At 45.1% G+C, this 249,287-nt stretch overlaps 5 protein-coding genes and 4 pseudogenes across 7 annotated transcripts; 3 read left to right on the top strand and 6 right to left on the bottom strand.

Moving 5' to 3' along the window:
- Positions 1–3,021: 3,021 nt before the first annotated feature.
- On the bottom strand, positions 3,022–10,231 carry LOC146353719 (uncharacterized; annotated as a pseudogene).
- A 3,374-nt stretch (positions 10,232–13,605) lies between these two features.
- LOC146353718 (aquaporin-5-like) lies at positions 13,606–25,436 on the bottom strand (annotated as a pseudogene).
- A 39,470-nt stretch (positions 25,437–64,906) lies between these two features.
- LOC146353717 (aquaporin-5-like) lies at positions 64,907–78,488 on the top strand (annotated as a pseudogene).
- LOC146353716 (aquaporin-6-like) lies at positions 76,424–96,020 on the bottom strand. Its single transcript, XM_084837143.1, has 4 exons — positions 95,590–96,020; positions 84,289–84,447; positions 82,292–82,372; positions 76,424–79,558 (listed from the first exon to the last, which is right to left on the bottom strand). The coding sequence occupies exons 1-4, from the start codon at positions 95,944–95,946 to the stop codon at positions 79,364–79,366; spliced, it is 792 nt and encodes a 263-aa protein (XP_084693269.1). The 5' UTR covers positions 95,947–96,020; the 3' UTR covers positions 76,424–79,363.
- Positions 96,021–106,499: 10,479 nt separating this feature from the next.
- LOC146353714 (histone H2A type 2-C-like) lies at positions 106,500–115,107 on the top strand. The gene is made up of 2 exons (XM_084837141.1): positions 106,500–107,230; positions 111,979–115,107. Exons 1-2 carry the CDS (start codon positions 107,169–107,171, stop codon positions 112,394–112,396), a joined length of 480 nt encoding a protein of 159 aa, XP_084693267.1. The 5' UTR covers positions 106,500–107,168; the 3' UTR covers positions 112,397–115,107.
- LOC146353715 (histone H3-like) lies at positions 113,678–114,086 on the top strand (annotated as a pseudogene).
- On the bottom strand, positions 114,219–115,118 carry LOC146353713 (histone H4). The gene has a single exon (XM_084837142.1). It carries the CDS (start codon positions 115,098–115,100, stop codon positions 114,789–114,791), a length of 312 nt encoding a protein of 103 aa, XP_084693268.1. The 5' UTR covers positions 115,101–115,118; the 3' UTR covers positions 114,219–114,788.
- A 2,793-nt stretch (positions 115,119–117,911) lies between these two features.
- TMDD1 (transmembrane and death domain 1) lies at positions 117,912–121,794 on the bottom strand. Its single transcript, XM_084837140.1, has one exon. The coding sequence runs from the start codon at positions 119,763–119,765 to the stop codon at positions 118,803–118,805; it is 963 nt and encodes a 320-aa protein (XP_084693266.1). The 5' UTR covers positions 119,766–121,794; the 3' UTR covers positions 117,912–118,802.
- A 9,788-nt stretch (positions 121,795–131,582) lies between these two features.
- FIGNL2 (fidgetin like 2) lies at positions 131,583–248,263 on the bottom strand. Of its 3 annotated transcripts, XM_084837137.1 has the most exons (4): positions 248,223–248,263; positions 245,900–245,972; positions 220,311–220,466; positions 131,583–149,456 (listed from the first exon to the last, which is right to left on the bottom strand). In XM_084837137.1, the coding sequence occupies exon 4, from the start codon at positions 149,443–149,445 to the stop codon at positions 147,292–147,294; it is 2,154 nt and encodes a 717-aa protein (XP_084693263.1). In that variant the 5' UTR covers positions 149,446–149,456; positions 220,311–220,466; positions 245,900–245,972; positions 248,223–248,263; the 3' UTR covers positions 131,583–147,291. The 3 variants fall into 3 exon arrangements, with proteins under 3 accessions (XP_084693263.1, XP_084693264.1, XP_084693265.1); XM_084837138.1 differs by lacking the exons at positions 220,311–220,466; positions 245,900–245,972; positions 248,223–248,263 and adding an exon at positions 202,902–203,237; XM_084837139.1 differs by lacking the exons at positions 220,311–220,466; positions 245,900–245,972; positions 248,223–248,263 and adding an exon at positions 185,222–194,342.
- Positions 248,264–249,287: the final 1,024 nt, after the last annotated feature.

Here is a 249,287-nt window from a genome sequence, read left to right as displayed (position 1 = left end):
CAAGATGATAGAAATAAATGGAGAGTTTTCACAATGGAGAGAAACTATAGTATTGTGGCAGGTACAAAGAGTGTAACTAAAATGACCTGCAGGTTGGCAGGAGGCTCTTTCCTATGAACAAACATCTAATTAAGCTGGAATGTTTTGAGTACAAATAGGGTGGAGAGGAGAAGCAAACATCTCTCAAAAAAGAGCCTCTGGGACCGTCAATTGACTTGATTAGCAGTAAGTGTAGGTCAAAACATAGTTGAAGTACTTCATATAATATGTAAGTATCTTAGATAATTAATCGCCACAAAATGTTGATTCATATGAAATTGATGGTACTGCTTTCTAGCACCACCTTGTGCACAGCGAGAGCAAATGCTTTGTAGCACCCCGTATACTAAGAGAAGAATTTTTATATAGGACTAAAACAGAGGTGAAGAAAACAAGCATGTTTTTGCCCAATCAAACTAACTCAGAAGGTTCTGTTCTTATAACTGTTCCTTCTGCTGACTTTAATTGCACTACTTTACAGAGAGGAATTTGTACTAAAACCTAGTTTGACCTACTTATCAGGGTTGGGTGAGCAGTAACAAGTCTGCACGATTTGCTGTCATAAAATACCATACTGCAAAGGAATCTTCATCTAAAAGGATGCCAAGCCTGTTAGAATACAGTTTTCAAGCGGTATCAGGTAATACCTAACACCGCATTCATAGCTGGTGGAGCAACCCTAATTACAAAGACTATAGGTTTATCAAAGCTGTGAAGGATTTACAAGCTTGGCTTTACATAAAAATACAAAAGAGAATGCTGACTTTTATATGAAGTTGGAGACAGAATGGTTCTGTTGGAGCTGGTGTGTTATCTGCTGCTAACCCTGCTTCAGCAGGTTACATTCATGCTTCTGTCTACAAAAGGTGAACTTACTGGCTATGATCTTCTCCTTTCTCAGTGCACTGGATTACTGGGATTAACACCTCAGGCAGCTAGGCAAGGGGCACCCACTTACCAGGAAGAGAGCAAAGCCTTCCAGCTACTTTATGTAAGTGAAGCTAAAAGACCAGCACAGCCTTCTAATCTCAGATTAGTGTTTTATACCAGACGTATTTCTGTTTGAGGGTAGTGAGGGAAAAACTGCTGATACAGTGATGACTGAGTGGCCATTCCACATACTGACATGTTTGCTGAGGAGTGGTGCGTATGAAATGGCTTTCCCAAGGAGTAAGTTGCAGAGTGGCCATTGTCCCATGGCAAGCCATTTGTGCACACCAGGTAGTATCCAATGGGGCCACTCCACCAGATCCACTGCACTCATGGGACCCACCCCTGGCGCACAGGGTCTTGGCGCTTCTAAAAATAACCCCAGAAACACTAGTTTCTGGTTATTTTTAGACGTGACAAAGCCCTCTTGCGCAAGCGGGGGGTCCCACAAGTGCACAGGCACAATAGAATGCTACCCATACTTATCGCACAGCTTGTAGGTTGTTGGGTTGTTTAGGGTGGCTTGTGATGTCCAAACCCGGCAGAGTGACTTTTGCGTGTTTTGTTGGAAAGGGCTACAGAACTGCCTGGGAAGAGCGGTGAAAAACCCGATTGCTCCTTGCGATCTCACTAACAATATCCCCTCTCTAGTATGTCTTGAAATGACACTAGTCCATTTACTGCTCCACTTCTTCGCCTCCCTACACAGCAACACTTTTTTTCATCATCTTTGGGGAGATGGAAAAAACATGTGCAAAAATTTAACTTTTGTTAAAAGGGGGGGGGAGATTTGCATAAATCCACTAAAATATAGTAATTTGTGCAAATCTCCCAAAGGTTAAATAAATTTATTAAATTTGCACAAATTTCCCCAAAGGTAACCCCCCCCACACACATTAAATATGTGCGAATCTCCCTGAAGGTGAAAAACAAATTTTACAACTCCTCCCCAATCTACTCTGCTAATGAGCACATTTATGCTCATTAGTGGAGTAGGCTGCTGAGGTTGTGCTGCAAAGGCCCATGGGATACATGCCAGGAATGGGTGGGAGGACTGAGCGGAAAACAAGCTGCCAGAGTGCCTAATTGTCTGTCAGGCATAAAATGGGTTAGCGAGCAAACAACCAACCCACCGTAGCTTATTTTCAGGGTGCTTATTGTAACATACAAGCTGGCCCACTGTTCAAAAACAATATACATCCCATCCCGTTAAGGCCACAAACATTATGCCCAATTTTCACTTAGGGCCTCCTTTCTTGTCTAGCTACCTTTAGTGATTTGACTAGTACCTCCAAGGTAGTTTCCCTATTGGTTGGATTACTAGTACCACTAAATCTGTTCCATGTCTGAATGGCTAAAATTTCTAAAGCAAAGTTCCGCTTACCAAAGTGTCCTTTTGGAGGGGGAAAAACAGTTTTTCTTAATTGGGTGTTGGACATCCTTGGGGAAAAGGCTGCCCATTTTGATAAAGAGATGCAAGTATGCCATCTTTTAAACCAGTAGTTTTCTAAAAGCCTTTAAGGCTGGCTCAGCAAGTTATCAGTGTAGAGCCAGAGTAGTGAAGTTAGAATTCTGTTTACCTTTTGAGTTCTTTCCCCCCAATTCTCTGTTTTGTTGTTGTCTGTGTCTCACAATCAATCACCCTTTTTTGGTCCTACTTAGCAATCCCTCAAAGGTGGGACTCCTACCTGGGCAAAACAGTCATTTAGGGAGTCTAACTCCCTCTGCAGATAAACCAAAGAGAAGGATCCTTAGGAACTGCAGGACTTTCTAAGTGCTCCAGCCTTCTCAGTTGGGCAGATTTAAGACAGTACCCTGATCACAAAGACTCCTGTGGCCTAAGCATGTGTCATTTATCCTCACGATGGCCTTTAATGAGGCATTTGACCATCTGCATGGAGTAGGGTGTGGTATCTGATCACAGATCCCTTATACTAGGGTATGATGATCTAGATTATCTACATAAAATCACTATTAAAAAAAAAAAAAAAACACTTTAAGCAAAAGCCCCAAGATCAGCTGGAAAAATCCATTCCATTTGTTACGCAGCAAATTAGCTTATCTGTGAGTCAAATCAGTAAGATCTTGGCTCCCTTGGTGAATGAGATGCCAAATACAATGTAGCGAAGAACTCCCATTACTCACTGCATTGTCAGGGTTGCTTCTGAAGTACCACTTCTGTTGGTCAGCTACAGCCTCTGTAATGCCACTGCCCAGGTGCTCCATCCAAAGTAGTCCCAGAATCCAAGGGGCTCCTCATGTTTCTCCAGATTCAGCAGCAGAGTGGGGAGCAGTGTTATGAATACTCACATGCCTGCAAAAACAACAGGATAAAGGCTGCAATCCTACTAGGCACACTTCCTTGGGACTTCGTAGTAAATGTGCCCAATTGCTCTGTAAGTCTAGTTGAACAGCTATATCTGAAAATCTTTTCCGCCTCCTATCATGTATAATCACCTCACACCTTAACGGCCAAAGGCCAACTGCTCTGTTGAGGTACGTTTTGTGTAAAGTTCTGTCACCTTCAATTGTGCGCTGTGTAAAGCTAAATTCTGTGAACTGAATATATGCTGCTGCTTATTTTGCAGAGCAGTTTTCTGTTTCTGCTAGCCATGGGGAAGAGAAAGAGATATATAGGGCACTAAGGCTCCATCCATTGATCGCTGCAAGTCCTACTTCGCTCCTTTGGTTTCTAAGATTTTCTCAATCCTGCTCACACATTTATTTCCTTAGCCATTTATAGCCATGGGTGTTTGGTTTCTGAAAGGAAGCTGAAACTATCTAGATTTCTGCGTCTGAGATTACAGTTTATTTATTTATTATTAAATTTATTAATCGCCCATCTGGCTGGTCACCCAGCCACTCTGGGCGATGTACAACATACAATAAAACAGTTTAAAACAATAAAATTCTACCATAAAAACATTTTCTAAAATACCCTAACCCACCCCAAATGCCTGCCTGAACAACCACGTTTTTAATGCACGACGGATACTCATTAAAGAGGGGGCATGACGGAGTTCCCTAGGGAGGGAGTTCCACAGAGTGGGGGCCACCACAGAAAAGGCCCTCTCCCTCGTCCCCACCAGTCTAGCTGTCCTGGCTGATGGGACAGAGAGAAGGCCATTCGAGGCTGATCTTGTTAAGCGGCCTGTCTGGTGCTGCTGGAGGCGCTCCTTAAGATAGGCTGGGCCGGAACCATATAGGGTTTTAAAGGTCAAAACCAACACCTTGAATTTGGCCCGGAAAACAACTGGTAACCAGTGCAACTCCTTCAGCACTGGAGTGATGTGATCTCGCCGGCGGCTGCCTTTAATCAGGCGAGCCGCCGCGTTCTGTACCAGCTGCAGCTTCCGAACCGTCTTCAAGGGTAAACCCACGTAGAGCGCATTACAGTAGTCTAAATGAGAGGAGACCAGGGCATGTACTACCAATGGGAGCAGATGGTCGGGAAGGAAGGGGCGCAGCCGCTGTATCAGATGGAGTTGATACAGCGCTGTCCGGCTCACAGCTGACACCTGAGCCTCCATGGACAGCTGGGAGTCCAAAATGACCCCCAGGCTGTGGACCTGGTCTTTCAAGGGTAGCCGTACCCCATTCAACACCAGGTCAACACCCCCTAGCCTCCTCTTGTCTCCCACCAAAAGTACCTCGGTCTTGTCAGTGTTCAGCTTCAGCTTATTCCTCCCCATCCAGCCACTCACCGTCTCCAGACATTTGGACAGGGATTCTACGGCCAACTTTGGTGAAGATTTGAATGAGAGGTAGAGCTGCGAGTCATCCGCATATTGATGACACTGCACCCCAAACCTCCTGATGATAGCCCCCAGCAGCTTCACATAGATGTTAAATAGCATTGGGGAGAGGATGGAACCCTGTGGCACCCCACAAGTAAGTGGCCACGGGTCCGAAACCTCCTCTCCCAGTGCTACCCTCTGGTACCTGCCGGAGAGGAAGGACCGGAACCACCGCAATACGGTGTCTCCAATGCCCAACCCCTCCAGGCGGTCCAGGTCAACGGTATCAAAAGCCGCTGAGAGGTCGAGGAGAACAAGGAAGGAGTATTCACCCCTATCCAGAGCCCTCCTCATATCATCTACCAAGGCGACCAAGGCCGTTTCTGTCCCATGCCCAAGTCTGAAGCCCGACTGAAATAGGTCTAGATAATCAGTTTCTTCCAAGTGTGCCTTCAACTGCACCGCTACCACCCGCTCAATCACCTTGCCCCAAAATGGCAGATTTGAGACTGGGCGAAAGTTGTTCAGAACTTGAGGATCCAAGGAGGGCTTTTTTAAGAGTGGTCTTATCACTGCCTCCTTGAGGGCTGATGGCATCACTCCCTCCTCAAGGGAGGCGTTCACCACTGCCCTGATCCCCTCACCCAGTCTCTGCAGCCCATAATGAGCCAAGATGGGCAAGGATCAAGTAAGCAGGTGGTTGGCCTTACAGATGAAAGCACCTTGTCCACTTCATCAGGAGGAAGAAGCTGGAACCAATCCCACAAAACTGGTTTTCCACAGGCTGCCTCTTGCTCACTAACTGTATCCACAGCGTGCAGAGTAACACACCTAATTTGATCAATTTTATCTGCAAAGTGCCTTGCCAAGGCCTCACAGGAGGCCTTAGAATGCTCCAGTGATTCCGGAGCCACAGGACCGACCAGGCTCCGGACCACTTGGAACAGCCTCCTGGGACAGCACTCTGCAGACGCGATGGAGGCAGCATAATATTCCTTTTTTGCTGCCTTCACCGCCACGTGATAGGCTGAAGATACAGCTCTAGCCCGTGTCTGATTGTCTTTGGAGCGAGACGTCCGCCACCGGCGCTCTAGCTGTCTCACCTCCTGTTTCAGAGCTCGTAACCGCGGATTGAACCATGGTGCAGTCCGAGCCCTGTTCAGGGGGAGAGGGCGTTTCGGAGCCACCTGATCTAATGCCCCAGTGATTGCGGCATTCCACCCACCCACCAGGGTCTCGACCGAGTGGCCGTTGGCATGCCCCAGAGAATCCCCAAGCGCGTTCAGGAATCCATTTGGATCCATAAGACGCCTGGGGCGGACCATTTTAATGGGTCCTCCACCCCTGCGGAGCGGTTGTGGAACCGAGAAGTCCAACATCACCAGATAGTTTAAACTTTTGTAGAAATAATTATAATTATAATTATATATATATATATATATATATATATATATATGGTGCCCCTCTACTATTTGGACCTGGAGTGGCTTACAACATAGGGATAAAAACAATACAATATAATCATAAAATGCAAATAAAAAAGATTGTTAAAACATATAGACCAATCAGCACCAAGAAAAACCAACAGCAGTGAGGCTAAGAGATGTTACACTCCAAAAACTAGTAGCAGTAGAACTTAAAAGATGTTATACGTTAAAAAGCCAGTGAAACAATAGTGTCTTCCATTTCTGAAGGGGGGAAAAACACAAGAAAAGGAGCCTGACACAGTGTTCAAGAGTTGCAGCCACCACAGAAAAGGCCCTGTCTTGCTCTCACTTGGAGGACATCTCGAGATGGAACAGAGAGCAAAGTCTCTGGAGTAGATTTTAATTCCCAGGCAGGTCTGTATGATTCAAGTGGCTCCTACGATTACCTGGTCCTAAACAGTTTGATTTCAGTTTGAGATGGCATGCATACAGCCCTGTGTATGCCACATTATTATGCTGCCTCCATCGCATCTGCAGAGTGCTGTCCCAGGAGGCTGTTCCAAGTGGTCCGGAGCCTGGTCGGTCATGTGGCTCCGGAACCACTGGAGCATTCTAAGGCCTCCTGTGAGGCTTTGGCAAGGCACTTTGCAGATAAAATTGATCAGATTAGGTGTGTTACTCTGCACACTGTGGATACAGTTAGTGAGCAAGAGGCCTGTGGCAAACCGGTTTTGTTTGATCGGTTCCAGGTTCTTCCTCCTGATGAAGTAGACAAGGTGCTTTCATCTGTAAGGCCGACCACCTGCTTACTTGATCCTTGACCATCTTGGCTCATTATGAGCTGCAGAGAGAGACTGGGTGAGGGGATCAAGGCGGTGGTGAATGCCTCCCTTGAGGAGGGAGTGATGCTATCAGCCCTCAAGGAGGCAGTGATAAGACCGCTCTTAAAGAAGCCCTCCTTGGATCCTCAAGTTCTGAACAACTTTCGCCCAGTCTCAAATCTGCCATTTTTGGGCGAGGTGATTGAGCGGGTGGTGGCGGTGCAGTTGAAGGCACACTTGGAAGAAACTGATTATCTAGACCCATTTCAATTGGGCTTCAGGCCTGGGCATGGGACAGAAACGGCCTTGGTCGCCTTGGTGGATGATATGAGGAGGGCTGTGGATAGGGGTGAATGCTCCTTCCTTGTTCTCCTCGACCTCTCAGCGGCTTTTGATACCGTTGATCACGGTATCCTCCTGGACCACCTGGAGGGGTTGGGCATTGGAGACACTGTATTGCGGTGGTTCCGGTCCTTCCTCTCCGGCAGGTACCAGAGGGTAGCACTGGGAGAGGAGGTTTCGGACCCGTGGCCACTTACTTGTGGGGTGCCACAGGGTTCCATCCTCTCCCCGTTGCTATTTAACATCTATGTGAAGCCGCTGGGGGCTATCAGGAGGTTTGGGGTGCAGTGTCATCAATATGCGGATGACACGCAGCTCTACCTCTCATTCAAATCTTCACCAAGGTTGGCCGTAGAATCCCTGTCCAAATGTCTGGAGATGGTGAGTGGCTGGATGGGGAGGAATAAGCTGAAGCTGAACACTGACAAGACCGAGGTACTTTTGGTGGGAGACAAGAGGAGGCTGGGGGATTTTGACCTGGTGTTGAATGGGGTACGGCTACCCTTGAAAGACCAGGTCCGCAGCCTGGGGGTCATTTTGGACTCCCAGCTGTCCATGGAGGCTCAGGTGTCAGCTGTGAGCCGGACAGCGCTGTATCAACTCCATCTGATACAGCGGCTGCGCCCCTTCCTTCCCGACCATCTGCTCCCATTGGTAGTACATGCCCTGGTCTCCTCTCGTTTAGACTACTGTAATGCGCTCTACGTGGGGTTACCCTTGAAGACGGTTCGGAAGCTGCAGCTGGTACAGAACGCGGCGGCTCGCCTGATTAAAGGCAGCCGCCGGCGAGATCACATCACTCCAGTGCTGAAGGAGTTGCACTGGTTACCAGTTGTTTTCCGGGCCAAATTCAAGGTGTTGGTTTTGACCTTTAAAACCCTATATGGTTCCGGCCCAGCCTATCTTAAGGAGCGCCTCCAGCAACACCAGACAGGCCGCTTAACAAGATCAGCCTCGGATGGCCTTCTCTCTGTCCCATCGGCCAGGACAGCTAGACTGGTGGGGATGAGGGAGAGGGCCTTTTCTGTGGTGGCCCCCACTCTGTGGAACTTCCTCCCTAGGGAACTCCGTCATGCCCCCTCTTTAATGAGCTTCCGTCGTGCATTAAAAACGTGGTTGTTCAGGCAGGCATTTGGGGTGGGTTAGGGTATTTTAAAAAAATTTTTATGGTAGAATTTTATTGTTTTAAATTGTTTTATGGTATGTTGTACATCGCCCAGAGTGGCTGGGTGACCAGCCAGATGGGCGATTAATAAATTTAGTAATAATAAATAAATAAATATTCCTGATGTGTAAGATAACCTGTTCAACGCTTCAGTTCAATCCCACTGTAGTGAGAAGATCTTGGTTTCTAAACTGTCCTACACTCTCAGCTTGCAATGTCCAGTAAAAAAAGAAAATGCCTGGGTTCTCTCTTACATCATTGAATCGTTTGTCATACCCCTTCTTCAAGACCCGTAAGATGAGGAAGAGCCCCAATCTGAGAACAAGAGAGACATTTGAACATATTGACAATGATGTGTATTGTTCTATATAAGCATCCAGATCTTTCCTAAGCTTCATACAGCATTTAGCAGTGACTATAACTTTAAAAGCTATCTTTAGCTAGTTGCCACCTTTTCTGGGGTGGTCCCACTCTTGTGGTTTTCACAATAGCCTGACGTCTTAAACTGGGGGCCTGATCCAGCCTGGACCAGACTAAACAGAAGCACTGATCTTCACTGTGCAGCTGTGAAAACCAACTCTAACTTCATAATAGTTGCCAACTGTTCTACTAAATTAGCATACGTAAGCTATTAAACACTGCATATGACTCTGTACAAGTTCACACCTGACTCCTCGCCATTCTTCCAAAATCAAATGCAATACACCTGACAAACACAAATATAGCAGGAAAAGCTTTTTCTGAAATGGAGATAAGGCCATGGGAAAAGCTGTGTGCATTTAAAAATCAAATCCTGTACTAAAGAAAAGGCTGCAACTTATGTAAGTTAAGCAAATGTATCTTACTGTGCATAATTGACTCTGCATTTTTGCCTCTATGAAAAATGTATCGCTTCTGCTAGTGACTGGGAAGGATAAAGAGCTATGCAGTGCACTGCCCCTGGAAGTCTTATTAAACATCCCATCTGGTTTTCAATAGACATTGTTCACACACTATCAAACACACCATTGCAACCATACTTACTAGAAACCTCTTTGTAAAAAAAAAAGTAATAAAAACATGAAAGCTAAGATTTCCAGGAAGCTCAGTATCACGCTATGTGTTCTTTTCTGTGCTTGTGCGTGGCATAAACATAGCCTGCCACCATGTGGGACCATAGTTGATGCTGCAAAAATAATTCTGGAGAGGTAGAAGTAACTGAAGTGTGAAAACCCATTCGAAGCACTAGGCTTTCTCCAGCTTGTAATTAATTGTAATTAATCATGCTGCTCCATCTTACTGCTCCTTGTACTGCTCTGTCCTATTATAGCAATTGAAATTGTTTTAAATAATGTATTTTAAATGTGATTTTAATATTTATGCAAACTACTGAGGGATTTTATTATATTAAGCAGTATAGAAGCATCACTGATAAATAAATAGTACGAAGACTGATTTCAAAGGTGGTGCTTTGACTTTACACTAAACTCCATCAACGATGTTAGCCAGCTCCCAGAACAGCAGTCCTTGGTCATCCCAAATACCGCCGGTCTTCTCCTGGCTGCTGATATTTATAGGTTCCAGCACACTCATACCTCCTTCTGAAACAAATGCACAGCTCATCTGAAAGTCACCTGAGGGCCCAGTCACCAGCCCTGTCTGGACCTGCTGCCGAGGATGCTATGTGTTACCCCACCTGAGGCTCAGGTGTGCCAGCAAAATGAATGTCTCCCTTCCTACCGACAGACAGACAGACAGAAAGCTGCATCAGAAGTTAAAATGGCACAGTCACCACAGTGGTCCTTGAACAGGGTAGGGTATGCCTCCCTGGTGGGCTATGAACCTATCAGGAGGAAGCAGAAATATAATCCTTGTGTGGAGGAAGCTATCCTCTCCATACAAGTGGCCATGACTCAATACCAATGTTTCATATTCTGCTACATCTGATTCTCAGCTTGCAGGGCAACATATCTTGCTTGATCTCTGGACTTGTGTTATATTCATCCCATGTTTTGCAAATACTGCAGTCCACTCTTCTTCTGAAGCTGTATAATCTGAATACCAGCTGACCTATTAACGTTATTATTTCAATGTTTATACCCCACTCCGCCCATCTAGAAGACTCCCAAAGTGGCGTACAACAGCAATAATAAAAACATTTACAACAGTTTAAATAATTAGTACTTTGGTACAGAGGATCTGAATATGATTACTAAGAACAGGGCTATGGAGGCCCTCTGCAACCTTACAGTTCTGTGACCTGGCCTAAGCCGAGATGGGCCTCGGATATAGCTGAACATGCTGCATTTCTGAGCTATAAGGTTTATGGTCTATTGGCCAGTGTACATACTCCGTGCGGCAGTTTGTGAGCTGTTTGTATGCAGTGGCTCACCACGGAAATGGTGTGATTTTTTCATGCCATCACAAATAGTCAGAAGACAGGCTGTGTGTGGGTCTGAAGTAGTGTTGAGTGATAGCCTGATCTGTGTGGTGAGTCACTGTACCCCAGCAGTGGGGCGAAGGTAGATCGGGATCCAACGATAAGATCTCTGGGTAATTTGCAGTAGATTACCAAGGACTTCTTACTATGCTGTCTAGTCAAAGCTATGGTTTTCCCAGTAGTAACGTATGGCTGTGAGAGTTGGACTATAAGGAAGGCTGAGCGCCGAAGAATTGATGCTTTCGAACTGTGGTGCTGGAGAAGACTCTTACGAGTCCCCTGGACCGCAAGGAGGTCAAATCAGTCAATCCTAAAGGAAATCAACCCTGAGTGCTCATTGGAAGGACAGATACTGAAGCTGAAGCTCAAATATTTTGGCCACCTAATGCGAAGAGAAAACTCTGGAAAAGACCCTGATGCTGGGAAAGACTGAAGGCAAAAGGAGAAGGGGACGGCAGAGGGTGAGATGGCTAGATAGCATCACCGATGCAATGAATATGAATTTGAGCACACTCCGGGAGAGAGCGGAGGACAGGAAGGCCTGGAGTGCTATGGTCCATGGGGTCACGAAGAGTCAGACATGACTTAACGACTGAACAACAACAACCAAGGACTTCTGACCGTCAATCCTTTAACCATAGCAATGATCCCCCCCTCCCTCCCAGCTGCTGAAATGAAGAAAGCTTAGAGAAAAATCAGGCATAAATTTTCCTATGAACAGATTGTGAGCCATGCACAAAAGAGGGACATATACACCCATAGAATTAAGGAACAGGACAGCTCTGAGCAGTGGAGGCTGGTGGTGCTGATGTCAGTGGGGTGGTGAATCCCCTCCGGGTTTCAGTCAGAACTCTAAAGGAGCTATCCAAGGTGCTTTCCACCTTGGATAGCTCCTTCAGAGTTCTGACCAAAACCCGGTGCAGATTCACTGCCCACTGACATCAGCACCACCAGCCTCCACTGCTCAGAGCTGTCCTGTTCCTTAATTCTAAGGGTGTATCTGTCTCTCTTTGTGCATGGCTCCAGCTGGGGGATCTCCATGTACTAGGAATAAACAAAGTATATCCCTCAAGCTTCAAGTCTGCTCACTCTTGCAGTACACAAACAGCTCGCCCTGATGTGACATAGGGAATGGAAATAGTTCCAGCCCTAACCAAGAGGGCAAGAAGGAAAGCCCCTAAATAGCTTAATGGCTCACACCTTTTAAGTCAAGATTTAACTGGTAGGTGACCTGTGTGGGGTTCATAGTTTGTGCAGAAACCATCCATCTTGTGTGGTATTCACAGTTTGTGCAGAAATGGTCCATCTTGGATTTTCATGGCTACTTTCCCTTATCCAGATGGGTTGGACTGCAACTCTAGCCCCACCATCCCCAGCCAACATGAGTGGGAATGATGAGAGTTGTTTGTTGTTGTTTATTCGGTCAGTCGCTTCCGACTCTTCGTGACTTCATAGACCAGCCCACACCAGAGCTTCCTGTCGGCCGTCGCCACCCCCACCTCCCCCAAGGTCAAGTCCGTCACCTCCAGAATATCATCCATCCACCTTGCCCTTGGTCGGCCCCTCTTCCTTTTGCCTTCCACTTTCCCTAGCATCAGCATCTTCTCCAGGGTATCGTGTCTTCTCATGATGTGGCCAAAGTACTTCAGTTTTGCCTTTAATATCCTTCCCTCAAGTGAGCAGTCTGGCTTTATTTCCTGGAGTATGGACTGGTTTGATCTTGCAGTCCAAGGCACTCTCAGAATTTTCCTCTAGCACCACAGTTCAAAAGCATCTATCTTCCTTCGCTCAGCCTTCCTTATGGTCCAGCTCTTGCAGCCATAGGTTACTACAGGGAATTCCATTGCTTTAACTATGCGGACCTTTGTTGTCAGTGTGATGTCTTTGCTCTTCACTATTTTATCAAGATTTGTCATTGCTGTCCTCCCAAGAAGTAAACGTCTTCTGATTTCCTGGCTGCAGTCAGCATCTGCAGTAAACTTGGCGCCTAGAAAGACAAAGTCTGTCACTGCCTCCACGTTTTCTCCCTCTATTTGCCAGTTATCAATCAAGCTGGTTGCCATAATCTTGGTTTTTTTGAGGTTTAACTGCAACCCAGCTTTTGCACTTTCTTCTTTCACCTTCGTCATGAGGTTCCTCAGCTCCTCCTCACTTTCAGCCATCAAAGTGGTATCATCTGCATATCGGAGATTAATGTTTCTTCCAGCGATTTTAACTCCAGCCTTGGCTTCATCAAGCCCAGCACGTCGCATGATGTGTTCTGCGTACAGGTTGAATAGGTAGGGTGAGAGTATACAACCCTGCCGTACTCCTTTCCCAATTGAGGAAGGCTGACTACAGGATGCTGTCACTATATACACCCTCTAAAAGCAGGAAGACAGCAGACAAGAGGGATTAATTTCCTTTTTGGCTGATGAGATGATAGCATCCTTGCAGATGGGGTGGGCCCATTTATTTATCTGTCTAAGGGTGCAATGCTATGCATGTTTAGACAGAAAAAAGTCCTACAAATCCCAGCATCATGAATTGTAGGACTTTTTTTCTGTCCAAACATGCATAGGATTGTGCCCTAAATGGTCTCTTAATGTAGAAGCACTCAGGGGTGTGTGTGTGTGATTTCAGCTCTAGTTCCCAGGGCTGCTTATAAAACGAGTGCAATTTTCCCCAGACTTAACAAGACTTCCACCTGTTCTTTATACTTCTCTAAATAAACAAGCACCAAGGTTTATCTAACCAGCAGGTCAGTGGAAGGAATGCTCAAAATCCTTTGATGCTTCTTAGGGTGGACTGGGGGGCAAATTGGAGTGCTGACTTCCATACTGCCTTCCTGCTCTGAAGCTTTGTTTTTCAACAAAAGAAGAGGGACGCGAGAAAAACGGTGTCGATATAGCCGTGCCTTCGTTTCGTTGCACCACACCGGCTTCTGATTCAGAAAAAAAGCTTGGAAACGTGAGGTTTTAATTCGTTAATCATTTCCCAAAGAGACTCGATGTCTGACGCGCATTCATATGGACTAGGAAATCCGACTTTCGTGCATAATAATATCGATCTAACGTCCCGCAGATTTGGGACGTGGGCAACGAAGTGGAAGCTGCAACAGGTCTAGCACCGAGATGGGGGGTGGGGGGGATGTATCCAATGTTAGTCCTGCCTAGAGTAAACCCATTGAAATGAGTGGGGCTTAAGTCACACTAACTGGATACAACGCGGGGCTTCCGCTCAGCCTACTCTCCGCTGCGGGAACAACCTCGGAAACACCCGCGCCGAAGCTCCAAACTGGGTCCCCCAGCTGGCTTGGCTAGAGGCACGACCCCGATCCCCTCGCCGCCGTTCTGCCCCGACCCAGCGCCTTGGACTTCCCCCTCACCCGCCGAATCGTAGAACTTCTCCGTGCGCAAGGCGGCCGCGGCCAGCCACAGACCCCACTGGAGCGCCAAGTCCAAGGACGCCAGCAGGACACGGGGCGTCAGCGGCGCCTCCATTGCGAACCCCGTCCGGGAGTGGAACGCGGCCCTTTCCGAATTCTCCGAACGCAGCGCCGCCAATCGCGAGGGGCGGCCTCCCTTAGTCACCAATCAGGGACCAGGCGCCGCCCATATGGGGTGGAGCGCATGGCTTGGGCGAAGTTGCCCTCCCCCGTCTTTGTATAACGCGCGAGAGCAGGGAAGGACGGGTGGAGGGTTATTTGCTATTTGTTTGGCAGTTCCTCTGCAGTGCATCATCATGATTTAGCGGTCTGTTTGTTCCAAGACACTAACAGCATTTAGTTTTCAGTAAAGTAGCTATTCTGATCTATCCGATTATGGACATGGAGCCAAGGTTGATAGTTCTTCCAGATTCATGAAGACAAAGCACCTGCATATGCGATTGTCAGAGCGGGTAGCCCAGTTAGTCTGTGTTGCAGCTATGACAACCGAGAGGGTAGCCCTGTAGGCTGCCCTTAATTCCTTAGACCAGGGCTCATGCTGGCTACGGCTGATGGCCCTTGCAGTCCAACATCTGGCAGGCCACATGTTCCCCACCCCTGCCGTAGACAAAGGGGATAAAAATACAATATAAAATGATGTAACAGTCTATCCACGTTGTATGGTTTTTTATCTTGTATGCCACCTTTACAGGGTTCCACCCTTAAAGGTGGCCTAAAAATAATTTTAAATAAACCAGGAATAAATGCAACACATGCACCCCTTTAAAAAAAGATTAAAATACCCTTCTAGAAATGAGAACTTGGGATCTGGGAGGGAGAAGCAGCTTTGTCTGGGTGATACAGTACATGTTAAATGAATGATGAGCTGGATGTCTCGAAGCAATCACCCTGCCATCCAATTTGGCTGTATAGTCTGGGCCTTCAGCACTCCTTCAGATTTGAGCAAATGTGGCTGCCCTTCATCTGAGGCAATGGTCATAGTCAAAGCAGTCTTAGATTTCACCGGTCTTGAAATACTGATCCATCTTTAGCACTTTGCATCTGGGTGGGGGGGGGGGGTTGGCATGAGAATAAAGGTACCAAGATTCAAGCCAGGCTAAGTCCAGGTGTATGTGGCTAGCTGCGGTTATTAGGTGATGCATCAAAGATGCTCTGCACATGGTCAGAGGCTCATTCCTTTATTGCACCACTTTCTCCAGGACTGAGCCCTGGCATTAAAAACAGATTCTGGGATAAAGACCTTGCCTCAAATTAAGTCCTGGTATCCATCAAGTCTAGTTGCTTTGCTATCAGCAGCATAGCTTTCTTCTTATAATTGCCTCAAGCAATCTCTTTTTAATCTCTGCAGCTCATCCATCAGTGGAATGAGATCTGGAGAGAAAGCTAGGATATGCACCATCAAATTCAAGCCATTTGTAATAAACCCTCTGCTTGCACTCTTGTCTGGTGTATATAAATCCGTTTTTTTTGTTGTGTGTGTTGATTTTTTTTTTAAAGCCTGCAAACACACACACATTGCTCTTGCAAATATCATGCCTTCAATAAAATCTTGCCTGGTAGAGCTGTGAACAGAAGGGATTTTTTGCCATCTGTTGCTCTCCAGACATAAAGATTGACAAGGTTATTATTGCTGAGACAGAAATGTTCGCTCTTTGTCCTTATCTTTTCTGTATCTTCTTGCCAAGAGGTTTTTTTTTTTCTACAAGGGATCTGTTATTACTGAAATACATCTTGTTTAATGCTCCTTGCTTCAAATCAGCACCAATTGTGAGAAATTAAAAGGTCAGGGAAAGTGGAAAGCAAGATGAAAAGAGGTATTTGTGGCAATGGAGACGTGTTGAAGAGGCAAGAGACTCGACTGTTTGGGCACGGTGTTTATTAAGAGCCCTATACCTCCAGTGCCCCCAGGATGCAAAGGGGAACAGATTTCTCCCGCTTAGGAAAAGCAGTCCAGAAAGGCTCCAGCAATTTAGGCTGCTCTGGGCTTTTTATTTTAAAGCTACCCTCAAGATAAACAACAATAACAAAACAAAACAGAAATTACCCACGAGAAACAGAGAAGATGGGGACAGAAAGTCAAACCAAGGCTGGCTGACAACAATTCGTGTTTGTCTGGAGATCTTTCCCTATGCAAGTAATATTAGCACCGTTACTGTCTCAGAACATGATACCCAGCCAGTAAAACAACAAGAGGCAAATGAAAGAATCATAAGATGGTAGTGCAAAGGTAGGCAACATGGTGCCCACAGGCACCAGTGAACCTCCAGCCACGTTTTTTGGCACCCACCAAGGTGTCCAACCCTCCCGCTCCCCTTTTTAATGAACACATTTTCTAACCAGCAGCTGGGCTTGCTGTGAAATAAGTTTCTGTTGGTGCTGACAACTGTGGGTTCAACGGAATTGTTTAGTGTGTTGGGGCTCAGCCTCCACCTCTGCCTTGTGCTCAGTCTTTTGGGCAAGTTACTTGTCATTTGCCACACCTCCCATGGCAGCCATTTTGTGGTGGTGCCCAGGACAGTTTCTCAGATTGCCAATGTGCCCATGGCCTAGAGAGATTGCCTACCCTTGCCATAGTGAAACCATGCCCATGTTGTTGCTTATGAGCAACCAGGAAGTTGAATCGGAGGGCCCCACTGATTGGCTCGGTGGTTACTCTCCTATTTGTAAGACATACAGTCCATATAGAAGAGTGATGGAGAAGCATAATCAGAGCAGGAAGGAGGGTGAACTAGTTTGTAGTGATGCTCTCTAGTGGCTATTGAAAGTATTGGCTTGTGGAGTCCTAACCAACTTAGGTACTCTGCAATCTTTAAGGGGGTGGGGTGAGGGAAGAAGCAAGAAGGGAGCAAGAGCAAGTGCACATCCATGTGTTCCAGGAAAGGTTGGCAAGCTGGTGCCCTCCAGATGTTTTGGACTACAACTCCCATAATCCCTGACCATTGTCCATGCTGGTTGGGAGTTGTAGCCCAAAGCATCTGGAGGGTACCAGGTTGCTGTCCCCTGCACTAGAGACTTAAGATGGTTTAATGTTCATTTCTTCTTCCCATGGAACCTTAGGAACTGTAGTTCTGTGAAGGGGACTTCTGATCTCCAAAAGAGAGAAGTCCCCACATCGGCCTCCTGCAATCTGGTTCCCTCCAGATGTGTGGGGCTACAACCCCAGCATTCCTGTCCATTGGCCATGTTGGCTGGGGCTGATGGGAACTCAAGTCCAAAACATCTGGAGAGCACCAGGTTGGAGTAGACCACTTGGAAGCAAACTATAATTCCCTTTGATGAAAGCTGTGGCAAATCAGGTCGCATAAAACCACCATAAGGGTTTTATAATCGTCTAGGGCAAACCACCCTGCTACAGTCTGCCATGAAAATGCCAGCGAAAGCAGCGTCCCTCTAGGAGTCAGCAATGACTCGGTGCTTGCACAGAAGGAATATCCTGAGATTATGGTTTTGGTATGCTTGAGGCTGCTGGCTCTTGTAGGTAGAAGTGGCATTTAAAACGTTCTAAGACAACTTCAGGTAAAAGAGGTAAGCGCTAGGCAAAGTCAAGCCAAGGAAAGTACTTTCCCTTCTCCCACCTCTAACTTATATGTAGATCAGGGTTGCAGAACCTCAAGCCCAGGGCCAAAGCTGGCCCGCCTGAGGTCCCAATACAACCCTCTGGGGTTCCCCAGATGGCCCGCCCCCTTTCCCCAACCCCGCCCCTTCTCCAACCACCAATCGTTTTGTGGTTTCCCAGCTCTTGTGCAGTTTCCCCCCCATTCTAAAAAGTTAAAATGTCTCTCCTAAGGCTTAGTGATGAGCAGTAAAAGCTTGGAGCTAAAAAATGCTGGTATTTTTTGGTATCTACCCCACCCACTGCTGGAATGTTGCCCCCGAGAGCATCTGCAAAAAGGAATTTGGCCCTTGGGCTGAAAGAGGGTCAACACCCCTGCCATAGAGGTTTCCAAAGGCAAGTGATTCATTCACAGTCCATTGAACTGGATCCTCAGCATGAGGTCACTTGGTCCATCCTTTCCATAAATAGGAAGACTGAATCTGTCCCTTTTAGAGCAACTGCACTCAAGCTTGGTCATCATTGACTTTGGGTAAGGTTTGGACAGAGTATGTCTTCAGAGAGAGGCGCCTCTGGCATTCACGCTCAGGATCACAGTGTCCTTGGAGGATCGCAAGTCGTTTTGCTATGCTCCTGGGTTGTGGACACAGGAGACAGTTGTATAGCAGAGTAGCTACAATGGCACCAGCCAGTGGCCCAATCCAGAAAATCTAGAGAGACAGAAAGAAAGGATGCTTTGGTGAAAGCTAGAATGCACCACTGTCTTTCCAAGGCTAGGCTTTTGCCAGCAATGCCTGCCTTTCTTCCTCACTGCCAGTCTGCCAGCCACTTCTGTAAGGCCAACTGCACATGTTTCTTCTGTCCTCCCCCGCAATCTCTTTCAGATCAGAAGCAAATTCTTCCCTTACCCAGTGGCTAGCAAAGTTCCCATGATCAGGGCTGGTCCAAAGGATCTAGCTGGGTTCATGGAGCAGCCGGTGTAGTAGATCTAGGGAAATGCAAAGAGGCAAAGGAGATAACAAAGGGAAATCAAGCTGTTCTCTCAGCATACAGTTCATTCTGTTTTGCTTTGTAATTTTCTGCACCAGCTGAGCAGGGAGTATGGTACAGCTAAGAGTCCCATTTGTTCGTGACAGCATGAAATATCTGCCAGGATCTAGAATAATACAGCCCACTGCACCCCCCGAAGCAGGGTCAGTGGTAGCTACAGCATCCTTCTGCTAATATAGCCTGTGCTCAGTGTACCACTACATATGACATTTTTTCTGGGGTTTGGCATAGCAAGTTTTCACCCAGTTTTCGTGACAAATGCTAACTTGATATAGCCACATCTCCTCTCCACCCAACACTCCTTTCTCTGCCTATGGTTCCCCCCTTTGAGGATAAGCAATGGGAAATTCTTCTTGCAAGAGCACCCTGGTAATATCCACACATCTCCTGTACAGACAGTATCTCTTGTGAGCCTTTCATTATATTGTGTGGAATTTTCAAGGGAGCAGGTCCCTTAGGACAGGAGTAGGGAATCTTTTTTTTCTGCTGAGGGCTGCATGCTGGCAGCCAACAGCTGAAGCCAGGGATGGGCAGGGCCAAGCCAGAAGTGGGCAGGTCATCCTCTTTCTCCAGTTGAGGTTGGTGGCTCCTATTTCAGTGGGGCAGTGAATCCACTCTGGGTTTCAGTCAGTCTAAAGGAGCTAACCAAGAACTGAACCCTATCTCCAAAATGGGTTCAGAACCAACCTCCATTCTCTCTCTCTGTTTCTGTCAAGCCACTTCCTCTCTCTCCCTCTCTCTCTTTTTCCCTCTCGCTTCCTCTTTCCGCAGCATGCTGCCAGGAAAGAGGCAGATCACTCTAGCCAGAGATCTGATCTGATGCAGAGGGCTTGCAGAGGGCTCTTTCATGGGGCCTTAGGCTGAGAGCTGAAACAGGCCAAGGCCTAAGGGCTGCAGGTCGCACACCCTTGCCTTAAGAGGAAGGAGCATGGGAAATTAGGGGAGGGGTTGCAACCAGAAGGATGCTGTAAAACTGTAATTTGTCATTGTGATGCTGAAGACCCCAGATCCTGTCTTGCAGACTGCAAACAAGATTTTGTTGTTGTTGTTGCTTTCCTGAGTTTCTGTTTGGAACAGTTTATATACAAAGAGAAAAATGAAGCAGTAAAGCTTTTTTTCATATTTGAATGCTCATACACTGTATTGCCAGAATACCACAATCCTGCTTTAGGTTTGTGTCAGGATCGTCCTTAAATTTTTATTGGTGCATGAAAGGTCATGGCGCTTGATTTTCCTGTCAAGAATTACGAGAAAGTCTTAAGATGAGGGCCAAACTAGATGACACCATCAGCAATTGCTAACTGAGTCTCACTTAAGACAACCCTATTTTTCGCATCCTAATGTGAATTCTGCAAAGGCATCTCAGATTGTCTATTTCCTCATGGCTAGAAACCTGAGAGATTATTTGGCTTCATCTCTTCCTGCAGCAACCTGTTTATTCTGCAGTATCACCTGTCTAAAAGCATATGGGAAAGTGCCGTGGGACAAGCAGTGCTGGCTCCACGTTTTTGCAGCCCTTGGGCAGGACACCCTCAGTAGGCCTCCTCTCTCAGTGAGTCTGCCTTCTCATTGCCACACCAGCTGCTCTTGCGCCTCCTCCTCATGGCTACCCCTTGCTTGCTTGACAGGCTGAGAGCCAATGAGAAAGAAGGCCGCGGCATCTGCTCCTCCTCCTCCTCCTCACCATGACCAGGGTGAGAGTTGTCCAGGCCAGAGCGAGAGGCAGATGAACAAGCAGGCTGCCATGGTGAAGAGGAGGAACAACTCCAGAAGGCTCTTGTCAGTGGGCCTCTGCTGGTTTGTGCGCCCTGAGTAGGTGCAGACCATGTCTATCCTTGACACCAGTTCTAGGGTCAAGCAGGGACAATACAGAGTGTGGGTGGAAGAGACAAAGGATACTACACAAACATAATGGTGGATTTCTCATCAGCTAGGACTACTTATGGATGATGATGATGTCTTTAAAAGGGAGTTGGGCAAAGAAACAACTTGGGAACTCTTGATTGATTCTGCTTTGGTCACTTTAACGACAGGGCATTATAACATCTGAAGCTGTCTTATACCAACTCCAAACACTGGCCCATCAAGCCCATACTGTCTACTCTGGCTGTAGCAAACCGAGGCTTTGAGCAGATGTCTTTCCCAGCCCTGTTCAGTTGAGATATATTAACTGCAGGTTGAACCTGTGGCCTACTAAATGCAAAACATGCCCTCTGCTACTGAGCTGTGGCCCCTCCCGTGGCGGGAGTAGGGACTGCCACAGAATTTCACTAAAAGCAACATTTTAAAATGGACGCGGAGGCTGCTGCTCATCTGACAAATGTTCAAGGAAGCAGAAATTGTTTTGATGAGACTAGGGACATTTCTCGAGGGCCACTGTGCATCCCTCTCTGCCTGGGGCCCACCAAAAACAAGAATGCAGGTTCAAGCTTTCTGGTGCTTGAGAGACTTCATGGCTCACGAAGAAAATGTCCACACACAGTGGCCAAGGTTGATAAGACCTTGGACTGGAATCACCACAAATCTTTGTCTAAAATGTGGGGTAAATTGGGATATTTCTCCTTGAGACAGATATCTGAGGAATTTTGCAGGAAGTGAATTTCCCGTGGTGGGGGTGAGGAAGTGTTCCACACTTCTCTCTTTTAAACCCACCCCTAAGAGATGTCCTACAGTGACTGACAAGCCAATGGAAAGTGCCAGGAAGCCCACGTTGTCAGTCCTGCGGCTGTCAGTTGACGCGAAAATGCACAGCACCAGCTGGAGCGTGAGGAATAGCTCGATGGTCAAAGTCTGTCCTGATGATGTGTCATTTTGGAGCTGGAAAACAAGAGCATATTGGTGAGATATGTCCCCTCACAACCTTCAGCACTGGGAGCTGATCTTCCATCTGACTTTCTCCAAAGGTTTTTGTGTGGGTCATACAAACTGTGTAGGTCGGGGTGGTGAACCTCTTTCAGTTTGAGGGCTGAATTTCATTTCAGAGAAGCTCTCAGGGGCCACATTCCAGTGGTGGGTTGTGCCAAAGACAAAGTGGGGGGGGGGCGACCAAAATACTAAAAATACCAGCATATTTTAGCTTAAAGCTCTTACTCTCAGTAACTAAGCCTTAGGAGAGACATTTCAGCCTTTTAGAATGGGGAAATCTGCACAAAAGCCAGAAAGCCACCAAACAAGTGGTGGTTGGGGGGAAAGGGGGTGGGGCTAGGGGAATAAGGTTTGGAGTGCCGGATTGGGACCCCAGGTGGGCCTGATTTGGCCCCTGAGCCTGAGGTTCTGCACTCTTGAATTAAATCAACAAAACATTGCAGCCCTAATCTCTGCATGCATGAATCTGCAGATAGCAGGTTGTGCAGCCCTGGCGTCAATTGTGTGAGGAGCTGACCTGCTGCAGTGCGTGTTGTGCGCGTAGTGACCAAAGTTAAAAAAAAAAAAAAAAAGATGTCAAGTTTTGCATTGGAAATGCTGCAGGTTTTGTGCGAAATTATGTTTCATCCCTAGAAAAATAGGGACATGCTTCAGGAATGTAGTTCAGAAGGAAGGAAAAGGGAGGAAAGTGGGGCAGCGGGGGTGGGAGGAAGGAAGAGAAGCTCTGTTACAAATAGATGGTGTCTATCCTATCGCTTGACACATGCACATTCCAGGGCAAGTGGTGAGGGTCAGATCTCTCCTACTTCCTTCCGTTCTCGTCTCCCTTTGGCAACGCTCGAATCATGTATTGTCAACAAAACAGATCTTAGCTGAATTGAATTGAAGTGGGTGGAGGGGTGGGGGGCAGCAGGGGGAAATAGCTTACCAGTGTAGGGAATGCGAAGGGTAGGCCTAGCCTTGCGTAACCAGACAACAGGACATGTCTGCTCAGCAAAAGCTGGCATTAGTGAGAGCTAGGACAAAAATACACCAAAGGGCTGGGGGGGGGGGCAGTCAGAGATCATTGCCAGTAGGTCCCATCACGCCTGACCACGTTGGCTGGGGCTGTTGGGAATTGGAGTCCAGCAACATCTGGAGGGCCAAAGGTTCCCCACTTCTGTTTTAGGCACTGAGCCGCAACCCTTTAGATGTGGCGATTTCTAAATCTGAACATCTGGACATGCGCCCTATGCTTCTCCCCCGCCCCCCTGCCCCCCTCTCTCTCTCCATCCTCCATGGATATGGCTGCCTAGCAGTATCCAGAGAGCCCTGCTGTACACACACACCCTGGCTGTGACCCATCCATCTACAGCATGTCCTCCAGAACCTGTAGAAGGACATAGGTGCACTTCTTTTTATATTATGTTTGCAGAAGCACTGGAAAGGGCAAGTTGGGTGGGCGGTGAACGCAACACCACCACCGTTCCGTGGATTTCCCAAGTTTCGATGGATGCCATTCAAATTCAGCCCCACACCTAAACGAGACCCAAGGGTGCAAGCAATTCCAAGGAAAATGGAAACTATTGGGCCAGCCAAATAGGTCCAGAGGACTTTTGGACTCCAGGATTCCATGCTATTATTCGTCATATAAAGCACATGTTTAACTTGCACAGTGCCTTACAATCTTTCTTTGTGGCCAGCCTCACAAAAACTCCTTTTGAGGCAGGCCTCTATTTCCCACATTTTAGAAATTACAGATGAGGGAGGGAGCCCAGGGCCACCTAACGAGTTCCTGGAAGACGTGGCAGTTAAGCCAGGACTGCCAAGTGCATGGCCGTTTCTACACGAGGCATTAATCATGCGCTCGTGATGGTTCACTCACGGAAGCTCGCAGGTCCTTTTCATGATGTTGTTAACCTCCAATGCCTCTCCCATTGTTTTCAAGCGGGAATCCACCCTTTTATAAATCACTGAAAAAGCAGGTAATAATATAAATCGTGCACTATAGCAGCGCCATCTACTGGCGGTATAAATGAAACATGGAATGTGTCAACAAAGGAAACAGGCAAAAACAAAGCAGAGGGGAGGAGCATGTGTACTGTGCCCATTGCAATCCCACAAAGACTCCGGAAGACAAAGCCCCGGTAAGGCTGAGGGACTTTTGTTTAATGAAGAGAAGCCCCAGGTCATGTACCTTTTATCCAGTAGCTTTCTTTTGGCAAAGTGGGTATATACATGCCATCTGTAATAATAATCCTGCCTTTTAAAAAACAACAACCCCATACTGCCCTTCTGTATAGCTTTCCTGGAAGGTTTACAAAAACCACATAGAATACAAACAAAACAAACATATTTAAAAAATTCAATGATACATTAAAGGTGAAATCTGAGACATATTTCGGCAGAAAAAACTCCTACAACTCCCAGCATGCCCCAGTCATCCATGTTGGCATAGGATTTCATATTTCGCTCTAAACTTTCATTGCACCCTAACATACATTAAAAGCCAGGATGTGGGGAGAATCTTTGATGCTGGAAAGATAGCAATGTTAGTGCCAGGCAAGCCTCTCTGGAGAGGGAAATCCACAAACAGTACACCACCACGGAGAAGGCGCTCTCTCACTGGTAATTATTTATAGAGCACATTTCAAGCTTTCAAGGACATCATCTCAATCATCTTCCCAACAGCCCTGTAAGATAGGCCAGTATGATGATGATCCACATATTACAGATGGAAGACTGAGACTAAGGGGATTTCTACATGAGACTTTTATCACACACCTTTACTGAGGCTTCTGCTTCTGGGTTCTTTCGGGGATTAAGATTGGCTCCTTTACATGTGTTTTTTTCCAGGGTTTTTCTTTCTCTGCCTTTCTATATGTTTCGTTATACAGCCACTAGACTGTGCTGCGGTATAGTGGAATTGCACAATTACACAAGACTATCATTCTGCCACGTCTAAATAATATCACACTTTCCTGGTTAGGAAACAAACCCGCGATAATCGTTGCAAAGCACAGGAGAGGCTCTTGAGGATGACGATGTCATGTAAAGGAACTGCAAACTACCGGGAGTAGTTTGCACAGTCACATGTGCACAATAAAAGCCTCATGTAGAAAGGGTCTAAGAGAATAATGGCTTGCCTAAGGCCACCTACTAAGTTCATGGCAGAGACCAGATTTGAACCAGGCTCTTCTTGGCTCCCGGTTCACCCACTGTTAGCTGCTGCTAGTTTGCAAGAATGTGGCTGCCAGCCGCCATGGCTTTCATCCTCCCACCTGCCCAGCAATTTCCACTCACCGACCCCTGTGTCAGCACTCACCCTGTTGACTCCCAGGCTCCCATGGACCTTGCTGGGAGAGAACTCGTAGAGCAGACCCGCCCCAAGCACTGCTCCAGTCAGCTGGGCAAGGACGTAGAAGATGGCTCTCCAGAGGGAGATGTGGGAGCTCAGCACGAAGGCCACGGTCACTGCAGGGTTGAGGTGGGCACCGCTGACGTGGCCCAAGGCCTGCGCCAGGGTGCTGATGGCCAGGCCGAAGGCCAGTGCGACCTGGAGGACAGAGGGCAACGCGGAGGGCCAGGGCAGAGCGGAGCCTAGGCCCACAAAGACAGCGGTGCCAATGAATTCAGCCAGGAAGGCCTTGGTCAAGGCCTTTGAACACAGCTCCTGCTTCATGGTGGGAGGTGACACACCGAGGCGACTGGCTGCAGGGAGGGACGCTTGGCTCTGCAGTTCCTCAGAGCCCGGCAGGCAGGCAGGCAGGCAAGCAGCAGGGACTCCTGGGCGAGCCTTTATATGTGTCCTTTCCCCAGGCAGGATGAACCCTGCCCAGCCTCCGCAGCTCTAGGCGGAAGACGTCTGAGAAGAACCTGCACCCCCAGCCTGTGTGACTGAGTCAGACGGAGGCCTGCCTGAGCCTGTGGTGTCTCCACCTGCTCGTGTGCCCCCACCCGTGGGGCATTTATAAAAGACCGGCTGTCAGCTTCTGAACTGATGCTCCCTGTGGAAGGAGCCACCCAGAGACAGAGGCTATTTAGAGGGGAGCGAATGCCACCACACCCAGGTCCCATTTTTTTAATGTTTTTTTCTTAATCGCAATGATATGTCATCTGCTCTCCCAGGAATTCAGGGCAGCACATATATAATTATCCTATTCTATTTCACAACAACCTTGTGAAGTAGGTTAGGGTAAATTGAAAGATAGCAATTTGCTTCTCGTTATCAGTGAGTAACAGGGTAGAGCAGGGATCTGAGCCTCAGGCCATAGTCCTATGCAACACTTAAATCGGGGTGGGGGGGAAGACAGATGGACTTGAGGTCCTCCAGATGTTTTGGCCTACAACTCCCATCACTGTCACCAAAAGCTCTGCTGGCTAGTGCTGATGGGAGTTGGAGGCCAAAACATTTGGAGGACCACAAGTTGCCCATCCCAGATTTAAATGGAAGTAAGCCAATGGGACTTCTGAGTATACATGCAAAGGATTGCTCTGCAAGTCTCCCCATTCCAGTCCAACATACCCACAACATCACACACACATTCGCTTCTGTTTGCTTTTATCTTGAATACTAAGGGGCAAACTAGAGATGATAAATGCCTTTTGCATTTAACATGCCTTTTTTAAAAAATGGCAAATATGGTCTTGTGGGGTTGGGAATGTTAATTATCAGGATTGCTGCAGCAGGGGAAATTTAACCCTTTCCTCGCCTGCTGTAGTCCTGATGAAAACCTCTTCTCCAAAGCTGTTATTTGTATTGGAAGGAAATCCCCTACCAAGTCTCACAGACAGTATTTAAATCTGTGTCTGGCAGCTATCATTTCTTATTTTTATTTTTACGCTACAGTAGGTGTAGAGGGCCTGATTTGGATCAGGACCCTAGGTCCCCCTGCGTCTACTACAGAGTAAAAATTAGGGGGAGGGAAAAGTAATGTCTGTTTTGCCCCTCAGCCATGCAACCAACATGGCTCATGGTCCAGGGACAAATAAAATAAAATGCCCCCAAAGAAAGAGACAGACTCATGGAAGATAGGTCTGTCAACTGCTGTTGATCTGATAGCTCCATGGGACCTTTGTGTTTGGAAGGAACAGTGTTACCACAGAGCGGTTAAGCAGAAAAGAACAAAACTTACCATACAAAAAACTAAACTTTGTTTTATATGAACCCTAGTAAACAATGACCCCGGGCGGGGTGTGTATGTGTGAACGGGCGGGCAGGGGACTGACAAATGTGTTGTTCTTTCTTTTAGTCCATGACCCAGGACAAACATTCTGTCCATATGTGATTAATAATGCCGAATGTAATTTTAGCAAGGTCTATGCTCCAAGAGATGGGAAATAGGCAGTAGACCTGCAGCAATCATGTAGTTTGGGTGTAATCTCAAGTTATATAAATCTTACTCAGAGCTGACCCTGCCATGCTGCAAGGTGAAAAGACCTGCTTAAGGCAGCACTAGTTGGAGGACTGTGGTAGTGATGGTGGTGAGGGGAAGAATACAAGGCCCAGGGTGCTTTGTGTGATCACCCACATCCCTGTGAGTTGCCACAGCATTGCTTCTGGCTCAAGACTTTGTTTGGGTGTCACATACTGTCAAGTGTACTGCTGCCAACCCAATAACAGCTAAAATATGTATACATGAATAAGAAACTGGGGGTGCACACCCCAAACAAAGCTTTAGGCCACCCCAGTTCGCATACCCAAACCTCAGTGGCATTTGCGAAATGCCACAGCCTTGCATCTGGTCCTACGCTTTGTTGGGGCACAAGACACAGTCAAGCATGGCACCCCATGCCAATAGTACCCAATGCATGTAGAAAAGAATACAGAACTGGAGGTGTGCAAGAAGCTTTGGGCCAGCCCAAGCCCTGCACCCAGGCCTCGACAGCCTGTCCTCCACAAGCTGGCACGCGCTTGGTTGGGCTGCAAGACCTTTCAGGCATGGTGCCCTGATGCAAAGAATGCTCAACATACACAGAAATGAATACACAGAAGTGGAGGTGTGCACCCCACAATACATTTCGGGACATCCCAAACTACCACACACCCCAGCCTCCAGGGGCATATCCTCTATGGGTGGCACACTATCAGGTCTGGCCCAATTCTTTGTTTGGGCAATGGCACAGGACACTGTCAAGTACATAGGCCCACGCCTCCTGGGCGTGATGTGACCTTGTTCTTTGCTGGTAAAGGCAAAACAGCAGCTGGGGTCCTGGGGATGCACGGGACATATTTCCAGAAGTCACAGCCACATTTCTGACAAGGGCAGAAGCCCTGAGACATATCCTTGACAATATCATGGTGCTACTTGAAAGGTTTGTAGTACTTCTGTGTGGTAGAACTAGTAGACTGTGCAGAGTTAATGAGGTAAAGCGGCATCTGTTTTCAAGGAAGTCATGATCTCTAGATAATATTCCACCAACACAGATGGCTCTGAAGCAACATACAGCATAATGTGCAATCTACCAGGGAGGACATCATGGGGAAAGATATGTCAAAGAGATCCAAAGGAGCCAAGTCCTGCAGACTGGCCACCAAAATGGAGAACTTTTGGCCAAGCTGAAAAGGGCTTTGAGCTGATGTACCATAACTGTAAGAAGGCATTCAGAGGCCTAAGCAAGTGCTAAACTACCACCTTAACTGCACTGCTCTTTGCCACCGTGAAGGAAACCGCTTTCACGAATAATTTAACTTGAATAATAGAAGTGGCATTATATATTTCACTGAGTGAACTTATACCATAAACAGAACAAATATCTAGTTTTCTAGTTGACGTTTATCCATAAAATAGGTACATAACCATGACTATTATCATATTTATGTCCCACACAATATCAATTTGCACACATAACCAAGAAGTCTGCAGGTTTCTCTGGAGGTTATTAATGCTTGGTGTTAATATTAGGTCTGTGATGGATATAAAATGATTTTTTCAGAGACGGTATCTTGCATTATTGAACAACAATTTCTAGTGAATTTCTAGCACATATAATTATTTAAAGAGATGTTATAAGATGTCATGATACATTGTGTATCACTTTTTTATGTATGTACATTCAATTTGAATTTGTCATCTAATTCTGTTGAGACCTTGCAATCATCACTGGACACATTCTCTTCAAGCAGAGATTGTTTATAAGCAAAAAGTAGAAACGTTTTAAAAGTTTATTTCAAAACAGGAGCGGATGTGATGAGGAAATGTTTTGTCATTTTCACTGCATGTCCATGGCCAAGTTTGACACTTTTAACCCAAAGTGCATGATTTGGTCAGAAATCCTGGCTTAACTGCTTTGCTACTTTCAGTGATGAGATAGATCAGGAGTAAACAACAAGAGATGCCTGTCACATACATTCATGCTCTACTTGTGAATTTCCAGAGGCAACTGGCTGAAGGCTGCTGGGAGCAGAATGCTGGACCAGAGGGACGTTCCAGCATGACAATTCTTATGCTGTTAAAGTGAGAAAAAGCTTGTATCAACTTTGTCATACAGCTGCTGGGAGAGGAGTCCATGACCCATCTCCCATCTTTCCTTTTGGAACATGAAGGTGTTGTTGTCTGCAGGGCTGGTTCACACATGTTCATTCATCACTTGATCACTTCAGCATCAAGTGTTTACTTAGGGTACAATCCTATGACCTGCACCCTTGCTGCTCGGAAACTTCCAGACTTGGAGGCTTCTGAGATTCCTATGCCCTGAGATTCCTATGCTGGGCTGAAACCAGCGAAGCAGGAGGAACAGCAGAGGTGATCTTTGCCTCCTCATTCTCTGATCTTCATTTTCACGAGACAGGCTTTTCAGCCCTTCTAGCAATGGCGCTTTGGAGCAGGAGGGAATGAGGCTGGAGGAGGCTCAGGATAACTCATATCCTGGCCTCTCCAGTCTCCTCCTCTCCCCACCACTGGAACACCCCCTTTTCCCCCTCTCCAAGGTTGAGTTTCTGACCTCAGAGAGGCAGCTGGTGTGGTTCTTTCTATGCTGGTTGTGAGGAGGCAGGGGGTGGATCTCTGACTCCTCCTTCTGAGGTCAGAACTCTGTCTCTGACCTCGGAAGGATTTTACAAGCAATCCTATGGTCCCTGGGACGTTCTCCCCTGGACCATAGGATTGCTGTCTCCCATGTGTGAATAAACCATCCAACACCAGGTACAGGATGTTTGTAATTGTTTGGCATCATATCAAACACTATGCTTTTTAGTGGAATCCATTCACACACTTAGAGGCGATGCCTGACACGCTTACTAACTAAATGATGAGAAATCAAGTGGTTTAGACTGAAAGGCGGACTGAAAGTTTAGACTGAAAGTATAATAAATAAGTAAGTGTATGTGCTAGGGCAGTCACCTGCTTAAAGAAATATTAGTTGATTAGTTGTATGAACTAGAGATCAAATCACCAACATTCAATTTGGATCATGGAGAAAGCAAGAGATTTCCTGAAAAACATCTATTTCTGCTTCATTGACTACGCTAAAGCCTTTGATTGTGTGATCACAACAAACTGTGGCAAATTCTTAAAGAGATGGGAGTACCAGACCACCTTACCTGTCTCCTGAGAAACCTGTACGAGGGTCAAGAAGCAACAGTAAGAACCGGACATGGAACAACCGATTGGTTCAAAATTGGGAAAGGAGTACGACAAGGCTGCATATTGTCGCCCTGCTTATTTAACTTATATGCAGAGTACATCATGAGAAACGCTGGGTTGGATGAATCACAGGTCGGAATTAAGATTGCCGGGAGAATTATCAACAGCCTCAGATACGCAGATGATACCACCCTAATGGCAGAAAGCGAAGAGGATCTAAAGAGCCTCTTGCTGAGAGTGAAAGTGGAGAGTGCAAAAGCTGGTTTGAAACTCAACATTAAAAAAACAAAGATCATGGCATCTGGCCCCATCACTTCCTGGCATATAGAAGGGGAAGAACTGGAAGCAGTGACAGATTTTATTTTCTTGTGCTCCAAGATCACCGCAGACGGTGACTGTAGCCATGAAATTAAAAGACGCTTGCTCCTTGGGAGGAAAGCTATGGCAAACCTAGACAGCATAGTCAGAAGCAGAGACATCACCTTGCCGACAAAGGTTCGTATAATCAAAGCTATGGTTTTCCCAGTAGCAACGTATGGCTGTGAGTGAGAGCTGGACTATAAGGAAGGCTGAGTGCTGAAGAACTGATGCCTTCGAACTGTGGTGCTGGAGAAGACTCTTACGAGTCCCCTGGACTGCAAGGAGGTCAAATCAGTCAATCCTAAAGGAAATCAACCCTGAGTGTTCATTGGAAGGACAAATACTGAAGCTGAAGCTCCAATATTTTGGCCACCTAATGCGAAGAGAAAAGTCACTGGAAAAGACCCTGATGCTGGGAAGGATTGAAGGCAAAAGGAGAAGGGGATGGCAGAAGATGAAATGGCTAGATAGCATCACCGATGCAATGAATATGAATTTGAGCACACCCCGGGAGAGAGCGGAGGACAGGAAGGCCTGGCGTGCTATGGTCCACGGGGTCACAAAGAGTCGGACACGACTTAACAACTGAACAACAACAACAACAACGTGTTTTAGTCAATGAATTTGTTCATTGATTGTGGGTGTCTCTGCATTAACGGAAAACCCCACAGCCCTACTACAGCATTTTGCTTCCGTTTCTGTGGTGCAATTAGAATTGGCTCCTTTAGATGATGAACCTGACGTGGAATTGAAAACACCCTTTCTCAGCAGCCTTACTGGGGCTTTCTATACTTTTCAATGAGACAGCACCATCTAATGGCAGAATTATAGTGGTACGCTGGCACTGCACACTGCGGAAATGGCAGGTTTTTCAAATATTCCAGCTTATCTCCAATCTTTTTAAAGGTGGGATAAGCAGGAAAAACCACGGGAGATGTCCTAGAGGTTGACGATATCATGTAAAGGACCTACAAATTTCCATGAGTGGCCATAACAAGCGCACGATAAATGCCTCGTGTAGAAATGGCCTAAATCTGCATCAATTAACTTATGTCTCAGCCAGTGGTTCAGTTATGTAATTTTAGACTCCGGACTTAATGGTCTTACAGGGGTGGTCATGTTTAGATGTTAATGTGTATTATTTCACATCCTTTGAAAAATGTGGTAAACTGCTCTAGCCCCTACTGTGTTTGGGGGTCCTCCTCCTGCACATTCTGCTGAGTGGGACCCTAGACATCCCTGACGGCACCACTGATTGCAACAGGCATTCCCCACCCTACTCCTCTCTCTCACTCTCACACAGGCCCGGTTTGCACCTAACGAGAAGTCATCTTGAGTGAATTTCCCAGTGGGGCTTCTCGTTGCAGTGCTGGGCAACATTCTGAATATTTGAGGCGCAGCGGGGGCATGCCATAGCTTCTTGTTACATGCAAGCCCTGCTAGCGTGCATTGTTGGGGTGGTTGGCAAGCCACCCACAACCCTAAAACAGCTGATGGGTTCTGGGTGGCTTGTTAACCACCCCAACAACTCACACTTGCTGGGTTTGCATGTAATGAGAAGCTGCCGCAGCAGCTTGGATTGGCAACCTGGTGCCTGTGGGTGCTGCAACCCATGATGGCTAATCAACCATGGTGGGCTGTGGGATCAAGCGAACCAGGTCACACAGACTGGGTTCACGCAAGATGTGGCTGGTTAATAAGCCACGGTGGCTTGCTAGCCACCCACACTCATGCTGGTCATGTGCCAGCTGACTTCCCTACTTACCCTTGCTGGGTGCAGGTTGTCATCCAAACCACCCAGAAACCACACTCTGTTGAAGGGTTGCTAACCACCCTGGCCACCCACCCTCGCTGGGTTCGCACCTCGTGACAACCCACAACTGGCGAGGGTAGTTAGGTAAATCAATCAGCATGTGACTGGCTTGCATGGAGGTGGTTAACAAGCCACCATGGCTTTTTAACCACCCACATGTCTTGCAAACCAACCCACCCACTCACACACTTGGAGGCGTTCCTTGGGAAATATTGTTGCAGGGGAGAGACGGGTGTTGACCATCAAGAGTGAAGGGGAACCTTCCCACGGGCTCTGCCCCCCTCCACCTGCTTGGGAAACCTTACAAAGAGCTTGGGTATGTGTGTTGCTCTTCCTCTCTTTTGGCATTTTAGGAGGGAGAGGTTTTTGCTTTGAGGCATGGGGAAGGATGTGCTGGGATTTAGGCTTTTAGCTTAACATATTGAGATATTGCTGTTTTAAATTCACTATAAGTTGTATTGTATTGCTTGGATTTTGTTGCCATGAGCCACCTTGGGGGCCTTTCTGGCTGAAAGGTGGTATAGAAATAAACTGTAGCAAAACATCACAAACACACTTGAGGGAATTTCTTCTGAAATAATGCCTGCTGCAATATGTCCATACATAATCTAAAAAGGCACACACATATATTTTCTTCAGAGAGCTTCGGCTATTGACTGGTATAGAAGATCGATAGATAGATAGATAGATAGATAGATAGATAGAGAGTATTATGTGTGTTCCAAGACAGTAGCAGATATGCACAATTTTTGTTAAGCTCTTGTATTACGATAATTACTATTTTAAAAAATCTGCTGCCTGATTAAATGGGGACACTCTTTTTTGTCAATCCAAATTTTAAAAATTGATTAATCTAATTAAATTGACAAAACATTGCAGTCCTAGTATATGCATGCACAAATCCGCCCATAGCAGGTTGCTGTTAGGTGCATCCATAATAATAATTGCCATCCCTTTATTTGTATCCAGAGCCTAGCACAGTGATGGGCAACCTTTTGAGCTTGGTGTGTCAAAATTCGCCAGAAAACCGAGCATAACTCGGGTGGTGTGTCACTTCGAGAAAAAAACCATAATTTCGCGATATTTATAGTTTAAATAACAAAAATGTATAATTGTAATATATAACTGTATTTAATAAACCAAAAATGAATTATTTAACTTACCTACTTAGTGACTTCTTTGTTCATCTGTCAGTCGGTTTCTTTTGTTGGTCTTGATATTATTTAACTTGTGTGGGGTGCCGTGAACTAAGATAAGTGAGGGGGAGGGGGAATTCTTTAACTAACCTGCCTATTAGTGACTTTTTTGTTGCTGAATTTCATTGGCTAAACCTTCAATTGAAGGTTGGTATTTTGTACACTTCAAGCCCAAGCAAGCGCTACAAACTTCATCTGTCAATCTGTTTCTTTTGTTGGTTTTGATATTATTTAACGCTGAGAATAAGGTCTCACAAAAGTACGTAGAGGGAAAAATTGTGAGTAAAGCCATTGCTATATATTTCAGGGTGCTAAAAGTGTCTGGTAATCGGTTCCAGGCACTCCAAATTTCCTGTTCGTAGTGGCACTCCTCTTGATTCTCCAAGCGGCACCTTTCCAGATTCTCAAGCTTTGACCACAAGTCGACAAACACCTGAGCCCAGATGCCGTCTTGAAATTCTGCAAGTTGCATCTCCAAATCATCAATTTGCATCCATTGGAAACCATTTAATTCCAAACTACTGTAGACTACTACATCAGGATACTTAATTATTTTTATGGTCTGTTCTAGGCTTCTAAATTTATTAAATCTATCACTGAACTGGTCAAGTAATGAGTCTAAAACATGCTGGTACTTTATATGCAAGGGTTCCATTTCATTTTGTACAGCTGCACTGGCCTTCTCAAAATACTTTGTTACTCGAGGAAAATACTTATAAGTTTTAGTTTCTACATCTCGCTTGAAAATTTTAAGTTTACTTTCAAAAGCTTTTATGTATCCAAACATAACGTCAATACTTTTGCCAAAACCTTGTAACTTTAAGTTCAGTTCATTAATATGAACAGAGAGATCTGTAAAAAATATCAGGGTGTTGACCCACTTATCATCATTGAGCTGAGAAAAGTTTCCCAGATCCTTATCCTCAAGAAATACCTTAATTTCTTCAAAGCACTCCACAAAGCGCTCAAGAACTTTGCCTCGGCTCAGCCATCTTACATTATTGTACATCAGCAGTCCACTGTAGGTGGAATCAACCTCCAGTAAAAGTGCAGAAAATTCTCGCTTGTGAAGGGGGCGAGCAGCTATTAAATTAACTATTTTTGTAACAACTGACATTAAGTCGTTTAAGTCGGTGAATCCTGCCTTGGCACATAAAACCTCCTGATGGATAATACAATGAAAAGGCACAATCGGATGTCCAATAGCTTCCGTAAACAATTTGACAAATCCGACTTCTTTCCCCACCATGCAAATGGTGCCCCAATGCAGATGTTTGGTGCCCCATCTGTCGTCACTGACACAACTTTAGAGATATCAGTGCTTATGTCACGGAATGTTTGTATAACAACCTTACATATTTCGCTTCCTGATGTACTTGTTGGCACTGATACTAACTTTATCAACTCTTCTCTCATTGTGAGACCATCAGAATATCGACCAATAATGGCCAACTGAGCATGTGATGTGACATCAGTAGTTTCATCAAGAGAGATCGAAAAATATTTACAATTATTTATGTCTCTCTTTAATTGATGTTGTACGTTTGTGTTCAGTCTCATTATTCGGTCTTTTATGATATTTCTACTGAGTGGTAACTCAGATATTCTCTTAATAATTGCATCTTTATTCTGCATATCGTGAAATAGAACTGGTGCACATCTTAGGAGAGTGTCTTTAATAAATTCTCCCTCACTGAGTGCTTTTCCATGCTGAGCTATGGAGTGAGCAATGCTCAAACTTGCAGATGTTAAATTTGTAGAGCCTTTTATAAATTTAAGGATGGAATTAGATTGGCTCTTATAAAGGTGTAGCTGCCTGGAAATGTATTCCTTCCTTTCATCCTCACTTTTTTTCAAGAGCTGGGAATGATTAGTTTCAAAATGTCTATTTATATTCCACGTTCTGCTTACTACTGTTTCAGTACATAGAACGCAAAATGATCTGCCATTTTTTTCTATAATGCCATACATCTCGGTCCATGTCTCTTGAAAGGGTTGGCTACTGCTACTACCACTTCCTTTACTTAACCTTGGTTTTTTATTTTTTGGGTTCTCCATCAGGGGGGCAGTGACAGAAGATAGAATTATAGATAGCCTGTTAGCCCTGCAGGCAATTAGGGGTTAACTAGCCTAACTAACCACAAGATGGCACATGTAATTGTCTTTTAGGAAAGGGCAGGGTTAATAAGCAGAAATAGGGGTTAATAAGGATGCACAACAGTAATAGTGGTGAAATGGAGTCTGCACTATGCTGCAAAATGGCGTTCCTTATATAAATTAAGATAGCTGCCGCTATTTCTAATGGCGGGAAACGGCACCCATAGCACAGGCCCTCGCCTCTCCCAGCCTCCCCCTCACTTATCTCAGTAATGATGGTCAATTAGAAATCCACGACACCCCAGAACAGTAGATTGGATGATGGTTGCTGTGGTTATGTGGTTGCTGGTAATGGCGATCACAGGGCCCCCAGAGATGCATCCCCCACGGCATTCCGCTGCTCCCTGCTCCACCGGCCGGAAGTGAGGTCAAAGATCCCCTAACGGCCTAACCGGAAGTCCCAGAACTAGACGCTCTGTGCCAGAGTTCTGTTGGTTTGGCCTACAGACCTCCGGCACAGAGTGTCTACACTACACTACAGCAAATGTTTCATCCTCGGCTACTGCACCTGGCTGTGCAGTAGCCGAGGATGAAACGTCCTTCTCGGCATGCGGCCCCATACTTCTCTGCATGCGGCCCCATACTTCTCTGTATGCGACCGCATGCGGCCGCGTGTCATCGAAAATGGCTACGCGTGTCAGTGCTGACACGCGTGTCATAGGTTCGCCATCACAGGCCTAGCAGCTGGAGCCTTTCATACAGTATCGGTACATCCATTCTGCATAATACGGGGATGAACTGATCAAATCCTCCGGCAAAGGAAAATTATAGCATTCCCCTTCTGAGGCTGGTGTGTTGCTCTGGAACCTTTTATGCTACCACTTGAGGGCAGTGAGCAGTATCCAACAGTGTCATTCCAGTAGTGCAAATGACATTGCACTAGTGCAAACTAGGTTCCAAACTATGTGCGAGTGGGGAATCCAATTAAAGTTACATTTGCACAAGAGGGGTTGTGCAAGCAGTTGTGCACTACACTTGCACAATCCATTGTGCAACCTTTTGTGCAACTTGTTTTGCTTCTGGTTGTGCAAGCGTAATGCACAGCTGCTTGTGTAACAGAAAGATTCACTGGAGCTCTGCTAGTGCTATTGAGTTTGTGGAGTGTTACAACTGGATACTATTCATTAGCACTAAAGTAGGAGCATGGGAAAGGAAGCCCCTGGAAAAGCAGCTATATATGGCACATAGTGCAGTGCAGCCTGGTGTTGGCCCCATGTCTCCAGTTTTACAAGCCCTCTAATCTTCAGACAGACAAGCAGGGAAACAGGGAATGCGGTGCTGGGATGGACAGCAGGGGTCACAGATTCACTGGATCCAGGAGGAGGTGCATTTAATCCTTGAGCTGGTGCAGATGTACCCTGGGAAGAAGATTGAACCAGACTTCCTCAGCATCAGAGCTCAGATCCAGAATTCTTCCTGAGGCATAACCTCTAGCAACCCTCTTTTGGCCTTTGTTCCCCAGAGCCCATCCCAGGGAGGAATTAAACACGGCTCCCATGGGGTTCTGCTGCAGTGTGCCCTGTTCCCCGAATTAAATCCTGCATACTGGGTGTGCCTAGGGGGTGTGTCTGTGACCTGGCTGTAACCTGGTCAAGGGGTGGGGCCATCCTCCCCCCATTCCTCCCCCCCTCCTGGCAGTAGCGGCTTTGGACACAGGCTTCTCTTCCCACTTAGCACTATTACGCAGTAGCGCTATTCGGCTGCTCACCTTTCTTGTTTATTTTTACCTTGCACTACAACATTGCTACTTCACAGTCTTGTAATCCCACAATTGTGCAATGTCGCATTAGCCTGCTATAGTAACTCAGTACTGCTGGTTCACAGTCCTGTAATTGCACAATTGTGCAATGTCGCATTAGTGCACTATGGTAAGTAGTGCAGGGAGCAGGGCTTCAGTTTTGCTCCTTCACAGTCCTGGTGGATGCAGGGAGAGGTGTGGGGTAAATTACGGGACGTAATTCATCTCTTCACTTCCCTGAACAGGGGAGCATTGAAAGGGGTGGGGAGCAAGCCTCTCTCATTGGCTGAGCATGACATTCAGTTCTACTCGCTGGACTCCTCCCACCCAACCCTGAAATATGGTGGCTTCAAGTGCTTCTTTGACCCGTGAAAGCAAGTTTTTAGGTAGTGTATACTCCACTTTAGGTAGGATATACTCCACAAGCTGCTTGAGCTTTCTGAAAAGCCCCCTGGAGGCCTCAGCCAGGACTTCCTCCCTTGGGCCTTTCCAGTGCTGCTGCCTGCTGAGGGCCTGAAAGCCGAGCGAAGGGTTTGTTGTTGTTCGTAGTCCAACACATCTGGAGGCCACTGGTTGGAGAAGGCTGATCTAGTACCTCAGCAGCCCTGAGAGAGAGAGGAATGGAGGGCGGGAGAATAAATTGACCCCAGGAATTCCTGCCCCTTCATGGATCACTGCCTTGTTGTGGCGAAGGGGCTTGCGTAACTCAGTGAAGCCATAAGCTATGCCGTGCAGGGCCACCCAAGACGGACAGGTCATGGCAGAGAGTTCTGACAAAATGTGGTCCACTGGAGAAGGAAATGGCAACCCACTCCAGTATTCTTGCCAAGAAAACCCCATGGAACGTATCACAAGGCTAAAAGATATGACGCCGGAAGATGAGCCCCTCAGGTCGGAAGGTGTCCAATATGCTACTGGGGAAGAGCAGAGGGTATTTCCAAGTAGCGCCAGAAAGAGTGAAGTGGCTGGGCCAAAGCCGAAAGGACACTCAGCTGTGGATGTGTCTGGTGGTGAAAAGAAAATCCGATGCTGTAAAGAACAATATTGCTTAGGAACCTGGAATGTCAGATCAATGAATCAAGGTAAGCTGGAGGTGGTCAAACATGAGATGGCAAGATTGAACATCGACATCTTGGGAATCAGTGAACTAAAATGGACAGGCATGGGCGAATTTAATTCAGGTGACCATCATATCTACTATTGTGGGCAAGAATCCCTTAGAAGAAATGGAGTAGCACTCATAGTCAACAAAAGGGTGGGAAAAGCAGTATTGGGGTACAATCTTAAAAATGATAGAATGATCTCAGTACGAATCCAAGGCAAACCATTCAACATCACAGTAATTCAAGTCTATGCCCCAACCACTGAGGCCGAAGAAGCTGAGGTTGATCGGTTCTATGAAGACCTACAACACCTTCTAAAACTAACACCAAAAAAAGATGTCCTCTGCATCATAGGGGATTGGAATGCTAAAGTAGGAAGTCAAGAAATCACCGGGATAACAGGCAGGCATGGCCTTGGTGTACAAAATGAAGCAGGACAAAAGCTAATAGAGTTTTGCCAAGAGAACATGCTGATCATAGCAAACACTCTTTTCCAACAGCACAAGAGGCGACTCTACACATGGACGTCACCAGATGGTCAATATCGAAATCAGATTGATTATGTCCTTTGCAGCCAAAGATGGAGAAGCTCCATACAGTCAGTAAAAACAAGACCTAGAGCTGACTGTGGCTCAGATCATGAGCTGCTTCTTGCAAAATTTCGGCTTAAATTGAAGAATGTCGGGAAAACCACTAAACCGTTCAGGTATGACCTAAATCATATCCCTGATGAATATACAGTGGAGGTGAGGAATAGATTTCAGGGATTAGACCTGATAGACAGAGTGCCTGAGGAACTATGGACGGAGGTCCGTAACATTGTTCAGGAGGCAGCAATGAAATCCATCCCAAAGAAAAAGAAATGCAAGAAAGCCAAGTGGCTGTCTGATGAGGCTTTACAAGTAGCTGAGGAAAGAAGGGAAGCGAAAAGCAAGGGAGAAAGGGGAAGATATACCCAACTGAATGCAGAGTTCCAGAGAATAGCAAGGAGAGACAAGAAGGCCTTCTTAAATGAACAATGCAAAGAAATCGAGGAAAACAACAGAATGGGAAAGACTAGAGATCTCTTCAAGAAAATTGGAGATCTCAAGGGAACGTTTTGTGCAAAGACGGGCATGATAAAGGACAAAGAAGGCAGGGACCTAACAGAAGCAGATGAGATTAAGAAAAGGTGGCAAGAATACACAGAAGAACTATACAGGAAAGATCTGAATGTCTCTGATAGCCATGAGAGTGCGGTCACTGAACTTGAGCCGGACATCCTCGAGAGTGAAGTCAAGTGGGCCTTAGGAAGCATTAGTAACAACAAAGCTAGCGGAGATGACAGTATTCCAGCCGAGCTATTTAAAATCCTAAAAGATGATGCTGTTAAAGTGCTGCATTCAATATGCCAACAAATCTGGAACACTCAACAGTGGCCACAAGACTGGAAAAGGTCAGTTTACATTCCAATTCCAAAGAAGGGCAACGCCAAAGAGTGTTCAAACTACCGCACAATTGCGCTCATTTCACATGCCAGCAAGGTGATGCTCAAAATCCTACAAGCTAGGCTTCAGCAGTATGCGAACCGAGAACTACCGGAAGTACAAGCTGGGTTTAGAAGAGGCAGAGGAACTAGAGATCAAATCGCCAACATTCGCTGCATCATGGAGAAAGCAAGAGAATTCCAGAAAAACGTCTATTTCTGCTTCATTGACTACGCTAAAGCCTTTGATTGTGTGGATCACAACAAACTGTGGCAAATTCTGAAAGAGATGGGAGTACCAGACCACCTTACCTGTCTCCTGAGAAACCTGTACGAGGGTCAAGAAGCAACAGTCAGAACCAGACATGGAACAACCGATTGGTTCAAAATTGGGAAAGGAGTACGACAAGGCTGCATATTGTCACCCTGCTTATTTAACTTATATGCAGAGTACATCATGAGAAATGCCGGGTTGGATGAATCAGAGGTCGGAATTAAGATTGCTGGGAGAATTATCAACAACCTCCGATATGCAGACGATACCACCCTAATGGCAGAAAGCGAAGAGGATCTCAAGAGCCTCTTGTTGAGGGTGAAAGAGGAGAGTGCAAAAGCTGGTTTGAAACTCAACATTAAAAAAACAAAGATCATGGCATCTGGCCCCATCACTTCCTGGCATATAGAAGGGGAAGAAATCGAAGCAGTGACAGATTTTACTTTCTTGGGCTCCAAGATCACCGCAGACGGTGACTGTAGCCATGAAATTAAAAGACGCTTGCTCCTTGGGAGGAAAGCTATGGCCAACCTAGACAGCATAGTAAGAAGCAGAGACATCACCTTGCCGACAAAGGTCCATCTAGTCAAAGCTATGGTTTTCCCAGTAGTAATGTATGGCTGTGAGAGCTGGACTATAAGGCTGAGCGCCGAAGAATTGATGCTTTCGAACTGTGGTGCTGGAGAAGACTCTTACGAGTTCCCTGGACTGCAAGGAGGTCAAATCAGTCCATCCTAAAGGAAATCAACCCTGAGTGCTCATTGGAAGGACAGATAATGAAGCTGAAGCTCCAATATTTTGGCCACCTAATGCGAAGAGAAAACTCCCTGGAAAAGACCCTGATGCTGGGAAAGACTGAAGGCAAAAGGAGAAGGGGACGGCAGAGGATGAGATGGCTAGATAGCATCACGGATGCAATGAATATGAACTTGAGCACGCTCCGGGAGAGAGCGCAGGACAGGAAGGCCTGGCGTGCTATGGTCCATGGGGTCACGAAGAGTCGGACACGACTGAACGACTGAACAACAAGGAATTCCTGAGTCACACTTTTTCTTTTACACTGGTCATTTCTATTGCTCTGCTTCCCTACACGGTTAAAAGGGAGAGAGGGTAAGGGAGAGAGAGGCGGCCCAACCACTTTATCCCTAGTGTTTTCATAATGCCAGATTAGATGTTCATAAAGTGCTTTGGAGATGACCTGCACGGGGGTATTATCATAAACACAGATCCCCTGTTGCGAGAATGAGCTGGAATGCGAAGTGTGGCTCACCCCCCCCCCCCATAGCATCGTGCCACGTCAATTCTCAGAGGAGGCCGGCCTCAGGATATCACATCCTATACAGGGGATACTTCTGCCCTCCTTATCTCCCAGCGAGCCAGAATGTTATTGCCACTTTCTTTGTCACGAATCCCCTCAATTAACACCAACGGCCTTGTAATGTGCAGTTTAGGCCAGTTTAGCTTTAGTGCTGAACAATGATTTCCTTAGTAATTATGTCTTTGAAAGAATCACAATAATTAAAAAATATGAATGTGATGAGAGTAGCAAGCTGTGATGAGAGGGAAGGGTGGGGTAGGGGAGGGGAGAGTGGCTGGAGAACGTTGTGAAATGAGAATTTATCTCACTGCTGCTGTTCAGACTGGGAAAGGTATGGGTTATGGGAGTAGTTATTACAGTGTTGACAACTTCTGCATATATAGCTATTTCGCACAGGGTGACACAAGCCCTGGACAGACCCCCCACCCCCTACACACATATACAGATTCAGGTACCATATAAGGGGGGAGTGGGATTGTGCCCATCAGTCACACCCCCAGTGCAAATGCACCTCCTGGCCCCCAGCACCCACATGTTAGGCAGTAGTGTGAAAGGAGGCCTACATGTCCATATCTCAACACTTCTAGGGCTCTTCCATGTGACAGGGTACACTACAGCTGTATGCGCATATGCCTCCTTTCACACTAGTGTTAGGGGTCCCCAGCTTGGTGCCCTCCAGACTATACCTCCCATCAACCACAGCCAGCATGTTGTTCCTGGCTGAAGAGGAGCCAATTCTCCAAAAGCCCTCCAATCCAGTTTCCCCTGGTTTTGGCCCCAAATCATTGGAAAATAGTCACAGTCACAATTCTACTTGAGTGGCCAAACTTTTTCCTTCTCCGGAAAAACAGGAGAAAAAAACTGCCAAGTTTAGTGCATAAAATGGATTGGGGATGTGGGGAAAGATGGTTGTGCGATTGTATAAATTTTGTCTGCACAGAGAATGTCATTCTGTTTGGGGTGCTCTCTTTTCCTTAAATCCCAGTATCAATTATGCAAGAAGGTTGCACCACTAAGGGCTTCTCCACACGGGGCTTTTATCCTGGGATCAAGATTGGTTACTCATGGAAGTTTGCAGGTCCTTTACATGACGTTGTCAAGCTCCAGGATGTCTCCTGTGCTTTCTGACCTTTATCCCGTTTTTTTAAAAGATAGTGTAGTAAAAATGTAACCTAAAAGCCATTGTATGTGTCTTAAGCAGCACATAGTACTGTAAGAGCTGCGCATGCCTGGAATGAGCAGACAGTAACCCTAAGATAAGGTTGCCAAGCAAACTGCTAGCAACCAATCAAAGTGACACGCTGGCTAAGGAATGCAAGCTGAGGTGATAAAACTGTAGCGCGGGGGTCGCCCAGGGTCGACTCTGCTTTTGAGCGTGAGCTCCTTTGTCGAACTGTTTGCAAACAATAAAATCGAGTTGGACCCAGCCTGAAGTTGACTCTCCTCTTTGGGGCAAATTGGACTAGCCTCCAGGGGGCGAAACTAGCATTTTGTGCAACAATAGTGGATAATGAGCTATTTAAATATCACTGGTTGATTTTCTCCATGAAAAAACAAAGTGGCATGATAACACAGCACCATCTACTGGCTATACAATGAAACATATAGAGCTTTCAGATAAAGGAACTCCCCATGAAAAAAAGTGCAGAAGTGCGTGACAAGGGGCAATCTTAATCCCGCAAAGAATACGAAAGCAGAAGCCCAGGTCAAGTTGTGGGATAAAAAGCCTGGTGTGGAGAAGACTTAACACTGATGAAAGTAAGGTTAAAAAGAAGAAGAGAGGACAGGATAAAGCACACCCACAGCACAGTCCTATACATGTCTGCTCAGAAGTAAGTCCCATCGGGTTCAATGGGGCTTATTTCCAATTAAGTGGGTATAGGATTCCTAAACCAACTTACCTGGGAGTAGATGTGTATAGGATTGTAGCATTAGTTTAGTTATTCTTGTAAGAGCTACTATCTCCAAGCATGGCTAATGGTCCAACATTTTTTGTTAAGGGGACTTGATCATAACTATCTTAGCATTTCTGTATATTATGAGCAAGTCTTATATAAAGCAGTCCTTTGAATGTAAAAGCAGCTCTTTGGGGTGGTGGGTGGAGGAGGAAATGGTTGAGAAAAATTATGATAAAATGTCTCTCATTTTTTGCAGCAAAAAGTGATCCTGCTCTCTTATCAGACAATTGCCATCAAGGCATTATGCTGTCGAGGCATTATAAAGACGGAGTTGCAGTGAAGGCCTTTTAAAAAAAAAAGCTAGTTTTTGTTTAAAAACCCAAGGGAGCCCTGCAGTTTGTAAAGACTGCACAGTAGAAAAGAAAACTAAACTCACACAGACTCGTTAGGTCTCTTCTGGCGCACATGATCAATGCCAGGATGGAATTGAAATGCCAATACCATTTATAAGAAGAAAAGGTTTTCGATAATTCTGCCTTCTCATTGTAATTCTGTGGCTCATGTGCAGCGCCAGCCATGATAGCTTAACAAACAGGACTGATCTCGTGTGATAATCTAAGAGGACCCAAATGTCAATGGGTTGAACAATTTGTATACATCATGTGGGGCTGCACTGGTTATTTGCATATGCTAATTTATTTACACAGGCACAAAGTTAAAAATCACCCTCGGCGTTGTATTGATGAAGAGAATGGTACGAACCAATCAGGTGAGAAATGTTGCAAAGGCCAAAGGGGTATCTCGTTTTCGAATAAACTCTTTAGTGATTTTTCCTGGTATCGTCTTTCCCCACCTTGCCTCTCGCTCACACCTGCCCATGGAGAGGCTTCAAATTGTTAACTATTGACAAGTCTTTTGTCTCTTAATTAAAGGAAATGTCAGTTATAGATGACTGTTGCAGTGGAGTAGCTAAGGATGTGAGCTGCAAAGTCTTTGGTTTAAATGGTACCACAGCCACAAAATCACTCGTTGGGCCTAGGCAAGCTACTTTAGCCTTCCCCAATCCAGTGTCCTGCAACTCCCATCATGCTCAACCATACTGGCTGGGGATGATGGGAGTTGTAGCTCAACACACCTGGAAAGCATGAAGTTCGTGAAGGTTGTTCTAACCTCTCAGCCTCTGTGCAAAAACTACCTGTTGCGGGGTGGTGGGGAGGCAGAATTATTCATCCAGTTTATAGGGTTCATTATTTTTATAAATTGCTCATATTCTGGGAACTCTGTCCATGTTAGGTAGTACGTTTATTATACACAGAGTTTGTCCATTATTATTATTAGCCATTATTTCTCATAAGATAAAATCTCAATGGATAATGGTAACTTTTTCAGGAATTACACATTTTTCACCGCATTCATAAAATGCATGTGTTTTGTGCAGTTTAAATTCCTAACAATCTCCTGTCACTTTGATGCAATGTTGCCTGACAGGAAAATTTCCCTCTTTATATGACAGAAGTGCACAATGTTTTCAGCCCTGAGGGCCGAATGTGATGCTGGCTTGCAGGTTGACGGCCGCATGCACACGCACACGCATACACAAGCACAAACACATATACACATTCATTTGCACATGCAGACACACACAGCCACTCACACAGTCAAAATAATGAAAGCATTTCTAATAGAAACCCATGCTTAGACTTATGGTCACAATAAGACCCAGCTTGTTCTGATGATCTAGTTAAGATGGCCGCTATTGCAGTGGGGAATTTGTACTGATGGGGACACAGTCCTACCCTGACCAGCCAATGTAACTAGCAGTCAGGACTGCGCTGTCTCAGTTTGCTCCATTGACCCTATGAATGGCTGACCAGCCCATAAGCTGCAGAGTAAAAGTGGCAACCAACCAGTGCTCAAGGAACCTTCATCTGGGCCATGAGCAAACTTGCAACATACATGCAGAGGCAGTGCCAGATTCCAGTGGGCCCCGCCTACAGGCCCCAAGCACGCTTTGAAAAGAAAAGAAAAATGTACCTATATTTTGAGTAGCAGCACTCTGAACCAATCAGATGCTGCTTTTGAGGGTGACTTAGTGAATGAGGGCACAGGAACATTATGTGTTCTATTGTTGTACGCCGCCTTAGGAGGGCCTCTGCTCTGAAAGGCAGCCAGAAAATATGTTTTAAAACCAAAGATGTTGTATAGGTAGAAGGAATGACTGCAGAATCAGCAGGCGTCAAACACAACTGTTCTTTAATTCGGCACAAACAGAAGTCACAACTTAGCAGAAGCTCCACTGTTGCCACTCTCAGCTCTACAGGAGCTGCCAAGGTTCAAGACAATAAATAAGCCACAGTAGCTGCCCCCTGCCCCCAGGATACATAACAAAACAAACAAACAAATAAATAAAGACTGCCCTGTGCCCTCAATGGCTGTGTCGTCTTCCCCCACCCCGACCCAAGGAAGCATCTGATGTTTTTTTCTTTTAAAATGGAGTGACATGGGGACCACATGCTCAGCCATAGTACATCCTTTCACCAGTGGGACCGGCTGGGAGAGCGAGGAGGATGGTGGTAGTCGCAGCAGACTCAGGGGCAGGGAGGGGCCCTTCAGAGCCTCTGGGCCCTCAACAGCTACCCATGAGGAGAAAAGGGAACCAAACTCCCTCCATGTTTGTCCTATATTTCCCCTTCTCCTTGGTATGATGGGAAGGTGTACATGACAAAGAGCACATAGGTCAGCAGTGGTCTTTTGTCTTATAAACTAGCCCCTCTGCCCTGTGACTCAACCAATGGAATGTTAATGGGTGCCTGGCCAGATGCAGCTCTCAGTTAACCTGGCAGATTGCAGTCTGTTAGGATTTTCTCCAAGAACTGACTTCCTTTCTCCCCCAATGACTTAAATCACTTCACTGAAGTTTGTGAGATTTACCGACTGTTTGGAATATAAACCGCCTGGCAACAAGATTCTTTTTTTCTAAAACAACTTGCTTCTTGCACAGTATAAAAGTGTGAGCCAACCTTTGTTCAGGGCTGATTTCTCTTTGGGACTTCTGGCTTGCTTAAGCAATAAACACATGTTTGGTCCAGAGCTTACCCATGTCTAGTTGATTATTGGACCCTCGGCTAGGCAACGAACATGTGACTGTGTTCTGCTCTTACCACACCCATCCATGCCAACTGCTGATGTTGGGCCTGTATATATGAGCCTCCCCTCCCTACCCGGATCCATTGTCGGTTTTGAAGCACGGACAGGAAAACCCATATCCTTTTTGAAAAATTGAAGGAATGATTGCTATCTTTTAGTTTCTTTTATTTTCCCTTCCTTAAGCTCTTTACATTTCTGGCCCCTGGATTTGTATTTATAGCTGGGTGTGACAGCATGGTTTGTATATGTAAAACATGAGTGACAAATGTCCTTTACATATACAATCCTATAAATGTCTACCCAGAAGTGAGTTCCACTGAGTTAAATAGGTATATGCTTGCAAACTTAGACATTATTCCCTGTCCCTAGAATCTAGGGCCTAACTCATTTGCTCAAGTGTTTCCTGGGGCTGTAAATTATATTAGCAGCACTGGCTCCCACTGTCCCTGGGATCTCAGTGTCCCTGACTGTTACGGTGATTGTCCTGCCTTCCGGCTGCCACTCAGCTGCTACGCCCTGTTTGCTCCTCTTGCCTATAACACAAGAAATGACAGCAGGAAGGAACTAAGGATCTCTGGGACTTGAGACAGCGAGTCAGATCGGGTGGTCCCTCTGCAGATCAGGTGGTCCCTCTGCAGATCAGGTGGTCCCTCTGCAGTCTGCGGCCCTGATAAAGTGCACCTGTTCCACCACCACCATATTTGAGCTGCGGTGGCAGCCAGAGCTTTGTTAGTAACTGCAAGAGACATTTTGGGAAGGCTTTGTGGGCTTAGAGCTAATGGAATTTTGAGGGCTATATTGATAGTGTTTGGGGACAAAGGTAGCTATGTGGTGCTGCATTCCTAGCATTCCTTTTTTAGTACTTAACATTTATAGGCAAGCAACTTCTTGCAACTTCGTATAAACTCCATCTCTCCACAAAAGGAAATGGATCCTGTAAACCCGGGTCTCTTGATGCCCACCAAGCTCCCTGCCCCATATGATTTTTTATTTTTTTTCAAGATTTTTAAAAAAACAACATAAAACTGGGAGGCTGGTATGCGGCAAGGTGAAGTGTTGCCCTCAAGTGCCATCTTTATTTAGGTTTAAAAGCACGGCTTTGTGTTTTGGAGCTCAGAACCCACCTCTGCCTTGTATTTAGGTTCTCAGGCAAATTGCTTTTCTTTTAGGGCTTCTCCATATGGCACTTTTATCCTGCGATTGACATTGGTTACTCATAGAAGTTTGCGGGTCCTTTACATGACATTGTCAACCTCCAGTGCTTCTCCCATGCTTTCCAATCATTTCCACAGCTTTATTTTAAATGGAGATAATGAAATAATAGAAAGAAGTGGTTTGAATTTGTCCATGTAAAGAGGAAGTAGTGCTATAGCAACAGCACCATCTAGTGGCTGTAAAATGAAACATATAGAACTTGCAGATAAAGCCAATCCTCTGAAAAATACTAGGAAGTGTGTGTGAAGGAGCCCATCTTAATCCCGGAAAGAATCCAGAAGCAGAAGCCCTGGTAAAGTTGCACAATAAAAAAACTCATCTAGAGAATCCCCTAGCCTCACCAGTTTTTCTTCTGAGAAATGTGTGTTTTGTGGCTGGCCACGTCCATCATAGTAGCCATATTATGAATGGGCAAGTTCCCCTCTATGGCAGCCATTTTGTGAGAGTGCCCACAACACTTTCTCAAAATTCCAAATGTGCCCACCAAGCTAAAAAGGTTAGAGGCCCCTGTGTGATGTCTGCTAGGTAGAATTTCCCACCATTTTGTGAATTAGGATCCAAACATCTCCACCCGTGATTCAGAGAAGGAACACTCTAGCTCAGCCTTTCCCAACCTGGTGTCTTCCAGATGTGTTTGACTACAACACCCATCATTCTCAGCCAGCATGGCCATTGGCTGGAGATGATGGGAAGGTTGCTTTAGCTTGCTTCCCATTCTGAAGAATATTATTCCACCCCTTCTCCTTAATTTCATTGCAAGCTTGTAATCCCTTTTTTGAAAGTTGGTTCAAAAAATGAAAGTTTCAAAGTTTCAAAGAGAATGAAAGTTCGTGATCTCAGCTGAGAACTCAATGAAGTTTTAGGGCCGGAGAAACACAGAGAGAAATAGGAATCTTGACCTTCTCATCTAAGGATGTCATGGATCATTTGAGATGGACAAGTAAGTGACTAAATACTGACCAAGCTGTGGTTATACAACCAGCAGGTTTTGTAATGCTCTGTGCAGAAAGAGAATGAAATTCTGGTTACATTTCATACAGGACAAAGGAACATCAAAAGGGTAGGAATATAACTGGGCCTTTGGCATGATTTCCATGCAAAGAGATGCTAGAAATCTTAGTGAATCATTGCTCTAGAGCTGTGGTGGACAACTCGTGGCCTTCAGATGTTTTGATCTACAACTCCCATCAGCCCTAGCCAGCATAGCCAATGGTGAGGGATAATTGGAGCTGTAGGCCACAAGTTGCCCATTCCTGCTCTAGAGCAGGGGTGAGCAGAAAGTACATTGACAGATGTTGGGACTTCAACTCTCAGCATTCCTAGCCATTGGCCATGTAAGCAAGGGCTTCTGGGAATTGTACTCCAAAAAATCTGGAGATCTACCACCTTCTGTCCAGCCCTGTTTTAGAGGGATGCAAAATGATGAATGGATTGGGCTCCCTTTCTTCATTGTTAAATGATGTTTATATTACTGTGATTCCTAAGCCAGGCAAGGATCATACATAACATATTGTGTTAACTATCAACCTATATCATTAATCAATGTAGATATAAAAATATTAACAGCAATCTTGGCCGATAGATTACAACAAGTCATGACTGTATTGGTTAGACCAGACCAGGTTGTTGTTGTTGTTCAGTCGTTCAGTCGTGTCCGACTCTTCGTGACCCCATGGACCATAGCACGCCAGGCCTTCCTGTCCTGCGCTCTCTCCCGGAGCGTGCTCAAGTTCATATTCATTGCATCCGTGATGCTATCTAGCCATCTCATCCTCTGCCGTCCCCTTCTCCTTTTGCCTTCCGTCTTTCCCAGCATCAGGGTCTTTTCCAGGGAGTTTTCTCTTCGCATTAGGTGGCCAAAATATTGGAGCTTCAGCTTCATTATCTGTCCTTCCAATGAGCACTCAGGGTTGATTTCCTTTAGGATGGACTGATTTGACCTCCTTGCAGTCCAGGGGACTCGTAAGAGTCTTCTCCAGCACCACAGTTCGAAAGCATCGATTCTTCGGCGCTCAGCCTTCCTTATAGTCCAGCTCTCACAGCCATACATTACTACTGGGAAAACCATAGCTTTGATTAGACGGACCTTTGTCGGCAAGGTGATGTCTCTGCTTCTTACTATGCTGTCTAGGTTTGCCATAGCTTTCCTCCCAAGGAGCAAGCGTCTTTTAATTTCATGGCTACAGTCACCGTCTGCGGTGATCTTGGAGCCCAAGAAAGTAAAATCTGTCACTGCTTCCATTTCTTCCCCTTCTATATGCCAGGAAGTGATGGGGCCAGATGCCATGATCTTCGTTTTTTTAATGTTGAGTTTCAAACCAGCTTTTGCACTCTCCTCTTTCACCCTCAACAAGAGGCTCTTGAGATCGTCTTCGCTTTCTGCCATTAGGGTGGTATCGTCTGCATATCGGAGGTTGTTGATAATTCTCCCGGCAATCTTAATTCCGACCTCTGATTCATCCAACCCGGCATTTCTCATGATGTACTCTGCATATAAGTTAAATAAGCAGGGTGACAATATGCAGCCTTGTCGTACTCCTTTCCCAATTTTGAACCACTCGGTTGTTCCATGTCTGGTTCTTACTGTTGCTTCTTGACCCTCGTACAGGTTTCTCAGGAGACAGGTAAGGTGGTCTGGCACTCCCATCACTTTAAGAATTTGCCACAGTTTGTTGTGATCCACACAATCAAAGGCTTTAGCGTAGTCAATGAAGCAGAAATAGACGTTTTTCTGGAATTCTCTTGCTTTCTCCATGATGCAGCGAATGTTGGCGATTTGATCTCTAGTTCCTCTGCCTCTTCGAAACCCAGCTTGTACTTCCGGTAGTTCTCGGTTCGCATACTGCTGAAGCCTAGCTTGTAGGATTTTGAGCATCACCTTGCTGGCATGTGAAATGAGCGCAATTGTGCGGTAGTTTGAACACTCTTTGGCGTTGCCCTTCTTTGGAATTGGAATGTAAACTGACCTTTTCCAGTCTTGTGGCCACTGTTGAGTGTTCCAGATTTGTTGGCATATTGAATGCAGCACTTTAACAGCATCATCTTTTAGGATTTTAAATAGCTCGGCTGGAAGACTGTCATCTCCGCTAGCTTTGTTGTTACTAATGCTTCCTAAGGCCCACTTGATTTCACTCTCTAGGACGTCCGGCTCAAGTTCAGTGACCGCACTATCATGGCTATCAGGGACATTCAGATCTTTCCTGTATAGTTCTTCTGTGTATTCTTGCCACCTCTTCTTAATCTCATCTGCTTCTGTTAGGTCCCTGCCTTCTTTGTCCTTTATCATGCCCGTCTTTGCACAAAACGTTCCCTTGAGATCTCCAATTTTCTTGAAGAGATCTCTAGTCTTTCCCATTCTGTTGTTTTCCTCGATTTCTTTGCATTGTTCATTTAAGAAGGCCTTCTTGTCTCTCCTTGCTATTCTCTGGAACTCTGCATTCAGTTGGGTATATCTTCCCCTTTCTCCCTTGCTTTTCGCTTCCCTTCTTTCGTGAGCTACTTGTAAAGCCTCATCAGACAGCCACTTGGCTTTCTTGCATTTCTTTTTCTTTGGGACGGATTTCGTTGCTGCCTCCTGAACAATGTTACGGACCTCCGTCCATAGTTCCTCAGGCACTCTGTCTATCAGGTCTAATCCCTGAAATCTATTCCTCACCTCCACTGTATATTCATCAGGGATATGATTTAGGTCATACCTGAACGGTTTAGTGGTTTTCCCTACGTTCTTCAATTTAAGCCGAAATTTTGCAAGAAGCAGCTCATGATCTGAGCCACAGTCAGCTCCAGGTCTTGTTTTTACTGACTGTATGGAGCTTCTCCATCTTTGGCTGCAAAGGACATAATCAATCTGATTTCGATATTGACCATCTGGTGACGTCCATGTGTAGAGTCGCCTCTTGTGCTGTTGGAAAAGAGTGTTTGCTATGATCAGCATGTTCTCTTGGCAAAACTCTATTAGCTTTTGTCCTGCTTCATTTTGTACACCAAGGCCATGCTTGCCTGTTATCCCAGTGATTTCTTGACTTCCTACTTTAGCATTCCAATCCCCTATGATGAAGAGGACATCTTTTTTTGGTGTTAGTTCTAGAAGGTGTTGTAGGTCTTCATAGAACCGATCAACCTCAGCTTCTTCAGCCTCAGTGGTTGGGGCATAGACTTGAATTACTGTGATGTTGAATGGTTTGCCTTGGATTCGTACTGAGATCATTCTATCATTTTTAAGATTGTACCCCAGTACTGCTTTTCCCACCCTTTTGTTGACTATGAGTGCTACTCCATTTCTTCTAAGGGATTCTTGCCCACAATAGTAGATATGATGGTCACCTGAATTAAATTCGCCCATGCCTGTCCATTTGAGTTCGCTGATTCCCAAGATGTCGATGTTCAATCTTGCCATCTCATGTTTGACCACCTCCAGCTTACCTTGATTCATTGATCTGACATTCCAGGTTCCTAAACAATATTGTTCTTTACAGCATCGGATTTTCTTTTCACCGCCAGACACATCCACAGCTGAGTGTCCTTTCGGGTTTGGCCCAGCCGCTTCACTCTTTCTGGCGCTACTTGGAAATACCCTCTGCTCTTCCCCAGTAGCATATTGGACACCTTCCGACCTGAGGGGCTCATCTTCCGGCGTCATCTCTTTTAGCCTTGTGATATGTTCCATGGGGTTTTCTTGGCAAGAATACTGGAGTGGGTTGCCATTTCCTTCTCCACAGACCAGGTAGGATTTATTAAAAATAGACAGGGGGCTGATAATCTGAGATTCATTGTTGATTTAGTTGCTTTAAACTCTGAAAGAACTGATCAGGTGGCCATCATTTCCTTGGATGCAGAAAAGGCCTTTGACAAAATTCATTGGAAATTTATGTTTATTACGTTGACTAATTTTGGTTTTCCTATAGAATTTTTGAAATGAGTTAAACTTTTATACTCAGCTCCTAGAGTGAGAGTAATGACTAATGGTTTATTCTCAGCTTTTTTTTTTACTTGGGCAGGGCACCAGACAAGGTTGTCCACTTTCCCCACTGATATTCAATTTATGTTTGGAACCCCTGACATGTGCTATTAGACAAAATAATAGTATTCATGGATTTGTCCATTTTGGCTTAGAATTCAAAATTAGCCTTTATGCTGATGATCTTTCATTGTTTATCTCAAGACTCCAGTCGTAGGTTCCAGCTTGATGAAATTGATTAATACCTTTGGGGAATTGTCTGGCTATTCAATTAATTGGTCAAAGTAGGAAATAATGCCAATTGGAGATAGGGTATACTCTAGTGTATTAGCTAATTGGCAATTTTGACGGTGCCCAGAGTTTATTACTTACTTGGGAATAATTATTCCTAGAGACATATCTCAAATGATTAGATTACATTTAAACAAATTGATTAATGATATTTCATGAGATATAGATAGATGAGCATCTTTAAAGTTGAATTTATGGGGTAATACACTTAAGATGAATACCATACCTCAAATTATTTATGTTATACGTGGGATCTCTATACTTTTACCTGGCAAATATTTCCAAAAACGTAATGCTTTGTTTCGCAAATTTTTCTGGGTTTCCTCTCCATCAAGAATATCTTTAAAAAGGATGCAACTTCCAATGAATGAAGGCAGGTTCAGTTTTCCGGATCTAACTATGTACCATTGGGCCTATTTGCTGACCTCTACTAAATTTTGGTCTTTTCCACTCAGATTAGATTTTCCACCTTGGTCAGTGTTGGAATCTTCTTGTCTGGAGCCTCTCTTTAAATGGATGGCATTAGGTTCTCGGCATATCAAGGTAGACAGAGCTCCTCCCACAATTTTGGCAGTTAGCGAAGTTTGGCATATAATGTCACGTCACCTACAGTTTGATCCATTTTCCCATGCTACACTGACTTTATGGGGAAATCCAGATTTAAGAATTAGTAAGAAAATGTTTTTATGGAGGACCTGGACAAATAAAACAATTTTTACCCTGAATCAATTAGCGGGGTAATTTGATGAGTGATGAGTTTTTGTTATTTTCAACTTTGCGAGATCAATTTGCTTTGCCTGCTATAGTGGAATGGCAGTACTTGCAATTAAAACATTTGTTGGTATTTAGATTTGGTCCTGCTGCTTTTACTGCTTCAGAGTCTCCTTCATTATTGGAAATACTTACTGAAGCTGATCAGATATATCGACCTACGATTCATGTCTACAAACATTTATTATCAATGAATAAATATGATACAAGTGGTTTACATCAGGAATGGAACAGGGAATTGGAACATCCTATTTTGTTTAATCAATGGACTGCCGCCTTGGCATCTGTATCAGACATTTCAATGGATCTTCAGTTACGCTTTATTCAGCAAAAAACTTTTGTTTCAGGTCTATTGGACACCATGACGCCTTCTTAATAATGGCTTGTCAAATTTGGCTAATTGTTGGAGGTGTAATGCACTCAATGCTTCTCTTATTTTTTGGAAATGCCCAATGGTTGCCTCCTTTGGGGAGGAAGTTATTATATGGATAAATTTTGTATTAGAAAGCTCTTTAATATTTACTGATGTAAATGCTCTTTTAAATTACTTACCTGCTTCTTGGAATGTAACACATGGTCAACGTAAATGGATTTTTCACACCCTTTTGATTGTGGAGAGGGCAATCCTATGGCCTGCTAGACATTGTCTAGGAGGCCATAGGATATGCTTTATTCTGGGAACCGACCTCCCCCCTCGTCCGTGCTGCCTCAGAGGCAGTGCAGAGAAGCCCTGTCCTCCACGCTTGGAAGACGAGTGTGGAGCAACTGAAAAGGGGTGGGATTGGGGGGCATTCCCGGGCAGGGAGAGCGGAGCTGCGCATACAACACATCCTATGTGTCGTACAGCAGCTTCCTCTCCTGCCCCTCCCCTGCCGCTAGACAGCCGAAAATGGCTGTCTAGCGAAAAAGAGCAAGGCAGGAGAGGCATGGAGAGAACAATCCCCCTGAGCCTCTCCTGCCTTGCTTTGGATAGGTGGTCGCCTCCGAGGTTGGAGGCGGCCGCCTATCTACTTAGGATTGCGCCCTAAAGGACTGATATTATGATACCGGAAGGATAAAAGCTTACCACCTATAACGCAGTGGACTGAAGACTTGGCAACACTAGTAACATTTGAAAGAGTGGTATATAGACATAATTTGCAGATGGACTTATATGTGTATATTTGGTCTGCTTTCACTGAAGTTTATGTGTAACCTATTTTTTCTTTTCCTTTTTTTCTTTTTTGAATATTGTAATATTTGAAACTGAGGATTTTAGAATATGTATTATTGTTATTGTTATTATTATTATTATTATTTTGGTTTTGTTATGTTTTTGTTTTGTTTTGTTAAAATTCACGATAAAAAATTAGAAAAAAGATGAATGGATTGGATTGAGTGGGCAGGGAGTGAGCAGCACAGTTGGCCACCTCACTTAATACACCCCTGAGATGGCCCTTGGTAAATGTAACAAGCAGCCAATCTAAAGCAAGCCAAAAGATTTATTGCACAAAGGTCCCTGAACCAGCCAAAGCTAGTCATGACTTATGACTAAGTTCTAGTGAAACCAATGGAACAAGTTAGGCTTGACTAATTTAAGTCCCATAATTGTTTAGCTGGATGGATTGGAGCTATAGGGTATAATTGTCCCTGGGTGATGTGGAATGAATTGTTGGCAAATAATTGCAAAGATTGGTGGGCCATGGGACTCTTGAATCTTGTTTAATAGATATGGTAATTTATTATGATAATTTTTAGAAATTTCTATACCACCCTCCAACAGAAATTTCTCAGGGAAGTTTACATAAAAGAAAAAATACAAAAACTATTAAAATACAGGTAAAACAAATCAGAAAAATTATAAACCACAAAGACGAAAAGGGCAGCAAGATCTCAAGAGCCAGAGAAAAATGATCAGGAGGTCTAAAATTAAGTCAAAAAGGTCTGAAGAAGCCAGGCAGAAGCCTGACAATAAGGCGCCAGGCAGATCTCTCTGGTAGGAAGCATTTCAGCATTCCATAATTGGGGTGTCATCACGAAAAAAGCCTTTTCCCTGGTCACCACCCACCTTGGGGCTGCCCTCATGGGGGATTTGCAGTGAATTAGGAGCATTTCAAGGTCGTTGGCAGCAGATGACATCATGGCCAATCTGCAGCCACCCCAGAGATATCCGGTGGAAAAACCGGATTTTCTAAGACTACTTTTACTCTGTTTGATTTCTTTAATTCAGGTTCTCCGTGCTTCTGGTGCTGTGTACCCCTATCCTCTGTGTGTCTTTCACCTGGCCGTAACCTCACTGAGCCTTTCCAGCCTTCAGAATTGTCCTGCACTACCATTTCGTCAGTAATTAGCCTCTGTGATGATGCACTTCTCTGAGGTTTGCATTGCTTCACTTATCCATTGTCGTGTTAAATCGCATCTCTGATATTATCTAAAGTCGCTTCTTTGATATTATGTAAAGTCACTTCTCTGACCTGGTGAGGTCTTGGGAACTTGTCATTGCAAGCAGGGAGAAAGTGTCCAGAGAAGGAGAAAGGGGTGAACCGCCCAGAGAGCTTCGGCTATTGGGCGGTATAGAAATGAAATAAATAAATAAATAAATAAAGGGGTGGTGGTGGGAGCAATAACTCCACGACATGCTGGAATGGGGCAAAAGTGTGTGTGTGTATGGGGGGGGTGCTTTCGGGGGGAACCTTCAGATACTGCAATGGAGAATCAGGGATCTGGACTTCTTCATTGAAAAGTCTGCACATTGGGGAAAGGGGATTGGAAAAAATAACTCCATGGCAGTTTGGAATGGGGTGAAATTTCACGGGGTGTACGCTCTCATAGGGAGCCTTCAGATGCTGCACTGGAGAATCAAGGATTTCGGCTTCTTCAGGCAAAAGGATGCACATTGGGGAAATGCGGGGGAGCAATAACTCCACAACAGTTTACTGAAATGGGGCAAAATTGAGGTAGTGAGATGCTCTCATTGGGGAGCCTTTGGATGCTGTACTGGAGAACTGGGGATTTTGGTTTCTTCATGCAAAAGGCGGGCAGGGAGCCTGGACAGAGGTGGGAAACAAGCCTCTGTCATTGGTTGAGCAGCCCCTGCCAGGTTGATAACGTTCTGTTCTACTCCCCTCAGCCAACCCAGAAGTATGTTCCTTTGAAGCGCTGTGTGACCTGTGAAAACCGGATTTTAAAGGTACAATACACTAGGCTTTTCTTGCTTTGTGTGTCCCTGATGGACCAAAGCCGATTCCATGAAAATCCGGATAATACTCCAATGTGCTTCTCATTCCATTGTCATGAAGAGCCCCCCCCCCCTTGCCTTAGACCAAGGATGGGGAACTGTTCTGGCCCCAGGGTTACGGTGGGGGGGAGGAATTAGGTTCCTGGTCACACACCCCAGTAGCTGGATGACATTAGGGGCAGGTCCTTCAATCCTGAAATCCCGACCCCTTCCATTGAAGTTCCACCACCTGATGTACAGGGGTCCCTTTCTCTATGCACAGAAGAGCCATGTTTCACCACTCATTGCTAGAGAAATGCATATTTTCAGAGAAAATATGTTTACAAATATGTATTTTAATGTGGATTTCAGTGAAAATGCTGGTGCAAATTTAAAAGAATAATAATTTGCAGATTAATGTGGAAATGGGGCAGAACAGATTTATGGTTCAATACATGCAAAAATTATGCAGACAAGAAATAGATTAATTGGTCTATCCCTGCCCCCGACCAGCTTTTCACCAAAGTTATGGTGTTTTATTGGGTTGCGGTTAAACCTCAAAAAAACCAAGATTATGGCAACCAGCTTGACTGATAACTTGCAAACAGAGGGAGAAAACGTGGAGGCAGTGACAGACTTTGTCTTTCTAGGCGCAAAGATTACTGCAGACACTGACTACAGCCAGGAAATCAGAAGATGTTTACCTCTTGGGAGGACAGCAATGACAATCTTGATAAAATAGTTAAGAGCAGAGACATCACACTGACAACAAAGGTCCGCAGTTAAAGCAATGGTATTCCCCGTAGTAACCTATGGCTGCGAGAGCTGGACCATAAGGAAGGCTGAGCAAAGGAAGATAGATGCTTTTGAACTGTGGTGCTGGAGGAAAATTCTGAGAGTGAAGATCAAACCAGTCCATACTCCAGGAAATAAAGCCAGACTGCTGACTTGAGGGAAGGATATTAAAGGCAAAACTGAAGTACTTTGGCCACATCATGAGAAGACACGATACCCTGGAGAAGATGCTGATGCTAGGGAAAGTGGAAGGCCAAAGGAAGAGGGGCCGACCAAGGGTAAGATGGATGGATGATATTGTGGAGGTGACGGACCTGACCTTGGGGGAGCTGGGGGTGGCGACGGCCGACAGGAAGCTCTGGCGTGGGCTGGTCCATGAAGTCACGAAGAGTCGGAAGCGACTGACCGAATAAACAACAACAATGGTATTGGTATGTTTTTAACATTGGTGTTTTATTAATCGTATGTCCCTTTGAGGGTCAACTGGTGGAAATGCAACTGATAAGAGCAATGAATAATAAATAAATCTTGTTTAGTGTATCCGGGTGTATATGGCCCCATTAACAATAGAATACTTACAAAACTGAATCAGACAGATATCTGTTAGAATTAGTGCAGGAGTAGGCAGTCTGGTGCCCTCTACATGTTTTGGAGTACAATTTCCATAACCCCTAGCCGGTATGGCCAATGGTCAGGGATTGTAGGACTCATAGTCTAAAACATCTGGATGTAGCCTTGCCTACCACCTGCATTAGTGCTTATGTGAAAACAGATGAGGGCCTTCTGAGGGATGGAGAACCTCTGGCCTGCAGGCTGGCCCTGGCCCAGGCCCCGGGGGTCCCCTTCCAGGCTCAGCCCCTCCCCCAGCGCTAGAGAAATGCAGGCTTTCTCCAGCATTGAGGAACCCTTCTCTGTGCATGGAGAGAGGGAGTCCTCAGCTCAAGAGAAACACCGCTTTTCTAAATGTATTTTGATAGGTTTTTTGAGCTGAGAACTGTGCCGGAACATTTGGGAAGTGCGAAAGCTGGTGGATAACTAAGTTCTGATTTGCACATTAATCCAGGATGTGTCAACTCAATTTGGAATGTGCAAAGATCCAATTTCTCAAGCATCCCAAGTCAGGAGAGGCTGCCTAGTTCCACTCAATTTCCACCTCCAGGCAACTGCAAAAGTCAACACTTGTTGAGGAATATTGGGTTGTGAGAACCCTTCCTCTGTGGTTTACTGAAGATCACTTGGGCAAGCTGTTGCTGCATGGCCAGTCCCTTTGCCTTCAAACAAGGCCCATCCCTTCTCCTGCAAGAAGAGGAAGGGAAGAGAGCTCTGAGAACCTGCTGCCTCCTTCCTATGTAATGCTTACTGAGCTGTTGTTGTTGATCAGGGAGGATTCAAGCAAAGACCGTCTGTCTGGTGAATAGTATATTATTCCCTGCATGGGCCTTTTGCACTCTTTGTAACCTCAGCCTTCTAATGAGCACTTTGCCTTCAGCAGGCAACTGGGGAATAAAAGGCCTAAGGGGAGAGAAGTATAATTAATCACTATAATTATTACTTAATCCAGGGGCTCTTCTAATTGCTTTCGTGACTGATAATTAGTAAAAGTAAAGCCTCACGTAATTGCTACGTAACCACTAAACAAACGGTGAAACGGGAACGGCTGGCAGCTCCCCAAGAGACTTTGGGAACAGAACGGCAGGTCGAGGTTCACCGAGAATTATTGCAAGGGGGTAATTATATATCCCATCTGATGTTGGTGTGTTACAACGCAAAGCAGAAGTTTCATGGCAATGAATGGTTTCCAGCACCATTTTCTGCCCTGCCAAGACTGAAAAATCATATCTTTTCTCACATTTTTGTTTTGTTTTTAAACTTTATCTATGAATTGAGCATGGTGGTGGGTGGGGGTGGGGGTTCCCTTCAGTTGCAACTTAGTTAGAAGATTAGATTTCACCTTGGCTAGCCACATTTTCACAGGTAGGTTTCTCTGCAACGACACCCTATCAGATACAACATTTAAACAGGGTATAATTAAGTCCAGTCTGTTGCAGATGCTGAACTGGGGCAAATTTATGGTTTGGAACATTTAAAAACATCTTCTCTGATAGAGTAAGGAGGGCATTCTAGATCCTTCTGGATTCTTGAATGCCCTTGTTATCACCCAAGAGTAGGATACTGACAGTAAGAAAACTTCTGTTTGTAAATGTCAAAATCAGAAAGCCATGGCTGACAACTAGATTTACCTAGGGAGTCATTTTGCTTAGATAGGGGAGTAAAGGTTCTCTCACTCACTCTCTCTCTCTCTCTCTCTCTCTCTCTCTCTGGATTTGTCCAGGCCTTTAACCACCGTAATAGGCCCTGCTTCTTTTCCTTTTCACTCAAGCACCTTCCTTTTTCCTGCTGCGGCTGCCTGAAAATTCTGTTTATGGGAACAGAAGGCAAAGGACAAGACTTTTGGGTTGGCAACTTGTGGACCAGGTAGCATTTCCCAGGGACTGAGTTTTGGTTCAGGGCCAACAGTGGCTCAGCTCAACTAGGTAATTATCACAACAACAACAACAACAACGGCATAATCAGTATTACTACTACTACTACGAAACTACTACTACACTATAAATGTACAAATTCATGGAGGATACAGCTATCAACAGTTGCTAGTCATGAATGATGGCTGTATATCACCACCAGTGGTGGAGGCCGCATGCCTCTCAATACCAGTTGCTAGGGGACATGAATGACCTCATGTCCTGCTTCTGGGCTTCCCAGAAGCATCTTGTTGTCCACTGTGGGATCAAACTGCTAGACTAGAGAGGCCTTTGGTCTGACCCAGCAGGGCTCTTCTTATGTTTGTAATGTACCTGGGATGCCACAGGGCAGCATAATCAAAATAGACAAGCCTCTGCCTCAAAGAGTTTATAAGCTAAATTTCGACCAGGGAGAAAACAACACAGGGACAAGAGGAGGAGAGAAGAAGAGGTAGCAAGGATGCATGTCACAGTTATATGTTACTTAGGCTTCATTTCAGTTAGAGGTGAGGATTAAGGCGTTGATTAACTTCTCTTCAGGTAGACATGTACTAAAATCCTACGTTGATTTATGAGCTTATTTTATTTTAAAAAAATAAATCACAGCCTAGAATGTGGCCCATGTTTGGCTGGCTCCTCTCTTAGTTTAGCCTTGACATGTTTTTCTTCTAACATGCCAGTCTAACTTGGCTGTTCCATCTTTTTCCCCAGCAAGGAGGTCAAGGGCACGCAGTCTGTGTCTCTCGCAGTCGCAGTGCTCCATGTGTTTTAGTCAGGATGGTTCTGCACAGGAACGTTATGAGCTTCTGATTGGGTGTTTCAGCTCAGGTAGAAGGATGAGAACTCCTGTGCCAAAAGCAAAGCAGACTGCTGTGTCAGGAGCGCCAAAGCTAGGCAGGCGTAAGGCAGGTGGGGAGCTGCATTACTGGGGAGCCGCCATTGTGAGTGCGCGCAGGTCTTTTGTGGAAGGGGGCTGGCGAGAGCCTGGGCAGCAGTGGCGTCGGCATCTCCCCTCGGCATGAGCGCCGAGCCAATCAAAAGGCTGGTTGTCTCCACTGGCGGGAACAATGGCAGGCCATCTGAGGCTCATAAAAAAGCGAGGACTCGTGTGTTGGCTGGCGCCTTTGCTGTTGCCGACTTCCCCACCCAGCCACAGCTGATGATAGTAGATCTTGCACTGGACAGAAGTCAGTCACCGGTAACGGGGCTGGGAAGGAATTTTACTTGCCTTTTAATTGGCAAGAAAGCGGGGGGGGGAGAGGGTTTTCGCCTTCCTCATTGCAAGAGTCGTCCTCGTTTAAATAAATGGAACTATTTGAGAGCTCTCTTGGTAGAATTGTATTGTTTATGTCACAACTTTTGGGGTGTGATAGGCATTGGGCTGGATCAGTTTGGAAGGCAGAGCCGGATTGGGCTCCCTGCTTCCCTGCGATGGGATCCCCTTGAGGGATCTGGGTGGGTGTGGCACCAAGACCAGGCCAGCATGGTGGCTGCAGGCATGCCACATCCAGGGTGGAGGGAAAGGGTTCACGTTAGTGGTCTGCACCGTGGTGGGCCTCTGACCCTTCCACCCATCACCAACAGTCCCGGCAGATGGGCCAGGAAGGAATATCGGGCAACAGGCGGGCTGCCCGATGGGGGATCCACGCCCTATGCCTCCGCCAATCCTATTCAAATCAATAAAGTTGTGGCCAATTTAATAACCCATTTAAGTTGGTGTCTGTGGTTTGTTCCTTTCATCCGCCGCATGGACCCAATTAGATGCTGAGCCACACAATGCAGCTTTTCCCAACATGGCACCCTCCAGATGTGTTGGACCAACACATCTGGAGGACACCTGGTTAGGGAAGTCTGGGTGTGTAATGCAAGGATTTCTCGTGCTTCGTGAAGGCCTAAAATTAAAAGCTATGCTCCAGCCACAGCCTTAAAGGTGATTAAGGCTGCAGTCCTACCTGGGAGTAAGTTCCATTGTACTCAATGGGGCTTAGTTCTGAGTGGGCATGTATACAATTGCACTGTAAGTTCCATTTATTTCAATGAAAGACTTAGGGCGCAATCCTATCAAGATAGGCGGCTGCCTCTGAACTCGGAGGTGACCACCTATCTAAAGCAAGGCAGGAGAGGCATGGGGGAATTGTTCCCTCTGCGCCTCTCCTGCCCTGTTATTTTCCGCTAGACAGCTGTTTTCAGCAGTCTAGCTGTGGGAGAGGGGCCGACCGGGACATGAAGCTGCTGTACCAGCCTGGAACACCCCCAGCCCCACCCCTTTTCAGTTGCTCCGCGCTCCTCTTCCAAGTGTGGAGGATGGGGCTTCCCTATGCTGCCTCCAAGGCAGCACAGACTTGGGGGAGGCTAGTTTTCCAGGAACCAACACTGGAGCATGGGCTTCGAGGTCGGTTCCCAGAAAAGAGCATATCCTATGGCCCTCTAGACAGTGTCTAGTGGCCGTAGGATTGCTCCCGTAAGCATCCCTCCCATGGAAATCAATGAAGTTCTTGTGGCTGTGATCCTATGCATACTTATTTGGGAGCAAGCCTCATGGAACAGAACATGAGTTATTTTGAATAAACCTGCATAAGATCAGGCTGAACAGCCTGTGACTTGATCATGCTCTTTAATTTTAAAATAATACTCATCATCATCTAAATAATAAATAATAAATGATAAGTTATTAATTGAAGAAATAAGAAATTATTTGATAATGATAAACCTGTCTAAGATCAGACTGTCCATGGCTTGATCAAGCCCTTTAATTTTACAATTCAGAAATTACATCTGGTGTCTAGATGTGCATTCAGAATGTGAGCATTGGCAGGAGATGTCATTCCACTAAATTAAAATGTGAGGGAAATCCTCACCCCACCTGCCACCAATTGTTTTAGCAAGTGCAGGTTCCTCTCTCTAAAATAGACATTGACCTGATCTGGACAATTTAAAAGGGTGGTTGTGGGCACATTTACTTGGGGGTGAGCCCCACTGAACTGAGTAGGATATAGTTCCATGTTGAGATGCGTCATAGGTTATTTCTCTACCCATCCCACCCAGTTCACTTTGGATTGACTCAGAAATAAGCCGAGCTATTCCCCCCCCCCTCAAAAACTGGCCTTGCTATGGAAAAACTATGTTTCCCAGGGGCCACTGGGGCCTTTTGTCCTGGTGAATTGCAGCATCCCCGAAAGGGGAGAGAGGGAGAGCTCTGACTCCTTCCCTCTACCTGCGGCTGGAATGCCACAGCTGCTGCTTCCCTCATTTTAAAGGGAAGGAAAAGGATTTGGCATGCGTGTGCTCAGCCAGAAATTCTTCTCTGGCTCAAAGGAGAAAGGGACGGCAGAGGATGAGATGGCTAGATAGCATCACTGATGCAATGAATATGGACTTGAGCATGCTCCAAGAGAGAGCGCAGGACAGGAAGTCCTGGCATGCTATGGTCCATGGGGTCACGAAGAGTCGGACACGACTGAACGACTGAACAACAACAACAACAACAACAACAAAGTTCACTTTGGGGCAAGCATTCTGACCCCCAAAGCTCATAGCCAGGTCTGGATTTGGCAAGCTTCATCAGGTTGCAAGAAAGCTTGCAGAGGACTGAGCAGACAAGAGTAGGAACAACGTGAAACTGTCCAAAAAACCCCTAACGCAGCCCATGCTAATTTAACCAGTTACACAGTCACCAGTCTATCTGTATGGTCATGTCACAACTAGCAGTCACCCTAAAACTATTTGTGTGGCTCTGTTGGATGTGCTACGTGAGACCTGCACAGCTTGTCACCTACCAAGCCGAACACAGCCCCCAGCAATATTCTGCGGACTACCATGCAATACAAGGTACATGACAGCACCTCCATTTCAGCTGTACCTGGCAGCAGCAAAAGCAAACTTCTTCTTGAGCCTTGGCCCCTGGCAGCCTGCCATACAAAACTGGAGAGATGTCTTTCGGTTGATGGGCCAGGTCTGTGTTATGCAAAGGACCTGAGAGGAGGATGCAAATCCTGATGAAAGCAAAGGACCTTTAGCAGCAGGAATGCACATGCCGAGCCCACACAGAATCAGCGTTGGGAACATTGTGCAGGAGGAACCCTCTGCATTCAGTGGAAAGTCAAACAGGGCCATAAATCACGGGCTGAGAAAATGTCAGAGTTAAGCATTACTAATAAAGAAGGTCAGGATTTGGGAGACAGGAGATGGGCACTTACCAAGGAGCTCCAGCTCCCAGTCCCACCCCATTTTTCATTCTTTCCTTATGCCTTCCCTATATATACTCTACCCATCCTTCCTGCAGAAGAAAGCGAGAGTGCAAAAGGACCCTTTCTGCATTGTGCATCCACGTTCCCTTGCTGTCGCTTCCACCATGAAGAACAAGGCTTGCTCCTTGGCCTTTCTCAGGGCTGTAGCTGCAGAGTTCTTGGCCACCATGACCTTTGTCCTGCTTGGGGTGGGCTCTGCCTTAAACTGGCCCTCTGCCCTGCCAAGCATCCTGCAGATCTCACTGGCATTTGGCTTGGCTATAGCCACTCTTGTCCAGTCGGTGGGCCACATCAGTGGGGCCCACATCAACCCAGCAGTGAGCGTGGCCCTCCTTGTTGCACAGAAGATTTCAGGGCTGCGAGCCGCGGCCTATATCGTGGCTCAGCTGGTGGGAGCAATAGCGGGCGCAGGGGTAATATACCAGATTACCCCTCCAGCGATCCGAGGAGGCCTGGCTGTCAATGGGGTAAGTGCTGCTGATGAGAGCACTTCCATGGTTGTGACTGAGAAAAATGTTGGGAAGAAAGTCCCACTCAGTTCAGTGAGTCTGACTTCAAGGTAAGTGTGCATATAGGGTTGAGCCATGTAAAGCTACCTGGACAGAATATGTGCTGTTCTCCCCTGGGTGAATGGACATAATACCATTGATCACCATTTTGTGGTCCAGGACCATCCTACCGACCCATTAGCTTCATAGCTAATTTATAGTTCTGTGACAATGGAGACTTCAGAATCCAAACTGTTTCATTAGAGTGCTATAGCTCAAGGGTGGGCAGAAAGTAGATCTCCAGATGTTTTGGACTTCAACTGCCAGCATTCTTGACCATTGGCCATGCTGGCAGGGGCTTCAGGGAGATGAAGTCCAAAACATCTGGAGATCTACCTCCTTCCCACCCCTGCTATAGGCGATCTTTGTGGCTCTTCCAAACAGGGGGTTCATAGTAGGGATGTACGAATCCCTTACCTGGTTCTGGTCGGGGCATCTGCTGGGGGGGGGTGAGGCGCTCTGTCCCTCCCCCCGGAATCCTCGATGGGGGGGAGGCGATCCGGTCCTCCCCCCTGGAATCCTGCCTGGCCGGCTCTGCTTCGCGACGGCTCCGCGGAGCAGCCAGCCAGGGCTGTCCGCAGCTGGCCAGGGCTGTCCACAGCCAGACTTCCGGCCGTGGACGGGCTGCTGCAGACGCAAATGGCGGCCATTGTAGCAGCCGCCATTTGTGTTCTTCCAGGCTGCTGTGATAGGCTACGTAAGTATTTACGTAACCTATCACGGCATGCCCCCCTCCAAAACAAAACAAAAACGGTGTACGCAAATGGTGGCGGCTACGGCAGCCACCATTTGCGTTCCCTATTTTTCGCCGTTCTAGCCTCTGTAAATATTTACGTAGGCAATTACGGCGAAAAAAAGGGGACCGCAAATAGCATAGTGGGTGCTATTTGCGTTTCTTTTTTTTCGCCGTAAAAGCCTACGTAAATATTTATGTAGGATAAAACGGCGGGGAAAAAAAGAACGCAAATAGTGCCCACTACGCTATTTGCGGTTCCCTTTTTTTTCGCCATAATTGCCTACGTAAATATTTACGTAGGCTAGAACGGCGAAAAATAGGGAACGCAAATGGCAGCCACCGTAGCTGCTGCCATTTGCGTACGCTGGGTTTTGGGGGGGGGGTTAGCTGTGATAGGCTATGGAAATTCTTACGTAGCCTATCACAGCTGCAAGGACGGCAATGGTGGCCGCAGCAGCCCGGCCACAGTCAGCCAGGAGACCAGCCGCCACTGCCGGAGCCGTTGCCGCCGGAACTGCTGTTGCCACCGCCAAATCCTCTGCATCCGCCCCAGGTAACTTCCATCCCGGGGGATTCCGCAGGGGTGGCGGGTGGGCAGGAGGCCGTTCCGCCACGGGTTCCTGGGGGCCGGATTCTACAGAATCCAGCCTCACTGGAATCCGTGGCAGAATTCTCTGCCATCCCTAGTTCATAGGCTTGGAAAGGAAAGGAAAGGTTCCTCCTGTGCAAGCACTGGGTCATTACTGACCCCTAGAGGGACGCCGCTTTCGCTGGCGTTTTCCTGGCAGACTGTAGCGGGGTGGTTAGCCATGGCCTTCCCCAGTTGTGGCTACCTTTCCCCCCGCAGGCTGGGTACTCATTTTACCGACCTCGGAAGGATGGAAGGCTGAGTCGACCTGAGCCGGCTACCCGAGACCTGGCTTCTGCTGGGATCGAACTCAGGTCGTGGGGAAAATTTCGGTTGCAATACTGACGCCTCCCACTCTGCACCATGCGAGGTTCAAAGGCTTACGAACAGCTATTTACAACTGTGAGAGGGGACCCTTTGACTGTCTTGAGCCCTTGCCAGATCTGGTCTGTAGCTCATTTGTGTAGGTTGGAGGTCAGATGGCTGGAGTGCTGCCCAAAGCTTGATCTGTGCTGAAGAATTACCGAGAATGTTTGTGACTGTATGAAAGGGTGACAAGCAGGGGATTCTCCTTGTCCTCAGCCACAGACACTGTGAAGAACAGAGTAGCACAAAACTGTTTCCGGTTATTTGAGCATCCTGGTGAATCTAGACTAGCTACCCCCAACCTAGTGCACTCCAGATGTTTTGGACTATAACACCCATCATTCCTAGCCATTAACCATGCTGGCTGGGGCTGATGGGAGTTTTTGCTCAAAGCATCTGGAGGGTGCCAGGGTGAGGAAGTCCAAGGTTGAGCAGAATGTAGATCTCCCAATGTTTTGGACGTCAACTCCCAGCATTCTTGACCATTGGCCATGCTGGCAGGGGCTTCTGGGAGTTGAAGTCCAAAACATCTGGAGATCTACCTCCTGCCCATCCCTGATCGAAACCATCTACAGATGAGTGCTATGACAAGTTTTTCACACTGGCCTAGTCTATCTTTGGGTAGGTATCCCAAGGTTGGATACCTACCCAATATTCCCTTGCTTGACATAGGGTGCTTCCAGATGCCATCTTCCCCAGCAATGGCAACCACAATTCCAGAAACAGAGTAGGAAGAACTTCACAGAAGTTCTGTGGTTGCAACCTTGATATAATGCAGTAGTCCTTTAAATTTCCATATGTAGCCACAGCTTCTCCCACCCCTTCCACCCCAGTCCTCCCTCATATCTTCCACTCACTGGACAATGCACTTAGGATCCTGCTCATTACATCGGCAAGCAGGAAGGGACCCTCAGAAGACTTGTCAGGAAGCCAGTGCTGCCTCATTCGCATTATGTCTGGGAATGTAAAGCAGAGGTGGGCCTAAAGTACATCCCCAGATGGTTTGGACAAACTCCCTGCCAGCATGGTTAGTGGCCAGGAATGCTGGGAGTTGAAGTCTAAAACAATGGGAGATCTTCTTTCTGCCCACCTCTGATGTAAAGGTCTATAGTCGGTTCTCCAGGTTGCAACCTGGCAACCTTAGAAGAGTAACTACCTTTAGTGGCAGTAGTTTGTATGATGGCTGCTCTTCTCCCTACTGCCAATTCTGTCAGCACAGATGGGCTAGCAGGTATCAGCAACTGGGATCAACACAGTTGAGATCTGGTTTTTGGGCATGCCAGATTGCTGGTCAAATGTAAAAGCGCACTATAGTTGCTGGAGAAAGGCTTCGTCTGAAAGTGTCATAGTGTTCCCAAACAGGACGTCTGTGCACAATGGAATCCATTGGACCTACTCTAGCAGCTCTGATCCATGCCCATCTTGTCTATTGAAGGTGGGTGCTTCTGGGATGGTGGAACCTCTGCTAGAAGGAACCATTAATCTCTGCCAAAAACGTGTGCCAGAGATGGCCTTAAATCTTCTGATGTCCACCACCTTTTGCTTAGACATGGGAATGCTTGCTGGTCGTTGCTCAGTCTCTTAACCTTTGACATTGGGGGGAAGGTAACTGAAAAGAATGTACAGTTGCAGAATCAGCTGGACTTCAGTAATGTATTGGGGGGATTCTGTTACAGATTTTGGACTCCCCGTGGGATAGAGATGGCACTTGTTAGGATCACAAACTGGTTGCTGCTGATCTTGGAGGAATGAAAGCAGTGCCAACTCCAAGTGTTTGAGGCTCTTGGACAAGACACCCTCAGTGGGCCCCCTCCCTCAGTGAGTCTACCTTCCCACTGCCTTTGTTGCCAGCCGCTCTTGCTCCTCCACCTCTTTCGCATCACTGCTACCACTTGCTTGCTTGACGGGCCTGGAGCCAGGGAGCAAGCAGGCAGCGGCATCTGCTGCTGCTCCTTCTCACCACCACCGTCGTCTGGGCCAGAGTGAGGGGCAGGTGAACAAGCAGGTGGCAATGGTGAAGAGGAGGGGAGAGTCCAGGAGCTCTTGTCGATGGCGCCTTGCTGGGGTGTGAGTCCTCAGCAGATGCCTGACCATGTCTATCTGTCACTGGCCCTGAAGGAAAGACAGCCATCCTGTTTATGTTGGACCTTACGGCAAGATATGACACGATGATCATTCAGTGTCTGGAGCTGCCAGCCATCCACCTGACTTACAGTTACAAGATTAGAGTCAATCAGTGGTAGTGGATGACTGTTAAATTGTTGCCAAGACATGTAAACATGTAGCATCCCTTCAGGTTCCGTTCTATAACCAGGTTGTTCATGGTTGTTCAGGTCAGCATGGTGGGGTTTTGTGAAGAACCTAAGCAACATTCTTGGCTGTGTTCTTTGCATGAAATTCTGTTGTTAGAGGTTGTTGTTCTTGTTAGCTGCCTCAAATGATATAAGGTAATTCTATTTTTGCCCAGGCTGAAATAGCCGCAGCAGCCCATGAGACATGACTGCTATAATTCCTTCTTAAGCTGGAGATGATGGCTGCTCATGGTGTGTTTATTCAGCCCATTGTAGCCTGGGATAAACAGGTTTTGCAGGGTTTTGTATTGTTACAAAAACCTATACAATCTGTTTGACCAATTATGTGTATGTTTACACCATAGGAAGTGATGCCTTTCTCACAGCGCTTTCCATTTTCTTAAAAAAAAAAAAATTCCCCCACCTCTAGCCTAATATGAGCTTTCTGACAATGTTTATCCATCGGTTGCATGGACGCTGACTGGTCTCAAAACAACTGCAATCACAGAACAGCTGCCTGTTTAATAAAACTGGTTTCTAAGGATCTGAAGAGTACAGATCCTGATATTTTTGAGAGCTCTCCTGTAACCTCTCCCGGGGGGCTATCAGACGCTGCCTGTTGTTTTGGGGATCTTGTCATCGTGCCATATGTTGACAGGCAATTGTGCCTTTGCTGTGATAGTTCTCACAGTGTGACTTTTTCCATCTTTATTCTTCCTTTCTGTCTGAGACCCCTTTTATTTTCAAAGTAATTTAAGATAAATTGTTGGTTTCCCTTAAGGGAAGAGGGAATGTTGTCTTGTGATGTGGGTGAGGAAAATCCACACATGCCAAAACCCTCTTTTCTGTGCAGCTGTTACAGGTGCTGGATCTCTGTCCTCAGTTGCACCTGGTCAGCCCAGGCAGAGCAAGCCCCAGAGCCTCTGGGATCAAGGCGCAGGGTTTGCAGGTCAGCGGGTGCAGTGTCCAAAAACACACGCCCTGAGACTTCTCTTCCTTTAGAGGTTAACTGCTAGCTGAGCTCCAGCAAAGAACAGTGGCTTAGCTTAATTGCTAGAAAACTCTAGATTTCTCCTTTGGTGCTGATCCAGCTCTTGTTGAAATACGCAGACATTTGGGCCTGGGTGGGAGGCGGTTTCAGAATGACCAGACAGATGAGCACGTAATTAGCTCCGTAATTCAGCAGGCTAGTCGTCAGGCTGTGGCTGCACATTGATGTTTTATGGTGGACCTGACAAGCCATGGAATTGTAAGCAGTTCCTGGAAATCTGCCCCATGGGGGCCACTTTCATTTTGTACGCTAAACACGGCTACAGGAAGAGGATAATTGTGTTGTCTCTGTGATTGCCAAGTGTCAATGGCTGCCTCTCCCAGTTTGTCCTTCATGGGTTTCTTAATCTGTCCAGATGCAAAACGACACCTCAGCAGGACAGGCAGTGGTGGTGGAGCTGATTCTGACCTTCCTGCTGGTCCTCTGTGTCTGCCTCGGCCGACAGCTGCAGAACTGATAACGTGGGCTCCCCGGCATTATCTATTGGACTGTCAGTCACTGCTGGCCATCTTCTAGGGATGAGTGTTGTTATTCCAGGGAGGCGCACGTGCATGCACAAAGGTACAGGGTGTGATTCTTGGATGACTGGACTGCAAGTTCTTTTCCAGCTTCTTCCAGCTGGGGGTGCTACAGCAGCTGTTGAAAGGGTGTATTTGGAGCTATTCTCAGCTGCTCCAGGCATTATTCACAACATGGAGAGTTACTTCAGTTGAACAGTGTTACACCTGTTCTCACTAAGAGCCAATTTACACTTCACCCTCTCCTTTCCAGTAATACGTGTTTGGGGGATCTTTGTGTGTAGGACCAGTGACCTGGTTCCTTCATACAGATATTTATGTCGCATGTATACTTTGTTAGCTGTTCTGGGCTCTTTGTGAGGAAGGGTGGGTATAAATAAAACAAAACAATGTTACTGGTGTGGTCTGGTACCACAGGAAAGTAATACTGCAGGCAAGCGTGAAACATCAGAAGAGTTAAAGGGAGAAAGATGAGCCAATAGTGCAAGCTCCTTTTTAAAACAAGAGACATGCTGCTATACCCAAACACTGCCCACTGCAGAAAGGAAGGGACCTTATATTGCCTCTCAGAATCAGAGATAAGGAGGATGTTCCCCCCCCCACTCCATTTCAGAACAAAAACAGGAGGGAGGAAGCTCAAATCCCCCCTCCCGAATCTCCATGATCCTGATCCAAATTAGGGCTGAGCACACTTATACTCAAGTAAATAAGGCCATTTGGTAATAAGGCAATTAGTGGAACATCTAGTCTGGCCCTAAGTGAACCACTAAGGCTGCAATCCCATACCCACTTACCTATGAGTAAACTTCATTGAATTCAGTGGAACTTTCTTCTGAGTAGACATGTATAGGATTGCACTGAGAGTACACCAGCCACACATTGGTTTCATTCCTACCTTCTTCAGAAGCAACTTTGGACCAGAATGGAGAAAACTATTTTCGCTGGAAGGGAAGGAGAACGTAGTTTCTCACCTTCATAGTCACTCAATACATTTTGCCCATTTTCCAGCCGTTTGCTAGCAGCATATGTTCCTCAGCTCAGGACATTTATCCGGCTTTATTATCTTCCAGATCTATTTCACTGGCTGCTCCATGAACCCTGCACGGTCTTTTGGCCCTGCTGTCATAATGGGAAGCTATCAGGATCATTGGGTAAGCAGAAACGTATGCCTTCCATCTGGCACAGCTGGGGCTGAGTCTTCAAAATGAGGTTCACTGCGCCCAGAAATCACTGTCCCACTTTAAGGAGATGAATGGCACAGGGAGATACCCACCCCCCCAGCTTCCTCAACCTTGATTTGGGCCAAAATTCCAGGGCACTAGACTAGAAAATGGGTGCAGAGAGGGAGAGAACAGAACTGCTGTATTGGTTTCATGGGCTGGCACATGGATGAATGGCCGAGGCATTAATTAGAAGTATACAAACAAGACTCAGTTCTTGTTGGGGCATGTCTTAATGAAAATCAGTTGCTTATGAAGTATGAGTGCTGATAGTGATATATAAGCTGTGGACTTATCTTAGGGCCTGCTTGTTCCGTGATCCTGGGATAATCATTCTTGAACTAGCTTCAACATCCAATTTGCTTACATGTTCAAGTGATGAATTAGAGCTGAAGTGAAGTGAGCGAAAGTCAGCCAACCCGGGCAAGATCAGGGTCTCTTGGCTCACCTCTCTTTCAGTTGGGATAAGCAAGAGCAGAATCCCTGAGAGCTCGGAGTTCACAGTAGAGAAGCACAATGACTTGAGAATGAACGACCTTGGAGAGCCATTAAGGCGCTGTGGCTGGGGTGGTGGCTGATACACCATGAAATTCCTTTTGTCTCATAAACCAGGGGTGGGGAGTCTGTAGCTCTCCAGATGTTGTCAGACTCCAACATCCATAAGCCCCAACCAAGGATGATGGGTGTTGTGATTTAATGACATCTGGAAAGCTGCATGTGCCCCAACCCTGTTGTAAACAGAGGTTGCTGTCTCAGGATAACAAACCTGGGGTAACAATCTTTGAATCTTGATCTGGGGTTGGATACAGATTTAAGCTGAGTCAGCTGTGCTGGCAGAACTGGACTTCCACGCCCCCGCTTCCTATGGCAGCCCCTCCAGCCCCCTGACAGTGCTATAAAGGGTGTCAGGAGACCCCACTGAGCTGTGGTATGAGGGAGGGGGAATCCCCTCAAACTGGGCAGAGAACCCTTCTGTGAGTGGAGCCTTTCCTCTGGAGGAGGGCAGATCCTGGATACAAGCCAAGGTAAGTCCTCCAGAACGTTTACCTGTGTTGGCCTGGATGTGGTATCAGGTCCTTCACTCTGCTTTTCCACTGAAAGAAAATTGTTAGGCTCAGAATAATAATTTTTAAAACTGTCTCCTGTAACTATAAACAACTGTAACAAATAATGCATTGTTTTGAAGGCTTCCATTGCCCCCTGAGAACTGAATTATACTGAGCATGGAAGCATTTAAAGGCATACCTCCCTGTGGCCAAGAACAAGATCCATCTGATGTTTTGGCTGGAATGGTAGAAGTGGGATGCCCAGAATGTGACCAGGAGCTCAGTAAATTGTATATCATCCCTGGCAGCTGCTGCTGTTGATAATGCTGAAGCATGTTGTCAGGAGCTGGCCATAAGTAACATGAACAATGAGCAGGAAATACGGGAAACGTTCAGTGTAACATTTTATACCAGGGATGGGCAACATGTGGCCCTCCAGATGTTGTTGGACTGCAACTCCCATCAGCCCTAACCACTGCCTATGCTGGCTGGGAGTTGCAGCCCAGCATCTACAACTCCCATCAGCAATACCCCCTGCTTTATACACTGGTGAGAAATCTGTACCCTGCTGCATTTCCTCTGAACAGCTCAAGATAATTTGACTTTATAAATACAATGCTGACCATTGGTCATGTTGGCTGGGGCTCATGGGAGTTGGAGTCACAACGATATCTGGAGGGCCACAAGTTTGCCACCCCTGCAATAAAGAAAGCCCTCAGAAATGGCCATAAGTTGCTTAGGCCCGCCCCACTCCGTGGCCCCCGCCTCACTGCCAGTTGTCTTCCTTCTGCCATGCTGCTTCCCAGTCCTCAGATAAGCCTTTCCCTCTTGTATGTGGGAAGACTCTCTCTCCCTCCCTCCACATCCCACTGAATTTGGAAGGGCAGGTGCTCAACGTAACAGTCCCCACAGCCACATCCCCACGGGGAGGCCAAAAATTGCAGACAGCTGCATCAATCCATATCAACAAAGCAGTTCTAGCTGTTTTCATCTCCACCAGGAGCAGGTCTTTTGTAAAGCGAATGGGCCTGAATTGCCCATTCAAGACCAAGCCACCCCAAAATACTTTCGTTGCAACAGGGAACAATATTTTGTTGCTGAGAAAATTTGTTTCCCTCCAGCTACTGTGACAATTACAGCTCAGCTCAGAGAGAACAGAATTTGGGGGGAGGGGGGTGATGACTGCAGCATTCCTGCTGACGTGAGGAGCTCTGCTACGTCACTGCTCCCGTGTCAGTCCCAGACCTGTCCTTTCGCGGCTTCGTTGTTCAATTCTTGTAGATTGTAAGCCCTTTGGGGGAAGAGACTCTGTAACGCCTGTGTTCTGTGCAGTGCTAGCGCTAAAATAAATGGTAAATAATGGTAAATAATAACATAATAAATGGTTAAAAGCAACAGCACCAGACTTGCCACCAGACAGGCCCAGGGCTGCCCTGCACTTCCCAGTCCAAATGCCAGTCCTCCCTGGTCTGATGGGGCGTTGAGCCAGCAGAGCAGGGAAATCCCATCCAACCCCACTCTCCACTCGGATGCTGTCTGCAGGGAATTCCCAGAAGCTCTGGAGTTTGGAGCTTCGTCCACAGGTGGTTCCGACTGACATGGAGAGATTGGCTTTATTCAGGAATCAGATTCTTCTGTGATGGGCAAGGTCCTGCGCTCGCTCTGCAACAGCTTGGAGGAGCCAGAGTGTATTAGGGCTTGGGAGGAGAGGACAGTTTCCTGGGCACACCTCCGGAGGCTTTGGGGAGGGAGTAGTGCCCAGTCCTGTCCTGGGCATCAAAAATTCAAGTCGGTGCCTCTGAGCAGCATAGAGGGAGGAGCACTTAAAGAAGAAATGCATCACCACAAAAGAGGGCACCTATTTGCATAAAACTATATATAAATATACTACATATTTAAATAAAATGTTAAAACATTTAAATGAAATCTGTAAATCAAATATACTTTAATAAGTATACTTAGTATATTTATGTTATATATAAATATGCTAAAGGTATACTCATAAGTGCAAATTTAGAAATTATTATAATTTAAATCAAAATACAATACATCTCACTGCAGTAGGGATTAAGGGCTGGAAGCAGGTGACCTGTGTACCTGCTTAGCTTGCTGTCCAGGTGCTAAGTGTTGATGGACAACTTCAAGGCTCCTGCTCTCCTTTCTTATGACTATCTTTAAACTGGGCTTAGGCTGGTCAGAGGACTGCCCTCTGTAAAGTAGGGCACATGGCCCTAGAGCCTAGGACTCTAGAGCAGCAGTGGAGACAGAAGGCCTGGACTGCTGGTGAAAATTCCCTAAAGAGGAACATAATGGTACCAGGCATGCACCACTGCAAGAACCTCATTTTAGCTGGTCCGTGTCCTGGGATGGGAAACATTATTGCAAAAGCATTTTCCAGCTGGGCCAATGGGACTAATAATTAAAGTAGATTTTCATCTGAATTGCATAGAATTAGAAAACTGTAGGCACACCATGCCACACTCTCTCAGGCTGCAGAGGGAGGGCAGAGGTGCGAAGCTGTCAAGAAAAAGTCCCATTTCCTTAATCGTTCTAAGGAAAATGGCCTGTCATTTTTTTGGCAACCTGAACTAAGCTGAGAAGGCAGCGGGTGAATTTGTGGCCAGAGATAAATGTCTGCAATCAGAACATTTCTGTGTCCCTGGGACCACTCATGCTGTCAATGGGGGCAAATGAAAGTTCACTTCCCCATGAAACCAGCCTCAACAGGATGCTGCCATCGTATAAAATCTACAAAGCGGGGGAGAGAGATGCTGTAAAAGGGGACAGATCAAGGAATGAATGCTAGTGTTTGGCCAGCCACAAAGGCAAACATGCTTTCCCTATCGGCTATGTATGGATTTTAGGAAGGGCTCTTTTTATCTTTCAGAGCTATGAATCATGTCAAGATGGATAATTTGCCTTTTTTGATAGAAGGACCAATATCCTGTTGTAACAACATTGTCCCTGTGTGATCCTGGAGGTGAAAAGAACGTAAAGTAGCTATAAAGTTGCACATGTATTACAGTAACGATGCAATGTGGAAAAGTACTCCACTGAACATTCAAAATCTGGATTTTGACCCCAAAATGGAAATTTTGCAAAACGTGATTGGTTTGGTTTGGGTGCAAATGGGTGCTTCACGGCTGGTTAACTCAGTGCACATATGCATCTGTGAGTGTGCGATACAGCGACAGACAGACAAACAGACAGACAAACAGACAGACAACATGCAGAAACAAAAATCTGCATTGGGTTTATTGGCTTGTCTGAACTCTAATACATTCACTGTGGCTGCTCAAACATCAACAAATGGTCAAATATCAAACATGGATTTTCAAACGGCAGTTATCAAACATAGACTATTTCAGAATCCCAGCAGTGATTATTGGGACAGACTGGGGTGGGGAGAAAACACATTTATACCACCTCTAATTGTGAATTCAGTGGTAATTTCTTAGTACAGCTCTGGGGCTCCAAGGCAACTGGATAAAGTGAATGAACGTATTGTGAAGCAAGGCAACTGCCCAGATGGAAGGCAACCAGTTACAAAGCCAACCATATTGCAGTATCCTTTTCTCAAACCAGGCCCTGATGTTGGGGGGAAATGTACTGAAACAGAAATTGTAGAAAGGCCTGCTGGCTGTTACCCTCATTTTCATGCAAAGAGCACTGCAAACATGGGGATCCCATCGTCGAAATCTCTTGGTTACTATCTTCAGGTGAAACACCCATCACCATGATTCTTAGCGGACGAGTTGAGTACGGTTGCCACTTCTTCTTTTTTACTGGCATCACTCCTGTGCCTTTAGCAGTCTCGTGATGTACAAGTGAAGCATCTTCTACCACTTATCATCCTGCTATTAAAAGCTTCAGCTGCTGAATTTGTATGCCAGGAAATTCTATACAAAGGGCCAAGAATAAGAGAGCTGTATTTCTGTGCTCTGTTCAGAGAGACATATTCTACCTGACTAGTGGGGCCCCTCTCCGTACAGTCTGGGCCACTCATTGTCAGGACAGGGGGCACCGTTATCTCCAATGGCAACACCTTTGTTTTCTTCCCATATGACTGAATGGCGGCCAGTCCCTTATATGACCATGACAGTAGGAGGAAAACCATCTGGACAGCCAGGGCGGTGTAGTGCTTAGGCTGTTGGAGTAGGACCGGGGGTTCAAATCCCATCTCACTGGGTGACCTCAGGACAATTGTTGCCTCTCTCAATCTAGCCTATCTCACGGAGTTGTGAAAATAAAATGTGGGGTGGGGAGAACTGTAGATCACCTTAAGCTCCTTGGAAGAACAATGAGGTAAACATAAAAAAGGATCATAAAAGTAAAAGTCAGGGGTATGTTCAGAGACAACGGGCTTCTTCACATGGAGCTTTTATCCTGCTATTGAGATTGCTCACTCATGGAAGTTTGCGGGTCCTTTTCATGACGTCATCAACCTCCAGGGCACATCCAGAGGTATTTCCTGGTTATTCCATGTTAAATAGATCTGGAAATAATGAAGTTTTAAAATACGTCGGATTGTTGTGCTGTTAAAACAGCCACTAGATGGTGCTGTTTCACTGAGTTCTATAGAACGTTGAAAATTAAAAACTTTCCCTCTCAATAATCACGTGGTCACTGTCTGGGAGCCCGCAATAAACGCAGAAATGCTTCAGAATGGGAGGACTGTGGATTTTTTCTTTAATGGAAAGGCAGCCAACATCAGAGCAGGGTTCAGCCTGTTCCTGTGTCTGAGAGAATGGTCAGGTTTTGTCCTCTCCCGGCTGAACTGCAGATGATTGATTTTGTCCCCTAAAACTGAATAGGAACCATTGAGAATGGAGCTGGCCACCATCAACACAGCCCCATGCTGGGCACCATTTCTTGGTGTGATGCTAGAGTGCGGTGAAATCCTGGGACTTGACACTGGTAGAGAGATAGGCCTGTCCTCTCATGAGAGTGAGAGCCTTATTGTGAGACAGCAACCCACCGCATAATCAAAGGCATGTACACAAGCTTTGGGATCAGGATTTCCTGAATGCCTTCAGTTACAGTTATACATTCAGCAGAGTCCAAGGGGAAGGGCAGCTGAGTGGGAAGAAAGGCTCATTTGGAGGGGCTTGTGCTACCGGAAGGGGAGTATCCAGCAGCACCTCTGCTCTTGTGCATTGCAGGCAGCCACGGCTGAGTCCTGGCGAGGTCACCCTGCAGTGATGGCGAGGCTACGCCATTCCACGGAGAGAAGCTCCTTCTGCAAGCGCATTGGGCGTCTAACCAGGAGCACACAGGTGTGAAGAATTGCGGATGGCCGCACCGCAGATCCATCGATCGGGGACATGGCCTCGATCCTTGTTTCACGGCAAAGTAGGCAATGTGTGATTTTTGGATTCTGCACGATTGCAGCAATTTATACTGTGTGTGTGTGTGTGTGTGTGTGTGAGACACTGCCGTAGAAAAATGACCTGTGCGTCGGCCGAGGACCCCTTGGGCAACAGCAGTCAGACCCTCTTTGTTAGTATTCCATGCTTCCCTGCTGGATGGTTTTGCACGGGAGAGGACAGGCTTGAACCTTGAGAGAGCCCACTGATGTCATCATTACTCGCAGCTATGGCGAGGCCAGATTGTGCCCCCGAACTGGCTTCCTCTCCACCGTAAAGGGCAGTAGATGGCTACACATCTCTGCAGTGTCTCAGGGCAAGCCATGGTCATATGGCACCATGTATAAGCTCTTCCTGCTCAGAGTTCCTCTTGCTAAAAGACTCCTTTGCAAATTTGGCACTTGTCAAGGCAGACAGCTGTGTAAATATATCCAGCCAGCAAGCAGCCAGCCACAGACTTCAGAGAAAAGGCACTTGGGGCCCTCTAGTGGCCAGTGCTGGAATAACCTGTCCACAGGTTTAGGGTGTTTCCAGATGAGGCTTTTATTGTGTAATGGCCATGCCGCATTCATGCAATTTTACTGGGGTCCGGACCATAATGTCTTCCATTTGTAGGCCTCCCATGCCTTCCCACTGCTTCTTCCATCTTTTTCCTTTTCACAGAAAATCCATCAATTGTCGCACAATGCCTGCTGGGGGGCAGCGCAAGGAGCCTTCCGCGGGGAGCACCAACAGTCTCTTGCTGAGCCCTTCCTAAAGTGGGAGAAGCTCTTCCACAGGACACCAGGAGGCTACAGTCTGTGTACAAGACTGGGTAACGACATGGATTCCGTCTTCTGGCCTTCATCGTTCCCCAGCTCTTCTGCATTGTAGCTGCCCTTGAGGATAGCCAGTCGTTGTGCAAATGTCTTTGGGTCGTGGTAAAGGACGAAATTATAAAGCAGAGATGCCAGGATTGCACCTGCCAAGGGACCCACCCAGAACACCTGCAAAAACAGACACCGAGGAACAGGTCAAGGCGAGGGGAAGCGAGAGTACGCTGCAGTTCATTTCCCTAAAACGTACTCAGCCCGGTGGTAGCAAGGGAGGCAGCGGGAAGAAAGGCAGGAGCCCTCGTTCAGAGAAAGCTAGTTGCTGTGAACCCCCACTGAAATGAACTGGGCTTACGCTACTTGAACCCATTAATGTGTCCCATTAATTTCCATGGGGTTTAAGCGCAACTCATCCCACTGGGGCCAGCGTGTATCTCTCTGTACATCCTTTCTACAGCTAGAATGGCCACATTCTGCAGTTTGAAAAAGCTCAGTGTGTCAAACTTTCAAAAGGACTCAGGGGTAGGCAACCTGATGCCCTCCAGATAGTTTGGACCAGAACTCCCATCAGCCCCAGCCAGCATGGCCAATAGTCAGGGCTGATGGGGGCTATAGTTCAAAACATCTAGAGGGCACAGGGTTGCCTTCCCCTGATCTAGAGAAAGAGAGAGAATGAGGAGTGGGAACGGACAAAGGATATGTACAGTAGATCCCTGCTTCCTCACCAGAGGAAGCCCCATAAACCCTTCTCCCCTGTTATTGGAGCATTTCAGTAGACATCGCCCACAAACATTTCCCCAGAACAATGAGGGCTTGAAACTTGACCATTATGAAATGAAAGCTGATTTTCTCTATGTAGTCCTAGAGACTTCATACTAGATAGATTGTGCATTCACGGCATGATCACAGCCATGAAAAGTTCAAAATTTTGCTATTATCTCCCAGAGCTCACATGTGGTATCAAATGCAATGCTGGACTCAGGCCAGGCAGAGCTAGATTCAAATCCCTGCTCACCCATAAAGATCACTGGGTATCCTGTCACTATCCCTCAACCAAACCTATGTCACAGGATTCTTGTAAGGAAAACGGGGATCGCACCCCCATGCGTAGTGCGCAGAGTTCCACGGAGGAAGGGTGGCATACAAACGCGGAGGGACCCTGCTTTGAAACATAGTCCTCCCTGTGCCCACGTTCCCAGGCTGAAGTAGAAGCAAAGGAGGGTGAAAGAAACGCGGAAGATAGTCTGTCTGCAGCTTCTCCCCCCAACTTAGCTACGTTCCTGGGGGTTTTCATCTGGATCCGTCTCCTGCTGGAAACATCTAAGGCCAGACTTCTCAAAGAATACAACCCCATCTAAGTCTAGGCAGCAGAGTCTAGGCACCCATTGCAGCAGGTGGCAGGCAGTGGGGAGACCTCAGTGCTTAAGTGAAAAATTTGACCCATGGAAAGCCTGCTGCTTCCCTGCCACATCGGTGTTCTGAATGAGACGCCTTCCTTCCACAGAGCCATTGGTAACAAACTCTGCCAAATTAAGGCTTCAGTGAGCAGGGTGGAGGCCTGTTTGTTGTCCCCTCTAGGAGGATCAGAGCACATCCATACTCAGGGCTGCCTCAAAGGGGCGGGAGGCAAGGGCCAACCTGACTCAGCTCCTGAGTGTACTTTTGCCCTGCCTCACTACTTGGCTCGCCAGCGTCCCAGACACACACATGGGTCCTCGTAGAGGGCAGCAGCATGGACCCTCTGGGCGGCCCTGTCCATGCTATCAAATGAAACAGGGTTTTAACCACAAGGCTGTTGTTTCCTCCAACTTTAGACTTCAGAAGGGGCTGAGCGAGACAGTCATATCTGCACACAACCATAGTTTTAACCACAAGGCTGTTGTTTCCTCCAACTTTAGACTTCAGAAGGGGCTGAGCGAGACAGTCATATCTGCACATAACCATAGTTTTCCAGCTTCACAATTGCTTTGTACAGCAGAACTGCCTCCGCAAAGGCCAGGAGGTAAAGCAAAGCCTTGGTCAACAACTTGTGCCAGTCACAGCATGGATTTTATTGGCTACGTCCCACTGAACAGTTCGCATCCCATCAGTTGATCAATGGGGGAGGAAAAGGTTTGGGTTATCATGCTTAGGAAGAAGGAGATGACCAGCTACAAGCTTCTTTGGAATGGACAGATGAATGCAGGCCAAACGTTTCGGAAAAACTGGACCCCATTTATTAACTATTGGAATGGGTACAGACCAGATGAATGAGTGACCTTGGTTGCCCTCAGTATGAGATAAGAGTTGATATTATATGTATTGGAAATTGGATAGACGATGATGGTGGTGGTGGTGGTGGTGATGATGATAATAATACTAAAAACTGGAGGGCCATTTTGAGACGTGTTTGCAAAGTTGCCAGCCAGTGCCCCGCAGAACACCTCCCCAAAGTGGCCTGCTGCCAAGTCCTGGTGTCACAGCTGCCACTCCCTCCACAGCCCTCTGTTGCCTCTGGACTGGCACCTGGAGGGGCAGGCAGCGCTCCCAGCTGCTGACCTCTAGGGTAGAATATTTACTTCTCTCTTGTAATATTCCCAGACCTGCCAGCCAAACTATTCCCCACATTGAAAAAATGGTAGCAATAACTCTTGGTCATATGTCTTACTAGGGATGGGAGTATCTCATTGTTCATTTGTGTAATAATAATAATAATAATAATAATAATAATAATAATAATAATAATTCATAAAGCAACTAAAGCCATTCTTGGGTACAGCATCAGATCCAAACTAAGCAGACACAGAGGACTAGCAGTCCTTGCCATCCTTGGACAGAGGCTGGGTGAGTTTTCCCTTCCCTTCCCTCCAATTTTTCCTCCTGCTTTGGGATAATATGGGAGGAAGAGATAGAAAGAAGGTGTTTTACCCAGTGGTGTGGAAACATCCCCACTACGACTGATGGACCAAAGGATCTGGCTGGATTCATGGAACAGCTGGTAAAGTAATGCTAGGAAGTAGAAATTGGAAGATAAGGGTCAGAATAAGTATCTCTTGCTGGGTATCTCTGTCAGCATTCCCATTTAGAGAACGGCACCAGATGAATCACTACACCATAATAAGCTACTACTACTAATATAATAATAATAATAAGCATAATAAGCTGGAATGGCTTTGGAGTCACCAACATTCCTATAGCTGGTTCCCAAATCCAAATTCCTACAATTCACTTATACACACATGCACACACATTTTCTGAAATATCCATACTCAGGGCTGGAATTGATGGAAGAACCTCTATGGTTTCCCCACCTTATGATAGACCCCGGGGATTGAAGTGGGATGGAATACAGGTAGCATTATTACTCTGCCCCCTACATTGGCCCCTGCAGTCATACAGGGGCCCCTCTTGCGATAATGGGGCTCACATTTGTTTTTATGCTTGTCTGACAAACCCAGACTCTCCAATCTGGGGTGTGCTCCATGCTCTGTAGCATAATGTACTCTGTATGCTACAGGATCCTGACCAAACTGGGGCATCTAAGCCCGGCATGGACAGACATTAGGCTTACAGGATCGACTCTGTATTTCCCTATGACCGCCAGTTCCACAAATTAGAGCCAGGTGCAAAACAGTGGCTCAAGAAGGCAGACATCTAATTGCAGATCAAGGGGCCTTGGAGCACAGGCTCAACGCAGGAGATTGTTCTCAGGATCGGAACCGGAGCTCACACACAGATCCTTTTGCATGCAAATCTACTCCTATTGTCCCGCAAGCTTTCTAGGATTTCAGCAGCCTAATTTAGGAGGGGGAAGAAAGGCTTTCAGTCGTCACTATCATTAAATGATTGGGAGTTGGAAACCCTTGCTGACCTACTGCAAATCACCTGGAGACCTACCAGCTGTTTGTGTAGTTGTGCAAGCAAGTGTGTCCAAATCCCACCCCCGCAAAGCCATGTGATTTGTAATATAATTAACAGCGTCCCCGTTTAAACTTTCCCAACCCCTTGGTTTTAAAGAGCGCTGCCTGGTTAACAGCACCTTGGGCAGGGGTGCGGAACCCCCGGCCCAGGGGTCAAACCTGGCCTTCCTGGGGCCCAAATCTGGCCCTCCAGGGTTCCCCAGAAAGCCACTCCCCCTTTCCCTGGCCCCATCGCCTTTTCCCTGACCACCAATTGTTTGGTAGTGGCCTGGCTTCTGTGCAGTTTTCCCCCTGTTCTAAAAGGTTGAAATGCCTCTGCTAAGGCTCCATTACGGGCAGTAGGAGCTTTAAGTTAAAATATGCTGGTATGTTTTGCCCCGCCCCTTTTGCCTTTGGCCCCGCCCACCATTGGAACATGGCCCCTGAGAGCGTCTCTGAAATGTAATTCGGCCCTCAGGCTAAACAGAGGTTCTGCACCCCTGAGCTTGGGACTTTAATTTCTGGGTGTGTTTTTTTTCTTGTTCCAATACGTGATTAAAAAAAACAAATTAAAGAGCATTGTGGGTGTTTCCACAGGGAGAGCTCCTAGCACTAACGTTCCAATGGCATTGTGCAGCTTTCCCATCCTTTTTTCCTTAAAGGGTTTTTTTCTGGCAAGAAAGAAGACTGAAGGAGTGGTCGGAATACACAGGAGGGCTACAATTGGAAGATGATGCCGTCCGAACACCCTGTCAAATTCCATGAATGAGGCAGTGTGATTGCTCAGTAAATGCCTTGTCCGGAAGCACACTCTGTATAATTTGAAGGCCTGGTTCCAGCATTTTAAGGCACAATCCTATGCGTGGCTAGACAGGAAAAAGGTTCTTCAACTCCCAGCTGGCTGGAGGGATGCTGGAAGTTGTAGGACTTTTTCCTGTCTCAACATGCATAGGATTATACCCTTAGTCAGTCAACCAGGGGAGGGCAGAGGGCTCATTTGCTCATAGGACCTTTTAATCTACTTACCCCAATTAAGTGGCCCAGGGCGACTGAGACGCCGATCATGATAGCTGGAGAACCACTGCTTCGCTGGCTATTGGTGGAAGCAAAATAGCATAGAACCAGCTGCAGGGTCAAAATGAGCTCAACCGCCACAGCCTGCCCACTTGAGACGTTGATCCTCACCTGTGTTGGAGAAGGAGGAGAAAGTGGTGGAGGAGATTTATTTAGTTTATGTATTCATTACATTTCCATACCACCCATTAATGGTTCACAAAATGACTCTGAAAAACCAGAAAATACAACAACACAGTTAAAATGTACTATAAAAACCTTACATTTAAAACAGAATGAAAACAGAGTAAATGCCAAGTTAAAAGCCAGCAGCACTGCAAAGATCTAAAAACTCATTAACATAATTTTTAAACCGTAAGGGCTAAAAAGCCGGAGAAAATAAAAAGGTCTTCACCTGGCGCTGAAAAGACCACAATGTAGGTGCCAGGCGAGCCTCTCTGGGGTGGGTATTCCACAGCTGGGGTGCCACCACTGAAAAGGCCCTCTCCTTAGTGGCCACTTGGCTCACCTCATTCAGGGATGGCACCCAGAAGAGGGCCTTTGAAGATGATCTTGGTGTCTAGGCAGGTACACATGGACGGAGATGATCCTTCAGGTAACCTGGCCCCAAACCATTTAGGGCTTTGTAGGTTAATACTAGCACTTTGAATTGGGCCTAGAAACTAGGGATGTTAGAGAATTCCTCCACTGATCCCAGGGGGGCCGAATTCCAGTGAATTCAGCCCCCCAGAATCCGTGGCAGAACGGAGCCCCCCGCCCCTCCACCCCGCGAAAGCCCCGCGAAATGGAGCCTACCTGGCTGCGGCTCTGGCTTCGGCTCTGGTGGCGGTGGCGGCTGCTGCTGGGCTGGTGCGGACGCAAATGGTGTCCTGAGTAGGGGACGCCATTTGCGTCCCTATGGTAGCCTGTGATAGGCTATGTAAATATTTAAGTAGCGTATCACAGCTAAAGCAGGGACGCAAATGACGTCCCCTACGCCATTTGCGTTCCCGCTTTAGCCATGATAGGCTACATAAATATTTACATAGCCTATCACAGGCTACCCCTTCATGGATCACTGCCTTGTTGTGGTGAAGGGGCTTGCGTAACTCAGTGAAGCCATAAGCTATGCCGTGCAGGGCCACCCAAGACGGACAGGTCATGGCAGAGAGTTCTGACAAAATGTGGTCCACTGGAGAAGGAAATGGCAACCCACTCCAGTATTCTTGCCAAGAAAACCCCATGGAACGTATCACAAGGCTAAAAGAGATGACGCCAGAAGATGAGCCCCTCAGGTCGGAAGGTGTCCAATATGCTACTGGGGAAGAGCAGAGGGTATTTCCAAGTAGCGCCAGAAAGAGTGAAGCGGCTGGGCCAAACCCGAAAGGACACTCAGCTGTGGATGTGTCTGGTGGTGAAAAGAAAATCCGATGCTGTAAAGAACAATATTGTTTAGGAACCTGGAATGTCAGATCAATGAATCAAGGTAAGCTGGAGGTGGTCAAACATGAGATGGCAAGATTGAACATCGACATCTTGGGAATCAGCGAACTAAAATGGACAGGCATGGGCGAATTTAATTCAGGTGACCATCATATCTACTATTGTGGGCAAGAATCCCTTAGAAGAAATGGAGTAGCACTCATAGTCAACAAAAGGGTGGGAAAAGCAGTACTGGGGTACAATCTTAAAAATGATAGAATGATCTCAGTACGAATCCAAGGCAAACCATTCAACATCACAGTAATTCAAGTCTATGCCCCAACCACTGAGGCCGAAGAAGCTGAGGTTGATCGGTTCTATGAAGACCTACAACACCTTCTAGAACTAACACCAAAAAAAGATGTCCTCTTCATCATAGGGGATTGGAATGCTAAAGTAGGAAGTCAAGAAATCACTGGGATAACAGGCAAGCATGGCCTTGGTGTACAAAATGAAGCAGGACAAAAGCTAATAGAGTTTTGCCAAGAGAACATGCTGATCATAGCAAACACTCTTTTCCAACAGCACAAGAGGCGACTCTACACATGGACGTCACCAGATGGTCAATATCGAAATCAGATTGATTATGTCCTTTGCAGCCAAAGATGGAGAAGCTCCATACAGTCAGTAAAAACAAGACCTGGAGCTGACTGTGGCTCAGATCATGAGCTGCTTCTTGCAAAATTTCGGCTTAAATTGAAGAACGTCGGGAAAACCACTAAACCGTTCAGGTATGACTTAAATCATATCCCTGATGAATATACAGTGGAGGTGAGGAATAGATTTCAGGGATTAGACCTGATAGACAGAGTGCCTGAGGAACTATGGACGGAGGTCCGTAACATTGTTCAGGAGGCAGCAATGAAATCCATCCCAAAGAAAAAGAAATACAAGAAAGCAAAGTGGCTGTCTGATGAGGCTTTACAAGTAGCTCACGAAAGAAGGGAAGCGAAAAGCAAGGGAGAAAGGGGAAGATATACTCAACTGAATGCAGAGTTCCAGAGAATAGCAAGGAGAGACAAGAAGGCCTTCTTAAATGAACAATGCAAAGAAATCGAGGAAAACAACAGAATGGGAAAGACTAGAGATCTCTTCAAGAAAATTGGAGATCTCAAGGGAACGTTTTGTGCAAAGACGGGCATGATAAAGGACAAAGAAGGCAGGGACCTAACAGAAGCAGATGAGATTAAGAAGAGGTGGCAAGAATACACAGAAGAACTATACAGGAAAGATCTGAATGTCCCTGATAGCCATGATAGTGCGGTCACTGAACTTGAGCCGGACATCCTAGAGAGTGAAGTCAAGTGGGCCTTAGGAAGCATTAGTAACAACAAAGCTAGCGGAGATGACAGTCTTCCAGCCGAGCTATTTAAAATCCTAAAAGATGATGCTGTTAAAGTGCTGCATTCAATATGCCAACAAATCTGGAACACTCAACAGTGGCCACAAGACTGGAAAAGGTCAGTTTACATTCCAATTCCAAAGAAGGGCAATGCCAAAGAGTGTTCAAACTACCGCACAATTGCGCTCATTTCACATGCCAGCAAGGTGATGCTCAAAATCCTACAAGCTAGGCTTCAGCAGTATGCGAACCGAGAACTACCGGAAGTACAAGCTGGGTTTCGAAGAGGCAGAGGAACTAGAGATCAAATCGCCAACATTCGCTGCATCATGGAGAAAGCAAGAGAATTCCAGAAAAACGTCTATTTCTGCTTCATTGACTACGCTAAAGCCTTTGATTGTGTGGATCACAACAAACTCTGGCAAATTCTTAAAGTGATGGAAGTACCAGACCACCTTACCTGTCTCCTGAGAAACCTGTACGAGGGTCAAGAAGCAACAGTAAGAACCAGACATGGAACAACCGAGTGGTTCAAAATTGGGAAAGGAGTACGACAAGGCTGCATATTGTCGCCCTGCTTATTTAACTTATATGCAGAGTACATCATGAGAAATGCCGGGTTGGATGAATCAGAGGTCGGAATTAAGATTGCTGGGAGAATTATCAACAACCTCCGATATGCAGACGATACCACCCTAATGGCAGAAAGCGAAGAGGATCTCAAGAGCCTCTTGTTGAGGGTGAAAGAGGAGAGTGCAAAAGCTGGTTTAAAACTCAACATTAAAAAAAACGAAGATCATGGCATCTGGCCCCATCACTTCCTGGCATATAGAAGGGGAAGAAATGGAAGCAGTGACAGATTTTACTTTCTTGGGCTCCAAGATCACCGCAGACGGTGACTGTAGCCATGAAATTAAAAGACGCTTGCTCCTTGGGAGGAAAGCTATGGCCAACCTAGACAGCATAGTAAGAAGCAGAGACATCACCTTGCCGACAAAGGTCCGTCTAATCAAAGCTATGGTTTTCCCAGTAGTAATGTATGGATGTGAGAGCTGGACTATAAGGAAGGCTGAGCACCGAAGAATTGATGCTTTCGAACTGTGGTGCTGGAGAAGACTCCTACGAGTCCCCTGGACTGCAAGGAGGTCAAATCAGTCAATCCTAAAGGAAATCAACCCTGAGTGCTCATTGGAAGGACAGATAATGAAGGTGAAGCTCCAGTATTTTGGCCACCTAATGCGAAGAGAAAACTCCCTGGAAAAGACCCTGATGCTGGGAAAGACTGAAGGCAAAAGGAGAAGGGGACGGCAGAGGATGAGATGGCTAGATAGCATCACGGATGCAATGAATATGAACTTAAGCATGCTCCGGGAGAGAGCGCAGGACAGGAAGGCCTGGCGTGCTATGGTCCATGGGGTCACGAAGAGTCGGACACGACTGAACGACTGAACAACAACAATCACAGGCTACCATAGGGACGCAAATGGCCTCCCCTACTCAGGACGCCATTTGCGTCCACACCAGCCCGGCAGCGGCTGGAGGCCCCGCTGCGGGTTGGCCCGGCCAGCGGCTCTGCAGACTGGCCGTGGAGTGGAGCCGGCCAGGCAGGATTCCGGGGGGAGGAACGGATCGCCTCCCCCCTGTCGAGGATTCCGGGGGGAAGAACGGATCACCTCCCCCCACCTGCGGAACCCAGCGGAGCCAGGTAAGCGGGGTTTCGTACACCCCTACTAGAAACAGAGTGGCAGCCGGTGCAGACCATAAACCACCTGCATAATAGGATAAAATGGGCCAGTCCCTGTTAACAATTTTGCTGTCCTAGTTTGGGCCACCAACAGTTCGGGACCGTTTTCAAAGGCAGCCCCATGTATAATGCATTGCAGTAATCCAGACGAGACATTAACAGAGCATGGATAACTGTAGGTAGGCTACTGTAGCTAGGATTATAGGACAGCACACCAGTGTGACACATAGAGCTTTTCTACACAAGGCTGTTAATCAGCTGTTAATCTACTACTTTTGGTTTTGTTGCAGAATTGAGCTCCGAGCACTACACAAGAGCGTTTCCTTTCCTGCTTTTCTGCTACATAACCACTAGGTGGCACTGTGGTATAGCGGAACAGCACAAATACACAAGTGAACAAAGTGGTTTCTTTCACTTTCCCAATTAAGTGCTGCATTTTCCCTGTTCTAAAAATGATCTGAAAGCACTTGTTAGACAATGAAACAAAGCTGGAGGGTCATGACATCATCTAAAGAACCCATAAACAATCATGAGCAGGAAACGATGAGCGCACGCTAAATGCCGTATGTAGAAAAGCCCACATGCATCCAGTTAAACCCATATCAGGGTCACTGCATGCAGAGTGGCATTTTCCTCACCTGGGAAGTGAGAATGGGAGGGCGTCACAGTCACAGAAGCCATTGGTCACCCCTAGTGTTTCATTAACATAAAGCACTTGCAAGTTATAGATTACAGGAAAGGGCTTGAATGATTCAGATCTAGGAATGCTCTCAGAAGTCTGCTTAAGCAAGCTGCAGTGAGGGAGAGCAGCTCCTGTTCCAGACTTCCTGTCCCAGTACTTCCTGTTTCCTTATTTGAGTACAACTGTACTCAACTGTACAAAACTGTAAAACATGAATCACCTGGTGCAGAGACCCTGCCCTTTTGGGGCACAAACCACTTTAAAAAGTCACCAGCAGATATGACATCTGGGGGGTTGGGATCCATTTTAAAATTGATGTATTTATTTGTTACATTTATATCCTGCCTTTTCCTCTGAGGAGCCCAAGGCAGCATACAGGATCCTCCTCCTTCCCATTTTATTCTCACAACAACCCTGTCAGGGAGGTTAGGCTGAGAGTCAGTGACTGGCCCAAAGTCACCCAGTGAGCTTCATAGCACAGTGGGGACTAGAACCCAGGTCTCCCAAGTGTTGACTTTTAAAAAAAGAAATACTTGGGGCATGCGCAGCCTCACACTGAAAAACTCACTGAAATCACGGCACCATCACAACTGCAGGAATAAAATCAAGCTTGTTTCTGCTGCCCTGATGCTACACACATTTATGTGGGAATAAGCACCGCTTTGTTATGGAAGGGGATAATATATTTTAAAAGTAAAAATAATAAAATGAAAGCACCAAAAGATTGGCAGTTGGAGTAAAGGGGGTGGGGCCAGGGAGAGGGGGCGTGGCTATCTGGGGAACTCCAGAGGGCCAGATTGGGACTTCAGCTGGGCTGAATTTGGCCCCTGGGCCTGAGGTTCCCCACCCCTGGTCTCAGGTGAAACAGAGGGCAATTCAAATATGTGATAACTAGCCAGTGTCTGGATGGTCAACAAACATTAATGTCATGCACCTTGGCCTTGACTCTTACAAAAAGAGGCAGGTTGGTCCATTCAGAGGCAGAGTTACAGGAGCTTTCTAAATGAGGGATAAGTAGAGTTAGATTCAATAACCTAACATGTTATACTCCTAATTCTCCCTGATCAGGAGGGGTAGAATCCCCCCCCCCGTTGCCTTTCACCTCCTAGCAAAGTGTTGTTGTTTTTTAAATTCAGACAGACGTTTTACCTGTAAAACAGAGGAGTTTTACACCTGACCTCTTGTTTTACAGCTGTTTCTACCTGCTCTACCTGTCTTTGTTTTAGTGCTTGTATTGTTTTACTGCATTGTATTCTGTTAGTGAATTGTTAACTTTTATCTGTCTCTCTTCCCTGCAGACAGAAGATGCCTGAGCCTGAACTGGGAGGGAGCCTGAGGAACAGAGACAAATAGTGGGAAAAAGAAATGAAGTTCTAGGCCAGCAGTGGCCCACTTCAGAGCGTCCAGGGGTCATATTCACCCCCATTTTCACCTTCTATAGTGGTTTGCTGCCAAAAAATTGGCGGCAAACTGCTGATGTTTTTCCACCACTGTCAATTTTGGTGGGAAATGGCAGGGGCTGCATGCAGCCTGCTCCTGTTCAAGGTCATATAACTAGAACCTGGGGCCACCCCATGAGGCTGAATGGTGGGGAAGTCTGTTCTAGACTTTGCCAAGGGACTCTGCCTGGAAGGGACTGTGTAGTTTTTCCACGAGGTAGTTTGCCTACCAGAGATACAGCCTGGAAGTGATGCCTAATTGAATACACCCCCGAGGAGGGTGTGATACAGGCTGCATTAGCTGCTCCCAAAACATATTCCAGGAAAACACAATAGGCGGAGATGCAATCTTAGTTCCCGGGTGTTCCATGGAGCCTTAGGCATCTAGGAAATAGAGATGCTGATGACGTGGACTGTATACAATAAGAAATGAAGGCCATTGTGCAACTGTTGTGCATTCTCTGGAAAGAATTTGACACAGCGCAATTACTTCTGGATAAATTGGGAAGGAAGCAATTGGGTTTTCTACCACGTAAACCAAGAAATATACACACCTAAGCTAAACACAAAGGATCTTCAGTAACAGGCCATCAGCAACATTCTAGAGTTTTCATATCATCTGGCATAATGCCAGACACAATACATTTTATTGGAGGCATTTCACACATGCAGGCTCAGGTCATCATGACTGTTTATTGATTCGTATGATTCAAAGTCCATTAAGTATAACGAAAACTAAAAGGACATGGGGGCATGTAATGAAATGTTCCTGGCCAGACAGAAAGGTCATGCATGAATTTGTTCATGTCCCTCCTTGATCCTATCCTGTCTCAACTTCTGGTTGCCAGTGCCCTGCCGTTATTGCTCATCTATGCCACATAATCATCCTATCTACCCTGTGCCTCCGAATTCCGAAAGTGCACCACTTACGCCCGGTGTCTCAACCCTCCTCTAGCTCTTCTCTTGAGCTCATCCGCTGGAAAAAAAGATTCTGCTTTCTATGCGCCCTAAAACTGCCATCACCAAAATGACTGCCAATCACCTCACTGCCAAATCCGAAGGTATCTACTACTTCTTTGACTGCGCTGCTGTCTTTGATTTAGCTGATCACTCTCTCTTGATGCCCTTCCTGTTCTAGGGCCCCATCTACATGAGCCTTTTACTCTGGGGCGGCTGCGAGTTGAGGTCCCTCGGGACAGATGACGTAGTCGCCACTTTGCAGCCATCCATGGTTTTCTCCTGGAAAATGCAGATTTCCAAGGAGGCGTTTTGCTGCAATGTCTTTCGTTTGCTGCAGGTCTCCCCGCAGTTGCAAGCCGTCTGTCCCTTCCCCAAACTGACTTCACATTTTGCAGTGGGTGCGCTGTGGGCATGAATAATGCTTGCATCACTCTGTGATGCCCCTTTACTCTCTCTGACCCTTCGCAGCTGCACAGCTACAGAGGCACAGAAGGGCGCTTTCATTTATTTAATCACACTTTTGCACATTTTTGCAGCTTCGTATCTTCGCAATGGTTGCTTTGCACTCAGTGCCCAAGGACCGGGGGAGTCTTGGGGGAGGACCAACTCCAGCCACCATTTCGGAGCAATGGGTAGGCACATACCGCTCACGTGAATCATTGCGAGAGTCTCAGGCTTGGGGAACTAACAAACTGATGGCATGGAAATGAAGGGACACAGAACACCCTCTTTTTACCTAGCGAGGGATGGAAAGACACAACAGAACCCCTAAAATACAAAACAGCCACTGAAGTGTCACACCCCCATGCTCACGGGACTGCATAGCTGCACATTTTAGTAAAATGGCCCAAAAAAGGGCACAGCGGAGTCTGTTAGGGAAGCACGCAGTAAATCGCGAGTGTATTGCAGCAGAAGCTCATTCGAAGCTGAAATGCTGCGCAGTTGCGATGGGGTGGGGGGTGAAAGTGGTGCCATGTAGATGGGGCCTAGGTTTCTGTGGATCTGTCCTCTTTCCTCTCTAAGTGTTTATACAAGATTTCCATTGGGGTGGAGGGAGCTGTTTCTTGGTTTCCCCCCTCTCCACTGGGATCCCTCAGGGATTTCTGTTCTCTGATTCTCTGACTCTCTGTCATATCCACGAATGACCTCACCATATCCCATGTCTTTCACTAACGCATTAATTCCATCCTGTTCTACCACCCTGCCCCAGAAGTATCCCTCCTCCATACAACCCCGCATCTCCAACCACCTGCCTGATAACTTCAGTGGCTTCATTGTCATCTCAAATTCCACATGCCTAAGGCTGAACCTCTCATCTTTCTTCCCAAGCCCTCCCCTCTTTGCAAATGCTCCGTATCCATTGACATCACCACCCAACATCCACCCTACTGACCGGCACTGCCTCACCTTTACCATTCATTGCTCCCTCTTCTTTCAGCCATATTTGGTCTGTTACCCAGCCATGTCACTTCTCCAAGTTTCATACTGTGAAAATATGGCCCTTCCTAATCCACCCACTCAACAAAAACTCCAGTTCACTGATCTCCAGCCTTAACCTTCTTCTCCAACTCTCTCTTGTCACTCTTCAGCCCAGTCATCATTGTAAAAAATGTTGCCACAAATACCGTGCATCTCTCTCCTCGCTTGGAGTATGTGACATCCTCTCTTAAATCCCAGCCTCTTGTCTATTTCCACATCTGTCTAGCAAAAACTCCTTGCCCTTCATTTCCAGGCATCCTAGATGGCTTTGCCCTCTCCCCATATTTCTCTGGCTTTATATCCTTGTATATCCCTGCCTGAGGCCTTCGCTCCCCTTTGGCTGTCCAATGGTCTCCTGTTCCCTTAAATGACTCTGCCCTTTCCCCCTTGCTTCCCCTTGTGCCTAAAACACCCTCCCGGAATACCTAAGAGACACAGCCCTCCTTCACCTCTCTCTCCCCCCGCTTCAAATCCCTCCTCAAAACCAACCTTTTCCATGAAGGCTTTGGCTTAACCTCTTAATTCTCATCTCTTCCTGCAGATCTTGTTGAACTACAGCTCCCATCATCCCTGGCCAAGCTGGGTGGGACTGTTGAGAGTTGGGTCCATACATGGTTATTTCAGGCTTCTACAGGCCGTTATACTTGGCCCACTTCAAGGACTGGACCTGGGAAGCATGATGCAGGGACGGAACTGGACTGCTTTCCCTCTGTGATGGGAATTTGGTCAACATACAACACTTATTGTTGACCAAGCACTTGTTCTTGACAATGAGTTGGAACAGCTTGAGACCGATTAGCTTGTCCCCACCTCATTGTGCAAACTATCATTCTAAATAATGTGCCTTCTATTTTCTCATGTGGTGGTGAAAGTGGTGAGTGGAGAGTCTTTGGGGTCGGCAAGGATGGGCCTTTCCGACCTGTGGATCCTTGGCAGCTGCTCGGCCTTGCTGACCCCTGAGGCCTGGTCTAGTTAAGAATAACAGAGTTGGAAGGGATCCCAGGGGGCCACTGAGACTCCAAATTGTGTTACAATATATCACGGAATGCACATTCTTTCCCTGTTTACCATCATATCCTTACAATATATCACGGAATGCACATTCTTTCCCTGTTTACCATCATATCCTTATTCCCCCCATCCCCACAACTTCACATTTTAAATCGTAAGCTCCTATGGGCAGGGATCTGCCTTTTTGGACAGGGAAACTCTAGTCCACAGACCTTATGAGACCAGCGAGGGCTCCCCATCCAGGGGGGAAACTTCTTCCCCTGCCTCTGCCCCGCCCTCCTCTGCCATGGAGGGGAAAGTGTTTATCTCCAATCAGCTGCTGAAGATTGATCAGTGCTTTCAGAGCAGGGAGCTGCTGAGTGAGTCAGTCTGCTTCCTTTTGACCCCTGCCTTGCAGAGGTCTGTCCTGTACTTCTGAGAAGTCATGCAGAATCGACCAAGTGCCATCACGCACTGTGACGGTGCTATATAAATGCTTGAGAATGCCCCCAGTCAACCCAAGCAGATTCTGCCCATTCCAGTAGCCACAGGGATGCTGCCTGTATCGTGGTGCCTGCCTGCTCCATGCGGCATGGGGCCATGCGGCTTTTGCCTGTGCCCTCTTGTCAGCCTCCTCTACTCTCCACCCCTGCCCAGCTGACCTCCTCCTCCGCTGCATCACTTTGTGCCCAGTCCATCACCACTTTTGACAACAGGAACGCTGAACCAAGGCATCACAGGGCGCACACTTTGCTCACGGGCCTCTTTCACAGGGCTGATCTCTCAATGACTGACAACAGTCCAGAGCCAAAACCTTCCCGACAGATCACTGCAGGTGCTATCCAAAGAGTTTTGCTTTGGTATCGACCCTAAAGCCAATGGTGGCTTAGCACTCCAACCTTTAACACAAGGGCGAGCACCTTGTGGCCCCCCAGATGTTTTGGTCTACAACTCCCCCCAGCCCTAGCCAGCATAGATAGTGCTGAGGGACCATGGGAGTTGTGGCCCTCCAGATGTGTTGGCTGACAAGTAGCCGGCCTCTGCTTTAACGCCTCATGAAATCCTACAAGTACGTCTGGCCGTTAGAGGGGCTTTGCTGTGTCACCTTTCCCAATAACAACCTGCCTCAGGAAGAAGATGGTGACCAAGGACATACCATGTTGATGCCTAAAGTCCCTCGGATGTCCCCGGGAGTCAATGCGTAAAGGGTGGCTGCCCCAGCGATGCCTCCAGCCAGCTGGGCCAACACATAGCAGGCTGCCTTCACCAATGAGACGCGAGAGCCGAGCAGGAAGGCCACAGTCACCGCCGGGTTGATGTGGGCTCCACTCGCATGCCAGGCGATCTGGACAGCGGTGGCCGCAGCTAGGTTGAAGGTGATGGCGCTCTGTAGGATGGGCGGCTGTGGCCAATTCAGCACTGACCCCACGCCGAAGAAGACGTAGATGGCAGTGACCAGGAACTCTGCAAAGACAGCCCGGAGGAAGGTTGCCGAGAGCGGTTCCCTCCACATCTTGCAAGGAGTCGAGGAGCTGGAACACAGCTGTGTGGATCATGCCTTGCCTTGTTTGGTCTTCCCTGCTGGGCAAGGGCCAAGGAAGCAAAACACTAGACACTATGTAAATGAGCAGGATTGCAAATCTGGGCTGGACCAGGAAACTTTCAGAGGTGTTGCTCAGACTTTCCAACTCCATGCCTGGCACTGCCTGCATTCCTCAAGGGGTGGAAATGCTGAGAAGCCTGTGGGCGCACTCTGGCTAGTCAGATAGGGCAGCAGCTGCTAGTTCCTGGCCTTGGGGACAGGGATGAGGCAAGATCCCCTGGAACGGATGCAAGGGGGTTGGTAGTACACCTCCAGACACCCCACCCACCAAGTCATTGCAACTGTGAGACTTACTTAAAGATGAGGTCTGTGTAGGAGTGTCTTTGTGTGTGTGTGGGGGGGGGATGAGGTGCTGGTATAGATGCTAGCAGGAGCTGTGTAAACCAGGAAGTCCCCAAGTCCAACCTTATCTCAGCGATGAACTTACTGGGTGCTGACTACTATTCCTCCCCCACATTTCAAAACATCCTACATTGTGAAGAAGGCTCTGCTTCTTACTACATTTTTGAAGCATTTCCCTTTGTGGCTTGGCAAATTTCTGCCTGTCACTCCCTATATCCTCCCCACACCCTGGTCTTTTCAATGCAGCAGAAGCAGGTCGACAATATTGAAAGCAGCACAATGGATACATCGCTGTGTTTGAACAACCATAACAGTAAAAATAGAAAATGAAGGTCACGCATTTCCAGAGCTGATACAAGAGAGCCATTCCATTCACGTCACTGAAAGACTGGAAGACCGAGTCACAAGTCATTTTATTACTGCAAAATGCTTCAGTGAAGCAGAACACAGCTACTTGCTTGCTCTTGGCAAAGAAGCCTCCTCTGGCTATGGGTCTAGCTCAAAGCCTTCCTCAACCTAGGGCCCTCAGGATGTGTTGGAGCACAACTCCCATCATCCCCAACCACCCCTGGCATGCTGGCTGAGGATAGTGGGCCTTGTTGTCCCAGACATATGGAGGTTGGAGAAGGCTAGTCTAGTGTTCAACTAGGGTCTCAGACAGAGGACCTTTTGCGTGCAAAATCTGTGCACCTCTGCTGCTGTTCACACTGGCCAGAGGAGGGCTAAGGGAACAACCTTTGCCTCAGAGCCAATGTTGCTGAGCCTTGCTCAGTTCAGATGATTGGCAGCCCCTGCTAAAATTTAAAATGCTGTTGCTAACCTAAGAGATTAACAGCCTGCTCTCATGCAGGGATAAACTTGACTAAAGCCATTGAAATCCATGAGCAGAGAGAGATGCACAGAACCCTACAGAGAATCGGGCTGCATGTTGCATCTACTTTGCAATATTCTCTTCACGTAGTCAGTACTTAGAATCAGGCTTGTAGACTACAACTCCCAACAGCTGGAGGGCACCAGGTTGGGTACGAACATCAGAACATCAGAACAGCCCTGCAGGATCAGACCAAGGGTCCATCTAGTCCAGCATTCTGTTCACACAGTGGCCAAACAGCTGCCCACAGGGAACGCACAAGCAGGACATGGGTGCAATCGCACCTTCTAAAGGCTGGCTTAGAGGGAGACGCTGCAATTACCTAGCTATACAGAACTTCCAGAGATTAATCATTAATGGGCAGAAACTTTAAAAGTCAAGGGGAAAACCCATTAATCAAGGGCCACTTTCAAACCCGACTAGGTAGTAAGCTGTGTCAGAGTCTTCAACCCTCCCCAGGGAGATCTACCCTGCTACCAATCAATTGTATACCACTTTAGGCTGTTGTGGCATCTCCTAAATAATCTGAGAAAATCCTAGTTTGATGAGGGTGCTGAGAATTCTCCATTCCTAGTCCCCCCCCCCAGCACCTTCCTAAGGTTCCCTCTGGAGAGGATTGGACTATTCAACCAGTTTACATCTGTGGCCTAGCCGTGCCCATTATTCCCCCATTCTAGCAGTTACACAATGTTGATTGTGCTGGGGGGAGGGGGAGTATTTTACCTCTATGATGTTCGCGGCTTTGTTATCCATGAGCGAAGAGTCTCAGATGCCTTCCCCATATCTCAGGAACATCTGTCACCACAAAGCGCTCACACTGTTCAGCGAAAGCTGCCACATTCTGGGGGATTTGTACCTTGTCGACTCGAAACATATTGGAGAGAGGACTGCATGGCAATCAGACAATTTCAATCAGGATCGTTTCAAATGCCAGAACAAATACCTGCTGACAAGCTTCCCTTTCTGCTGCCACCATTCATCAGGCAAAAAGAAAGCATTCACTGGACTTTTTGAAAAAAATGCCTTGATTCATTTCTTCCTTATGCAAACCATCTAGCAGGTTGCTTATGTATTCCAGCAGAGCTCACTGCTCACATCAACTATCACACCCCCCCTCTTCCATCCACAGCATTTTTAAATGTGCATGCCAGCCAGCTCAGCCTCAACATTCCCCAAGGGAAGGGACTAGAAGCCAATAATAAAGGGAAGCAGGGCCTGCAACACCATACAGCACTGATGGAGTCCCACCAGTGCCCTGTCAGGACCCACAGCTGATGCCTGTCCCTCCATTTATTTGTATTTTCTAGGTTGGCACTGGGTGAGTGGGTCTAGCCGCCATTTTAATTTCCCACAATGCACCTCAAGTAACATTGCAACATGGCATTGTGGATAACTTCAGTGGTGGCTAGACTTGGCTGTCCAGTGCTGCTTCTGCTGCTACCAGCATCTTCAGTGGCCGCTGCTTCCTGACTCCAGGTAAGCCCCAGCACAGCCTGGGGACAGTGGAGGGACACCCCCCGCCAGGCCTGCTCAAACCTGGAGCCAGCCCTGTGGGGAACACAGTTCACTTAAATCACTCTTTTTCCAGGAATGTGACAGCAAAGTTGATTTTAAATTATGCACTGGGGGCGCGGGGAATCCTAGGCTGAACTAGCTTTTCCTCATTGAAAGCTATTTCCCCTCACATTCAAGACCCAAGACATTAATCCAGTCTGACCAGGTGGCTTGGCCCCTCCTTTCTGTGCCACAGCATCGTTTTGGAAAGATAACTCAGCACCTGCCAATAGTATCAGCCATCTGGTTGGCACCAGGTTGAGGACAACTGCTACAGAACTACAGTAAACATAAGAACAAAAGCCTCAGGCCACGCGACAGGGCACACAATGGAACAGCCCAGCTTCTTAAACTTTGTAGGAATCCGGTGGGCTTGGTTTCCAATGAAACATTTGAGAGAGCTCAAATAATTCCCACTCGCTGTCTTGTGTGACTAACTGAAATAGTGGAGAGCATGAGGATGGAATTTGACCGCTCCCTGCACGGTGAGAAAGTCAAACGCACAAGCCTGCCGCAGCGTGAGAATGCAAACAGACACGCACGAGGCTGGCACGTTCTGCCCGTGAACCAGGATGTGAAACCGAGTGATGTCATTTCAGGGTTAGGCCAGCAAAGCCATTAGGACCAAACTGTTGGACACGCTAACCAAAGAGGCCTATCTCCAGCATCTCAGTTACAGGCTGCTGTCCTCTGGACCCCACAGAGGACTACCAGAAAGGATGACATAATCTGATGGATGAAATGATTTTATTCTCTCTGCATATCTGGTAGCAACGACATCTGTCTATGGGTTTATATATTATGCATTCACTTGTTTGTTTAACTGGTTGTATATTTTTTGTTTTAAAGATTTGGATAAATTTGTACCGTTTATATATATTAATTAAAAAAATTAAAAAATGAATGACATAATCTGATAAAAGAATCCTGTGGGTAGTTTGCTAGGCCCAGCTTGTCACACAAGGGCAAGAAATGCTCCTGAGGTCAGGAGGAGGCAGAAAGGAGGAAGCTGAAACAAGCCAAGCTCCCCTGCCATCTGCAGGAGATTCTGGTATAACTCTCCCTTGCTGCAGTGGGCTTCGTCCTGTCTCTAGAACAGGGGTGGTGGGGGCAGGTGGAAAGAAGACTACACAGGGATCTGTTACTGCCTGGCTTGTAAGGGCGACAGTCCCCTTCCCACCATGAGCAAGCCTTTTAAAGATCTGCTTGGAGCATGGGCGTAGCCCTAATGGAGCACAAAGGTCACAATAATGGTGCAGTTAGGGCTGGACTTCGGAGCTCAAATGCAGGGCCCCCAAATGACCACCCAGAGGTGATGAAGACATCAGAGTAGCAGAAGCTCCATTTTATTCTTGTAGTCATGATGGTGCTATGATTTAAGTGAGCTTAAAATACAAAACATCACGTGCTCAGAGTATTTCTCCACACACACACACCAGGATTGGCAAAAATTCTAAAATAAAGGGAATAGAGAAGCAACGGTAAAGCATGGAATGGTGGCTGGAGTGGGAGAAAAGAAATGTTAATTTTGTGCTTCACAACTGAAGTAATACACAGGGTTGTCTAACCCCCCCCCCCCCGCTTCAGTTTAGGGCTGCACCACTGGGTCATATGTACATAATAACCTTTCTTGTGTCGCACTTTAGAGAGAAACCAGAAATCTGACGTTTTTTGTTTTGTTTGTAGATAAGAGATTGTCTGACGTAGGCTGAAATCCTATGCACACTTACCTGGGAGTAACCCCCCTGAGTATGATAGGACTTACTACCATATATGGTATGACTTACTACAGAGGACTGGGCTGTTAGAAGAAATAAAATGTAATAATAAGGAGGAGAAAGTCAAGGCAAACATTCAAAACATGAAGCTCAATGCAATACTTTAAATTTTAAAGCAAAACGTGTGTAGAAAAGGGGTGAGCAAAAAGTTGATCTCCCAATTTTTTGCACTTCAACTCCCAGCATTACTGACCATTGGCCATGCTGGCGGGGGCTTCTGGGAGTTGGTCCAAAACATCTGGAGATCTACCTTCTGGTTTAGAAGTCCCAACATGTATATGCACCTTTTGGGGCAGGGGGTGTTGGTCAAATCATTAGCCTGTCTTTAAATTTAAATTTAAAGACAGGCTAATGAATTCACCCCCAAAAGTTGCATATATGTTGGGGCGTCTTAACAGGATTACTGCAGGATAAGTAAGGATACGTAACAGGATAAGGAGGATATTCATAACTGTCAATAAAAATTTTAGAAAATACTGATACTACTTTAGTATGTGTATACAATTACACCTAAAATATAGTTTTGGCAATATTTTGCCAAAAATATTTGGCAAAAATATTTTGCCAAAAATATTTTTTATTATATTTTTATCTTGTTTTTCCTTTGGGTTTGAATTAGATATTAAAAGTACTCATATTTGTATTCCTTCTTTTTCTTTGTGAAAATGTTCAGTACATATTACATAAGAAGATGGAGCAAAGAGGTGAATGAATGTGCATGACTGCTTCAGATTCTGAGTAGAATCTCTCCTACTCCCTCTGGACTTTTTTCTGTCTAAACATGCAGAGGATTGTGTCTTTTTATATATGATAATTATGGATGAAGTTAAGGTATGCTGGCGTTTAGGAAGTATTGATGGAACTGGAACCTGAGAGCAATAACATTCAAGATGCAATAGGATAGGATAAGAGATCAAAAACAGTTCGTCGGATTTAAAAAAACAGAAATGTATTTGTTTAAAAGGATTAACAGATCCACTGAATATGGCATTAAAAAAGAAAGGTTCTGTAAGATCATCTCACAGCGGTACTGCACACCAGCAAAGTTGAATAAAGCGTACAGATGCGGAAGTAATGTATGCTGAAGATGTAAAAAGAGAGTGATTTTCTCCATATTTGGCCGAGCAGTAAATTTATGAAACTATTTTGGTCAAGAATTGCTTAGGTTATATAAGACATTACAGGAGATAAAATCATTTTTCTCTCCAAGAATGATTCTTTTGAATGGCATTTTTACACTATGCGCTTTTAAAAAAACACCACCACCAGAACAGATTGATGACTGGAAGCATGCTCACAGTAGGAAAAATGGTTTTCATGCAAAACTGGAAGAAATCTAATCTAATCCCTCTAACTCAGAACATCAGCAGCATCTCCGCAATATTTATTTTCAGCAGTGAGCAGAATCACAGCAATTATACATATGCAAGCAGATAGAGAAAATGTGTTGCAGCTATTTACAGCCTAACAGAGATATTGTACATGCTTCTGGAAAACTACTTATAGAATCACTCGTGTGAGACAAGAGAATTAGATTTTTTTATTATATTTTTATCTTGTTTTTCCTTTGGGTTTGAATTAGATATTAAAAGCACTCTTATTTGTATTCCTTCTTTTTCTTTGTGAAAATGTTCAGTACATATTACATAAGAGCCCTGCTGGATCAGACCAAGGTCCATCTAGTCCAGCATTTATTCTGTTCACGCAGTGGCCAACCAGCTGCCCACGGGAAACCCACAAGCAGGACATAAGTGCAACAGCACCCTCCCGCCCACATTCCCCAGCAACTGGTGTCCATAGGCATACTGCCTCTGATACTGGAGGGAGCGTAGAGCCATCAGGACTAGTAGCCATCGATAGCCTTCTCCTCCATGAATTTGTCCAATCCCCTTTTAAAGCCATCCAAACTAGTGGCCATCACTACATCTTGTGGAAGTGAATTCCATATTTGAACTCTGTGCTGTGTGAAGAAACATTTCCTTTTATCTGTCCTGAATCTCCACCAATCAGCTTCATGGGATGACCCTGGGTTCTGCCCCTGCTGAAATTCTGTCTTCTCTTGTTGTTGTTCAGTCGTTCAGTCATGTCCGACTCTTCGTGACCCCATGGACCATAGCACGCCAGGCCTTCCTGCCCTGTGCTCTCTCCTGGAGCGTGCTCAAGTCCATATTCATTGCATCAGTGATGCTATCTAGCCATCTCATCCTCTGCCGTCCCCTTCTCCTTTTGCCTTCAGTCTTTCCCAGCATCAGGGTCTTTTCCAGAGAGTTTTCTCTTTGCATTAGGTGGCCAAAATATTTGAGCTTCAGCTTCAGTATCTGTCCTTCCAATGAGCACTCAGGGTTGATTTCCGTTAGGATTGACTGATTTGACCTCCTTGCAGTCCAGGGGACTTGTAAGAGTCTTCTCCAGCACCACAGTTCGAAAGCATCAATTCTTCAGCGCTCAGCCTTCCTTATAGTCCAGCTCTCACAGCCATACATTACTACTGGGAAAACCATAGCTTTGATTAGATGGACCTTTGTCGGCAAGGTGATGTCTCTGCTTCTTACTATGCTGTCTAGGTTTGCCATAGCTTTCTTCCCAAGGAGCAAGCGTCTTTTAATTTCATGGCTACAGTCACCGTCTGCGGTGATCTTGGAGCCCAAGAAAATAAAATCTGTCACTGCTTCCATTTCTTCCCCTTCCATATGCCAGGAAGTGATGGGGCCAGATGCCATGATCTTTGTTTTTTTAATGTTGAGTTTCAAACCAGCTTCTGCACTCTCCTCTTTCACCCTCAACAAGAGGCTCGTTAGATCCTCTTCACTTTCTGCCATTAGGGTGGTATCATCTGCGTATCGGAGGTTGTTGATAATTCTCCTGGCAATCTTAATTCCGACCTGTGATTCATCCAACCCGGCGTTTCTCATGATGTACTCTGCATATAAGTTAAATAAGCAGGGCGACAATATGCAGCCTTGTCGTACTCCTTTCCCAATTTTGAACCACTCGGTTGTTCCATGTCCGGTTCTTACTGTTGCTTCTTGACCCTCGTACAGGTTTCTCAGGAGACAGGTAAGGTGGTCTGGTACCCCCATCTCTTCCGTCTTCTCTACATAATTATTAAAACAGTCCTGACTTCCTTTGTATATCTTAAGTAGCCTGGGAGTTTGTGAGCAGCAGAAACTCATCTGCAAAAGGGGGCAAGATTGTCTCTCTCTCAGCAAGCAGGACTGTTGCCAACCCTAACAGCAGCCTCCCCTAACCTGGTGCCCTCCAGATGTGTTGGACTACAGCTCCCATTGACCAAAGATGATGGGGAAACTGGGGGTGATGGGGCCTGTAGTCCAACACATCTGGAGGGTGCCATCTTGGTGCAGGTTCCCTCACAGCAGCTAGGAAGCAAGAGCACCTCCCCCACAACAACAAGCTTCAAGAAAAGGACTCTTGATGTCTACTGGTGATAGGTTGGACAGGAAGCACAGATCTACTATCTGGGCTCAGCATGTCTGACCTGCTTTTCAAGGAGGAAACAATATTTTAAAAACTTCCATTCTGATGAAATCATGCGCACAATCTGACCTGAAGGTTTCTCTGTGCTTTCTGAAGGAGGAGGGAAGAGGACATATAATTTTATATTACATACTTTCATTTTTTATAATCTAAAGCTTATTTGTTAAAAAAAAATAATAGTAAGACAACAGAAACATTTCCAGTTCCATCCGAGCACTCTTTTCTCAGCCAGCATTTTAAAGCAGTAAAAATACCGACACAAGTGACAGGGACACATGCTAAAATTGGTCAGTCTACAAGCCCAATCCTATGCAGAGTTGAGTGCGCCTCAGTCCACTGAAAGCAATGCACAGAATCAGGCTGCATGGGTCCAACCCTACACTCATTTTAGTTGGGAGTAGATCCCACTCAAACATGAATAGGATTTGGCTGAGGAGGATACTCTGGCGCTGATATTTTCAGAACAAAGGGTTGCCTTAAAAACACAGCCTATTAGAAAACCCAGTCTGTGGCAGATTCTGCCAGTTTAAAATGTAGACGGTCTTAAACAGCCTTTAAGATTCTCTGCCCCTTCATCACTTTTTGGGTCAAAAGTCTCATGCAAGTGACAGAGGTTGCTGCCTCTGTCACTGCTCCTGTACCCTTAACAGCTGCCTCACACAAAAACATTTAGGCTACAATCCTATCCACACTTACCTGGGAGTAAGTCCCATTCAGCGCCATGGGGCTTACTTCTGAGTAGACATGTAGAGGATTGCATTGTCAAAGGGGAAGCTTTTCCTGAAAGAGGATGCTGACAAGGAAATGCTTTGCCTGTTACATGCCTTGTATGTCAGACTGCTGTTAAGGGCAGAGCAGAACCAATTAAAAAGAAAAGTGGCACCCCTGATAGAGCAACTTCCTCACATGCAAGAGGAAAGAGAGTAAAGCATGACTCTGATTCAGTTTCTACTCTGTCACGCAGATTAATTGTGCAAGGCTCCTGGGATTAATGCACATTTTTGGTCTGATTTCTTCAGACTGGCATATGTAAAGCCCGGTCAGACAGGCAGGGGCACCACACCCCACAAAAACCCAATGCACTGTGACTCGGCCAGTTCATGAGACAAATGATGTACATTTTCTCCATGGCTCCCAATGAGGTCTGTGCATTTCCTTTTTCATTTTCAGTTGGGGAGAGGGGAGGTATAAGACCTTAGAGAAGGGAACTTTTAAAACCAAGGCAAAAGGGGGATGAAGATAGCTAATATGAACAACTAGAGGAGAATGTTGGGCCTACCATTTCCCCAGAAATATAAATACCATACTTTTGGTTTCAAATGTGCCAACATTTTTGTGGCTGACCTAGAACAACAGTTTCTCAGCTCCTGTCCATAGAAGCCTCTTGCTAGTCTGTTATTACTGGCATAGCCAGACTTCACAGCCCTGCTACTGTAGCATCACAGCCCCAACTAATCTTTAGACTCTACCCATGTTGTCGCAATTACTCTTACACTTCTCCCATTGCAATTATTATTTTTATTTATATCCCACCGTTCTTCTATTGAGGAACTCAAGGTGTCTGCATGTGGTTGCCAGTAGGTCTCCCCTCCCAGCACTGAATAGACCCAAACCTGCTTAGCTTCAGCAAGGTGGCTGCCTCATGTGCCTTCAGACTATGCCCTGGAACCTTACTTATATGAAATAAATAACTATTTAAATAAATGGCTGCCCATATTCCACATATTCATCCATGAGTGATGAAAAATTTTAAAAGACTTGGCAGAAAACACCAGAATGTACCTTTTCCTTTAGTGTACCAAACATACTTGATCCTACAAGGATAGAATTTCCACTGTTATTTAAATTCTTTCTTTAAAAAAAAGAAACATAAGCCTGTTTTTGTATTTCTGTGTCAACATCGTTATACAACATATGCTATGTTGTATAACTGGCTATGGAAAAAGAAGGCAGGTCCAGTTTTGAAAGAGAAAAAACAGAATTCTTTAAATTAGGATGCAAAGTTTTAGAACAAACCTTTCTTGAAGGCATAGAAAACAACAAAAAAAAAACAGTAATAGCAAAAGCAACAAAAAAGCAGCAGCAACAAAACATAAATAAAAAGTATTCCTTTATTACAGAGGACGCCAGAATTGTCCATAAAGCGCCCCCCTCGCATAAATTCATTGAGAGCAATTCCCAAGTACGGCTATACGGTTACACACAGAGAATGTTTAAAATTCCACGGCATTATTAGTGAAACTTTTTCCCGTCCGTTGCTAGAAATCACAACGGCGTCAACCCTTCGAGTGTGATTTGATTGGTTAGCTTGAAGTACTCTAATAATTAGCCCAATCAGAATGTGAGGGCGGAGACCTAAGCCCTCCCGGAAGTTTTCCCTCTGGTCGGAAAAGATAGTATATATGCAAAGTCTCGTTAAGAAATTTAGTTGCCTTTCCCTGTAATGTTTGTAAGATACGTCATGATAACAAAAGGAAAGGCTTGGGGAAAGAGGATGCTACAGAGCAATTTTTCAGGGTATTACTAAATTTAGTATTCGGCGGTTGGCGCGCCGTGGTGGAGTGAAACGCATTTCGGGTCTGATCAAGGAAGAAACGCGCGGAGCGGAGGGGGATGTGATCCGATCCGTGATGCTGTCACTGACAGAGCAGGCTAAAAGAGAAACGATGAAGGGGTAGACGAAGGCCAAGTCGTGAAACGCCAAGGTCGCACTCTGCATGGTTTTGGAGGCTAAAATACTAAATATTAAAGGGCCTTTGAAGGCATACCTATTTTTCCACCGAAGGGCCTGTATATATACAATCTGGCAATTCTTGAGCAAGACTGGCATGTTCACATGGAAGGCTCGGGTGTTTGCTCCCTGCCGCTGCTTGATAGAACACTAAAAGGGAGCGGAGGTATCCCAGCCTGCCACCCTTTACATAATACGCGGAGGTAGGCGCCGCTGAAAACAAAACTTGAGTAGACCGGTACAGAGTTGCACTTTTCAAGGGGAAGAAAGTATGCGTTATGAAGCAAAATAAGCAGCAGAGGATAGCTCCTCTGCCCCTCCAATTTTTTAAAGAGTGGGATAGAATCCACGAAATGCAACAATGGGAATGAGCTTCCGTAGCTTTGGAAAAGACTTGCGGCAATTACGAAAACAACGAGCTGGGTAGGCTTGGTTTAAATTGAATGCTCCTTACAAAGGATATCGTAGATCAAGGCGCCTTACCCCTGCCTATATTCCCGTTTGTTTCCCTCCATAACTTAGATAGCAATACCTTCTTGACAGGGAGTTACTCAGTCTAAAGTAATATGCACTCTGATGGGATTGTTGCTAGGTTTCTGAATAGGGAGGCCTATGGGGCAATATTTTGAGACTAATTTACTAGGAGTGATCTCAATAGGATAATGTGAGTTCCCCTGAGAAGCTTGCTTTACATAAGCAGGACCAACTTGAGAACAAAGAATGATATGAGGAACAAAAACCTGACCATAAAACCTGGTCGTAAATCAGGCTATCATATACTTGCTTTAGATAGCTGCCCCTTCTGCCACCATCAGATCCTGTCGGAAGGCCCTCTTAAAAAAAAAAAAAAAGTTTATAGGCATGTACTTTTAAAAGCCAAGGTCAATCCTGCAAGTCATTTCAGTGCCAGGTCCCGACTAGATTTTGATGTAATAAGCCTACTTAAATCTACCTCTTACACACTGAGCTACTATTACATAGCTGGATTTAAGAACTTCCTAGAGCTGAGCTCCATTACTTCACTGCAAGAAGCCCTACTCAGATCTACTACAAAATTGCAATTCAACTAGTAATTCATGTTTTGTAGTTTTACTTGAACCAAGTTCTATATTCCTATACTGAGGAGTCCCATTGAGCCTAACAGGACTTACTTGTGAATGGACACGTACAGGATTAAACTGTAAATTTAGGTTCTACGTAGTGAAAGCAGTCTTTCGATGCTACAGTAGGTGGCCCTTAAAAGGACCGTTAAGATGTTATTGCTTTGCAATATGCTATTTGCTAAGCGACGAATAGCAGGTTTAGTAATACCTTGGATGTTGTCCCGGAGTACTTTCCGATGCCGCTTAGCACCCCCTTTACCCAAACCTTTTCCTCCTTTACCACGACCAGACATTTCAGAGCTTACTAGTAAGTCACTCTACACCTATGACAGCTACAGAAAATCGGTTGGGTTTATATAGCCCGATGTCCGACCTGAGAGAAAACTGAAAGAGTAGGGGCGGAGAAACCTTTTTTGTTTCCTATTTGCCGCTTTCAAGTCCGCATTCTCAGATTGAACCAAGTCAATAGCCATCAATGCTCAGTGTTAGGTGAATAGCTGAACTGTGAGGTTTGGCGCCTTCCATGTTTCAAAAAGTGGGCACAAAGACGTTTTGTTAATACTAAATAACCCCCTCCACATTTTCCCAATGCTCGGTTTTGTTTTAAAACTTTCATTATATCTTGTAAGGTGGAAGGACCGCCCCCTTTGCTTTTAGAATTTCCAGGGGGTTTTTAAAAAACAAACAGCAAGTTCTTAAAAGTGAGTAGGCTTTGTACTTCTTCATTCTTTGTTGCAAAGCTGGGAATCTCCTTTTGTGCTTATTCTTTTAAAGTAAAAACGTTTTTCTTCTGTTCGTTGCAAACATTTTCTTCACCAACAGTGATCACGCACTAACTGACATGCAGACATTTCACGTTTTGATTGGCTAAGTAAATTTTCTTAGGTGAAATTTTAAGGCAGGCTATGGGAAAGTAAATCCCACTGAAATCAAATTGAGTTGAAGCCTGATTGTTCCACTGCCACCTGCAAACCTTTATACATAGTGGGGCAGTAGACCCAAGTGTGCATCTGATGTGACGTCACGTGAGATACGCCTACATATCATTCCCCTCTGAAGCAGTGAAAGTATTACATGAATGCCCCTTGAAGCACAAAGTGCGCCATATGTCCACCATTTCTAAGCAGTGATGGAATAGACCGTCATTTAAAAGAATAATGTTTGAACTGGAATGGTGTTACATCCATGTATTAAATAAAAGCCCTGCTAAATCTCAGAATAGAGCTGGGTTCTTCTTTCCAGCTGCTGAGTCTGCAATAAAACATAGTTGGCTAGCTCCCCTGGTAGCAGCTAGCACAGGATATGAATTGTGGATTGTTATGAGGTATGCGGGAGGTTTCCTCATTAATGTGGTCATAGTGAGCATATAATGTGTCATCAACTAAGCAGGTTATGAAGAAGCCTTGGAGAGGGCACCTGTTCCAGCACTTTATGCATGTAGATGGCATAGCTGCTTTTGCATAATGTCTTATTCCCTTTTTTCTAAATCATGGGTATAGATTTCTGTGCCATTCTCAAAGGCAGGATTGCTGTGATCATCCTACAAGTTTCTGTGTTGCACAGTACCTAAAAACTGTCAGGCATGTACCACCACCGCTTTTATTTAGGGTGTTTACTTAGAATTATTCCCCTGGATTAGTTACCAATTCGTGGCTTTTAAACAGCATGTTTAGGAACAGAGGGCAGTAAAAAGTTGGATAGGATACACTCTTTCAGTATGGACGAAGTTAAGATTCTGGTCAGCATTACTGATTTTCTAAAACGAGGATGGAGGATTGATCTGGATTAATAAATGCGGAGTAAAAGAGTGGGATCCGTCCCAAAGAAAAAGAAATGCAAGAAAGCCAAGTGGCTGTCTGATGAGGCTTTACAAGTAGCTCACGAAAGAAGGGAAGCGAAAAGCAAGGGAGAAAGGGGAAGATATACCCAACTGAATGCAGAGTTCCAGAGAATAGCAAGGAGAGACAAGAAGGCCTTCTTAAATGAACAATGCAAAGAAATCGAGGAAAACAACAGAATGGGAAAGACTAGAGATCTTTTCAAGAAAATTGGAGATCTCAAGGGAACGTTTTGTGCAAAGACGGGCATGATAAAGGACAAAGAAGGCAGGGACCTAACAGAAGCAGATGAGATTAAGAAGAGGTGGCAAGAATACACAGAAGAACTATACAGGAAAGATCTGAATGTCCCTGATAGCCATGATAGTGCGGTCACTGAACTTGAGCCGGACATCCTAGAGAGTGAAGTCAAGTGGGCCTTAGGAAGCATTAGTAACAACAAAGCTAGCGGAGATGACAGTCTTCCAGCCGAGCTATTTAAAATCCTAAAAGATGATGCTGTTAAAGTGCTGCATTCAATATGCCAACAAATCTGGAACACTCAACAGTGGCCACAAGACTGGAAAAGGTCAGTTTACATTCCAATTCCAAAGAAGGGCAACGCCAAAGAGTGTTCAAACTACCGCACAATTGCGCTCATTTCACATGCCGGCAAGGTGATGCTCAAAATCCTACGAGCTAGGCTTCAGCAGTATGCGAACCGAGAACTACCGGAAGTACAAGCTGGGTTTCGAAGAGGCCGAGGAACTAGAGATCAAATCGCCAACATTCGCTGCATCATGGAGAAAGCAAGAGAATTCCAGAAAAACGTCTATTTCTGCTTCATTGACTACGCTAAAGCCTTTGATTGTGTGGATCACAACAAACTGTGGCAAATTCTGAAAGTGATGGGAGTACCAGACCACCTTACCCGTCTCCTGAGAAACCTGTACGAGGGTCAAGAAGCAACAGTAAGAACCAGACATGGAACAACCGATTGGTTCAAAATTGGGAAAGGAGTACGACAAGGCTGCATATAGTCACCCTGCTTATTTAACTTATATGCAGAGTACATCATGAGAAATGCCGGGTTGGATGAATCAGAGGTCGGAATTAAGATTGCTGGGAGAATTATCAACAACCTCCGATATGCAGATGATACCACCCTAATGGCAGAAAGCGAAGAGGATCTCAACAGCCTCTTGTTGAGGGTGAAAGAGGAGAGTGCAAAAGCTGGTTTGAAACTCAACATTAAAAAAACTAAGATCATGTCATCTGGCCCTATCACTTCCTGGCATATAGAAGGGGAAGAAATGGAAGCAGTGACAGATTTTACTTTCTTGGGCTCCAAGATCACCGCAGACGGTGACTGTAGCCATGAAATTAAAAGACGCTTGCTCCTTGGGAGGAAAGCTATGGCAAACCTAGACAGCATAGTAAGAAGCAGAGACATCACCTTGCCGACAAAGGTCCGTCTAATCAAAGTTATGGTTTTCCCAGTAGTAATGTATGGCTGTGAGAGCTGGACTATAAGGAAGGCTGAGCGCCGAAGAATTGATGCTTTCGAACTGTGGTGCTGGAGAAGACTCTTATGAGTCCCCTGGACTGCAAGGAGGTCAAATCAGTCCATCCTAAAGGAAATCAACCCTGAGTGGTCATTGGAAGGACAGATAATGAAGCTGAAGCTCCAATATTTTGGCCACCTAATGCGAAGAGAAAACTCCCTGGAAAAGACCCTGATGCTGGGAAAGACGCTGGAAAAGGAGAAGGGGACGGCAGAGGATGAGATGGCTAGATAGCATCACGTATGCAATGAATATGAACTTGAGCACGCTCCGGGAGAGAGCGGAGGACAGGAAGGCCTGGCGTGCTATGGTCCATGGGGTCACGAAGAGTCGGACACGACTGAACGACTGAACAACAACAACAAAAGAGTGGGAGTTTGTGAATATGGCTTCATTTCTTTGTTGGTAGTCTAATGAAAGGTTGTTACATTTAATCGTGAGTGACAAATGCCTTGGCATTACCCTACCGTGTGTATACATTCGTGAAAGAGAGGACAGTAATATACCCGTTCTTATTGGATAAGAGGTCTTCTCTTCCCTTTCCTTTGAGATGAACTAGAATTCTATTTCCCATTGGTTGATTAAGTCTGATGGTCTCTCTCTCTAGCCAATCACCGATCATTCCGCCTATCCGTCGGAGCACATAAAATGCTGGCGTTCCATCCTCTTTTTGTTCCTTTTCGCAGCGTGGAGGTTGCTTGGAAGGATTCTGCAATGTCTGGCCGCGGCAAACAGGGAGGAAAAGCTCGGGCCAAAGCCAAGTCTCGCTCTTCGCGCGCTGGGCTGCAGTTCCCTGTTGGCCGTGTGCATCGCCTGCTCCGCAAAGGCAACTACGCCGAGAGGGTTGGCGCGGGAGCTCCGGTGTATATGGCTGCGGTGCTTGAGTACCTGACAGCTGAAATTCTGGAACTAGCGGGCAACGCTGCTCGAGACAACAAGAAAACTCGCATCATCCCGCGTCACCTACAGCTAGCTATTCGCAACGACGAGGAATTGAACAAGCTCCTCGGCAAAGTGACAATCGCCCAGGGTGGCGTCTTACCCAACATCCAGGCTGTTCTGCTGCCCAAGAAAACCGAGAGTCACAAGCCAAAAAGCAAGTAGGGCTCCAGGTTTCTGGAACCAAACGGCTCTTTTAAGAGCCACCTACAGTTTCAAAGAAGGAGCTGAGAGTCTAGTAGTTCCGTTTAAAACCTTTGTTGAAAAAGCACAGCAGGAATAAGCAAGAAGGTTAACTGCTTAACAAGTAACCATTTTCGCCTATACAGGAAGTATCGTTCTGACATTGCAGGTTGGGGGTGAGGTGGAGGCTACGTGCTTTACAAACAACCCTGTGATGTAGTCTGATACTCCTATATTGCCAGGTGGGGGATGAAGCTACGGGATTAGTTGGACAACGGTGTAATATAACCCACCGTTGCATACTTAGCAACATGTAATACCCGATACCTTTTAATATCAAGCTACACTTAACGTGGCACCTGGAGATCCACGGTCGAATTTTATTTTCGGGAAATGGAGGCGAGGCTGGGAGTGATTGACCCCGTCGCAGTGCAGTTTTCACGATCGAAGTGCTCCTCTTTTCCCCCCGTCACGCTGCTTTCCTACCCCTGGGAATCTTCATTTTTCCCCCCGGCTAGGAAAGCGGTTACTGGGCCGATTTTCACCACAAATATGGCCGCAGTGAAGCCCCCAACACACTCCCCCAGCGCCGTTGCAAGCGTCTTCAGAGACTGTTGCCAACGCCCCTCTCCTCCCCAAAACCCCCCGCGGTGGAGAGACAACACGTTATGAGTAGTTCGAGGTTCAGGATGGTTAAATAGCGTTTAGAAATGTTGCAATTAAAGTTATTACTCCCCTCCCCCTTTTTGTTAGCGGCTGTTTTAGATTTCTGGGTGGAGGAAGGAAATTTACCACGACACATCTCAGGTTTTAGCATGGAGCCTTCGCCAACCTGGTGCCCGCCGGATGTGTTGATTATAACCCTTATAATGGGGGTTGTAGTCCAATACATCTGGAGAATATCAGGCTCGGAAGGGCTGTTAATTGTGCCCTGAAACCCCTTCCAACACAAAGCAAAGGCTCAGCTGAAGGCAAACGCTTCGCCCTCCATTGATCTTGATCAAAATCAACCCTTAATGTCAAAACAGAAGCGTGCGCACGAGAGAGAGACTATTTTTTTAATCTCTGCCGGAGTACGGAATTTAAAGAACCGCGAAATATCTGTCCAATCGCTGACAAGCCCGGGAATTTCAAAACTTTCAACGGAGACGTTCAGCCAATCAGGATAAGGACTTCACAATAAATTCTCTGTATCCGGCGTGCGCCTTTTGTTTTGGGCTTGAGCGTAGAAAAGTGCAGGAGTTGTTTCTGCAGTAGAGAAAAATGGCTCGTACTAAGCAGACAGCTCGCAAGTCTACTGGGGGGAAAGCGCCGCGTAAGCAGCTCGCAACTAAAGCCGCTCGGAAAAGCGCTCCCGCCACAGGCGGTGTGAAGAAACCTCACCGCTACCGCCCTGGCACCGTAGCTCTCCGGGAGATCCGCCGCTACCAGAAATCCACCGAGCTGCTGATTCGGAAGCTGCCTTTCCAACGCCTAGTCCGAGAGATTGCACAGGATTTTAAGACCGATCTGCGGTTCCAGAGCTCGGCAGTTATGGCTCTACAGGAAGCTACTGAAGCTTATCTGGTGGGACTATTCGAGGATACCAATCTGCGCGATCCATGCCAAAAGGGTCACCATTATGCCCAAGGACATCCAACTAGCGCGCCGCATCCGCGGAGAGAGAGCTTAGAACCGGCGATGCCCTTAACTGCCAATACCTAAAAGGCTCTTTTTAGATCCACCACATACTCCCCCAAAAACTGGAATTCATATGGTAAGGTCTCGGTTTTTGAGCAAAGTACGTTCCTCCTTACAATAAAGTATGGTTTCTAAGGAAACGAGGTAGCATCCAGTGTTAGTCCAACTTAGAGGAGACCCCTTCAAGTGAATGGGAGTTAAGTTCGTTCAACGCTGGATACTACTACCCAAAGGACGTGTATTATCCCCGTTAATGCTCATACATTCCCGATTCTAGACTTGTTGAGGCGGAAGCGTCATTGTGTTTAATGGGTCTTACTGCAGCAAAAACAGTCTTCTGGCACCTTAAACAGATACATTTATTCTGGCATGTTTTTCCATATACTATATAACCAAGTAATCAGATCTACGTATTTACATTCGCATAGTAAATGAAAATATCTAAGTAGGCGGCTTAACGAGCATCACACTTAAACGAGTAGTGCCTAAAAATAAGAACCTTCGTGAAATGATTGAATGACTGCAATTCAACAGCAAAATTTACTCAAATCCCACTTTGAACGAGACTTATTCTAAAATAATTGCATTATCGCCCTTGAAACACTTGCGGCGCTGGCAGTAAGTGACACGGCCCTTTTGAGTGAAAAAGTGGGTGGCCCTCAAAAGGGCCTTTTAAGCTATCTATCACAATCTTTTAACCCCCAAAACCGTAAAGGGTACGGCCTTGGCGTTTCAAGGCATAGACCACATCCATGGCCGTCACGGTCTTCCGCTTGGCGTGTTCTGTGTAAGTCACAGCATCACGGATCACGTTCTCCAGAAAAACCTTCAGCACGCCACGAGTTTCTTCGTAAATCAGACCAGAAATACGTTTCACTCCTCCACGGCGAGCTAAGCGCCTAATAGCAGGCTTAGTTATGCCTTGTATGTTGTCTCGAAGTACTTTCCGATGACGCTTAGCGCCCCCCTTTCCAAGACCCTTTCCCCCTTTACCACGCCCAGACATAACTAAAGCACTCAAAACCTACTAACCACCAAAGAACTGCCGTAGTAAATGGTCTGCAGATTATATAGCATTTGGTCCGACCAGAGGGAAAACCGTAGTTTACGTTCCACCTTCTCTTAACCTGGTTGGATAGGTGAAAGGATAAATTGGCCAATCAAATTTAAAAATAGTTTTGGCGCGTTCCAAGCCTCTAGAGCTACGAGGTTTGCCGAACAGTTTATTTTCTAGTTGCCCTCCGAAAGCTTGAAATCATTTCTGATCACAAAACTCATACACATGTTTATTTTATTTCTTTCCTCATGTTTAAATACCTCTGCCCTTTGCATTATTGATGCTCAAAAGCCTGACATCTACAATCCAAATGTATGACTGCTGGAACATAACGTTCAGTAACGGAACTGGAAAACACGAGATTTTTTAGAAACCCAGTCCCCTAAACCACTAGTGACCGTTTTGGTCTTCCAGTCATCAATTCTCCATTAGCAGAGTACTGGGCATAAAATCAGAGGGACCCGAGAACACAGAGCTGCAGAAAATAGCTCCTTGATTGTACTTGTCAATTAAATCAGCTATTTCTTGGACTGGGTTGCAATCTACCTAGAGCACACTTATATTTATTGCTGCTTTTTTAAAAAATCCCTGGCTCTTGTTCCTCTCAAATAAACATTGTTAATTTACATATTGTAAATTTTACAAGGTACTTCTTGCTACAAGGTCTAAACTGAGTTTCTCACATCCAGGCCTGAATGTCTAAAATTGGTGCACCTGACGTATTTGTGTGGCCTACACCCCACTGATATTTTGTGTCATGAAATTGTATTTATCCTAATTAGCTTCACAGTGCGAGCCACTCCTACATCTTTTGGTATAAGACTTCCCAGCAGCCATTAGCTCAAGTGGCTCACTTTTGTTTCAAAATAACAGAGTCCACTAAATTAGCAGGCTTGGGCAAAACATTTTGCAAGCCTTCTCTTGTTCTGCTCTATTTTGTCACCATTCAGAATACTCTAGTATCGTTATTAGCCCAACTATATATCACTTTCAGATGCTAGAATTAAAACTGATTGAATCAAGCAACTTCAGCATTGCTTCAATGCAGGATTTTATAAACCTACCTGAGCACTGTAGAATCATTTGCAAGCTTAAATATTTCAGTATTGCTTCTCTTTGGCAGAATGTACATTTATTAAGGAGAAACTTTCTTTTAGGAGAACCCTAAAAGACACAACCTGAGCCCTGTCATGGGATGTATTTTTAACAGGACACTGACCATCTAGCAGTAAAAACCAGTTTAGAACTCAAAAGTTGTGGTGGCTCTTAAAAGAGCGTTTATTAAAGAGCTATCTGCTAAGCAATGCAATGCACGTCTGCATTTCTTGCTTTTGTGGCTCTCTGCCTTTTTTAGGCAACAACACAGCTGAACTTCGATATTTAGCATAACTCTGCCTTGAACAATGGTGACATCATTGCGGATAGCAAACTGAAAGTGTCTAGGGATATACTTATTATTGCAGACAGTATTACTAGTGAAATCTAAAAATCTCAGCTATTAAGTACTCAAATACTATCCAGAGCTTGACATACTTTAGATTAGGGTGGGGAACATGCAGCACTCCAGATGTTGTTGGACTGCAATTCCCATCACCCATTGCCAATGGTGAGGGATAATGGGAGCTGCAGTCCAGTCTGGAGGGCAAAATGTTCCCATTCCTGCTTTAAATCTCCTGATGGTACAGCCACAAAAATCTCGGGCAGCAACATTCGGTGGTTTTTGTCACTTCCTGTGTTGGGAGATTGAATCCTGATAGGCAAAGCACAGGGCTGGAATGCTAGTTGCTGGTGGGACAGAAGAAATCTATTGGTCCAGTTAAGAGCCAAGCCATTTTGCTTCTATCTGATTGGAGTGAGTAAAGTACAGCCGCTCTATTTTACGTCCACCATACGGGCGGCGCCGGTGATGGAGTCAAGCAATCAGAAGGCTCAAATTGAACAGCCTGCCTTTGCACACTGAGTTATGTATGTAAAGGTGCGCATATGGCAATCTGTATTTGCGAGCTTTTAAAAACCCCGGGTGTGCCGAGTCTGTGCTTGTTCCGCAGAAGGACTAAGGAAGTGACCAGGTCCAAGGGCCAAAAAAGCACCTGAACTGAACACTTTTGGAAAATCAGAGAGGAAACTCGCTCCATCCACCCCTGTGCGGTAATTTTGGCTGAGATGGAGCGCTGAAGCAAGTTCAGCCTCGGCGGTCATGGGTGTCCTGCATTTTAATTTGCCTGTTTTTAAATCATCAGTGAAATCTTTGAATCCCTTGCTGGAAATATCTCTCTGATGCTATTATAACACTGTTTCTTCACAGAATGTCGGGGAACCCTCTGCGGATGGTTATTTCTCCGTAAAGCAATAGAAGCCACTTTCCCTTTAGTGCTGTTCTTGTGGCGCCACGAGCCATGAGCCCGCATCGTTGGAAGCTGCCCCTACACAGGGAGGGGTTTTTTTGTTCTACTTTGTTTGTCTAATTCGTTTCACATAGTAGCCTGCAAATCCAGGCAGAGGGGAGGAATGGACCAGACTGGAAACCTCATGGGAAAATGGGAGGAATCCGTTGCCTTAAAAAGCTGGGTAGGAGAGGGAATTTTGGCAGGAGCAACTTGTCGTGTAGGAGGGAGAAAAGCTGCATCTGCAGAAATTCCCCTGCCTAAGCATCCAAGAGATCCTGCCCTCCTTTGCATCTCATTACTTTTCTGAGATGAGGGCTGACTAGCTGCTAAGCTACCTGGGGATATATGGTATAGCCATATATGGTTTGGATATATGGTATAGCCATTGCATAATACGCAGAGGTCTTTTCCATAGGGAGGTGGGAGGAGACAATGTTGTGTTGCTTGGCCATAAACCCTGGAGAGCATGTTCCCACCTCTTATATACTGTCGCTTGCTTTTGTATCCAGGCAGCAGCTGTGCTGATTGTTTGCCTTTTCATAACTACAATAGTTCCTGCCCGCTTGCTTTTGTATCCATGCAGCGGCTGTGCTGATTGTTTGCCTTTTCATAACTACAATAGTTCCTGCCCACTTGCTTCTGTCTCCTGTGCCTGGTAATTGGGAAAGGGCCATAGCTTAGCAGTAGAGCACCTGCTTTGCATGCAGAAAGCCCCAGGTTCAATCCCCAGCACCTCCAAGTCTGACATTCTGGAGAGACATTGCAGCCCGTCAGTGTTAAGCCAGATGGACCAGTGATCTGACTCGGTATGAGGCAGCTGCCTGTGCTCCTTCTCCAAGCCACCTCCAAACACGGATGCTTCTCTCAACGTATCAATTTGCAGTCACCACTATTGCAGCGTGCTGTTTTTATAAATCCCCTTCCCTTCCAAATATCAGTGAGGCAGTGAGAGTGGTTCTCTGATTGCGCAGTTCTCCAATTGGGTTTAGGGTTCAGAAGCTTTTTAGGAGCTTAGGCTGTACTCCTGTGTCCACTTACCAGGGAGTAAGCCCTGCTGAATTCAGTTGGACACTTCTGACACGCACTGGATGGTGCTGTTACGCTGCAATATGCTTACTAATGATCAATGGACCCGAAGGCTTCAGTTAACACAGCCATTTTTATGTTATCATGAAACAAACTCAAGTTTCTGACCGGTTACATAACCAAGTATGTTCCATTCCCCACTCTCCACAATATTAGCTGCAGTCAGTTTGGCTTTGCTTTATGGCCTAACAAGGAGTTCTTCCTCCCAGCTTTCTTCGTCATTGCCGTCGCCGTCATGGTCGCTGTCCTCCTCCTCATCACCGTCATCATTAACAACGGCTGGCTCACTATCCCATTTCCCTAGTTCATCCAGCTGCTTAAACGTGTAATAGATGCCACCGCGTCTGGGCGAAGGTGAACGGAAAATCATCTCCGGCATGGCATCCCAGCTGGGCTGTGTGGAATCGGGGCTTCCTTGATTCAGGATCCAGAAGAAAGAATAGAGAGCTAGAGCTGCTAGGATGAAGGAAGTCAGAAACCCACTGATGATGCCAGTCGCCACTGGGGTGACCCATTCAAAGAGGCTCCTGTTGTACGGCGGCAGTGGCTTCCTCTCTATGATAAGCTCCAAATCATCCCATTCTCCCAGCTCTAGCTTGGTCTTGGACCCCTTTCCCTCTCGCCGCAGTCGGCCTTCCCCACTCCTCTCCTCGTTCCCGCTCATTTCATTCTCCTCCAGAAGCAGCGAGGAGGTCAGATGCTTGACAGTCTTGTGGTATTCCTCCACGTTCTTCTTAATCTCCAAGTTCTTGTCCTGGTTGAGGTTCTTGCCCAACTCCATGGAGACGTCGGAGCGCCCGATGGCTTGGAGAGCTCGTGACATGCGATCCCAGTACATGGTGTCTCCTTCTGTCTCCAGCCAGCCGACCAGGGTCTCTCTGCATTCCTCTGTACTGATGATGGTGATGTCTCGCCGACTGCGGGTCTGGATGGGGTTCTTCTCCGCAGAGAGCCGCTGTAGCTCTTCTTTCACATTCTCCTCGGGGCTAAGGAGCTTTGCATAAAAAGCTTGGCATTCTTCTGGGGACAGGAGCTCTGAGATGCGGACCATCATGTGGCTACCAATGTCATCAGCCACTGTGTCATCGCACGAGGCAGGCGCTCTGAGCAAGGAAAGAGCGATTCCTACTAGAGGCAGCATTGTGAAGGTTCGGGATGCCTGAGCCAAGAGAAGAAAGAATTCTAAAAAGGGAAGGGAACAGGAAGGAGATGTGTGTATGTGTGAGGGAGGAAGAAAAACTTTGTATCGGGTGTCTCGTCTTGCTTCTCTATATGCAAGACTCTTGTCCCCAAGCCAGGGTTTAATGTCAGTCCCGAAACCCCTTTTCAGTCTAGAACATGTGAAATAGCAATAAAGAGAAGAGTGCCTCAGAGCCTAAGCAGAGTGCCATTTCCTGTTCACTAATTTGTCATAGCCTGTCCTGTCCCACAGCTACAGTGACCAAGTTAGATGGTGTGGCCTCCAGGAAGGCTTGTGCCCATGGGGATGGAACATTGTGCTACCCAGGGGTAGACAGAAGTCAGATCAACATGTTTTGGACTTCAACCTCCAAAAGCCCCAGTCAGCATGGCCAATGGGCAGGAATGCTGGGAGTTGAAGTCCAAAAATCTGGAGATCTACTTTCTGCCCACCCCTGGGCCTCTCTCTCTCTCTCGTGTAGAATTGAGAGACCATTTATGGAACTCTCAGAATTGAGTGTTATTGTTTTAGAACCATTTTTTGTGAACTATGGTACAAAGGCATAATTTTAATAGACCAAGAGGGCATAATTCATTTGCTCTTACCTTGTTGCTTTTTGTCTCCCACAATCTTATGCAGAAGAAAGTCCCACTGAAGTTCATCAGGCTTATTCCTAGGTAGGTTTGCATAGGATTGCAGCCTTGGATTCCAGCCCTAGCCACACCCATGTAACAACTCATGGCTGCAGATGAAGTATGTCCCTGTATCCATGTCGAAACCTCACCCAGTTCAATGGGCCCCGAATGAGCATCATGATGCAGATATATATCCAGTTGCAAATCTGCATCTGTACTGGCTGTGCAGACAGAAACCTCCACCTGGATTGTCCTTGTTGGATCAGAACATATATGCGAAATATCAGATCCCTGCTCTCTACTCCTCACCCAGTTCAAAAATTGTTTATTGAAATGGGAAACAATACAAATGTGGCAAAATCTCCCTGGAAGCCACACACCTTCCAGATTGGTAATAGCACACTTGCCAAGGTAACGGCACTCTGTTCATGTACAGAGTGAAGAAGTGCCCCCAAATATCTGTGAGGTAATCTACTGCCCAAACAGGAACTCTCAAGTATCCCAGATTATCAGCAATAGCCTTAGCTTGGATTTAGCTTTTCCCAGTTCTCACTGCGTGTTCATAACCTTCTGGATTTGCCTGAAATTAATAGTGTCCAATGGTTGCTTGCTATTGGCTGTTAGAGGTGTCTGCCAAATTAACAACACAGTAGGCTTTCTACACTTGCTTTCTCCCATTCGTTTAGACCTTGCAAGCCTCCACATTTTCCAGAGTGTAATGTCTCCCATGCATGCACACACACACACACACACACACACACACAGACGCACCCATCTGGCAATTCTCCATAAAGAGAGAGTTCTTACGTCTTTAGGCAGTTTTATGGCCATCACTTCTTGAGATTGCTCCCTCCCCCCAAATTAGGGTTGTCCCCTCTTCTCTCCCCCACCCCTTTTGGAGGTTTTGCTTTGGCTCTGTTCTTTGCATTTATGAACAGCCTCAGTTTGGCATTTAACCCTGCAGGAATTACAATTAGTGTAAAAAAATCCAGAAGAAATCAAGTAGTAATAAGCCCAAGCTAACATAATTTGTACCTAAGAGTTTGTCAATGGCATTCATCTGTTTCTGGGTGGAAAGTGTTTGGTATATAGAAATGAGAGTGCCAGCATGGTGGTGTGAGCATTATTATGTATTTATTTAATAGATTGATATACCGCTCACCATATCTGAAAAATATAAGTAGTATTAGAGTATTGGGCTGGGTGACTTGGGCCCAAATCCCTACTCAGGCAATGAAGCTCAATGGCATGAACTTTGGCCAGTCACCAACTCTCAGCCTACCATACCTCACATGGTTTTTGTGAGGATAAAATAGAGGATGCTGCCTGAGGCTCGTGGGAGGAAAGGTGAGATTTAAATGAAATAAATAAATGAAGCTTTTCTCGCTATATATTCCCAGGCCAAAAACCGCTTTAAAAGAGATGTGCTTGGGTTAAAGATTGCCAACATTCATTTCTGGAATGGTTTCTGTGTCTTGAATAGCTGCTTGACATGCAGAAATTCCACCTGTGGAGAAGCCTTTCCCCTAATTGCACCTGCATGCCAGCTTCCCTGGATACATTTCTACACATCAGGCAGCTGCTAATGCATAGGAGCCGTGCCTCCCCCAAACTTGGCAACCACAACTAGAACGGAAGAAGATGCATCTATCACTCTCAACTACAAGAAAAGCACCAAGGAAGGACTGTAGTTCAGTAGCAGAGCACATGTTCTACTATCTGCAATCCAAGGGTCCCAGGTTCAACTTCTGACATCTCCTGGTAGGGTTGGGAAGACTCCGTGTCCTGTTTGAAATCCTGGAGAGTCACTGGCACTCCGTGTGTAGACAGTACTGAGCTAAATGGACCCGTGGTGTGATACGGAATAAAGCAGCTTCCTATATTCCACCATCTGTTTAATATCTGAATGTCCAGAGGTGGTCCAGAGGGAAGGAGTAAAGTGTCATCAATATGCAAATGACCCTCAACTCAACCCTCAACTTCAGCAAAGCTTTCGACAAAGTGCCCCATGATACCTTGATTATCAAACTAACAAAAAGTGGGCTAGCTGAAACAACTATCAGGTGGATCCACAGCTGGCTACAGAATTGGACTCAAGAGTGCTTATCAATGGGACCTTCTCAAATTGGGGAGAGGTAATGAGCGGGGTACTGCAGGGCTCAGTCCTGGGCCCAGTACTCTTCAACATTTTTATTTATGACTTGGAAGAGGAGGTGCAGGCAAAGCTGATCAAATCTGCAGATGACACAAAATTGGGCAGGACAGCTAATACCCTGGAAGACAGAAACAATACGCAAAGTGATCTTGATAGGCTGGAGCACTGGGCAGAAAACAACAGAATGACATTTAATAGGGATAAATGCCAAGTTCTGCACCTAGGAAAAAGAAACCAAATGCACAGTTACAAGATGGGGAATACTTGGCTCAACACTACTACAAGCAAGAAGGATCTTGGAACTGTAGATCGCAAGCTGATTATGAGCCAAGAATGTGATGTGGCTGCAAAAAAGGCAAATGCTATTTTGGGCTGCATTAAGAGAAGCATAGCTTCCAAATCCCATGAAATACTAGTTCCCCTCTACTCAGCACTGGTTATGCCTCATCTTGAGTTCTGGGCACCACACTTGCCGACAAGCTAGAGAGGGTTCAGAGGAGGGCAACGAAGGGGACTGGAAACAAAGCCCTATGAGGAGAGACTGAAAGAACTGGGCATGTTTAGCCTTGAAGAGAAGACTGAGGGGAGATATATAGCGCTCTTCAAGTACTTGAGGGGTTGCCACAGAGAGGAAGGCCAGGATCACTTCTCAATCATCCCAAAGTGCAGGACACGGAATCATGGGCTCAAGTTACAGGAAGCCGGATTCCGTCTGAACATCAGGAAAAGCTTCCTGGCTGTTAGAGCAATACGACAGTGGAACCAATTACCTAGAGAGGTGTTGGGCTCTCCCACATTGGAGGCATTCAAGACAAGGCTGGACAGCCATCTGTCAGGGATGCTTGGACTTGGATTCCTGCAGTGAGGAGGGGGTTGGACTCGATGGTCTTGTAGGCCCCTTCCAACCCTACTATTCTATGAATTCTTACCTCTCCTTTTCATCAAATGTAGGTGAGGCAGTGACTATCCTGAACCCGTGCTTAGGCTCAGTAATGGGCAGGATTAGGGCCAATAAACCAAGACTCAGCCCAGACAAGGTCCAGCTCTGTCACTTGAGGCCCAAGTGGCTTCAGTGGCACAGAGTGCCTTTTGTCAGCTTTGGGTGATATACCAGTTACAACAGCCTGGCTACAGCTATCCATGCACAGGTAAACTCCCACCTGGATTATTGCAACGCGTTTTACCTGGGGCTTCATCTGAAGACAGACCAGAAACTTCAGTTAATGCAGAACAGAGCAGCGAGGTTGCTTATCGGGACTGGCCAGTTCGAACATATTAATCCAGTCCGGTGTCAACTGCACTTGTTGCCAGTCAGTTTCCAGGCCTGATTCAAAGTGTTGGTGTTGGCCTTTAAATCCCTAAATGGCTTAGGACCAGTCTACCTGAAGGAGCGCCTTCTCCCATATCTTCCTGCCTGATTGCTCAGATAATCTTCAGAGGCTCTTCTCTACGTGCCACTGCTCACAAGGGTGCGATGGGTGGCTACTCTGTAGTGCCTCCCCCGCCCCCTTCTATGGAATGCCTTTCCTAGAGCGATCCACCTGGCATCTTCATTGTATACATGTAGATGCCAGGTTAAGACCTTCCTCTTAAAGCAGGCATTTAATCTTCATCTGTTGCTTGATTATTAATTTCACTGCTGGCTCCTCAGTGTTTTCAATATCTTTCAGTATTTTAATGTTTAATATTTTATTATTTTGATACTTTTATTTATTTATTTTTGTTGTGTTGTTGTTTGGTTTTATGGTTATAAATTGCCCTGGCAGCATTTGCCAATTTTAACAAGTCTAATAAATAAGTAAGCAAGCTGCTGTTGGAAACAGAGGAGCAGGACCGAGAAAAAAAGATAGCAAATGTGTAAACCTGTGGCCCGCCAGATGTTTGGGCCTGCAACTCTCATCAGGCCCAGCCAGCATGGCCAATGGTTAGGAATGCTGGAAGTTGTGATCCAAAACAACTGGAGGGCACCAGGTCGGGGAAGCCTGGCCTTTAGGGTTGTGATACAGCAGAGGTGGGTAACCTGTGGGTGACAACATCTGGAGGGCCACAACTCCCATCATCCCTCACCACTGACTGTGCTAACTAAGGCTGATGGGAGTTGTAGGCCAAAACATCTGACAGGCCACCACTGTGGGAGAGGTTTCCAGAAGCCTGGAGCAAGACTAAAATGGGAACACCTGAGTGGCTAGGCAAGTGCTGTTGAGGTTCCAGTTCTTTTGGGGATTGGATGCCCAGGTCAGACTGTTCCTTGATTTATATCCCTCAGGACTGATAGGCAAGTTTGAGTTTGGGGCCTTGAGAAGATGATGTATCTCAGCTCCCCCACCCCACCCCCCAGTGCCAGATTCAGTTCTGAGGGAAGGCTGGATGTTAAAAGAATATAAAGTTAGTGACAATTCTGGAGCGTTACCTGCCTTACCTCCTACAACAAGCACATCTCTCACAGGTCTCCTGCACATCTCTCTCAGAATATTGTAGAATGTTTCCTGTGGAATTTAAAACCTCCATGAGTGTCTGATGTCATAGAGAGAGCAGGCCGGGGGTTCCACTTCCATTCTGCCGGGTGCCCTTTTAATTTTTGTCTTGATCAGCAGGTGGCAGCACTATTCCAATATGTTTTTTTAAAAAAAAATCTAGAGAGAATAGCAAATGACCTTAACTTCCATTCAAGGATCTCCTCAAATGAATTAGCGCTGTAGCTTCAAGGTGCCTTTTAACTGTTACAGAGCTGGAAAAGTATGAACTGGTGGTCTTACACTAAATCTTTAACTGTTAGGAGATGGGAGAGGGGATAAAAATGGAATAGTGCTGCCACCTGCTGTTAAGATGTAAGAGAACTGATGACAAAATCTAGGTGTGCTTCCAAGTCCCGAACACACTAGATTACAGGGGGCATTCAGACTAGGGTTGCCAACTTTTTAATTGGCTGTAGTCCCCCTGTTTAACAAAGTCAGACACGCTGAAATTAAACAGGTTACACTTTTTGTGGCATGGGCATAAGTGGTAGGAAAAGCTTTACCTGTAATTATGTATGTCAAAGATGTGATGCTGTGAAAGGCACAGAAATAGAACTTGTAAAAATTAAAATCAGATAGTACTGACCTTATCCCACAAGCCATTTTTCCTGTGTGTGTTTACTCCTGACAATCATCTGGGCCAACTTAGTTCTGTCCAGTTGTAGGCATGCACAGATCATCCTTGTGCAAATAGATGCATTTTGGTGCCGCTGGAAGCATATGGACGTGGGAGTGAAAGAGGGAAGAAAATGACTCACTCAACATTTATACAACAGCCTTTGACTAGGCACTTCTTTGAATTTCTCTGAGCAAAGATAATGCTTGAAGAACCTGCCTGTGTTGGGGGTGGGTGGGTTGTGGTATTGTGTGCAAACTGTTGTTCACTGCCAAATGAGTGATATGATATGATACAAGAGACAACTGGGAAGACAGCACAGTTGCACTGGAAAAAGATGAAAAATAGATGCTTGTAGCCTAGTCCAATGCATGTGTGCTCAGTTTAATGGGACTTAATCCTATCCCATATAAGTGTGCATAGGACTGTATCCTTAGAGGAGGCATTGTTAAGAATAGTCTCCACCTTGCCTGACCTTTGAGATCATCTACTGAAGCCATGCTTCATGTTCCTGCCACTGTTGGAAGGTATGAGGGTCAGGGCCTTCTCAGTTGTGGCACTGAGACCCTAGAATGCCTTGCCAAAGGAAGTCTGTCCTGGTCCCTTTGCTGCTTGCCTTTGGGTGGGCAGCTATCTTTTTCAGTGGCCATTCTTAGGTGCTGCTTTTTAAAACTGGATTGAACCGCCGCATTTTTATCCTGTGAATTATTTTTAAACTATTTTCAATTATTGTCATAAGTAGTTTTATGGTATTTGATCATTGTGGCTTGTTGTTTTTTGTTTTTTTTAAACATTATTTGTCTGCCACCTCGAGTATATTTTTATAGAAAGGTGAGATAAAAATGTTGTCAACTGACACCACTCAGCACCTAACATCTGATGCTCCTGGCTCCTCTCTCTCCACCGTTGGACTATTAACTTGTTTGCTCTTGGATATGCTCAGTCAAAAAAACAGTGTATTTTAAGAGTGTGTGATGTAGTTGCTTTTTTATACCACATAGTAACTATTGCAATATTATCAAATATAGAGCAAACAGTTCTACCTTTGTAGTGTGCCTTTGGAATACATACTTAGTGCATGCAGGCACATGTAACTGCTTATAACAAAAGCCCCAGTGTTTAGAACAAAGGGGTTCTGCCCAGAAATAAAGGAATAATCCCATGTGGTCTCACATAGGAGGAAGGGGGGCAACTCCCCTCCCCTCTCCATTTGAGCCCCTGTTGTCTGTACCCATATAATTGGGCATCTTTCATCTCTCCTTGATGAGTTGCATCCAAATTCAGCAGGCTGGTCACTACTAGTGTGAGAAATAGTCATGGCATGCAGAGAGACGGGCTGGGTTTATGTGATGGCTGTCTTAGAATGAAGGTAGAAGTCAGTCCTGCCAATCTCCTTCTTGCAGATAGAAAGTGCTGCTTTAAGGGAAGGAGGGTAGCATAGAGATTTGGCCTTCTGGGTTTCCAAGTTTATGCATGAGCACACAATATTCACTTAGAAGCACTTCTAACCTCCACCTCCCTGCTGTGGTCCTTAAAAGTCCAGATTTGTTGCATTTTCCTAATCATGCCCTTGGACAACTGTTTTTAGAGATGTCTGCTACATGGCTAATTTTGTACTACTAGCCATAGGAAAACCCCTTCCTGTAAACAGTGAGAGAGAGAGAGAGAGAGAGAGAGAGAGAGACCATAAAAAATGCACAGTGGTTTCATTGTTCCCTGTTAGGAATACCCATCCACCCCCCTTGGGGGGGGGAGTTACTGCCTTGCTGTGGAATGAAAACAAATAATCCACAGTTTGTGACTGAGTAGAGAGGCCCGCGAAGGGCCCTGTTCACTCCTTCAGTTTCATTCATAGACTCCAAAGGGCAGAAAAGACCATTTGAAACACTTCTCTCTTCAAGCTGGACAGAAGTTTTAAAATGCTATATGACTGAACTGCAATTAAGGCAGTTTCTTCTGGGCCTCCCCTCACCCCATCCCCTCTAGAAATTCTTCATTGGATATCTGCATACAAGCCAGAGCCTAGCGAAGCTCAGGTATTGCTAGGTTATTATCACACATAATTCGGCAACCAGGTTTGTAGCTTGGAGTGTGGGGAATAGACTACAAGCCTCTATTTAGACAAACACGACCTTTCCGCATCTGGCATTCATTGGCCATTGCATTGGGCCATAAGTAGATCTCCCCAACCTGGCAAAAGGTTTTTAATTATCAAGAGCTCACAAATAGTCCGTTCCTCAGGTTCTCTTCATTCCAGCGCACTGGCAGATTTATGGCGTTTCAACAATGCGTGTCCTTGTGGCACTGAGGGAATGAGTACTCAAAGGCTCAGACATCTGGATAGCTCTAGAGCAGCCTTCCCCGACCGTGCGCCCCCCAGATGTGTTAGACTACAGCTCCCATCAGTCCAGCCAGCATGGCCAGGAATGATGGGAGTTGTAGTCCAACACGTCTGGAAGTCACCAGGTTGGGGAAGTCTGCTTAGAGACATGCACATGAGAAGAAGGTATCAAGAGCTGAACACAGTAAGAGCTCTTCACAGCACTGTACACAACAAGGGGGCAGGATGTTGGACTGTACCTCTTCAGGCTCCAGGTGGGGGGTGTCATTTTTTTTAATGCTCCCCTGCATAAAATGCTGCTTGTATGTAATAAAGTAGCACAGCTGGTTTGGGTGTCATCACCTCTTTTTCTCCTTGTGCCGGTTCACTACATCTAACTTTTTTTTAAAGTATCAGAGAGCTCTCAATAAATAATCGACCCCCCCAAGCCATCTGAAGTGGTACCATTCTGAATTCTACCACCTCATTCTGTATAATGTAAAGAAAGGTTATTTCTAAGAGCCCAGCTGAGGGGCACACAACCTTTTCAGCCCTGAGATGCTGGGTCAGGGGTCACACACATACACAGAATCCCAGCAATCCTGATATAGGACGCTCTTGTTCTCTCTGGTAGCAGGATTTGCTGAGGAGAGAAGGCTAGCCCCACAGTGGGGGGTGGGGGGCACAGTTAACGTCCTAGGGGCTGCACAGATCGTGCACCCCTGGCCTAACTCAGTGCTGTGGGGGAATGCATGGCTGCCGCAAAGCCTCAACTTGTGTCTCACAAAGTGACATCATCATGATCCGTGCTGGATGCTGTTTTCAAGGGCAAAGGAAAAGCAGCGCCCAACATGCATTTCTTTGCTAGGGAGGGAGATGCATAGAAGTGATGTGGACGGTTGGCAGCCATATGTTTCCTGTGACATGGAGCTGGGACATAAGAAGCCTCGATGAGCTCCCTGCTCTTATCCTTAGAGTTCGACCTTTTCATTGTCAGGTTGAGCTCAAGGCACATGGCTCCAGGTTCCCAAGGCGAACAAGCAGTCAAACCATCCCTGTAGAATCACTGAGGTGGAGATGAAAGAGCTATACAAAAGGGAACTGAAGGGAAGGAAGGTCTGTACTGTATGCAAAGCAGATTTAAAAAAAAAAAAATCACATGAAGATGTGCAGCCAGGGGGCAGCATCATCCCACCTCAGGTACTCCTTTGATTGGTTCTCTAATAGCAAGCCAAACTTCACGGCAGAGCTGAAATATTTAGCCCGTGAAACCCCCAAGACTTGATCCAGATTTGGTGGCCTTTTGTTAATGGAGTCTGCATTGTTTGGTTGGTTTTAATTTACAACGCTGCCATATTTTACTTGTGTGTGTGTCTGTTCAGTTGTTAAGAAGAAGGAAGTAGTAGTGCTTTTCCCATCACCTTAGGGTGAACGTGAACATACTGTAGAAAGAGAAGTCACAGAGAGTTCTTTAGCCAGTGCAAGCCTTTCTCCTGCTTTGCAGTTTATATGACAGGTGTACAAATCTGTGAATCAAAGCACCTGGTTCAGTTGTCAGTTTTGCCCCTCTCCTTATGCTTCTGACAAAGAGACTGCTTTTTTGTAAATAAAATGAAACAAAGCACCACATTTACTTGTATTTATTTAGATGTCCATTTTTTAAAGGAAAAAACTGCTCTGGGGATGAAGATGTGTTTGTGACATCACATGTGCTGGCCAATAGACACCCTCCACAGATGTGTATTCTGCATTCTCGCTCCACCACATTAAAAACTTGCACAACTGGTTATTTTTTAAAAGTTCATCTTGGAAAAGAAGACATCCATTCAGAGAGCAACAAAGTTAGCTCGTCCCAGTTAGGAGTACTGATGCAGAGCGACATAAAGAATGCATAGAAAATAAATATAATTACATTTGAAGTACAGATAATTGGGGTGAACTTCACAGTTTATGATCTAATTATGCTTGTAGCCTGGAGTAGGACTGTAACCCCTAGCGCACTTACTAGGGGAGTAAATGTTGAACTCAGTGGGACTTACTTCTGAGTAAATATGTCTAGGACTGAACTTTATGTGGAAGGGGTGGGCAACTTGTGGCCTTCCAGATGTTTTTGCCTACAACTCCCATCAGCCCTAGTCATCATAGCTAATGCTAAGGGATCATGGGTGTTGTAGATCAAAATATCTGGAGGGCCACAAGTTGCCCACCCATGGTATATGGCCTATTAACCTCCCTTATAATGCTCTATTCATGTGATGACTGTGCTCTAAAGTTGTGTAGAACTTTGTAGGCCTGTGGTCTTCTATGCAATAAGTCCTGTTCTATACAGTAAGTCCACCCACTGGATGAGGGCTAATGAACTGAAACGCGATCCAGAAAAGACTGAGATGCTGTTAGTTGGTAGTTCTTCTGACAGGATGGAGGGTGCTCAACCTGTTCTGGATGAGGTTGCACTCCCCTTGAAGGAGCAGGTTCATACCTTGGGAGTTCTCCTGGGCCATCTCTATCACTTGAAGTTCAGGTGGCCTCCATGGCTCGGAGTGCCTTCTACCAGTTTCAGCTGGTGGCCCAGCTATACCCCTATCTGGACAGGGCTAACCTGGTTTCAGTAATCTATGCTCTGGTAATCTCCAAATTAGATTACTGCAATGCACTCCAAGTGGGGCTCCCCTTGAAGATTGCTCAGAAGCTGCAGCTTGTGCAAAATGCAGTGACCAGATTAGTAGCTGGGACCAGAAGGTCTGAGCACATAAAACCAATTCCTGCATTGGCTGCCTGTATGTTTCTGAGCCTGATTCAAGGTGCTGGTTTTAACCTATAAAGCCTTACACGGCTCGGGACCGCAATACCTGATGGATCGACTCTCTGGCCTGAACCTGCCCAGATACTATGATAAACATCTGGGGCCTTCCTCTGAGTGCCTCCTCCAAGGGAGGCTCAGAGGGTGGCGACAAGGGAGAGGACCTTCTCAGTGGTGGCCTCCTGTGGAATGAGCTCCCCATAGAGGCCCACCTGGCACCAACTCTGTCATCTTTTCGGCACCAGATTAAGATTATCCTCTACTTCCAGGCATTTAATGGCATACGATGGGGCATTTATGCCAGTTGTCTAAGGAGGTCTAGTATTGTATTGAAACTGTTTTCACAATGTTTTAAATTGTTTTAAATTTTGTATATTTAAAATTTTATGCTGTATTTTAATGATGTATTGTCTTATGAATTGTTGAAAACTGCCCAGAGAGCTTTGGCTATTGGGTGGTATAGAAATGAAGTTAATAATAATAATAAATAATGTACAGTCACAGCTTCATTAATATTTGGAATCCCCTGAATATTTGTATATATTTTCTTTTATAAGGATTTCAGAACAGAGAGTACATGGTTATCTACATGCAGAGTTTTTCGAAGTGTTATCCCAGTCATTGATGAAGGGAGAGCATATGCTGAACAGACTGAGCTGAATATGCAAAGCTGCCCATTTTCCCATTGTTGTTGCTATATCAAATCACTTCCTGAATATGTTTTTGATGTACTTTTATTTGATTATGTAATAAGATTACAAAATTCCCCGAGTATGTTTCTCAGCACCATTATTGAGATCACACAGGTCCAGGACTGACTGGCAGTTGAGATTAAAAAGCAAAAATAATCCAACACTTTTTTTATTCCTTGTAATCTCTTTAATACTGTGAAATACTTTTCTTTTTAAAATACAGTATTTTCTGAGGTAGACCATTACAGTTCAAACGCATTTTTCAGACATTAATAAGACATGAATTAAATACTTTCATGTACAATATGTTGCAAAATGAGGTAGAAATGGTTACAGAGGATGTACAAAGTCAAAAACGATTAAAAAAAAGTCTTCAAAATCCCAGTACCACTTTTTGGAGGAAAGAAACAAAACAAAGACAATCTTCCTGAGGTATATATCTTTGATACCTATGAGATAAGTTTGCAGTGAAGGCACCCGAGTGATATGAAGAGATTGTGCCCACTGCTATGACAAGTTCCCTTTACATGAGTAAGAAACAGTTACCAACGTTGCAGGACATGTGTATCCAAGATCATGAATTTCATTACAATGGTTTGGATGATCATGGGAAACTTGTGACCCTCCAGATATTTTGGCCTACCACTCCCATCAGCCCTAGCCAGCATAGCCAATGGTACCATGGGAGTCGTAGGTCAAAACATCTGGAGGGCCACAAGTTGTCCACCCCTGCTTAGACACACTAATAAAACAAATCATTTTTGATTTACTAACCATTATCTTTATCTATTGTGGTGTTTTCACTTCCCACCTTCACAGAACCCTTTTGCACTGTAGAAGGTTGTGGGGGCATGTTCTAGAGTGCACAGTGAGTTCACGCAGAGCTCTGCCCAGCCCTGTTGTGCCTTGTTGTTGCCCTGCTTGAGCAAAGAGTACAGTCCGGTTCACAACCAATGCTCCCCTGCAGCTGTGCATTGGCCAGGAAGGTTGGTAATGGTGGGCAAGCTGTCTTTCAGTGAGGCTTGTTTTGCCATTACTAATCTTAACAGATCAGCTAAGTTCCAAACCAACCCCAGAATAGCTCTGAACCATTTTGAAAAACACTGATCTACAGGCAGAGAAAAGGTGTGCCTTAAAACACAGGTTAAAGAGGGTATATTTGAACAGAATTAGCTAAGTGAGGCTCTGCACATAAACTTATCTTGCTGCAAGTCTGTGGGCTGAATCTAGTTTTGTTCTGCCAGCAGGATCATTGCCTGAGCGGAATTCTGCTCAGAACGCTCCTGCTAGTGGAAAGTGTCTGTGGGGGAGGTGATTTCGACTAACTTCCCCCTCCCGCAGCCCCCAGTGCCACTTGCTCCACTGTTCTGAAGCCCCCCCCCCAACCCTCCAGAGCAGATTTTCAGGGGGCACAGGGGACTGCAGGGGCATGAGGGAATCAATGAAAATCATCTCCTCCTTCCCACCAGGAAAATGCTAGAGCAGAAGCCTTCTGTGGACAGTGATGCATTGTGCATTTTGGATGTATTGCACTCTCCACCACACATTCCAATGCATATTCAAAGGGTTTCTTCCTGGTGACACACTTAAAACATGCCACTGAACAACAGCATTGCAGCTGCTTTTCAGAAGTGTGTGATTTTAAGCATGTGGCCCAATAGGCGTGCATGAGTGCATGCGTGCGTGCGTGAGAGAGAGACAGACAGTGTGCTAACAGGTGCTGAAACCCTTGCTTTCAAAAGCTAACTTGCATTAACATACGTAATAGCTAACAGTATGAGAAAAAAAGAGTGTGAGACACATTTAGATCCAAACTCTGATCAACAAGCACAAAAAAATAGGTTCTAGGTCATACCTACTTTGCTCCCCGGTTGAGATTTCCATAGCCCTTCAAAGAGATTGGGACTACTAAAACACTTGTAGCCCCCTCGAGAAACTGCAGACATATATATGTATGTACACACACACAGTCATATAGCAGAGCTATAGCAGATGAGCACATGGGTGTGTTCCAACTTACGGCAACTACATCAACCTGGACTAGAAGCTTGGGCAAGTCGAACTGAAGTTATTAGTGATAAGTTAGACATGGGAAAATGTGTGCACTCCCTAACCAAACACAGGGATACTGAAAACATGGAAGCAGCTTAACACTTCTCTCCCTCATGAGCATATGCAAGTATACACAGGTAGTGCTTCCAAAAAGTGGGAGTACTATAAGATTCATAACTCTGCTAAGAGCTCCACCAGTCCGAAGCGCCTCCTACCTTTCCAGTGCTAACTCTGTTCATAGACGCTCCTCCTGTCAATTAGGACAGCGAAACAGAACGTCCATATTCAGAGACGGTATACCTTGGAATACTGTATGTTGGGGACAAACTATCAGGGAAAGCTGTTGCCCTCCACCTACCTGGCCACTGTGGCAAAGAGAGTGTTGGACTGCATGACAAAGATGTGTAACTTCTCTAAGACTAGAAATTAAGTTTTAAGGTAGAGGTGGGGTTTCAATCCCTTTGACTCCCACATGTGCTGCTGCAATACCACCTTTATTTATTACAGAAAATGAGAAACATTGCAGCTGACAGACAAGTTACTTGGACAAGATCAGAATCTGGGTACACAAGGCAGAGGTGAGGTCTGTCCTCCAACACCAATCCCCCCCTCATAATTTCCCCTTCAATTTATCCCCCCGAATTAATTTCCCAGTCTCAGACCCCCCAAATTCATGTTTTCCTTCCAAAAAGTTCGACCCTCCCCCAGTTTCTCCTCACAAAAGAAAAAAAAGGATGATAATCTGATTTTCCTAGCTCATGTTTACAAGGCAGCCCAGACTAGCTCTGTCTCCTCTTTACGCTCCTATGTAATCTAACCCCTCACCCAACCTCTATTCCCAGACTCCTCTTCTCCATCTTAAAGAGGCAGGAGAAGCAAAGCGCTGTAATTTGGCTTACAAGGGGGGAGAAGCCAGCCAATCAACAACCACCCACGGGTGTAAATTATGAGCCAGCCTCCTTCACTCATCTCTCTCCCATGCTCTGTGCCCACGAAGCATAAGCTTCCATGAAGCACTTACGTCTCAACTGTAGGAGCAGGCAAGGAGCAAACCCCATGAGCCCTATTTGCTCACCTACACGATGCTGGCACCTTAGGGGTGGGGGGAAGAAAAAAAGTACAGTGCCCTTAACATGGTATGTGCCATGTGCCATTGTGAAAAGAGTCACTATTGCATCCATCTCAAATTACAATTTTCCATCACAGAAATGTCTTTTGGGGAGTAGTCCTGTGAATGAAAATCCTAACATGGGATACTCAAGGGTCTCAGAAGTCTGTAAATCTTTGGTGCCATCCTAGAGGCAGTTCTCTGGCCAGAACTGATTCACTTTCATACATTACATTTCTAGCACACACTGCCATGACTACCTCTAGAGAAATTCTAGGAGTTTTTCAAGCACTGTGTACACAAACTACATTATGTGCAAAGGAAAGTCAAATTCAATACTCAAAACCAACGGTGCATTTGCTTATTTTACCTAAATGTTGCTGTATTTGCATGATTTATTTTGGAACATATATTTTTCATTTTTTTTCAAATAATATATTTATTTATTGGTAAGGGATGATTTGTTGACAGCAGGTTACGTTCTAGGTGATCAGCAATTTTATTATTATTTTTTTACCTTTTTTGCAGACACTGTTTGGACACAATCATGAGGGCTAGAATTTGCTTTTACCATGACAGTTGTCATTTTCAGGAATCTCTACAATATATTATATTTGACTGTGTAGGTGTTCCTTCCTGTTGATTTGCATATTATCTTCCATGCTTTTGAGTACAGAAATTGTTGAATATAGGATGAAAAAAGCTTTGCTGGTAGCTTCCAATCCAGTTTCAAGAAAGTGCTAGTTTAATGTCCGGAATATTAGCTTTTATTGGTGTTTGTGGCCATGTTGGCCAAGAGGAAATGAAGAGAGAGAGAGATTGGCTTTTGTGCCCTTTATGTTTTGGTGAATAGAGCAAATAGCAGCTTTGAGGAGGTGGGATTTTTATTAGGAAAATGGCATAGAAGGGCTAACCTCCATTTTTAGTGCTGTAGTCCTGATTGAATATTTGTACACCTGTCAGCTCCTATTAATTAAACAAAGCAAAGCAAAACAAAACAAACCAGCAGGAGATCCAGTCATGAATCTCCTGATAGCTCAGGTCTAGTTTTGTGCTCTCAGGTGGGAGAAGATAAAGGATTCAATGGTTGGGAGAGGTTGCAAGGTTTGCAGGGTGATTGCTTAAGATATAGAAAGGCAAGGAAAATAGCAGGAGGGGAGCATTTGGAAGGCTTGGTCATGAGGTGGGGGGAATAATTTGGCCACAGCGAACAACCATGAAGAGTGCTCCACTAACGTTCTCTCTCTCACACTCTGCTTCTCTCTCTCCCCCCATCTCTCCATGAGAAGGCGGTGACACTGGTGCTGAGAGAACAGTATTATAAGCTACTTCTTCTGGGCAGCCAATGAGCAAGTGGGAAGTAAGACCATTTGCACTTGTAAATGCAGGGAGCTCCTTCACAGGTACATTAAGCTGGCAGTCTCGGGGCAGAACAACACATGGGCCCAGTTTGCACAATCATGGCAGGGGAAATAAGGCACAGTGGCTTATTTCCCCTGTTGCGCATGCCGGTCACGTGCCAGGGGGATTTGCATAATTACCCTCACTTGCACACTGCTTGCGATGTCATGTGAACCCAGTGAGGATGAGTTGTTGCTATGGTTAACAAGCCACCCCAGAACCCTAAAACAACTCACAGGTTCTGGGTGGCTTGTTATCATTGGCAATAAGACACCCTCAATGGGTTCACATGACACTTCAAGCCACGCCAGTGAGGGTATCATAGAATCATACAATAGTAGGGTTGGAAGGGACCTATAAGACCATCGAGTCCAATCCCCTGATCAATGCAGGAATCCAGGAATCCCAGTCAAAGCATCCCTGACAAATGGCTGTCCAGCCTTGTCTTGAATGCCTCCAGTGTGGGAGAGCCCACCACCTCCCCAGGTAATTGGTCCCATTGTTGTGTTGCTCTAACAGTCAGGAAGTTTTTCCTGATGTTCAGCCAGAATCCAGCTTCCTGTAACTTGAGCCCATTATTCCATGTTATGCAAATCCCCACGGCATGTGACCAGGGGAAATATGCTACCATGGCTTATTTCCCCGGCTGTGATTGTGCAAACCCCATTGTGTTGCAAATAGGCAGTTCCTTGCCCCGTGGGGCTAGGGGACATTTGCAGAGGGAATTGGGTTCCATCATTTCACAGCCTTTCTGTTATCCCCCCTGGAGCCCCTCCCTCAGCCATCCCCCCCACACACACACACACACCATTTTCTTGCCATCTGACCCTGAGACAAGATACAAGTCTGGGACTTGGAAAAGTGACCTGGGGGCTTGGGGAACAATTGTGTGTGTGTGTGTGTGTGTGTGTGTGTGTGTATGGGGGGAATCCGTGGGCAGGGAGGGAGGTAAACACCTCCTCCTGACAAGTCTCTCCTCCCTCCCCCTCTGAATTGCCATAACCTGGCAAAGGCATGTTCAAGAAGTATGTTTGCTAAGTAAATATGTAGTTCTGCCCTTGGCCTCTAATTTTGGAAAGAGAAGTGCACAATGTCAAGCTGCTTTCCAAGTCAAGAAAAACAGAAGATCTCTTTTAGTATTTATAAGTCACTAAGATACTAGAAGCTAGGCTCCGGGACTAAACAACGACAACAACTAGCAGAAATGTGAATCACAAGGGAGAAGACGATGGAAGGGTTGGAATGAATGAATGAAAAAGAGATGTGAGGGATCGTATCTTCACATGGAAATAATAATGGCAGGAAGATATAAATGTAAGCAAGCAAGGAAAAATAATAATTATCCTGTCACAAAAGAGTAACAGTAATGTTTCATTAATTCCAAAATAAAGTGCTATCAGGTCAGATGTATTTGTCTTACTGAGAAATTCAGAAGTTTCCCACCACCTTTTGGTGGGAAGTTTCCCATTACCTTTTGGGCTACAACTCATGGCCTATTTTAACATTGGGTGTCATTTATCTATTTTATTTATTAATTAGCTTTTGGAGAAGATGGCCAGAGGTGGCAAAGAACTAGCAATGCTTGCAGCCACCAGATCAAAACTGAACATTCCCCCGCCTGCCGCCGCCTAAAATAGAAAACTTAGCCAGATAGAATGTCACGGTCTTGATTGTCCTAAATTTATCACATAAAAAGAGTTGTTGCAGCTCTCTTCATGGGCTATAAGGGAGAGTAAGGTGACCTAACAGATTTGTTTGTTTCATACTCAATGACTGTGGGATACTTCACACATTACATTTTTAGGTGTACACCTAAAAGGGCCAAACCACAAGGGATGGGCAATTCTGTGAACGTTCTTCTCAACATATGGGTTTTCATGGAAAGCAGGCATGGGAGGCTGAAGTCAGGGACAGAAGACATATAGGAGAATAGAGTGCTTTACACTTTCTCTTCCTGCTGTTTGTCTGCTCTAAATTCCCCTCTCCAGTTGTTTTACTGCTTATAAGGGGAAGATAAAGCTTGGTATCTTTTCCTTTTTGTAGAATGAGTGGAGATTGGGGGAACTTGGCAGCAAACTGTATTTGCCCTGTAGTATGCGGAAGGACCTGTAATACCAAGCAATTTGTATCCATGAAACAGCCATGATTGATTGAACACTACAGACACATCATTCTATATTACAGCAATCCCCAAGCTGGTGCTCTCCAGATGGTTTGGGCTACAATTCCAAGCATGTATGACTATTGGCCATGCTGGCTGTAGCTGGTGGGAATTAAAGTCCAAAACATCTGGAGGGCACGAGGTTGGAAAAGGCTGGCATATTATGTCAAATTCCCACAAACAGAATACTTTGCAAGGAGATGGTTCACACTGTTCAGTTATGTGTCATCAAGGAATAACACAGTGAGGTACATGCATGTGTGAATTGGCTCTTACTTAGGTCAATAACAGAGTTCTCTCATTGATACAGTTCAGTGATAAATCTGTGAAGAGGAATATGGGCTGGTATCTTTTACATGAAGGAGGATGCTGCTTCCAGATGTGGCTTTTACCTCTGCCTTATTTACAGAATTTTAAAGGATGTCCAGATGACATCTTCCAGCTATAGCCCTTCCCACAGCTTCTTCCATCTTTTCCCTTTCCACAAAAAAATCTGTTAAGCAAGAAACAGCTGAACAATACCTTCTGATGGTTAGTGCTAGGGCCCCTCCATCTGGAAGCACCCATATAGTCTTTTAGGCTTCAGTCCTATGGTCCCTGGGAGGGTGTCCCTGAGGCCATGTAATTATTTGTGTCTCCTCTTCCCAGGGTGGCGAGAGCAGTATGCCCTTGGAGGGAAAGTTCCAACTTCAGATACCTCCTCCCAGCCCCCACGGAAATTCCAGAGTCCATACCTCTCTGATGCCAAAGAGGGGGGAAAGGAGGCATGCTGTGGGTGGGCCAGGTGCCATGCTGGGAAAGGGTGTAGCTCCGCAGGATTGACAGGTCTCCTGGCCCCCAGGCCCACCGCCAAACCAGCTGCTGGAGCTGGCATAGGTCAATTCCCCCCCATTGGTTTCAGTAAGAAAGAATTTCTTTGTTTTAGAAACATCCCAGGAAGGGTGGGGGGAGCAGGACTGTAGCTCCTACCTCTCTCCCACCCTGCTGGGCTCACACTGGCAGGGCTTTGGATTTGTTGGAGGCTCCAGCATCTGAGCTCTCACGAATGGTAGGATTGCTCTGTTAGTGTGCAAAGTGCCTAAGAATGCTTGATGCTCACAAAGCCTGATGAGGAGACCGGTCATTAGTATTTCCATTTCACAAATGGGGAGGTGAGGCTGAAATATTGTGACTCATCCAAAGGCCACCCATTAAATCTATGGCTCAGCAAGGATTTGAACCCAAGTCTCTGGGTTCAGCTCCCTCTTTCTGGTGTTAAGTGCTTTGGCTTATCAGAGACTTAAATTAGAGTTGATGGATTCCCCTCCCACCTCCAAATTCAGGAGTAGTGTTTAGCTTACAATTTTTCAGCCACCAGATAGACTACTTCTGACATTCTGCAGCTTCACCCCATCAATTTTGAGTATAACTGAGCCAAGATGCTCTGAGTGGCCGCAGTCCAATTCCTATATTTTGTATGGTATAAGAGCCTTAAGATTTTCAGGAAGCCATTGTGTGTGTGTTGGAGGGGGGGCATTTACCACTACGGAGGTATATAAAACAACTAAGGGAATGCGAGAGAGAGAGAGAGAGAGAGAGAGAGAGGACAATTGGCCTCAAAGTCGCAAGAAGGACCTGCATAGCAAAATCTTCTTCTACAATCTGGAACAAGCCATGCAGGTTCTCAAGTCAACAGCATCAAGACCTCTTCCCAGGTACTTAGGCCAGCTGAACTTTGTTATCTTAGAGATTATGGATAATCACTGTCTAGCAGGTCTGGCAGGGAATGCCAGTGAACAAGTGTTAGAAAGCAAAACATCCTGGAAAACTAGTTCTAGTGAGGCAACCTTCAGGTTCATAGGAGAAATCTGACCAGTGCCCCACAGACCACAAACCAAAATGCATGATTGTTCCAAAATTATATGCAAAGGCTTCACCTCCCAGGGCCTTCCAGATTATATTGGGGGGGGGGGCAATTTATTCTTAGTGTAATGCTAGGTTCCGTTCAATAGTATGATAGGCTGCTTTCTCATAATATGTGGGTGCATGTGTAGATGAATGCTCCAGTGCTGGCTGTGCCTGGTAACGGAGTGCAGAGACTAGGGATGTATGCGAATCTCATTTATGTTCGCAAACCAAACAAACATGTCTCAATCGCAATCCCAAATGTGAATGCAAGCAGGAGCACTTTTTTTCAAGAAAAGGTCGCATTTTCCTGACGTGTTCACATTAAAAAATATTGCATTTTTAAAAATGTGCACTTTTTAAAAAATGCATTTTCCCAAAATGCACATTTTCACTTTACTCTATGGGGGGAAAGTGCACATTCGATGGGCTCTTTTAACAATGTTAATTTCCCCCCTTCGAAATGTGCACTTTTCCTGTTTGAACAAAATGAAAACAGCGCAATCGAGCACGGGAAATGAGGTGAGATGAGCTTCAAGGTGGTGTTTGGAAAACCTCGCCAATTGCAAAAATCATTTGGTCACCCATCCCTAGCAGAGACAACAAAGGAGGCTTTTTTTACACATACACATACATGCACACACACAAGAAAAAGTTCCAGAAATGGTGGAGAAGTGCCTGGGAGAGAGGTAGCTAGGGCTAAACAACATGCTACCGTTCTGTTTATCTTGGTGTGAGCATGTGGGCCCCCACCGTGCATGAGTATGAGAGGGTTAAACCTTCCCGCCCAACCACGTCTCTTTCCAAAATCCCTCTCCCACTCCACTGTGGGAACTAAAAATACTTTTTAAAACCCTCCATGGGCACCATTAATAGCATGTAGTCTGGTCGTCAGTTGAGTCTTTTAACAAGGATACTGCTGGTTGTCCACTACAGAGAGGGAGAGCCCAGTACCTTCAAACCATTATTTTATGGAAGAAAATTTAACATTCACAAAATGGCACAAGCATTGGAATGCGCGTTGTGTGACTTCTCACTAATGAGGACATTAGTATTACCCCGAAGGTGGCCACGAAGCTTGCACAACTCTGTTCTATATGGCACTTCTATAGTAATTGAAGAGCACCAGCATTATTTTAGGGACAAAACAATGCAATGTTCCAACACAGAAGTGTAATCCTGATGGAAGATAACTGCATCCATTGCAACAACTGCACAGTGATTGAGATACAGAAAGACAGCTTTTCTACACGAGGCATTTATTGTGTGCTCATCCTTCTGTACTCACAGCTGTTTACCAGTTGTTTAGATGAGGTCATGACCCTCCAGTTTCACTTCTGTTTGTAAACAGCACTTTGGGCATTTTTTTTTTTAGAGTAGGGAAAATGGGGTAGGTATTATTTCTGAAAGTGAAAGAAAATGCTGTTTCCACTTGTGTATTTGTGCTATTTTGCTATACCACAGTGCCACCTAGAGGTTATGTAGCAGAAAAGCAGGAAACACTCCTTATGTAGTACTCAGGTGTCAATTCTGCAAAGAAACCAAAAGTAGATGCAGCAGATTAACAGCCTGGTATAGAAAAGCAGAGAGAACGCGAGAGAGGTGGGGAGCACAGAGGAAAGGATCGGGGAGCAGCAGTACCATGGTCATGATCCATGCCCTGCCCTCACACACTTGGGAGATTTCCAGTATTACTAGAAAGAAGTGGAGAAGTGATCTGCTAGAAGACAGATGTGTGCTATAATGACAAAGTCATGAGAGATGCAATCAACATTATGTTTAGACCATATTTCTACAAGGCAAAGAGCAATACATTATACGAAAGCCAGTTCCTCATACTATCACATTCTCCCACCAATCAGTTACTCTCTAGTGCAGCCTTCCCCAAAACATGGTGTCCTCAAGAACTTTTGGACTACAACTCCCATGATCCCTGACCATTTGACATGGTGGCAGGAGTTGATGGGAGCTGTGGTCCAAAATATCTGGAAGGCACTAAGTTGGGGAAGGCTGCTCTAGTGTGACCTAGAAACAGAACCCAGGATGGGTCAATGCTTGAATCAAGGAGGCCTGACTCCAAGTGGGTGAGGTCACCAACAGAGACAGGATAAAGGCTTCACCCCACCCCAGTGACACCCTTTTCATGGAATAAAGGGGAGACTATTGGTATCAAACCAACCTCAGTCTAGCATAACAGATCTAGAGAAGCCACACAATACATCTGCATTGAACGTACTACAGAAATGCATCATGTGTTAAGGAACTGGAGAACCCTCCACTAGTAACGACTGAAATGGTACCGAGATGCAGAGCAGGACATGCAAAGAGACGGAAACATCCTTTGCCAAGCAATGTATTTCCTCATCCTGCTCTGCACTGCAGTAAAGACTCACATCCTCTCCCCTATTTCCCTCCTCCCTCAAGCTTACTCCAGGAAAAGTACAGATATATGAAGCAAAATCTATCAATTTAATCTTTACCAGCTTATCTGGGAAACTGTCTGCCAAGTTTCCTTCCATGCTCAAAACATATTCAGGTGAGAAAATTCCTAAACGGAAACATGAATGAAAATTATGCTTTGCAACACCAGAAAGGAAATTACCAATGCTGTCTTTGGCCCCTAAAACTGAAGTTAGTACACTCTAGGTTCCCTAGTCTCATGACTTGACTGGCCAAGTGCTCATTTGATTTAAGAGAGACAGAGAGAGAACTGAGATTGTGACTTCCTTTCTACACAACCACAGGAAGTGTGGATTACTTTTATTTCTGCTAATTTGCATGTACGTAAGCATCTGGTCAAGCCCCTGCAGGAGTCAGGTCCTCCTGACATCCTGTTCCCCTGATGTCATTGCACACTCAGTGCAGATCTTGAGCGCTGTTTCTGAACTTACTTCATCTCTACATTCTTCTTCATACTAGCTACACAGACTCTCTTATTATGACACCTTTTGAGCTGTAGAACAAGGAAAGATATCAAAAATACCTTCCTGAAAGATGGCTTCTTAGCCACATTAATTTCTCTGGTTCTGTCCACATAGTATTGGTTTTTAACAAAATTAACCTGCATTTCAGTTTTCTACACAGGAAGGCTTAACGGAAACCTACTATTTCTAAATAGAAAGATTTTTAGTGCTATCTGCAGCCACCAGAAGAATCCAGTGACTGGAAGTTTAGGATTTCAAAAGGCTGTACTACTCTATGAATTAAAAAAAGACTAGCAGCACCATCTCTGGCATGCTTACTCAGAAGTAAATCCTGCTGAGTTCAAATGCACTTACTTCCAAGTACGTGTTTATACAGCACTATCCCAAGCATGTTTGCTCTGAAATAAGTCCAACTGAGTTGGACTTGGGAACTTACTCCCAAGTAAGGGGACTATAGTCTTGGCATTGGGACTGTAGTCTTAGCATTGCTCTCTAAGGCTGCAATCCTATGCACTTATACGGTAGTAAATCCCTGTGGACACAGTGGGACACACTTCTGAGTGCACAGATGGTGAGAGTGTGCACTAGCCAGAGTGCTCACTTCCATGACAAGTGCCCCTATTCTGCTCTCTTTTGCATGTTCAGTGGTTGGATGTTTTAATATATGGCATGACAGTTCTTCAAAGACAATTTAATCCTCACTTAAGAAATGACTCTGGCAGCACAGTCTTATGCATGTTTACTATGGAGTAAGTCCCACTGTATTCAATGGGGTTTACTCTCTAAGTGTGTTTAGGACTGCTTAATCTACATACAAGAACAACAGGTCATAAATTGGCATAGTCAAAGCACGTCAGATTCTTCCTTAGACTGTATCAGACCAATGGGCAGAGTCCAATACTGCCCATCCGCTAGCGGAGCTGGCCGCCGATCCTGGTCAGCGTGCGGCCAACCCTGGCAGTTCCGGTCTGCAAGCAGCCCCTACCGCTTGTGGAATGACAGTTTAGCACTTCTGGAGGCAAGCCCCCAAATGAGCGGAAATGCTTGTTTTTGGAAGGGAGCAGGTCAGTGGCGCTCCGTCATGCGAGCTCTGCCGACCTGCCTCCTTCCAGAAACAGGCATTTCCCCTTGTTTTGTCATGCCTCCGGAAGCGTTACATCATCATTCTGCCAGCGGTAGGGGAGGTGACAGAGCTGGCCACATGCACAAGGGCAACGTTGAATTCTGTCCAATATGTCCACATTCCCCTCTGAGTTCTGTCTTTTATGACTATGCCCACATGAGAATGAGCTACCTGTCATGAGACCAAGCAGACCCAACTCTTGTTCTTTCCCGATCTTCCCCAAGTGTGAAATAACACATCTTTGTCATCTGATCATCACATTTCTGTTTTGCTTTTGATAGAAGTACTTCCTGTGGTCAAGACTTTACAGAGTGACCATTTCCAAAGTTGGACATGGGCTTCCCCAAAGAAAAGCTAGTGATTTCTTGGGGAACTAGAGAATCCAGAGGGAAGGAGAAAGACTGGAGAACTGAAACAGAGGAGGATGGGGGGAGAAGTAGAGAACTACAGAAGATCAAGACAGAATTGTAGGCGACAAAATGTTTTCAGAAAGCCCAATGATGCTAATTAAAACTAACTACTTAATACTAACTAATACAATTAGTTAGTATTGAGTCCTGGGCTCTAGATCCTACCTACAGCCCTTGGAATATCCATATGAAGTAATTATTGAATGGTAAACACAAGTTGTTCCATTATACTCCAATGGTCCTTCTCTTTCTGGTACTTGTCACTGGTAAATCACTGACCCAGTTTTGAGGTGGTCACACACAAGAGTTGTCTTTCTCCAGGTTTCAGCCCCTACTCCAGAAATTAAATCTTTAAGGTTTGAGGTTTTTGGAGGGAGGAGATGCAACTTGATTTTAACACACATGCATGAAGACTGAGACTTCACATTATGCTATGCCAGCTATTTCACACATTCAACTGCTAAGGTTAATTTTGAACTATTCACTATGGCAAAATATTGCAAAGTAAATGAAGACAATGCACAGTAGGCAAATAAGAGCCTTCTGCAATATATAATGGCAATCAGGGTGGCAAGAGGGGCCTCTTGATGATACAGGGGTACTCCAACTACATGAGACTAGCATCTCCATTTTCAGCAGTGAAATTGTGGAAGGCATGCTATAAGTTTACATACAAGTACCACCATTTGCTTAAAGAAAAGTCGACAGTGCATGCTCTCTCACTCACACACACACACACACATCCCGTAACAGTGCAATACGATGCATCTTTACTTGGAAGTAAATTCTGCTGGGTTCAATGGGGCTTACTCCCAAGTAATGTGGATAGGATTTCAGCCAAGCAAAACAATCCAAAGGAGCCAGGGGAGGGAGAACCCAAGGCGGAGAAACAGCCAGATCCAAAGCTCTGCTGGGCTTGTGCCAGCAGGGTGGAAGCACCGGGGGTAGGGGTGGGGCGGCTGGAGGAAAAGTAAGTACACTAAAGGGTGTATGGGAAGAACAGGAGGGTTTTAGATCTGTCAGATCCAAGATTCCCCCAATCTGACCCGAGCACACATCCTTTTTTCCCGGTAAGGCAAGAGCAGCAGAGGTTTCCATGCCCGCAAGGGGAAGCTATGGGGGTGGACTTCCTTCTTGGCCTGTAGACCTCCCTCTCAGGACTGGCCCTACCATTAGATAGAGTGAAGCAGGCAGCAGATTTTGGGTGTCATGAAAGGGCAGCAAATTGTTGTTTAATTTATTGCAACTGTATTTTCACGGCCAGGGGCTCTTGTGGGGCTTTCCCTGCCTCAGGTGCCAAAATAACTTGAACAGCCTAGGATACTATGCACCTTGACTTTGTGGGGAGGGGAGCCATTTGCTACTCTGCCTCACATAGCAAAATGTCTTGGGCCAGCCCTGCTCCCTCTCCACAGGCGAGAGAAAGAGAGATTCACTAAATTCTATGGCCCCTGTGTACCTTCCAAGGCCCATAGGATTGTGGCCTAAGTCTTTAATGTATTTGTTTTGCCTCAAATTATGCACTGGGAAGCCTGAACTACTACTTTTCTTGGCTCATAGAATGCTCATGATGACAAAGCGTTAAGAAGTCCTACTATAGACCATAAAGAAGGGAAACAACGTTGCAACCTGGAATTTGGAAATTTAATGGAAAGATTCCTTCAAAAAGTGGTACTAGCCATGGCTTTAAAACTACAGCACTAATACTTATTCTTTGAAGACACAATACTCCACCAAAACGCTATGGCAAAAATGCTTTCTTAAAAAAAAAAAAAAAAAGAATAAAGTTATGGCATAATATATTGTGAAACGCCCCTGAAATACATTCAACTTTCATCTTTGTAACAACTTCAAGTTTATTTTTGCTTTTTTTCTCCTTTTCTTTTGCTTTAATATGGGAATCAAGTGTGCATTAAAAAGCACATTTGTAATCCCTCCAGATCATTTTTTAAATTTCCTTGAGTTTTAAAAAAAAACATTCTTTTTGTTTTGAGGTAAATTATTTTTCCTGAGTAGTTAAAAAAAAGAAAAAAATCCACTACTACATACATTACAAAAATAAAAAGGAGGCTAGTTTATTAAACAATCTACATTAAAAAAAAAAATCCAAACCCCCTTCCCTCAGAACCCACTGATGTCATCTGCTTTAACAATGATGCTCTTGGTGGCTTTAAAGAACATTATAATGCACCGAATGACCCATTGTGCCATGCCCATGGCAGTTAATAACCAAACAGAAATATCCGGGAGGTGTGGTATTAAAAACGAACTGGGAAGGAGGCAATACCTGGCTGAATACTTTACAATGCTGGTATGGAAAGGGACAACTGGGAAAACAGATTAATAATAAATAGGTTATCCTGAGTTCATTGAGAAACTACTTTTCATTAACATAGAGACCCAACAACCACCACACAGTCAAACTTTCAGACATTTTTAGAAAACAAAAATGTATGTAAATCAATCTAGGGAAGTCCTTGCATCCAAAAGGTGTGACTTTCTTAAAGACGAGAACGACTTCCTCACCCTTCCTCCATTTTCATAGCCAGGTGGGCAGCATGACCTCCCAGACGCTGGAGCACTCAGAGTGACAAAGCTTTTAATAGCAAAAAAGAAGGACTCAAAGCTCCCAATGGCTTCCGCTCAAAGAGACCCAATATGATCTAAAAGAAGAAACAAGCAACTCTCCGCTAATGCCGAGACCCGTACATTTTATCCCATTCCACATACAATTCCAGCTCCTTCTGAGAGACAGCGGGGTGGATCTTGCAGAAAATGCTTTCAAAATCCTTGTAGGAGGTGGGTTGAAGCTGGCCTGGCAGGCCATGAAGCTTGTTTGCCCCGGCCTGCTGACAAAGCTGAAGGAGCTCGCTCCCAGAGTAGCTCTCGGTGAGTTGTACAATGGAGGCCATCTCCCTCTCACTGAGGCAGTAGTTTTGCTGAGCTAAAGCGTGGTGCAGGATCTGCCGCCTGGCAATGTTGTCTGGTGGGGAGATGTAGAAACACTTGGCAAACCTTCTCTGGGTAGCTTCGTCCAAATTGCCAGGCCTGGTGGTGGTTGCTATGACAACCACATTCTGTTCGCCTGAGGTAGCAAGGTTATCCAGGTAGGAGAGGAGCTGGGACTTCAGGACAGCGGCATCTTCCAGGAGAGATTCCACGTCGGTGAGGAGAACAACAGCAGGCTGCCGACAGTTGGACACAAAGAATGTCGTCTGTAGGATCTTCTCAGCTTCAGCCTTCCACTTGGAGACCAAGGCTGTCCCACTGAGCTTCAGCAGGGTGGATCCCAGCTGAGTAGAAATACACCTGCTCAGCAGAGTCTTCCCTACTCCACGAGGCCCAAACAGCAGGATGGTTTTGGGTGGTCGGCTTGCTCCAGTGTAAGCTCCTGGCCTCAGGATAGGCCACACCAGCTCTTCCTCTATGGCAGCTTTGACAGAGACGTGCCCAGCAATGTCAGTCCACTGGACTGGGGGGCCACAGTCAATTATCTTGTTGTTCACCAGTTCCAGAACAAAAGGGTCCATGGCTTTCAGCTGCTCTTCTACTGTCTGGCTGCTGTTGTCACTACCAAATGTTGGTGGTTTGGGCTGCATCCTGAGAGTAAAGGAGTCCCCTTCACGCTCACCGTTGGCAGCTGGAGGAGTAAACTTCTCAAAGCTCTCACTTGGCCTCAGTGGGGCTTCACCAACATTGTAAGCTGGAGAGACCAGTCCTTTCATGGGCTGGCTGCTGTATTTCCCAATGGGCTCCTCTGAAGCCACTGTTGTCGCTGCCACTCCTGCTGGCCTTTTCCCACCTTTGAAAGGCACCTCAGAGCTTCGGTTGAATCCATTCCCTCTACATTCACCACTGTCGGACATCTGATATGGGGACTTTGGTTGCTCATAGCTGTATTTGCGATACCTGCCTTCACTATCATCCTCACCACCTGTGATATCAAAGGCCTTCCTTTTCAGAGAGCTCCCCGACTCAGCACTGAGGGGTGGCACCGTGAGGGGGCTCTGGTAGCTATATCCAGGGACCATAGGGGGGCGAGAGGAAGGGGGGATGGGTGTGGGGGCAGCAATGCCTGAGGGTAAGTATGAGGCTGACGGGTGGGGAGGGTGGATGGGGCCATAGCCAGGCTGAGGTGGGTAGCTGCCTGAGGCATAGTTGTACATGGGTCCTGAGGAGCTGTAGCCAGGGACAAGTGTGGTAGAAGGATGGCTGGGCTGTAGGAGGCCTGAGCTATGCAAGGTAGGTGGGTGTGGAGGTGGGAGCGCTGAGGCAGGCTGGCTGCAGTAGCCTGATGGCAGATAGGCTCCGCTGTAGCCTGAAGGATACTCCTGAGATGTCCCAAGACTGCCAGAACTGGTGGGTCCCCCACAAGTGTTACTGGGATAAATTGAGTCAGACAGATTACTGGAGACCACAGGAGAGGTACCAAGACTGTTGCCCGGGGTGACAGAAGAAGGGACAATCCCCTTGGAGCTGGACAATCCATCGTGCATCGGGGTCAGAGGGTAGGCCCCTTCTGAGCTGTGTGCCATCGGCCAAGGCTCCATTTCTCCCTTCTGACCATTGAGGGGCCCAAAGGCGCCATCCCCATAGGTGTTGAGTGCTGATGGCCTGTCATAAGGGGAGTCCAGTACTCCAGAGTACTTCTCTGCATACCTCTTCAGCAGGTTGGAAGCAGTCAGGGCAGAGATGTCGTCATTGGCCCAGGCATAGTTGAAGCGCTGCCGGCTACTGTGGTAGAGGTCAGATTTGTGGGCGGGTGAGGAGGTGGTGGAGGAGACATCAAGGTGCTGCTCCGGCCACTGATTCAGGGGCTGAGCATGCTCTGGTGTCCAGTGCATCTTTGACAGAGCTAAAGAAAAACAAAGAACAAAGAAAACAAGGATTAGGTTTTGTCCAACAAGGAAATGCCACCTTGAAATGGACTTGGGGGCCTATGATGATGATGTTATCATTACTGGTATACAAAATGCTGAGACATTCTTATTTATCTGCACAACAACCCTTTCAGGTAGATTAGGTTGGGAGTTGGTGACTTGACCAAGGACACACAGTGAATGTTATGGTGGCCAGTGAATCCCTTCCAGCCACTATTACTAGACCAAGTCCCCAAGAATGTATAGGACAAATGACCTTTTGGAAGGTTCATTCCTGATTAGACTCTTGATCCTTCACTGTATTTGTTTAAGAAAGTAAAACTGCATACCACAAAATATTTATAATGTTTTTTAGCCTTGTATAATCAATTTATTCCAGCAAGCTGCTATATTATCTAAGAGATCGCAATATTCCCTTCTGCTGTAACCTAAAGTTATTAAATGTTAGGCTATAAAAAACTCTTACTTTTGCTTTTCTTTGTCATACAGAGGTCATCCTATCCTCTTGTCTTTTCTCCCCCACTACACTTTGATTCTCTAATATTCTCTTGATATTACTGCTTCGGGGAATAGCCTTTGTCACTCAGATCTTGACTTAACCTGCTTGCCAGACAGTCATCGTTCCAAGGTTCTGAACAATGGGTGTGTTTGCATGTCACTATAAGCCAGGAATCCTGATGTATTAAACCACAATGTGAACAAGAATGCAGCCCGTTCACTCCTCCCTTCATACAAAGTTGAACAAACCAGGAAGGGGATAGCTTTGTCAACTTGACATCCACCATCCTGAACAAGTTGATGTCATCCACAAACTGGGCTACCACACTGCACAACCCAACTCCAGATAATTTATTAATGTTAAATAGCACTGGTAGTAGTACAGATCCTTTGGGGACCCCACTGTTTCCTTCTACCCATTGTCAAAATGTCAATTTATTCATTCTACTTCCTGTTCTTTAACCAGTCACCAATCCATTAGAGGACCCCTTGAGTTTACTCAGGAGCCTTTGGTGAGACACATCTTCAAAAGCTTTTGAAACTCCACATATATAATGCCTACTGGATTATTCCTATCTCTGTATGTGTTTTGTTATTTTCTTGACACTGTCAAATAAATAAATAAATAAATAAATAAATAAATAAATAAATCTAAGTTGTCTATGCACAGCACTGGCTGGCTAGTGCACCATAATGCCACCAAGAAAGTACCACTCCACCCCGCAGTTGCCAGAACAGTTTTGCATTTTAAAAGAAATGTTCTTCTCTTTTATTAATAAGGTGACAAATTAATGGATAAACAAACATATGGCACTTCGTAAGATAAAACGGGCAGCTCATCTGAAGATGGGAAGAAGGGCAAGAATCACAGCTGAAGCAGCATTCAATTGGTCGGCATGCATATCTATCAATCAAACTGCAAAGGCAGGAGGAAGCTGGGCTTACCTTGCAGCTGACAGATGAGCTATGAGTTCTCTTTTTAAAACAACAAAGAGTCTTGTGGCACCTTAAAGGCTAACAAATTTATTCTAGCATAAGTTTTTGCGGATACTGTCCACTTCATCAGAGGCACGCCTCTTTTTAAACATTATTTCTGTCTTCATCCTAACTCTGCTAAGGAGGAAAGCCTTAATTTTTTAAAATTAAAAGCAAGAGCCAGCCCACCTCCTCCTCTCACAGCAATTTCTCCTTATTTAGAAGGGCTCACAGACCCAAGGCCAGAGCTTGTCATCCCCCCCCTTTTTTTACAGCAATAAGAAATGCAGGGACAGTACTGACTAATAAGAAGGGCATGGAACTTGAAACGGTCCAACTTTATTCTTTCTTGTTTAAGTCACTTCACACTGCTCTCCATCATATCAGATTTCAGGACGGGGCACTGCAGTGTAAAACAAATACAAAAAAGCACCCCCCGCAAAAGGAGACAAAACTTTAAAACCAACTAAAACATGCTCGATTACAACAATAAAATCTACTATAATACCTGGGTAAATAAAAATATTTTTCCGGGCACCTTAAGGATAGCAGTGGCCTCAGGCAAGCCTCTTTGGGGAGGTCATTCATAATTGGGGCACCACTGCAGAGACTGCAGAGTCTCCTTTGTAGGTGATTGTCATCCCTCTGATGGAAGAGGTATAAGAAGAATGGCCTCAGCAGAAGATGTTAAAGCCTGGTCAAATTGATATGGGAGTAGGCACTCCCTCAGGTATTTGAGTCCCAAACCATTAGGGCAGGGTTGGGCAACTGGTGGCCCTCCAGATGTTGTTAGACTGCAACTCCCATCATCCCTCACCACTGCCTACACTGGCTGGGAGTTGCAGTCCAACAGCATCTGGAAGGGCCACCAGTTGCCCACCTTTGGCTTAGGGGTTTAATGGTAAGAACCAGCACCTTGAACTGGGCCCAGAGGTGAAGAGGCAGCCAATGAAGTTCTTTTAGAATTGGCATAATAAGGCAATTCTGACAGCTATATTCTGCACTAATTGAAGCTTCTGAATTAATTTCAAGGGCAGCTCCATGTATAACACATTGCAGTAATCCAATCAGGTTACCAGAGCATGGATCTCTGTGGTCACTATGTATATTAGCACTGTGGAGAGAATTGCATTTGCCATGTTTTGCCCATACAGGAAAAAGCTTCATTATTTTTCAACAGTTGGCACTTACAAAGTGCATCTCTAACTCTGATCCCAAAAACATTTAAGCACATGCATAATTTTATACACAAGTACCATCCTGTAACGGCTGTGTGCAAGTACTCCCATAGCCATACTTAAAAACAGCCGTGTGTTTATATGCATTGCAGGTCTGGCTTGAAAGTATACGGCAGCCTTCCCCAACTTGGGTGCCCTCCAGATGTTTTCGATGATAACTCCCAGTATTCCTGACCATTGGCCATACTGGCTGGGGCTGATGAGAGTTGAAATCCCAAACATCTGGCGGGCACCATATTGGGGTTAGGCTGGAATACAGGAAACTTAAACTTCATATAAAGTACTACCAGAGGCCAGCAACATGGATTACTGGGGTTTCCATCTGCTTGGGTGATGGAACCCTGAGGCCACAGGCAGTGTAGCTGTTGCCTATAGTTACAAGGACTGCTGGGTAATCTCAGCAAATAACAGGCATCTAGGGTACATGGTTCATGTGAGGCACTGACCAGACTTCCTACCCAGTTTGATCTGACAGTGTGACTGGGAACCAGGGCCAGCTCCAGGATTGAGGGAGCTCTTAGAAAAGTACCCCTAGGGTGGGCCCCTTCTGCATCAGGGGGCCTGCTTGCCTTAGCTGGAGGCACCAGCACTCCAATCAGCATTAGGCAGCTTGGTCCGGGAGCAGCCATTTAAATTTCCTACAATGCCTCTGATGTAGCATTGCTCCAAGAAATTAAAATGATGCCCCTTCCAATAATGCTACATTGGGGGCACTGTGGGAAATGGAAATAGCAGCTTCCAGACCCTTCCTGGGTGTGTGTGTCATTTTAATTTCCCATAGTGCCCCAGCTGGGGGCACTGTGGGAAGTTTACATGGCAGCTCCCAGATTCAGCTGCCCAGTGCTGATCAGAGTGCCAGGGGCCAAGGGCAGGCATCAGCACTGGGTCCTAATGCCAGACCTCCCTAAAATATACACAATACTGCCCATGCAACTGCGCTCTACAGTGAAGCTCAGTAAAGACCAAGCTCTCTTTTGAGGGAAACCTCCCCACCATTATGGGCCTTCTCATTGCAGCCCCCACTCCCTGCCCTGATAAACATCCAAGGAATGGTCCTCTTTGGCAATTCGAGCAACTCCTTCAGACTAGTTTCATTTATCCTTAGACTCTATCAACCATCGAACAGTATCTTTCATTATACTGCTGTTTACTCTTTTTTTCTCATTACAGGGAAGTATTTGGATACTTTATATGTTATATGCCTACCTTAAATTATTGGTGTGGGGGGGAATTAAAAATTAAACATAATATAAACAAAAGGGGAGAACCAGGCTGCTTGATGCAGCAACAATGTTTTTGCACAAGGGGGGCTTCAAATTCTTTACCGCTTATTACACCAAGGCCAGCCATGCCTCTCTTAAACTCGCAAAGCCCCCTTCCTTCCTTCCTTCCCTCCCACCCACGCCCCTCCTCCTTCCCTGGGCTCAGCTGCTGCATCGCAAGCCGGCAGAGGAATGCACACAATGAAGCAATCAAGGGCAGAGCTGGAGGAATGCTAACAGAACATCAGCAGTCTCCGACTTAAGTAACTTTAATTGTGCCGGGCTGTTTTGTACCCCTGCCCGTGGCTTTCTCGTCCTTCTGATCTAATGAGCAACGACATTTCAGGAGCCTTGCTGAGGGGCTAAGCACATTCCAAAACCTCAAGGCTCGGGGGCGGGGGGGGCAACAATACTTATCACATTATATACAGGCAGGCAGAATGTTTCTTGCAACCAGCACAGGGCTTTGTGATTGCAATCCCAGGGTTTCATTGCAGGTCCTCTCATTTCTATTGTTGGTATGTGTCTGTGTGTTCTGTGTGTGTGCGCGCGCTCACTCCCCCACCCCACCCCTCTCCAACCTCCCTCCTCTACTCATTCACAAAGGCCTCAGGGGAACGCTGGAGTAGGGGGCAGGGAGAGTTGCCATTCAGCCTTTAAGCCACTTTGTGGCCACAGTACAATTAGATTACCTAATGCTTTAATTGACTTATATGGCATTTGTCCTTCCACTTTGGATATCAAACTTACACAAGAGGATTTAAATGGCAGCTTTAACCGGGCTTTCTCTGACGTCCTGCCTTCATTTACTCACCATTATATTAAAGTGCCACAATAAGCAAATGTCCGCAGAGAGGTGTGTAAGTGTCCCGCACTGCCACCACCGCCCACCTGTCCCCCCTGCCAAATAAATAAATAAATGGATATATAAATAAATAAAAGCTGGGAGAGCTTTGGAAAAAAGAGGACAAAAGACCAGGGGCCTTCCAGTAAACAATCGCTTTGGATACACAATTCCAAGCCTAGACATATGTGGGGTGGAGTGTGTGTGTGTGTGTGGGGGGTAAGAAATGATGTTCCTTGCCAATGGTAGCAGAATCGTCCGTGCAGCAGCAACAAGCAGAAAGCTATTAAAGTGAGGAGAATTCCATGACCCCTTGGAGGATCAAGAGAAAAGTTTAAAAAATAGCCAAGGCCATGCAACTTAAGATGCACACGGCTCAGCTGTTTGGTGGCTACTGTTTGGCAGTTGCAAGACATTAACTAGGCTTCTTTAACTTGAGAGCATATTATTCAAAGAAACATGTGCTGCTCTGCACACTAAAAAGAGAAGGCTTAGTTAAGAATAAAGACCCATAACTGTGCCCTTTCCTGCTTCTGCTAAAATTAAGCCAGGTCTCAACCAGGGCTATAAAAAAAAACAACAGTTGCCTGGAGCCCTGGCCTTCTAAAAAAAGGGATGCCAGTGACTTGGGATCTGAAATATATATTTTAAGCTCCCTGTAGTTCTATCTGCTAAGTAGTCTGATGACGTCTTCTACAAATCTAAACTTGTACCTGTAAATGTTAACACGTATTTCCTGAGCCCTAGCCTCAAGACTGCAAACTGAACTGACCCACAGGCTGCAGCTATACCGTACCACTGAGATTACCAGCCTACGGCACTTCCAGACAGAGAGCTCCTAGTGCTACCAGTGACAATGCATTGTGTTGCTGTTCCATTCTATTGTCCTTAAGGGATTTTCTGTGGTAAGAAAAAAGAAGGAAGAAGCAGTGGGAAAACACGGGAGCATTACCAGTGGAAGATGACAATGTCTAGACCATCCATAAAATTCTGTGAATGAGGCAGGGCAACAGTGCAATAAAAGCCTCATCTGGAAACACCTTTAGTCTCACTCTAACCTAGATCTTTTAGGCCACACAGCATGTGAACTTAAATTATGCGGATGATATTTTTCCTATGCTGCCACTGGACTGTCAAGCTACTGATGATTCCTCGGAGAGGTTACATCAGCACTTTACTGAATGATGCAGTGGGGGCAGGTCTTGGAGAAAAAGTCCCCTAGGGGTGATCCCAGAGGAAAATAAATATAGTTGAAAGCAAGGGGGGGAAATGGAGGCCCTTTGTGTTTTGTGGCCATTGGTGCCCTACTATTTCCTGAATCATTTGTTAAAATGTTTCAGCCACTTGTTTCTTGTAGGATTCTCTTTAAAAAATTCCAAATAAACACTTCATTTCAAAATGATGGGATGGAATAAATGGTTTACAGGTAAAGAGAAATGACTGCTATTTGATATTTATATCCATCAGAACATTTGTTTGGATTTGAAAATAGCACTAGGAATTCTCCCTTCCCTTTGATTCGGAGATTGCTAAGCTCTGTTAAAAAACAAACATCCTATCACGTTTATACCATTTTAACTCTCTTGACTTTCCCCAAAGGATCTTGGGAATTGCAGTATGCTGGGAATTCTGTTTGAGATTCTTTATTTAACACCACTCACAGAGCTACAATTCCCAGGGTGGCTTGGGAGAAGATTATTGTTAAGCCAATTTAAACCTATAGCTTTGGGGTTAGGAGACAGAGTTTATTACCACAATGGGATAACCATTTATGATTTTGTCCTATCCTATAATTTTCATTTTCCAGAGTGACAATTCAGAATGGAAATACCCATGTCTGTCTGTCTTGTACAGAATGGGACGAACTTCATACAACATATCTGATTCAAAATTACATCAGTGCATAGAGGAACTGCTAAAAAAGATCAAATATAAACAGTGGCCTGGTTGATACATAACACTAACCCATGGTTGCTGTACCTAGGGCTTGTCTGGAAGATGATCAAACAAGCTGTGGTTTGTTTTCTCAACAAAGCTGTGGTTTGTTTTCCTGGGTTGTTTGTTTCCCTCCTCCTTCATCTGCTCCTTCCCTCCCTGCATCCCAAATACCTTTGTGGCACTGTAACAATAACCCATGGTTTAAACAATACAGAGTCTACAACCCAAAAACAAACTATGGGTTCTCTTTCTGAATTATCTGTGGTTAATGAACCATGGTTTGTTAGCACACCACATTCTCACATAACAACAGCCCAGAATTTAACAACTTATACCATGAGTTAGCATATGTGTGAACCAGGCCACTGTCTGGTTGTAAGAGACAGCACCAAAGGCTTCTGAGAAAAAACCATGAAGCAAGCCATGGAATGATCAGCCCACATAGTTTCAGTTTCACCCTTTGTAAGAAGGGTTAGTACATGTACTCATCCAAGTACCAAGGTGGTAGAAGAGCTGGCATGTACACTCAACACACACACTCGTGCTCAGGTCACATGCTAGCGTATACCTCTAGGGAGAGGGACTGCTCCTTTGCCATGTGAAGAGAATCCATGGCCAGGTGAGCATGTGAATCATCCTTCAGATAGCTATGTTTAGCAGAAATTCAAAATCCCTAGCACATGCAAGGTTTTCTTTGAATTCCAATTTGTTCCTGCCCTCTATGTCCTATGGCAGGGAGTTCCAGAGGTGAACCACAAACTGCAGTCCATCCAGCCCATGTTAAATGCACTTGAGTCCGACTGAAATCAATGCATGTGTAACTATGGGCAAGACTGCAAAAATGTTGTGTAACAAAAACATGTTGTGGCTCTTGATCTGATGCTTTTCACTAAACATTGACCATCCTTTCATTCCTGCTATTTGTTACTTGAAAAAAGAGAAGCCCCAGCTATTGGCCATGCTAGCTGGGAATGATGGGAGCTGTAGTCCAAAACATCTGCAGGGTACCAGGTTGGGGAAGGCTGCCCTATCTTCTAGGGCCTAGATAAACACTAATTATCTGCTTAATTAGTCTCATGTGTGATATTTCCCACATACTGGTCATAGAACAATTAAAAAAAAAAGAAAATTCAATGGGAAGCTTTCCAAAGAATTGTGCATATAACATTTGCAAGTACAAATGTCTTCACATTGTCATCTGCAGTGTACAGTACAAGGACTTCCAATTCACAGCACAGAGGCCCTAATCCAACTAAGGTTAGTTGTGACTCAGTCAGTGGGACGTTTAGCTACAACTGACTTGTTCTATTGGTTTCAATAGGGCACTAGTGTACTGGCAAATCCAGAAGTGCAGGGTCCCTTCATGACAGTCACAGCCACGCCCCCTTCTAAGATTACACAACCTTGTAAGATACACAACCTTCAACTGGAATCCAAAAACAGTGTAGCTGAGAGTAAGGCAATGGTATTTCAACTGCATGTCTGAGAAAAAATGCAGGGGTGTTAAAATCTTTTTCACTCACTCACTCAAACACAAACATTTTAGGTTTTCAAAATATGATACTCTATGGAAACTTCACCTTCACTGGGTGGCAGGGAAGGGGAGGAGACAGCTGGAAGAGCCTGGCCCACAGTGGTAGGCTGGGAGTGGGAGGGACCTGGCTGAGACCTGGCTCTTAAAAAAGTCCCAGGTCTTCTTCCCTGTGAAACCCCCCACCACTACACCCCTGCAATAGGGTCTGAGACATGACTAAGTTTAGCGGGATCAGGGCCAGAGAAGCAAACTCTGGAATATCTGCACCTGATTCTGAGAAAATGAACTACAGTAATAACAACACTGATGTAGAAATTATACACTCTGACAAGGACAGTCTGAAGCTTGGCTATGCACACTTAGCCCTACTGAAGTCCTTGATACTCAAGTACATGTAACTGCCTGCAGGAACATAGCCTTGGAGCAACAGTATGTAAGTAGTCAGAGAAGATTAAAGCACTTAAGGCTGCAATCCTCTCTGCACTCTTAACACAGAATAAGCCCCACTGAACTTAGTGGGCCTTATTCTGTGCAGGCATGTACAGGATTAGGCTGTATTTTTATTCAAAAGTAGCAAGCATATAGATCCAGCTTCACATGGGTTCAAACAGCCCTTAGCTTGATACAGAGAAGCTTTCAAGCAAATGTACATTGCTATCAGAGTGGGACTCATTGTGGCCGCCCCATCAGAGTGAAGGAAGCTATGTCCACTATCACCCCTAGGCATGGCCCCTGCCATGATGCATCCCAATAGCCCCCTGAAAGAAGGATTTGTCCATTCCATTCCCCGGGGCGGGGGGGTTGCCCCACCGCAAGGAGGAAGAGGCAGGTGTATAACTGTCCCCCAGCCTATCTCCCCTGGCTTCCGATTCTATCGGCTGCAAAGCTATGTGCTGGTTAGGGATGTCTGCCCCTGGTGGCTGAAAGTGATACTGCAAGCTTCAACCACGTGGACACATTTAAGGGAGCAATCCTATCGGGATAGGTGCCCACCTCCGAAATCAGAGGCAACCGCCTAGCCAATGCAAGGCAGAAGCAGCGTGGGGGGGATTGTTCTCTCCACGCTTCAGCCGCCCTGCATTCGCGGATAGACAGCCAATTTCGGGAAGTTGGAGCGGGGGGCGGGAGAGATGCTGGACGATGCATAGGAAGTGTTGGAACGGCACTTCCACCGTCCCCACCCCAGCACGCCCCCAGGAACGCCCCATTTTCGCCACTCCGTGCTCCTCTTCCGAGCGCGGAGCACAGGGCCATTCCACGCTGCTTACAAGGCAGCGCAGGAGGGGGTGGAGGTCAGTTCTCAGGGAACCGACCTATCCTATGGCCTTCTAGCCACTGACTAGTGGCCGTAGGATTGCGCCCTAAATTACTTTAAATTAATTAATGTATTTTAAAAACAAAATAAACCCGAGGTGCACACCCCTAGGGTCCCCTTAGTATGCATGCCAAGTTTCAAGTGTGTCAGTTTCACTGTCTTGGTGCTATGGCATGGACGGGTGGACAGACAGGCACACATCCTCTTTTTTTTTATTATAGAAGAAAGACCCAGAAAAAAAACCAGGCTAGTATATAGGAAATCCAGCAGGGGAAGAATAAAGCAGGAATTCAGACACCAATGGTTAACAGTAAGGGTGATTAACCACTGGAACAGCATCCCAAGAAAGGGAGTAGATTCGCTGTCATTTGCAGTTTTCACTTGAAAGAATGAGTTGTCCTTCCAAAAGTTATGCTTTAACTAAACACAGATTTTTGTCGTTGTTCTTGTATTTACTGGCAAGGGACTTTGCTAGAAGAGGTCAGGCCTTTTGACATTGTGATATGACAAATGTTAAGTATTCACAAAAAAAGATCTCTGCTGGATGGGGAGAAGAAGCTGAATTTTGGGTATGGGGGATTATATCTCGAAGAGGGAAGGAAAAGGGGAACATTGAATGCATGCTTAGGGTCATCTCTGATGAAGGCTAGAAGCAAAACACAGCAAAATCCCAACCAATCTCATGCCCTTAAATATATATATTAAAAAGAAAAGAAAAGAGAGAGAGAGGAGAGCAGGAGTGGAGGGGGCCTGGAGGGAGAGAAGTTGTCAGGCATTTGAAATGGAACGTGAATAAGCACTCCCGGAGAAGGCAGATGTTTCAGTGCTCTCCCCTGGCAGTGTGAGAAAATTACTGTCCAGTGACCAAATGGCATGTCAGTTTCCCACCCTCTTGGCTTGCCCATTATCTAAAGCGCAAGACAAAAGGAAGGAGGGGGGCTAGTCAGGAGAGAATCCCATTGTCCCCCCACACTCTAATTATGGAAATCTGGTTAATCTATTCAGAAGCAACTATGAACTGGGTTTTGTTTAGTGAGGTGGGGGGAGAAGAGAGCTCTTTTAGCTAAGGTTTGTAGCAAAGGGTTTCCAACTGTTCAGTGTTTTAAGCGGGTGCCCTCTCCCCCAACCCACACCCCGGCTGCTCCCCAAACCTAGGCTGCCCCTGCTTCTATATAAAAGTGACAACTTCCTGATATTATTGGCAATCTCTGTTTTATTGATTTCTTATTGGTAATCACTGTTTTTATGGAATTTTTATTGAATACGTATTTAGTAGATTTTTATATCTGTTCTGCATGGCTTTTATCTTGCAGGCCACCTTAAGAGGGTTCTAACCTTTAAGGTGGCTTAGAAATAATTTTAAATAAAACAAAATAAATTATGTCTGTTATTTTTCCCAATTTTTGTTAACAAAATTCATCGGTTTAAATGCAGTCATAAGGCAAAGAGCTGCCTTTAACAGGCTCCCGTATGAACAGTCAGCAATTGCTGAAGCTATACAATGCAAACACGTTCTGCAAACAAGTCACGTTCTATCATTCACAGGCATAGCAGTATTTTCCATACATACACTGGGAGGCAAACACACCACACATCTGACACATGCCCAACATGCATTCCAAACCCATGTGCACAAATGTGTCATGAATGCTACAAACAGTGCTCCTGCTCTGAAGCACACAAGTGTGTGCATGTGTGTGTACACACACACACACACACACACACACATGAAATCAGACCACTGAGAAGTCAGACCTGCTCTATAGCAGAGGGACGGGAGTCAAACAAAATGTTACTAGATTCAAAACTCGCTATGTTGTTCAAATGCTTATTGAACAGCATCTAGCTTGCAGTTGGGAGTGAATGAATGGGAACTCCTCCCCTCCAAAACAAACACTGTCACTGGGGAAAGGATGAATACCACATTAAGAAAGTAACAACACTTTAGGCTCGATCCATCCAACTTCAGATCCCACTTATTTCAAAAGAAGCACTGGGTGTGTGTGTATTTTCCTTAAATTATATATGCCTCTCTACAATATACAACACATGTAAGCTTCAATGTAATGTTTAAAGTATCAGTTCTAGACGTTACATTCATAAAAGCTTCCTTCATAAAGCTTTCCCCCTGGTCCACCAGAAGACACTTGTACCTCCTTAACTTCACTTAAGCCCAAACATGGGAAAAGGGTCCTTTGGTGGCTTCTGGCTAAGACAGTCTCGAAAAGTTCGGTTTACTAATTTTATTGTTTGGTCTTTGCTGTAGCAAGAGGCAACTCATGTGTTACTACTAAGGCAGGGGAGGGCAATGTAAGCGGGGTGGGAAGGAGGTGCCGTATTTGGCCAGCGCTTGTAGGAGCAGCCAAGTCCCTTCCCACCCCACTTGTGCCCCAATCAGGATGCGAGCGGGTCAGGAAGAAGGTGTAGTGCTTGGTTGGCACTTGCAGGAGCAAGCGCCTGACAGCTTCGGCTGAGTCGGTTTCTCCATGCAAGGAAAGGCACGGAAGAAAAAAAGTGGGCAGGGCATGATGACATCATGGGAGGGGTGGGGCCTGGGTAGGCTCCCATGATGTCATCCAGCCTGCCAGCTTGGTCTTGTAGGGGGGGCAATCTGGCCCCCAGATGAAAATAGGTTGCCCTCCCCTGCTCAAAAGCAAGAAGAGGGAGAAGGTAAATCAGGATCCACTGGTAGATCTCTGAGTGATTTGCACTTGATCTGCAAGTGTTTCTGACTCGCAGTTACTTCACAGCAAAAAGGCTTTCTCCACCCACCCCCAACTCAGCCTGGGGGAAAACCTGGAGTGGGTTTTTGTCTGAAGGGACTGTGAGCTCAGTTCTGATAAAACAAATTCTTGGTCTGGGCCATGAGCTCAGAGTACACCGTTCCTTGATTCTAGGTGTATGTCCCCCCCACTGAGCCACTATTCTGCACCTGGCTCCAGTTGGTGAACCTTGAAGTTTCAACTCAAAAACAAAGTAGACCTGTCTGCCTACCTCTGCTGTAAGTAGTAGCAAAGATACAGCAAAGCCGTGGCTAGCGGCAGTTCACCATAATTCACTGCTGGACAGTATGCTGCAGCTTAAATGGAGGATAGTAATAAATATAGTAAATATATATATATGTATATATATTTACTATTTATATAATGAGTAGTTATATAATACATATATATTAAATAAATAAAAAATAGTAAATGCCACAACAACATGGGTTGTGCATAGCCTTTAGAGTGCCGTTTCCTCTATGTCTGAGCATACTGAAGTCTGAAATAGGTATAACCACTGGCTTCCTATTTGCTTTCAGGTACAAGTCGGTGTCAGTTCTTACCTAAAAAGCCAGGATCCTCCAAGGTCTGAATCCAATACTCTGTTCACAGTTATTCCCACAAGATGCCTGGTGCAGTCACAGACAGAAATGGACCTAGACATCTCCAGAACTTCCTTGTTTCTCACACGCTTCCTCTGAAACGACAGGACACTGGGGTGGCCTGGCCTATTTTCATTCTGCCTAGGAACTCATAGATTGCTATCCACAAAGGATGTGTGATAACACATACACTCTGCAGATCACACAGAGCGAGGGAAGCTGGTTATTAAGAGAAATGTTGCCAATATATTCCAGCAAGCTCATCTTATTCTCCCTTGGTTCACGGTTACGTGGCTTTGCATTCACAACTGCAATTATTTACTGCTAACACGTTGAGCAAATACACACCTATATGCTAACTGCACATATTTTATTCTAGTATTCGCAGGGGCACGGAGCCATGCAAGGCATTAAAACCAGCATCCCAGGCCAGATGAAATCCCACTGAGTCAATCCACCCCACAGCTCTGGATGTGGAAGTTTCACCAGGCATTGCCTGCACACAGCCTCTCCTTTTCAGCCTTGAGGGCTAAAAATATTATTTTAAAATAACAACTGAACTGTGAAAATGCTGTGTTCCGTGCCACATATCATGTTCTGCATCAGCACTGGCAAGGCCCTCCTGCCTTTAATATAGGGGTGTGGAACAGGTTATTGTTGGGGGGCTGAACTGCAGGCTGGAAGATGCCAGGGGGTGTGGTCTTGTCCACCGACATCACTGTCCCACCCATTTTGCCTTTCTTCGTTCTCTCTTCCTAGTGCCGACTGACTCCTTGGCTTCATCCGGTGTGCCACATCCCCATGGGCAACAGACTCGGCCGGTGCTGGGAAGAGCAGCCATTCTTCCCAGTCCTGGCTGAGTCCTTAGCTTCGTGTGGCATGCACCATGCGAACAGACTCACGCGGTGTCATTGGTCTCCCGCCAAAGTGCTAGCTTGAGCATTTCCAGCCACTCCTTTGGCTGAGGACTGGCTGTCTCATAATACTAGGGTGTCATCACATGAAGCTGATTGGTGGGAGATTCAGGACAGATAAAAGTAAGCGCTTCTTCACACAGTGCATAGTCAAACTATGCAGTTCGCTACCACAAGACATAGTGATGGCCACCAATTTGGATGGCTTTAAAAGGTGGTTAGACAAATTCCTGGAAGAGAACGCTATCAATGGCTACTAGTCCTGATGGCTATATGCTCCCTCCAGGATCAGAGGCAGTAGGCCTATGTATATCCGTTGTTGGGGAACTTAAGCGGGAGGGTGCTGCTGCACTCATGTCCTGCCTGTGGGTTGCCTGTGGGCAGCTGGTTGGCTACTGTGTGAACAGAATGCTGGACTAGATGGACCCATGGTCTGATCCAGCAGGGCTGTTATGTTCTTACCTGCTCCATACCTTCATCCATTGGGAATGATGCAGGGTGGGCACATAGCAAACTGTTCCCCCTCCACTATGCAAGGGTAATCCCCATGTGATCTTCATTTGATTGGAGATGATTCCCCTGAGCACCTCTTGCCCATTCATTGGGAGGGGGAGTGTTGCACAGGGCTATGAATTCTGATCTGTGATCAGAGATAACAAAGGGATTCCTCTCCTCAACTCCTCCCGACGCCTTAGGTTGCCTCCAGGTCAGGGGAAGCCAGGGCTTGGCAGGAGTGGACAGGGCCCGCAGAGGGAGCCCAAGCTTCCCTGGGCCGAGGGCCGAATGGGGAACTTCTGTAGGCCAGAAGTTAACAGCTGCATCACAAATAAGACATTCAGCAGGTAGTGTTTCCTCATCACAGGATGTTGGAAATGCTTCCCCTGATGAATTTTACAACCTGCAGGGGGAAAGGTGGATATCCTACGCTTTGCCCTCTATTTATATTATTGAGCTACTTGCCTAAGAACCATAACATCAGGCTGTCATGTAGAGTTCAAAAAGAAACAAATCCAGAAATGTAACATTCTGACTGAGCTATGGAAAAAAGTGCCACATCCACCCCGACTGTTTAAAAGGCGCCTCAGTTTTTCTACTCTGAATGTGGAAACTACAGTTCTACTCAACGCACTTTATCCCGACATTATTTACCTCATATTTTAAAGTTGCTGTGGTTTTTTTAGCTTAACAAACAGGGTCAGTTCAAATGCCTGAGTTGTATCCTTACATGTCTTAAGTCAGAATCCAGGCATCACACTTGTCTAAATTATATATTTGCAGTAAACCCTCTGAGATGGAGATGGGATGCAGACTGCTATCTCAGTAGGACCTAATAATGGATCTTGATAGTGCTTGATAATGAATTTCCCATCAAATGAAATGGGTATGTAATGGAGGGAGCAATCCTATGGCCGCTAGTCAGTGGCTAGATGGCCATAGGATACATCAGTTTCCAGGAACCGACCTCAGAGCCCACACTCCGAGGTCAGTTCCCAGGGAACCGACCTTCCCCCCCATCCACGCTGCCTCACAGGCAGCTCGGAACAGCCCCGCACTCTGCACTCAGAAGAGGCGCGCAGGGCGGCGAAAATGGGGCGTTCGGGGGGAGGCGTTCCGGTGCTTCTCCTGCCCTGCATTGGATAGGCGGTCATGTCTGAGTTTGGAGGCGGCCGCCTATCCCCATAGCATTGCGCCCTAAATCTTTTAAATGTAGCACGGCTCACTTTACTTTATTTTGGCTTGTCTTAATAAAATAATGATTTGTTACATGGTGCACCCTTTCCCCACCTCTTCCCAGCCACACATTTGTACCATAGTATAATTTAGACACAGAACCTATTTCTTTGGCCGGCAATTAATTTTACTAGAGGACCTGCCTGATTAGAAGTGGAGGGTCAGGACAATGTACCAAAGTGCACTGTCAACAGATCTTATGGCCACAGTTGATGTGTTCGCCACATTTTTCTTTTTTCTGGGTTGGCAAGACAGTAAGCAAAAGTACCCACTTGGGGCAAGGTCTGGCAGAGGTAATCCAGGGTAGTCATGTGTCCTACTTTACAGAGGATAGTCCTCTGTTTGAAGGGCTGTTATAGTCCTCTACTTGAAAGTGTCCTCTACTTGAAGGGCTGTTCAGTCCAAGTCCAGTTTAAAGATAAGGAACCATCAGAAGGAAGAGCTGGGCCTTGAAGGTGCCCATCAACAGCGCCTCGACAGCAGACTGAGGAAAGCACACAGGCATTCTGGTCACAGTCTTTCCCACAGTGTACTGTATTGTATTTCTATTTAAAATATATAGTATTATTTAAATTATTTCTAAATGTACAGTTATACTAGCAAATGAATACTTTCTGTAAATCTATGTCCTCTTTTTTGGTGATGCATTTCCTCTTTTGCTGGGGGGGGACTATGTAAGTGGCCACCCTATAATCAGCTGCGGATCCCTCTCCTATATACTTAACCACATACATTGATATTGTAAGAGCATTTGGACATAAGGAATTCTATCCACATGCAGATGGTTTCACTGGAAGATTTTGATGCCTATCCTAGACCCGAGAGGGTTTTATTATGGCACGTCCAACACAATGCTGATTTGGAGCACTGGAAGCATTCATATGGTACATTCAAAACAAGCTAGGTGCTTTAGTGATGGTAGTCATCTTCCTACAGACACAGATGTCAGAAACAGTGCCAGGGCCATCACAGTCTGTGGAGTCTGAAAAGCCATCTTTCCACTTCACTAATAGGAGTGTTTGATAAAGGGGGGGGTACTTGCCTTTTCCCAGGAAGCTTCCTGCACCTCCAGCTGTGCACTGCAGTGTCCAACCAGGAACACAGGCAGCTGTTGTATAGACATGACCTAAAATTTCAACATTGTTCCCCTTGACTTGTGCCAAGAGAGCACAAGCACACACATACCACCCCCACCCCTGAAATCTAAGAATGTGGAGTTGCTGCTCGGTGGGACAACAATTTTTAAAAAATTAAAAATTCCCAAGGCTAATTCTGCTGGGGATAGAGGAAAAAACAAACAAACTGCGCCTGCTTTTCCCTAGTGGTACTGCACACCATGCTCGTGACTCTTGTTGGCAAAAGGAAAGGATGGTTTTGCAATCAAAGTGGGGTCAATGTACATATGTTAAAAGGATTGAGGCGAATATCCATGGCGCCCCTATTCTGCCTCCACCCTCTGGAATGGCCACTGCCTGGAATCAGGTTTCAACTCTCTCTTTTTCTTTTCTTCTTTTTTATTTGTTTCCACGAGCCCTGTGGCTCTCTAATGTCCACTCTCTGTCCACTCATATATCAAGGGCAGAGCAGATGGACATCCGAGTGACCAATAGGCTATTTCCCATCTGTGCCGTTTCACTATCCGTCCTGCAACTAAAAAATTAATATGTATCCATTTGTATGTGGCAAGCAGCTGAGCATCACCCATCTGTCAGGCTGACAGCGGATAATCTCAGCCAAATGCAAGAAAGGGAGAGGGAGCAGGCGCAAGAGGAATCTGCACCCAATACGTGGCTTGCAGGCTCATCTTGGAAGATACCTAGTTATGCCATTCCTAATTCAACACAAGCCACTTTAAAAAAATGAAATAAAGGCCAGACACGCACTAAAACAGTTATTCTGAAGTGGGGCCATATGGACCCGCAGGAACCAGTCTACAGATCTTGGGGAAGGGGGATTCAGAACTTTTCAGGGGGGGGGGAATGGGGGCATTCTGGATTTTAGGCAGCCCCTTCTCCCCTCTTGCAATGGCTTCTGAAAGCCAGCAGAGTAGGGTTGTTGGGTAATGCTTGTAATGCTTGTAAGCTGCCCCAAGGGCGTCAGCCAGTTAGGTGATAAATTTAGTAAATAAATAAAATAAATAAATAATGCTCACCCTGCCCTGAGAATAAACTCCCAGATCTTAGATTTCTTTAAAAAGTGGCACATGGCAAAGAGGAATCAAACACGAATGCCCCCTTCTTGTTTGGGCAAAAGTTACCAAAAATAAATAAACCAACCATTGGCCGTGAGACTAAGTGTGTGTGTACAGCTTCCAGAAAGAAAACAGTGGAGGGGCACACTGTAATCACAGCAAAGACAAGGGAGAAGCAGATTCTCCAAAGCTGGGGAGGAAAGTCTGCGGCCTTGAACATTATCTGGATCCCCAGACACTGCAGCCCTACACTTACTCTTTGGATTGCCCCTCTGTGAAGACTACAGCACCCATAATCCCTGGCTACTTGCCTAGCTGGCTGGGACTGATAGAAGTTGGAGTCCAACAACATCTGGAGGCACATAGGTATTCCACCCCCTGTCTACATGAGGTAGATAATGGAAGGCATGGCAGACAGAGAGAGGACAGGCTATGGCTATGCACTCCTGCAATGCTGCAGACTTCCGCTGCTGGGGCTCCACCTTCACCTGCTGTTGACTCTGGCTCTGCCCACCATCCCATGAGTCAATGGCCCTTCATAAGGAAAAGATTTCCCACCCCTGTTCTAAAGCAAAGGTGGGAGGAATCAGTATTGGGGCCTCTAATAGGATGGACGAATCTGTCAATTTTGGTTTCTCTTAGTTTCTTATTTTCCCAATCTGAAATTTGGTTCATCCAGAACACAGACACTTTTTTAAAGAAGCTTGCATGAAAATTCATATGCCTTTCTCCTAAAACATGCATTTTGTATGCAATTTTGCCTAATATACGTACCTTTTGCAAGTAATTTTCCTTATAATGTATTTTTGAATGCTCTTTGTGCTAATGTATGCCATTTTGTGTGCACTTTCCCCTAATCTACACATTTTTGTACACATTTGCTATTGAAGAACTCCACTGCAAATTTTAGAGAAGTGTGAATTCCGAAGGATAATAGAATTTTGCTTTGCATATTGGTTCGAAAGTGCGAAATTAGGTAACTGCGCATTAAAATGCAGACTGAACAAATTTCTCCCCCATCCTTAGCCTCTAAGCAAAGAACCTGCGAAATATTTGAATTTACAAAGGAAAGTTCTTCAGTATAGATTTTTGGGAGAAGGGCTGTGTAAGGAGTTATTATGTGGTCGTGCTGGCAATGCTGGCTCCAAAAATGATGCCATCTGAAACAGAGCCCAAATGGTGTCCCACCCCTGCTAGGGCCAACTCTTTAAAAAGCTTTGCTGCACCATTCATATCCTCATAGAATCATAGAATAATAGGGTTTGAAGGGACCTACAAGGCCATCGAGTCCAACCCCCTGCTCAATGCAGGAATCCAAGTCAGAGCATCCTTGACAGATGGCTGTCCAGCCTCGTCTTGAATGCCTCCAGTGTGGGACAGCCCACCACCTCCCTAGGTCATCCCTACTGTCACTTATCCCTTCTTCATGGGACATCCCTTCTTCACCTTCCACCATGGCAGGGCTAACGGTGCTAGCTGGAATTGCAGGTAACTAAAAAGAAAAAAGGCTGGGAAGGGGGCAAGTGTGGGCTAATAAACTGGTTATGGGGCTCTCTCCACTGAAGGAACAAATGAACATTCAGAATCAGCACATTCTGAAGTTACAATATGATCTAGGGACAGAAGCACACTACAGACTTGAAGCAGAGTAACAGTCCTCCCTTCTCCCTGAGAATTTAGCAGCGGGGGGCGGAAGGAGGTCAGGTTCCATCACAAAGAATTCTCACCAGCAGCCTCTCAAATACAATTCTCAAGATTCTTTGGAGGAAGCCATGACAGTTATAAAATGGACATAAATGTTACTAGTAGATGCTGCCTACATCTTTGGGGAGTTTGAAATTCTTTGCGCATACACTATAAACTAATTATCTGTATGGTTCACATGTCTGGGTACTGGAACATTATTTTACTCCCTTTTCTGCCATGGGTCTGATGAGTACCCTCAAAACAAACACCTTCTTTACCTCTGTTTTCTCCTCCCACCCCAACCCTGTCAGTGGTGGTAAACCCTTTTAAGGGCTGTGGCAATCACAGCAGTTCCCTGCCTGCACCACAAAAGTCTCTTTCCTGTAGGGGCCTTCTGCTCAAGTCAGTCCAAAGTTTGAGAGGTCCCTGGGCAAAGTGCACTCCAACTGTCCTAGAAGTAGTGGCAACTAGCAGCAGTGCTCTGAGCAGCGGTGGGTCTAGCTGCCATTTTGATTTCCCATAATGCCCAAGGGTGCTGCTACGACAGAGGCATTGTGGGAAATTACAATGGCAGCTAGACTCAGCCACCTGTGGCTGCTCAGAGCACTGGATGGGGGTGGGGGGAGGAAATGGGAGGGGGACCCAGGCAGGAAACAGAGATGGGCCCTGGCAGTTGCCTAAGGATGTCACTTGCTGGCACCAGCCCTGCTTCTGCTGCTAACCTTATATATGTGCATACTCAGATACGTACACACAACCTTTAAGAACAATTTCTCACCCCAAGTCACAAGTGACATAACACATTTGTTACCTTGCACGGTGAGAGAACCCCCCCTCCCAAAAAACCCACCCCACAGCCCCCTTGTCTTAGAGGTGGTTAGCAAGAGATTTGTGTAGGGCTATCCACTTTGCATCACCATTGTCACAGTTCCCAAAGGACTTCTCCTGTACCTATTAAATCCTCTGGAGCTTTCCTAACACCAGAAGAGGCACTACCCATTCTGTAAGGTGGCCCAGCCCACCCTTGGCCTGACACCAGGCAGCCATCACCTGTCCAATGTGTCTCCTGTTCCTGATGGTTGTCAGTGCCCTGTCTCAGCCACCATGGTTCTGTTGCTATACTGCATGTCCTCATATGGGGTGCTGGGAACATGAGGTGGTAAAGAAGTGATGGGGGCTCAGTGGACCAATTGGAGAGACACTGTAGGCCTCATGTGGGGTGCAAGCTGCCCAATGAAGTACATTCTGTTTCTCTTTCTTCCTCCCTGTCTTGCAAAGAGCCAATGCAAAATGTTCTTTTAAAACTAGTGATAGGCGAACTTACCCCAAGTGAATTCATTATTTCCTTGGAAAGTAAGGAATTCATCCATGTGAGCTCAGACAAGAGTTCTCCTCTAATACAAGATCTCATTCAGTGTTTTTGCGCAATATCAAAGTACATCTTGGGAGCTGTAGTTTGGAATCACGTAGTGCAGCATGATGCTATGTATCACCACGTTATGTATCTCCTTCCTAATTGGTTGTTTTCATATGGCCTGCCTATCTGATGTGATCTTTACAGGTCAATCACCTGTATATGGAGAAGAGAAGAAGATGGACCTGCAGAGTCCTCCTCCTCCTCATGGAGCCAGGGTAGCAGCTCCTCATGGAGCCAGAGTAGCAATGACGACATGGGAAACAGTGGTGGACATACCATATGATTCAAAGTTTAAACCAACCAACTCAGCTCATGCACAGAAATGGCATTGTTTAGATGCAGAGTGCTCACGCGCCAAAGCTCGCAATCAATTCCAAACTTAATAGCAAATTTGTAATACACAGATCCAGGTTCACTACAAAGCATTACAAACAGACAAGTTTTGACCAACAAACCAATGAATTATGAAATCCGGCAGCATCACTATTTTTAACCTGTTGTTCCAGGGAACTCCCAGATTCGTGGGAAGTTTATCAGATGTTCTTCAATGGAAATACCAGTAATGGTGGACAGGCTGACACACCACTCACTACTGATCTCTCCCAGCAATGTGAAGATGCAGAAGAGTGTTCATATATTCTAAGGAAGGTTTGGGTCTCATCCACAAGTGCAGGGGAGAGGAAACAGGTAATGAAACAGGTAATCATTTCGAAACTACCCCAATTGCACATTGTGCAGCAATTTCTGCTCCCAGGGCATATAATAACTTTTGCAAGCAGTTAAGACCCAGTTTTGGCTCTTTGCAATGTAGCAAAATGTGATCCTTGATCTCCAGATAATCTATGACTGGGGTGGAGGCTAAGCCTTTGCCTGCCAGAGCTCAGCTGACAAGTAGCTATTTAGAAAGCTAAAATGAAGGCTTTGGGAGGGAATCCCTGTCAGGAAAGTGGCAGATCAAGGGAGGGAGACAAGCCGCCCAGAGCAGCTCAAATTTCCACTCCTGTTTATCAATGGAGGCACTTGGGAGATTCTGCAGGTCTATAAAAAGCAGAAGTCACCTTATTCAGTGGGGATGGTTCTGCCATGCTCATGGAGGCCCTTTAAGCTTACAACTGGCTCAGGATATCTTTAGACACAGTTCTCAGAGCACAAGGCAGGCCTCTCCATGGAAATGCACGCTAGCAGAACCAGGAGCTCCTGTTTGTACCCTCCTCCCACACCGTTTTGTTTGTAACACTACCTTATATTTGATGGGAATTTCTGCATTCTGCTATCCCTCCCCTAGAAGTCTCAAACATCCCAATTAATTTCAAAGTCACAACTTTATTGTATTCAATTATCTGTTGTTCCTGTTAAAAAAAAATTCCTGCAAGGAGTTCTCCAGTTCTGGTATATCTCATTCATCTCAACCTCCAAAGGGTAAGTGAGGCAGAGAAGAAAACATTTCAAAGGCAGTCTCCAATCCAGCACAAGCAGAATAGAATAATGAGATATACTAGCAAAACAGGCATTACATATGAAACTTCCAAGACCTCAAGAGCTGGAAAGAATAATGAAAGTGTGCCAGAGAGCCGCTAACAGGCGATTCTGGCCTCACACCCCCGCCAAGGGCCCCACAGCTCTTAGGGAAACTAATAGGAACCATGTGTGTACATGAGTGGCCAGCTGACCTGGAGAAGAAAACTTGCTTATTAGAAGCCTGACAAGGGCCTAGTTCTCAAATATCAGAGGAAGGATAAACCTGTTCCAAGGCTGTATCCCTCCAGACTGCAGCTCTCATATGACTGAATGTTCCTCCATATGCATTTTTTTCCTTTGCGCAAAGAATTGTTTTCACATGGAGAAGCATTCAGTTATGAGAGTGATTACCTGTTCTGTGAAGTGTTCTGAGAAGTGATACAGGTTTAACAGACACAGGATTCTTTTCGCATTCTCACATACAAACCTGCTCAGTTTTTAAGATCTCTGGGGCAGGACCTTCTCTCAGTCCTGCCACCATGAGGGGCACATTTGGTGAGGATGCAAGAAGGGGCCTTTTTGGTGCCCCTGTCTCAGGCTCTGGAGCTCCCTCCTTAGGGAGGCTAGGTTGGCTTCCTTTCTGTTGTCCTTCTGCTGGGAGGCAAAGGCATTTTTATTCAGGCAGGCCTTTGGCATGTAAGCTGGTCTGTTGCTAAAAGAAGTTTGAATTGGTTGGCTATTTCTTTTAATGTTTTGCTTTTAATTGTGTTTTAATGGATATGTTTTTATGTGATGCTTTAATTAAGATTTTGTTTCTAATCTGTATTTTATTACTTGAGTGCCAGTTTTGGCAGTAAGGTGGGATATTAGTTACATAATAAACAAACTACACCTTCATCTGCAGCAACACAGCCATTTGCCTCATGCTTCTGAAAATGGGAATTTAAATTTTAGGAATATTTATTTGTTCCAGACAGAGGATGTTACAAAAGAATGGGGGAAACCATGTATGTATGCACATGTGCACACAACTCATGAAAACTGTACTGTTGCACTCATGTCCTGCTTGTGGGTTTCCCATCGACAGCTGGTCAGCCACTGTGTGAACAGACTGCTGGACTGGATGGACTCTTGGTCTGATCCATCATGGTTCTTCTTACGTTCTTATGTAAAACTCCTTTTCCTATGAGCAAAATGCTTATGGACAGAGGTGAATTATCTTGTGGTGGGTATGTCCACACAAAATGATGAGCTAAAGAGATCCATGGAATTGTAAAGCCCCCACTTCCCTAAAAAGTGGTTTTCAAACTTTGTACCTTCAAGAAACACTTCCCACAACAACTCTTCACTACAGAAGAGTCTGGGGCATGTCCTAGGGTGCTGTAGCACAGCACAGCTCATCTCAATAGCTACCAAAAAAGAAGAGCCATTAAGGGACTGGCTTTTGAATTACGGTTTTATATGGTTCAGCTACTTCCTCCCTGGGAAGATGTAGTCCAAAACATCTGAAGGGCATCAGGTTGCCTACATCTCATCTAGTTGATGACTCCTAAATTGTATTCTGAGCTCCAGGAAAGGGTAAAATAGGCATACTGCCTAATCCTACAGGCTGCCTTGCCAGCACCTAATTGTGTACAATTAGGTTCAAGGGCTACTGTGCCGACACAATGTTGCAACTTGTAGCATTCCACCAGCATTGTGAACTGAGACGCATCAGCATGTACTGAACTTACTGCACGAGCAACCATTCTCAGATGTGGGATAGCAGCAACACACAAAGCCATTACATGACACACAAATGGGCATATAGGGGGTGGGTCCAGAGGATGATCCTAAAAACCTTCCTGCCACTACTTCCAGCCAGGTGGAACACTACACATCCAAGACAGTTTGTTTGTTTATTGCATTTATATTCCATCTTTTTCCTCTTGCAAGGAACCCAAGGCAGCTTACATTATCCTCCTCCTCTCCATTTTATCCTCACAACAACAAACCTGTGAGGTAGGTTGGGCTGAGAGTCTGTGACTGTCCCAAAGCCACCTGGTGAACTTCCATGGCCAAGTGGGGAATAGAACCCAGATCTCCCAATTCCCAGTCCAACACTCTAGCCACTACACCACACTGGCTCTCCTGTGATAATTTCTGTGATGATGATGATAATGATGATGGAGAAGGAGAAGAACTTAATTTTCATAGACGTCTTTCTCTGAAAAAAGACCCACGGTGACTTACAACAAAAATGTTGTTATAAAGTTTAATTTGAAATCTAAATATAGTACTAGTCCTTAATATTGTGACTGTATGAGATCTTTTTTCTATCTAAATAAGGATGCTTATCCAACCAAGGGTTGGATTCAAACTTAGTCATACTTGGAGTAGATCTACTGAAATCAATTGGACTTACGTTGGTCATTATTAACTTGTCTTATTGCTTTCAGTTTGGTCTAGTCTAAGTATGACTAAGTATATTCACATTTTTCTTGCACAAAACGAAGCCATGAAAGGCACAATCTCATGCATGTTTAGACAGGAAAAAAAAGTCCTACAACTCCCAGCATTCCTCCAGCTATACATGCTGACTGGGGCATGCTTGGAATTGCAGACCTTTCTCTGTCTAAACGTGCATAGGATTGCACCCTTATGCATTTGAAGTTGCAATCCACCTTACCTAGGAGTAAGTTCAATTAAACAGAGTAAATCTTACTTCTGAGTAATCATGCATAGGATTCTTTTATGCAGGCTGCCTTAGGAGGGGTTTTACCCTAAAATATGGCCTAGAAAAATATTTAAATAAAGTTGTGCTATAAATGTCACACATATGCCAAACGATTTTATATGCCAACTAAAGTATAAATGATGGATTTTATATTGTTAGGGCAGTAAAATAAGTTAACGCAAGTACTGCATATATTTCAATTTTTTCCGAAATTGTTTCTCCCCACCATCCCCACGGAAAAATAGAGAAAAAACAGTTTCCCCCTGCCCTAGCTTCAAAATTACCAGGAAATGTTACATTTCTAGGGACATAATTCATATGTGTTCCCCACTCGGTTTCCACACAGGAGCTGCTGGCTACTGGGCCAACTTTCCGTTCTGTGTGACACTGCCCCAGGTGGTAAGAATCAGAACTGCAGCTTGAAATATCTTCTTGGCAGTGACTCCTCAGGCTCTGACTGGCCCCACCTATCCAGGTTCTCCATTGGACCCTCCTAGAAAGAAAGGGATATAAAAAGCTTCCTGTTTGTTCTGGAACTCTGCATGAGCAACAAGGTTTTCCTGGCGTGGTGTGTTTCTGGCTATGCCTTAACTCATACTCCCAGCTCGAGTCTGACAGTGGCATGAGATGGTCCTGCCTTAACAGGAGCACGCACTAAATCCTCTGCCTCCCTGTGCTGGTTGCTTCAGCTATTTTTCTCTATCCCAGTTCCAATCCGGGAAGTCACCTGGGAATGGGGTAAAGTGCCTGCAGCAAGAGACTGAGGGAATTCCCAGGAAGGGAAGGGAAGGGAAGGGAAGGGAAGGGAAGGGAAGGGGGGAGTCAGGTTCAGGGTGCTTCTGGATGGAGGGCTCCCTAGCACTACCAATCAAAAGGCACTGTGCACCTATTCTGTCTGTTCTTCCTTAATGGATTTTCTGTGGTAAGGAAAAAGATGGAAGAAGCAGGAGGAAAACATGAGAGGGTTATGAGTGGAAGATGTTGTTGTCTTTCACCCCCCACCACCACCCCTGTAAAATTCCGTGAATGAGGATGTTGGGAATATTGCAACCTCGTCTGCAAGTTACTGGAAGGGAGCAAAGTTGAAGTTAGTTAATTCGTGGGAATGTGGGCTGCAGCTAGCCTTAGGATCTCTATAGCCTACAATGTGGTTTCTTGTCATTTTGCTCCCCCCCTTCCTCCCCCCCCCCCGACCTCCTCCATTGCTGGGAGTACATGTGTGTTTGCTCTCTCACTCCTGCCTGTGTAATGGAACACAAAAGGAGCTGAACTCCTCTTGAAACCCTACGCTGTACCTGTGTCTTATATGCAAGAATATTGCAAGTACACTATTTTTACCTTTTCTTCACTAAAGAATAATGTGCTCTCCTTTTATTCTACGACAGCCTTGTGTGCATGTGGGACTGGTAAATGCTCATTCTGTTTTGCCTTCTGGTTTTTCTCTGCTTCCTAGCAGGAGGCTTCATTACTAAATAATTCCCATCAGAGGCAAGGGCGATGGTGCCATAAAAACCCCAACTGGAAGAACCCTCAGTGTCTCTCTCCCACACGCTCCTTTTGCTGTAAGATCACCTCATTCCACACCATATGTGAATGGAGCAGACAAGTGAAGGAGAAACACATCACCACCACTGTCACATCTAGTTTGGCCCTTTGACCCTCTCCAGGTAAACAGCTCATCACATAGTAAAACAGTTCCTGGACTGTGCCAGTTCAGACTAAGGGCAAAAAACTCTCACACACTCTAAAGCTAAATGTATTTTTATTATAATTAATAACAATGAAAAACTACAATTCTTTCCTGGTAAGCAAAAACAAATGTGTACATCAAAATACATCAAGTTATTATCACAGTAAGGAGTCCAGTTTCTTTTGAACACTTCAAATCTCTGTTTTTCTATAACAGGGGATTTTTACATAGCGGGGGATTTTTGCCTCTACCCTCCCCTCAAAAGAAAGAAAGAAAAAGCCATTCAGTGTCAGGAAGAAGGGTTCTAGGCCTTGTTCATGATATGCTAATTTTCTATGTATGTGTGGGGGGCGGGGGGCTGAGTTTGTGAAGGACAATTCTATCAAGCAATCCCAAACCTGCAGTCTAAAGTGGTACAGTCCAGGAACTGTTTTACCACTTTGTGAGCCGTTTGTCCAGACAGCACCTGTAACGCAGCAATCCTATGGAGGTTAGGGAGTGGGGGAGAAGAGTCTATAGGAAAGGAACTGCCACTTCCTAAGCCCTGCCAAGCTTGAGCCACCCAGGGGTGTATGTGTGTGGGGGGGCTTTTAACTGTTTGGGAGGGTAGTCACCAGTTTGTCTTTTTTATTATTTCCCCTCCTGCTGGTTGCAGTGAAAGGGAAAAGAAATATGCAAGTTCCAAGACTGGTGCAGTTCTGCTCTACCACATTCAGGGTGTGTGCCTGGGGACTTAGGTTCCAATAGCATTATCCTATAGCCCCTGGAACACCCTCTCAGGATTACATTCTAATTCAAGTTAGTGTTTATCAATATGGATCCTGGGAATGGAGTCTACTAATCCAGATTAATTATTACAGAATACAAAGGTGTGATATTGTGTATGCAGTATTTCACTGGGGATTTCAGTCAAGCAAAAAGGTGTTTAGAAGAGAAAAAATTATTGCTCTCGACTGATGCAGGAAACTGGCTTCTGTAGCACAATACAAATCTAAGTCATGTACATTTTCTCACAACTCTTTATCAATAAACTGTGCAATCCCTCTTGTGTGACTACAGGACTGAAATTTTAAAGCAAGGTTTAAACAGAGTTCCCAGGATACATCTGGATGGCTACCAAGGGGCAAGGAACCTCCTCCCCAAAATTTTATCTTCCTGTTTGGTATCAAGCTGACATGTTTGTCCTTCTTGGGCTTCAGTTACAGAATTCATCATGTTTAATACCAATTCCCTCTTCCTAGAGCTACCATACCCTTAGTTTTCTGTGGGGGCCTAGTGATCTCTCTGCACTCTCACTAAACTACAATTCCCGGGTTTCTTTGGAAAGGAGGCCAGGACAGTTAAACTGGTATAGTATAGCGTAAAATGTTTGTAGTGTAGATATGCCTTCTGCTATTTTTGTGGCAGAAGACTTACACAGCTACTCCTCTACAATTTCAGGGCGGGCCCTACTATTAGGCTGAATGAGGCAGCTGTCTCAGGCAGCAGATATTTGGTGTCATGAAAAGGTAGTAAATAGTTCATTATTATTATTCTATATTTACTGCCAGGGATGAAGCCCCTGTGGGATTTTTGTTTTGCCTCAGGTGCCAAAACAACTTGGTTGGGCTTGGGTACTATACACCTTGACTCAGGGGATGGGGCACCAATTGCTGCTCTGCCTCAAGCAGCAAATGATCCTGGGTCGGCTTTGTACAATTTAATGCATAAACAGTTCTCTCTTTGCTGCACGTTAACACAATTGATGGAACTCACTGCATTCCACTGCAACATGGGCAGCAATGGAGAAATGAATCAATTGCTCCAATTTATCTGGAAGGCCCATGAACATCTCTTCTGACCCAGTCAGCCTCTTTCCTCACTTGAGGAAAAGAGAAGCAATTCTTGTTTATTTCTATGAGGAAATAATGAAAGAACCTTGTAGCTGGGCAAAAAGCACATTCGAGGCCTGAGCAAGAACAAAGAGAACACTTTCGGAGCACTGAACCAAGAACTCAGAGCATTTTTCACAGGAAGTAAAGACAATCAAAGACTGAGAGGGAGATATTCTGCTCTGAAACAGATGGGAGAGGGGAGCGTTGCAGGGCTGTTGGTGTGCGAGAGAAAGAAACCTAAAGAATGAGAAAAATGCTAGCTATCAAGAACTACAGACCTTCCCACTATCAATTTAATGGCTATTCCTATCAGGGCTGCCCTGGCCCAAGAGGTCTATCCAAAAGGAAAGGTTGGCTTACTTTAAATACCCATATATATTCTTAAAACAAACTATTTTGATGGTAGTTGTAATACAGTAGGTTTTATAGTCAGTATAATATCATTACTATTATCGCCAGGGGGTCATTTATCAATCATAACTTGATGCATATTCAAGCACCTCAGTTAAAACTGGGATTATACTATACTGGTAGCATGAACTCCTGCAGAGCAGTGATATACTGGGATAACTCAGTAACTATCCATCAAGCATTTGTACAACCAATAAGAAATGCAGACCACTCATTCTATTGTTTTGCCACAGGTAGAATTTGTTCATGCAAATGGGCTTTAATATAGCCAGGCTGAGGACTCTTGTGAAGGTGATGAATTACCAAACCACATATATGGTGCAGTTTTCCCCTTGACTTGTGCTCTCATTCTCTCTCTTTCTCCCTTTCTCTCTCTCTCACACACACACATCACAGCTTATGCCACTCCTTCCATACTTGGACGTTTAATCTGTATTTTACTATTGTTAACTAACTATCTAAGAAATATAATTCATACACACATTAGCCTTCTGTGTGGACAGAGGTGCTAATGTTTAGGCAGTCCTGACATCAGCACCTGACATAGTGGGGCAAATACCAGGGCCTATGTGCCCAGAAGGTCCCACCACAGCTAAGAGCAGCCTCCCCACCCCGCTGCCTTTTTTTTCTTAATGGCTTGGTGCTGTAAAGAGAAGCTCTGGGTCTAGCAACTGGAATTGCCCCTGTATTAAGTATTCCCAAAACCACTGGGCCCCACCCTGAATGTACACTATGTTAGGGATGGGGCCCAGAGTCAATGAGTGTAATGAAGATGGAGGTTGCACCTGTTTCACTGGGTGCTTCCCTTTATGGTGCAAGGCCGAGGGAGTAACAGACAGCTGCAGCTGTACTGCTTTCAGTGCTGCTGCCTGTCCCCTCTGCTGCCCACCACCCACCCCCTATGCTCCAGGTTAAGGGGGCACCAGGGAGGTGCTGGGGGGGCACTGAAGGGCACCTTGCCCAGGGCGCCATTAAACCTGATGCCTGCCCATTTTTGGCCAACTAATTCAGTTCAGTTAGCTTTAAACACTCTGATGTTAATTGCTTTTCTATTCTGTCATTCCTTCAAGGAGCTCAAGACACTGCACATAGTTCTCACCCATGTTTTCTCACAACACTGTGAGGCTGTAATGAAGAAACTTTTTGGGGGAAAACGTTTTGATATACCAGCTATCCATAAACTAAAACTAGCCCCAAAACTGCCATGAGAGCATGTTGGATTACTCATCTTCCATGAAACAACAAATGTACTCCCAATGAGCAGTCTTACACACGCTGACTGCCTAAGACACCATAAGAATCATCTGCTGGACCTATTGAGCAATTCCTAAGCTTGACTGGAGATATAGCCACTGGGTTGCAATACCCTAACATTCTATATCTGCACCTCTCTTTTGTTACATCTTATGATAATCACAGGAGCTCAGCCAATAGGAAGGCCAAAACTCAAAAATAACAGGCAACCACTAAAGTATACAGAACAGGCTTCTGAAATGATAGCACCCATAATATTCTATGGAACTTTTACAATCTGGAGTAAAGAGCAGTCTTTCGAAAATAATTGATGTTACTTAAAAATAAGGGACATCTGGCAACATTACCCCAGGGCATCAGCAACTCCTTTTGAAGGAAGAGTGGCTAATTTGACAGCCCCATCCCACCTGTAAAACCTGACTTGCAGGCTGCAATGGCTTTCAGTAGGAGTTAACTCTTACCTTCCTGAACCTAGATGGCTGCAGAAGGAGTACTCTCTATTTTTAGGCCAGATTCACTTAAATCAGCAGCCACTCAGGGACAAACTATTATAGTTGGTGCTGGTCCACGTTTCTTTACTCCTTTGTAACGACTGACACAAATGTCATGTGCCGTCACATGACATCAGTGTATTGTGCATCTCCACACCTCACATCACTAACAAATTTCACCCTTGGTGGCCATTTGAAGCTCGCAAAAGCAAAAAGACCAGTGAACCCCAAGCAGGTACTGAAGGAGAATTTATGTATACAATCTGCCCAATGTGATTCAACATGTCTTTATCAGGGACCACAGTCCAAACTTCTCCGATATCAAAGGTGATTCTGAACAGTTTCTGTTCACACAGCATATGCTAGGTGCATCTTGCTAATTTCCCCACTCTCTGCTGGGTGCTTTCTCTGCACTACAACGTACTGCCAAAGTGATGCTCCATAAACATAAAAATGCTTCATTAGTATGGGAATGCTAAAGCATGTTAAGCTTTCTCCTGCCCTAAGCATGGTAAATGTAAAGATGCATTATTTTGTTTTCCTCTACAGATTAGAATGTCAAGGTTGGCAGCTTTGCAATTTCTGCAATCTAAAAGACTCATGGAAGAAACACATTTAACATAGAGGCCGTTCAGACAAGCATCACTTGTCTCCCGCACCTCCACATGTGACTGATTGTCTGAACCCAGATATAGAGAGCTTCAGCTATTGGGTGGTATAGAAATGTAATAAATAAATAAATGTTTAAAACCCATTTGGTTTACCCAGTTAGGCGGTCCTTATCTCAAACTGGCTCACTACATTCACCCATTCCTACTGCTGTCACAGGCACTACCCAATAGGTGCCTTGGCCATTCACAAAAACACTCCATTGATATGCTAGCTGGGGGAAAAAATATTTTCCCAACCACAAAGATATGCAGCTTGAATAGGGGGAAACAATAGTATCCCAACAACCAAGACATCAAGATTCCCCTGCAACAATTAATAGCAATTGAACATTTTGCACGGATAATCTAGAAAGGATCTAAACCAGAAACTGTTCCAGGGAAAACAGAGAACAAACTGATCCACACCGAATGATGGCACACACCAGACTCCATTACAGCAATGAAATGTGGATGACAGTTTTCAAGCCTGCCTTCAATTATGTCTTTCCCTGGGCCTAAGTAAAATTTCAGCACAAAATCATATCAAATCACATAAAAAATTGACTGCCTGGGTCTAACAGGGAACATCTTGCTGGGAAATTAACTCAGGAACTATCAGACAGACACAAACAAGAAAATGTCTCCATTCATGTTAAAACATTTCCCTTATGTGATTGTAATGAATTAATAACCCTCTGCTTGTTGTCCAAGAGGCAGGGAAACCATCTATGTTCATTGTGGGCTCCCCACCAATGGCAGCCAGGCTCTGGGAAATTTACACACACACTGACTGGATTGATCCCCAAGGGAGGGAATTAACACATCTGAGCCACTCAAACTGCAGATAACAAAGCCTGAAGATTAACAAAAGAGAAAGAACAAACAAAGCTTGTGGAGCAGCTCATCAAAGTCTGGCATAAACAACCATGTTTTGACAGAAGTTACAGTAACACTGATGGTATATCACTGGCATAACTCTGATAAGGCATGCAATATGCAACCAACTGCAGCATTAGATATTAGCAATAATTATTACGTACGTGTGTGTGTGTGTGTGTGTGTGTGTGTGAGAGAGAGAGAGAGAGAGAGAGAGAGAGAGAGAATGAATCAACATATACACAACCAGGTAACACAGGTGTAATACCACCTGTAAGCATAAACTTGTTTAAGAAAGAATGTTGGCAGTCGTGTCTCCGGAGGGATACTGCTATGCTTCAGGAGGTGTTATGAGTCCACTAATCCAGTTCACTAGAAATGTATACACCATTGGTTAGCAAGTAATTTTTTAAAAAACAGGACCTATATTTTGAACTGAGAACAGGTTTAAGGAGCGGTAACATTGGCACTGCTCACCAATTCAAGCTCACTCAGGCAAAGAGTTTTTAACCCTCTCCTCACCAGAGGTTTGGGCAGAACTCTTGCCTTGCGCTCCTCAGCTGCTCACTCCCATCTGCCTGTCTCTTGGTTATATCATGTACAAACAAGGAAGCTGAGGTGCATAAGGGGAGAACTCTGAGGCCACTGCTGCTGCTGACGTAGTGGGGAGGGAGAGAGCTCAAAGAGCTCTTTGAGCTCTCTCCCAGAGTCTCAGGGTGGAAGAAAGTGAGGTGTATAATGGCATTATATTGGGAAGCTGCCTTATACCAGGCCAGTTCACATATCACAATAAGCCACCCTTAAATAAGCTATGGTGGGTTGATTGTTCGCTCACTAACCCACATTACTCCCGACACACGATTAGGCATTCTGTGGCTCGCTGTGGCTTCCCCCCCCCTTAGTCCTCCTTGTCCTTAGCCCCCCCCCCCCCGCTTAGTCCTAGTCCACTCCCAGCATGTATCCCATGAATGTGAGCAAATGTAGTTACACCTATTTAGGATTTGTTTCAATTGGTGATGAGGTCTAAGATGTTAAATGTAACACTTCTTGGAAAATGTAGTTTTCAGGAAGGACTTGAAGGAAATGAGGGGTACCCTATTCACATGTATAGCTCACATATAGACACCCTCTGCAAACATCCAAGACGTCCATGCTGAATGTGTGGATGGCAAGGGGGCTAGGGACATGACATTGGAATGGGGTCAGGAGTGTGCTCCTGCTCCCCTTTGTATCCATGATTGCCCTATGCATGAGTAATGTGTGAAAGGAGCTAGTGAGTTCCAGGCTTAAGAGGCAGCAAGGGTGTCATCTAAGAGAGGAGACATTTTGGCGACACAGAATAGTAAACTAGAAGGGGCAGAGCACAAATACGAATATAGTGTGAAATAAAGGCGGAATGCGTGGGCATGAATATAGACAAACATAAACAGAAGGGTTGCTGCATTCTGCAGCACATTTTTGCCATATATGTGCTCTGCACCATGCTCTTGTCTCTTCAGGACAAAGGCTGAAGAGATATGGTTCCACTAGTTCAGAGGCAGGCAACCTCCAACCCTCAGCCTAATCTCAAAAGCCCTCTCTCTGTGATCAGTTCAGGCCTTTTGCAAGAGCGATCTGCCCCTTCCCTGGCAGCCCACTGGGTGGGAAGGAAGAGAGAAAGAGAAAAGGCAGTGGCAGAAAAAGAGAATTTCAGAAAGAGAAAAGGATAACCCACCAACTTTTGGCTCTGGTCCGCTGCCAGCTTTGGCCCCATCCACCAACACGGGACCTCCAGCAGTTTACTCATGTGGGAATGTGCCCCTCAACAGAAAAAAGGTTGCCCACCCCTGCACTAGTTAGAAGCAGAAGTTGTCTTGTGTACAGCACTAATGGGCCGCTGCCTTATGAACTCACAAATCCTTTCCCCTACCCAGAGCAAATTTTTGCAGTGTTTTAAAACTTAATTGAGGGAAAACTACAACACTTGTTTTTTATGCACATTTGTACCTAGATGAGGATTTCAGGAGGAGAATCATATAGGGTTCTTCCAGACAAGAGTGCTGCTAGTTGTAACAATCCAAAGACATTGTGCAGCTGTTCTGTCTTTTTCTCCTTAACAGACTTTTTGTGGAAAGAAAAAGATGGAAGAAGCCATGGGAAAATACAGGATAGTTACAAGTTGAAGATAATGTTGTCTTGATCTTCTGTAAAATTCCGCGAATGAGGAAGGGTGATTGCACGATAAAAGCCTCATCTGGAAGCACCCATAGTCTATCTAAATTCTCATGGTCTTGAAGTTTGTGCCAAGTCAGCTAATTTTGTCCTAAAAACAGCTTTTCATATGACTGTAGATCTTAAGTATTCAGAAGCTCCAGGAATGTCTATTTATAGATTTATAGATACAAAAAAAATTAAAAATCCACAGTTGGGCTTTTCCCCCCTCATGAACCAACACAGCTACCTTTGTTTTTGTTTTTTATCTGTAGGGGTGTATGTGTGTGTCTCTGCTTATGGTACAAGTTTCTGTTGGGAGGAAACCATGAATAGCTACATTGAACTAGCCCTTATACAGCCACTTATGGAAAATGAACCAATGCATATGTAATTCCTGCCCCCTGCTATTCACAGTTAACAAATCAGCCTTGGCAACATGTGCTTCCCTCAGCAACTTCCATCCTTGAAGCAAACTCTCCACTCCTTCATTAAATGCAATTAAGCTGATCAGTTTTGTTGCTGAGATATACTATTGGCTCATGGGCTCTGTAACACGTTGTAATTTTATTACAAAAATCAATTTTAAAAGTGTAAATTAAAAAAATGCTCCATTTATTTGATATAAAAGTTCTTCTACGCAAGCAGCTGTTTTGAGCACAGTTATCGTAATGTAACGACACAGAGTATAAATTAAATAAAATTAGCCAGGCTGAATGATCTGCTGATCCTTTCTGACCTTGGACTCTGCAAAATCTATGCAATTACTATGGGTAACAAAAGCATTGTATGAACATGCCTGATTCACCATGGAGCAAAGGACAATGACCCCAAGGTAGCTGTCATATATGAGCAAGGCTTATGCTGTGCCTGCCTACCGATGAATGATATTCACCGTTTACCTGAGGCCCATACTTCTGAAGCTCAGCTCCCATTTTACACACAAGAATGATTACCCCAAAACATCAAGAGCTAATACCAGCCCCCTCAAATTCTAGCTATTTCACCCTGTGTGTCACACAAACCCCTGTGCTTTGGGTTACAGCCTGCCTCAAGGAAGGAAAGGTTCCTCCTGTGCAAGCACCGAGTCATTGCTGACTCCTAGAGGGACGCCGCTTTCGCTGGCGTTTTCATGGCAGACTAGAGCGGGGTGCTTTGCCATTGCCTTCCCCAGTCGTGGCTACCATTCCCCCAGCAAGCTGGGTACTCATTTTACCAACCTCGGAAGAATGGAGGGCTGAGTCGACCTGAGCCGGCTACCTGGGACCCGGCTTCCGCTGGGATCGAATTCAGGTCGTGGGGAGACTTTCGGTTGCAATACTGCCGCCTACCACTCTGTGCCACACGAGGCTCCTGCCTCAAGGAATGGGTCCTGAAAAGAATGAAGACCCTCCACACACACACACAAACATACACACACACACACCTTGAGTAAGGAGTTCAAAAGGAATCTCATATTCCCGAAGCTCCAGGCTTCCCTATATGAGTGGGAAGCTTTCAGCCTATTGGAGTCCCCACCCCTTGGGAGTGCCTCAAAGCACAACATGTTCAATCTGGCTCATGTTAGGGCCGTTTAGGCCTCTCCAGGCTGCCTTTGTTCCCTGACTGACAGCTCTTTTCGAAATGCCACCTCTATAGCTGAAAGGCCCAGAGTGCCTGCTCTGCTCTATTTGCTGATGGCTTTTCCAGAAACCCAGACTTTTCCTTTCCTAACAACTTTAGCAGGCCGGTTATTCCTCACACCCTGCCCCCACGACGGTCCATACATTCTCAAGTCAAGAGGGGGTTGTGGAAGCGACTTACACATACAGAGTGCCTCAGACTTCTCCTAGCTTCCTTCCTGCTAGCATGCTTTTTTTCTCTCCCTCACACTAATACTCTCCAACTAGGTGGAATTTCACCAAGTTTTTATTTTATTTATTATTACATTTTATCCCACCCTTCTTCCAAGGAGCTCTGGGTGGTGTACATGGGGTTTCCCCCCATTTTATCTTCATAGCAAACTAAGTTAGGCTGAGAGAAGTAGCCTGGCCCAGGGTCATTGCTGGGGCCTAGTAATCTCTGAGATGATAAACCTGTGCCTGGCTCATACCAATTCAGAAGAACATTCCTTCATACAATTTCCTCACATAGCAAGACAGGTGACAGGCAAAAAAATCTGCCCTAGTTTTCTCTCAGGTATGCTAGTTTTCCATGCATTGGAATCTTTTTGTGGCCAAGGGCTGCAGTCTGTGGTAGTGCAGTGCAGAAACAGTTTAGCACCTCAGTGAAGGTTAGGCCTGAGCTTCATGGTTCATGGTCACTGACAGAGGTTCAGTTGGTAGGAACAAGAGAATGGGCCTTTTTGACTGCGGCGTGCAGATTATGGAATGACCTTCCTAGAGAAATATGCCTGCTCCCCACCCCCTCCCCATTGCCTGCGTTTGAGCAGCTGCTAAGTATAATTTTATTCAGTGGATATTTTTAGTGAAGGCATTTATGAACTCTTGTTTCACTGATTCTGGTTTGTTTGTTTTTACTGCTCCACTATCTGCCCTTTAACTGAATTGTAATTGCACTGTAATCATCTTGTTTTATTGTTTTATCAAGCTTGTCTACTCCCTTCTGTCCACTGCAGAAGAGGGCAGAATATAAATGTTATTATGAATAAATACATATAAAATAAATGTTTGACTAAGAGTTTGAACCTAGACCTCCCTGGTCAAAGTCCAGCACTCTAGTCACTATGCTTCTCTATGAGCCCCTTCTCACACTGAGAAAAGAAGGCAAACTTTCATAGCATGTGTGCAGTATTGCAAGACTACCATCGCTTGAGTTATTCAGGATATTCAATACAATCTGGTTTAGTCACTCAGGGTCCATCTAGCACAACATTCTGTCTCCAGCTGGAACCTGTGTTCCATCAGAGAAAAATGCTTGAGAAACCACAGAGTAATTATTAATCATCCTTTTTGCTCAAACTCAAAAACACAAGAACACCATTCACATGTGGTTGTATCATTTGTGACAAATGTCTGTGCATTCTTGCAGGTTCAACACCTACATGTATTACAGTGAGCCCAAACAAGCAATCCTAGTAATAATTACTCAGAAGTGGGATTCTGTGCATGCTGCAATTTCAGAGGAGCACAGAAAAGCCACAGAATGTGGTACTGGTTTTTGAATTCAACTTCCTGAGAATCTCAGCTTTCATTTTCTTCCTCCTAGTACTTCTGGTTGTGAATATATACTTGAGAGGGTATGGGCATTGCCTGCCCAAATCTCAGAAGCCAAAGGCTTAAATAAATAAGGTTTCAAATGGTGGGACAAGGCAGAGTTTCAATGTCCTGTATCGCTTCTTGACCCTCTCAGTAGTTAGCAGAAACAGAATTACGCAAAACTGCAGAATAAAGTATGCAAAATAGGGATGCAAAAGCCCACTCTTGTCACATGAGAAACCATAATTCCTCGCAATGAAATACGCATCTTGGTTTTCAGTTTTTTCTAGGGGGGAGGGAGGAGAGCAATTCCCTTGAGTCAAAGAAAGGAATGTATTCAAGGTTCAGAGAATGTTAGAAACTTCTCTCCCTCTAAGAACCTTGATGTGTTATGCAAAGGTTAGATAGAACACCACCTGCTCTGTAGAAAATGGCTCATAACACTAGGCCAGTCTTCTCCATCTCCCCAGAGCTAATTTTATGTGTTTTCATTCATCTACTTTCAACAATTGCACATTAAAGAGTTGACACCTCACAAGAAAAGGTGTGCTAGCCACCTAAAGTAGTGCATTCATCAAAATATCATTTCCAGTGAGGGTCCTATGCAGAGTTGCTAGGCTTTAAAAATAGACTTTAAAAAAATTCTTCACTACTACAATCCCTGGGCTACTCATGAGCAGGCCTCAATGGCAGCCCCCAGTTGTAGAATGCCTTCCTTAGAGAGGTCTGCCTGGCGCTTATTTTGTTGACTTTTTTGCATCAGGCTAAGTACTTTTTATTCTCAGACTTTTTAACTTGCTGCAAGTTGAATTTTAAAGTTGTGTTTTAGAACTGTTTTCCTCCCAGCTGGATATTTTAAAAATCTTTGGGGGTATTTATTGCCCTTAATATTTATTCTCCACTTTTAAAATTACATTTTATTGCTGTTTTTAATTGTATTTTAGTAATTCTATTGTGGTTTATGTTTTTATCAAATGTTATACAAATTACCCCAAGAGCTTTGGCTATAGGACAATTCATAAGTTGAATAAACCAAATATAAAGCATTCAAACTATAAGAAATTTGGATAAATAGAATGGGTGTTCTAGTTAATGAAGTCTAACGTTGGGCAAATATTTTTTGTGGATATGAATTCTGATATATCTAAAGCTTCATAACCAGTTTCCAGGCTCTATTTCCAACACACACACAGATTTGTGAGGTAAAATACTATAAGAATGAACCATCTTTAGGGACTGATCTTAAGCTAACACTTTATCATCCTAATAGCATCCTTGTGTGACACCTGTCCCCTTATTTCTAATTACTTTTTTGCTTTGCCTCCCCATGCTTTCAGAGATCCATGAAAAAGTCAACAAAGTGCTTTGGCTATCCTTGCTTTTCTATATCTATCTGTGCCTGTGGAGTTCTTGGTGTGTTATGACCCCCCCCCCCCCAAGCAGTTATATAAAATGGCAGGCTGGCACATGTATGAGGACATTTTACCAATGCAATATGGCTAGTTGCCCCACAATTTCCAATCATTTTTTGCTGCCTTGCCTTGATGCCCAAGTATCTGTGCAGTTTCAGAAGAGAAGATCAAATGTGGATCTGCACATATACCATTCTGAAAAGGGTCAGCTGCAGGCACAAAATAATTATTGCTTTGCTTGTTTATGTTGCACATTCAACTTTGTCCATATATACTCAGCTCTAGCTGCATGTAACTATGCATTATTAGTTTCACTTGTTACGGATGGGAATGTGCATTCAAATGTACATCCCACTGTGATTAATGTAGTGCTGAGAAACATCTGCATTCAGACCGTTTCCCCCATTCAGCTTGCACATCCAGCCACCAATTATTATTTTCAGCCAACAGAAAGTAAATCAGATAGACAGGTTCAGAATTGGGTTCAGAACTGTCTGCACCAACAGAAAAATAATACGTGTCGGAAATCAAACCTGGTGGCTTATTGGGGTATTCTCTTGCTGTAGATCCTGCAAGGAAAGTGTCCAGTATCCACCTGCTGATGAGGTAAACATGGTCCCTAGAATCCCTATAACTTATTTGTGAGGTTGGTGTATATACGTGTGTGTGTGTGCATGTGTGTGTGTGTGTGTGTGTGTGTGCATGTGCACTGTGTGCATTGTAGCGGTGGCATGATGTGTGGCAGATCCAGCTTACAACAAAGATCAGGACCAGATGGTCTTCAGATCCATTCTAGGCCTTTGTTCCTATGACTGCACTGGTTCTGAAAAGAGAGAAAACAGCAAAGCACAATATCCTCCATACTCTCTCTTACTGCTTTGTAAGCTAATCAGATCTGGTGGTTTTTCTGGGACACAGTCCCACCATATATATTATACTAGCACTATGCCAGGTCATGGGGCAGGTGGGTGGAGGATCAGATTTATTTATTATAGATACTTTACACTGTCTTTCAGTAAAAACAAAAACAAAAAAACCTAGGTCAGCAAACATATAAAAACCATCAGCTAATGCTATGGAAAGTGAATTCAATCCCATATTTGGGCCATAATTCAACTTTCTTAGACAAAAGTCTTGGATTCTAGGTCACTGTACAAGTTTCCCTGTCTCTTTTCCATCTTGAAAACTACACACCATATCCTGGAAAGATTTGAAACAGGCAGAATGGCCTATTTGCACATACTTAATATTCCAGATAGTCACTCTCGAGATCTTGCCCTCCACACGCACACACATGCACCAGCAACAACCAGTACACACAATTGTGATAAGGACGCTAGAGAAACAGTTCAGTGATTTGTATGGGCTGTGATAAAAGGTGCTTTATAAAAGGATCATAGGTAATCACTTGTCTCTCTTTGTAACTGTGCTCTTTGCTCTCGTATGTTTCACAGTATCATCCAATTGCTGAACAGGAACAAGAAACCAGAACAAGTATCAAAACGTCCCACCCAAGCTGTGACTCTAGAGAAGACACATCACCTTCGAAACACTCAATCTCCCTAACCTCCACTGCACTGATCGGGTTAGCAGTGCATCACCCCTGGCCCTTTAATTACACATCTTTGCAACCATTAATCCTGGTGCCATCAATTACTGGAGCTTTATCCCATTCACTTTTTAAAAAGCATTAGGGGTCTAGCAAGCAGTCAAGTACCTCTCTCCTTTACCTGTTAATTATAGAGCATAACACACATCTCCAGCCTATGTTGCTATGTGCATATTGGGGTGCTCAGTTACTCCCACACATACACATTGCCTCATTCCATTATTATTCTCCTACCCTACCACTCAACACCATCCTTTTTAAAGGCATGTCATACACGAAAGTTCATTTGATCAAAGGGAAATGCTAAAAAAATACAACTAGGTTTAGAAGATCCTGATAAAGGCATTTATTTAAAAAACAGAAAAAGGAGTATTGTCAAAAATCGGGGGTGGGGGTGGGGAGTTAGTAATAATCCAAACACACATATTTAAATTCCAAACCCATTGTCGTATGTATAGCCCAGCAGAGCTCAATGTTCCTTATGAAAAGATGCAATATATTATCATCAGTCTAGTGCAGATTTTACTTGCACGTCCAGAGAATCTCACCTCTTTTTCTTTTAAAGGGTTCATTCCTAGTGCTCATGGTTGTGAGGAAACATTACATGAGCAGAATTAGCTAAAATACCAGAAATCTCTGCAGCTGTACATACATAACTCAACCCATCTTTATCAACACGGATAATACGCTTCAGAACATTCTAATAGATGCCACATCCACTCTGTTATTATTGATGAAAATGCAACTATTTCACCACATTTAGTCCAGCACCCCTACATTCATGCAGCTAAATGATGTGTAAGTAAGGAAATGAACCTTTTGTGAGCTTTGGCTTGAGTTGGGGCAAGAAGCCCACTTCCAGTTTATTGCATTTTTTTTAATCACACCTTTCTTCCAACAAGGTCAGGGTGGTATGAATGGTTCTCCTTTAGAGTAAAGCTGATTTCTTAAGCAGTATTGTTTATGAGAGCAACCAACACAGTTCTACACTTTTCCACACTGAAAAATACATGTTGCAATCCCAGTATTTTTAGATGGAGAATCCAGTCTGGCCATTTCCTCTCTCACATACACATGCCAGGCGTTCTTTTATTGCTATAGCTTGCAATATAGCTGATTTGGTCAGCTTACTACACAAGGATCTCAGCAGAAAAGTGCCCTTTGTCCGAGGGAAAAGAGTCTCTGGTTAAATTATGGCTAAAAGTATTCCCCACTCCCACCCCCAAATGGCCATGAGAGCTAGAAACAATTTAACATTTGATTTGGTTTGCAGCAGATGTAGAGGGAAGAAGGAAAAGGGAATGGCACTCAGGAATAAGGATGGAGGCAAGTTCTGTGGCTGAATAACAACAGTATTAAAAGCTTTTTAAAATACAGAGGTGTAGCCATGTTGGTCTGTTAGAGGGAAAAGATCTAAACAACAGCAGTATCATAAAATCTTTACTGGGACCAACTGAAAGTTAACTAGCAAAAGTCAGCTAGCATTCAAGTTTCATAGAACTCTCCCTCAGATCAGATGTTACTTCTTCTTTTTTTAAGGGTCAGGGAGAGAAAAGGAAAAGATACTACTGGTAATGGGCATGGGTGTTGGGGGGATGCTTCCAGACAAGACTTTTTATTGTGCAATTGCCCTGCCTCATTACTGGTGGTCCAGGCAATGTCATCTCTCATTTGTAACCCTCCCATGTTCTCTCACTGCTCCTTCCATGTTTTAATTGGTAGTGCTAGGAGCTGTTCATTTGGAAGCACCCCTGGCTGGAATATGTGGCAGTATTAAGAAAGAGATACACAGCATAATCCTATAAATGTTTATTCAGAATTAAGCCTGTTTTCAATGGGCCTTACTCCCTAGGAAACATGTTTAGGATAGCAGCTGCAATCCTAAACACACTTGCTAGGGAGTAAGCCCCATTGAAGTAAGCCCATATCTGAGTATGCCCATATCTGAGTAAATATACTTAGGGTTGTGCTGTAATTAAGTTAGTTTGCACCTGCATCAAAGCATAGCAAGGGAAAGAAGCAATCGCTGCTCTCCCTTAGAAAATATAAAAGCAACTGGTTGTCTGAATCTGTCTCTAGCACAAATCAGGTCACCCAGGTCCCTCGTGCAGCAGAGAGCAGAAGCAAAGAAATGTGTGCAAAGCTAAGAGATGGATTCTAGATGATACACTAGGTGTAAAATGTTGGTTTGCCTACTTTTACCTATTTTAGGTTAAAAATAGGTGAGTTTTACCTATTTTTAAGAGGCATTGTTGACTGCTTCGTGATCTAGAAAGTAATTCAGCCAATGTCCATTGGAATAAAGATCAGTGTCTCCTGATAAGAGGAAACCAGGTCTTATACTGTCTGAGGAAAGTCAGCCTAGCAGCTCACCCCTAACTGCAGCTGATGACAGGGCAGAAGACTAGGAAGAGTGTACAGTTCTGGCTGCCACATCTAAGAAATGATTTCATAAAGCTAGAAAAGGGACAGAAAAAGACAGTCAAAATGATAAAGGGGTTGGAGTACCTTCCCAACAAGGAAAGGCTTATTTGGGGCTTTTTAGTTGGGGGGCAGGGTGGTTAGGAAAGAGAGAAGGCATGATAAAGGTTTATAACGTTGTGATTGGTGTGGAGGAAATAGAAAGAGACAAATTTTTCTCCTCCTCTCATCATACTAGAACTCAGAGTCATCCAATGAGCAGTATCAATTCAGGACAAACAAAAGGAAACACTTCTCTGCACAACACATACATAGAATGGATAAACAGAATGGACTAACAGGCAGGAGGGGCCGAGTGAGTGAGTAGTTAAAGTAAATAAACAAACATGTGTGTGTGCGCCCGTGCACGAGCTCAGCAGCCAGGCACAGCTAACCTACCAGGATTCTAGGCAAGTAATGGTTCTCCAATATTGGCACCGTTTTTGTGCAATCCTATACATGTCTACTCAGATGTGAGCTCCATTGAGTTCCATGAGATGTATACCCAGGTAATAGTGTATATTATTGCACTCTTGATCTCCTTTCTGGCTCCACACCCCCACCCACCCCCATTTTTAGTTGTGATTGCTCAGGCAATTTTTTTTCCTTTGGGGGAATGTGGAAAGGGATAGATTTTGGATGCTCTCAGACCTTGCTGCCTATCCTTATTTGCCAGATCTCAGTACTGTGCTACTTCTTGCTGTTACATCTGAGGAGGCATGGAGAGAGGATGATGGTGGGGATGTATATGTAAAGAGGTAGAGTTTGGATGCTCAGAACTTGCTGCTCACTCTTATTTCTGAGTAACCCAGTCTTTCATTGTTGTTGTTCAGTCGTTAAGTCGTGTCCGACTCTTCGTGACCCCATGGACCATAGCACGCCAGGCCTTCCTGTCCTCCGCTCTCTCCCGGAGTGTGCTCAAGTTCATATTCATTGCATCGGTGATGCTAACTAGCCATCTCATCCCCTGCCGTTCCCTTCTCCTTTTGCCTTCAATCCTTCCCAGCATCAGGGTCTGTTCCAGTGACTTTTCTCTTCGCATTTGGTGACCAAAATATTTGAGCTTCAGCTTCAGTATCTGTCCTTCCAATGAGCACTCAGGGTTGATTTACTTTAGGATTGACTGATTTGACCTCCTTGCAGTCCAGGGGACTAGTAAGAGTCTTCTCCAGCACCACAGTTCGAAAGCATCCATTCTTTGGCGCTCAGCCTTCCTTATAGTCCAGCTCTCACAGCCATACGTTACTACTGGGAAAACCATAGCTTTGATTATGTGGACCTTTGCTGGCAAGGTGATGTCTCTGCTTCTTACTATGCTGTCTAGGTTTACCATAGCTTTCCTCCCAAGGAGCGTCTTTTAATTTCATGGCTACAGTCACCGTCTGCGGTGATCTTGGAGCCCAAGAAAATAAAATCTGTCACTGCTTCCATTTCTTCCCCTTCTATATGCCAGGAAGTGATGGGGCCAGATGCCATTATCTTAGTTTTCTTAATGTTGAGTTTCAAACCAGCTTTTGCACTCTCCACTTTCACCCTCAACAAGAGGCTCTTGAGATCTTCTTCGCTTTCTGCCATTAGGGTGGTATCGTCTGCATATCAGAGGTTGTTGATAATTCTCCTGGCAATCTTAATTGCGACCTGTGATTCATCCAACCCAGCGTTTCTCATGATGTACTCTGCATATAAGTTAAATAAGCAGGGCGACAATATGCAGCCTTGTCATACTCCTTTCCCAATTTTGAACCAATTGGTTGTTCCATGTCCGGTTCTTACTGTTGCTTCTTGACCCTCGTACAGGTTTCTCAGGAGACAGGTAAGGTGGTCTGGTACTCCCATCTCTTTAAGAATTTGCCACAGTTTGTTGTGATCCACACAATCAAAGGCTTTAGCGTAGTCAATGAAGCAGAAATAGACGTTTTTCTGGAATTCTCTTGCTTTCTCCATGATCCAGCGAATGTTGGCGATTTGATCTCTAGTTCCTCTGCCTCTTCGGAACCCAGCTTGTACTTCCGGTAGTTCTCGGTTCACATACTGCTGAAGCCTAGCTTGTAGGATTTTGAGCATAACCTTGCTGGCATGTGAAATAAGTGCAATTGTATGGTAGTTTGAACACTCTTTGGCATTGCCCTTCTTTGGAATTGGAATGTAAACAGACCTTTTCCAGTCTTGTGGCCACTGTTGAGTGTTCCAAATTTGTTGGCGACTGAACAACAACAACAACAACAAATTTCTCGTAGCACCCAGTTTTGAAATTACTGTTTCAGCATACTTTGTGTATCATTTTTGCTAACAGAGTAGTAAAGAGACCAAAGAATAGTTTGGTGGATCTGCTGCAGAACAATTGCTGTATTGCTATACAGGTTCTTAGGTATAAATTCTGCAAAACATGCGAGTCAGTCTTTGAAAATCTTGATGCAGCAGTCAGTCAGCATCAGAACCCACTACTTAATCCATAGAGGAGAAACTGGGCACAACAGGTGCACCCTTCTGTAGAGATTACAGAAAAAGACTCTTTATCTTTCTCTGATTTCGTAAGTAGCGAGGGGTTTGTCAAAAGACAAACTACCCTGGGAAAATATCCAGGGGATGGTCCTGGGTGTCTAAATAACAGGTGAAGCAAAACCATAAGTTAAAGAGACAAGCTAAAATTGGTTCCCAGAAGGAAGTCCAGACAACTAAGGCAGGTGTAAAGAAAGGAGCAGGTAAGGGAACAGCAGGGTTGGGAATCTAGAGAAAAGCTTGCAGGGTCAGGATACAACATGGAAACTACCAGGAAAGCAATGGCCATGCTGGATAGGGATGATGGGAACTGTAGTCTAACACATCTGGAGGGCACCAAGTTGGGGAGATAGATAGACAGACAGACAGACAGACAGAGACACAGGAGAAGGCATGGACAAGTGAAAAGGAGCAGAGCAAAAACCCAGTAAAGCCACAGGAATAGGCAGTGACCAAGTTCAGTGGGGAAAAGCAGAGCAAGGCAACAAGCCAGTAAAGATACTTTGGACATCTATGGTTTTCCAAAGAGATGCAATGCTCAGACAATAAGGTTTCGGCCCAGCATCTGGAAGGCTGACATGGCCAGTGATGCAGGGCAGGAAAGTTTCCAGTGCTTTATTTTTCAGTGGAAATTTTTCCATCTCATAAGTCGTTAACAGCAATGAATGGATGCCAATTGCAAATACGCTATTAGGCAGGCAACTTCAAAGTTGTAATTAGTGTTTTCTGGTGGTTATCCTTAGCAAGTATGTGAGAGAAAACATGTATGTCATTGAAATACGTATATAGGTCTCAGTGTGAAATGGAACTAATGTATTGACAACAAAACTGAAGATGCCCCAACAACCTCAATAGAAGAGAGTTGAACTCTGTTGAAATAGATGAGTGGTTGTCAACATATCATATTAGCTTGTCACCTGTTTTCATTACCTTTGCTTTTTCCCTTAAATTCAAACAATGTAACAAGCTATTGTCTTTAATTTTTTGCAAGTATTCCAATAAAAATATCTACATAATATATAATTTAAAACATATTAAATGTGCCTTAATTTTTCGGTCAAATATTTCAAGTCAAATACTTGGTGGAAAAATTAATACGGGGTACTTTTTTTAGCTTTGTCATTTACTAAACAGAAGTAAAATAAATATGCTAACTTAGATCATCCTCTAGGGCAGGAGTGGGCAATTGTGGCCCTCCAGATGTTTTGGCCTAAAACTCCCATGATTCCTCATCATTAGCTATGCCAGCTGGGGCTGATGGGAGTTGTAGGGCAAAACATCTGGAGGGCCACAAGCTGCCCACCCCTGCATCTTGGACATCAGAAAATTTTCCAATGCAAACTGAAAATTCTCTGATGCAAATTAGGCAAAAGTGTATAGGGAAAATTTCAAATTCAAAATTTTCCAGAAAACCCACATCACTACATGCCCCCCCACCCCTGCTGAGAAGAACTGACCACTGCAGCAAGCAATGATCCTAGCTTCTCTGGGTTGGCGTTCACCACCCAGAAAGAGCTTAAGCCTCCAACTCACAACAAGGCCATCTGCATTTCCCCACACACATTAGCTGAAACAGAACAAAACTTCCATTCTGACTGTGCAAACTACTGGTTGCTGAGTTCTCCCAGAATCATCCCAAAACAGTAACTCCATCTGGTTAAGTATGTGGTAAATTTATCCCAGTAGGCAAGACTTATCTCTGGCTCTGGGTGAAAACAACATGGCTTTGCCAGGACATTCACCACCCAGAATAACTCCAGCAGGTGACACTCTGCAGATGCTTTGCTGCTGCTGCTGCCGCCACCACAAAATAGGAGACCTGTGCTACAATCAGTTGGCTTTAGCCCCAGTGCAGCAACACTTGCACTCTAGTTAACCTTCCCACTTCAGTGGTGCCGGATTCTTTGTACACCAAGGAGACCAATCCTGCTTCACTTGGAGAAGAGGGCAAGGAAGATAGCATCCCTAGAAAATGTTGCCCCGAGTCAATTGCAGACACCATAAACACCTTGGGTTTGTTTAGCTGTACATCTTAAAACATGTGTCCCATGATGTTCCTTAACTGGAGACCAATTCATGCCACTTGTTGGTGTGTGTGTGTGTGTGTGTGTGTGTGTACACACACACACACACACACATATATTTGTGCTACATCTCCAAATGCCATGTTGTCACTCAAGGAGGAAGCTTATCTGTGGGGTCACCAGATTTCCTTATAATTCTGGGGAAAGAAGGGAAGCACGGATGCAAACCACACGACAGAGAGGTGGCAATGAGGAGAGGTCAGAAAAAGAGCACATGCTCTGTGAAACAGGTACTGAGGAAGGAGGGGCCCAGCAACATGAAAGAGGAGGATCCTGGAAACAGGCTGAGAAACTAAGCATGTGAAATATGCATTACTCACCATGGCAAAAAGACCACAGGAAAGAGGAGGGGTAGGAAAAGATGCATATTAGGTAAGGCACTTTGGCAGAAGAGCTTGAAGCAATCCCAAACTCCTCAAATGAAGAGGAGGAGGATGGAATAGGTGAGGGTGGCAATTTTTATTTGCCCTTTTCTGTAGTTTTTCCAGGTCTGTGACATTCGTCTTTTGTGATGAAGCAATCAGCACTGCTGTGTGCACTATTTTAAAATGTGGCCACACTATATGTGCCTATAATATGCCATTATGACACTTCCGGTTTTATTTTTAGTCCTTATCCTAATCATCCCCAACATGGAATTTTCACTACCACAACATACTGAGTTGACCTTCCCATGAGTTTTCTACTATGACCCCAAAGATCTCTTTCCTGGGTAGTTGCTACCAAGTTAAACCATCACCAGGAAATTTTGCAAAATTGGGGCTTGTTTGTTTATGTCAGAAATACCTCCCTTATTCTCTAGCATGGTTAGCTACAGAGGGACACAGGGGAGCTGCTAGGCCCTCTGCTTCTATGGAGGCCATGATCTTTGTAAATCCTGGCCAAATCTGGAAAAGAGTTTGTTTTTTACCTAAAGTTCTGTGCCCTTTTCTAGGTGGAAAATGTTGCTTTGAGAAAAACAAAATGCTGCAGTTGCCACGGATGCTTCCTCCAGGATTAATTGAACACTTTAACTGGCTAATTCTCTCCTAACGAGGTCCATATGATAAGCAGAGCAGCAGAAACATAAAAAGAATGCTTCCAGTAGGAAACGAAAGAGAAACAGAGGCAGAGAGAAAGCAGTGTGCGCGCGCGTGTCTGTGTCTAACAGAACCCTGGTCAAACTGGCTCCACAGGCAACACCCGCTTGCCTCAGACTGAAGATGCTATATTAAAAGTACCAACTCTTAAGGATCTGCCAGGGAGGTGCAGAGAAAGGGGCAGAAAACAGGGCTCCCAGATAAGCAATTGTTAACATGATCCATATGGTACACAAGTTGCCTTTCTGTTTAACCAAAATGATAATGGCAAAAGGAAAGAATGCAGGGGAAAGGGGAGGTGGTCCCTAGGAGAGAATGGAAGCCAGGACAAAGCCTGCTAGTTAAAGCGTTCTCTGGAGCTGAGTTAAATGAAAACTCATTGTGAAAGGAGCTGCAGCTTTCTGATTCTTTGCAGCTTAAGCTGCACATACTGCACCCACCCCCCTCCCTACCCCCAACCCCACTCACTGGCACAACCAAGACCTGAAGCTCTAGAAACCAAGACCCATTTTTCCTGTGCTTCAAAGATCTCACTTATACATGGGGTTTTAAAGGCAATTCTTAAATGATTCTTTGTTAAAGGGCACCAGCTACAGAAAATGAATACAATGCATATCATCAATAGCAAGCTTTAATTGTATAATATACAGCTCCAAACTATCTATGGTATAAGAGGAGTTTTTGCCCACTTCCTGCCTTCAGGGATGTGTGTGTGTGTGTGTATGAGACAGAGAAAGACAGTTCCCTATTAGTTGTCCAGTTAGCACCTTTTCAAAAAATACGGTACAGTATTTGTCACTAGTTGCCCTCAAATAGCAGCAAGAGAAAGTGTAAACGCACTCATGTCTAATTAAAGAAATCTAAGCCAAATGGTCAATTTAATAAACACACCACACTAGTAAGTATTCTCATCACCATACTGGTCACTGCTAAATTCAGAGTAACATCAAAAAGGCCTCCATTTAGAGCTTTCACAAAAATTCGGGGGGGGGGGAGGGATGACATGCAGTTAACAGGGGAAACTTTGTACAAAAAGCATAAGCATTTTTTTCTCATAAATATTTATAGGACCCAACCTCTTTTCTAATCCTTATGGTTTCCACCACCCCGCAGAAAACCTCTACATTTACAATAAAGAAACCTTCATAACAGCACAATACAGTGCACGGCATTGCTTTTGTTTTCATTGAAACAGTGTCTGCTCATTAAAGCATTTTAGTCAATTAATAATCTTCTTTTAAACAGATTGATTACAATAAAATAAATCTGCATATTACCAAAACTTCAGTACAAGCATCGAGTTACGACACTGCAGGAAGTCTCAGATAAACTCAATTTGCTTCCACTCATTGTTAGAAGGCCATCTTGAATATATAATATATATTCACTCCATGTTACAGTAAGCATCAGAAGCAAAACAGCCTAAAAAAAAAAAAAAAGCAACTGTAATCTTAACTCAGAGACTCGCTGATTTCAGCTGGTCCCACCAACTAATCAACTAAAACTTTCATTGATCTATTTACTGATTAACCCAATTAATGATTGCTGCCTCAATTTTAACTATTCAGTAGTTAGAAGAGACATAATATAGAAAGCAACCATTGAAAGAACATTCCATATGTTGGGTCCGTTTGCCTGCTGTAGCCATTTGGACACCCATTGACAATTTACCGAAAATAAGCAACAAAGACACTTTCAAATCACTATAGTAGTGTGATTTAGTATCAACCCTAGTTGCACTTTCTAAACTGACTACAAAAGTTAAGGGCTAGGAAATGCTATGTGGACACCTCAAGCTTAGCCTTAAGAGACTGCGGCATTCACACATACTCTACATTCACTGTACTCCATCCACGTTGAAAACAAATCAAAGCAATGATCTATATTTTTATAATCAATATTTGGTAATTAAAGACAGAGATCTTCTCACCACTACACCCACACACAGCTTTGGATACCACTTTCACTCAATAAATATGTGAACATCAAATAGGAACAATGCCTGGGCTCTAAACATATGGAGGCTGTGTTCTGACTGGGGCTTCACTAGACCTTCCCAGGGGCAAGGACAGGACCATTATAACTGTATTTGCTTGACAGATAGTGAAACAGAGGTCTGTCAAATCTAGGTCAAGCCCATCTCTCAAGCTTCCTAGATTTTAAGAGAAACAACCACTGAGATCATCCATCCTGACCTAACACCACGTGGGTGAATTCTCCCATATAAATGAAGCTGTTCAATGGTACATAGCTAAACATATTTTAAAGTGTGTGTTGCTGTGATTTAGAATCAAAGCAAGAACAGCTGCCTTCTAAATCAAAGCAAGAACACACTTCTTAGGTAGCCTGGCCTAATCACTGCCACTGGTTTAAGAATATGTTCTTTATGCACAGATATTGGCCCATGTGCTTCTTCTTTTTCACACCTCACCAAGAAAAGAAAAACCTGAATGATAGAGAACAGGCAGCATGCATATAAGATACAAGATACACTTCAGTTACAGTAGTAGTACAGGAATGACCAAAATCTTACATCTGAAATTAGGGCAGTCCTAGAAATTTGCCACCCATCCAATTCACAGCAACCTCAAACCATCATGTTTTCAAGGGTATTCTAGAAGAAGTGTAAGCCAAGATTAATCAGAGTGACCTAAGCTTTATTTTAGGGGTTCCAGATGGGCTTCTTCTCCAAAGGCATCTGCTACTTTGTAACCTGCTTCAATTTGAGCTACTGCAGTATGTGGTGTGCGTGCACATGCGCGCATGCAGTATGTGGTGTGTGTGTGTGTATTTGGGCTAAGAGACTCTCAAGATCAAACTCTTGAAGGGTTTTGGGGAGCCCGGAGATGGCCAACATACCTCCATTCCTGTGCAGACTTCAGCAGCTTCCCTCCGCCGCTTCCCTGACTGGGGTTGCATTTCTAGGGTGTGCAAAATAATGTCATGGATGATGGGAGAGACGCTGCCTCAAACTGACATTGTTTGAAGCTGCTCTGCGTGCTCCTTGCAAGTTTGGCTAATTGACAGCTCACTAAACCCACAACCTGAGGGGATTTTCAAAGGCAATCAATAGGAAATGCATGTGTAGGGAGGGGAGGCTCCCCCTTTTAAACACCCCCTCCCCCCTCCCTATGCCTGCAAGATAGAGACCCTGGACAGTGGCAAAGAAAAGGGAACAGCCACTGCCACGCTGAATCAAAATTCCTCAAGAGACGGCTGCTTCTCTCACCCCAGGGGTCACTGCAGACACAGCATCCAAACAAAGGGCCCTGGTTTCTGGTTGCCCCTAAATATACCAGTGTTCAATGCCTGCTCTCCAACTGCTCTGGAAGGAGAGTTAAACACACATACACAAACACACACACACACACACACACACAATCAAGCCATCTTATCTCCTGGGTCCCCTTTACAAGCCCCACATTAAACTCAGCAAGAGAAAACACAGCTACGTTTCACTAGTGCACAGTCCTTCTCTGCCTCCCTCTACAAACCCTAAATCTACAACTTCCAGATCCTTTTCTGAGTTTCTCAGGGGGCAAAATCTGCTTCTCTGTCACCAAAAGACATACACACATCACCGACACCTCCCAGGCCCCTGACACAGAGAGTGCTTTCCAAAGCACCAGCCATGCAGTTAAATCTCTCTCCAAACCTCTGCGACCTTTGCTCTTGTGTGCAGGATTTATGCCCCAACAGCATTTATGCCCCTCCCTCAATGAGTGAACCCCAAGTACGGATTGTGCTCACTCCAGAGTAAAATCCCCTTCTCCTCCACAGGCTAATGGAGCAGGACTAGCATGCTGAAAATCAAGGACAATGAGGAGGTGCCCCCATGGGGTTCTAGGGTGCTGGGATGTTTGCATCAGGCGCAGTCCTGCAAAATAACGGTTGTGCTTAACATTAGTAAGATGTGGGCACCTTGACTTCGACACCCACTCTACCCTGCGCAACGTACACATATGGGCTTTACATCTTCCAGCACATATAATACCCCCATTCCCATTTCTCTAGGAGCAGAAAGCCCCCTAAGCATATCCTCCCTACATTCCCCCAACGCAGGTCTCAACCCCTCCCCAGACCCCAAGGAATCGGCCCCCTGGGGGCCTGAGCGCCTCCCTTAAACGCCTTTGCAACCCGGGCTATCTCCCTTGTGCGTGTGCACCCTCGACGTGACCAGTCATCCCATGGAGAACAGCCTCGCCGCCCACCAACCCATCGCCGCCGCAGCCCTCCGCCAACAACCGGCCAGAAGAAACACTTCGCGTTGTCTGTTTCGGCTGGATCGCGCCGCACAGACGACCCCCACACCCCGCTGCGCACATCATGCCTCCCCGCCCCCTCTTGTGCAAGTCAGCGCCAGCTCCGCAGTCGCTCCGTCGGCATCCGCCTGGGAAACTCCAAAGTCCAAAAGGTCCCGTCCAGAGTGGCTCCCTCCTCCTATCCCGCGGCGGACCGCCCCCGCCATAGCGATCGCCCAGCCGCGGAGCCCGGAGCCCCGTCCGCAGCCCAGCGCAACCCAGCGGCCCCCTGACAGCGCCTCCGCCGCCCGCCACTCACCTACTCATCCCTGCCCGTCCCTAGCGGAACCCGGCGCAGCCACATGGTCCGCGTGGCCCGGGCGCTGCGGCGGAGGCGGGCGCTGCGGAGCTATGGGTGATCGCTGGACTCGGCATCCTCCAGCCGCCCCCCGGCCGGGACAAGGCAGTGCCGGAGCCGGGGCTGCTGCTACTCCCTCCGCGAGTCAGGCCGCTCGAGGCTGCGTGCCGCCCCTGGCTTGCCCGAGCAGGCTCTGCCTCCCCTTTCCCCGGATGCTCCCCCTCTCTCGACGCGCCCTGCCCACGTCCCTCCTCTTCCCTCCGGCTCCCATCTCCATCTCCATCGCGCCCTGGCCAATTCCCCGCCTCCTGTGACCTAACCCTTCCCATCCGTCCAGGTCCGGCGGCGCTGCTGGTTTATCGCCTTTCAGTTCCATGCGATGAGATGCGGCTCCGTTGGCACGAGAAGCCCCGCAGAATGCTTCCAGGGTCTACGGGGAAGAAGGGACGGTCCCCTCCCTAAATCATCTGCCCGGTAATCCGGTTCAGCAGAAAGCACTTCACCCCCTGGATGGATCACAACTTAGCCGGGATCGGAGAGTGTCAACATCATCACATCCCATTGCTTTCATTACGGAACAATACATCCAGAAAGTTGAAAGTGCCACCACGGATTGGTTGCCCCACTCCCCACAAATAAAAGTATCAATTACTTAGAGTGGGAAACAATCCACGCCTTTTTGAAACATCAAGATTGTGAAAAGGGTGGTCAAAGTCTATGCCAGGCCAACCTTCCCCAACCTGGTGCCCTCCAGATTTTTTTGGACCAGCTCCCAGCAGTCTCAGCCAGCATGGCCAATGGTCAGGAAAGCTGGGAGTTGTAATCCAAAACATCTGGAGGGCTCCTGATTGGGAAAGGCTGGTCTGTGCACGCGGTGTCATTCACAGCTTCAAGAGATGATGAGCCTATGGCTTGAGACTAGAGGTGAAAGTGGGCAAGGAGAAACAGGCATCTTCCTTATGTCCTCTCACAAGATCCGGCTCTGTAGGCCACTTAGTTCTTCATTCCTTCAACCTCTTTTATATCATGTCTTCTGAGGGGACATTTGGCCTCTAAATATCAGTCTCCAGTTTGTGTAGAGACTTGAGGATCAGTTTATACAATTAGAAGAATCAGGAACACTATTCCTGGGTCATACGACTTCAGGCTGCAAATGGGGGGAATGCATGTTTGGATGTTTTCCCCATGTAGAGGGATCCTTGCACAGACAAAACTAGCATTACAGGGACCCTAGCATTGCTGTTTGAATAGGGGAATAAAGTTGTTTCTGTTTTAAGTGAAAAACGGCAGCCCCCAACATGCAGCCTGGGTGGTATGGGCCAGGAGCAGCATTACCACTTTATTCTACTGAATCTACCCCCGATTCTGCCTTTGGAGAGGGTCTGCTCTTAGTTTTGCACAGTGTAGCTCTGTCAGATACTCTACTAATGACAGTTTTTCATGAAGATCAATCTTGTTCTCATCCTCTCGGTATATAGGCCTACCCATTCTTTCCTTATTTTTTTTTTTTTAAATCTTATTTTCTAGGGTTTCCCTCCACGTCCAAGGTCAACCCTTTATTGACAGACCAAGCTATTCAAGCACTGCACAAAGAATAGCCCTCCCCTGTATCTCTCAAAAACCTGGATGTATAATTTCATGTATTTATTAGAAGTATTTTTATACTACCTTTCAATCATATTCCCAGGGGTGTGATACTGCAAAATGAACTCAACTATTATGTTAAGAATTTGCTCTTCTGTCCACTGTTCATCGCAGACAATACCTGATCAGGCAGAATACTTAGAGGAAAATGTTGGGTTTAGATTCAGCGGAGTTACTGGGAGTTCTAGGCCCATAGGGGGGAAAACATTTTTTCTGGTGGACGGCATTTAAAGAAGTGCCTACTGGAGCATATGAAAATTGAAAAGGCACTTCTTAAGCATTCCTAGTGGGGGAACATGAAAATATACATGATGACTGAAATTAATTGCAGGATCAAGTTTTGCTTTGTTATGTAAATTCCCAGTGTATCCAGAGCCATTGTCATGGGAGGGCCAGGATCGCTCAAGTGTTGCTCCAGGCCCCTTCCCTAAATGTTTATGCATGTGTGTGTGTGCGCACACACACACACACACAACTTAAATTAAGTAAACCTCTAGCCCTTTTACTTACAATAATATAGGGGAAAGCATGTAAGCAGTATTCTACCCAGTTGCTCACTAAGAAGTAAACCTGCTCCCAGTATTCTGTTCAACCAATGCAATGGCATTTGGGCATTTTTTAAATTTCTTATTAAGTGCTTTGCCATTAATATTAATGAATTAAATAACTTTGTTTTAAATATATTAGACCACATCTATTTAGGCTTGTGCTGTTTCAACTATCTTTCCTCCCCCCACACACACACCAATTCCCCCAATTGCTGGCTACAGCCTGCACTGCACATGCCCCAAATACTTATATGCTGAATAGATGAAGATTGAAAGAACAGCCTCTGGGCCATTATAAAATGTACCTCTTCATTATCCTTCATAGAATTACAACAGATTTAGAGAGTCTTTCTTCCAAAATGTATATATTGGGGTGGTTGTTTTGAGTGCTGTTGTTTTTTAAAAATGCTTTCTTCGTTGCATATCCCAAAAAATCCAGATGTGCTAAAAATGAATAGCCTCAGCATGAACTAACTAATTTCCTAAAAATGTGATTATTGGTGCCATCTTGTGGGGTGGGGGTTAATTAGAGGATATGATGTATAGATTGTGATTAAATTTTAATGTATTTGTTTGATAGTGAATATTGTTCAGGATTGTGTTGTATGGAAACCCAATTATTAATAACAACGAAAAGATACCAGCACAGATTGGCATATACCACTGCAATCAAAATTAGTGGCAGCTTTGCCGCTGGCCCCAGCAGAGGAAGGATCAGACTTCACGTTTATGGGTTGTCTCCATAGAAACAGGAGTGGATCCCCAGAAGGATTGCACCAGAGGGAAAATAATCAGGGTAACTATATACTACCAGCATGTGTAAAATGCTGCAGGACTGGAAGATGGGAAATGTGGCACTTCGCCCATGAAGCAGTACACAGAGTTAAAAAAAAAAAAATCAGTTTCGGGGCAACTGCAAAATGAGTATGCCAAGTGCATACAATTTGCAAATAGTTGTGATTAAAGGCTCAGAGCCAAGGTAGGGGCTTCTTAATTAAGAACATAGGAATCTGAGACCAAATCACCACAGGCTGACATTATTTCTATTATTATTTTAAATGAAGCAACACATTCAGGAATAAACCATAAGACACCATAGTTTTTAGATTTTATGGTGGTTCTTATTATTATAACTATTACATTTTTATACCACCTCATAGCCAAAGCTCTCTGGGCGGTTTACAAAGATTAAAAACGTTAAAAATACAATATGCAATAAACATACCTTTATGTTTATTTATTCCTGTTGCCGTTGGTCATTTTGTATTGTATTTTGTTCTTTTAACTGTTCGTAATCCACCCAGAGAACATTTATTAGTGACTGGATGAAAAATATAATAAATAAATAAATAAATTTATATTTCTAAATAAATTAATTAATAAATAAATACCACGAAATCCTTACCCTATGAGAGCCCAGCCTGAAGGAAAGAAGAGAAATGGCGGTGACCCCAAAGGATGCATAACCATTTCTAGGTAGTCATATATGGGTTGAATTAATCGGGGGGGGGGGGTTCACCCCTAGCTGCATAATAAAGGGCATTGTGCTATTGTTTTACCACACACTCAGATAATCCAAATTTAGTGCAACACTGCAAACTTTAGATAATGGGTTCAACAGAAGCGTAGTATGTGATGCAGCTGGGGTGGCTACTTATAAATCACCCAAAAAGAAGAAATGCATCACCAAAAAGAGGACACAGATTTGTATAGATTTTGTGTGTGCTAATTTATATGTATAGATGCAAATTTGGAAATAATTATTATACTTTAAACAGAAATACAGTACTTCTCACCATAGTGTAGAATAATGTGACCAGTATGCTTACCTACCGTCCAGGTGCTAACTGCTGATGGGCAACAGTTCCTGTGGTTGTTTATCTTTAATCTGGAATTGAACAGGGCAGCCTTTCAAACAGAGGACAGCCCTCTGTGAAAGAGGACACATGGCCACCCTAGCCCACTGCATCCTAAACAGTCAGGAACTAAAAGATGCAGATTGCTGAGTAGAGGAAACACAAAAAGAAGATATCCAAGAAGGGACTGATTAAGAAGTGGACATGCACACAGTCAAATTAGTGGCATGCTGAAATATTTTTCTAAATGATCAAAAATGGTAACAATAAGGTTAATGCCTGTTTTGCCAACTACTGACTTTAGCTTTAAGTATCCCAGAAGCAAGGCACTTTGGGAAACAAGACAAAAGGTCTGGTATACACTGTACAGACATACTAGTAGTATTTATTAGAACAAATTATGTGAAAATTGGCTGAGGTGTTTATTCCTTGCTATGATTTTAGTTGTTTTCTTTGTTGGTTGATTTTATTGTTTTCACTGTGCATTTTAATTTGTTTTGTACATACATGGGGTTTTATTTTGCAAGTCATGCATAAGGGTCCCCTGCTATGGCCATAAACTGGGATAAACTGTAAATATTATAATACAACATAATACGAAATCTTGATAAAATATTTATTACAGCACAGGTGCTGGACCAGCTTTATGATCAAAAATTCCTTCCCTTCCCCTTCTCTCCCTGATCCCCTTCAAAAGTAACAGAATGATCAAAAAGTCTCTGCTGGTTAATTACCCCTCCGTTTGATCAGCCATAGACACCATCAGCAGAAATCCATGCTGACACCTCCCTGTTAGAACACCCTGTTGATCCCGTGGGGAAGCTGACATTCCTCAAAGCTCATTAGTGGTTTAACAGCAAAAATATGATAATCCCAAGTCCAGGATTTTGATTTTGATTTTAAGAAAGAAAGAAAAAAATGTGATTGATTTCCCTCCTCCCGGCCTGTTGGTTCACCTGGGGGTGACATATCAACAGCTTAGATTATGTTTCAGCAAGCAATGCGCAGCTGTGCTAGGAGAGTGTGAGCAGCTTCCTCCGGGGGGGGGGGGGGGGACTATTAAGCACCAAACATGCCATGCAAGATGAGGCCCCTACTTGTCAAGATTCCCATTTTTCCTTGCTGGGATAGCATCTCAGTGCCCTGTTCTATACATGAGGCACTGAACAAGTGACAGCATGGGCTTGAGACACAGATTACATATCATTCTGAGTGTCACAGCCCCTGACTCCTCTGTTCAAGCTGCAAACATTAATGCTTTTAGCTCAGGAGGTTCCTAGCATGTTGGTCAAAGAACGGTCACACTTAACACTCATTCCTTCTAATTGATGGGCCTATTAAGGCCCACTTTATAGCTGGGCAGCTATTCAGGAAACAGGTCTCAGTGTCATTGCTGATAGCTCACAAAAACATCTAGCTCAGCGCGCCGCCGTAGGGAAAGGGAAAGCAAATACGAAAAAATAAGATTGCCTACAGAGCCTCCTCAACAATCTGGGCCCAACATAAGAGATTGCTTCCACCACTCTGTTCTTTTACAACCTTTAAGATGGATCAGATACTCTCTCTTAAGTATATCTTCTATAAAGAATGTGGAGCAAGACGTTCTCAGAGGCTGCCCTTCAACTTTGGAAATCTCTTCCCCTGGAGCCTGTCTAATGCCCGGGCCTGTGCATGTTCCAGAGACGGCGTAAGGCATTTTTATTCAAACAGACATGTGGCGACATGCAGGGAACTGGTTAAAGCCACACACACACCCCACATGGGCCCTGATCCATATATATATATATATATATATATATACACACACACACACACACACACACACACGTGCACGCACACACGTGCACGCACACCAGAATACTAGGCAAGCATCCTCGTTGCAACTGCAGGACAGCCCAATTAATATTGCCTCCTGGTGTCCTCCCTTTGCCCAATGAGTCAGGGCTCAGGGGCAGAACCATGCTTTCTGGACTTCTGGCTATCCCCTGTGCCTGTCAGCAGTTGTACAAGCAGTAATAGGGAATCCAGGTGTGCTCTCTTGTCTCTGTCTTTATATCAGCAGAGGAAAGGAGAATCGATACTGCAATTGGTCTTCCTTTCTCAGTTAGGCATCTAATGGTGGATGCATCCAACCAGCGGCTTAATTGTCCAAAGCACACTTCAGGTCTTCTCGCAGCAGAATAGTGTGCCCTGGCAGACAATTCGGGAATGCCTTAGGTGAAGAGAAAGGACATAACATACCCATGGTTTACACAGGACTACTGTACCTCAGTTTCAGCTGCTACAGAACGGACAGGTGGCATTAGCAAAGATACTCGTTCAAATAACCATGTCAAGTTTTTTTTAAAAAGGTTGCTGACAAAAGAATGTTATCTGTTCCATAGTGATATCTCATTCTTAACTTTCCTGGGTGCTTAAAACAGGAAGGGGGCATTAAAAAGTCCAGTCTTAAGATGGTTGCACCAACAAATAAATGCTGAGGATGGCACACACCCGCTCATGCACTGGTGCAAAAATCACAAAAGACCATGTGCAACAGAGGACTCTATTGCTGTTTAGGATGGAAGTGTGAGTTAAAACAGACTAGAAGCCGTTTTAAAAGGATACGAAAACCCCATGCTCTATTCATACCACTTTGTGCTAATCAGCATAACGGGGTGTCAGGGGAAAGTTCACTTTTAATATCCCAGCGAGAAACTCACAATGGGCTTGTTCTTTCACTCTGGAATTTTGCCCACAAAGAAAGATTAAAAGAGGCACCTCCCAAACGGCTGGGATGTATACTGCATTGTTGCTGCTGCAGCCTCAACACGAACGATTCCCTGGAATTCCACTCAGAGCCCAGTGCACAAGAATAAAACTTGAAGGCCCAAAGGATTATCCCTGCTGGAACATGTTATGAAAGCAGATCCATTTCCCTCAGTCTCAGCTTCACATTCCCTCCCATACCTTCCACATAAATTAGTGGTTTAAAAAGATGTTAACTCAGCATCAACAGATAGGTAGATGGGCTTACAAATTTCTATCCTTATATTGCATCTAAGAATTAAATAATGGAAGAAGAGTTGGCTAGTTAACTTTGCCTTCATTCAGGTAAAAAAAATTGATGCATTTGTTTTGATAGCTTTTGAGAGATCAGTGATGGTCAAAATATGGGTCAGATTTTTAAAAACTATTGAGGGAGTTATTTTGCTTGCAAAGAGTTTGAAATTAAGGTCTATTGCTATGATTCTAAAAGTGTACCCCCTCCCTCACCCTTTCAACTACATTTTGATACCATTCTGTTTTCACAAGCGAACAGCAGCATGTTCAGCTTCTCTTTAAATCAAAAGAGGCTCAGCTGTCACTCCAGGGCAAACCTAGCGCTAGTTTAAATTTTTCTCCTGATAAGCGCAGAAATCCTGTATAGTTTCCATTCTACAGAGAATGGTTAACCACTGTGACAAGCTGGTAAGGGAGAGGATTCAACTGTGCATCCCTTTTACAGATTTCTGACTCAAGACTTGAAAGATTAGACCCTAAAAGATACAGCATCAGCAAAATCAGCAGTGGGGGGCAGGGACAAGGACAGACCAAAGATGTTTCTGCACTGAAGCTGCAGCAAACCCATTTTCTGTGGGTGTATGCCAGAGTTTCCTACAGGAAACATTTAAAGTGTGGACATCATACATTTTAAACTCTCATGTAGACATGCCTGATAACCCTGATTACACTGGGTGTGCAGATACCGATATGTCAATGACACTTTGTGTTTGCTCTAGGAAACACTGGTGTACCACCAGTGCACCCACATCAACTATGACTGTGAAGGGCCACCCTCAGATTATAACAGAACAGTGCTGCAGATTCGGGGGGGGGGGGGCATTGCGATTCTAAAAATGGACTAAACACATTCTAAAAGAGATAAGAGAACTGCTAGTAGATAGGCTTCTTTCTCATGCTGAAACTGGGGACAAGAAAGAAAACGGACTCAAGAGAGATCTCACTGTACAACGTTCATTTAAAATCTTCCCAGTTCATTCCACTACTAGGTGGTCTAGCATCTTATAGAATCATAGGGTTGGAAGGGGCCTACAAGACCATCGAGTCCAACCCCCTGCTCAGTGCAGGAAGCCTGATTCCCGGGTGGTCTCCCATCCAACTACTAACCAGGGCTGACCCAGCTTAGCTTCCGAGATCAGACGAGATCGGGCTTACTGCCAATCTATTTTAGAGTGCCTTGCCAGAGTGGTGAATTGATTTACGGTTTATGTGGCCTGAACTAATTTCATCTGCCTGATTTATTCATGTCATATACTGGGATGTCCTTTTCAATCTCTGAAAAGTATAAATGAATCTGTATGCTTAATAAATGTAACTGTGCCATTAATTGGAGGGGGGAAATGCACGTAAGAGTAGCCTAAACTACTTAACTTTCTCTCTTTCTCCATCAGTGCAGAATCAAGCCATCTCCTAGTGTTATGCCAGACCTATGCACAGGCCAGGAAGTCTCTTCTGCTGATGACGATTCAAAGGTCAAAGGCCCTGAGGCTCCCTGACTCCAGCACTCAAACCCCCGAAGAGGCCACACCAGGCCCTTCAGCAATAGCGGTGCCTGAGGCACCCACGGACAGGTCTGTGATGAAGCTATCTTGCCCGTAGAGTCTGAGAGGGAGGCCAAGGGGCCGCCAAACCCTAGGGAGCATCAGCACCAATAGGGGCAGGTGGCCTCCCATTAACGAAACACAAGCCCGAGGGCCCAGAGAACCCAGAGTCCTCCGGAGTAAGAGGGCTCTTTGGAAGTAGGAGGACTCCTCAAGGGTGGGGGACTCCTCAGGAGCAGGGAGCCTGGAGGACTGGGCATATGGTTTGCAGGCGGGTCTGGGCAGGGCTCTGAAAATCAGCCTACATAAACCTTCAGTTCTGATCTATCTACCACTGGGGCAACACAGGTCCTCTCTGTAACCTAGGTGCCTGGTGAACTGCGCATGTTTCTGATTCTATTGCCTTGTTCCTGAATAGTGGAGGTGTCAAACATAGACATGGTTGGACACCTGCTGTGGGCTCATCTCCAGCAGGGGCCCATGGACAAGAGCCCCCTGGAGTTGCTGCTCCTTTTCAGCAATATTTTCAGCAATATGTTGCTGCAACATATTTGTTCGCCTGCTTCTCGCTCTGGGAGAGAGGAGCAGTGGCTGCCACTGCCTACTTGCTCTCTGCCTGTCAAGGGGACGCATGGTAGCGAGGAGGAGACATGGCAGCTGGTGACAATGGTAGTGAGAGCATAGACTCACTGAGGGAGGAGGGCCAGTGAGGGTGTCTTGCCAAAGGGTCCTCAAAACCTGGAGTTGGCACTGTTCTGAGACTGCTTTCCCTTGGCCTTCTGTGTTTGACCTTGGCTTTGCTGAGCAGCCCTGCTGACTGACCTTCCAGGTTTGATCAGCCTCTGTATTGTGTTTTGGCTGGGCTTGCCAGATTGTATTTTGGTTGGCCCTGTCACCTAAGACGGCCTGTGACTCCCCAGGGCCTAACCAGCCTGTAGTGAAGTCTGACTTAGCTTCTCCATTACAGTCCATTTGGGGGCTGGGTGTGGACTGTCCTCAAGCAGGGCACCCAGTTCTTCCAATGACATAGTTCAGAAATGAAGCAAGGCAGAGTTATTACTTCCATAGAAGTGGGGTAAAAGGGGGCAGAGCATGTAATTTATTTAATGTGTATTATGTATCTGTAGTCCACTTCAGACACCCTTTGACCGAGAAAGAGTGGTAAGAAAGGACTCTCTGAACGCCATTAAAAGGGTAGAGAATCTGGATTGGGTTTGTGAGAATAAGGTAACTAATCAGGAATTAGAAACACAGAGTAACATACTGTGTACATCACTAACAGCTTAGGGTGCAGTCCTATGCATCTTTAGACAGAAAAAAGGGCTACAGCTCCCAGTATGCCCCAGCCAGCATGGAGTTGTAGGCCTTTCTTCTGTCTAAACATGCATAGGATTGTGCCCTTAAACACTTAGCAGTTAAAATCATTATGAGAATCACTTTGGATTCAGTGTTCTTGCAAACATGACTTGGGACCAAAAATATAGAATGGCAGTTCTACTGTGGCTTGTGGTGACTTTTTAAACTACATTTGTTAATCCCATGGGCATGAGGACACATTCCCATTAATAAGGTCCTGGATCCTTGTTAGGGCATGCTCTTGGATTTCCCCTATTTCAACTTAACTTTTTTAATATGTATGCAGTCGCTTCCAAAAAGTGATCCCATAAGCAAGAAAGGTTACCTTCTGAGACATCCTTGGTGATGGTGTGAGAACAGCCAATGTGAGATGTTGTAGATGCATCTCCTGTATACAACTGCATGGCTGGGCTTTTAAACCAGTTTAAGACAAGGTGGGATTTATCCATCACATAAGCAAAGCCATCACCTTTCCCACAGCCACTTTAAACATCCTGAACCAATTCTATTCCTGTCAGGACGATATATACGCTGGCTCTGTTGCCTGCTGGAATGAATAAAGATTCTGATTTTAAAAACCAGAAAAAGGTAAGAGAGAGAAGTTTGAGACCATAACTCTCCTGTAAGACCCTCCTCTGAGAGCACAAAGGACTGGGGTGGAGTTCATCAGCCTCACCTCTCACATCTGGTTGTGCTTAAAATTCATGTAGCTAATGGGGGAGGGCTGGTTGCCTTGAAGAAAAGGGAAAGGAAAGGAAAAAAGCTCAGCACATGGATGAAGCAGAATGCTGGAGCCAGGGGCCCTTTAGGTAGAGATGAGAACCCCAAAAGCAACAGTACTTAAAGAAGGAAAAATGCACTTAACAAAGACCAAAAGAAGGGGGGGATCCCAACATTGCATGTTAGTCTCCCAGCATATGGCCAGCTTGTGCTGCATTGATGGCTCTTAAAGTAAATCTTTACTGCTCAGCTTAAAATAGGAAGTCTGACTGGCCTGCACTTGTTCCTTTTAGAACAGCTTAATATTCAAGGATCTGCAGATGAAACTTCTCATGGGGTGGGGATAAATACAATCATCTGCTACTTTCTGTGTATTACGCAGTGGTAAAAGGCACAGGAATGGGGACTGGTAAAATGTGGTAGAACACAAACCAGTGGCAGAACAGTTTTTCCTCTCCCCCTGCAGCCCCCCACATGCTCTCCCAAATCTGCTCCAGAGTCTTCTTGCAGGGGGGAGGAGAGCAAAGAGAAGTCATACTGCATGAGTGGAAGCCCACTCACCTGACATTGGATTTAATCCTGTGTGTGTGTGTAGATAGATATAATATGCTTTTAGAAAAGTTGTCAAGACACATTTTTAACTTAACGTTTACAATTGTTTTTAATGTTTTCATTGTTGGTTTATTTCTAATGTTTTATTATATTCTTTTTATTGTTTTTGATTTGTTGTATACTGTCTAGGTGGTTTCTGTTGAAAGGTGATCTCAAAATGCCATAAATAAGTGAGGTCTGTGACTAATAATTAACGATAAAATTGTATGACTAAATCTCATACAATTAGGGAGCAATCCTATCGGGACAGGCATCCATCTCTGAACTCGGAGGTGCATGCCTATCCAATGCATGGTGGGAGGAGTGGGGAGGAGATCCTCTCCTCCTTGCTCTAGCCGCCCTGCATTTGCAGCTAGATGGTCAGGCTCAGCTGTCTAGCTGCAGGACGTCAGAGCATGGGGTGGGGAGTCCGGACGACACATAGGAAGCATTGTACTGGCACTTCCACACTCCACGCCCCCTTTTGCCCTGCTCGGTGCTGCTCCTATGAGCCCAGAGCCCGTGGACAATCCGCGCCGCCTATGAGGTGGCAGGGGAGGGGGCAGGGAGGTGGTTCCCCGGGAACCGACCTTGGAGTGCAGGCTCCAAAGTCAGTTCCTGGAAACCGAACAACCCTATGGCCATCTAGCCACTATCTAGCAGCCATAGGATTGAGCCCTTAATAAACTAAATTTCTGTAATTGGGTGACAGCCTTAGCTAGACAGGCAGACATGCACTAATGCACACACACATATACATGCACCCACACATAATACCTGCCCCTTAAGGGCTTGGGGTGTGAGTGGCAGGAGCACATGATGGAGAGAGAGGAGAGTGGAAGGCAGGCTTGAAACAGTGGGCCAGTTCACACTACATGAAATTACCCTTGCTTGTCGTGACATCCAGGCCTGGTGAGGTTGGGTGGTTAACAAACCACCCAGCAACCCTAGCACAGGCCATGGGTTCAGGGTGGTTTGTTAACCACCCCAACCAACCACCCTTGCCAGGTTCAGACATTACGACAAGTTGCGCCTGGCAAGGGCAGTTATGTAAACTGGGCCGGCACACACAGGGTGGTTAACAAGCCACTGCAGCTTATTAACCACCCTCGTGAACCAGGTCAGTGGTTGGTGCTGGGCTTGAGGAAGGAAAAGAGGAGGGAGAAGTGGTTGAAGAAGAAGAAGAGTAGGCACCAGCAGCTGAGCAAAAAAGTGCAGCTGAGGAGGAAGTTCAGGAAAGGCAACAGTGTGGTGAAGAAGAGGCAGATAGAGCAGCCCAGCTAGAGAAGAAAGGTGAACCTACATAACAGAAACTGCTGGCAACAACAGACTGAAGGAATTGGGACAAGCAACTGTTGCTGACCTTACAACAGAAACACTGCACTTTGTAGTGAACTGCAGTCCGAAGTTAGTTGTTCATATTTGGTTTAAGTTATACTATAAGTTCTATTTGTTTTTAAATTAACATTTTTTAACTAAAATATGGTTAAGTAAATACGGTTACATATTTAGTAGCTTGTCTTTGGAATGATTGGAAATCTGCCCCTTATCTTAACTCTAGAAACCTGAGATACATATAGATAGGCCTAGATTATCTGTCACCCAATAAAAGACATTTTAGTTGGTTAACGGTATGAGTTTTAGTCAATTGGTAAATTAGTAGGTTGACTTGGCATTAACAGCTCACTTTGTTATTAGATGCTGCACAAATGCGTGGCAGCAGGCATCATCTCAGAAGAGACATCCCCACCCTTCTATCAAACACACGAGGGGATGCTTCTTCTGCCATGTTTACCCCATCTGCAGTTTTTATAAGTTTTTATACAGTTTTTATACAATTTTTAAGATGTAAAATCTGCTGCTTGATAGGAGTCACCCTTTTAGTTTATCAGACTGTTTTAAATCAACCAACCACTGGGTTAAATCCAGGATCTGCCTTCCGAGAGAGGAAGGGCTCTGCTCACACAGGGGTCCTTCCTCTGATTTCAGGGGGATCCCTGCTCCCCCCACACACACCACAGCTCACTCCATTCAGCAAGGTCTCCTGCTTCTCTGTGTAGCATTTTCAGGGGGCTGGAGGGGCTGCCATGTGAATGACGGGATGGGGAAGTCCACTTCCATCAGCACAGTTAATCATCATAAATTTAAATCCAACCCATAGTGTTTAATTGACTTAGGACACAATGCTATACATGTTTAGACAGAAAAAAAGCCCTACAAGTTCCAGCTAGCCATACTGGCTGGGTAATGCTGAGACTTGTAGGACTTTTTTCTGTCTACACATGCATAGGATTGCACCCTGGAAGGAGCGGCTAGATGGCCATAGGATATCTTGTTTTCTGGGAACTGACCTCCCCCCACTTCCATGCTGCCTCAGAGGCAGTGTGGAAGAGCCCCGTCCTCCGTGCTCGCAAGAGGAGTGTGGAACGGCCCCAGAGGGGTGTGTCCAGGGGCATTCCAGGGTGGGGAGGGCGGAAATGCCTGTACAACACATCCAATCTGTCATACAGCAGCCTCCTCCCCCACTCCATCCTCCTGCAGCTGGACAGCCGCAATCGGCTGTCTAGCTGAAAATGCAGGGCAGGAGAAGTGCGGAGGTAATGATCCCCTCCATGCTTCTCCTGCCCTGCATTGGAGAGGCAGTCGCCCCCGAGTTAGGAGGCAGCCGCCTATCTGGATATGATTGCATCCTAAACCCACTTATAAGGGAGTAAGTCCCCTTTGAACTTAGTGGGCCTTACTTCTGAGGAAACCGGAATATTGCAAATGATGCTGTCCAATCCCAGTTTGTGATTTCCATGCATTGGTCACAATTGGCATACACACACCTAAATGTACAATGTAATCAAATAAAAGGGAGGCAATTCATCTTTGAGTGGTAGCTTCAGTTTTGCCTTGCAGTTTTGTAGTGCCCCTGTCCATTGTGATGTTATTGCAGTGCAAATAAGAAGGGAAGGTATTGCACATGCACACACACACAAAACCCACTTCTTGCCCAGGTATGATAGTATGGTAACAGAAGGCTAAAGTGTAAGCCACAGAGAGTTCCAGAAGCCTGAGGGAGGAATGTGGGTATGTGTGAAAGGAATGATTCTGAAGACATGGCCTGTGATAAGAGTTACAGGGAGAGTGGCCTGGTATCTTTGAATCCCTGGCTGACAAATCTAAAAAAAAAGTTCTCAAAGTGGGTCACCTTCATTTCTGAGGAATAACCTGCCTGGCTGAGCCACTGGGAGTAAGGCCACAAAGCTACATAACAGCACTCCTGCAGAGGTCCTGTGTGTTGTGAGGCTGGCGCCAGCCTGAAACTGAACTGTTAAAGCAAGGGCTTCCCCATGCATGACAGTGCCAAGACTGAGGGCTGGGATGGACCTCCACTAAAGGGGAACATGTTCGGAGGACAGTCCTCTACTTGAAGGGCTGTCCAGACCAAGTCCAGTTTAAAGACAACCTAAGAAGGGAGAGCAACAGAGGCTTAGAAGTTACCCATCAACCATTAGTACCTGGACAGCAGACAGCAGGCACACGGATCATTCTCCTACTATGGTGAGACGCATCGTATTTCTGTTTAACTTATACTAAATATTTCTAAAATTGCACCTATATGTATAAATTAGCAGTTGCAGATTTTATGCAATCCTGTGTCTTTTGTCCTCTTTTCTGTTGCTGTCAACCATGCTAGCTGGAGATGATAGGAGCTGTAGTCCGACATACCTGGAGGGCACTAGGTTGGAGAAGGCTGGGCTAGCATCACGCACTGAGATGCTGGAGATGCCCTCTTCAAACGCTCACAGTGGAGCCCTGACATTCAAAAAGGGGTTCTAGGGCTAAGCTCCCTGGGTTTTATTGTAAGCTAAATAATCTTTGCTTTAAAAGGAGGGTTTCTCCTTTTAAAGCAAAGAACCAGATCACATGTTTCTACTGTAGGCTGACCACATATTTTCTGTTATCTTTGAAGGACGTTTGTGTGTCTGAAATCATGCAGTAAACATATGCCCTGGAGCCTCAGCCACTTGCGCCCCTTTGTATGTTTCATTTTTCCAGAATTTCCTTCAAACGTAAAAGACAAGACACACTGTCAGCTCATGGTAGAAATGTGTTGTCCTACCCCTCCTGTAATGTGAAGAGAGACAGATGATGCTTTATTTTCATGCCTTATAATTGCAGGCATCTTGACTTTTTGTTGACAGTTTTGCCAGTGTTTAGATGAACGGAAACAGCTGAAAATATGACCGCTGCATATTATTCAGCTTGCAAAGGTAACTACAGGGGAGGCCAGCTCCCTTTTATGACAGCCCCTCTCTCAGAAGGTTATTGGGGGTAGGGGGGTCATGAATTGGCTAACATTGGGAAGAGACAGGGACCAGGGCTTTTAGAGTTCATTAAGGAGCGCCTTCACTTTTCCTCCATAATTTGAGCATGGGTCTTGGCAGAGGCAGGAGGCAGCTGGATGGGTCAGCACCAGGAAGGTATGTGTCTGCTGACAGGCATACGGCCGCTGACTGGTTGGCTTAGGCCTATGACAGGAGCACACCCATTTCACACACCATGCTGCAAGCTAGACAGCAGCTACCATTAACTCAGCAAGGGTGGGGGGGCCTGCTCTCCTTTGATTGCTGCTCTGCAGCTGATTATTGCCCACAACACCACCTCGCCTCACTGGCTGCCACTGAATGAAAGCAGTGCCAGCATGAGAAGTTTACAGAACTGGCTTCTCACTTTGAATGCAGGGTTGTCTCAAGGCAAAAGCTATCTGCCACTTCCAAAGACACTTCTCACAATTTTCATCGTGCACCAGAGTGTGCAGCACACGCTTACATCTGGGCATGCTGAAACAGAAAGTCTCCCTTAGGTCCACAATTCTTTTATTATAGTTAATTTTTTATTATAAATTTAAACAAAACCAAAAAAAGAGAAAAAAGAATGTAATGTAACTACATGATTTAAATGTATCCATTTCAATTGATATATATGAAATGTGTAGGTAGGTAGACAGACAAACAGACAGACAGACAGACAGACAGACAGATGGATGATAGGCAGGCAGGCAGGCAGGCAGGCAGATGAAAATACAGCTTTCTAGAAAGAGAAAATTATGAATAAACTTCAACTAAAGGTTCACAGTTCTAGGCTGGATTTATTACTTTGCAGATCTGAAGCCTCTTCACCTTCCCTTCTTATGAAATTAAGGACTGGTGATCCTGGGAGATATTATTTATTACATTTATGCAGCACTTTCCACCATAAAAAGCTGACTCAAAGTGACTTACACCAACAAATACAAAAATCCATAATTCATATAACAGAAAAAAATACAATCAATACAAATCGTAATTGGCACAAGAATAAAAATAAATGCCTTAAAAACATTATCTAACTACAATACAAAAAGTTTTCATCCACAGTACACAAATTCCCACCCACCTAGAATTAATACCCCCAAAACAGCCCACGACAACTGTGCCATAACTGATGTACTTATTTTCCCAGGAATTTGGACATCTTCACCTGGTGCCAAAAAGAATATTATCAGCTCCAAGCAAGCATTCTTGGGGAGAGCATTCCATACATGTGGGGCTATCACAAGAAAGACCAGTTTCTGAATTGCATCTCTTGAGATTCAGAGGGGGCACACAGAGATGTCCTGTGTGCCCCCTCTGAATCCTTGATGTATTGGGGTTCCAAGCCATGTAGGACTTTATAGGTTAAATCACCACTTTAAATTTGGCCCAGAAACAAATTGGCAACTAGTGCAGGCGAGTTGGATTGATATGTTCACATCACCTAGTCCCAGTCAATAACCTGGATGCCAAATTCTGCACTAGCTTCAGTTTCTGAACAGTCTTCAAAGGCAGCCCAACATACAATGCATTGCAGTCACATAGCTTAGAGGTTACCAGAGCACAGACCACTGACACCAGGCTATTTCCATCCAGAAACAGTCACAGCTGGGCTACCAACTGAAGCTGGTAGAAGGCACTCTGTGCCACAGAGGCCACCTGATCCTCCAATGACAATCATGGATCCAGAAGTACCCCCAAGCCCCACATATGCACCTTCAGGGGAAGTTACCTGATCCAGAGCCAGTGGCATTTCCCCCATCTGGACAGAGGAACCACCTACGAGCAGAGCCTCAGTCTCGTCTGGATTGATCCTCAGTTTATTAACTCTCATCCAGTCTATTACTGAGGTCAGACATCAGTTCAGCACATCCACCATCACACCTGCCTGAGATGAAAAGGGGAAGTACAATTGCATTCCATCAGCATAGTAATAAAATGCACCCGAAAACTCTGGATGGCCCCACTCAATGGTTTCATGTAGATGTTAAACAGCATGGGGGATAGAATCAACCCCTGCAGAACCCCACACTAAAGGCTCCATGGGGCTGAGCAATAACCCCCAAGCACCACCCTCTGGAAACAACTGTTCAGGAAGGAGTGGAACCACCACAAAGCAATGCCCCCAATTCCCAACTTGAATAGCTGTTCCAGAAGGAAACCACAATCAATGGTATTGAATGCTGCCAAGACATCAAGGAGTATCAACAGGGACACACTCCCCCATCTCTCTCCTGACATAGGTCATCACATGGTGACCGAGCCAGTCTCAGTACCAAAACCGGGCCTGGACCCCAATTGAAGTGGATCCAGAAAATCAGTCTCATCCGAGAGTATCTGGATCTGGTCAGTGATCACCTGCTCAAGGATGTTGTCCAGGAAGGGGACCTGTGAAACTAAGATTGTTCATATCTTCTAGATCCAGGGAGGGCTTCTTAAGGAGTGGTCGTACCACTGCTTCATTCAGGTGGCCCAGGAGCACTCCTCTGGCAAGGAGGCATTGATCACCTCCCTGGCCCAACTAGCTGTTGCTTCCCTGTTTGTTTCACCAGCCACAGCAAGCAAGGATCCAACACACAAGTGGTCACACTTTTCCATCCAAGCATCTTGTCCATGTCCTCCGCATAAACAAGAAGAATCACACAAATATCATTATTGTTATTATCATGATTGCCTCTAAAATGTACTAAAATGCCTCTAAAAATCTTACCCTTTAATGGTCAATTGGCATTTCCAGGGCGGTTTACTAAATGTGCATGTGTATGCACCCCACCCCCTTGCAAAAGAAATGGCAGACTCAAGGGCAAACTCTTGGGATACTCAGCTTCCCCAAAACACGTTCTGTCCTGCACAAACCAGCTGGAATTTTGGAGCAAGATAACTGTGCAGTCAAGAGGGTTTCAATTAAAGATGTGTATCTTCATTTTCCAGTGAATGGCCTGCTTGGCTCATGCATTTAACCTAGAGTGGTCTCTAAATACTAACAGGCAACTTTCCTGTATCAGGCTAGAGCCCGAAGGCAACACAATGGAGTCTTGTTTCTGGTAACTCGAGAAGCCTTATTCCTGGCTCTTTAATTTTAGACTCCAACACACTTGCATTCCTGAGCATTACAATGGCAGATATTTATACCATGGAATGCAGGGCCCAGTGCTAATTTAACAGGCCTGGGGTAACCAAAAGCTGCTCTCCTCACTGGGTTGACACAGAGATAAAACTGGAGCAGGCAAGGTTTATGGGGCTTACAAATCCTGGCATTTGTCCTTTTCTCTCTCCCCTATTTCCCATAAAATGCTGAGCTGACAATCCCTGTAAATTCACTGGCCACCTGAATGGCTAAGGCAGCTGCTGCTAATGAGAAATGTGAAATAGCAGTGAAGCTCAATGGAGGCAAAATTGGAAATGTTGTGGCATGAATGCAAAGCCTAAGGCAAGAGAGAGAAAGATCCTCCATCCTCATGGAGGAGGCATATATGTGCTTGCTTTGCAGGCACAGTAGGTGTTTTGCTGCCTCCTCAGAATTAGGATGGGGGGTCCTTCTAATTGAACAGAGGAGCCCAAATGTCACGGTTATCCACACACATCATTTATTATTAGAGCTTGCCATGACTAGGAAGAACATTTATGTACCTTCTCACATATCCCCCCTTTTTAAAATGTAGGACGATTTCAAACACTTAAAAGAATTTGTATTTGCTATCACTCAAATGGTCTTAGCCCCATTCATTGTCAGTGGTATTATGTTCCACGTGTTTGTATTTATTATTTTCATGTACGACTTTTCTACAAAGGGCACACAAATTGGTCATATAATGGAAAGGGAAGGTACCCTTCCTGCATGAACTAATCAGATGATGATCATCATCATCAGTGGAAGAGACATGCATTCCATTACTGGAGCATGCAACCTACAAATGGGAAACAAAAAACAAATACTAAGAAGTAAAGGCAAGAAACAGACATATTTTTTAAGTGAATTGAGGTTTCACTTCTTTTATCCCACTGTCAGCTTGAGTCAAAAAGATTATGCCAGTTTTTCAAAAGATTGCCGAAGAAAATCTGCAGAACCTGTTTATCAGAGGCAAAAAGTGGGGCACAAGGAATATTCCCTCTTTCAACCCACCAAAAGCAGTATTGTCTGTGTCCAGCCAATGGCAACTGAAATGGTGGAGACATTCACAATGGGCCAGTTTGCACAATCACTGGAGCCCATCATGGCTTATTTAAGCCACGGTGGGTTGTGACACATGCTAGTAGCCATTTTGAATATTCAGCCCCCAGCAGGGGGTTGCCATGGTTTGTCATGTCATCCAAACCCAGGCAGCAGGGGTTGTTTGAGGGTTAAACAAAACTCAAATAACCGTAGGGTTAAGAGAGGAGACTGTATGAGAAGCAAGAGGAGAGAATTTGCTTTTTGTGTAGGCATTTCATCAAACTCATGCCAAGGAACTAGGGCTTTCCACCATGACATCTCCCAGTATGTTTTCAAACAATAGGAGGAACAGAGCACCACACCTCTGTACAGGGCAACCAGTACCTCCCATATTTGTAGACTCTTAATGAAGACAGATGAAACATTCAAAGAGGAGTCACAATAGGTTCCTCACCCCTTGTGTGAGAGCAGCTTCTTTTCAGCTTTGCAATTTGCATGACAGATGTATTTTCACACTGGGTCTGACATCAGCCTTGTACCTCCTCCCATGTTTTGAGCAGGCTGCCTACATTTTTTATATTTTAAAGCATCATATATGTTTCCCCATTTATATGGTCATCCTTCCCTGTGATTTTTTTAAAGGAAACATTTTAATAACAATTGCAAAACTCTTGGGTCTAGGGAAGAGGTGGCTTTGTGACATCACAGGCAACAGCTAATCAGCTCCATCCACAGGAGGCTTTTGATGTAAATTTGCAGAGCCATTTGGTTGTTGTTTTTTTCAGAGCTTGACCCTGGAGAGGGAAAGATAGTTGATGTTGACATTTGTATTTATGTTTTATTTGAATCTCTTTCTCTCTGTTTTTGTTTTGGGTAAGTCGAATAAAATTGGGGGACAGGGGAGGATTAAAGATGGTGAAGGTGTCTCCAAATAAGTTCCACAAATGTTCCCTCTCTCTCCACACTTTATGTAAACTGTTCTCGGTCAGGTTTAACAGTCCAAGACATAAATAAAGATAATATAGTTGGCCTGGTGATGTAACTTAGTGAGCATCTCTCATGAACATGTAACCATAGCATTGCTCAAGTTTGATTGACTGTCCAGTATAGGAAGACTTCAGATAACCTTCGGACATTGTCAGGTTGTAGAATGTACTGATGTTTTATTTTTGGCTCCTTAATACAGACCTGGAGTGGTGTGTATTATAGGAAAACCTCTCCAATTTCCCTCCACTTGTAATTAACGCCTCAGTAACTGAGAGAAGTAACATTTACAATGTGACAGACCTGGTTTGAAAACACACATACATTCTTCTGCCCTTGAGCAATCCACCCTGCAAGTTTCTGCAAATTCACACGATGATTGGGAAAAGCTAGGTACACTGGGCAACCATTGGCTAGTACATGTGATGTCACCATAACCAAAACTGGAACTTTCCTTAAATGGTGTGAGATCCTACATCCTACTCAGCAGAAGGTATATCTCCTGAGCCCTCTTCTTTGTCCTCACAATACTGCTACTGCTTCTCCCCACCCCCATGCCCCCACACAGCAATTTTGCAACTGTTGTTCATACATGTTATTTCTGTATAATGAAAAATGGATATGTATGTGAATGTTTCATCTTAACTTTTTTTTTTTTAGCTGCTGCAAAGGGCCCACCTGAAGCACAAGGGGAGGAGCAAGGCTGATAGCGAAATCAGTGGTTGACTTGCAAGAAATATACCTGCACAAGACAAGTCATGAAGCCAGCCTCACACCATGAGATAAAAATAATAATCCACTAAGCGCATTTAAGTATTTGAAGTCTGCCTTCCCACTGAGGCTGCCCTGAGACTTCTAGGCCCAGCTAGGATTAACTAGAAGGCAATATGCCCCCTCCTGAATATTACCAGTGCTGGTGGAGGCTGAGATTAGTTTTGAGAGGAGGCATTATTATGACACTTCATGACCTTGGGCTCTGGCTGCAGCTGCAGTTTTATGAGCTTAATATACGAAATGGTCTTTGTGATCAAGCTAATGTCCTGGCTTCACTAACTCCACCCCTCCCTTTTACGCTGCTCTCAGCAATCTGAGCAAACGGCCACAATAAGGCAGCAGTGGGTGCTGCAGATGGCTCGCTGTAAGCAGAATACCCAAATAAACCAGTGGCAGACCTCAGCATGACCATGACTTGCAGTGCATCATGTTACCCTGGGATGCTTCCGTAGCACTGCCAAGGGATTCAAGCTGGATCAGGGCCCCATAAATAAGCACTAAGGGGCAGGTCATATAGCACATGTGTTACATCGCTCTAATCTCAGCCATATGATCACAGGCTACTGCCAGTTAGATATATTCTGGCTTCAAGCCTGTGGCTGATGGTTGCTCTTGCATTTCACAGAAACATCCTTTCATCTGTTGTTTACCTAAGCCGATACTTCCCACACACACATACGTCCGTACTCCCAAGAATGGCATCCACTGTGTTGGCAATCAGTTTTACAATCTGTCCCATGGTGGGCCCCCATAGTTAGGGAGCTACACGTGCATCGTGCACTTTCTCCACTCAGCACTGCCCAGAACTGCTTGAGCTTAACATTACATATGCTTGTATTGCTACATCTGTTATCTTGCTCTTGCCTTTCCTCCAAGGAACTCAGGATGAAGCTTCAGGACCTCGACCACCTTGTAAACTAGGCTAGGTTGAAAAACAGTGACTTGCCCAGTGCTATCTACTAAGCTTCATGACTGGGCGAAGGTTTTAATGGCATTTCCTACATCCAGTCCCAATGTTCTAACCCAGGGGCAGGCAACCTGGTGCCCTCCAGATGTATTAAACTATTTCTTGGCCATTGGCCATGCTGGCTGTGGCTGATGGGAGTTGTAATCCAAAACATCTAGAGGGTACCAGGTTGGCTGCCCTTGCTTCTAGAAAGGTGTTGGGCAACTTGTGGCCTTCCAGATGTTTTGGCCTATGTCTCCCATCAGCCCTAGCCAGCATGGCCAAAGGTGAGGGATGATGGGAGTTGTAGCAACTACAACTCCCATCATCCCTCACCTTTGGCCATGCTGGTGTTTGGACTAGCCATCCAAACACCTGGATGGCCACACACTGCTCTCCTGTTTCTAGGCGCTGCACTACATATATTCTCAACAGCTAAGCCAGCAGTCTGGAATCTGTTTTGAATTCTAGGGTTCAGGCCTTGGAAGTTATGAGATAGTACTAAAAAAGACTATGTGTTGAACATGTGTAGAGTGCATGCTCAGTGTGTGCATCACCGTTCATTGGCCATAACCAACCTTGATGGATGTAGGATGTCATGGTAGTGCTTTCGGGTCAAAGGCTGGGCTTCAAGATAGGCTAGCCTTGGAATCTTTCTTCGTTAGAAATTTTAACCACAGACTATTATGCTCCAATGTGTATCTCAGCATGCTAATCCAGAGCTGTGACAGTGGCACTGATTACAGGGATAGTGATGATGTCTGTCTTGTGGTGATTTGGCAGGCAAAGTCTTTACTATTCTAAAAATCACTGGCTCCGTAACACTACCAGCATTGCACACTATTGTAATACACTGAGCTGCGGATGGTGGTGGTGGAGAAAATGCCATCTACTTTATGAATAAATACAGCTCAAAACTGACTTTGCGTTGAGCACTGTGGGATGAATTTTGGCTACAAAGTCAGTAGAGGCAAAACTAGTTACAGAACAAGCCTCACCAAGGTACTCCTGTGGCCCAATGTTTAATTCATGACTAGCTAATTGCTACGTGTACCCTGAGAGTACTAATGCATGCTTCAGAAATGGTAAACTTAGATAAGAGCAAGCAAGGAATCTAATGAGGTTGAAAGCAAAAGACGGTCAGGTCTAAGTAAAATATTTCTGGTCTGTTCCAATTTGTTCAAATGTTAGCCAACGCTGGCAAAGTGGTTGGCAAGAGCAGGAAATGTGCGATTCAACCAGGTGAGGCTAGGAGGCTCCAGCAGGCAGCACAGACCCCACAAATTATCTCCGTTGCAGGGCCACAGTTGTATACAACCCACGTGGGTATGATGGGAAGCCATTCAGGCGCCGGCAAAGAAGTTCAAACTTTTGCCAAGTGCGGGGCAGGCAGCTAATTGAGAGAGGAGCAGCATTAGCAGATAAGGGAAGGGGTCAAAGCCACAAAAGCTAAATCCTTGACCTGTTATTTAAGAGGTCAGGTAGAGCTCAATAGACTACTCCGGGCCAATTCACTCAATTAAAATATTAAAAGTCCAAGTCAGAAGCACAGAGATGGGAGCTAAATCTTGCTTCTGCACACATGGTGTGTGTGTGTGGGGGGGGGGGGGACAGACAAGGATTATGGGAGCATTCCTGGCAGGCAGAGGGGGAAAAGGTGGCAGGGAGGCATACAAGCCATGGGAGGGAATGGGATTTCAAACTACATTGATTTAAAGGTAAAATTCAAAAATTGATGTACTACTATATCACCAGGAGATTATGTTCACTGGAATTTCAGATGGAAACAATGAAATATTATCCAAGTATTAGAAGAGATCTGTCTAATCAAAGCTATGGTTTTCCCAGTAGTAACGTATGGCTGTGAGAGCTGGACTATAAGGAAGGCTGAGCGCCGAAGAATTGATGCTTTCGAACTGTGGTGCTGGAGAAGACTCTTACGAGTCCCCTGGACTGCAAGGAGGGCAAATCAGTCAATCCTAAAGGAAATCAACCCGGAGTGCTCATTGGAAGGACAGATACTGAAGCTGAAGCTCAAATATTTTGGCCACCTAATGCGAAGAGAAAACTCTCTGGAAAAGACCCTGATGCTGGGAAAGACTGAAGGCAAAAGGAGAAGGGGACGGCAGAGGATGAGATGGCTAGATAGCATCACCAATGCAATGAATATGAACTTGAGCACGCTCCGGGAGAGAGCGCAGGACAGGAAGGCCTGGCGTGATATGGTCCATGGGGTCACGAAGAGTCGGACACGACTGAACGACTGAACAACAACAATTGTGTTAGGGAGCACCATTTGTGTGTTAAAGTGTAACACTTTCATGCAGAAAATTTAGGACTGCAAGTTTTCCCCTCTGAGATTAATAGCAGCTCTGGTGGAGCAACTTGAATCGGAGGGAGGTGGCAGAGGGGGAAAGAATTAGACACCCCCACTCCATTCTGCTGTCTACTATGGACCTATCCATATGAGGGAGACCCAGGGCTTTTTTTTTTTTTTTTTTTACAAAAAGAAAAATACATTGAAAGCTCCAAATGTGTCATTTGGCCCTTGTTCCTGCCCAGTTAAACAGTTAAAAGTTTCTATTGATATTGCATTGGAATGTGCCATTTTCTCTCTTGAAAAGGAGAGTTTCATTTTCTGCAGAAAAAAGTCAGGGAACTAAAAACATATTTAAGCAATATAAAATATATAGGAAAACGTTGTTGGAACAGTAGTTTGGGGCAGAAGGAAGATGTTGCAAGGATTGTGTAAGTGAACAGACTGCCGATTAAGAGCACAATATACACAAACATGTGTAGCAAAAGCCCAATGGTTGTTTTTCCTAAGAAAAAACAGCTTCAAGAGAGGAGATAAAGAGGACAAAAGAGGAGACCAATTTGCATGTATAGCTGTGGATGCAAATTTAGAATTATAATTTAAATAGAAATACAATTTCATATTGGGGAAGACTGATCAGGAGACCTGTGTGCCTACCTGTCCAACCTGCCATCCAGGTGCTAAGTATTGGTGGGCAACTCCAGTTCCCCTGCAGCTCTACCTCCTTTCCTTGTCTTAGGCTTTCTTCGCACGGACCTTTTATCCTGCGATTGAGATGGCTCTCTCATGGAAGTTTGAGGGTTCTTTACATGACGCCATGAACCTCCAAGGCATTCCCTGCACTAAATGCTGTTCCATTTTTAAATAGATCACAAATAATAAGCTATTGAATTACCCCGTTTTGTTCTGCTTGGGTTCCCTCCATGAAAAGAAGAAAAGCGACAAGAAGAGGAGCGGGATCAATGAAAGATAACTGAAGACTCAGATACAGGGAGGAGGGGGAAAGGGGAGGGGGAAAAGGAAGCAGGTGAAAAGGGGAGTCGTGATCCTGCATTTAAAACAGACACAAAAAGCCCTATTTTAAATGCAGGATTTTAGGCTGGTGTAGAGATGCCCTTAACCAGACTTGAACTGGGCAGGCCATCAAATAGAGGACACCTTCAAATAAAGGACTGTCCTCTATAAAGTAGGACACCTGGTCACCCTTGGGGTGGAAGTTGCTTAATCCTTTCTCCTTTCACCCCTTCTCTGTTCCAAATCACACACACCCCAGCCACTCCCCCACCCCCACAGGGTTCCACGTGTATATTTGCAAGGGCAAACATGGGGAAAAGCAGCTTGGATGGGACTCACAGGACTGTCAGTTTGGAGCAGAAAAGCTATGGGCAGAGATTAAATACACACACACACTCCTTCCTAAATTCCACTTTCTTCTGGTGCTTTTGCCTGGGAAAATCAAGGTTTCATTCCAAGACCAACCATAATGGTTGTGTAGTTAGAAAGGTATATTCAATGGGTCAGTCATCTTGCACCTGGAAGGCTTGTGTTCAGAGCTCACTCTAGCCGTGGATTCAGTGGGTAGCTCTTTCAGCCGCAGTATTTTCGTTCTTTCTGATTTGATTTGATCCCAGCCTTTCTACCAAGAAAATGGCACTCAAGGTGGCTTATGATCAAATAAAAATTGAATAATAAAACACATTAAACATACAATTAAAAACACACTAATGGCATAAAAACAGCACCCAACCCAACAGCCCACTTACACACAAAAGGCCTGATTGAATAAAAACATATTTGCCCGTTGGCAGGAGTAATGAGAGGGAGCCACCCTACCCTCCTTCAGTAGGGAGTTCCACAGCCTGGGAGTCGCCACCAAGAAAGCCCTCTCCCATCTTGCCACCAAATGTGCCTCTGAAAGCAGTAGGCCTGAGAAGGGCTTCTCCTAAGGATATTTATTTTACAGGTATTCCACCTGTAAAATGGGAATAATGGCCACAATCCCCAGGGTTAAGTTTAGGATGTACAAAGAAATATAATAATGCACTTAGTAATATTAAAAATGCTGTTGTTTGAAATAAGGGTGCTTGCAATTCTAATATAAAACTTACAGTGTCTGTTTTAAATCCTTCCCCAATGTTCCCAGATGACATTTAGGATGATATGCGATAACAATCACAGGGTACAGTGCGCAACAACCTCTTTGTGACTTGTGAATTAGAGATCATAATGCTTTGTCACTTAACACGTAACCTCAGTTTCAGTTTGCCTGAACACATACAACGTGCATGGTGTGGAGATGGGTGAATATTTCTCCCCCTCCAGGCCCAATTCAAGGTGTTGGCATTGACCTTTAAAACCCTATATGCTTCCGGCCTAGTCTATCTTAAGGAGCACCTCCAACAACACCAGGGATGCCACTCAATGAGATGGGCCTTGGAAGGCCTTCTGTCTGTTCCATCAGCCATAACAGCTAGGCTGCTGAGGACTAGGGAGAGGGCCTTTTCTGTGGTGTCCCCAATTTGTGGAATTCCCTCCCTAGTGACCTCTGCCATGCCCCCTCTTTGATGAACTTCCGCCGGGCTTTGAAAACCTGGCTGTTCAGGCGGGCATTGGGGTGGGTTAGGTGTGTGTGGTTTTTAGAGCAATGTTGTTTTGTTCAGTTAATTATGTACATTTGTTGTATTTCATGTTGTTATTTGTATTGTACACCATCTAGAGTGGCCAGATAGATGGCTAATAAATCTAATAAATAAAATTCTAGAACAATTGTCCTGGTCCATAGGATGGAAACAGATGACCCTCTGTGCAGGAACACCCCTTCTCACTGGGGCATCCCTACTGCTATAGCCACATGTTGAGGATCACCCCATACTACGTGGCAATCCCTCACTTCCACGGTAAATCTACACCCTTTTATTTAATATACCCTTTTTCCAAAAGTAGCTGGTCATTAGGCATCAGACAAACAGAACAGAGATACAGTATAATAAACAAAGATAAGTATTACATTAAAAAGAAATAAAACAAGGAAAGCTTACTGTTTAAGATTTCTGTTACTTTAAAAACAAGGTTTCTATGTTATTGCTTTAAAAACAGGGTGTCTGTATTGTTACTGTTAACCCAAATCAGCTGTTATCAGCTGTTACAAGCCCCAGTTCCTAACCCTAACCAAACCCAGAACAATTTCCCTATCAAGCTCCACCCCAGGTAATTCACAGGCCTAGCAATGAGGGCTTGAAAAGCAGTCTTCTCTCTGGTAGGGTTTGACTACTGACAAACACCTTTAAGGCTGTTCACCAGGCTTTCCCTGAAGTCTTCAGTTTGGTCCAGCAGCTGCTCTGTCTTCAGGCCACCACCACTCAGGCTGCAGCTCTTTCCTTTGAAGGCTGCTCCAGGAGTCTTCCTCTCCTCACTTGCAGGCCACCTTCAGCTTCTGCCTCACATGCTCTTAGCTTTCAGCTTGGCTTCCAGGCCTCACAGCTGCTCTTCTTCCTGGCTGATATCTTCCTCAGGCTCCCCAGCCTCTCACAAAAACACCTCCCAACAGACTCTCAGAAGCCTCTGACAGCTCCTTCTATTTGCTCCAGTCAGATCCCTCCAGCCAATCAGCTTTGGTGTGGCCAGCATTTCATCATACCACCTCCATTCAAAGTCAGGACTAGTAGGCCTCCTGAGAATGTTCAGTTATTCTCCAGTCAGATGGTACCAATTTCAATCCTACCTTTCCATATATAAAGACAGAAAACTGGGCTCATCTTCACCTCTCAATGGTAACAGAAACTGCCACTCCACCATCATGCCATATTTACACTATATCTCTCCTCAAGCACAAGCCTCTAGTAAAAGACACACATTTTTCTCATCTACTGTTAATCCCTTCAGTCCTTCAATCACTGAAGGAAAACATAAGTTTACCTCAGTTCCTTCACATCCTTTCTCATCATAAAAAGGTAAAGGTGTCCCCAGCCAGTCGTGTCCGACAATAGAGTGCGGTGCTCATCCCCGTTTCTAAGCCGAAGAGCCAGCGCTGTCCGAAGATGCTTCCGTGGTCATGTGGCTGGCATGACTGAACACCGAGGTGCACGGAACGCTGCTACCTTTCCCGCCGAGGCGGTACCTATTTATCTACTTGCAATTTCTTGCTTTCGAACTGCTAGGTGGGCAGGAGCTGGGACTGAAGACGGGAGCTCACTCCGTCACGCGGCACTCGGGTCTCAAACTGCTGTCCTGCGGACTTTCCGGTCTGCAGTTCAGCGTCTTAACCACTAAGCCACCGCGGCCCCTTTTCTCATCATAAGCCTTTCCTTAGGGCTCCTTCACACTGAGCTTTTATCTTGCGATTGAGATTCCTCCTTCATAGAAATTTGTGGGCTCTTTACATGCCACCGTGACCCTCCAGGGCGTCTCCAGCACTAAATGCTCTTTGTTCCATTTTTAAATAGATCGCAGATAATGAGCTATCAAATTACCCTGTTGTGTTCCGCTTCAGTTTTCTCCATGAAAAGAGTAAAAGTGGCAAGAAGAGGAGCGAGATCAAGATAATGGAAGACTCAGATACAAGGAGAAAGAGGGGAAAAGGGGAGGGGGGAAAGGAAGCACGTGAAAAAGGGAGTCGTGATCCTGCATTTAAAACGAAAGCAGAAAGCCCCATTTTAAATCCAGGATTTTAGGCTGGTGTAGAGATCATAGAATCATAGAATAGTAGGGTTGGAAGGGGCCTACAAGGCCATCGAGTCCAACCCCCTGCTCAATGCAGGAATCCAAGTCAGAGCATCCCTGACAAATGGCTGTCCAGCCTCGTCTTGAAGGCCTCCAGTATGGGAAAGCCCACCACCTCCCCAGGTAATTGGTTCCATTGTCGTATTGCTCTTACAGTCAGGAAGTTTTTCCTGATGTTCAGCCGGAATCTGGCTTCCTGTAACTTGAGCCCATTATTCCGTGTCCTGCACTCTGGGATGATCAAGAAGAGATCCTGACCTTCTTCTCTGTGACAACCTTTCAAGTACTTGAAGAGTGCTATCATATCTCCCCTCAGTCTTCTCTTCTCAAGGCTAAACATGCCCAGTTCTTTTAGTCTCTCTTCATAGGGCTTTGTTTCCAGTCCCCTGATCATCTTTGTTGCCCTCCTCTGAACCCTCTCCAGTTTGTCTGCATCCTTCTTAAAGTGTGGTACCCAGAACTGGACACAGTACTCCAGATGAGGCCTAACCAGTGCTGAGCAGAGGGGAACTAGTACTTCCCGGGATTTGGAAGCTATGCTTCTATTAATGCAGCCCAAAATAGCATTTGCCTTTTTTGCAGCCACATCACATTGTTGACTCATATTCAGCTTGTGATCAACAACTATTTCCAGATCCTTCTCGCTTATAGTGTTGTTGAGCCACGTATCCCCCATCTTGTAACTGTGCATTTGGCTTTTTCCTAGGTGCAGAACTTGGCATTTATCCCTATTCAATGTCATTCTGTTGTTTTCTGCCCAGCGCTCCAGTCTATCCAGATCACTTTGAATTTTGTTTCTGTCTTCCAAAGTATTAGCTATCCCGCCCAATTTTGTGTCATCTGCAAATTTGATCAGCATTCCCTGCACCTCCTCCTCCAAGACATTAATACAAATGTTGAAGAGCACTGGGCCCAGGACTGAGCCCTGCAGTACCCCACTCGTTACCTCTCCCCAGTTTGAGAAGGTCCCATTGATAAGCACTCTTTGAGTCCGATTCTGTAGCCAACTGTGGATCCACCGGATCGTTGTTTCATCTAGCCCACTTTGAGCTAGTTTGCTCATCAGGATATCATGGGGCACTTTGTCGAAAGTTTTGCTGAAGTCGAGGTATATGATGTCTACAGCATTCCCACGGTCTACAAGGGAGGTTACTTGATCAAAAAATGAGATCAGATTTGTCTGGCAGGACTTGTTTTTGACAAATCCAAGTTGGCTTCGAAATGCCCTTAATCTTTCCCAACCCATATCATCCAAAGAAGTTAAATGGTGGGAGATTCAGGATGGGCAAAAGGAGCTACTTGTTCACACACATTCCATAGTTAAACTTTGGAATTTGCTACCACAAGATGTATTGATTAGTACCAGCATGGGCAGCCTTACAAGGGGATTAGACAAATTCATGGAGGATAAAGCTATCAATGGCTGTTAGTCATGATGGCTTTATATGAGCTCCAGTAGCAAAGGCAGTATGTCTCTGAATACCAGGTGCTGGGAGATACAAGCAGGAGGGGCCTATTGCACAATTTGCACATGTAAGAGCTGAGTTACTGGATCAAAAGAAGACGTTCCTTACAAGAGCTCAACTGCTTCTGTGCAATTCAGTTAATATAATAACTAAATGTTAATTACAAAGGCAAGACAAAAATATGCAAACTACTTACATGTTAAAATAGCAGGTATTTTAAGCCTTCATTTTTTAGTTTACTGTACAAGAGTGTGACATTATGTGGGTGTGTTTATCTTTGGGAAAGTGATATGAACATTCAAATATAGGAACAGTTGACCTAGTTCTATAGGCTCAATTTTCAACATTAAGCATGAAATGGGGCCTTCTAAGCCCAGGGAAAGGGCTTCCTATCACCTTGAGATTTTCACATTTTTTGCAGACATGCAGAAATACATTTATTATTTCCAATAACACAATTCTCCCCAGTCTACTCCCCACCCCTTGAAATAATCTAAGAATTCTGAGAAATCTTTAAACCGTGTCTGTTGATGGCAGGGAACCCATTTTCACCCAACCCAACATTGATTCTTTTCTGTATTGTATAATCCCCCCTTTTCCCCCCATAATGAAGGCCATCCCGTTACCATCCAACCATGCCTCCTAGTTCCCATTGCACCCACCCCCTCTCCATTAAACTGAGTTAGATTAATTGCTAACACATCTATATTCACCCACGTCCCCTCTCCTTTTGATTACCCCCTGACAGAGATTAATTGAAGGTGCTGTAGAAGGTGAAGAGGCTGGCTCTGTGTGTGTGTGTGTGTGCGCGCGCGCGCGTGCACGTGTGTGTGTGTGCACACATGCACGCTTGCACATAGGCACATTAGAGTGTATTTAAGGGATTTTTTTTAGCTTAGGGATTTGTAAGCTGCTATGCATTAGGACTTAGGACATGAGGCGTTCTTTTAGCCGTGAAGGAAACTGATGTCCTGGATATTGTGTCGGGAGACATTTTAGGTTACGTAGCCTGTTCCTAGCCAGTGTGCAGATGCTATGATGGACCTAAAAAACAGAATTCAAATCGTTATACTTCAACAGCTACAACGAAACAGTGTTAGCGTATGAGAGGGAGGCACTAAACAACATAGCTGCATAGATGTTCCTTTCCTCTTTGGCTGTTCTTCGACCAGGCTTTTGCAGTGGAGGCCATGTTAAACACTGCCCAGCAATGCCATGTTGTCTACGGATGCATGGAAGGGTACTTCCCCTTTTCAATGGAGAACCTCACATATCTGCAATAGCCTTGTTTTTTCTTCCCATGCTAGACTGGGACCAATTTGTTCTGTCTAAATTGGCAGGATCTACACTGGAGCCTAATTTGTTTGTGAGCACCACTCACTTTGGTTTTTTTTTTTTTTCCAAATGCAATTGCTGCTCTGTGAGCACACAATAACGAATACAGTGCCGTATCCCGTGTTTATAATGCAATCAGGTGCCACGCACCAATTGCAGAAGAAGGAAGAGGAATTACCATTTGTGTTTATAGTGCACGCACATGCCACAAGTCACAGTACAGTACTGCAATTGCAGGAGAAGTGGGAAGTAATGCTGCAGTTTCAAGTCACTTTTTTTTAATAGTGTGGTAACTGCATGAGCATCTTTGCAGCTGTGCAGGAATGCAGGTTTAAAAATCAATTCTGTGTTTAAGTATAGCTGTGCAGCTCTATAGGTACACAGTGAAAAATGGCTTTTTAACCAACATGGATTTTCTGCCCACAAGTCCCATCAAAATCCATGCAAGGAAAGAACAGGGAAGGGAAGAAGATGGAGAAAGATATGAGGGGGGAGAAGGTGGGTAAAATGTTGCAAAAGAGTTATAATACCCCCAGACTGGAACGCACATGTTAGGTAGAAAAATGGCACAAAAGCTGCCTTGAGTGCCATTTTTCTTGGTAGAAAGGCGGGGTACAAATCGAATAAATACATAAATAAATAAAAGTGCACAGAAACTGCAATCACCATTAAAGTAGTCTGGGGGAAAATAGAATATTGAGGGAGAAATAGCATCATGACAATGGGTTGGAGAGTGTATAATTTGTAATGTGAGAGAGCCAGATGTTAACAGTTCCAGGATAAAACGCTAGGGTAGATTGGCTGTTTCTGATGGGGTATCTGAGGTATCAAGAGGTTCCATTCTCTTGAGATGGAGAATGAAATCAGGGAGGGATCCAAACAGAAAATAATGGGTGACTTCAATTACCCTCACATAGATTGGGTAAATGCATGTTCCGATCACTACAAAATATAAAGATATAAATAATGTAGAGTTTGTGCCCCCGCCCCCCGCCCCCCCTCCATAACATTACATACACATATTTTATGTTAAGGGGTAGAAGAAGGTCAGCCACATCTACCCATTGAGGAGAGAAGGAGGCCTTTCCACTAATTTAACTTTAAAAGAATAAATAAAAGCTTTCAAGAAAATTGGCAACAGGGGGAAATAGACAAACACTAAACAAGTATTGACATCTGTCAAAGAGAACATCAATATTGATTGACCAGAGAGGTAAATATTAACCAAGTCAAAGCTTAGGTCAATGCTTAACTCAAGGGACAGTAAATTTACATATGCTGGGATACAAAGCATGTGCCTGTATGGTTCCAACATTCAGAATGTTTTGACATTGCAGGCTAGATATTTTGTTGAAGAGAATGCAGTGCATTCCACTTATATCATATATGTTTGCCATGGCCAATTGCTTATACCGATAGTGGGCAGAAGGTGGACCACTGGTCAATTTCCAATAGATTGCCTACTGTCTGCTGGTTCTTGGGTTCTTAAAAAAAACCCAAAAAACTGGACTACTTCGATCTTAGTTAAATTCAGCAAAGCACCCCTTATCGTCTTTCTTATAAAATACGTCATACTCAGAATCACTTAACACAGATCAGTTATGCTGTAACTGGTGAGAAAACATGGATATTAGCTCTTATTTTGTACATTTAAAACATATTGGTGGACTTCAGCGAATATAACAGCAACAACAACAACACAGTAAGTAGGCCACGCATGAGTTTAAAAAGCTCACCCTTGGCTTATACTAGTAAAAAATGTGTTATTCTTTGTTAAAGATGGTAATAACAGATAGCCTATGGGCCACTTCACACATTACTTCTCAGTTTGTTTAAGTGTATCCCTAATAATGGAAATAATGCAAGAAACAGGTGTTTGAAAACACACATTTTGTACAGATACACTAATCACAGAACCAAGATTCACTCAGCTCCCTGCTCAGAGCAGCAAAACTGATTTGTTTGGGTATTTTGCTGCATAAGGTGTGAAAATGGCAGCTCATGCTTAATAAATCGGATTTTTTTCTGGTATAATCATAGTTGTGAGTGTGCTCGTTTGCATTTGGAGTGGTGCATGACTCCACTCCTTTCATATCCAAAGGAATCTTATATTACACCCACACAGCCAATCCCTTGGCTCCCTGGGTACTGTTCAAACCAAATGAGATTCTGTTCCTTCTCCTTTTCATCTGGTGAAAAAGGATGCTGCTTCTGAGAAGTAGGGAATAAATATGATATGGTCTGTTAGACTTGCTTTGACACGTAATTATCTGTCATAGAGAGGAGGTTGCCACACCCCACTTCTCAAATCAAGTAAGGAGAAAAGAATGAGGACGTGGGAAAGGACACAGCACGAGTAATTCAGGGAGCAGACATGGATTTGTGTAACACAGCAACAATCTCCCTTTGCGAGGCACTGGGGGCAGGCGGACCTAGGGTCAAAGGCTTCTCTATAAAAAAAATTAAAATACAGAATGGAAGGAGGAGAGGATATTTTATATATAGATAATTCAGTAGCTGTGTGGCCTGAAGCAAGTATGCTTCAGTGACTGTATCACTCCCTTAATTACAATACTGTTGCAAAACTATACTATATATACTGTAGTATCCTTTGAACTCACATACTGACCTTTGTTTGAAGGATGTAGAAGGCTTTGTTTGGTCAGAGGAGGGAGTGTATAATCATTTAATTATACACTTCTCCATGATTAACCACAAGATCTGGTTGTGCCCTCATCACCTGCATTTATTTTCATAAGACCATAAGAAGAGCCATGCTGGATCAAACCAAGGGTCCATCTAGTCCAGCATTCTGTTCACACAGTGGCCAACCAGCTGTCAACTGGGAACCCACAAGCAGGCCATGAGCACAACAGAACCCTCCCACCCATGTTCCCCAGCAACTGGTGTACATAGGCTCACTGCTTCTGGTACTGGAGGTAGCACATAGCCATCAGAACTAGTAGCCATTGGTAGCCTTTTCCTCCAGGAATTTGTCCAACCCCCTTTTAAAACCATCCAAATTAGTGACCATCACTACATCCTGTGGTAGCGAATTCTGTAGCTTAACTATGAGCTATGTGAAGAAGTCCTTCCTTTTATCTGTCCTCAATCTCGCATCAATCAGGTTCATAGGATGGCCCTGGGGTTCTTGTATTTTGAGAGAGGGAGAAAAATGTCTCCCTATCCACATTCTCCACACCATGCATAATTTTATACACCTCTATCTGTCTCCCTTTACCCTCCTTTTTTCCAGGCTAAACAAGCCCAGCTGTTGTAAACTTCCCTTATAAGGGAGATGCTCTAGCCCCTTGATCATTTCAGTTACCCTTTTCTGCACTTTTTCCAGCTCTACAATATCTTTTTTTAGGTGTGGTGACCAGAACTGGACACAGTATTCCAACTGTGGCCACACCATAGATTTGTATGGGGGCAGTATGATATTTGCGGTTTTATTCTCAATTCCTTTTCTAATTATACCCAACATGGCATTTGCCTTTTTTTACAGTGGCCACCCACTGGGTTAACATCTTCATTGAGCTCTCCACCACAACCCAAAGATCTCTTTCCTGGCTGGTCACTGCTAGCTCAGATCCCATCAGGCTATAATTGAAGTTGGGATTTTTTGCCCCAATGTGCATCACTTTACACTTGCTTACATTGAACTGCATTTGCTATTTAGATACCCATTCCCCTAGTTTAGAGAGATCCTCTTGGAGCTCTTCATAATCCCTTTTTGTTTTAACCACCCTAAATAATTTGGTGTCATCCGCAAACTTGGCCACTTCACTGCTCACTCCTAATTCCAGATCATTTATGAACAGGTTGAAAAGAATTGGTCCTAATACAGATCCCTGTGGGACCCCGCTATTTACTTCCCTCCATTGGGAGAATTTACCATTTATTCCTACTCTCTGCTTTCTGTTCTTCAACCAGTTACTGATCCATAAGAGGACCTGTCCTCTTATTCCATGACTGCTAAATTTGCTCAGGAGTCTTTGGTGAGGGACTTTGTCAAAAGCCTTTGGGAAGTCCAAGTAAACAATGTATACCGGATCACCCCTGTCTACATGACACTCTCAAAAAACTCTAAAGGGTTAGTGAGACAGGACTTACCTTTGCGGAAGCCATGTTGATTCTTTTTCAGCAGGGCTTGTCCTTCTATATGCTTACCAATTTTATCTTTAATAGTGCCTTCAACCAATTACTCAGAACAGACATTAAGCTAGCAGGCCTGTAATTTCCCAGATCCCCGCTGGATCCCATTCTGAAAATTGGTGTTACATTGGCCATCTTCCAGTCCTGTGGTATAGAGGCTGATCTTAGGGACATGTTGCATATTTTGGTTAGAAGATCAGCAATGCCAAACATTTTATCATGCAATATCCCTTGCCTATTATTTCGTTCTTACATGGCTTTATTTTCTCCCTTGATTTCTCTCTCTCTGTCCTCTTCTCACCTCCTTCCTTAGGATCATCCAGTAGCAATTAATTGATGGATCAGGCAATCTATCAGTCAATCCAGTATTTAGATCAATGGGTATATTTTCAACTGGCATAACGTAAAGCTGGTTCTGAGCCCTGAAATATTTACCCAACACATGGCAACCAGGGGGAATAACCAGTGAGATATTTTCAAACTTTATTTCCTTTGTGTGTGTGTGTGTGTGTATATACCTAGCACTACAGCTTAGGCCAGGGGTGGACAACCTTTTCAGTCCTGAGGGCCGCATGTGATGCTGTTTTGGGAGTCGGAGGCTGCACACACACACACATACACTCATATCCCAGTGATCCTGATACAGGTCACTCTTTCCTCACTGCTAGCAATGGTGAGGAAAGAGATTTGTACAAGGAAATTGGGGTGGGGTAGGGGTAGTGGTGGGGGTCAGGGGGGAGCAGTTGAGGCCTTGATGGTCTGTGGCACATGCCGCCTGTGGGCTGTGGATTGTGCGCCACTGGGCTAGGCCCTCAAGGTAGCATGTTTGATGAATACAGGATGAATTTGATCCTTGTGAACTAGCTAATCATTATTTTTTCAAAAAATTATAAGTGACTATTAGGTGAGCTCAAGATTTTAAATCAAAATCCTTTGTACAGGTAAAGATTTTGTGGGAATGCTCTTTAACATAAATGGAGCTGAATGTGAGTTCTCCCTGAAGGTATGAGAATTTAGAGGTAACAGATGCATTTGGGGAACCAAGTACATCATCCTACCAGCCCACCTGCTGAAGTCAACAAGAAATATGCTGGTGCAGCAGAAATATGCCTGTCACCAGCATACCCCAGTAAAAAAAAGACAGATGCCCAGTTGGCCATGGAATACATTTTTTACCTGTTACGTCAGCTGTTGGAGGCTATGATCACACAATGCCATATGCTCTGCTACAACCCCCTTAAGAACTTTTATGGGTTCCTTTCCTAATGTTAAACAGGAGGAATATGGAGTGGGCCTGGCCACACACAGATCGTAAGGTAAACCTAGCCACTCAGCAGGAAGACCAGATCTTTTCCTGGCATCTTAGCACAGCCTGGGAAGGGGTGGGTTACTTGGTCAGTCAGTTTTACCAACCTTTTTGGTATCTTGGCCAAGTTTTGTCTGTCTTTTTAAATAATAAATCAGGTTTAAGTTCAGCCCCATTTTTATTCAGTAGAAATGTATGTTTAGATACACACATGCATAAATGAAGGACCAATATATCCCCTCACCCCCACTTTTTTCTTTGTAACATTAACACAGCCACATTAAACTCCAACAAACTCTACAATTCCCACAGAAAGGATACAAGGAGGGACTAAGGGCCACTTTAGAGGTGAAAATGCTGATCATCTGCAAAGAATCACATTTCTTTATACGGTTCTTGTTTTCTGATGCTATATCCTGTTCTTCCAAGAGCCGCCCTATAACTGTCATTCAAAAAATGTGGAGTTGGGCATATTGATAGCATCACACTACAGAGTTTGGGTGATCTCCCTCCCATGGCTTTGGAGGGTGTGTGTGACTCCCTCTCTGACTATTTTTTAAATGGGGCTTAAAGGACCTGGATGTTCCAGTCTGCTTTTTAAATGAATGGATTCCCATTTGTGTGTGTGTGTTGCTGTTATTTTAAATGTCTTATGAGGCTGTTTCAGTTAGTTGTATTTTATATTTTATTGTTTTTTTAAAAAAATTACCTTGTAAACCACCTTGAGAAGGCTTTGCCTTGAAGGAGAATATAAAAATATTAAATGCATGAATAAATGAATAATAATTGTTAACTAATGCAGAAGATAATACTGTGTGAAACACCATATAACAGCATCCATGCTGCAGCTGAACAGGCATAACCCAAGACTAGGGATAGATGAATCTGTCAAATTCGGTTTCTCTCAGTTTCTCATTTTCCTAAACTTAAATTTGGTTCATCCCGAACTTTGGGAATATTTCCAGTCTTTAGTTTGGTTTGTTCAAAATACTGAGATTTTTTTAAAAATCACATGAAAATTCCAGTGCATTTTTCTCCCAATATATGCATTTTTGTACACAGTTTTCCCTAATACATGTATTTTTGAAAGCACTTTCCTGAATATAACACATTTTTACCTTTAGTCTCATGAATATATGCATTTTTGTGTGCACATTTCCCTGATATCCACAGTTTTGTATGCATTTGAAATGGGAGAATTCCACTGAAAAATTATAAGTGTGAATTTCAAAGGATAACTGAGTTATGGTTCATGTGTTAATTTGGAAGTGCAAATTTAGGTAAGTTTGTGTTAAAATGCGAACCAAATGAATTTCTCCCCATCCCTACCCATGACTTCCATCTGGCTTCAATACACAAACAGAACAGAACCACTCCAAGGCCAACTCTCCAAGGCTAGCAAGGGTTGGATCCAGATTTAAGCTGGATCAATTGCACTGTTGAAAGTGGATTTCCCTGCCTCCTCCTTCCCACAGCAGCTCTCCTGCTCCCTGAAAATGCTACACAGAGAGTCAGATATTTCCTGAATGGGGTTAGCTGTGGTGTGTGGGAATCTCCAAAAATCATGTGGAGGGACCTTCTGCTAGTGAAGCCCTTTTGCGGAAGGCAGATTCTGGATCCAACCCAAGACTTTCCAACTGAGATAATGAAGCACAATGTTCAACAGTTCTAAAAGCCATTGGGAGGTCAGTGAAGACCACACATGAGAACCACACGCCCATACATGTACATACAGTATATACGGCTTCTTGGCATATGCCCTCACAGGGAAATAAGCCCATATGTGATTGTCCTACATTTGAACCAGTTCTTAGTTGCTGTGACTTCTGGTTTAAAAAGAGGGATTGTGGGTTCATCTCAAAAACCACTGAGAGACAAAAGAAATTAGCCCCGATTGTTTCATTCATTTTAGTTATAGAAATGAACACAAAATCAAATCACTGAGCTCCAAATGAAAATCCATTTGTGTCTCCTTCATTTCAACAGGAACTCTGCTGGAACAGCCTGTATAGGTCGCAAAAGAAGGTACCCAGGGAGGCAGAAGGAGTTAGACTGAACCCGTTGGTCTTTTTTAATTGACCGCTACTACCAAATGGGGATCCTTTGTCCTATCTACCTGAAAGCTGGGATGTCTGTTCCTTTGGAGGGCTAGTAATAAAATGCCTCAAACATTTCATCCTGTTGAGAGGTAAAACACCAGAGTTACAGGCTGAGTCTCCTGTAGAAAGCAATGGGGAACCAGAAAAAATGGAAACAGCAGAAGTGTCCCAGAACAGTTATGAAAACCAATTAAAAGCCAATAATGAAATAAATGAGACTTTTAACAGTGCAAACAAATTATAGGAGTCTGCAAGAGAAAAACTTGACAAATTTTTCTCTTGCAGACTTCTATAATAAGATGCAGGCATCTCCATGGTCCCTGACTAAGAGAGATAGCCATCATCCTGCCACCAAAAGAAAAGGCATATCTAAGAGCTCCTCTAGTAGGATGCACAGTCAAGACAGTGCTGCATAGATTTACATGTAGGCTGACTCAATCTATGTGGCAGTTCAGTCTACAGCGAAGAAGACAGAATAGACTTACAGCAAGAAAAACAGGTTCCTGCCCAAAGCAGCTCACAATCTCAAACCCAAGACTGGGAAAATACAACATAGCAAATACCAAGCAACAGAGAGAAGGCAGAAACAGGAAACGCAAATGTAAAAAGGGACACATTTAATCAAACGGGGAACTGAAACCAAAAAAGAGTGACCTGCCCAAGGCCACCCAGCGAGTATGTATCTTGACTGGAACCAGATCTCTACAGCCCACATCCAACATTCTATCCACCTTGATGGTACTAGAATTCTACAGCCCCACAGAACAGGCACCCTTTATTTAAGACAGGGGTGGGCAGGGGGGCAACTTGTGGCCCTCCAGATGTTTTGGCCTACAACTCCCATCATCCTGCACCACTGGCTATGATGGCTAGGGCTGTTGGAAGTTGTAGGCCAAAACATCTGGAGGGCCACAAGTTGCCCACCCCTGATTTAAGAGCACAAGAGAACAACACTATGGTTCTGTATTGTCTTTAGTTTTTGACATGTTGAGCTGTCAGCTGTGTCTTCCAAAATTTACAAAAGAACGCAAGAGGCCTTGACTACCTGCCCACTTTATTCTCCCATCCCTCCCGAAGTCAGGAAGAAAACCCAAGAGACACTGCTTTCATTAACTCCATGTCTACTCCCTTGTACTTGCCCATCTGATTTGATCCCAAATCTTTCTTTACAAGTTGAGATACTATCCATGATGTTATCTCTCAGATGCCTAGTCTGCAGCTTTGTTCCAGCTCCTAAAAGTGAACACCCTTCTTGCAGGCAGAGGTAGACCCAACAGTCCTGGCCTAATTTCGCTTGAGAGGTTTCAAAACCTCCGCTTATAGTTCTCCATTCCCACCCTCTGATTCATTGTTTCATTAGTAAAGAAAGCCAGCCCATAAAATGCTTTTCAAGTCAAACCAAAACATACATTAAATTAAAACCACATGAATAAACAGCTGTTCCCTCTGGGGTTTTTTTTTATGTGGGGACTGTGGATTAACTCATTTTAAAGCCTGCAGATTGCAAATCGACACACAGCACTGTTGATTTTAGCAGAGATGCATCAACTTACACCAGATGAGAGTTGGTAGCCACAAGGAATAAATAATGCTATAGGGAGAGGAACTATTGACACTCGATGATTACAAATCCTGTAGACACCTTCGCGTGGGGACCTATTGATGAGCAAGGTTGTTATCAGTCCCTGGAACCAAGGATCATTCAAGCCTCCATCTGGCTTAGAAGAGAAGTACATTCTTTGGCACTGACACAAACACTTTGGGTAGCTCACCTAATGGGCCATTGATAAGAGAGCACATGGGAGCAAGGGAGGAAAGTGTCTGACAAGGACAATCAATCCATTTTAATGGGTATTATTAATTTGCTGCAGAAATTGAGCTCTGATGACAAGGAGGCTGACGAAGCCTCAGATCCCAGCCATTAGTCATCATGTTCCACACGATTTTGGGCAGCACCTGATTCATTAATCATATCCTCACTAGCAAAGCCTCCTGTTGGGGGGCAATGTTTAATGCAGCCAGAAAACCCACGTGCTTTGGTGAGATCCCAAAAATACTGGCCAGATCTAGAGGAAAAAGAGGAGGAGGAGAGGTAGAAGAATTTTATTTTCAAAGTTAACCCTGTAAAGCAAGAGTGTTGAACCTTAGGCCTGTGGGCTAATGCCAGCCCACCTGGGGTCTGAATCTGGCCCTTTGGGGTTCCCCAGTTGCCCCAGCCCCTTCCCGCCAACCATTGGGTGGTTTCCTGGCTTTCAACCTTAAAACACCTTATGCTGGTGTTTTTTTGTATTTTTGGCCCTTTCCCCTTTGCCTTTGGCTCCATCCAGCACTGGAATGCAGCCCCTGAGAGAGTGTCAGGCTGAAAGAGGTTCAATACTCCTGCTGCTAGGAAGGGACAAACAACCAGTGGGGAGATGTTGCAGCTAAAAGGATCAATGCAATTCTTGTGAGCATGAGAGAGGGAGAAATAAGCACAAATTGAGAATTTGTTTTCTGGGGCCTTGGATAGTTGGCATTCTCTTTCTCCATAGCTTCTTCTCATGGAGTTTTAACCTACCTAAGAATGGGGACATGAGGAGTGGGCTTCAGATTTGATGTTTTATCTTGCATTGGCTAACAAAAGGGAACAGAGCATTTTGAAGTAACCCTGAACTCTCGTCTCCCATAACTGAGTGTAGTTGTATGCTTTGGTGTACCTTGTTTCTTCATGCTCTCTTTTGATACCATGTTTCAGTTTGGATTAAATGATATGATCCAGGAGGGATATGGGAAAGAGACAAGGCTGGATTAAGAGACAAAGTTGGAGGCCAATCACAATCTCAGCAATGCATGATGGGATGGTGCAAGATGTGGCTTGCCAAGACTCCTAAAATGGCTAAGTAGCAGAGTCTATTCCTTTCCCTGGATCTGAGATATTGCCTTTCTCATCTCTGTGTGCTGCCACTTTGGAGCAGAGACTTGGATTTGATTGCTGCTAGTCCCTTCCAGCCTCATTCTCTCTCTCTCTCTCTCTCTCTCTCTCTCACACACACACACACACACACACACACTGAATCACACTTACTGTTTCAAGCTCCAGTCCCTCAATGCTTCTATTCTCCAGGCTCTTCGCCTCTTCTGCTTCCTAGGCACACAATCTGGAAGGTAAGGCAGTATGAGCATGCTGCCTGATAAGAGCAACAGCTACATACCCAGGACTCAGGCAAGGATGTTTAACAGACGTAGCATCAATATGAGAAAAGAAGACCTACAAGATGAAGAGAAGAACTGCAAGGATGATGTGGTGGCTGAAAAACTATTCAGACAGCTGTCAATCTGAATGGCTAATGTTTATTAGTAAGGGGGTTAAGATGCAACTTGATTACAACATATAACATTCTTTAGTAATTTTCAGATATTGCTTTCCATAGCAGAGAAGTGCAGAAAAAAAATGAAGGATTGGTGGTTAAGGCCAAGCAAATTTGCACTAGAAATATGGCATTTCTTAATAACCCAACCATCAAGCAAGAAAAGGCGAATGCAATCTGGACAGGGACTCATTGCAAGCCACTTACGGCATCTCTACACCAGCCTAAAATCCTGGATTTAAAATGGGGCTTTCTGCTTCTGTTTTAAACGCAGGATCACGATTCCCTTTTTCACGTACTTCCTTTCCCACCACCCCCTTCCCCCTCCTTCTCCCCGTATCTGAGTCTTCCATTATCTTTAATTGATCTCACTCCTCTTCTTGCTGCTTTTCCTCTTTTCACGGAAGAAACTGAAGCAGAACACAACGGGGTAATTTGATAGCTCATTATCTGCGATCTATTTCAAAACGGAACAAAGGGCATTTAGTGCAGGAGACGCCTTGAATGATCACAGCATCATGTAAAGAGCCTGCAAACTTCCGTGAAGGAGCACTCTCAATCTCAGGATAAAAGTTCAGTGCGAAGGAGCCCTTAGTTGGGCTTAGGCAACCCACTGACATAACAATCACTGGAAGAAGGCACAGCACCAGTATATAGCATCCTCGGACAGCTGCCAGGGCCCCTGAAGCCATGTACCTCTGCACTGATGTCTGCTTTGGAGTGGGGGGACTGAGGTGATACTACTACAGCTGGCATGGTGGGAAATTTAACTGGTGACGCCAAGCCACCTAGGCCTGCTGCTGCCTATGACCACTACCACCAGGTAAGCCCATCAATATAGGATGGGGCCCATGGGAGGGCACTATGCCAAAGACACCCTCAACTCTGGAGCACATCTTGCAAAGGAGTAGAGTGGGAGGCAGGAGAAAAAAGGTAGGGTGGCCATGTGTCCACTTTTACAGAGGACAGTCCTCTATTTGAAGGGCTGCCAGAGGACCATCTTCTGTTTGAAGGCATCCCCTATCTGAAGGGCTGTCCAGTCCAATTTTGGTTTAAAGACAAAGAACTATAAGAAGGGAGTGCAGGAAGGGGCTCTGAAGTTGCCTATCAACAGTGCGTCCTTGGACAGTAGACCGAGCAGGCAACAGCACAGGTCACCTGATCACAGCCTTCAACACTTTGGTAAAAGTTATTGTATTCCTACTTAAATTATTATTATAATGTCTAGATGTGCATCTACATAAATAAGTTAGCATATACAAATTTAATCCAAATCAATGTCCTGTTTTGTCCTCTTTTTTGGTAATGCATTTCTTCTTTTTTGACGATTCATATAGGCGGCCACCCTAGAAGGCAGATATAGGGAAACAAAGGCCTCACCTGGGTGAAGCAGGTTCAGTGAGTTAGGAACAGAGTGAGGCAGATGGCAGACAACAGGTCATGGGCAGAACATTTAAAAACAGAGTTTGTATAAGGTTGGCAGCCAATCCAGGTTTCAGAAATAATTATTATCCCACCCTTCCTCCAAGTTGCTCAGGGTTGTGTGTATATGCTCTCTTCCCCTTTAGCTTCATGATAACCCTGTGAGAGAGTCCCCCGTTACCCAGTGAGCATCATGGCAAGCAGAGATTTGGACCTAGTCCATGTCCAACACTCTAACCACTATATATTCCCACTAGAGGAAATGCTTGAAGGGGCAAATCTCTTTGCTCTGTTTCAATGGCTGAATTCCTGGATTTGGGGATCCTGCATTTTGGTTCTGATGTTATCCATGTCGAGCTGTGAAAGTTGCTTTTATCACAGTAGTAAACTGTCCACTGAGGAGGTGGTTTACTTGCAGCTTCCAAATGAAGGTGATGCAATTCTTGAACACATACTGTTGCCAAACACATGAATGGATGTGATACAGCAATAAATGGAGGCAATTGCAAGTCAGTTGTCCCTTTTGGCATTTTTAAAAACGATCTAGTAATAATGATTCCAGTGCTTGGCAATAGAGGCTTCCCCTCAAGCACAGCCTTACAGCCTATTAATAGCTACCTATTAATAACTCCAGAGGACTACTGAAGAGCAGTTCATCAAATCCAAATGAGTGTGAACTGGAGAAATTATCACTTAGCCTTTAATCAGCAGCAGGCATTGCATGTTCACACCAGATAATGTGGCAGCCAGTAGTCATTGCCGATAACAAATAAATTTCCAAGAAATATGGCAGAGAAATAACCAAGAAAACTCTTTATCTTGTTTTTGTTTCATGAAGGGGTGGGCAACTTCGAGGGGTTGCATTGCACCCCTTGCACCCCACTGCTGAAATTTGGCACTGTGGCAGTGGCAACAGGAAAACAAGGCTCCTTTGAAAAGCCATGGTTTGCCACTGAATTTTGGTGGTGTGCTGGCAGCTGAAAAAGGGTTATTTTGCTTTAAATAGCCTTTGGTGGTGCGGCAGTGGTGAGGCTCTGAAGGCACGCAAAAATCCCAGGGGGGCATATGTGGCCCATGGGCTGCATCTTGCCCACCCGTGATTTAAGGGAATCAGAGAACAAAGACAGAATTCTCAAGAACATCTATGTACAGAAATCCAGTACCAAGATCTGAAACAACAGGTAGAGGGCAAGGGCCCATCTCCTTAGGCAAAGGACAGTCAACTGTAGTCCCAAGGGCCTAATTTGGCCTGCAAAGTTTTCCATCTGAACCCAAGGATTTCCCCCACTGTTATGACCTCAGACACCTGAGCTGAGCCACAAGCAACAGGCTCTTTATTCTCCTCCCCAACAGTGTGAAGGGCCATAGCACCTCACTTGTTGGTCATATGTGTGAGTGTGTGTGTGTGTGTGTGAGAGAGAGAGAGAGAGATGCAAATGGGAATGAGCAGCTGAGGTACATAAGGGGAGAACTCTGCCCAAGCCTCTGCTGCTGTTCACTTTGGGGAAGAGGGTGGAGCACTGGAGCTAAGGACCTATCCATGGTGAACACCTGCCTTAGTTGTATCTAGATTGGATTATTGCAATGTGCTCTATGTGAGGCTGCCTTTGAAGAGTCTTTGGAAACTTCCATTGGTCCAGAATGCAGCAGCAAGGATGTTAGTGGACATCTGATCCTGGGATC

The sequence above is a fragment of the Heloderma suspectum genome, chromosome 2, assembly GCF_057233095.1.
Source record: "Heloderma suspectum isolate Gila_16-S chromosome 2, 16-S_ref, whole genome shotgun sequence".
In the NCBI taxonomy this organism is placed as follows: domain Eukaryota; kingdom Metazoa; phylum Chordata; class Lepidosauria; order Squamata; family Helodermatidae; genus Heloderma; species Heloderma suspectum.
Note: the sequence above shows the minus strand (reverse complement) of the source record. Positions and strands in the feature narration are given on the sequence as shown.

Coding starts and splice junctions, on each gene's coding strand:
- TMDD1 (XM_084837140.1), bottom strand. CDS start 119,765: ATGCTGCCTCTAGTAGGAATCGCTCTTTCCTTGCTCAGAGCGCCTGCC.
- LOC146353713 (XM_084837142.1), bottom strand. CDS start 115,100: ATGTCTGGGCGTGGTAAAGGGGGAAAGGGTCTTGGAAAGGGGGGCGCT.
- FIGNL2 (XM_084837137.1), bottom strand. CDS start 149,445: ATGCACTGGACACCAGAGCATGCTCAGCCCCTGAATCAGTGGCCGGAG.
- LOC146353714 (XM_084837141.1), top strand. CDS start 107,169: ATGGGAATGAGCTTCCGTAGCTTTGGAAAAGACTTGCGGCAATTACGA. Junction 107,231..111,978: donor TTACGAAAACAACGAGCTGG/GTAGGCTTGGTT, acceptor TCCTTTTCGCAG/CGTGGAGGTTGCTTGGAAGG.
- LOC146353716 (XM_084837143.1), bottom strand. CDS start 95,946: ATGTGGAGGGAACCGCTCTCGGCAACCTTCCTCCGGGCTGTCTTTGCA. Junction 82,373..84,288: donor CCCTGGGCCACTTAATTGGG/GTAAGTAGATTA, acceptor TCTACTTCCTAG/CATTACTTTACCAGCTGTTC. Junction 79,559..82,291: donor GGATGTTTCCACACCACTGG/GTAAAACACCTT, acceptor CTGTTTTTGCAG/GTGTTCTGGGTGGGTCCCTT.